At 49.3% G+C, this 283634-nt stretch overlaps 6 protein-coding genes, 1 long non-coding RNA gene and 1 pseudogene across 29 annotated transcripts; 3 read left to right on the forward strand and 5 right to left on the reverse strand.

Moving 5' to 3' along the window:
- Positions 1 to 7452: 7452 nt before the first annotated feature.
- On the reverse strand, positions 7453 to 95037 carry RADIL (Rap associating with DIL domain). Of its 3 annotated transcripts, none has more exons than XM_055292205.1 (15): positions 94917 to 95037; positions 88934 to 89532; positions 43691 to 43938; positions 41964 to 42596; positions 39508 to 39545; positions 29261 to 29421; positions 24138 to 24250; positions 23107 to 23344; positions 22029 to 22201; positions 12533 to 12683; positions 10830 to 11029; positions 10022 to 10364; positions 8507 to 8646; positions 7963 to 8102; positions 7453 to 7831 (listed from the first exon to the last, which is right to left on the reverse strand). In XM_055292205.1, the coding sequence occupies exons 2-15, from the start codon at positions 89466 to 89468 to the stop codon at positions 7726 to 7728; spliced, it is 3219 nt and encodes a 1072-aa protein (XP_055148180.1). In that variant the 5' UTR covers positions 89469 to 89532; positions 94917 to 95037; the 3' UTR covers positions 7453 to 7725. The 3 variants fall into 3 exon arrangements, with proteins under 3 accessions (XP_055148180.1, XP_055148181.1, XP_055148182.1); XM_055292206.1 differs by lacking the exon at positions 94917 to 95037 and adding an exon at positions 93449 to 93493; XM_055292207.2 differs by lacking the exons at positions 88934 to 89532; positions 94917 to 95037 and adding an exon at positions 45161 to 45211.
- Positions 66581 to 71594, reverse strand: PAPOLB (poly(A) polymerase beta). Of its 2 annotated transcripts, XM_063609492.1 has the most exons (2): positions 69905 to 71581; positions 66581 to 66741 (listed from the first exon to the last, which is right to left on the reverse strand). In XM_063609492.1, the coding sequence occupies exons 1-2, from the start codon at positions 71370 to 71372 to the stop codon at positions 66614 to 66616; spliced, it is 1596 nt and encodes a 531-aa protein (XP_063465562.1). In that variant the 5' UTR covers positions 71373 to 71581; the 3' UTR covers positions 66581 to 66613. The 2 variants fall into 2 exon arrangements, with proteins under 2 accessions (XP_063465562.1, XP_055148193.1); XM_055292218.2 differs by lacking the exon at positions 66581 to 66741 and having other exon boundaries at positions 67272 to 71594.
- Positions 73853 to 82016, reverse strand: LOC129490484 (uncharacterized; annotated as a pseudogene).
- Positions 95038 to 103458: 8421 nt separating the features above from the next.
- Positions 103459 to 171425, reverse strand: MMD2 (monocyte to macrophage differentiation associated 2). Of its 7 annotated transcripts, none has more exons than XM_055292233.2 (7): positions 171192 to 171425; positions 139367 to 139448; positions 133508 to 133668; positions 128780 to 128854; positions 124006 to 124107; positions 122744 to 122813; positions 103459 to 103781 (listed from the first exon to the last, which is right to left on the reverse strand). In XM_055292233.2, exons 1-7 carry the CDS (start codon positions 171236 to 171238, stop codon positions 103689 to 103691), a joined length of 630 nt encoding a protein of 209 aa, XP_055148208.1. In that variant the 5' UTR covers positions 171239 to 171425; the 3' UTR covers positions 103459 to 103688. The 7 variants fall into 7 exon arrangements, with proteins under 7 accessions (XP_055148208.1, XP_055148207.1, XP_055148206.1 ...); XM_055292232.2 differs by lacking the exon at positions 103459 to 103781 and adding an exon at positions 118846 to 120454; XM_055292231.2 differs by lacking the exon at positions 103459 to 103781 and adding an exon at positions 118846 to 120454 and having other exon boundaries at positions 122744 to 122885.
- Positions 171426 to 185144: 13719 nt separating this feature from the next.
- Positions 185145 to 214700, forward strand: LOC129489523 (E3 ubiquitin-protein ligase RNF216-like). 4 transcript variants are annotated; one of them, XM_063646105.1, is made up of 9 exons: positions 185145 to 185339; positions 187592 to 187727; positions 195237 to 195339; positions 196491 to 196655; positions 200599 to 200713; positions 205259 to 205363; positions 210054 to 210224; positions 211884 to 211930; positions 214091 to 214700. In XM_063646105.1, the coding sequence occupies exons 4-8, from the start codon at positions 196572 to 196574 to the stop codon at positions 211889 to 211891; spliced, it is 483 nt and encodes a 160-aa protein (XP_063502175.1). In that variant the 5' UTR covers positions 185145 to 185339; positions 187592 to 187727; positions 195237 to 195339; positions 196491 to 196571; the 3' UTR covers positions 211892 to 211930; positions 214091 to 214700. The 4 variants fall into 4 exon arrangements, 2 of the variants coding, with proteins under 2 accessions (XP_063502175.1, XP_063502176.1); XR_010122495.1 differs by having other exon boundaries at positions 185147 to 185339; positions 210054 to 211930; XM_063646106.1 differs by lacking the exons at positions 205259 to 205363; positions 210054 to 210224; positions 211884 to 211930 and having other exon boundaries at positions 185153 to 185339; positions 214188 to 214700.
- Positions 214701 to 218776: 4076 nt separating this feature from the next.
- LOC129489520 (speedy protein E16) lies at positions 218777 to 228501 on the reverse strand. Of its 4 annotated transcripts, none has more exons than XM_063646099.1 (8): positions 227971 to 228314; positions 226783 to 227001; positions 225237 to 225467; positions 224103 to 224161; positions 222798 to 222883; positions 220486 to 220729; positions 220259 to 220363; positions 218777 to 219401 (listed from the first exon to the last, which is right to left on the reverse strand). In XM_063646099.1, the coding sequence occupies exons 1-7, from the start codon at positions 228128 to 228130 to the stop codon at positions 220304 to 220306; spliced, it is 1059 nt and encodes a 352-aa protein (XP_063502169.1). In that variant the 5' UTR covers positions 228131 to 228314; the 3' UTR covers positions 218777 to 219401; positions 220259 to 220303. The 4 variants fall into 4 exon arrangements, with proteins under 4 accessions (XP_063502169.1, XP_055148205.1, XP_063502171.1 ...); XM_063646101.1 differs by having other exon boundaries at positions 218780 to 219401; positions 225237 to 225436; positions 226971 to 227001; XM_055292230.2 differs by lacking the exon at positions 225237 to 225467 and having other exon boundaries at positions 218779 to 219401; positions 227971 to 228501.
- Positions 228502 to 235690: 7189 nt separating this feature from the next.
- RBAK (RB associated KRAB zinc finger) lies at positions 235691 to 258018 on the forward strand. 8 transcript variants are annotated; one of them, XM_063646087.1, is made up of 6 exons: positions 235691 to 235782; positions 236611 to 236726; positions 237701 to 237822; positions 246895 to 247021; positions 247281 to 247376; positions 252238 to 258018. In XM_063646087.1, the coding sequence occupies exons 3-6, from the start codon at positions 237808 to 237810 to the stop codon at positions 254145 to 254147; spliced, it is 2148 nt and encodes a 715-aa protein (XP_063502157.1). In that variant the 5' UTR covers positions 235691 to 235782; positions 236611 to 236726; positions 237701 to 237807; the 3' UTR covers positions 254148 to 258018. The 8 variants fall into 8 exon arrangements, with proteins under 8 accessions (XP_063502157.1, XP_055148190.1, XP_063502156.1 ...); XM_055292215.2 differs by having other exon boundaries at positions 235705 to 236278; XM_063646086.1 differs by having other exon boundaries at positions 235705 to 236278; positions 237764 to 237822.
- Positions 258019 to 259895: 1877 nt separating this feature from the next.
- On the forward strand, positions 259896 to 261779 carry LOC129489524 (uncharacterized). Its single transcript, XR_008660023.1, has 2 exons — positions 259896 to 261044; positions 261480 to 261779. It is a non-coding gene; the product is annotated as an uncharacterized lncRNA (long non-coding RNA).
- The last annotated feature ends 21855 nt before the right edge of the window (positions 261780 to 283634 follow it).

Consider the following 283634-nt stretch of genomic DNA (forward strand, 5'->3'; position numbering starts at 1 on the left):
AAGGAAGGAGGGAGGGAGGAAGGAAGGGAGGAAGGAGGGAGGAAGGAAGGAGGGAGGAAGGAGGGAGGAAGGAAGGAGGGAGGAAGGAAGGAGGGAGGAAGGAGGGAGGGAGGAAGGAGGGAGGGGGGAGGGAGGAGGGAGGGGGGAGGGAGGAGGGAGGGAGGAGGGAGGAGGGAGGAGGGAGGGAAGGAGGGAGGGAGGAGGGAGGGAGGAGGGAGGGGAGGAGGGAGGGAGGGAGGAGGGAGGGAAGGAGGGAGGGAGGAGGGAGGGAGGGAGGAGGGAGGGAAGGAGGGAGGGAGGAGGGAGGGAAGGAGGGAGGGAGGAGGGAGGGAAGGAGGGAGGGAGGGAGGAGGGAGGGAGGGAGGAGGCCGGGGGAGGGCTGCAAGCACCGTCGCCTGTGCAGGCTGCAGCCTCTGGCCATTCGGAGGGAGGGCCCCAGGGAGCCACCTGCACCACCTGAGTGGAGCTCAGAGCACTGGATTCGCGCGAATGGGAGGTGTCTGGGTGTGCGGCCCCAGCCCCGCCACCTTCCTGGGTCCTGTGCTCCTTCCTGCCAGGCCACCGAGGCACAGCTGTGTCCCACGTTCTGCCCGGTGCCTGGGACGGGCACTGCCGCCCCACAAGCCTCACGCCCCACCCCCAGGCTCTCTCCGCCTCCCTCCCTGGCTCCGCCCCCGGTCCTCTCTTTTGTTCTGGCCCCACGCCGGATCCCCCATAGCTTCGCGGCTAAGCAACCACGCGCTGAAGGCGACTGCGGGGTCCTGCCCCTCGCCCAGCCTCAGAACTACGGAGGAGGCGAGTGACGCGCAAGGAGCGGAGCAGGGGACACCGTGCAGGCTCAGGAGCTACCCAGACGCCCGAGCCGAACCGCGGGGTCCTCACCGCCAGGTTCCAGCCCAGGAAGCGCTCGCCTGCCCCACAGCCTGGGCCTGGGGTCACGTTCCGAGCTCCAGGGCAGGTGGTGTCCCCCGCGGCCTGCGAGGACAGCCCAGGGCCGCTGAGCCAGGGTCGCAGGAAAGGCTGGTGCTGGCAGGCGCTTCCGTCAGCAGCATGGTGTTTGTGTTTCCACGTGGAAACACAGCAGCACATGTGTAGAACTGTGCACACCAAGGCGTGCATGCATGTGCGCGGGTCTTGGGATTGCTTCCCTGTGCGGTGCACGACCCCGCCTGCAGCAGGGGGTGTGGGGGCACTGCTGGGCTCATCCTGAAGCTCAGAGAGCTTGGGGCTGCCCCTAGCCTCGGAATGAGTCTCCCACTGAGTCCCCAACTCCCCTCCTGCCCTGGGGCGGGGCTTCCCTGACCAGAAGGTATCGGGGGTGTCATGGCTCCCAGCTCCCAGGCACTCGTGGGGCCACCAGTCAGGCCAGCTGGTGCTAAGTCCGCAGCCCGTGCAGCTGCACCGGGCTTAGGACGGGGAGTGTGACTTGAAGGGCCGTCCCGCTCATCCAAGTGACAGGAAGGAGCTCATGGCCACAGGGCCTCGGAGGGCACGACCCAGCCCAGGGAGGAGCGGCCTCCAGGAGGCAGCTGGGAAAAGGGCAAAGCTCACCAGCTGTCAACTTTTTTTAAAAATAAACTTTGAAATTTTAGAATAGTTTCAGATTTACAGAAAAGATGATGAACCTTAGAAACATTATATGCTAAGTGAAAGTGAGAGGTGACAGCGTGCTGGCAGTCCTCACAACCCTTGCTTGCTCTCAGCACCTCCCCTGCCTGAGCTCCCACTTTGGTGGCACTTGAGGAGCCCTTCAGCCCGCCGCTGCACTGTGGGAGCCCCTTTCTGGGCTGGCCAAGGCCAGAGCCGGCTCCCTCAGCTTGCAGGGAGGTATGGAGGGAGAGGCGCGGGCGGGAACCAGGGCTGCGCGCGGTGCTTGCCGGCCAGCGTGAGTTGCGGGTGGGCTTGGGCTCTGCGAGCCCCGTACTGGGAGCGGCCGGCTGGCCCCACCGCCCCGGGCAGTGAGGGGCTTAGCACCTGGGCCAGCAGCTGCTGTGCTGGATTTGTCACCGGGCCTTAGTTGCCTTCCCACGGTGCAGGGCTCGGGACCTGCAGCCCGCCATGCCTAAGCCTCCCCTCCGACCCCTCCGTGGGCTCCTGCACAGCCCTAGCCTCCCCGATGAGCGCTGCCCCCTGCTCCATGGCGCCCAGTCCCATCAACCACCCAAGGGCTGAGGACTGCAGGCACAGGGCACAGGACTGGCAGGCAGCTCCACCTGCGGCCGGTGCAGGATCCAGTGGGTGAAGCTAGCTGGGCTCCTGAGTCTGGTGGGGACTTGGAGAACCTTTATATCTAGCTGAGGGATTGTAAATACACTAATCGGCACTCTGTATCTAGCTCAAGGTTTGTAAACACACTAATCAGCACCCTGTGTCTAGCTCAGGGTTTGTGAATGCACCAGTCGACACTGTATATAGCTAATCTGGTGGGGACTTGGAGAACCTTTGTGTGGACACACTGCATCTAGCTAATCTAGTGGGGAGGTAGAGAACCTTTGTAGCTAGCTCAGGGATTGTAAACGCACCAATCAGCGCCCTGTTGAAACAGACCACTCAGCTCTCTGTAAAATGGACCAATCAGCAGGATGTGGGTGGGGCCAGATAAGAGAATAAAAGCAGGCTGCCCGAGCCAGCAGTGGCAACCTGCTTGGGTCCCCTTCCACACTGTGGAAGCTTTGTTCTTTCGCTCTTTGCAATATATCTTGCTGCTGCTCACTCTCTGGGTCCACACTGCCTTTATGAGCTGTAACACTCACCGCAAAGGTCTGCAGCTTCACTCCTAAAGCCAGCGAGACCACAAACCCACCGGGAAGAACGAACAACTCCAGACGTGCTGCCTTAAGAGCTGTAACACCGCGAAGGTCTGCAGCTTCACTCCTAAGTCACCGAGACCACGAGCCCACCAGAAGGAAGAAACTCCGAACACATCCGAACATCAGAAAGAACAAGCTCCGGACACGCCGCCTTTAAGAACTGTAACACTCACCACGAGGGTCCACGGCTTCATTCTTGAAGTCAGTGAGACCAAGAACCCACCAATTCCGGACACAAAAGAATCCAGACCCAAGGCCACATACTGCATGACTCATGTCAGAGGTGTGGGAGCCAGAGCAACTGCATCTTGAATAGGGGCTGGGTAACAACAAGGCTAAGACCTGCAGGGCTGCATTCCCAGGAGGACAGGCATTCTTAGTCACGGGATGAGATAGGAGGTGAGCACAAGGTACAGGTTCAAGATACAGGTCCCAAAGAGACTCCTGATAAAATAGGATGCTGTAGAGAAGCTGGCCAAAACCAAGACAGCAACGACAGTGATCTAGTCATCCTCACTGCTCATTAGTTGCTAATTATAATGCATTAGCATGCTAAAAGACACTCCCACCGGCGCAGTGAGTTTCCAAATGCCACGGCAACGTCAGGAAGTTACCCTATGTAGTCTAAAAAGGGGAAGGACCCTCAGTTCCAGGAACTCTTCATCCCTTTCCTAGAAAACTCATGAATAATCACCCCTTGTTTAGCATATAATCAAGAAATAACTCTAAGTATACTCAGTCTAGCAGCTCATGCTGCTGCTCTGCCTTTGGAGTGGACTTTTTTTTTTTTTTTTTTTTTTTTTGAGACAGAGTGTTGCTCTGTGTTGCCCAGGCTGGAGTGCAATGACGCCATCTTGGCTCACTGCACCCTCCACCTCCTGGATTCAAGCGATTCTCCTGCCTCAGCCTCCTGAGTAGCTGGGATTACAGGTGTGCACCACCACCCCCAGCTAATGTATTATTATTATTATTTTTTTTTTATTTTTGAGACAGAGTCTTTGTCTGTTACCTGGGCTGGATGGAGTACAATGGCGCAATCTCAGCTCACTGCAACCTCCACCTCCCAGGTTCAAGTGATTCTCCTGCCTCAGCCTCCCGAGTAGCTGGGATTACAGGCGCTTGCCACCATGCCCAGCTATTTTTTGTATTTTTAGTAGAGACAAGGTTTCACCATGTTGGCCAGGCTGGTCTCAAACTCCTGACCTCGGGTGATCCACCCGCCTTGGCCTCCCAAAGTGCTGGGATTACAGGCGTGAGCCACCGCGCCTGGCCCACCCAGTTAATTTTTGTATTTTTAGTAGAGACGGGGTTTCACCATGTTGGTCAGGCTGGTCTCGAACTCCTGACTTCACGTGATCCACCCACCTCAGTCTCCCAATATGCTGGGATTATAGGCATGAGCCGTTGCGCCTGGCGTTTACTTTTTTTTTTTTTTTTTTTTTGAGACAGAGTCTTGCTCTATTGCCCAGGCTGGAGTGCAGTGGCACGATCTTGGCTCACTGCAAGCTCTCCCTCGCGGGTTCATGCCATTCTCCTGCCTCAGCCTCCCGAGTAGCTGGGTCCACAGGCGCCCGCCACCACGCCCGGCTACTTTTTTGCATTTTTAGTAGAGACGGGGTTTCACTGTGTTAGCCAGGATGGTCTCGATCTCCTGACCTCGTGATCCACCCGCCTCGGCCTCCCAAAGTGCTGGGATTACAGGCATGAGCCACCGTGCCTGGCCTGTTTCTTTACTTTCTTAATAAACTCGCTTTCACTTTATGGACTTGCCCTGAATTTTTCCTTGCTCGAGGTTCAAGAACCTTCTCTTGGGGTCTGGATCAGGACCCCTTTCTGATAACACTTACACGAAATATCCACAAGAGGTGTAGCCACAGAGGCAGAAAGTGGGTTTGTGGTTGCCAGGGCCTAGGGGCAGAAGGGAATGGGGAGAGCCTGCTTAGTGGCCATGTTTTCCCCTTTGGAGGTGACAAAACTAGACAGTGGCGATAGTTGCATAACACTGTGAATGTGCTACTTGCCATTGAATTATACACTTTAAATAGTTAACTGTATGTGAATTTCACTTTAAAAAGTGACAAGTGAATATGTACAAAGCGTAACTGGTATATTAATAGTAACAAGTCAATGTTGGTTTTCAGGTTTTGCTGCCGTGCGGCAGTGGGAGAAGCTGGTGGAGGTACACGGGACTCTGCTATTTTTGCAGCTTCCTTTGGATCTATAATTATGTCAAAATAAAATGCTTTTAAAACACAAAAACAGGCCGGGCGCGGTGGCTCACGCCTGTCATCCCAGCACTTTGGGAGGCCAAGGCGGGCAGATCACCTGAGGTCAGGAGTTCTGAGACTAGCCTGGCCACCATGGTGAAACCTGGTCTCTACGAAAAATATAAAAATCAGCTGGGTGTAGTGGCAGGTGCCTGTAATCCCAGTCAGGAGGCTGAGGCAGGAGAATCACTTGAACCCGGGAGGCGGAGATTGCAGTGAGCCGTATTGCACCACTGCACTTCAGCCTGAGTGACAAGAGTGAAACTCCATCAAAACAAACAAACAAAACAAAACACCCATAAGAAGTGTTACCTTTCACAGTGTTGTGGATTGTCTGGGGCCCAGCTGAGAAGTCGTTCTGTTCCACGTGGTGTCCCTGGGATCACTGGTGGGACTGCATTCGCCTAGATGCTCGGCAAGGCCAGAACAGCCACAGTGGCGGCCCTCACGAGTCCTGTACCTCAGCTGGGTGCTTCAGCAGCCAGGGGCTGGCTGGGCCTCCCCGACTCCACGGGGTCTCCCTTCCTTGGGTTGATGCCAAGAGCTTCTTTCCATGGATGTTGAGTTCCAGGAGCATGAAAATAGAAACTAAAGGTCCTTGAGTCTGGCTTGGAAGGTCCCAGAATATCACTTATGCTGCATCCTGTTGTTCGGAGCAAGTCAGAAGGCCGGAGAATATTGCAGGGAAGAAGAGATAAGCCCCCTTTGTGGGAGGAACTGTTGGTGGCCACCTTTGGAAATACCTTGCCACTGTCTTTCCTCTGGCCACTACAGTCCACACCCCTCCCACATAAAAAATACACTCAACCCCCTTCCACCGTAAGGCATCAAATCAGAGTCCAGGATCCTGGGATCTGCACCAGGTCCAGAAATGCAGATCGTCCAGAGCTGTGAGACATTCTCAGCAGTGCTAACAGACACGTTGTGAGAATTCTAGGAAAAGAAAGAGAACAAGGCCAGGCACAGCAATCCCATGCCTGTAATCCCTGCACCTTGGGAGGTCAAGGCGGGCAGATCACTTGATGTCAGTTTGAAATCGGCCTGGCCAACATGCTGAAACCCCGTCTCTACTAAAAGTACTAAATTAGCCAAGCGTGGTGGCGGGTGCCTGTAATCCCAGCTACTCAGGAGACTGAGTCGGGAGAATTGCTTGAACCTGGGAGGTGGAGGGTGCAGTGAGCTGAGATCATGCCACTGCACTCCAGCCTGGGTGACAGAGCGAGACTCCGGCTCATAAAAAAATTAAATATTTATATTTTAGATAATATAAAAAAATTATAAAATATATTAATATATTAAATATAAATATATTCATATTATACATATAATATATATTCATCTACTCATATATTATACATATAATATCTTAAATATATACACAAACACATTATATATATATATTTTATCCAGTATTTTGGGAACCTGGCAGTGGTCGCCTTTTGGAGCCAGGCGCAATGCGGAGCCGCATACAGAACTGCGGGTCAGCAGAGGGCGCGGGGCGGACGCGCTGCACCTCACCGTAGCGCACACCAGGGGGCAGCGTGGAGCTGCACGAGGCCCAGGGCCTGGGACAGACCCAGGACACCGCTCTGGGGACACCGCTCTGGGGACCCCGCGCGGACCTCTGTCCCCGTGAGGGGCGCATCTGCAACTGACTGGCCGGGACCCTCTTCCCCAGGGTTTCTCTGTTGCTATCAAAGATGACCCTGGGCCACCAGTTCCACCACAGCGAGGAGGGCGCGGAAGCCACCCGCACCCATTCCATGGAGCTGCTGACCCTGCTGAACATGCCCAGCGACCCGCACTGTCACTGCGAGGCCAGCAGGGCTCTGCCCTGGTCCTGCGCACGGTCAGCTGGCTGGTGGAGAGTGATGCCGGCCTCCTGCCCGGGTTAGGGCCAGTGGCCAGGGGGATGCTGGTGAGGGTTAAGGGCCTGGGGCCGCCAGCTTGGTATCAAGGCCAAGCTGGTGGCTTTAGTAGGGGAGAGGAACTCCGGAGGGAGCAGGAGTCCTGGGAGAGGAGGCAGGGCCCAGGGTGGGCTCGGCGCTTCAGAGACCATCAGGCCCATCCACTTTCCAACCCCTGGGTGTCTAGACCTTTCTCTGGGGCCTGTGCTGAGCGGCAGGATCAGAAGTCCAGCATCCTCTGCCAGGACTGGTCCCTGCTTCAGCTGGGAGGGGCTGCTGGAGCTGCTTCCTGCAGTGCCCTGTGTCTGGGCGGGGTGGGGGCAGGGAGAGTCAGTTCAGATGATCCCGATGACAGCTGTCACTGCATTCTCCCGTGCCGGTGACAGGCAGAGGCCATGGGGAGCCCCTGCAGCCCCTCCGAGTGGCCCATGCCTGCTGCCCGAGATGAGACCCCAGCAGGTCACCCTCTAAGAACGGGAAAAATAGTTTATTGAACCGTACTTCTCCATTAAAGTCTTTAAACATAAAAGCTCTGTCACAAACATCACAACTTCACGTCATCTGCCATATAAATAGAACCTACACTGAGATGCATGTTATCAACAGGCGTGTACCCAGGGTGAGGCTCCCCACCCGGGACCCGACTTGGTCAGTTACAAAACAGGGACGAAGGCGGGAGGAAGCCCAGTGTCACCAGGTGGGACGGGGCGCTGGGCCTGTGGGGGTGTCCTCGCAGCCCCCCTAGAGAGGGGGCGTGCGGAAATGGATCTTCTTGGCTGTTTCCACATCAGACTTGGCGACCAGGAACCGCATCTTCTTCCCACCGTGACGGATCAGGTCCACGGCTCTGAAATCCATGCCAGAGTTGGGGGTGGGCAGGAGGGCACCAGGGGAGCCCCGCAGGGTGCAGCCGGGCCTCTCCTTTACCCCAGGTCCCCTCCCCCGAGCAGGGGCCGGGCATGCATGCGGTGGGGGTACCTCAGGTAGCCGAGGCCCAGGAGGCTGCTGCCGTTCACCTCCAGGATACGGTCCCCCAGCGACAGGCGCCCGTCGGCCGCTGCGGGGCTGCCTGGGAGCAAGGTCTGGATGTAGAGCCCGGGGGCGCCCAGGCGCGTGTGCTGAGGACAAGCAGAGGCCTCAGAGCTCCGCAGGCCCGACTCTCGCTGTCCCCAGCAAGGACCACCGCAGCCCCTCCCTTGGCACCTACAGGCCCCCGCCTGGCATCCAGCCAGGCCCACTCATGGTTTCATGTGTCCCTCCAGAAAAGCAGTGGACACCACTGTCCCCACTGGCCCAGGACAGACCCCAAAGGCTTGAGGACAGAGGCAAGAGACAGCAGGCCCAGGGGGCATGGCCATTGGACAGGCCAGGTCCTCCGTCCCAGCTGCAGGGGCCAACCCCTCTCTCTTCCCTGGAGGCCTTCCTGTAGCCACATGGCCACACAAGCCGCGGCAAGGCTTGCATGAACAGGAGGGGCCAGGCAGCCTGCATGGGGGTGGGGCGGGGGTCCTGGGCCACTCACCATCCCGTCGATCAGGCCCATCCCCAGCCCGGAGGGGCCTCGTTCCAGCTCCACCATGAAGACGTAGCAGAAGTCCTCGGTGCTGGAGCTGCGGCTGGATGGGGCTGGAGGGGACTCGTCCGCGGGGGCTGCAGAGTCTCCTGGGTGGGGGGCCAGGAAAGGTGGGTGGGAGTGAGGTGCCAGGAATCAGGACGAGGAATGGGATGTCCTGGCCTGGCTGCCTCTGTAGGAGGTCAGGGACGGGACGGCCTCCTGTGGCTCCCAGGAGACACTGTTCAGGCAGAATGTGACTGGCAACCCAGACATTAGGGTCGGGGTTCGCCTGTGGGCGACACCCCCATGTTCCCTGAAAGAGCACCTCAGTCCCCGCCCCTGGCAGCCCTGAAGGAGCACCTCAGTCCCTGCCTCTGGCAGTCCCAGGACACTCGCCCTCTGGGGGCGGCTGTTTTCCAGCTCCAGGGCCCCACGCAGTTCTGTGTCGCCTCCTCAGCAATCTCTGCCCTTCCTCCTCCTCCTCCCTCCACACCCAAATGTGACCATGTGCACCCTGAGGGTTCCCACCGCTGACCAGACCCAGGCCCCAGGCCCCAGGCCCTAGCCCAGCCCAGCTCAAGCACCTGCCCTGAGGGCCACCAGCTGGTGCCCTCTCCATAATGGCGATCCTGCCGTGGGGACACCTGGGTCAGAGATGAGCTGTGCACCTGAGGAGGTGTCCTGCCTGGGACCCAGCTCGGCCAGGTGGCCCCAAGCCACAGGGGACACTCTGACTCTGCACACGCACCCGGGACACTTTGCTCCTGCAGGGCACACCCAAGCCCCTCACACAAGGCCAGGGCCGGCTGGTGCTGCCTCACCCTCAATGCCCTCCCCAGCCTAGGCCAGCTGCGCACACATACTCACACACACATATACTCACAGCCATGCAGACACGTGCAAGCATGCCCATGCACACGTGCACTTACACCCATGCACACATGCACACACACCCATGCACAGAGATGCACACACACCCATGCACAGAGATGCACAGACACACAAGCACATCCACACACACACCCGTGCACACACGCACCAGCACACCCATGCACCTGTGAGCATACCTATCCACACACACAAGCACACAGGCACACACGGGCCCTTCCCCGGAGGGCTCCAGCTCCACCTCCTCCCTGAAGACCCCTGGGTTCCCCTCAGCACATCCTCTCCACTGGCTCAGCCATCCCTTCCTCCGCCCAGTGCAGGAGTGACTCTGAGCCACTTTCTAGACTCTCTCCCTCCCAGATCACAGTGAGTATCTGCCCAAGACGTGTCAGCGACTGAGTGACCGTGTGGCCCGTGTGCTGGGGGCTGAGCTGCCCCGAGTCCTCCATCTGGCCCCGTCTCAGGATGCAGGTGTCTGTGGGGCAGGTACTGAAACCCAGGACCCCAAGGGTGGAATGATCCCAGGGGACCGGCCATCAAGGTGATGTGCGGGGTCTGGGGTGGGTTCCCGCCTGAGCACCAGGCAGGCCTCACCTTCCAGAGCTGCACCCCGGAGGCCGCTGGGTCCGTTCCTCTGCCTCTCTGGGAGCGCTTTTCCACAGGGGCCGCCGGACTTTGGCCAGTCGGGGTCCCCAGGCTCAGGGCTGAGTGGAGTGCTGGGAGGTGTGAGCAAGCAGGACGAGTCCGTGTGCGGGGGGCCAGCCTGGGAGCCCCCACGGCCGGGTTGCCTTCCAGGGGGTGCCTGTGCCCAGGGAGCCCCCCTTAAGGGAAGAGTGCGCTCCCGGGCAGCTTCCCAGGCTGCTGGGCCAGGGTCCCTGGGAGCCAGGGGGCAGCTCGGGGCCTCCGGGTGCCCGTCAGGGACCATGTGGTGCATACCCTGGGGAGAGGAAGGGTAACAGCTCAGACAGAGGAGGGGTGGCCAGGTGGGCACAGCACTCGGGCAACTGGGCAGCCTGCAGGCAGAAGGGCTGCCAGGCTGCGGGGCCAGAGCTCAGAAAAGGACTCCTGCAGCCTGTGCAGCCTGAGATGCGCAAGAGGCAAAGGGGCTTCCCCACCACCCGGAAGCACGCCCTGCGGTGGGCCACGACTCCCGGGGTTCCCGGAGCTCCCGCCTGCTGTCCCCAGCCCAGCTTCCAGCCCTTCTCCTGTCCTCCCCGGGTACCTCGGAGCACACTGGCTGGGCCCCCTCCCCGGGCACCTCGGAGCACGCTGGCTGGGCCCCCTCCCCGGGCAGCTCGGGGCACGCTGGCTGGGCCCCCTCCCCGGGCACCTCAGGGCACGCTGGCTGAGTCCCCTCCCCGGACACCTCGGGGCATGTTGGCTGGGACCCCTCCCCGGGTACCTCGGGGCATGCTGGCTGGGGGGCCCCACTGCCAGGGCTGCCGGGGCTGGTTCTGTTCTGCAGGCCCCATAGAAAGTGGCGGATGTAGAGCAGGTGCTGGTAGATGCTGTCGTCCAGGCAGTCAGCTTCCAAGTCCACCTGGAAGCCCTCGCTGGGCAGGACGATGGGTGGGGGGTTTTCGTAGGACTCCAGGACATCCTCTGCAGGGGAGACAGGATGTCCATGATGGCCACAGGATAAGCTGCCTCCCTCGCCAGGCCACCCTGCCCAACGGTGTGGGAACCCAGGGGCCAGCAGATTGAGCCCCGAGTCCCCTGCCCCGTGGACACAGGAGGCTGGGATCCTGGCCACAGTAACTGGCCCCACCGTAGGATTCATCCCTTCTGAATCCCCGCTGACCACCCAGTATGACGTCCGAGCAGCTCAGGACTGAGAACAAGGCCTTGTAGCCAGGAACCCTCCAGTCCCACTGAGCCGCTCTGCACTGGGCCTGTCTCTGCCCTGCTGGTCTCTGATGGTGTCTCCAGGTAACTGGAGCTCCCCCAGCCCCGCTGAGCTGGACGCAAGCTCCTCTCAGGTGCTCCCAGGGCCGAAGCCGACTGCCTCCCTGCAGGAATCGTGGGACCCAAACAGCCTGTGTGCGGGCTGGTCTCTGTCCCCAGGAACACGAGCATCTTTCAGGCGGTGGAAGAGTGCATGCGTACTGAGCTCCTAGCTCCCAGCACAGAATTCAGGCCACAGAAATGAATCAATGCAGAGGGAGGACTTAGAAGGTGTCAAGTGGAGCCAGGGGTCCTGTTCAGAGATGTTCTCCACGGCTGCAGAAGGGCATCCAAGGCTCCATCGCCTCTGTGCCTCCCGCCATCCCGTACTGTTTTGTTGAGGTGTTATACATAATGCGAATGAAAGGAGATGTGTGTATAATCTACACATTAAAATGCACCCCTGGCCAGGGGCGGTGGCTCACGCGTGTAATCCCAGCACTTTGGGAGGCCGAGGTGGGCGAATCACCTAGGTCAGGAGTTCGAGAGCAGCCTGGCCAACATGGTGAAACCCTGTCCTTACCAAAAATACAAAAATTAGCCAGGCATGGTGGCACGCATCTGTAATCCCAGCTACTTGGAAGACTGAGGCAGGAGAATCACTTGAACCTGGGAGGCGGAGGTTGCAGTGAGCCGAGATTGCACCACTGTACTCCAGCCTGGATGGCAGAGCAAGACTCTGTCTCAAAAAATAAAATTAAAAATAATAAAATAAAACGCACCCCTGTGCATGCATGTACACATATATATGCAAACAGACCCCTCCGTATGGATGTGTGTGCATGTGTGTGAACATACATGGCTCAGGGATGCTTCCCCACAGCCGTGTACCACCATTGCTCCCTTCCTGGGTAGCCATACAACGGGGGAGGCCCCATCCTCTGGCTCCATGAGAGAACAAGGGGGCCTTGGACCTAAGCCTGGAGTTTGGAACTTGGGCATGGACTCTCAGCTCCTTGATTCCCCCACTGAGGAGGTCCCCGGATCCCCAGGTTGGGGACGGGGCGGGGGGTCCTCCAGGTGGAGGCTTCTCCCGGGAAGTCCCCAGGAGAGAGGTCCCCCACACCCCGCTTCAGATGGGATGAGAGCGTGCTGCCTCCAGCCTCGGGGCGAGTCTCCCACCGAGTCCCCAGCCCTCTCCTGCCCTGGGGCAGGGCTTACCTGACCTGAAGGCCTCGGGGCTGTCCTGGGCCCCTGGTTCCCAGGCGCTCATGGGGCCCATGGCCGAGGCCAGCTGGTAGTGAGTCAGCAGCCGGTGCAGCTGTGCTGGGCTCAGGGCAGGGAACGCGGCCCGCAGGGCTGTCCAGCTCATCTGGGTGGCAAGAAGGAGCTCATGGTCACAGGCCTCTGGGTGCAGACCCCAGCCCAAGGAGGGACGGCCTCCACAGGTGGCCTGGGGGTAGCCAGCTGAGGGGCCCTGTGGTCCTCACTCCCACCAGGGGCCATCTGTGAGGGGGACGGTGTCACAGCAGCAGTTCACCCCTGGCACTTCCTAGGGCAGCTGCTCCAGGGAGAGGCCGGCTGGTACCATCAGGAACCCCCTGCCCAGGGAACCCACCCCCGTCTCAAGCAAGGGCCCGCCTCACACGGCGGCCGCCAACCAGAGAAACCACTACTGGGAAATGAACAGCGAAATCAGATTCCTGCCTCTAACGGCGTAAAAGAAGTCAATCAAGTCGGCTAAAAACCTGACGGGAAGGCAGGGACATTCATCATTTAGGTGACAGGAGGCAGAGAAAGCATTTGTTTTTTGAGACAGAGTCTCTTGATGTCACCCAGGTTGGGGTGCAGTGGCTCAATCATAGCTCACCGCAGCCTCGACCTCCCAGGATCAAGCCATGCTCTCACCTCAGCCTCCTGAGTAGCTGGGACCACAGGCTTGCACCATTATGTCCAGCTCATTAGTTTTTTAGTTTTTTTTTTTGTAGAGATGGTGGTCTCACTGTTGGTCTCAAACTCCTGGTCTCAAACTCCAGGCTGGTCTCAAATTCCTGGCCTCAAGCAATCCTCCTGCCTCAGCCTCCAAAAGTGTTGGGATTGCAGGTATGAGCCACTGCGCTCGGCCCGGGAAAACATTTTAGGCAAGACAAAAACCCTACACGGTAAGGAAAGGGTGGATTCCTCCAATAAAATTAAACAGCCTCTGCGGCCCGCCAGGACCTCCAGCATTGTCCTTCTGGGGTTCCCTTCCCCGGCTCCCAGCCGGTTCTTATTTTCTGGAATTTATTTCTTCAGCTCTCTGGTTTGTCCTGTTTCTATGGAATAGATCTAGTAGTTTCCCGAAAGGGGCGCATTGCAGGAAAACCGCTGCCCTGCGTGCTGGAACTGTCTTCACCTCCACCCTGGACTGGTCATCTGGCTGGCACAGAACTCCAGGTCGGAGGGCGTCACCCTTTGGATTCTGCAGGTGCTGTTTTGTCCTGTGACTCCCGTGCTGCTCGTCCAAAAGCAACCTGAGTGCAAATCTTCAGGATCTGCCTTGTACTGATTCTTGTCTGGAAGCCTGTGGGTTCTCTGCAATCATCGTCCTGAAGTCCTGGGATGCCGAGTTTTGGTGCAAGCCCACTCTTGGCAGCAGCTCCTCCGCCCCGATGCGGGCTCCAGAGACTGCCTGCACCTGCCTTCCCCGCGCCCTCCGCCTCTCTGCTGGCTCTTTCTGGACTCCCACCGTTTGGATGTTGGCCTCGCTGGTGGGTCCTCTCTGTTCTCACCTTTGCTTCCTCGCTCTGTTTCTCTCTCGTGTTTTTCTGCCCACATCCAGGGGCCTGGGCTGTGGCTACCAGATGTCCACGCTGAAGGACAATCGGTGTCTCGGGCGTCGTGCAGGAGGGGCGAGGGCACAGCACGTCCTCCTCCAACACCACCGGCCCCCACCACCCTCACCCCTCACACACACTTCAAGAAAGCCTCTGGTTTGCCTGGGGGTGGTTCTGTTTGATTGTGAGTTCCTAGAACCTTCTCTACTCTCACTTCTGTGCTTGGTCCAGGGTTGGTGTCAGAGGGGGCCAGAGGTCGGGGACAAGAGATCAGCTTCAAGGGAACAGAACTCTCTCCTCCTTCCTCCCTCTCCTTCTCCCCCTCCCTCTGTGTCTCCCCTCCCTCCTCCCTCTCCTTCTCTCTGTCTCCCCTCCCTCCTCCCTCTCCTTCTTTCTCTCCGTCTCTCTCCCCACTCCCTCTCCCCTCCCTCCTCCCCCTCCCTCCACCCTCTCCCCTCCCTCCTCCCCCTCCCTCCACCCTCTCCCCTCCCTCCTCCCCCTCCCTCCACCCTCTCCCCTCCCTCCTCCCCCTCCCTCCACCCTCTCCCCTCCTTCCTCCCTCTCTCCCCTCCCTCCTCCCCCTCCCTCCCTCTCTCCCCTCCCTCCTCCCTCTCCTTCTCTCTCTCCCTCAGTCTGTCTCCCTCCTCCTTCTATCTTCTCCCCGTCTCCCTCCCTTCCCTCTCCTCTCCCTCCCTGTCTCTCTCCCCTTCTTCCTCCCTCTCCTCCTCCTCCGTCTCCCCTCCCTCCCCCATCTCCTTCTCTCTCCGTCTCTCCCCTCCCTCCTCCCTCTCCTCTCCCTCCCTCTCTCCCCTCCTTCCTCCCTCTCCTTCTCTCTCCCCTCTCCCTCCCTCTCCCTCCCTCTCCTTCTCTCTCTCTCCCTCCCCCCTCCCTCCTGCCTCTCTTTCTCTCCCTCCTGCCTCTCTCCCCTCCCCCCTCCTCCCTCTTCTTCTCCCTGTCGCTCCCTCTCCCCTCCCTCTTCCCTCTCCTCTCCGTCTCTCTCCCCTCCTTCTTCCCTCTCCTTCTCTCCCCTCCCTCCTCCCTCTCCTCTCCCTCTGTCTCTCTCCCCTCCTTCTTCCCTCTCCCCTCCTTCTTCCCTCTCCTTCTCTTCCCTCCCTCCTCCCTCTCCCTCTCTTCCTCCCTTTTCCTCCTCTCCTTCCCCTCTTCCTCTCTCCCCTGTCCTTCTCTCTGTCCCCCTCTCTCCCTCTTTTTCTCCCTTCTTACTCCCCTCCCTACCCTCGCATCCCTCCACCCCCTCTCTCTCCCCACTCCTCACCCTCCTTTCTGGTGGTCTCGGGAGCTTTTCTCCTACCCTCTGCACAGCTTTTTATTTCTGCTTCCACAGTTTTATTTCCCAAGACTCCTCTTGTTCTCTCATGGATAGAATCTTATTATTATTTTATGGATACTATATCTTCTCTTATTTTTATGAGGCTATAAGGGACTTTTTCACTAAGCTTCTCCCTGAATTGTCTGTTTCAAGGGTCATCAAACTAGGGCTAGCGAGGCCTATTTTTATAGGGCCCCCAAGCTAGAAATGGTTTTCACGTTTTTACAGGGTTTGAGAAAAACAAAACAAAGGAGATGGGACAGAGACAAAAGCGGCCGCAAAGCCCGAAGTCCTCACAGCTTGGCCCTTTACAAGAAGCAGCCCGCGGCCCTGGTCTCTCCTTCCAACGCCACTGCCCGGCCGCGTCTCTTTTAGACCGTGCTCCTCCGTTCCAACACCTGCCCGCGGCGTCTCCTTTAGACGTTCTGCTCAGGATGCGGGACGCAGCGGGGGCTCTGCCCGGCCTCAGCGTGGGGTGCCCCGGCCGCTTCTGGAAGACCCCAGCGCTGTCCCCCGCCTCCCCGGGCCGTCACTGCCAACTCGTGCCTGCCCATCTCCTGCAGGGGCGCTTGGGCCTGGCTGCCAAGCTGGGCGAGAGGCCGGGGCCCCCTTTCCAGCACGAGGTTTCTGCCCTCGGCTCGGCCTAGTTTCCCCAGCCAGGAGAACTCCTGTTTTCAACGTTCTAGAAATATCCCCGCCCAGCTGAGCAGGGGGAGGCGGAGATCCTGAGTGTCGCTGCTGCCTCCTTTCCGTGCACACAGAAAACCACACATCTGACATGCACAAACCAACAAATCTCCCCCGAGGAACACGCCTGTGTGCCCAGCCCCCAAAACAAGAACCAAAATGTGGGCGGCGGCTGCTCAGGAGCCCCCAGGCCCGCCCAGGCACCACGGCAGGTCTCGCCCCACTTCCAGCCCTGCAGACACACTCCTTGAACCCGACTCCTTCAGCTCAACCTGCCCTCTTAGGAGTATTTTATATCTTAGTTTATTTATTAATTTAATTTACCTTATTTAGAGGCGGGGTCTCGCTCTGTCGCCCAGGCTGGAGTGCAGTGGCGTGATCTCGGCTCACTGCAAGCTCCATCTCCCAGGTTCCAGTGATTCATGTGTCTCAGCCTCCTGAATAGCTGCCTAATTTTTGTATTTTTACACCATGCCTGGCTAATTTTTCTATTTGTAGTAGAGATGGGGTTTCACCGTGGTGACCAGGCTGGTCTCGAACTCCTGACCTCAGGTGATCCACCCACCTCGGCCTCCCAAACTGCTGGGATTACAGGCGTCAGCCACCATGCCCGGCCTTATTTATTTTCTTTTATTATTTAATTTTATGATAGGGTCTTACTCTGTCACCCAGGCTGGAGTGCAGTGGCACGATCACAGCTCACTGCAGACCTCCCGTGCTTAAGCAATTCTCCTGCCTCAGCCTCCTGAGTAATTGGGAACACACATCACCATGCCTGGCTAATTTAAAAAAATTTATGTTTGGAAAGACGATGTGGGGGTGGTCTTACTGTGTTACCCAGGCTGGTCTGGAACTCCGGGGCTCAAGTGATCCTCCTGCCTCCGCCTCCCAAAGTGCCCAGCCGACGGTTCAGGTGTGTCCGTGGCTCCCCGGAACGAGTTTGCTCAGTCACGTTGCTCTGCCGTATTTCACTGTACTGAAGAGACTGCTTTATTCATCCCTCATGTTGTTGATAAATAGAATGTGGGTTTTTCCCAGTCTGGGGAGGTTAAGAGTGGTGCCACTGGAAGCATCCCTAAGTGGGCCGTGGCGAGGGACCCACAGAAGCATCTCCATCGGGGAAATTGCTCAATCGGAGCACATGCACTCGGTCAGCTTCGGCCGACGCTGCCAGACGGCTTTCCAAAGTGGCGAGCCTCATTTACAAGCTCACCAGGAACACCTGAGGGTTCAAACCACTGCACCTGCTCACCAGTGCCTGGCTTTCTTCCTTTCAACCATTCTCGTGTTTGGTGTTTAAAACGCTGAGATTAGGCCGGGCGTGGTGGCTCACACCTGTAATCCCAGCACTTTGGGAATCTAAGGTGGGCGGATCACCTGAGGTCAGGAGTTTGTAGACCAGCCTGGTCAACATGGTGAGACTCTGTCTCTACTAAAAATACAAAAATTAGCTGGGTGCGGTGGCGCATGCCTGTAATCCCAGCTACTCAAGAGGCCGAGGCAGGAGAATTGCTTGAACTCAGGAGGTGGAGGTTGCAGTGAGCTGAGATCACACCACTGCACTCCATCCAGCCTGGATGACAGAGCGAGACTCCGTCTCAAAAAACAAAAAAAAACTGCTGAGGTTTTTGCTTTCGTTTTTTAAGGCTAGTCAAGTGAAGCAATGCGAGTGGAGAAGAAACAACAAAATCTGTAACTGGTTGTGATGAATTAGTTCTAAACACCAATACACTCGGACCAGCCTGAAATGTGGAGAGTTTGGGCTGCGTTTCTCTGATGACGTGAAGTTGTCCATCTTTCATGCATAATTCTCTTTTCTTACAGCCCCTTTTTGGGTTTTGCCATCAAGGTATTATTGGTGTTTTAAAGTGAGATAGGGTTTCCTCTTTTTCTACTTTCTGGTAAGAATTTGGGTACTGATGGTATTATTTCTTTTTTTTTTTTTTTTTTGAGACGGAGTCTCATTCTGTCACCCAGGCTAGAGTGCAGTGGCGCGATCTTGGCTCACTGCAAGCTCTGCCTCCCGGGTTCACACCATTCTCCTGCCTCAGCCTCCCGAGTAGCTAGGACTACAGGCACCCGCCACTGCACCCGGCTAATTTTTTGTATTTTTAGTAGAGATGGGGTTTCACCTTGTTAGCCAGGATGGTCTCGATCTCCTGACCTTGTGATCCGCCCGACTTGGCCTCCCCAAGTGTTGGGATTACAGGCGTGAGCCACCGCGCCTGGCCTATTTCTTCTTTAATGTTTAAAATAATTCACCAATGAAACCATCTGGACCTCGAGTCTTCTTCAGGGGAAAGTGTTAGTCAATTTAATTTCTTTTTTTATTTGAGACAAGGTCTCATTTCTGACGTCCAGGCTGGAGTGCAGTGGCACAACCACAGCTCACTGAAACCTCAATCTCCTGGGCTGGAGGAATCCTCCTGCCTCAGCCTTCTAAGTAACTGGGACCACAGGCATGCATCACCATGCCTGGCTACTTTTTCTGTCTGTATTTTTTGTAGAGATAAGGGTTCCACCATGTTGCCCAGGCTGGTCTTGAACTCACGGTCTCAAGGGGTCCTCCTGCCTCAGCCTCCCAAACTGCTGGGATTACAGGTGGGAGCTACCGCACCTGGCCTTTCAGTTACTCTAAAGCATGCAGGACCATTCAGATTTTTAACTTCCTGTTGAATCAGTTTCAATAAGTATTCTTTTTCTTATTTGTCCATTTCATCTAAATTGTCAAATTTATCAGCAAAAAGTTGGTTATGATCTCCTCTTACTACTAATTTTTAATTTTTAATGTAGAATCTGAATGATGGCCTCCTTTTTCAGATACTAGCAATTGTGTTTTCTCCCTTATTCAACTTTCTATTTTTATTTTATTATTATTATTTTTGAGACAGTCTTGCTCTGTCACCCACGATGGAGTAAAGTGGCGTGATCCTGGCTCACTGCAGCCTCCGCCTCCCAAGTTCAAGGGATTCTCCTGCCTCAGCCTCCCAAGTAGCTGAGATTACAAGCATGTGCTACCACGTCCAGCTAATTTTTGTATTTTTAGTAGAGACAGGGTGTTGCCATATTGGCCAGGCTGGTCTCAAACTCCTGACCTCAAATGATCCACCTGCCTCAGCCTCCCAAAGTGCTGGGATTACAGGTGTCAGCCACGGTGCCCAGCCTCTTATTCAACTTTTCAAAGAACCACCTCCTGGCTTTATTGCTTATCTCAACCCCGTATGCTTCCTAGTTCATTGATTTTTAGCTCTCATCCGTCATCTCCTCTGCTTTCCTTGGGTTTGATTTGTCGTTGTCTTTCTTGCCTCATGATTATTCATTCTCGGCCTTCCTTGTTTTCTAACATATACATATAAGGCTGTAACTTTTCCTCTTAAGACTGCTTTAACTGCAGCCCACAGGTTTGGATATTTTGTATCTTCATTGTTGCCGATGAACTTAATGCTGAGTTGGGGTTGGCAAGCTTTGGTGAGGCTCAGACGGCCTCTGCTTGATCCTCACCCCAAGGTTCTTCTTTCTTTCTCTCTTTCTCTCTCTCTCTTTCATTCCTTTCTTTCTTTCTTTCCTTCCTTCTTTCTCTTTCTTTCTTTTCTCTCTCTCTTTCTCTCTTTCTCCTTCCTTCCTTCCTTCCTTCCTTTCTCTTTCTTTCTTTCTTTCTCTCTCTCTCTTTCTCCTTCCTTCTCTTTCTTTCTTTCTTTCTTTTTTTCTTTCTTTCTTTCTTTTTCTTTCATACTTGGGGTCTTTCTCTGTTGCCCAGGCTACAGTGTAGTGGTATGATCATAGCTCACTGAAGCCTTTAATTCCTGGACTCCAATGATCCTCCTGCCTCAGCCTCCCAAGTACCTGGTACTACAGGCGTTTGCCCCATGCCTGCCTCTCCAGTGTTTCCATTGGGGGCCTAGTGTTTACTTCCCAAGGGGTCCTGGACTCGTCATCTCTGTCTCCTCTGCACTGTGAAGCCACCACAGATTCCACTCTCCTTTTCAATGCTTTTGGTTCCGTTTTAAAGCCTCTCTCCATTGCACTCCCTGGAGATTCAGAATGTTGGCAAGTGTCTTAGGGAAAAGCCGGCCGTGCAATTCAGGCCCCTGAAGTCTCTGAGCTTGCCTCTCTCCTGTGAGATGGCCAGTGCTGTGCTGTTCCGGTTCCTGTTTCCCCACCAGTGGCCCCTGCCTGGACAAAGCCTAGATTCTCAGCCTCACACCGTCACCTGCTCCCAGGACAGCAAATGTCCCCAGGGAAAAGCAACAGGAACTTCAGGTCAGCTCTTTGTGGAGGCTCAACCTCTCCTCATCCTTCAGGAGCTCGCTCATGCCTTTCAACAGATGACTTTGTGTTTCTTTCCGGCTGTGAGGGCTGTCCTCAGTGGAACTGCAGGCTCAGCTGCTCCATCCAAGCCTCAGTGATTGCCACAATGTCTATCAACTGTTCTTCTGTTTTAGCCCCATCTTGACATCAGTGTCCAGAGGTACCTGGTGCCACCAATTCCTGAGCCTTTTGGTGGCTTCCTATAAAATGGGTTGCTTCTCAGGAGTCAGACTGTTTCTTTTTTGTAGAGACGGGGTCTCACTGTGTTGCCCAGGCTGGTCTCAAACCAATGGCCTCAAGCGATCCTCTCACCTCAGCCTCCCAAAGCACTGGGAGGACAGGCATGAGCCACTGTGCCTGGCCGAGTCAGCTTTCTTCAATCTGCTAAGGCAGTTGCTCTTCACCCATCTGCTTTCTGCCTTCCAAAATCGCATTGCTTTTGCCTCCTCTACGACTTTGTCCTCATGGGTTTGTGGCATTAAAAAGCATTGCTTTACTTCTGTTTAGTGATACCATAGGAGAAGCAAACTAAATTCATGTGTTCAATCTGCCACACATAGGATCCAGACAGCCTCATTTTACAAATTTTCTATAGTCAATAAAAATGCTTCACTTTTTTGTTGTTGTTTTTTTGAGACAGCGCCTCACTTTGTCGCTCAAGCTGGAGTGCAGTGGCGTGATCTCGGCTCACTGCAACCTCTGCCTCCCGGGTTCAAGCGATTCGCCCTGTGGCCACTCTCACCGTCACCCTACAGCATGTTCAGCATTTTCCAGACAGGAGAGGAAACTATCGGTCTATTTCCATTAATTACCTGTGACAACTGTGTTGGGAAGGGGGTGCTCAGCGGCCGAGTGTGTTGGGAGCGGGGTGGTGAGCGGCGAGGGAGGTGGGGAGGGGCATGTCGGTTTCCCATTGCCGTTGTGACAAATGCCCACACGCCTGGCAGTCATGGCCACACAGCGCACACTCTCACAGCTCCGTGGCTCCGCAGCTCAGCAGGGTCTCATGGAGCTGACAGCAAGATGAAGGCTCCAGGGGAGGATCCGTCTCCCTGCTCTTCCGGTTGCTGCCAGAATTCAGTTCCTGTGGTTGTAGGACTGGGGTCCCGTTTCCAGACTGGCTGTCAGCTGGGGCCACTCCAGCTTCTAGAGGCCACCTCACTCCTGGGCTCCTGGCCCCTCCTCAGCCTCAGAGCCACATCCCCTCTTCTTCCATTTCTCTCTGACCCACCCTTCTGGACTTGTCTGAGTGGACTGGGCCACCCAGATACCCAGGTCATCTCCGAATCTCAAGGTCCTTAATCGTAGCCACACGTACAGAGGCTTCTTTGCCATGTGGGGTAATACGGTCACGGGGTAACATGGTCACGGGTCTCAGACATCTTTGGGTCATTATCCTGCCTACCGCAGGTGGACACAGCCATGGAATGGAAGCAACTTTGCTAATTACCTACAGAAGCTTTGAGCTTTCCAGCCCAGAAGCCCTGTCTTGGCCCCCAGGCTTGGTTTGTGAGCCAGGGACCCACAGCATGTGGCCCCACCCCTCCCTGCACTCGCTGCCTCCCATGCGCACCCCTACCTGGATGAGCTGGGCCCTGGGCGTGGCCAGCAGGTTGAGGGTGCAGGAGAGCTTCCGGAAGAAGTGCTCTCCGGCCGCCCCGAAGCCGGCGCTCCGCATCCACTCCAGGAGCTGCTGCAGGCGGGCGCAGGCCTGGACGCCTCTGGGCCAGTGGAAGCAGCTCAGGGAGGGGCCTGTGGAGGGAAGGAGGGAGGGTGATGCCTGGGCTGCCCTCCCGGGAGGACACAGACATGGGCCTGTCCCCAGAGCCTGTCCTTCCCGGCTCTGGGCCACTGAGGACATCACAGCTCGATGACAGGCAGGAGACTTTCCCTTAGTTTTCAAGGCAACTGACCAGCCTTGAACCCCTCTCTGGAGCGGGGGTGCAGTGGGAGGTGAACGTAGCCGGGCAGGGTGGGCTGTGACTGCCACTGACTCCACAGTGCAGCCCCTGGCTGGGACTCTCTCCCACCCCCACACACATGTGCCAGGGGCCTGCCCCCACCTGGGTCTCCCCATGCCCCCCAGTGACACTAGCTGGGAGTGACCAGTATTCCTGAGCCTCGTGCCCCACAGTGGCCCTGGCTGGGACCCTCTCCCACTCCCATACAAATGTGCTGGGGGCCTGCCCTCCCCGGGTCTCCCCATGCCCCCCAGTGGCCCTGGCTGGGAGTGGCCAGTGCTCCTGAGCCCCGCAGGTGATGGGGGAAGTTGCTCCACAAGGCAGGGTCCAAGGCCAGAGTCTGCGGCTGCACAGACCTGGGTTCCATCCTGGCTCTGACATGCCCACCGGGCAGTTCTGGGACAGTCTAGTGATGCCCCGAGCCCGTTCCCTCCCTGTCACGGGGAAGGGACCCAGTGCAGACCTCTCGGCCGTGGCTTCTCTGAAACGCTGATGGGACCCTGGCTCCTACGGGATGCGCTATGGTGATCTGTCCCCACTCACTCTGGCCTCTCACCCCTCAGGGACACCAGATGCTCAGGGAGCAGGAGCCCGAAAAGGGCAGAGCCACGCCCAGGAGCTGGCAAGGGAGGCGCCAGCAGCCGTCACGTCCAGGAATGTGAGCCTCCAACCCCTCAACCCTGCACGAGCCCTCACCCCTGTCGAGGAGCTGGTTGAGGAGCAGTGTCCCGGAGAAGAAGAAGAGGTAGGCGAGCATCTGCGAGGCCACCTCGGGGTGCACCTGCAGCTGCCGCAGGAGGTCCAGGGCTGCCTGGTACACGGACACCACGCGGCGCAGCTCCTCGGGCAGTTCAGGGGCCGAGGACCAGCTCTCACGGCGCTCCGTCTGGAACGGCGGGCACTCCAGGAGTGCCGGGAGGCAGATGTACAGGGACTGGCGGGGGCGAGAGGAGAACAGCAACCAGCATTTCCAGGAGCACTGGTGGCCGAACGGCGGGGCCTGACCCAGAGAGCTCCCCACCCACGCACTGCTCGCAGGGACCCGGCCTCGGAAGCTTCCTGCTGGACAGGCCATGGCTTTGCAAACGTCCAGTGTGGGGTGTGGGGCCACAGGAGCTGCCTCCCGGGGCTGCTGGGAGCAGAGAGCAGAGGTGGGGTGCAGGGGGGTCGGGGGATCTGCTCCTGTCGAAGGCACAGATGAACTCAGAAGGCGCACAGAGGTGGCACCTGGGGGGATGGGCTCCAACAAAGGCGCTGGAGACACCCATGGGTAATGATAGGAGAGCCACCACTCCCCCAGAAAGTGGCTCACTGCACCCCCGATGTACCCCAAGCTGGCCAGGGCCACAGGGGTACCGACGGCAGCACCTCTGGCACCCGTGGGTCCAGAGTGACAACAGGGCCACGTCCCTTGTGCCCCATGCTGGGGCCTCCCCCACCTCATCCCTGACCTTCGAAATACTGGCAGGAAGGGGGTGTTTCAAGGCGAGGGAAAGAGGGAGCCGGGATGGTTCTAGGGTTTCTGTGCAACCTGAGGAGGAGAGGGTGTGGGGGGTGCAGCTGGGCCTGTGCAGAACCTGCAGCCACTGCTCCCTGGTGAAGTGGAGCTTGTCACGGTCCCCTCCCTCAGCCCCCCAGAAGGCTCCTAGGAGAGCCACAGGCACAAGCTTGGGCCCCACTTGGACCCAGGAGCTGCCTGAGTGCAGAAGCAGTGCCCGTCCGTGCACCTTGGAGACGTAGTAGACGCACTGCTGGAAGGCGTACAGCACCACCTCCTCCAGCACCGCCATGGCCTCCTCGCTGGCCGTCAGCGTGCAGGAGAACAGCGACTCCTTCGAGCCTGCGGGGAGACAGCCACACCGACGGTCACAACGGGCACAGCATTCAGGAACGCAGCAACTCAGCCAGCTGCCAGCTCTTTCCCTGCCGCAGGCACCGCCCACGCGCCCATCTGGGGTCCAGATGCGATAAACCAGCCGAGGGACTCTGGGCCCTGGCTGGGACGAGCGCAGCAAACCTGCTGCCGCCCTTACCTGGGGAGGGGAACGCTGGGGAGGGGCAGGAGGGGTCCAGACACCCAACGTCTCAACGCCCAGCCCAGCCCAAGCGCTCATTCACTCCCACGTTCTGGGTAAGTTTTCTGTTACAACCAACTGCACCCAACATAGCAGGTCCTAACTGCCTCCCCACAGGTCGCCTCTCACTCGTGACACGGGTCACAGGACTCTGGCAGCAGCCCCCGAGTGGCCGCCACTCTGTGGAATCATAACAGTCTTTTGGGAAGAAAAAGCCCAAATCACCTATTTCACCCCCACTCCTGGGTGTCAGCTGGGGCAGCTGGAGCTGAGGCTGGGGGGAGCTGCCCATGGAGTGGTTCCTGCCCTCTGGGTGGGGACTCTTGTGAAGGTGAGAGGCCCCCGACAGGGTGGAGCCTTCCCCGGGGGCTTCCAGAAAGTGAGGGGGTATGTGGTGGTCTCAGTGACTGGGGGTCCCATCAGCACCCGGGGAAGGGGCCAGGACCCTGGGCGTCCCGCCTTTGGGTGCCTTCATTCTCTCCCGGGACTGTGGGCGGCCGACCACGGCGGTGTTCCCAGTGCAGCCGAGTAGGTGGCCACAGCTCCCCTCCTCTCTCTCCTGTGGGGCCTTCTTCCAGGAGGGGCAGAGGGGCTGCACCGTGGGGGCTGCCTGTCCAGGCCGCCTGCCAGGGCTGCGTGGGCGGCGCCTGGTGAGCCAGGCCAACACTCACCCCGGCGCAGGCCTCCCAGGAGCACAGGCCCTGGGCTGCCCCTCTGCCGGGCAGACTGCACTGGAGGCCGGCCCACTCATGGCCAGGACAGTGCTGCGCCAAGCCCCTGTCACTTTCGCTCTGCAGCTCCTGGTGCTCCTCCTTCAGGGGCTTGGGGCTGCCTGGCCCCCACCCACCAAGCCCGCTCCCCAAGAACCTGTGAGACCCCCCAGTGCCTGCCCCACAGGGTCACATCTGGGACCCAGGCAGGGCAGCGGGAGGGACCCCGGGGTCCGGGGCAGTGAGGGGCTCTTGGGCTCTGCCAACCTCAACACTGCGCCCAGAAGCCTCCAGGCCTGTGGAGACACACAAGGTGGCCTGACGGAGCCCACAGCGAGTGCCGGCCAAGGATATTCACAGCCACGGCAGGCAGGTCAGGAGGCTGAGCTCTGTCCTGTCCACCTGTCCTGGTGCCCTGACCCTGGCTGCCTCAGGCTGCCAGGTCTGAGAACCCAGCCCCACATCACTCCCTGGGCAAGGGCAGGGCGCTGGTGGGAAGAGGGAAACGGGGCATGGGAATGACAGGAGAAGGTGGCAGGGACTGTGCTGAACGAAACCACAGAGCAGCCTCCAGCCACCCGCCACGGGCCTGAGACTCCATTTCTTCTTTTATTTAATTTTTGGTAGAGATGGGATCTCACTATGTTGCCCAGGCTGGTCTGGAACTCCTGGGCTCAGGCAATCTACCCGCCATGGCCTCCCAAAGTGCTGGGATTACAGGCATGCACCCCTGCACCCAGCCCTGAGACTCCATTTTTTTCTCTCTTTTTTTTTTTTTTAAGACAGAGTCTCACTCTGTCGCCCAGGCTGGAGTGCACTGACACAATCCCAGCTCACTGCAGCCTCAGCTTTCCAGGTTCAAGCGATTCTCCTGACTCAGCCTCCCAAGTAGCTGGGACTACAGGAGCATGCCACCACACCCGGCTAATTTTTGTATTTTTAGTAGAGATGGGGTTTCACCATGTTGGCCAGGCTGGTCTCAAACTCCTGACCTCAAGTGATCTGCCTGCCTCGGCCTCCCGAAGTGCGGGGAGGACAGGTGTGAGCCCGGCCCTGAGACTCCATTTCTAAACCCCCAGAGACACCTCTCCCTGTGGTACCAGGGCTGGTGGGGATTTCTGAGGATTTCTGATGCCCACAAGCCATTAAGAAGACACACCAGCCGGCTGCCCCTGCCCTGCCCTGAAACTCCAGGACCCCTGAGGAAGCTGCCCTGTCCCTAAAGAAGAAGGTGCTGAGCCTCAGCCATGAAGAGAATCCGAGACACACGCGATGGTGTGAGGCGGCGCGGGAGGGGCCTGGGTCAGAGCTTTGGACAAAACAGTGTTTGGGGAATGACAACAGCCATGTGATCCGCTCTCGGGATGTGACAGCCCTGCTCTCCGAATTCTTTCCTGCAGAGGGTCGGGAGGCTGACAGGGCTCTCCCCCTCCGGCCCCTGCTAGGGGCTGTTTCCCACTGTTCCCTGGCGCCTGCCTGGCCCTCGACACCCGGAGCCTGCAGGCATCCCTGGGCCCCGACTCCCATCGCCGGGCCAAACACTACTCAGGCCCCTGACCAAAAATAACTTCCTCCCAAGACCAAAGGCAGCAGCTCCATCAGCCCGGAGCAATTTTTCCCATGAAGAGCAGCCAGCACGGGGACCACATGGGACCCAGCTGCCTGCGGCCACCAAACCCAGGCAGCCACGAAGCCAGGTGGAAAGTCAGCCAGGGACTCGCCAGGAACACGGAGCCCAAAAGTCACAGGTCCCTGAGCTGACTCTTTCTGTGGGGGCTGGAACAAAAGAGGCTCCTAAGCTGGCCCGGTCCCCCTGTCACACGGAAGGACCAAGTGCACTGCAAGGTCAGCGAGGGTCACCCTTGGCCGGCCGCAACCCCAGAGTTGCCTCCATCCCAGGGCCACCTGCCGGCTGCAACTCCAGCCCTGGAGGATGGCAGAGTCAGGTTTGCAGGGAGAGGCGACGGGCGCTGCAGTCCCGGGAGCCCAGGATCCCCAGGTGAGGGCTGCAGCCAGGCAGCTGGAGGTGGGAAACTTGCGTGGAGACTTAGGGACCCACAGTCGTTTACATCACTTTCCAGGAAAAAGCCAGAGGAAAGGTCTACCCTAGGCCCAGGCCCCATGGACAGGCAGGGGCTGCCCCATCACGTGGGGGGCAAGGGCACAGGCCAGAGGCCCAGGTGCCCACCGAGGCCAGGAGGGGTTGACACTACCCCCACATATTCAAGGCAGCCCCGATTCCCAGACTGGGGAGCCCCTGGCAGGTCCCCACATCCCCTTCCCCGTGAAGGAGGGGAGAAGGAAACAATGGGAAGGAACTGTGGCTGGCAGGAAGGAACTCGGACAGATCCCAGACGGCTCTGCCTCCCCCAGGAGCGGGGGCCCCACCCCACAACCTCATGGCCAGGGCCAGCCGGGCCTCCTCCATGCACGCTCAGTCCAGCCTGGTCTCTGCAGCCCAGCCCCCGCCCAGAGGCTGAGGACTGGGCCCCAACGCACTGTGGGAGCCTGTCCCACCACAGGGTCACTGCGCAGATGCCCCGCCACCTCCCTCTCACCACCGAGAGCCCCTCCTCTCAGGAAACCTGCCCCTAAGGCATGGGGGGGACACAGCAGGGTCCCAGCGCCCCCAACACAGCCTGGCCAGGACCTCGCCTGGCCTTGTGTCCTCCGGGCTGTCTCAGATGCAGCCACAGCCACAGCCCCCTCCCAGGGATGGGGACACAGCTGAGTACACAGAGACCCCGCAGCATCTGGTAGACTGAGCCCGTGGGAACGCCCATCCCTGCACACTGGGCCTGGGCCTCCCTCGCAGCTCAGAGACACAGCCTGGGGCAGCTCCGAACGTGCCACTCACTGACCTGGGTCCTCCAGAGGCTGGAGCACCACGCCACGGCCACTCAGGACCCTCTGGCACTGGGCCCACCTGACAGCCCACCCCACAGACGTGAAGGCAGTGGGTGGACAGCAAGGCCGTGGAGGACAGAACCAAGGCTGCCCATGAGAGGATCTGGCCCCCAGTCCCCTGGGCCTGCTCCTCACTTCCACAGCACGGTGGCGCAGTCCTGCTGCCCCACCTGGCTCCATTCCAGGCCCCACACAGTCCTTAGCAGACACACTAGCTGAAATCCTACCCCAGCTTCCGGGCCCGGCCCCATGCCACCTTCCTCACGAAGCCCCCTAGACTGCCCCGCTGGGATCCCTCTCCGTTAGTATTTTCAGAACACTTCCTACTGCATTTCAGAAATACTGAAATGTTGGCCAGGCACGGTGGCTCACGCCTGTAATCCCAGCACTTTGGGAGGCTGAGGCGGGGCAGATCAGGAGTTCGAGACCAGCCTGGCAAACATGGTGAAACCCCATGTCTACCAAAAATACAAAAACTAGCCGGGCGAGGTGGCGTGCTCCTGTAATCCCAGGTACTCAGGAGGCTGAGGCACGAGAATCGCTTGAACCTGGGAGGCGGAGCTTGCAGTGAGCCAAGGTCGCACCATTGCACTCCAGCCTGGGTGACAGAGCGAGACTCCGTCTCAAAAGAAAAGAAAAAGAAATCCTGAAATGTATATTTCCCACATCTTAATCTGTGAAACCGACATAATCTACAATTTCACAACGATGACTGGCAACATCTTTCCTTCTGGAATAACGGTGCGTCTCAGAATGGGTGTCGGTCTCATGGCCGACGCTCTCTCTACCTCCCCTTACAGTTGGTTCACGGTGGCATCTGTGTCTCCCCTACTGAGTGACCTGTGTACCCCCCGGGCCCTCCTGCAAGCAGAAGAGTGGGGCTGCGGTCAAGGGGACGCCACTGCATGGAGCACACGGGATGATGGGGACAGACTGAGCGCCAAGGCGCTGTGGGGGGAGGTGCCAGACTGGCCTATGCCACCAGCACCAGCCTCACAGGCCGTCCCTGAGCAGCTGACACATGGCAGCCTGAGGAAGCCCCCGGCATGAATCCATCCCTGCTATCATGGCCAACTCGGTCCCGAGGACGGCGAGGAGGTGCCACACTCCCCTGCCTGGGGCGGCAGCGAGGGGAACGGGGGGCAGCGCCAGCCGTACCTGTGACGTCCAGCTGCTCCTCCATGCTCTGCATGTAGAGTGGGCATTTCTGCTGGATAAAGTACAGGAGCTCGATGGAGTTAGACATCCAGAAAAGAATGGGCTGCAAGTCTGGAACCAGATCAGCCATGGCGCAGCTGGCCAGCGAGATGGGCTCCTGGCTACCAAGACAGAAAGACTAAGAGTTACGCGGGGATCCGACACCCAGGAGGCTGAATCTACCACTCTTTCTACGTAAGGACGTGCGTTTTCACGGGACGCTGACAACAACTGCAACCGTCAACCTGACACTGCTGGGTGGGGACATTTAACAATACGTGTACCCGCCTGGCACCCGCCCACAACACCCGACAGCCAGAGGCCCCTACAAACCTAGCAGGGAGACAGTCAGGCGCCACAGCCATTGGTAACAAACCTTGGTAAATAAATGGCTTGCATGTCTTCTCTTTTGGAATGAGATCATAAAGTGGCTGTGAATGCTGAGAGAGACTGTGTGCCAATATGTGTGTGTGCACACGTATGTGTGCATGGGGGTGGGGGCTGGTCCATGGCTTTTAGAACAAGAAATGTCAGTTCCATTATATTATGGGAGGTGCACAAAGGCAAAATGAAATGCTACTTTATTTATTTATTTTTATTTATTTATTTATTTTTTGAGACGGAGTCTCGCTCTGTCACCCAGGCTGGAGTGCAGTGGCGCGATCTCGGCTCACTGCAAGCTCCACCTCCCGGGTTCACGCCATTCTCCTGCCTCAACCTCTCCGAGTAGCTGGGACTACAGGCGCCCGCCACTATGCCCGGCTAATTTTTTGTATTTTTAGTTGAGACGGGGTTTCACCATGGTCTTGATCTCCTGACTTCGTGATCCGCCCGCCTCGGCCTCCCAAAGTGCTGAGATTACAAGTGTGAGCCACCGCGCCCGGCCTGAAATGCTACTTTATTAAAGCAGGAAGTCAGAAAATCACGTGTAAAGTCCATGAATCGCGGGGCAGCAGGCAAAGCATGCGATTTGAAGACTCAGAGGCAATCGTTAGAAACTCAAACTGAGGCTAGGCGTGGTGGCTCACGCCTGTAATCTCAGCACTTTGGAAGGCCGAGGCAGGTGGATCACCTGAGGTCAGGAGTTCGAGACCAGCATGGCCAACATGGTGAAACCCTATCTCTTCTAAAAATACAAACATTAGTCGGGCATGGTGGTGGGCATCTGTAATCCCAGCTACTCAGAATGCTGAGGCAGGAGAATCGCTTGAATCCAGGAGGCCTCCCAAGTAGCTGGGACTACAGGCATGCACTGCCATCCCTGGCTAATTATTTAAAAACATTTTTTTTTTAGAGATGGGGTCTTGCTATGTTGCCCAGACTGCTCTTGAACTCCTAGCCTTAAGCAATCCTCTTGCTTTGGCCTCCTAAAGTGCTGAGATTATAGGCATGAGCCACCACGCCTGGCCCTGATCCTGTATCCATGGGGTTCGTTGTTACTCTGAGTAACAAAAGCAGAAGTAGCTCAGGCCCCTCCCTGGCCAGCCCAATGCAGGTAGGGTTGGGGAGCGCCCTTCCCTCCCAGACCTGCTGCCTTCCGGCTCAGTGCTCCCTTTTCAGGGGATGACGGCAAAATCAGGGCTGCCTCCTCCCTCAGCGGCAGCCTCCACCGTCAGGTTGGCTTCCAAGCTCAGAGCTCCCAAACCCTTTCTCCCGCATCTCTGGTACCAGCTGCAGGATGCGTCTGTCTGGTGTGACTTGACACTGCCTTCTAGTGTCCTCAGCCAGCCTCTTGGAATGTCTGAGGGGTGGATACGGCGAGGCTGTGCTGAGGTGCCTGGGTAATTCCTCATTTAAAATGCCAACCACACGTCTTTCTCACAGGTTCCTCATCTGGTCCATGCACCAGCTCAGCATTAAGCCCCCGGACAGGCTGCCTGGGACGCCCCGGGGTCCTAGCAGCTCAGAGGACGCATTCATCCCTAAGCCTCCATAATCGCGCCTGGCGGACACAAATAGCCGTGTGCCCCTGAGCAGTGAGCAGAAGGGATCCTTTTGCAAACAGATCAAATCACGCAGATCTGACTTGGCTCGGCCTGGGGTGTGGAGGGTGGCCCTGCTGCCTGGCCCGTGGCTGGCCCAGGTACCCCTTGTCACCTGTCTCCCTTACTGGGGGGATTCTAAGGGGTGAGCCAGGCAGCTGCCACTCTGCTGGCTGCAGGGCATGGTGCCAGCCCAGTGCCTGACCCCAGGCCCGGGGCAGAGCCAGGCTCAAGGCTGGATGGCCGTCAGAGTGACCATCGCACGCACAGTCCCAGGTGTGTGGACCCGGCCTGGGGTCCTTTGAAAGGTGCCAAGCCCACAGGAAATGCCACTAGGACCTTAAGGCAGCCGGTTTGTGAGGGCATCTGGGAAGGGCTGAGGCCCTGTTTTCCTCCCTGTTCTTTCCCCAGCTGGGCAGCCAAGTGGGGCTGGGGGAGGAAGCCCAGGCTGCGTCCCAGATTCTCCCCGGTGCTCAAAGTGTTGCCTGCTCTCTCTGACGTCACTTCACTTTTGTCCACAAACAATGTTGACCTCTCTCGCATGCACACACCCGGGGAGGGAAGAAACTAGCCTGAGACCATCTCTCCTGTTTTTGGCGGTTAAGCAGGTCTGCTGCTTGCTCGTGTATGTGGCACAGCTCAAAGTCCTGCTCCTTTTTGCCCATTCTGGACGCTGGCTTGAAGGACACGCATGTCTGCAGATGGGCAGAAGGAGCTTTTTATGCAGTTAAAGAAGGATTCGCTGGGCTCTTCAGAGACTAATTCCATCTTGTTTTCAACATTTGCTGCCCTTCTCAATTTCACCGGAACCTGGAGGGTAGACAGGCCTCTCCCGGGAAACAAGTGACCAGGCTTTGCAACTGGAGTTTCAGGATCAGACTCAGGCCACGTTGGCGCTGAACGCCCCCACCTGCCAATCTGTGGCCACGTGAGTGGGGGCCCAGGGAATGATGAAGATCCAGCCCATCCCACCCAGGCCTGTGTGGACGGAGGAGCAGGTCTGGCGGAAAAGGAAAACGCATGTTGTTCTAGAAGAGGGCAGAGGGGAAGGGCACTCGGGCGGGGACAGCACAGCCGGACAGGAGGAACGGGCGCAGCTGGCTGGGGCAGTTCTAGAAGAGGGCAGAGGGAAAGGGCACTCGGGCGGGGACAGCACAGCCGGACAGGAGGAACGGGAGGAACGGGCGCAGCTGGCTGGGGCAGTTCTAGAAGAGGGCAGAGGGGAAGGGCACTCGGGCGGGGACAGCACAGCCGGACAGGAGGAACAGGTGCAACTGGCTAGGGTAGTGCTAGAAGAGGGCAGAGGGGAAGGGCACTCAGCAGGGGCAGCACGGCCCAGCAGGAGGAACGGGTGCAGCTGGCTGGGGCAGGCTGGTCAGGGTGCGGGTATCTCCTGCAGGTGGAGGGAGGTACTGGAGTCCCACTCCTGGGAACCAAGGTGATGGAAACACTTGCAGGGCCCACATGGAGCACAGAGACCAGAGCGTGGGCCACCAGCCACGGCCTATGCATGCCTGTCACGTCCATCAGGAGAGGACCAGGGAACAGCATGCCCCAAAATGTGGGTCAGCCACATCCACCCACCCGGAGAGGTCATGAGTGAGAAAGCAAACCACAGACAGCTCAGCCAGCACCATCACACCCGGGAAGAAAGGAAGAAAGAAAAAAAGGAAAGAGAGAGAAAGAAAAAAACTGGGCGTGGTTGCTTACATCTGTAATCCCAGCACTTTGGGAGGCCGAGGTGGGCAGATTACAAAGGTCAGGAGTTCAAGACCAGCCTGGCCAACATGGTGAAACCCCATCTCTACTAAAAATACAAAAATTAGCTGGACGTGGTGGCACGTTCCTGTTATTTCAGCTACTTGGGAGGCTGAGGCAGAAGAATTTCTTGAACCAGGACCTGGGAGGTGGAGGTTGCAGTGAGCCGAGATTGCACCACTGCACTCCAGCCTAGGCGACAGAGCGAGACTGTCTCAAAAAAAAAAAAAAAAAAAAAAAAAAGAAGGGAAATGAAATGGTGAATATGTTGCAGGAAACCGTTAAAGGTGCCCTTTGGGGGCCAGGTGCGGTGGCTCAAATCTGTAATCGCAGCACTTTGGGAGGCTGAAGCGAGAGGATCACTTGAGTCTTGTCTCTACAAAAAAAATCAAAAAATTAGCCAGGGCATGGTGGTAGGTGGGACATGCCTGTAGTCCCAGCTACTTGGGAGGCTGAGGCAGGAGGATCACTTGAGCCCAGGAGGTTGAGGCTGCAGTGAGCTGTGACTGCACCACTGCACTCCAGCCTGGGCAACAGAGTGAGACACTGTCTCAAAAAATAATAATTAATTAAATTAAATGAAGTAAAAACAAAGAATGATTTGAGACACAGTAGTGTTAAAAGCAAGCTGAAGCTGGAATAATGTCAGCAATAAAATGAAAGCCCAGAAGTGAGGATGGGGGTCGAAGCATCCTAAGATCTAGTGTTCCACAAAAGGATGAAGATATTAATATTTTCAGAATTACTTTGAAACTAATAAAGAAGGAAAAGGGGAGTTTTTTAAAATCCAGTCAGAAGCCAGTTGCGATGGCTCACACCTGTAATCCCAGCACTTTGGGAGGCTGAGGCGGGTGGATCATGTGAGGTCAGGAGTTCAAGACCAGCCTGGCCAATATGGTGAACCCCCGTCTCTACTAAAAATACAAAAATTAGCCGGGTGTGGTGGCGCGTGCCTGTAATCCTAGCTACTATGGAGGCTGAGGCATGAGAATCACTTGAACCTGGGGGGCAGAGGTTGCAGTGAGCTGAGATCGAGCCACTATACTCCAGCCTGGGCAACAGAGTGAGACTCCATCTCAAAAAAAAAAAATCCAATCAGATAGGAAAGTATAAAAATTAAAGGCAAAACGCAGAGAAAATAGTGTGGAAGATGGTAAAAATGTGGCCAAAGACATCAGGAATGGCAATAAACCTAAATAGATTCGACTTGCCCATTAACAAAGATAAGTCAGGTGAATAAACAATGGCTTTCAAAACATAAAAGGACACAGAAAGGGTGAATGTAAACTTTCCCTGGTCCCATGTACGGGCATGGAAAAACGGATGAGGCGAATAGTAAACCAGTGAAAGGGGATGTGGTACTCACCCCAGGGAAAGAAAGATTCTAGGGCAATAAGAATCATCAAGACAGGCCAGGAGCGTGGCTCACGCCTGTCATCCCAGCACTTTGGGAGGCCAAGGTGGCAGATTGCTTGAGGTCAGGAGTTCAAGACAAGCCTAGTCAACATGGTGAAACCCTGTCTTTACTGCAAATACAAAAATTAGCCAGGCATGGTGGCAGGTGCCTGTAATCCCAGCTACTCAGGAGGCTGAGGCAGGAGAATCGCTTGAACCTGGGAGGCAGAGGCTGCAGTGAAATGCGATTGCACCACTGCACTCTAGCGTGGGCGACAGAACGAGACTGTCTCAAAAAAAAAAAAAAAAAGAGGGCTGGGCACAGTGGCTCATGCCTGTAATCCCAGCACTTTGGGAGGCCGAGGTGGGCAGGTCACTAGAGGTCAGGAGATCAAGACCATCCTGGCTAACACAGTGAAACCCCGTCTCTACTAAAAATACAAAAAATTAGCTGGGCATGGTGGCAAGCGCCTGTAGTCCCAGGTACTCAGGAGACTGAGGCAGGGGAATGGCGTGAACCTGGGAGGCGGAGGTTGCAGTGAGCAGAGATCGTGCCACTGCACTCCAGCCTGGGGGACAGGGCGAGTCTCCATCTCAAAAAAGAACAAAAAGAAATAAAAAAGTAAACCAATCTTCATTAAAGAAAGGGATTCAGCCAACACGGGCCTCCCTCCCCGAGGAATCTGGCCCAGATGTTCTTCCAGCAAACCTGCAGGGCCAGCCCTCACCTCATACAAACTGATCCGTAGAACTAAGAAATGCAGAAAGCTCCCCAATTCATGTTCTGTGAAACTTGTTACTAAAATCAGACAAGGACAATGCAAAAAAAAAAAAAAAAATGTAGACCAATTTTACCAATAAATTCAGATGCGAAAATGCTAATTAAAAGATCAACAGTCAACATCACTAATTCTCAGGGAGATGCCAATCAAAACCACAACGAGACGCCACCTCACTCCTGTTAGAATGGCCATTATCAAAACAATGACAGATCACAGGTGTTCGAAAGGACTGCACGCTGTTGGTGGGGATACAAATTAGTATAGCCTTTACAGAAAACAGTATGGAGGCTCCTCAAAATATTAAAAATATAGGCTGGGTGCAGTGGCTTACGCCTGTAATCCCAACACTTTGGGAGGCTGAGGCGGGAGGACTGCTTGAGCTCAGGAGTTCGAGACCAGCCTGGGCCAACATAGTGAAATTCCGTCTCTACAAAAAACACAAAAATTAGCCGAGCGTGGTGGCACGCACCTATAGTCCCAGCTGCTTGAAGGCTGAGGAGCGGGAATCGCTTCAGCCCAGGAGGTAGAGGTTGCGCCAAGCCGAGGTCACGCCAATGCCCTCCAGCCTGGGTGACAGAATGAGACCCTGTCTCAAAAAAAAAGAAAACCTAGGAATGTAGCACTCCACGTTAACAGATTAGAAGGGGAAGAATATATGATGATCACAGATGCAGAAAATGATTTAGTCAAATTCAGTGGTCATTCGCAATTTGAAACACAGAACACTAAGATTTGAGGCAAACAGGGCAAACAAAATGTTAGTCATATTAAATCCCAAATCATCATCATCATAACGTCAGTTTCAGGTGTGGGTTCACGGGTGAGTGACGGATTCTGTACTGTTCTGTGTTTTGGAAGTGATTCATTATTTTACAAAGGAAAAAGGAAAAGGCCCCCAGGCGTGCATGAGGGATGGAAACAGGGCTGTTTTTAGGCCCTAACGAGGACGGTTCTGGAACGCACAGCACGAGCGCGCAACAATGACGGTTCCGGAATGCACAGCAGGAGCCCGCAGCTGCAGCAGGGAGGGCCCGGGCCTTCCCATCAACGAGGAAGCTGGGTCCACCCAGAGCTGCGCTTCAGACTGCAGGCTGCCCAGCAAACAGGCGCTGGGGTGGAAGGTTCCAGTCCTCCCTGCACCTCAGCACTTAGGAGGATGAGGGCTGGGTACACTCCCATCCCCTCCACACCCTCCCTCAACACTAGAACTCCAGCTGTCCTGGAGCAGAGCCCCAGAGGGAGGCCACCACACCTGTCACTGGGCCCAGTCCCAACTCCCATGCAAACTTCTCAACACTGAAAGCCCACAAGATGCCGGGTGCCACTGCAGGGGCCTGGGCCTGGACCACCTCCTCGCCTTAGGTCAGGCTGTCTATCACCCTTCGATGCTGTCCAGGGCCTGGCTTCTATGGAGCCCCCTCCTGTCAGGCTGGGAGGCAGAGCCTGGGTCCCTCACGCAGTCCCAGATCTCAGAGGCCGGGACCCACCTCCAGTACATGGCATCGGGACTTGGCTCTGCGGAACGGGTGTTTGCCAGTGAAAGTGGAAGGCATTCGGAGCTCAGCTCTCCCTGGGCCGGGCAGTGGGGATGCTGGGGACTCCAGGTCAGTGGTCCCCAAGCTGTCCCATGTCTGTCTCTCCTACCTTTGAAAGAAGGATGGACCCAGGGTGGACATCAGGAGGCACATATGGCAATAACGGGCTTTATGGATGGACCATTTTTGGTAGGTGAGGCACTCACAGGGTTTGGCTGTGTCCCAACCCAAATCTCATCTTCAATTGCAGCTCAGTGGGTGGTAACTGAATCATGGGGGCGGGTCTTTCCCGTGCTGTTCTCCTGATAGTGAATGAGTACTCAGGAGATCTGATGGTTTTAGAAAGGGTGGTTCCCCTGAACACACTCTCTCACCTGCCACCAACTAAGATGTGCCCTTGTTCCTCCTTTGCCTTCTGCCATGATTGTGAGGCCTCCCCAGCCATGTGGAACTGTGAGCCCATTAAACCTGTTTCCTTTATAAATTACCCAGTCTCGGATATGTCTTTATTAGCAGTGTGAGAACAGACTAATAAAGGCACGGATGGGAATCACGCAAACCTCTGTGTACCACAGCTTGACTTAAGGGGGTGCTGCCAGCCACTCAGCCTGAGCCCCCCAGACGCACCCCCCTCCCTCACTGCCTAGCGTGGCCACCACCTTCCACTCTGCCTTCATCAGTGTCATCTCACATGTGTGTCTTAAACAGGATGGCTTGGCTGTGAATATCATACGTGTGTGTGTGTGTGTGTGTGTGTGTATGTGTGTGTATGCATTTAACTGTATCACAGACACTGTGCTGGGTGCTTTTTCTCAACATTGTCTTGGATTCAGCTGCACTGAGAGAGCAGTGACTGTAGGTCATTCCTTGCCACCGGGAGGAGACATGTGGCGGCTTCAGCTCCCGTGCGGACACACTGCCTTCCACCAGCAGGTGTCTCTCTAGGGCCCACTCGAGAGTGGGAGTGTGGGCCGCAGGGGCCGCGCATCTGTATCGGATCGACCGAATGGTTTCCCAAGTGCCCCAGCAGTGTCTAGGGTAGAGATAGTGCTTTCCGCACAAACAGCCGTTGGAGAGTGGTGGTGCACTGCCCTACCTCTAACCCAGGAGCCGCGCCTTTCGCTGAAGGAGCAGGTTAGTTCTAACACAGAATCGGGAGAGCAAGGGAGGAGAAAGCTCAAAAGAGGACCTCGTGCAGCCATAAAAAAGCACGAGATCAGCCGGGCACAGTGGCTAACGCTTGTAATCCCAGCACTTTGGGAGGCCGAGGTAGGGGGATCACCTGAGGTCAGGAGTTCGAGACCAGCCTGACCAACATGGAGAATCCCCGTCTCTACTAAAAATACAAAATTAGCAGCCGGGCGCGGTGGCTCATGCCTGTAATCCCAGCACTTTGGGAGGCCGAGGCGGGTGGATCACGAGGTCAGGAGATGGAGACCATCCTGGCTAACATGGTGAAACCCCATCTCTACTAAAAATACAAAAAAAACCCACAAAAATTAGCCGGCCGTGGTGGCAGGCACCTCTAGCCCCAGCTACTCAGGAGGCTGAGGCAGGAGAACAGTGTGAACCCAGGAGGTGGAGCTTGCAGTGAGCTGACATTGCGCCATAGCACTCTAGCCTGGGCGACAGAGCGAAACGCCGTTTCAAAAAAAAAAAAAAAAATACGAAATTAGCTGGGCGTGCTGGTGCATGTCTGTAATCCCAGCTACTCAGAAGGCTGAGGCAGGAGAATCGCTCGAACCTGAGAGGCGGAGGTTGCAGCGAGCTGAGATCGCACTATTGCACTATAGCCTGGGCAACAAGAGCGAAACCCCGTCTCAAAAAAGAAAAAAAAAAAAAGAAAAGAAAAAAAAAAAGCACGAGCTCATGGACATGGATGGAGCTAGAGGCTATTATGCTTAGCAAACTAACGCAGGAACAGAAAACCAAATACCTTCTTACTTACAAGTGGGAGCTAAATGATGAGAACACATGGACACAGAGAGGGGAGCAACAGACACTGGGGCCTTTCAGAGGGTGGAGGCTGGGAGGAGGGAGAGGATCAGGAAATACAATGAATGGGTACAAGGCTTAATACCTGGGTGATGAAATAATCTGTACAACAAACAAGCCCACGTGACATAAGTTTACCTACGTAACAAAGCTGCACTCGTACCCCTGAACTTAAAATAAAAATGGAAAATAAATTAATAAAATTGTGAAGATTCTCGAAAAGCCAGACATGGTGGCTCACACCTGTAATCCTAGTACTTTGGGAGGCCAAGGCAGGTGGATCACTTGAGTTCAGGAGTTCGAGACCAGCCTGGACAACATGGTGAAACCCCGTCTCTACTAAAAATACAAAAAAAAAAAAAAAATTAGCCGGGCATGGTGGTGGCACCTGTAGTCCCAGCTACTCGGGAAGCTGAGGCAAGAGAATCCCTTGAACCTGGGAGGTAGAGGTTGCAGTGAACCGAGATTGCACTACTGCACTCCAGCCTGGCGATAGAGCAAACAAAACAAAACAAAAACAAACAAAAAAAGAAGACCTCACCCATCCAGTCTTAAGGATGCCCTGAAGCAATTTCCCAAAACTCAGAGCTTCCCAGGGTGATGACTAAAGAAGCAAAAAAGGCCGCCGCTTGGATGGAAGGACAAAGCCGGGAGCTGACCCCAAGGAGTGGGGAGACCCCTCGGGACTTGGCTCCCCCGGGAAGTGTAAGCCCCCAGGACCTGCTGCCCAGAGGCGGGCACAATAACCAGGTCATACTCACAGTTGTGCCTGCTTCTCTGCTAGTTCTTTGGTTTTCTCCTACAATTACAAAGCGGGAGAAAAAGCAAGTGAGAAAAACAGGCTAACACAGGGACACGTTCAAATACACATTATACCATCGACAGGAAAACAAGCCATGCTGCCCCAGGCATCCTGTGTGACGCTGACTATTTATTCAAGCTGTGCTGGAAAGGACATTTTCCATGTGACTTCAACATCTTCCCATTCCATTACCGACTGTGACCTACAAGTTTCCTACAATAAGAGTATCTCACAACTCTCTAGCTTACATAACAACTGGCTGTTTAAAAAATAGTAAAGGTTGGGCAAGGTGGCTCACGCCTGGAATCCCAGCACTTTGGGAGGCCAAGGCGGGCAGATCACTTGAGGTCAGGAGTTCGAGACCAGCCTGGACAACATGGTGAAACCCCATCTCTACTAAAAATACAAAAATTAGCCAGGTGTGGTGGCACATGCCTATAATCCCAGCTATTTGGGAGGCTGAGCCAGGAGAATCGCTTGAACCTGGGAGGTGGAGGTTGCAGTCAGACGAGATCACGCCACCGCACTACAGCCTGGGTGACAGAGCGAGACTCTGTCTCAGGAAAAAAAAAAAAGAATTATTCTTGCCTTAGTAGTAAGTTATCCGGCTAAACGTAACTGTGATGGCTGAGTGTGCGTAGACTCTAAGCCTGTATATTTGGTAAGGAATGAGGACAGGGCAGTGGCGACAGAGTTGCACATTCTCAGGAAACAAATGAGCAAATGACATTCGCATGGGATCCGGACGGCACCCAGCGGAGGCTTCGGATTCCCACAGTGGGTGCGGGGGGACGAGGTGGACTCAGGCTCAGTCTGATGTCTGTAAGCTCAATCCCTGGACCAGGAAATTCACATCTGGGAGCCTCTGTTTCAGTGCCTGTAGCATAGTGGCAGGGTGAGCCCTGGTGTGCTGCAGGGAGTGGGCCAGCCACACAGCGAGCCCCAGGTGGCTGGGACGCAGGCTGGGACCTGGGTCCCTCAGCAAGTGACTTACGGCCCCCTGGCTTCAGTTTCCCTGTCTGTGACATGGGATGTGGCATCTACATCATCAGGGTGGTTGTGATAAAGAAATTAAACAGCGTTTGGTTTGCAAGTAAGTGTCTGGCGCAGAGGAGACTCGGGAAATGACACTGATGGTGGGAAAACCCATGACCTCTGGCCAGCAGGTACCTCTCAGTCACAGTGGCCACGATGTGGACGCACACTACAGGGACATCACCTGGCCCTCTGTCAGTGACTGCACGGACGGGACACGGGCACGCTGCAGTGGCACTCCCATCAAATCCCACACCGGGAACCCGAGAGGACAAGGCACAGGCACCCAGATTACAACACCCACGGTGCATAGAGACGGCTCCCACTGACCTCTGGACAGGGCAGCCTGTGCTAGCTTTTACTTTTTAAAAGTCTCAGACATTTAAACTGTGGATTTCGATATGAGAAACTGATGAGGTTTCTACACAGTCAAGCGGTTCGCCCTCCCCACATCTGCCGGGGATAAGCAGGGCCCAGACTGGCGAGGGTCTGAGTGTCTCTGAACGAACTTGAACAACTACGAGTTGTCCTTTGGGTCCCTGGGAGCCAAGTCACTGTGGGGCGGGGCCCAGCAGGGGGCCATGACTGTGTGATGCCTGTTCCAGCACTCATGGGCTCAAGGCAGTCCTGCTCACTGGCGGCCACACTGGATTCCTGGGGACATCGGCAATGCTTGCAGCCATGGGTGTATGTGCATGTGTGTGTGGCGGGGCAGCAGGGGGTGACCAGCATCTAGGGGTGGAGGCCAGGGATGCTGCTGAATCCTCTGCAATGCACAGGCCAGCCCCACAGCAAGGAGCTCTCCTGCCACAGTGCCCACAGGGCCGGGGATGAGAGAGGTTGGCCTGGAGGAAAGTTTGTCAACACACAAAAGCTGACAGGCCCTGCACCTCCAAACTCGGATCAGGGATGGCTCCAGTGGGTATGTGCTCAACCAGCCCCTGGCAGCAAGCACAGGGCACCAGCACAGACAGGGGCGTCTGGGGCTCTTGGGCAGGGGCCTGTGAGAGCTATCAATGTCACCTCGGCCTCGTAGTGCCCAGGCTCGGGGCAGCTCACTCCTGGCACGTGACAGTGCTGGGTCCAGCTGGACCCCAGGGAGGGTACAAGCCCAGAGCTCAGGAGGTGACCTCGGACCCCAGGCAAACCCCACCCTCAGGGGCAAAGGGCTGCAGCTGACACTTTGGGTTCTGGGGCTGCTTCTGGTGGCCTGTGAGGCCGGGGGGCAGCGACAGGCAGGGAAAGGCCGCGCTGCACTCAGCGGCACAGCACCGTGGGGGTCAAATAGAGGCCCTTCCGCCTCCCAGCCGGGGCTAGCTCCGGGCCCCCTCCTCCCCTAGACCGGCACAGGACCCTGACCGCCCACCCCAGCACACTGACCCAGACCGTCTCGCGGATCAGCCTAGCTATCTTGAGCAGGAGCTGCCCGAATGTGCCCGGCTCGAAGTGGGTGGCCGAGTGCTGGATGCAGAGGCACAGGAGGAAGGCGGGGGTCAGCTTGTGGTCGTCGCCCCCCGGCTCGATCAAAGTCATGATCCTTTGCAGCAGTGTATCCTCCAGGTGGGGCTCGAACTCCAGGAGCAGCTGCTGGCGCCGGGGCAGGGCAGCCTGAGTAGGGGAGGCAGCTCCCCGGGCCCCGAGCGCGGCCCCGCACAGCCGGCAGCTCTGAGGCACAGCCCGGAGGCGCGCCAAGGCCCCGGCGGGCAGGGGCTGGGCCTGCGTGGGGTCCTTGAACAGCAGCAGGTAGTAGAGCCCCAGGGAGAGCAGGTCCCCGTGGTGCAGCACCACGGTCCTGCGCCCCACCTCGGAGAAGTTGACGGAGATGGGTGCCCCAGGGATGGGCTCCAGGACCAGCCTCTCCCCAGCCTGGCTGCTGTCCGGGAGCGGTTGCCGGCGGATGGTGCAGTGTAGAGGCAGGATGTCGGGGGCCGAGAGGCTGATGCTGGGCTTGCTGGAGGGGGTCCGCTGGCCCACCGTGTGCCGGTCCCGGTTGAGCACATACACCAGGCTGTCCTGAAACAGACACTCCGCTCAGGGCAGGCGCAATGCGAGCAGCACGCGGGAAAAGCGGCCCGTCTCTAGTCCCTGGTTGCTGAAGCAGCGTGGCTGGGATGCTGTCGCCACGGGCTCTCCATGTCCCTGGCCACCCCCACAACAGAACCCCGGCAGCTCTCAGGAACCCGCCCCTCGATGTACGGGCCCATCCTAGAGGAGGTCGGTTTCCCAGAGGAGCACACGAGACCCAGGAGAGACCCAGCTTTGAGACAGCGACAGGCCAGGTCAGGGCTGGCCCGGAAACAGGCACTGGTTCTACAGACCGGGCCAAGGACTACATAACTTCCCCCAGGTCATCCCCAAAACTGTGTGGGAGCACCGCCGCCAGTGTGGGAGCATTGTCACCTGTGTGAGAGCACTACCCCGTGGGAAGATGCCCCCTAAGACCTGGGCACAGGAGCCTTATGGCTGTAAAGTGCTCATGGAAATGAGCAGCAAAGGAGCTGATTGCACAGGAGGGTGGGCAGAGCGAGCAGGGGGCGGGGAAAACAGGTGTCTGGCAGGGCAAGTGTCCAGCAAGGTGAGGCGAGGTGGCCCTGCACCTGGCATTTGCTCGGGGCGACGGCCTGCCTGCTCTGATGGAAGTGGTGAGAAACGGCTCTGGGCAGGTGGGGGTGGCATGGGCCTTTGCTCGGTGCCCCCTCAGAGAATGTGGCCACCAATTGGTGACTCAGCAGCCCCCTCGCCAGGAGCAGGAAGCAGACTGGCCCTGGCCACCTGCCCATGCCCTTCCCCAGAGCCAGGCGGGACCCACAGCCTGGGAAGGCATGAGGAGTTCTCCCTGAAGGCGCCTGGTGCTGAGGGCACCCACTCTGGGATTGGGGAAGTGAGGAGCCCCCACTGCCGCCCACCGTGGCCTGGACAGGGAAAATGTGGATGACTCCACATGTGCCCCCCCCACCCCCCTCCACAGCCTCGGCACAGCCAGAGGGGCTGCAGCCACAGAGCTCACGGCCGACTGGGCTAAAGGCAGGAGGAGGCCTTGACTTCTGAGTCCTGCCTGCTGTCCCCGCAGTGGCACTGGGCAGTGGGTGTCAGGAGGGGAGGCTCACGTGCTGCTGGCTGTAGCCCTGCAGAAGGAGCAGGTGCGGGGACTGGTACAGCGAGTACCGCATGGCGTCCAGGCCGAGCTCCTCAGGGCCCTGGGCAGCAGCGGGCAGGGCGTTCACTGGGCTCAGGCTGGTCTCGCTGACTGTGCGGCGCAACCGGGGTGGAGGGGAGCTCCGGGCATCCCCCAAGGCCAGGGCCGGGGTTCCCTTCGCACGACTCCGCTGCAGCCTCCGGGCCTGGGCGTTTATCCCTGGAACAGAAGCAACGCAAAGTGAACAGTTAGAAGTCTAATAGCACCAGGGCTGGGTGCGGTGGCTCACCCCTGTAATCCCAGCACTTTGGGAGGCCGAGGTGGGGGGGATCACCTGAGGTCAGGAGTTCGAGACCAGCCTGGCCAACATGGTGAAACCCCATTTCTACTAAAAATACAAAAATTAGTTGGGCATGGTGGTGCGCATCTGTAATCCCAACTACTCAGGAGGCTGAGGCACAAGAATGGCTTAAACCCAGGAGGCGGAGGTTGCAGTGAGCTGAGATTGCACCACTGCACTCCAGCCTGGGTGACAAGAGTGAAACTCCGTCCCCCGCCAAAAAAAAATAAGTAAGTCTAATAGTGCCCATGTCCCAGGTCCTCCTGAGTTCAAATCCCACTAAGCCACATCTCCTAATGCCTGTCACTGTTCTGTCAAAACAGGTCTGGCGGAGACTCAAGGACTCTGCCCTCTAGCTACACCCCTCGAAAAACCAGACAGTGCCTTGGCACCACCGTGGCACCTGCAGGACAGTCTCAGAGCCGGCAGCCTGCCTGTCAAATCCTCAGGCTGAGGAGACCACACCTGCCCTGCAGCAGCCCAGGGTCGCACCGTGGCCTGTGCAACCAGCCAGCATCACAGCCCACAGGGCCTCAAACCACAAACGTTTTCCCACAGCAGCCTGGGCCTCTGCAGGGTCACCATGCCACCTCCAGAGCCCTGCCCATCCATCTGTGCACCAGGCGAAACTCCCCTGGGGAGGTGCTCTGATGAGATGAGACGGACTGGTCATCATCCTGCCCCCACTTTACAAGGAGGAGGTGTCACTGTGCCGCGTCACCCCAGCCCATGGGGCTGCTGATGGCCTGTTCCTGCAACAGCATGGCTGCCTCCTTCCCAAGGCTGCCTCTGATACCCCCAAGCCAAAGCAGGCACACACGCAAACACACGTGTGCATACACATGCCCACAAATACACATGCACCCACACAAAAATGCATACACACATGCACCTACACAAAAACCACACATGCACACACATACACACACGCCAACACACATGCACCCACACACATTAACACATACGTGCACACAAACATGCGCACACAGTTCAGAGATAACACACACCCTTAGAAGACTTAATATCTCATAAATACAGACACGCTCTCTAAATGCATGCTCTGGGAAAGCCAGCCGGCTGCGATAGATGAAAACCGCTCACCAGTCCCCAGCTGACCCGGCGCTGTCTTTTCTGAGCCCTCTGCTGAGTTCCCTGTACGCAGCCTTTCAGGTTAAGATCCGTCCCCATCTGTGGCGGCCTTTCCTCCAGCCATTCCCAATAAAACCAAACAAAAGCCGGATGGAGGGAGGCGACAGCTGGCCGAGGACGACCCTTACCAGCACCAGCGGCCCTGCCGTCCTTCCCAAGGCAGCCGGCAGCCTGTGCATCTGCAGCCCGCGGGGGGCCGGGGCGTGAGGGAAGCCGCCCAGCCGCAGTGCGAGGCTGCTGGGCTGGGCTGCTCACCGCCCGTGCTCCTGCCGGCTGCAGAACCCGGCCCAGCCTGGCGGGCAGCAGGTTCCCAGCAGGTAGGGCCCAGTTCCCCTACCTCGTCCCACCCGCCACTCCCACAAGCGTTACCAGCCCCACAGCTGAGCCTCATTGCACAACTGTGGGGCCAGATCTGAAAGAAGAACAAAAACAGCTCCAAATGATGCTCCGGCCCTCAACTTTCTCCCAAATCTGGGGCCAGGTTGCAGGAGGTGACCTCAGAGTGCCCTGCTGGAAGTCCCAGGGTCATGAGGCAGGAAGGGTTGCTTCTCCTCCTAGAGTCCCAGGGGCTCCCAGAGGACCTGGCCACAAATGAAGCACAGGATGTCCCAGGTCTGTGTCCCCTGGGGCTGCAGCCCCAGGCAAGTGGCTCACAGCTAGGTGTACCCTGCTCCTCCAGGCAAGGCTCCACAGCCTCCTGAGGCCCAGGGCTGGGCTCTCTGCAGGTCGGAACCAATGCTGACACGCAGGGGCCACTCCCAGGGTCTCCTTCCTGGTGCTGGGTGGGCCCGCATGTGTGCAGAAGGGCCAGGCTGCCAGCCTTCAATGAGGGGCCAAAGGTGAGGCCTCTCCTCTGGGCAGCGGCGCTGTCCCTGCACCCAAGGCCACGAGCATGACAGAGCTTCCCTCTGAGTGCAGGTGTGGGGGAGGTGAAGCAGCAGCAGCAGCCACTGCCAATACTGGCACGGCTGTGGGCATGGCCAGTGTGGACAGCAACTGACCACGCCACTCTGCTCCTCAGTCCCCTGCTGTGGGACAGCCAGCAGGAGCCATGCACTTGTGCACACATGCATGCACACGTGCACAGGTGCATTCAGCACTGCTTGAGTTAGCAAAACCCAAAACCCACCCAATCGCCCCCCACAGGGAGCCGCCATGCACGAGAGGAGAGCTCTGCAGAGAGAAGACCGTAGCCAGCTGTGTACATGACCACAGGGTGAAAGAGCAAGCTGCAGGTAACACGTGACATGACGTAACACATGAGATGACGCGTTGGTTCAGTTTTTTTAAAAGCACCTGAAACACCGCTGTACATCGCTTATGGTTTCTATCTATGTGCATGCAAAGCTATTTTTTACCCCAAAGTCATACAGGAGTAGGTTGTTTAATTTCCATGTAATTGTATGGTTTTGAGCACTCTTCTTAGTACTGATTTCTATTTTTATTGGGCTGGGGTCGGAGAGTGTGCTTGGTATAATTTCAGTTTTTTTTAATTCGCTGAGAATTCAAACAAACGTATTTTATGGCCAACCGTGTGGTCAGTGTAGAGCTATTTTATAAAACAGCAATGCACACAGTGAGTTTACCACATGGTGGCTGTCCTCAATGGGTAGCGGGGGAAGCCTAGGGGTGGTGGAAGAAATGACTTCAATCTGATAGGATTTAGTATAGTGTCCAGTATGTAACAGAATATATGTTATATATAATTTATAATATATTATCATAACTTTATATCATGTTTGACTTATTTCATTTTTTTAAACTCTAAACACATACGATAAAAATCTTTACCTGTCAAATCTGGGAGGTGGGAACCCAGGTGTCAGGTAAATGTAACTGATGATACTTTATTTTTAAAAACTTTTTTGTTGGTTTGTTTTGAGACAGAGTCTCACTCTGTCGCTCAGGCTAGAGTAGCAGCAGCAAAATCTCGGCTTACTGGAACCTCTGCCTCCTGGGTTCAAGTGATTTTCCTGCCTCAGCCTCCCAAGTAACTGGGATTACAGGCATGTGCCACCATGCTGGGCTAATTTTTGTATCTTTAGATTAGAGATGGGGTTTCACCATCTTGGACAGGCTGGTCTCGAACTCCTGACCTCAAGTGATCCACCCACCTCGGCCTCCCAAAGTGCTGGAATTACAGGCGTGAGCCACCGCACCCAGCATAAACACTTTTGTTAAAAAATCACCGAAGTTTGAAAGGCCTCTTGCTAACATGTGGCTTTGTGACTTGGCCCTGTCCCAAGATGAGGCTGCGGGAGATGGGACCCCAGCACTCATGTTCCCAGGGGGTCAGCTCTCAGGCTTGTTGGGGGCCAACATGGCCTCCCAAGTTCCCATAGAGAGAGCTGCAATCACGCCCTGTTTGTGCCTGACCTGACACAGCTTCGTCACCTGAGTCACCTAAGTGTCTCAGCGCTGTGCAGACCCAGGGCGGATCTGCCTCAGCTGGGACAGAAATCGCCCCCACTTGGCCTTTGGGTGGAGGGAGACAGGAGCCGAGGCACGTGGAGAGCATCTCTCGCAACGCTGACCCCAGCCACCTTCAGAAGCATCACATGGTGGCATCGCTAGACACACAGCGTGGAGTTTTCAAGGCCCTCAGACCCGGCAGCACATTGCTCAGGAAGAGGAGGCCAGGGCTTTGCAATTTTAGGGACTGCCTGATTTGGGGGTCTTATACAGGTGTGCTCTTTGCCAAGAACAAGGTCACCCCAGGGGCCCTTATGCAACCAATAGGAGATTCCATCAACATGAAGTAAGTTCAGTGAGAAACACATCATCAAGAAACCACTATTTCTGGCCGGGCGCGGTGGCTCACACCTGTAATCCCAGCACTTTGGGAGGCTGAGGCAGGTGGATCATGAGGTAAAGAAATCGAGACCATCCTGGCCAACATGGTGAAACGCCATCTCTACTAAAAATACAAAAATTAGCTGGGCGTGGAGGCGGGCGCCTGTAGTCCCAGCTACTCAGGAGGCTGAGGCAGAAGAATCGCTTGAACCCGGGAGGCGGAGGTTGCAGTGACCCGAGATCGCACCACTGCACTCCAGCCTGGGCGACAGAGCGAGACTCCATCTCAAAACAAAACAAAACAACAACAAAAAGAAACCACTATTTCAAAACAAATGAATTCTAACAAAGCAAAATGGTAGGACGGCAGCAGCTTTTCATAACAGTAATTTTAGATGGGAAGTTATTCATCTGAAATAAAGCACCAGACCCTGCTGTGGGTGAAGCAGACACCTCCAGGCTGCAAGCCAGAATACGCCCATGTCTTTTGTTGCCTACCCCATGTGAGGGACAAGACTGGCTGCCTGGTTTTAGCCAAGGTCAGCTGTGGCCCCAACACCCTCGTCTTCTTCAAGGATCCCTGGGAATGTTCCTGCCCTGGCATGACTGAGTTCACTGGGATCAGAGGTGCTGCATGGGTTTGAGGGATGCCCAGGAATCTCCATTGGTAAATGCCATCTGGAAGGTTCTAGAACACAGCAGCCAGGGAGAGGAGCCACTGCCAGGGCACTCCCCCTCCCCCAAAGCCATGTCCACAGCAGCTCCTTACAGGGAGCAAAGTGACACCCACAAGCGCTGGGAAAGCTTGGTGGGAGCATCCAGTTTGATTTAGTGTCGATTTCAGTCCTTCTCAGGATAAGTGTCTGTCGGTTCCTACAGAGGAAGCCGGCGGGTGTGGGTCTCCCCTGCTGCCCCTTGTTGATCCGCTCTAGTGGAGAGGCAGAAAAACAACCTGGCCCACGAATAAGGCAGGGTCTGGGTAACTAGGACCTTGGTGGGCAGCCCTGCTTCACTCCCAGCAACCCTCAGAGACCTGCCTGGCTCCAAACATCTGCTAATACACGGGGTCCCAGCCTCAGAAGCAAAATGTACACTTTCTGACATTTTAAGAAGATAACACAAGGCCAGGCCCAGTGGCTCACGCCTGTAATCCCAGCACTGTGGGAGGCCGAAGTGGGAGGATGGCTTGAGTTCAAGCCCAGGCTGATCAGCATCTCAAAGTCTCTACAAAAAATACAAAAATTAGCTGGGCATGGTGGTGTGTGCCTGCAGTCCCAGCTACTCGGGAGGCTGAGGTGGGAGAATCACCAGAGCCCAGAGGTCGAGGTTGCAGTGAGCTATGATCACGCCACCACACTCCAGCCTGAGCAACAGAGCAAGACCCTGTCTCCAAAAAAAAAAAAAAAAAAAAGATGCGACAAGGCCAGAGGCTGGAATAGCAGGGCAGGCCTCATAAGGGACCATGGTTTGCAGACAGGCCTGCCTGGCCATGAAATGTCTGCCTTTGACACTGGGATGGAAGGAGTAGAAAGTGCAGGGCGCCGGGGCAATGGGGAAGATGGGGATGGGACGGTCGTTGTTGACGTCCTTCTTCTACTCTCACAGCAGAGGCCGTAAGGAAAGGAGCGCTGAGCTCCGTGTCCCTGAAGCCTTGTTAGCAACCTTCCTCCCCAGCCTGGGCCAAGCTGAGCTGCTGAGCACAGCCTCATCTCCCAGGTGAGGTACTCACTGCTGGAGGAAGCAGCGAGGGGACAGCATGCAGCCACGGCCACACGGCTTTGTCTAGGCCATCCCCCTCCCCTCCTCAAGAAGACAGTGCCTAGTGACCCGCTGCTGGCAGAGAGGGCAGGGCTCTGCGTGCCGGGGGTGCACAGGGAACCTGGACAAGCAGCTGGTGACCGTCACCAGCTCCCACGGACTCTGAACAGCCCTGGAAAGAAAAACACAGGCTTTTCCTGAACGTCGCTCAGTTCCTCTATAAACTCAGCCGGCAGCCTTCACCTACTGATCCTGTTTTCTCTTCCCTCCCTGGCTCTTGATGGTTTGGAATAATGATATATACAACTTGGAACCATTTCTGTCACCCATCCCCACTTACATGCCTTAGAGATGAGGTGACTAGGACTGGAGACGGAGGGGATAATGAAACATTCCTGGGCTGGGGAACTTCACCACTATTGGGGAACCGGAGACCATTTTACTTATTTGCTGTTGCCCAGGCTGGAGTGCAGTGTGGATTTACAGGCGTGGTCACCATAACGCCCTGCAGCCTGGAACTTCTGGCCTCAGGGCCTCAGAATAGCTGGGACTATAGGCGCGCACTCCCATGCCCGGCAAGAGACAATTTTTTTTTTTTTTTTTTTTTTTTTTGAGAAGGAATCTTGCTCTGTTACCCAGGCTGGAGTGCAGTGGTGCCATCTCGGCTCACTGCAACCTCTGCCTCCCAGGTTCAAGCGATTCTTGTGCCTCAGCCTCCCGAGTAGCTGGGATTATAGGAGCCCGCTACCCCCCACCCCCGCCAGCTAATTTTTTGTATTTTTAGTAGAGATGGGGTTTCGCCATGTTGGCCAGGATGGTCTCGATCTCTTGACCTCGTGATCCGCCCGCCTCCTCCTGCCAAAGTGCTGGGATTACAGGCGTGAGCCACCGCGCTCGGCCAAGAGATGATTTTTTTTTTTTTTTTTTTTTTGAGACAGAGTCTCGCTCTGACGCCCAGGCTGGAGTGCAGTGGTGCAATCTCGGCTCACTGCAAGCTCCGCCTCCCGGGTTCACGCCATTCTCCTGGCTCAGCCTCTCCGAGTAGCTGGGACTACAGGCGCCCGCCACCACGCCCGGCTAATTTTTTTGTATTTTTTAGTAGAGACGGGGTTTCACCATGGTCTCGATCTCCTGACCTCGTGATCCGCCCGCCTCGGCCTCCCAAAGTGCTGGGATTACAAGCGTGAGCCACCGCGCTCGGCCCAAGAGATGATTTTAAAGTGGCCCCTAGTAACAGCCGGGGATGCGCTGCTAAATAAACTGCAGTTACCGCTGCAAAACACAGAGGTCAGATGGGCCTGAAACGAGTCTTCTTTTAGCTAAAGCACCCTTTTCTAAGCTAGCAAAGGACACAGAGCCGTAAGAACATCAAGCAGTCCTTGAAGGAAAATCATTTCAAATGTACAAAAAAGAACTTCTTAGGCATAATTTGGTAATGCCAACCTGACTCTTAGCATTTTGCATCGAATTCCATTTTATTCTCATTATAGAAACCCTACAAAGGCTGGGCGTGGTGGCTCATGCCTGTAATCCCAGCCCTTTGGGAGGTCGAAGCAGGTGGATCACCTGAGGTCAGGAGTTCAAGACCAGCCTGGACAACATGGGGAAACCCCGTCTCTACTAAAACTACAAAAATTAGTCAGGCATGGTGGGGGGTACCTGTAATCCCAGCTACTCGGGAAGCTGAGACAAGAGAACTGCTTGAACCCATAAGGCGGAGGTTGCAGTGAGCTGAAATCACACCACTGCACCCCAGCCTGGGTGACAGAGCAAGACTCCATTTCAAAAAAAAAAAAAGCCCTACAAAGGAACTGTGGCTAGACAGGAACATGTTAGCCTCGTTTTGGGAACCAATTCTCCCATTAGGGAAACAATTCTAGGGAGAATGTGTGTGTAACTTTCTCTTGCCATCAGGAACAAGACAAGGATGCCTGCTGTAACCACTTCTCTTCAACTTTGTACTAGGTCGTAGCCAGTACAACAGGCAAGGAAAAATAGAGGAAAGATACAGGATTGAAAAGAAAGAAGTTGCCAGGCGCAGTGGCCAACACCTGTAATCCCAGCACTTTGGGAGGCCGAGGCGGGCAGATCACGAAGTCAAGAGATCGAGACCATCTTCGCCAACATGGTGAAACCCTGTCTCTACTACAAATACAAAAGATTAGCTGGGTGTGGTGGCGGGCGCCTGTAGTCCCAGCTACTCAGGAGGCTGAGGCAGGAGAATTGCTTGAACCTGAGAGGCAGAGGTTGCAGTGAGCTGAGATCACACCACTGCACTCCAGCCTGGCGACAGAGTGAGACTCCATCTAAAAAAAAGAAAAGAAAAGAAAAGAAAGAAGTTCAATTATCATTATTTTGCAACGTGATTGTGTATGTAGGAAATGCAAAAGAATTTATGGCAAAATTATTACAATTAACAAGTGAATTTAGCAAGGTGACTAGACATGGTTGGTGAATAAGCAAAATTCAGGCTGTTTTGTTTTGTTTTTGAGACAGGGTCTTGCTCTCTCATCCAGGCTAGAGTGCCGTGGCACGACCACAGCTCACTGCATCCTCCACCTACTGGGCTCAAGCAATCCTTCTGCCTCAGCCTCCCAAGTAGTTGGGACTACATGTGCACACCACCACGCCCAGCTAATTTTGTATTTTTTGTAGAGACAGGGTCTCACTATTTTGCCCAGGCTAGTCGCAAACTCCTGTGCTCAGGCAATCCTCCCGCCTCAGTCTCCCAAAGTGCTGCGATTATAGGTATGAGCCACTGCACCTGGACAGTAATATATTTAAAGATCAGAAGCAGGCTGGGCGCGGTGGCTCACGCCTGTAATCCCAGCACTTTGGGAGGCCGAGGCGGGTGGATCACGAGGTCAGGAGATCGAGACCACGGTGAAACCCCGTCTCTACTAAAAATACAAAAAATTAGCCAGGCGCGGTGGCGGGCGCCTGTAGTCCCAGCTACTCCGGAGGCTGAGGCAGGAGAATGGCGTGAACCCGGGAGGCGGAGCTTGCAGTGAGCCGAGATCGCGCCACTGCACTCCAGCCTGGGCGACAGAGCGAGACTCTGTCTCAAAAAAAAAAAAAAAAAAAAGAAATCAGAAGCAATTCATGTCGGATTCATGAGCCAGGAGTCAACCACATGTGGCCCCTGAGTGCTAGGATTGAGGAAAGGGACCGAATTAAGAAACAAAGGGTGTTAGAATTTGACCTATGTAAAAAAAAAAAAAAAAAAAAAGGAAGAAAGAAGCAAGAGGTGTCCTGTATATGAAAATTATATTTACAGAATACTTTAGAAACCTAACCTGAAGAAAGCTAATGTAGGCTGGGCGTGGTGGTTCATGCCTGTAATCTCAGCACTTTGGGAGGCTAAGGTGGGAGGATCACTTGAAGCCAGGAGTTTGGGAGCAGACTAGGAGACACAGCAAGACCCCAAACCCACAAAAATAAAAAGATGAGCCAGATGTGGTGGGACACACCTTAGTTGCAGCTACTCAGGAGGTGGAAGCAGGAGTATCACTTGAACCCAGGAGACAGAGGCTGCAGTGAGCTGACTGTGCCACTGCGCTCCAGCCTGGGTGACAGAGCAAGACCTCATCTCTAATAAATAAAGTCAGAAAATGAAGGCAGATTCTGAGAAAACGCCAGAACCCCATCTCTAATCGATCAATAAATGAAGTAAATGAATGCATACAGTAAGAAAACACCAGAATGAAAAGCACCAAAACGTTGAAAATGATTCTCTCCGGGAGGTGACCTGACAGGTGATTTCTCCTCCTTTCTTTATACTTTCACTTATTTTCCAAATTTTTGGCAAATTGAGAGGTTCCATTTTTTTAGAGGGGGGAAGAAATTATTTTTTTTTTTACATACTCTAGGGTATTATTTCCATGATGAAACTTGGACCGCCTCACACTAATTAGAGTCTTACTCAGGGAACAACAATCGAGCTCTCTGAGAAGCAACTGAAAACCTAATTAAGATAATGGGTAACTGAGGAGATAAAATGCTTAAGCCATTTGTTAGGCAGACACAGATGGAGACAGAGCTCTCCGGGCTGTGCCGAGGAGAGAGCAGCGTGGCGTAACCAAGAACTTTCTCCAGCCGAAACCAGGGGCCGCAGCCAGTTACCCTGGGAAGCTGTGAGCCCTTTCTTAGAGAGGGTCACGGTGACCAGCGAAGCACAGTCCTGCTCACCACGTCCAGCATGGCGCTGGGCACGCCACCAACAACGACAGCCCTATGGAGGGCGCTATTTCATCTCAGGCACCACTGCGTATTTGTCTCTTTTGTCCCAGAGCTACAATCTTCTTCTTCTTCTTCTTTTTTTTTTTTTTTAAAGAGACGGAGTCTTGCTCTGTCGCCAGGCTGGACCAGTGCAGTGGTGTGATCTCGGCTCACTGCAACCTCCGACTCCCTGGTTCAAGCGATTCTCCTGCCTCAGCCTCCTGAGTAGCTGGAATTACAGGTGCCCGCCACCATGCCCAGCTAATTTTTATATTTTTAGGAGAGACGGGATTTCACCATGTTGTCCAGTGTGGTCTCGATCTCCTGACCTCGTGATCCGCCCGCCTCAGCCTCCCAAAGTGCTGGGATTACAGGCGTGAGCCACCGCGCCCAGCCCTATTGTTTTTTAAGTATCTTGAGTTTTAACTTTGGTGGAGGAGTCTTCCGTTGCCATCTAGAAAATGATTCCAACTCCCTTCTCTCCCCCTGCATCTGTCTTTTTTTCTTCTTCCTTTTTTTTTTGAGACGAAGTCTCGCTCTTGTTGCCCAGGCTGGAGTGCAGTGGCGCTATCTCAGCTCACTGCAACCTCCGCCTTCCAGGTTCAAGCGATTCTCCTGCCTCAGCCTCCCAAGTAGCTAGGATTATAGGTGTGTGCCACCATGCCTGGCTAATTTTCGTATTTTTGGTAGAGATGGGGTTTCACCATGTTGGCCAGGCTGGCCTCAAAACTCCTGACCTCAGGTGATCCACCCGCCTCAGCCTCCCAATGTGCTGGGATTATAGGCATGAGCCACTGTGCCCAGCCATAACCACATTTTTTAACGGGCAAGGATTTGAATAAACATTTCTTCAAAGAATAAATATACACGGCCAATAAGTACATTAAAATACAATAAAAAATGCTCAACATCATTAGTCATTTGGGAAATGCAGAGGAAAACCACAATAAGGTACCACTTCACATCCACTACCATGGTTATAATAAAAAAGGTAAACAGGCCAGGGGCAGTGGCTCACACCTGAATCCCAGCACTTTGGGGGGCCAAGGTGGGCAGATCACTTGAGGTCAGGAGTTCAAGACCAGCCTGTCCAAGATGGTAAAACCCCGTCTCTACTAAAGATACAAAAATTACCCAGGTGTGGTAGCAAGTGCCTGTAATCCCAGCTGCTCATGAGGCTGAGGCAGCAGAATCGCTTGAACCCAGGAGGCAGAGGTTGCAGTGAGCCAAGATCACGCCAATGCACGGCAACTGGGCAACAGAGCTAGACTCCGTCTCACCAAACAACAACAACAAAAAAGGTAAACAATATCGAGTGCAGAAAGACTGGACCCCTCATACACGATTGCTGGAAAGTAAGATGGTGCAGCCATTGTGGAGAACAGCTTGTCGGTGTGTTAAAATGTTACACATGAATTTACCTGTGACTCGTAAGTTCAACTCCTAGGTATATGCCCAAGAGAAGTAAAAAATACATGTCCACGCAAATGCTTATGCACAAATGTTCACAGCAGCATTATCCAGAATAGTCAACAAGGGAGAAATAATCCAAATGTCCATCAACGGGTGAACAGATGAACAAAATCTATCCATACGATAGGCTACTGTTTAGCAATGAAAAGGAACAAAATACTGATACCTCTTACAACATGGATGAGCCTCAAAAATATTATGCTACTTGAAAAAAGCTAGATGCAAAAAAAAAAATAAACACACAAGTATGATTCTATGTATATGAAATATCTGGAAAAAGCAAATATATAGAGCCAGAAAACTGATCAGGGGCTGCCTGGGTCTGGGGGTGGGACCGGCTGACTGCTAATAGACACAAAGGATCTTTTGGTGATGAAAATGTGCTGGCCAGGTGTGGTGGCTCTCGCCTGTAATCCCAGCACTTAGGGAGGCCGAGGCAGGCGGATCGCTTGAGCTCAGGAGTTCGAGACCAACCTGGGTAACATGGTGAAACCCTGTCTCTACCAAAAATACAAAAATTAGTCAGGCGTGGTGGCACACATCTGTAGTCGCAGCTAACTCGGGAGGCTGAATCAGGAGGACTGCTTGAACCTAGGAGATGGTGGAGGCTGCAGTGAGCTGAGATCACACTATGTACTCCAGCCTGGGTGACTGTCCAGACTGGGTGACTGAGTGAGACCCCATCTCAAAAAAAAAAAAAAATTGCTAAGACTGGACTGTGATGATGATCACACAACTTTGTAAATTTACTAAAAATTCATTCAATTATATACTAAAAACAGGTAATTTTATGGTATAAAAATACCTCTTATAATAAAAGTTTTTTTTAAAAAAAAAAACCCAGCAAATACATTTATTTACGTCATAAGCCCCCAGTCCAACAGAGACAAGGAAGATAGCTCCAAGAAGCTGAAATTGATAAGATATCGAATATATATATGAACATCTTAAAAGAGGGAAGACAATTAACAGAGTGTTAAGGGAATGCGGAAATAATGAAAAGTACCAAGGAAAAGAATGGACAGGCAAGAAGGACAATAATTAACTACAAAGAAAAATAAAAGTTGGACAGGAAGGAAAAACAGTATTTGTATAGACCCATCTTTAGTTATGAAAAGCTATAAATGATCATAAAGATGTAAAACCTGATTATTAATTTAAATAAAACATGGCTCTATGGAGAAGATCGGGCAATAGGAATTGGAACTTTGGGGAGGGGGGTGGTGAAAAGACCTACGTTCTCATTTTCCATTGAAGGAAGTCACTAGAAAATGTCTGAAATTTTTAAAAATCAAGACATAGTAGGACACATTTGTTCAAGATAGGGAATTAGGCCGGGCGTGGTGGCTCATGCCTGTAATCCCAGCACTTTGGGAGGCGGAGGCGGGCAGATCACCTGAGGTCAGGAGTTTGAGACTAGCCTGACCAACATGGAGAAACCTCAACTCTACTGAAAATACAAAATTAGCCAGGCGTGGTGGCGTATGCCTGTAATCCCAGCTACTCGGGAGACTGAAGCAGGAGACTCGTTTGAACCTGGGAGGCAGAGGTTGTGGTGAGCCGAAATCATGCCATTGCACTCCAGCCTGGGCAACAAGAGGGAAACTCTGTCTCAAAAACAAACAAACAAAAAAGAAAAAGAAAAAGATAGGGAATTAAAAGCCAAAAAGAAACAGTTCACAGTTGAAAGTGGTTGTGGGGAGTTCAAAACTGGGAAGAATGAAGGGCTATGGCAGAGAACTGCTGTTTTGCTTTTAATTAGTAATGAGAAAGTATTGCTTTAACTGTGCATATATATATATATATATATATATATATATATATATAACTTTGGTGAAAATAAGTAAAAATTTTTAAGTGTACATAGTTTTCATTCTACTGCAAGAATGAAAGAATGAATGAACGTTGATAGGATCAATTCCGTCAACTCCTAAACACACGTGTTTATCTTCTAACATCTCTGGAACTGGAAGGCATCCTGTATTCTGTGGAATGTCAGCCAAGCTGCAGCTGTGAGGCTAGAACTTGGTTGTTGTTGCCTGGGGCGAGATTCTGCAACATTTCAGTTAATTCAGGACCATCCAAAAAATGAACATACCTTCCAGCTGTTATCTGCAACAAACTTGCAGACTGAATATGCAAGTGGCTTGGAAGAACGTACTAGAGACAGCAGGGGATGCCACATCACCAATCCTCTTGAGGACGAAGACAATGATACTGTGTGGGGAGTGTGGATAGGGATGGCTCTCATTTGAAAAGACTTAGACTCTAAATTCATTTCACTCCTGCATACCTTTCTGGGTATGCACAAAATGAATACAGATCAAAATCTATGTTGAAATAAATCTTTAGATACGATATAGCTTAAGTACAAAAATAAAAATCCTAGGTAATAAGAAAGTATTATGTCCTAGTTTAATTGTCGTATTTTTTATGTTGGTTAACACTGGTGATCTTACTACTGATAACATCTTTTCTTTGGTGAAATATCGTATACATAGGAATGTATGTTGCAAAATTGTTCCTAACAATCCCCAAATACATAGAGTCTTTCATCTACACCAAGGAATATTCCATAACCACTAAGATGTATGAATTGGAGGTATAACACACAATGTAATTTCCAGAGAGGATCTGGTATGAAAAATACAGAAAACTAAGTATATGATTCCCTCATTGTTTTCTTTTTTTTTCTTCATTCCTTTTACCCACACTACACAGACGATCCCTTTAAAAAAAAAAAAAAAAAAAAAAAAAAAAAAAAAACCTTTGACAAAAAGAACCCTGTATGTATGTATATACATGTGTAAGAAGTCCCCTGCAGAATAATATAAGCACAGAAAAAGCATGGAAGGTCACTATGGTGAGCAGAATTCTAAGATGGCTCCATGATCTCTGCCCCCTGGGCTCACTCTGTGATTATGCTGCATGGCAGAAGAGATTCTGCAGATATAATTAAGGTTGTCTATCAGCTGACCTTGAGATATGGAGGTTATTCGCTGGGCCGAACAAAATCACGTGTGCTCCTTCAAAGCCCAGAGTTCTCTCCAGCTGGTCATGGAAGAGAAGTCAGAGAGGTTTGAAGTGCAAGAAGTATGTGATGCCAGGGCAGTTCTCCAGGGCATCACAGGGCAACCTGAGAGCAGTCACTGGAAGCTGAGAGTGGTCCACGGCTGTGAGCCAGTGAGAGAGGAGGGGAGAGATGCAGAGACTTCAGTCCTAAAACCACAAGGAATTGAATTCTGCCAACAACCTTGTGAGTCTGAAGAGGCCCCTGAGCTCCAGAGAGGAATGCAGCCCAGCCCATACCTTGAGTGCAGCCGTGTGAGACCTGGGCAGAGGGTCCAGCTCCCCTGTGCTCAGACTCCTGACTTGTGGAAAATGTAAGTTAAATAGTATAGTTTTAAGCTGCACTTGTAGTTGCAAGCAATAGAAAACAAGTTCAGGGCCGAGTGTGGTGGCTCACACCTGGAATCCCAGCACTTTGGGAGGCCAAGGCAGGTGGATCATCTGAGGTCAGGGGTTCAAGACCAGCCTTGCCAACATGGTGAAACCTCATCTCTACTAAAAATACAAAAAAAAGTAGCTGGGCATGGTGGCGCACACCCATAATCCCAGCTAATTAGGAGGCTGAGGCAGGAGAATCGCTTGAATGTGGGAGGTGGAAGTTGCAGTGAGCTGAGCTCGTGCCATTGCCTGGGTGACAATACCAAAACTCCATCTCAAAAAAAAAAAAAAAGAAAAAAGAAAAGTTCAGATTTTAGTGCCAGGAAATGATGGGATGCTACTGTAACAAATACCTAAAACGTGAAGGTGCTTTGGTAATCAGGCAATAGGTAGAGGCTAGAAGGACTCTGAGAAGCAGGATGGAAAAAGTCTAGACTCCCTTGACCAGGCTACTACGAAATGTGCACAGTAAAGACATTGCTTCTTTCTCAGAATAAAGTGGGAACTTTCTTACATCACCACAGAGAAAGGCAAAATTGCTGCAAACAGCAGAAACCTAGATGCTCACAAGGCTGCCAGCGAAGGCTCAGAAGGAAGCAAGCGGCATGTTACTGGAAACTGGAGGAAGGAGGGTTCTTGTGATATGAGGGCAGGGAGCTCACTGAAATTGTCATCCTGCAGGTGCTGGAAAGCAGAATTTGCAAATGCTGAACCTGAAGAGATGACTGAGGGGGTTTCCAAGCAGAGCATAGAAGATGCCGCCTGGTTTCTTCTTGCTGTTTATGGTGAGAGGCAACAGGAGAGAGAGAAATTAAAGAACTGTTCAGCAAAAAAAAAAAAGAACCAGGACTGGACAAGTTCGAAAATGTGCAGCCGTTCCAGATGACAAGAGATGCCAAAAGTCAGAAATGGCTTCTGATGGGAGGCACAGAGGAAAAACCAAGTGTGGGCCTGGACAACCCTTTGCTGAAACCCAGGAAGACCAAAAGGTCAGGGTACCTGGCCACATAAATGACTCAGTAGAGTCAGGGTGCTCCTCATATATTTTTCTTTTTTTTTTTTTTTTTTTTTTTTTTTTTGAGACGGAGTCTCGCTCTGTCGCCCAGGCTGGAGTGCAGTGGCGCAATCTCGGCTCACTGCAAGCTCCGCCTCCCGGGTTCACGCCACTCTCCTGCCTCAGCCTCTCTGAGTAGCTGGGACTACAGGCGCCCGCCACCCCGCTCGGCTAATTTTTTTGTATTTTTAGTAGAGACGGAGTTTCACCGTGGTCTCGATCTCCTGACTTCGTGATCCGCCCGCCTCGGCCTCCCAAAGTGCTGGGATTACAAGCGTGAGCCACCACGCCCGGCCTCTCATATATTTTTCTTAGTCAAAACAGAGGACCTCAAGGAAGTTCAAGAGCACTGTCCCTCCACCATCTCACCAGAAGCTACAAGTAGAGAAGGGATTATCTCAGAGACATTTATGGATGTGGCTTCTGTCTAATGGAGTGAATTCTCATGAAATCCTCATCCAGCCCACAGACTCTTCAGAAAATTATACCAGCAGAAACACTGGCTGGCCTAGACTGAAAGGAACAGAGACACTGAAAAATGAAGGGGGTGGCCACAGACAGGAAGTGGCTGATAGACATGCTAACGTCATCCATGCAGAGGGAAAGATGATTCAGAGGATGAAGCCAAGATCCCAGAGGGTGGCACCAACGGGACAGAGGGCAGAGCTGAGAGACTATCCCCAGGCCTTGGAATGGAACAAAAGAACTTCCACTGGAATTTGCCTCACTAGAGTTCAAAAATGCTTTGGGCCAGGGCAGTGGCACCTTTTTACCTTCCATTTTCTCCTATTATTTATTTATGTATTTATTGAGACAGGGTCTAGCTCTGTTGCCCAGGCTGGAGTGCAGTGGCATGTTCAAAGCTTACTGCAACCTCAGACTCCTAGGTTCAAGCAATCCTCCCATCTAAGCCACCTAAGTAGCTGGGAACACAAGTGTGTGCCACCATGCCTAATTTTTTATTTTTTGTAGAGATGGGGTCTTGCTATTGCTATGTTGCCCAGACTGGTCTTGAACTCCTGGCCTCAAGCCATCCTCCCACCATAGCATCCCAAAATGCTGGAATTACAAGAGTGATCATTTCTCCTTTCTTCTTCTTTTTCTTCTTTTTTCCTCCTCCTCCCCCTCCTCCTTCTCCTCCTCCTTCTTCTTCTTTTTACGACAGAGCCTCACTTTGTAGCCCAGGCTGGGGTACACTGGCACAATCTTGGCTTACTGCAACCTCCGCCTTTCAAGTGGTTCTTGTGCCTTAGCCTCCCGAGTGGCTGGGATTACAGGCATGTGCCACCACATCCTGATAATTTTTGTGTTTTTGGTAGAGATGGAGTTTCACCATGTTGGCCAGGCTGGTCTCAAAATCCTGACCTCACGTGATCCACCTGCCTCGGCCTCCCAAAGTGCTGGGATTACAGGCGTGAGCCACCGCACCTGACCCATTTCCCTCTCTTTTGAACCAGAGTGACTGTTACCCTATGCCTGTCCCACCCTTGTAAGTTGGGAGGGTTGGGGCAGATACTTGTGTCTTTAGTGTTACAGGTCCACAGATGGAAAGAAATAGTGCCCCAAGAGTGGTACTTAATGGATTATACCCAGAAGCCCCATTCACGCCTGATTTAGATTAAGATGATGAGATTTTAGACTTGAACTGATACTATAATAGGATGAGACTGGGGGACCTTGAGATGAGGTGAGTGCATTTTGCATGCGGATGTAACTATGGATCACTGGAGGCCAGAGGGCAGACTGTGGTAGCCAGAATTCTAAGATGACCCCCAGTGACCCTTGCTTTGCATAACCCGCCCTCCAACCTTGAGCATGTGTGGGAACTGTTCGTGTCATTTCATGATTATGTTTTGTTGTATGGCAAAAGAGATTTTTGCAGATATGTAAATAAGTTTACTCATCAGTTCACTTTGGGTTCATCAAAAGGGAGATTATCCAGGTGGGCCTCACCTAAACACATGCACCTTTTAAAAAGCAGAAAGGAAGTCAAATACTCAAAGAATGATGGAGATTCGACCTGCCACTGCTGACTTGAAGATGCTGGGGGTAGGCCGGGCATGGTGGCTCACGCCTGTAATCCCAGCACTTTGGGAGGCCGAGGCAGGTGGATCACCTGAGGTCAGGAGTTTGAGACCAGCCTGACCAACATGGAGAAACCCCGTCTCCACTAAAAATACAAAATTAGCCAGGCATAGTGGCGGGTGCCTGTAATCCCAGCTACTTGGGAGGCTGAGGCAGGAAAATCGCTTGAACCCGAAAAGCGGAGGTTGAGGTGAGCCGAGATCACACCACTGCACTCCAGCCTGGGCAACAACAGCGAAACTGTCTCAAAAAAAAAAAAAAAGAAAAAAGATGCTGGGTGTACATGGAAAGTTATTTGGAAGTGATTTTGAACTTCTAAATATATGTGTGTTGTGAAAGAGAAGACTATCATTGCCATTTACTAGACATTCTCTCCTTCCTCTTAATAGCATAAGCCCTAAGCTATTGGTGAGGTGATGTACCCAGCTAAGAAAAGCGACATTTTCCTGTCTCCTTTGCAGGTAGGCACAGCCATGTGACTATGGTGCAGTCAGTAAAAGACGAGGGGATGCCGCTGTTGGGACTTCTCTGAAAGCTCCATAGGTGGGCAGTTTGCAGGTACACCTTTGCCCTTCCCTGTCTTCCTTCTTTTTTCCTGCCTTAAATGAAGATGTGATGGCAGGGGCTCCATAACCATCCCGCACCTTGAGGTAACCCTGAAGATAGAAGGCATGAACTAGAATGATGGGGCCAAAAGTAGAAAAAGCCTGGTCCCTGGTGACCAGGAAAGCCATGTTACCAGCTCTGAACTTACTGTTAGGTGACATAAACCTGTATTGTGCCCAAGCTACTCTAACCTGGCCAAATGCAATTCCGAACTGATGAGGAGGCATTAGGTGGGGTTTTTTGTTTGTTTTTGTTTCTGGGGAGGGTGGTGTTTGGTTTTTGTCATTGTTGATAAAGAGGTTAAGATATCACTTTGGGCCAGGCGCAGTGGCTCACGCCTGTAATCCCAGCACTTTAGGAGGCTGAGGCGGGCAGATCACCTGAGGTCAGGAGTTCGAGACCAGCCTGGCCAATATGGTGAAACCCCGTCTCTACTAAAAATACAAAAATTAGCCGAGCATGGTGGTGGGCGCCTGTAATCCCAGCTACTCAGAAGACTGAGACAGGAGAATTACTTGAACCCGGGAGGCGGAGGTTGCAGTGAGCCGAGATGGTGCCACTGCACTCCATCCTGGGCGACAGAGCGAGACTCCGTCTCAAAACAAACAAACAAACAAAAACAAAAAGATACCACTTTGGTATTGGTTGTTTAATTATATTTCACACATATGAAAGCATTTGTAACTTAGACTAATAACAAAATGAACACCATTTCATCCACCACCCAACCTAAAAAGAATGGACTAGTTCCAGAATCACATCAACCCTCCCAAGCACATCTTCCTGCCTGTCCCCACCTCTCACCCTACCAAAGCGAATCACTTTCCTGGATTCCGTGTTTAACATGGCCTTTTTTCATTTATAGTTACACTACACATTTTTGTGGTGGTGTAACTATAAATTATACTGCTCTACTTTGCTTATTTTGAAACCTTATATAAATGGTATCACACTCTGTGCATTTTTCTGCAATGCGCTTTTCCCCTCAACATGATGACACACAGCCAACATTGACGCAGGTAGCTACGGTTTAATTTCACAACTTTATGGTATTTATTGCACGAATATGCCACCATCCAGCCATTCCCTCATTGATGGATATGTGGATTGTTTGGAACTTTAGGCTACTACAAAACGTTGACATAAACACTCTTATACTCATTTTCAAATGCTTCCTGACTTTTCTACCACCACGAGAAATACCAGAGAAAATTATGGTAGTTAAATGGCACACTGGAGGTAAACTAGAAGGTGTGTAGAGTTCTGGACATGGCTGTGGTCCCACAGACTCTGGTCACCCCAAAGACTAAGGGGATCAGTAAGATGAAGTACATCAGTGTCCCACAGCACGAGGGTGAAGACCTACGAGGAGACTAATTGGAACGCAGAGTGTGGGGCCCATCAACTGTGCTAGATAAGACCAAGCTGCGCCGGGCACGGTGGCTCACGCTTGTAATCCCAGCACTTTGGGAGGCCGAGGCGGGCGGATCACGAGGTCAGGAGATCGAGACCACGGTGAAACCCCGTCTCTACTAAAAATACAAAAAATTAGCCGGGCGTGGTGGCGGGCGCCTGTAGTCCCAGCTACTCGGAGAGGCTGAGGCAGGAGAATGGCGTGAACCCGGGAGGCGGAGCTTGCAGTGAGCCGAGATTGCGCCACTGCACTCCAGCCTGGGCGACAGAGCAAGACTCCGTCTCAAAAAAATAAAAAATAAAAAATAAATAAATAAAATAAATAAAAATAAAATAAAAAATAAAAAAATAAAAAAAAAATAAGACCAAGCTGCTTCCCAAAGGGGCCAAAACAATTTGTACCATGTTCTCATTGGCACCGTGTTGGAGTTTCCATTGCTCCTCATCCTCACCATACCTAGACACTGTTAGACTTTTTTATTTTTGTAAAAGAAAAGAAAAAAGAAATACCTCTCTGGTCTTATATTGTATTTTCCTTGTTACTTCGGAGATTGGGCATCTTTTCATCTTTATTGGCCGTTCCTAGCTCCTCTTCCGTGAAATGCTTATGCACTTCTTTGGCCCATTTTTTAAACTGGGTTGTTGGGGATTTTATTGTTTTCATTTTTTGAGACAGAGTCTTGCTCTGTTGCTCAGGCTGGAGTGCAGTGGTGTGATTTCAGCTCACTGACACCTCCGTCTCCTGGGTTCAAGCGATTCTCATGCCTCAGCTTCCCAGGCAGCTAGGATTACAGGTGTGCATCATCGTGCCCAGTGAATTTTTGTGTTTTTAGTAGAGAAAAATACAAAAGGTGGAGTTTCACCACATTGGCCAGGCTGGAATCAAACTCCTGGCCTCAAGTGATCCGCTCGCCTCGGCCTCCCAAAATGCTGGGCTTATAAGCATGAACCACTGAATCCAGCTTTTTTTTCTTTTTTTTTTTTAAACAGACTCTCACCGTCACCCAGGCTGGAGTACAGTGGCGTGATCTCAGCTCACTGCAACCTTCACCTCCTAGGTTCAAGCAATTCTCCTGCATCAGCCTCCTGGGACTGACAGGTACATGCTGGGACTACAGGTACGTGCCACCACGCCCAGCTAATTTTTGTATTTTTAGTAGAGATGGGTTTTTGCCATGTTGCCCAGGCTGGTCTTGAACTCCTGGCCTCAAGCGATCCACCCGCCTCGACCTCCCAAAGTGCTGGGATTACAGACATGAGCTACCACACCCGGCCTGTTGATCTTTAAAATAGACTTTTTCCTTTGTCATCCTTAATATATTCTGGATAGTAATCATTTGTCAGTTTTATCTTATCACAAAATCTTCTCCCAGCTTAGGGCCTGTTTTGCAGTTTTTTACTTTTCACTGTTCATTATCTGATGAACAAAATCTCTTAATTGTACCAATCTCTTCTTTCATGACTTGAGCTTTTTTGTGTCTTCTTTATGCTATTTGTTACTTACTTCCTAACTTACTGTTCTGTGGTCAGAGAACATGTCCTATAAATCAGATGCTTTGAAGTATGTTAAATATTACTTTTGATATAGCAAGAGGTTAATTTTTGTACACGCCCAATGCTTACTTGAGAATAACATGCATTTTCCAATTGTGGGGTGGAAGGTTCTATAATAAATATTCACCAGATCATTGATGGCAAACAATGGCTGAGGGGGATGGGTGACAAATCCAGCCCCGGCCATCTGTTTACATATTGTCTATGACTGATTGCCCTCTACAAAGGCAGAGTTAAGTAGCTGTGACAGAGACCGGATGGCTTCACAAAGCTGAAAATATTTACTATCTGGTCCTTACTGCGAAAAGTCCACCAGCCACTACACTGGACTGTGTTCAAAAACTGTTTCCCTTCTATTTTTATCTGCTTGATATCAGTTAATGAAAGGCTGTTTTGAAATCTTCTATGATAATGACACATTTAGCAATTTCTGTTCATCTTTGTTATTTCATGTTGAGGCTGATTTATTAGGTGCAGACAAGTTTTAAATCATTAAATGTTCCTGATGCGGTAGGTCTTCTATCATTAATGCATGGTCCTCTTGCCCTTAAGAATTATTTTTGCTCTGACACCCATTTGAATGATACTGTTATTATACCAGCTTCTTTTCATTAGCATGCCTTTTTTCCATTCTTTTATTTTGGTTGTGTCTCTTTTAAGTAAAACAGCAGCCGGGCGCGGTGGCACAAGCCTGTAATCCCAGCACTTTGGGAGGCCGAGGCGGGTGGATCACGAGGTCAGGAGATCGAGACCATCCTGGCTAACACAGTGAAACCCCGTCTCTACTAAAAAATACAAAAAAAAATTAGCCGGGCGTGTTGGCGGGCGCCTGTGGTCCCAGCTACTCGGGAGGCTGAGGCAGGAGAATGGCGTGAACCCAGGAGGTGGAGGTTGTGGTGAGCCGAGATCGCGCCACTGCACTCCAGCCTGGGGGACAGAGAAAGACTCCGTCTCAAAAAAAAAAAAAAAAAAAGTAAAACAGCATACAGTTGGACTTGGTTTTCCTATGGAATCTGACCATCTCTGCCTTTTTTAATCAGGAAGTTTGGTTCATTTATTGTAGTGACAGATATATTTGGTTTCAATTCCATGACCATAGATTGTGTTTTCTTTTTTTTTTTTTTTTTTTTTTGAGACGGAGTCTTGCTGTGTCACCCAGGCTGGAGTGCAGTGGCGCGATCTCGGCTCACTGCAAGCTCCGCCTCCCGGGTTCAGGCCATTCTCCTGCCTCAGCCTCCCGAGGAGCTGGGACTACAGGCGCCCGCCAACACGCCCGGCTAGTTTTTTGTATTTTTAGTAGAGACAGGGTTTCACCGTGTTAGCCAGGATGGTCTCGATTTCCTGACCTCGTGATCCGCCCGCCTCGGCCTCCCAAAGTGCTGGGATTACAGGCTTGAGCCACCGCGCCTGGCCAGTGTTTTCTTTTTACTCTATCTTTTTGTATGCTTTCCCCCTTTCTTTCCTGCCTTCTTCTGGATTCAGCTTAACTTCATTTTTTACCTTTACTGATTTGAAATTTTAACCTTTTCATGTTTCCCTAAACATTATTACATTCTAGACTTAGTAAGGTCGAAAAGTTCATCTGTGTCTCTACCCTCCTTCAGAACAATGTAAGTACATCTGAATTCGTATCTTAGATTTAAATCATACTATTGTCCAGTATTTTAGTTTCACTTTGCTTGTTTGCCATTTATTTTTATTGCATTTTAATGGAGAAATAAGTCATCTGTTTTCAAAACAGTGCTTGAATATACCAGGAGAATAGATACCGTAAAACAAAGCAAACTCCACTCACTAGGTACATCACATGAAAAAAATGGTCTGACATTCAGGTAATAAAAATTAGAAATAAAAAGTCCCAAGGTTCCAGCTTGGTAAAACAGACACAGTTACAGGTAATGTTTAATAAACTATTTTTTTCCCAATGTGTAAACAAAATGACCAGACTAAATTTGTGCCTGGCCATTTCAACCTAACGCCATAGCCATTCAAAATACAGATATTGTGCACACTTCACCCGATTTATTATTGTGGTGAAAGGGCAAAGATGTGAGAAAAAAAATACTGTATACTAGATATCAGAAAGTAATGGTGAAAGAAAAGTCCCTACAGCCTAAAAGGACATGACTATATTCCAACTTTGGAAAATTAGTGCAGAAGGACAGGAAAAGAGTTTAAGTAACTGCAGTTTAACATGAAAAGTGCAGAGTTAGAGGAGGGGCAGGAGGGGTTAAAGCAAGGCTAATTGGAAAGCCTGTTAGGTTTGCTGTCTAGATTAAGAAAGACTCAACTTTCATTCATTCACATCTGTTGCCCCTCACATTTCCTAAACATAGATGCTCTACTGCTTAATTATGAGGGATCTTTTTTTTTAACTTAAAGTATTGCTGATCTTTTGTAGACTAAAAGAGCAGAAAGTCAGTAAGATGTCAAATGCTTGCTAGAAATTACTTTTTTATGCTTCTACATGTAAAATTTAGAGATGAATTTTGATAAATCGTTTAAAAATAAAAATGGGTTTAAAATTCTTGAAGAAAATGCCTTTTTGCTTATGTGTGCAATTGGAAATTTTTCCTATAAGGAGGTATTCTGTGGAATGTACAAACCTTCTCATATGTAGCGATCAAATGGTCATCCAAGATCAGAAACATCTCATAGACATTACATTTAGTAAAGTTTTGCTAAAATGTGGTGTTCCGTTGTAACCAATATTTGGTGTTTTGTGCCATGTGGCCACAGGATTGTCAGTTTCACTTCATGGTTTAGAGAATATTATTCTTTTTTTCTTGTGAAATGACACATAAGCATACTGTGTGCATACAAGCAAAGAGAAGAGAGGGAGGCAAAAAGCTTTTTTGTTTTAGGACTAATGATTGAGGACAAGAGAATATGGAGCTTTGTTAGCTCAAAGAAAATGTTTGATCGCTGATTACTCTCTAAAACAGTTCCACAGATTAAAACCAGTGTGTCCTTTCTCCATAGTGTGCCATCAAAACCAAAGACCTACTAACGGTTGTTTTGGTGTCAAATACATACCTTAAAGTTGACATTTCATTTTAAAGGGTTACAGCTACCTCACAGGGACTGAGCTAGATGTACTTTTATGCTTTCTCTGAAGTATAGTACACCACTGCACAATGGTATCGAATTTTAAGATTAATAGTGAAGAAACCTCTTCAGGGAAAAATAAAATTCACCAATTTGAAAAATCTAAAATTAGTTCTACTTTCTAATAAAAAATATAAAGTGCCTCATCAGTATAAGGAATCCTGATACCAGTTTGTATTGCAAATTTTCCCAACAATGCATCAAGCATAAATCCAGTCCAGATGTCAGTCACGGGTACAAATATAGCTGAAAGGTTTTTTTCATTTTAAGGGCAGTAGTCCTTTGAAATAGTTAATATAACTGTTGCTGACACATTAATAACAGTACCTCTAGCTGTCACATACTAATGTGGACTTCTGATCAAGACTGGCCCAGTAAAGGAAGTTACCAAATGAGCCTCAGTCTATTTCAAGTCATATCTAGTCCTGTACCCTTCATTCTCCTTCTTTGGTATTTGAAAACAACAGGTTGAGTTGGCAGATATTGTTCATGGACCTTTGAGGTTGTTTTTAACCATTCAACCTGTTTTACTGAATTCTTGATAACAGGAATTGGATTTGCAGGGAGAACAGGGATACCGGAAAGATCTATACTGATGTTCCCTGAGAGGCCAACAGAGAAGATGCTGTCTGAATTTTTCTAATGGAGTTGCACTTGTCTTTGTATTGAGTTTCTCCTCTTCTGTTTTGGTTTTCTTGGTCCTTTCTTCTTTATGAGGCAAGAATATCCTCTAGACTCCAACTATAGGATTAGATATGTTTGTTGCTGCGTTTCCTGAAGGTCTGGATGGCTTATGAGACATGTTGAAGAAACAACTCTGGCGACCATGGCCTTTGGTGATGGAGAAATGGCAGGTTGAGAGACAGCGTGAGGAATACTTTCGTTTAATGCAACCCCTGAACTTTCACTGGTATTCACCTGTTGCAAGGAAATTTCAGTAGCCTGTATGTTAGCCACAGATGCTGTCATTACAGCCAGGGCAGGACTGTTTCTACCCTGAGAACTGCTAATCAATGGGCCTGTCTTCACAGCGCTAGTAGATGAAGGCATAGACATGCTGTTTTCACAGCCTGCAGACAAGTCAAAGCTGCTGTCGTTCAAATCTGTCAATCTTCTACCTTCTGTTGAGTGTGCTTTCTTGTCCTGAAGCACATGATGAGGCAGCAGCTGGTGAAGTTCCTTTCTTCTTAAATGCATTGCAGTAATTTTCATACCCACCTCAAACATCTTACTATTCAATGCTTGCCTATAAACAGTATCTGTGAAAGACTGGATATCATAGGTGAGATCAATACTGAGAATTTCAGAGTTTTCTGGCTTTTTTAGCACTAACCCAATAACCCACATTGTACGAAATTTTTCCATATCAGTATTTTCTTTGGGTGCTGGAAATGACTGTGGATTCACATGTGCCAGTGTAATAAATTCATTCTTCTCCAAGCTCCCAACCAGGATTCGGATCTTTGATTCCACCAAGCCCACCCATTCTAAATGTTGTTTTTCTGTTGTTGCACTTGCCAGAAGTACAATATAATGCTTGTACTTTTGAAAGAAGCTTGGAGCTTCAAAGAGTTTGGACCACTCCGCCTTACGTAGCAAAATCTCATGTGTGATAGCAAGCCCCTGTTTAAACTCCTCAATCATGACCATCCTGGTTGAAATAGACACGTTGTATGTGGAGTTCTGCTGTGGGTATGCTGGTGTGATGATAGGCATAAGATGGTACCTATCACTGGGATTTACTCTTGGGTCCCATACAGGCAAATTAAGATTCCGTTGTTCAGGCTCTTTCAGTAACACTGGGTTTGGCCATTCCCATTCCGAAAATACCAAGAAGAATTTCTGTACAAGAGTTGACGCTACTGCATTTGGATAAAGCTGACAAGTTCTTGCTACTAGCATGGCCCAGGAAACACCTCCGAGGAAACCTAATATATTGGAATAGATATTGTGGCACTTGGCCCACAGTTTGATGGCTCTCAGAGTCAACCTGAAGTTGTCAATGTTTGGCACTAGATGTAAAATTTCATCGGTTACCCGGCAACCATTAAGGCTTCTTATGCATCTAATGTCTAGATTTTTAAGTAGACTGTCATCTCTTAGGTCCAAATCTTCTGGAATAGTCTGTAGTGCTAATCTTGCAAATAAAATATCAATCTCTATCCCATCAAAACACAGTTTGATAACTGGCACAAATGCCTCCTCAACAGCCCTTAAATCTTTTACTTCCTCCTGTAGTTTCAGTTTAGCATAGAATGAGGTGAAAAAGTCGCTTCGATCCACATGCCTTGGTGCAACGCACAAGGCGTCAATATCTGCGCCTTTCGTATGTACTCCTAATCTGTAAGAGCCAAACGTAAAAATCTTTCCTCCAACGTTGTCAATTACAGACTGGGGAAGACTCTTGCTTTCACTGATTTCACGTATCCATTCCTTTACCAGATTATTTAATTTTTCCAAAACTAAAATCCTGCGCTGCAGTTCCTCTTCCTCTTCAAAGACCCCGAAGGGCCTGAGGGTTTCTATTAGCCTCTGGGTGAGGAGGCAGTCCGTCTCCTTGGGGACCGCTAGGCTGATAGGCGAGGAGATGCCCAAGCGCTTCGGGGGCGGCGGCGGCTGCGGTGGTCCCTGGGTTGTCACCGGAAACGGCATCATCTTTCAGTGCCCGCCCCGCCAGGGCACGTCCCCCACCACCGCGACCTTCGCGGCCGCCGCCCGGGTCATGATCCACTGAGGCGGGAAGGGCAGGGCTTCTAGCTGCCCTGGTCCGACCCCACTCCCGCTCCCGCTGCGCGCCGGCCGCTTCAGGAGCTTCTCCTCCTTCCCTTCAGCCCCAACATGGCGCCAGACCCCTCAGCGGCCGCGTTCCAGAACCTACCGTACACGCGCGCGTGCCTGTGCACCGGCCGCCAGCGCGAGGGCTCACGGGAGCCACGGCCTTCTGGGCTGGGGCTCCTACCGCTGCGCGGGGTGGGGGGGGTGGGGGGGCTTTAGATGGGGGTGGGCAGGGTTCACGTTGTTGATAACCAGCCAAACTTAACCCTTTGTTACCACTATTTTACATATTTGCCCAACTTTACCCATCTAATTCTTTGCTCTCCTAGTCCCCTGACATCTCAGATGTGCATCCTTTCTGGGGGCACTCTCAGCCCTCTTCACCCTAGCGTGCACCCTTTGGAAGTCCAAAAACCCCTTCGTAGTGGGAACCCGTGGTGGAAAGCAGCTTCTGTCTTGTTTCTTGGGCCGTTGCTGGACGTTGGTTTAGGTGGGGCAGCATTTCAGCATTTCGAGGTCCACATTTGTGTTCTGGCCATGCTTTAAAGGCGCGATTCTGCTGTCCTCTGGTTCCCGTTGAGAATTCCGCAGCTGGGTAAACTGCTGCTCGTCTGTCTTTTCTTATGGCAGCTATAAAAGTCTCTGTCCCTAGTGCCCTGTGATCCCACCACTATGTGTCCAGGCATAGATTTCTCTTTAATAATCTTACCCAGGCTGGGCCCGGTGGCTCACGCCTGTAATCCCAGCACTTTGGGAGGCCAAGGCGGGCAGATCACCTGAGGTCAGGAGTTGGAGACCAGCCTCAACATGGAGAAACCCCGTCTCTACTAAAAATACAAAATTAGCCGGGCATGGTGGTGCATGCCTGTAATCCTAGCTACTCAGGAGGCTGAGGCAGGAGAATTGCTTGAACCTGAGAGGCAGAGGTTGTGGTGAGCCAAGATCACACCATTGCACTCCAGCCTGGGCAACAAGAGTGAAACTCCGTCTCAAAAAAAATAAAATAAAAAATAAAAATAAAAAATATAATCTTACCCAGGATACACTATGATTCCCAAATCAGAAGTCATGCTTTTTATGATCTCCAGAAGCTTCTTGGGCACTTCCTCGGAATATGTTCTCCCACCTATCTCCTGATTCTCTTCATCTAGACACGTTGTCAACCTTCTCACTCTGTCCTCCATGTCTCTTAAGCCATGTGTCTTTCTGGGTGATGCCTGATTACCTCCAAGTCCTCTCTTCAGTTGTATTTAGTCTGCTGTTTAAGCATCATTGAAATATCCACTTAAATACTTATATTTCACTATTTTGTTCTTTTCCAAGCTTCTCTGCCTTTTAGATGGCATTCCGTTCTTTCATGTTTTTCCCCCTACCTTTTATTTCTTTAAACGTGTTAAACATACTTATTTAGTACTCTATAACTAATGATTCTAATTCCGAATGCTCTTGAGAAACTGTATAGTTTGTTGTTGTCCCAGAACTCAGAGCGGTATTACCTCTTGTGTCTTGTAATTTTGGATTGTGAGCTCATTTCTGGTGAGGCTTGGAATGCCTGTGTAGAGGCTGTGTCCTTCCAAAGAGGATTTGCTTTGTTTCCAGTAGATGTTCTTGTACACTATAGAATTGCATACAGTGTAATTTCTTATCCAGGGATTATCCACAACATCTAGGTTGTGCAACTTTGAACCCCAAACACATGTGAGAGGACATGTGGTTTTCAATTTTAAGGAATAGTCTTTAGTTTTTCCCACCCAGGTCAAGAGAGAGAACTTCCTATGCCATCTCCTTTCACCAGGTAGCAGATTCTTCTTACTCCATTTTTTCACTCAATGTGTCACCCTTTGAGGATTCCAATTGTATTTGGAGGGTCTCAATTCTAACTCCCTACCTTTTAAGGTCCCAAGAGCTTTCTGTCTCTTCTTGGACAGCTGCTAAACTTAAGTTTCTCAGTTTCCACGACTGGCAAATGCCTTTAGGGCAGTTCTAGTTTCAGAATCAGCTAAAATTCTGAGATTTCAAGGTATCTTTTTTTTTTCCACCCCTAAAGATTTCCTTTATTTTCCTGGGTACTCAGCTATGCATTCAAAAAAATGATTTCTTATATTTAGCCAACATTTCCAGGCACTTTACATAGAAAGATTTTCCAGGATAATTAATCCCATATATTGCCAGAAATATAAATACCTTCTTTTTAATCCATTTCAACATTGGCTTACATGCTCAAAAACAGCTATGAGAAAGGTCTTTGGTGACCTCCATGTTGCCCAATCCATGACCCCAATGATTGCCATCTTCTTTGGCCTATGGTAGCTTCATCTTGGCCTCTGCGAAACCATACTCTTTATGTTGTCTTCCACATGTCTGGCCACTCCCCAGTCGAATTTGCTGATTCCTCCTCCTTTACTTGACCTCTAAATGTTAGGAGTTCCTGCAGTTTCCATTCTAAGCCCTCATTTCTCCTCACCACATGTACATTCACTGCCTGGTTAATCTGATGATTTCCACGCTTTAAATACCACTTACTTACAGATTAATTCATATTTTAATCGGACTCTCTTCTGAATTCCAGATCCATATTATCTGACTGCCCATGGTTGCCACCTATATTTGGATGTCTTTAACTTAACATAGTTTAAAGAGAACTCTAACTCATCCTCCCATAGTTTGCTTCTCTCTCAGTAGTCTCCATTTTAGGAAATGGCATCTCTTTCTACCCAACTCTTGATACGAGAAACCTGGGAGTCATTCTGGACACCTCCCTGTTTTGCATCCTCAACATCCAATTCATTTACAAGTTCTGTTGATTTCACCTCCAGAATATACTTAAAATCCCTCTACTGCTTTCTACCTGTTCCCTTATAACTGTAGTCCAAGCCACTATCAACTCTCATTTCAACTTCTACAACAACTGAATTAATCTCCTATTACTGACCTTTTCAAAGTATTCTCTACCTAGGAGCCAGAGTCATCTTTTAATCCCTCCAATGACCTCCCATTATACGCAGTGTAAAATCCAAAATACATAACAAGCCAGGTTGATCTTTCCCCCAACTATCTGTCTAGCCACACCTTCTGCAATTTTCCCCTTTGCACCAGCTGCAATGGCCTTCTTGCAGTGCCTGCCTTTGCTTCATTCTCTCTCATCCCTGGATCTTTGCACAATGCTGTTCTCTCTGACCAGAATGCTCTTCCTGCCCCACCGACTGCCCACTGCTCTCTATCTGGTTGGTGTGTTGTCATCTTTGAGACTGGCTTACATTTCACCTCTTCAGAGTGAATTTCCCTCACCCCCATTCCAAATGAGCACCTGTGCTTCTTTTTCATAGCACATGAAACAACTTGTAGTTGCAGTCATGTACATTATGACATTTTGGACAACAGACCATATATACAATGATGGCCCTACAAGAATACAATATTGTATTTTTACTGTTTCTTTTCTGTGTGGTTTTTTTTTTTTTTTTTTTTTTTTGGGTTCCCAAGTTTTATTCAAGAACTCATACAAAATATTCCAGATAAATGAAATTTAACCCTTGTCTTCCTCCTCTTCTTCATCCTGGTTAATCTGGAAGTAATGTAATTCGTAACTCTCTTTGCTGTTAGCAACTATGCACAGCCAATATTCTTCAAATATTTTTTGTTGAGATATTTCAAATACCTTTTTGAGAAAGGGACCTCGGATGTCACAGTGATATTGCTCTTGCTCCTTTCGATGGTCACCACCCTCCACCAAGGTTCCCAGCTTTTCCATTCACTTTGATCCTTTCTTGCAAAAACTGCTCAAAATTGGCAGCATCTGTGATTCCATCTTCTACGGGGTGGGTGCAATCAAGAGTGAACTTCAGAACCTCCTTCTTTTTTTTGCCCCCCTTCACCAAAGGTTTTTCACAGGAGCCATGGCAGCAGCGGAGGCAGAAAGGGAGGTGAATGAACTCCTTTTCTGTGTTTCGGTATGTTTAGACACACAAATACTTACCGTTATGTTCTAATTACTTTTAGCATTCAGTATACAGAAATATACTGTACAGGTGTGTAACCTAGGAGCAATAGGCTATGCCATATAACCTAGGTATGTAGTAAACTATACCATCTAGGTTTGTGTAAGTCACTCTAGGATGTTCCAACAATGACAAATTGCCTAATGATGGATTTCTCAAAACATATCACCATCATTAAGCAGTGCATGACTGTACATGTTTTTTGAGTGAATTATATCTGTGTGTGTGTGCGTGTGCATGTGCGTGTGCGTGTGTGTTTTAAGAGACAAGATCTTCTCTGTTACCCAGGCTGGAGTGCAGTAGTGTGATCATAGTTCACTGCAGCCTTGAACTTCTGGCCTGTCTTGCCTCCCAAAGTGCTTGGATTACAGGTATGAACCACTGCACCCAGCCACATCTTTGTTTTGATTGCACGCTAGACTCTTGACTCCATGAAATTATTTATTTATAAATCCATGAAATGGATTTATTTGTTTTGTCTACTGCAACACATCCAGCGCCTAGTCAAATGCCTAACACACAGTAGCCAAATTTTACTTATGAATAAATGAGAACAAAAAATTATTTCTCATTTAAGTCTCTGGCAAATCAATATCTAGAAAACCTGTTTCTTGAGTTCTGATTAGATAGAGGGGCAATTTCAAATCTATACGTTGTGACTTTGGGGAAATCATTTAATTATTCATTTCACAGCTTCTCACAAAAGACAGCTGCAGACTTTCTATGGCTGCATTCCTATAACACTCCACTCCACTGCAATGCCCTTTGATTTGAAAGTGTCTCCAGGGGAGACTTATCCTGGGTCAGTGAGGGGTGAGGAGAGCAGCACAGTCAGTGCTATGGTTTGTTTGTCCCCACTAAAACTCATGTTGGAATTTGATCCCCAAAGGGGCAGTGCTTGAGGTAGGCCTAGTAGGAGGTGTTTGGGTCATGGGGACAGGTCCCTCATGAATGGCTGGTACTGTGCTCACCGTAGTAAATGAGTTCTCGTTGTGGCAAAACCAGATCGAGAATGGATTGGTTTCCAAGAACAGTAGGCTGCTATAAAGCCAGGGCACCCCTCAGGTTTCCCTCTTTGCACCTGTCTGCTTCCCCTTTGACCTTTTCTGCCATGTGATGATGCAGCACAGAAGCCCTCACCAGAAGCCAGGGCCATGCCCTGGAACTTCCCAGCCTGTGGAACCGTGAGATAAATAAACCTCTTCTCCTTATATATTACCAGCCACAGGTATTCTGTTGTGGCAACAAGAAATGGACTAAAGCAGCGCCTAAAGGTATGGAGGGGCACACAGGCACATGAGGCTTCTGAGGAAGCTGCTGTCCAGCTGTGCTCACCAGGAAATGACATGCACATATTCTCTGTAATCCAGCAGCTCCATTCCTGGAAGAATGCCTCCAAGAACTCTGCAGAGGCCCTCAACAGGTTCATTGTGTCACCATTTTAGTAGGAAGAAACTGTACCCAATTTGAGTGTCTGTGCTTAAGGAAATGAATATGTAGTATAGGCATATAATGGAAAACTATGCATCAGTCAAAAGCAATGAGCTGACTAGAGCACCATGGGTAGGTGTCAAAAACATAATGTGAGGCCAGGTGTGGTGGCTCATGGCTGTAATCCCAGCACTTTGGGAGGCTGTGGTGGGAGGATCACTTGAGCCCAGGAGTTTGAGACCAGTCTGGCAACATAATGAGGCCCTGTATCTATTTTTAAAATAAATAAATAAATAAATAATGTAATGTGAGTTACAAAAGGAACAATGAGCTTTATAGCTCAGTCCCACTTAGGTAAATTAAACATATACAAAATATTATTTATGTCTTAAGGATATATATGAATCCAAGTACATGAAAGGTAAGTTGGAATGGTATTCATTACTATACTAGAGTGGGTTCCCAATGACTGAATGACAATGAAAAAAGAAAATGATCCTATCCATCCACCAGAGCATCTGCCAAAAGATTGGAAACCCACGGCCACACAAAGCAGAGAGAAGCTTGGCCTTTTCTCTGTACTTACTTGTTCCCCATATTGGTGAGATAGTTGTCCTGCATTAGGCATTCAGTCATGGCTGCAGGCCAGAGTAAACTAACTTTCATAACCTTGACTTTGGCATCATTGGTTTCTTATCCTGGGGAAATGAACTGTTTTTTTTTTTTTTTGAGATGGAGTCTCGCTCTGTCACCCAGGCTGGAGTGTAGTGGCACAATCTTGGCTCACTGCAAGCTCCGCCTCCCAGGTTCACGCCATTCTCCTGCCTCAGCCTCCCGAGTAGCTGGGACTACAGGAGCCCGCCACCATGCCCGGTTAATTTTCTGTATTTTTAGTAGAGACAGGGTTTCACCGTGTTAGCCAGGATGGTCTCGATCTCCTGACCTCGTGATCTGCCCGCCTTGGCCTCCCAAAGTGCTGGGATTACAGGCATGAGCCACCGCGCCCGGCCATGAACCGTTGTTTGTTAAATAACATATATGTATACGTGTGGCAGCCTGTGGATTGGCTATCAGCAACCCTCACAACTTCTTTGCCTTATCCTAGAGGATGCAGAGCCAAAATCTTTGTCCAGCTTCCTCTGCAGCCAGAGCCAGCCGTGGAAGGCAACGGCATTAGTGAAGCTAGACTCCCCTATCGTGTGTGTTAGCCACACTTGCTTCACCTTCTTCCAGCTGCAAACTTGTACCAGCTTCATGTTTTCTAGTGAATGTTTTGCCGTTTTGTTGCTGATCTTTAGACATGCATTACTTTATTCTAGTTATTCATCACATCAGTTTTAGATATTGCAAACCTTTTCTTCTAGTATATCACCTATCTTTTATCTATACAGTGTCCTTGGTCAAACAGAAATTTTGAATTTTGATATAGTCAAATCTATCTACTTTTTTTCCTTAGAGATTGCACTTTAAAAACAAAACAAAAAAACAGGCTGGGCACAGTGGCTTATGCCTGTAATCCCAGCACTTTGGGAGGCCGAGGCAGGCAGATCAATTAAGGTCAGGAGTTTGAGACCAGCCTGACTAACATGGTGAAACCCTGTCTGTGATCCCAGCTATTCAGGAAGCTGAGGCAGGAGAATGGGCTGAACTCAGGAAGTGGAGGTTGCAGTGAGCTGAGATTGTGCCACTGCACTCCAGCCTGGGTGACAGAGCAGGACTCCATCTCAAAAGACAAACAAACAAACAAACAAAAACAGATGAGGTCTTGCCCTGTTGCCCAGGCTAGAGTGCAGTGGCATGATCACAGCTCACTGCAGCCTTGACCTTCTGGGCTCAAGTGATCCTGCCACCTTAGCCTCCTGAGTAGCTGGGACTACAGGCCTGTGGCACCACACACAGCTAATTTTCATATCCTTTTGTAGAGACAGAGTCTCGTTATGTTGCCCAGGCTGGGCTCCAACTCCTGGCCCAACTGATCCTCTCACTTCAGCCTCCCAAAGTGCTAGGATTACAGGCGTGAGCCACCATGCCCAACCAGTTTGCATTTTTTAAGCCTTCTTTATGAAATCTTTCATTTGGCTATATAATTTTACCTTTGACATGTAGGTCTCCAATGCATTTAGAGGAAGGACCCAATTTCCTTTTTTTTTCCATATAGCTGAAGCCAGTTATCCCAACATAATTTACAAAATTCTTTCCCCAGGATTTATGATGCATGCTATAGCCCACCCAATTCCCACAGGGTATTTGGTCTGCGTCTGCACTCTCTCTTCTGTTCCATTGCTTTATTTGTCTCTCCCTGCCCCTAAAACCACATAGTTTCAATCACCACAGCTTTAAGGTATGTCTCAGGACTAATAAGGTCAATCCCTCCCACCCTTGCTTGTCTTGTTCAAACCTATGACAGGCATTCGAGAATCTGACTCTTTCGCAAAGATGGACACTCAGGCCAAGTGCAGTGGCTCACAACTGAAATCCCAGCACTTTGGGAGGCCAAGGCAGGAGGACCACCTGAACTCAGGAGTTCAAGACCATCCTGGGCAACACAGTGAGACCTCATCTCTACCAAAAACATAAAGAAATAAGTCGAGTGTGATGGCACGTGCCTGTGTTCTCAGCTACTCAGAGGGGCTGAGGTGGGAGGATTGCTTGTGCCCAGGAGATCGAGGCTGCAGTGAGCCATGAATGCAGCACTGCACTCCAGCCTGGGCAACAGAGTAAGTCCCTGTCTCAAACAACAAAAACAAAGACGGACACCAAGTCTTGCAAGGACAGCACGGCAGGGAAGGGGGCGCAGGGCAAGCTGACCTCTCAGTCTGTATATATCTGAAACCTCTGAAAACACTTCTGCCACTTAAACCTTCAAAACAAAAGAAAGGTACATTCTCTATGTCAGTATATTCTCTATTTTTTTTTTTTTTTTTTGACACAGAGTCTCGCTGTAGCCCAGGCTGGAGTGCAGTGGTGCGATCTCGGCTCACTGCAAGCTCCGCCTCCTGGGTTCACACCATTCTCCTGCCTCAGCCTCCCGAGTAGCTGGGACTACAGGCGCCCGCCACCGCACCCGGCTAATTTTTTTTTGTATTTTTAGTAGAGACGGGGTTTCACTGTGTTAGCCAGGATGGTCTCGATCTCCTGACCTCCTGATCCACCCACCTCGGCCTCCCAAAGTGCTGGGATTACAGGCGTGAGCCACTGCGCCCGGCCAGTATATTCTCTAAAACCATGAGAGACGCTACTCAATATGATTTAAACAGATCCCCAAACATCTTTCAACCAACATTATAGGTCACTGTTGGGAACCAACAGATATTAACACGGTTTTTTATTTTGTTTTGTTTTTCTGAGATGGAGTCTCGCTCTGTTGCCCAGGCTGGAGTGCAGTGGCACAATCTCAGCTCATTGCAAGCTCCCCCTCCCAGGTTCAAGCAATTCTCCTGCCTCAGCCTCCCAAGTAGCTGAGATTACAGGTGCCCACCACCACGCCTGGCTAATTTTTTTGTATTTTTAGTAGAGGCGGGGTTTCACCATGTTAGCCAGGCTGGTATGGAACTCCTGACCTCGAGATCCATCCCGTGCTGGGATTACAGGCGTGAGCCACCATGCCCGACTATTTTATGTCTTTCAAACATTTCACACCAGTGACAACATCCCTCTGTGTTTTTGGTGTTAATGCTAAACTCTGTCAGTGGCCCCTTATGGAACGTAGCTGGACGTCACCCGAGTCTCCAGGGCAGGAGGGGGTGCTGCCCCTCCGGGACTCACTCAGCTCAGGGGACAACAGGGCTGTTAACGGTGCCTCTATGATCAAACTGAAGGTTACTGATTTTTTAAGTCTAAGCAGTAAACTGAAAGATGAAACTGGCTGTGAGCAACTAACCATTCGACTTTATTTTCTCTTTGAATTGGAAATGCTCAAACACATCTTTAAAGTTCAATAACTTTTCTAGTTTTAGGCTGGTAAAAAAAGGTTTGGGGTTGTTTTGTTTTTAGCCAGACCACATACAATGAACGTTTCCCACGGTAACTCTGTCATTGGGAATCCACTGGAAGGGAAGTCCCAGTCAAGTGGCAGTGAGTTATTCCCACGTAAAAAAAGGAAAAGCAATCCTTTCACCTCCACTGTGCTAAGATAAGAGTTATTTTCAAGTCAGAGTCATAGCGGAAGAAAAATATTTCAAATGAAAACAACCACAAAGAGGTTTGCGGACAAGGGAGGACAGAACTCACCGCACCCCGTCGGCAGAGGAAGGCAGCGGTGCTTCCCGCGTGCACACAACAGTCCCTGCGGCCCGAACACCCCTGCCTGTCACTGGGGAGGCCGAGTCCTGCTGCCTGTCCTGAGTGACAAGGTGGGACGACAAATGCAAACTCAGGGCTGGCACTCAGCGACAACACAGACCTGCCACCCGGCTGCCAGCTCCATCGCAGCACTGGGGGCAGGAGGGCAGCCCACCACGCCGCCGGGTGGCCAGGGCTGCAGGTTCCTCCATCGCTCAAGCCACATCCACACACCTGGACGGCCACACCGTCCCCACACCACCCTCCCACACACACACAAAGAAAACGGACCCCACTCTGGAGTCTTGCAGACGCATAGGAGCTGAGACCCACAGAGGGGCCTCCTCTCCTCAGGGCACCAACCCTTCCACAGGTATTTAATAAGCACCTACTGTATACCACACATTGGATGGGCTGTTTTTCAGTCAAAAGCCCAGTGAGTGCGGGGTGGTATCCCCAGGCTTTGTTTAGCCTGAACCTTCCTGGCTAAACCTTGGCGGCTTTACAAACTCTCTAGGGTGCCTCTTTACAAAGGGGGTATCCAAAGCCACGGTGATGTCCCTGTCTCCAGGAACGCAAGACTTTGCACGTCACCATCCCTGAGACCCTGGGCTTGCCAGGCACCCCAGCCCCTCCGAGAGTGGCCCAGGAGAAACAAATGTCACCACTGTGGATCAGGCCTGAGGGCCTGGGGCGGGCACTCAGCCACATGGTCCCAGTGGGCAGGGGCTGGGGTGGCCGAGTCCAGGCAGCCAGGTCCAGTCCTGCAGCTCTCAGTCGAGGGCAGGTCTGCCTCCAGGGAACAGCTGGCCATGTCTGCAGACATCTTTGGTTGTTACAACTTGGGGGTGGGGGCACAGGAGCCAGGGACACTGCTCATCGCCCTGCAACCACGGACGCCTCCCTCAGCAAAGATGCCCCAACCTAAAATGTAACGGGAGGAAGGGAGAAAGCAAGGAAGGCCAGCCTTCCCGGGGCTCTGCGCAGGTTTAACACTCACCCCTCCTGCAAAGGCAAACTAACCCTCCCCTCACCGTTCCCCAGCCCCTGACAAAAACCACATGGCCCTGCCATCGCCCCTCCCCAGTGCACCTAAGTGACTGCTGTCTTATCTCGGTGACAGGACCCAGGCCCTCTCCGTGGGGCACCAGCCCTAAATACCAGCCTTCTGGGAAAGGGGAGTGAGAGCCACTTCCAGCCCGGACACACCTCCAGCACCAGCCTCCTCCTGGAAGAGACCCTCTAGGTTTTGTGACTCTGGAAATCAGGGGGAACCTGGTGGCTATGAGAAGGCGACGTTTATGGAAAACAAAAACCCAAAGTGCCTGCGTGCATTTCTACAGGTGGGTAGCAGTGAACTAAGTGATGAGTGAACCGGCAGGAAGCACCTGGCTGACACCTTCCCCACCTGACTCCGCAGGGGAGTCCAAGGTGAGGGGCAGGGGAGAGGCCTGAGAGGCTCTGGCGAAATGCTTCCCCTGAAATGGTGCAACCCGTTAGCCCAACCCAGAACCAACGTGACTCTTGTTTTTCTTTTGAGTCAGAGTCTCGCTCTGTCACCCAGGCTAGAGTGCAGTGGTGCGATCTCAGCTCACTACAACCTCCGCCTCCCGGGTTCAAGCGATTCTCCGCCTCCCAAGTAGCTGGGATTACAGGCATGCACCATCATGCCCGGCTAATTCTTTTGTATTTTCAGTAGAGACGGGGTTTCACCATGTTGGTCAGACTGGTCTCGAACTCCTGACTTCAAATGATCTGCCTGCCTCGGCCTCCCAAAGTGCTAGGATTACACGTGTGAGCCACCGCGCCTGACCAAGTGTGACTCTTACCGTAAGAGCAATAACTGGAAATTATTGAAAAACAGTTTCTTTCTTTCTTTCTTTCCTTCCTTCCTTCCTTCCTTCCTTCCTTCCTTCCTTCCTTCCTTCCTTCCTTCCTTCCTTCCTTCCTTCCTCCCTCCCTCCCTCCCTTCTTCTTCCTTCTTGCTTTCTTCTTTCTTTTCTTCCCTCTGTGGCCCAGGCTGCAGTACACTCGGCTCGCTGCAGACTCCCTGCGTCCGCCTCCCATGATGCTCCTGCCCTGGCCTGCAGGCTGCCTCAGATTGCCGGCGCGCGCCACCACCCCTCCCTCGTTTTTCTCCTTTGGCTGGAGGCGCGGTTTCGCCATGTCGGCCAGACTGGTCTCCGGCTCCTGACTTCCAGTGGTCTGCCCGCCTCGGCCTCCTGAGGTGCTGGGACTGCAGACGGAGGCTCGCTCACTCGGTGCTCGGTGTTGCCCGGGCTGGAGTGCGGTGGCGTGGTCTTGGCTCGCTGCAGCCTCCGCCTCCCACTTGTCCTCCCAGGGTGCTGGGATTGCAGCCTCTGCCCAGCCACCGCCCACTCTGGGAGGTGGGGAGCGTCTCTGCCTGGCCGCCCATCGTCTGGGTTATGAGGAGCTCCTCTGACCGGCCGCCCTGTCTGGGAGGTGAGGAGCGCCTCTGCCCAGCTGACACCCCGTCTAGGAAGTGAGAAACGTCTCTGCCTGGCCGCCCATCGTCTGGGATGTGAGGAGTGACTCTGCCCGGCCACCACCCCGTCTGGGAAGTGAGGAGCGCCTCTGCCCGGCCGCCCCTTCTGGGATGTGAGGAGCGCCTCTGCCCGGCCACCCATCGTCTGGGAAGTGAGGAGCGCCTCTGCCCGGCCACCCATCGTCCGGGAAGTGAGGAGCCCCTCTGCCTGGCCGCCACCCCGTCTGGGAAGTGAGGAGCGCCTCTGCCCGGCCGCCCCGTCTGGGAAGTGAGGAGCGCCTCTGCCCGGCCGCCCTGTCTGGGAAGTGAGGAGCGCCTCTGCCCGGCCGCCCCGTCTGGGAAGTGAGGAGCGCCTCTGCCTGGCCGCCCCATCCGGGAAGTGGGGAGAACCTCTGCCCGGCCGCCACCCCGTCTAGGAAGTGAGGAGCATCTCTGCCCAGCCGCCCCGTCTGGGAAGTGAGGAGCACCTCTGCCTGGCCGCCCCGTCTGGGATGTGGGGAGCGCCTCTGCCCGGCCACCCTGTCTGGGAGGTCTACCACAGAGGCCAGAAGCAATGTGGGGTCTGGACGTGGTGGCTCACGCCTGTAGTCCCAGTATTCTGGGAGGCCGAGGCGGGTTGATCACTTGAGGCTAGGAGTTCGAGACCAGCCTGGACAACATGGCGAAACATATGAAAAATATACAACTGACAAACCAACCAACCAACCAAGCGACAACAAAACAGGTCTACCCTGGAGTCATACTCTAATTTTTTCTATTTTCCTCGCTTTCTGATCCTTTATCCCACTTTCTTTTTCTTCCTCTTCCTTCTCCTTCTTCTTTGTCAAATACAGGATTGAGTTATTATCATTGATCCATACAAAGTCCCTCTCTCATTTATTTTCTTTAATTCCCACCCCCCATTTCTATTCCCCGTCTTCCCATGTGCAACCTTCCTAATATGTTTGATATGCATCTTTTTGTTTGTATGTACTTTTAGAAAATGTTTATTGTTTTGTGTGCAAAAAAAAAAATTAAAAAAAAAGAAAAACAGTGTTACAGTGTTGAGTAACCTGGGGCTGGACTTGTTAACACAAACGTACACAGTCACACACACATGCACACCACATGACCACACGGACACACACATATGGACACACGTGTACACCACATCACCACATGCACAGGCCAGGGGTCCCTTCCCTTTCTCGCCACTTTTTCCAGGTGAGATTGGACTGTTCTCTCACCAGGGAGCAGGGACAGCCCCACGCTGGGTCCTCTGGGGAGAGAATGCAGGAGCTGAAGGGGCCCTGGCATGCGCTGGACCTCACTGGGCCTGCCTTGCAGGGGCAGATGCGATCCTGCCATCCCGCCGTACTTCTGAAACTACACCACCCACTTCAGTAGGATTTGTTTCACTGCAGCCCCCCACCTTCCCCCATAGCAACACCGTGACGCATGCCCCACACTGAGGGCAGCTCTCAGGACAAACAGGCACCACAGCAGCCCCATCGGTGCCCAGGGAGGCGCAGGACAGGCAGGCTGCTGGAAGGCACAGAGCTCCACATCACTGGGGGTATGTAAGGGAGAGGACACAGTGGGTGTTAGGAAAGCCTCCCCACCACGATTCTTCCACGTCACTCCAACCTGAGGCAGGCTGGCGCCCACGGCTGCTGGAGAAGCTGCTACAGTGAACAAGCCCTCGGCTTCCCACCTCCTCCCCTTCTCTGGCTCTCAGTCGTTCCCCTTGGAGGGGCGAGGGAGGAATCGCCTAGTGCCGGCTGCAAACTCACTCAGGGGGATGCGGGACACAACAAAGGCTCAGCGCCCTCCTCGTTCCATGCCTCCAAGCCAGCAGGAGAGACCTCTCAGAGGCAGGTTCCAGGGATGCGCACAGAGGCCACCTCCAACCCATGGAAAGGCCGTGCAGGTGTCTCACGCAGGGAAGTTCCAAGAGGGAGACTCTGCGTGTGTGCGCACCTGTGTGGACATTTCTGTGTCCAGGTACCCATGTGTCACCACAACAACCAAACACACTCTAGCGCAAAGCTTCTGGGCGTGGGCCCGTTTGAGGCAGGGCTGTCCGGCAACAGTGGGGTCTGTGCGGGGTCATCCCCAGTGGAGCCTGGCTTATCCACATGTGGACCCCCCGGGTCTAGCCTTCCCCCAGCTCCATGCAGAGGCTCAATAACCGTTCTGTAATGAGCAGAAGCATGTGTACATGCCTCTACCAGCCGCTCAATCTCGAACCACCCGGCCGCCTCGGTGAACCTTCTTGGCATGGCCGAGGGTCACAGGAGTCCCTGGGCCACAGCCAGAGAAGGTCAGCAAGGAAGGATGAGTCCCCGAGGCCCAGGGGGCTGGCTCTGGGTAGGTAACACAACCCGCTCCAGCCCAGATGAGTGTGTCAGTAAGGCTAGGCAGCCTGATGGACTCTCTTTGGCAGGTTTTGAAAACCACCACCAGCTTAGACAGGCTGTGAGCAGAGGCGCTTTCGCTTGCCCTGAATAATTTAACAGGAATGATTCCAAAAGAAGTGCGAGAGCTTGGCCGGGTGTGGTGGCTCACACCTGTAATCCCAGCAATTTAGGAGGCCAAGGCGGGCAGATCACCTGAGGTCCGGAGTTCAAGACCATCCTAGCTAACACGGTGAAACCCCGTCTCTACTAAAAATACAAAAAATTAGCCAGGCGTGGTGGCGGGCGCCTGTAGTCCCAGCTACTCGGGAGGCTGAGGCAGGAGAATGGTGTGAACCTGGGAGGCGGAGCTTGCAGTGAGCCGAGATTGTGCCACTGCACTCCAGCCTGGGCGACAGAGTGAGACTCTGTCTCAAAACAACAACAACAATAACAACAAAAAAAATTAGCCAGGCGTGGTGGTGCATGCCGTAATCCCAGCTATTCAGGAGGCTGAGACAAGAGAATCATTTGAACCTGGGAGGCAGAGGTTGCAGTGAGCCGAGATCATGCCATTGCACTCCAGCCTGGGCAACAGAGAGACACTCGATCTCCAAAAAAAAAAAAAAAAAAAAAAAAAGAAGCCTGTGAGCCTCAGACAAACTCCTGTCTCCTGCAACATGCACTCTGGCCCCACCGTCCTACACTGGCAATCACCTATCACCTGTGAAGGAGGCGGGCCTTCCCAGGGCTCCTCCTTGCCCCGTGACACGGAATGCAATGGCCTCAGGACAGGCCAGGCTGACCCCCGGCCACACAGCAGCAACCCTGGCCCATGCTCTGCAGCCCCACAGTGGCCCTGTCCCACTCACTTTTTGCCCTCCGCTTGGCAGAGGCAACGCACGGTGGAAGAATGACCAAAATTCTGTGTCTGACATTGAAGACCCTTTGTTCCTGTGCAGAAAACATCCCACCACACGCCTCTTCCCTTTCGGGTTTCCTGGCCTCACAGGAGGTCTTTTTGAATCAGGAGGGGAGGGACCCCATCTCTGCCACTGGATCACCGGTCCTTCCAAGGGACCACTGGATTGTGACACGGTAGGGTCAGGATGAAAACCAAATCCCAGAAGTGGCGACCTTTGGGTGGAGGAAGGATCCCCAGGTGCAGGCAATTGGGGGTGCTTGTCTGAGCAGACTTTAAGAGCCATAATTAAAGCAACCACAAGTTACTCTTTTTATTGTTATTTTTTTGAGACAGGGTCTCACTCTGTTGCCTGGGCTGGAGTGCAGTGGTACAATCCTAGCTGCAGCATCTGCGGCTCAAGCCATCTTCCCACCTCAGCCTCCTGAGGAGCTGGGACTACAGGTATGCACCACCATGCCTGGCTAATTTTTTTATTTTTTGTAGAGATGGGGTCTCACTATGTTCCCCAGGCTGCTCTCAAACTCCTAGGCTCAAGCGATCCTCCTACCTTGGCCTCTCAAAGTGTTGGGATTACAGGTGTGAGCCACCACACCTGGCCAAATTTATTTATTTATTATTATTATTTTTTTGAGACCGAGTTTTGTTCTTATTGCCCAGGCTGGAGTGCAATGGTGTGATCTCGGCTCACTGCAGCCCCTGCCTCCCAGGTTCAAGCGATTCTCCTGCCTGAGCCTCCCGAGTAGCTGGGATTACAGGCGCATACCACCACGCCCGGCTAATTTTTGTGTTTTTAGTAGAGACGGGGTTTCACCATGTTGGCCAGGCTGGTCTCAAACTCCTTACCTCAGGTGATCCACCTGCATTGGCCTCCCAAAGTGCTGGGATTACAGGTGTGAGCCACCGTGCCTGGCCAAAATTATTTTTTATGACACATACCGATTAAGATAATAAACTTCTTTCCACCAATTGAATAAATCACCAGACACAGTGGGCCCCAGGCCCTGGGGCTCTCAAGCCCGGCGGCAGGCACTCAACGCTGCCACGCTCTCGGCACTCCTCGGATGGACAATAATTGGCTGCCCGTGGCCAGGCCCTCCTCAGAAAGGCCTCCCACTGCCCAGGTACCCACAGACCCACGGTATGCCGAGTGTACCGTGGTCACCTCTGGAGACCTTGCCACCTGGCAATGCCACATAGGTTTTGGCCTGGGACGGATTCCTTGATTGTCTTTTCACTTCATTGCCCCAAAAACTCCCCGACAAGGTCGCAGGTGCTAAGGGACTTGCCAGGACCCTGTATTTAACAAGGTGTGCGTGGTTGCTGTGGTCAATGAGACGACTGCTGGAGAACTGGACAATAATCTGATCAGACAAAAGAACAAATGTGGCCTCAAATATTGCAAGAATATTTGAGGTTCCTCAGGAGCCTCTGAGGAACACCAGCCAGCCTCCTGCCGCATAGACAAACTACGACTTCCCAGACAGCTGAGGTGAAAACGGTAAGTTAAAGAGGAAACCTTCTTTGGGAGGCCAAAGTAGGAGGATCACTTGAGGGCGGGAGGTCAAGACTAGCCTGGGTATCACAGCGAGACTCCTGTCTCTATAAAAAGTAAAAAATTAGCTGGGTGTGGTGGTGCACCTATAGTCCTAGCTACTCAGGAGGCTGAGGTGGGAGGATCGCTTGAGCCCAGGAGGCTGCAGTGAGCTGTGGTTGCACCGCTGCACTCCAGCCTGGGTGACAGAGCAAGACCTTGTCTCAGAAAACAAGAGGAAGCCTTCAAACATCCAGGACACGGGCTCCAACTGCCTCCCACAGAGTGAGCCCGCCCCACGTGTGTCCCCTGCACCACTCCTTCTCCCCGTTCCCCGGCTGGCCTTCTCAGAGCTCAGACCCACGGCTCTTCCTGAACCTGTGGCCCTCCTCACCTGCCGTGATGGTGTCCACCTCCTTGGCTGCCAGCTTCTCCACATCCGACCTCTTCCTCAGCTCAAACCTCCGGGATAAACCTTCTCGGGGTTTCCATAATTCCTGGATCAAGAGGGGCTTCTCACTGTCCCCAAACACCCGAAAGCACTGGGCCTGCCACTGCTGCCCGGCGTCGCCGGCTTGGCCCACCACGTCACACAGCACGTACTGGCCGGCCTGCCCAGGGTCCAGGGCGTACCGCTCCAGCGCCTCCTTCACCAGCTCACGGGTGCTGGAGGTGCCGGTGGCCAGGACGCTCTTGTAGTGGGTTCCTGTGCAGACACTGTCCCCAAACACCTTCAGGACACCAGGGGCCGAGAGCTGGGTGGAGAGCTCGGCGGGGTCATCGCTGGCGCCCAGGCTGGAGAAGGTGGAGTCCAGGTCCCGGTACTTGTAGCTCAGCGTCCGGGACAGCATGCTGGACAACAGCTGGCTCTGCCGCTTCAGTTTGCTCTTGGTGGGTGGGGACATGATGAAGTGCGTCCCATAAAACATGGTGGGTGAGGCTTCATGGATGAGGACTGGGGGCTTCAGCCAAAGGATGTGGGGAGGCCGTGACCTGTGAGAAAAAGTGAGAGAGGTTAGCGTCAACCATCGTGAGCACCAAGAGCAAATGAGGCCACAGGCGGTGGCTCCTGCCCGTCATCCCAGCGCTTTAGAAGGCCAAGGTGGGAGGATGGCTTGAGCCCGGGAGTTCCAGACCAGCCTGGGAAACATAGTAAGACCCGACTCTACAAAAAATTTAAAAATTAGCCAGGCATGGTGGCGTGCACTGTACCCACTGCTCTGCAGGCTGAGGCTGGAGGATGGCTTGAGCCCAGGAGTTCAAGATTGCAGTGAGCTATGATCGTGCCACGGCCCTCCAGCCCAGGCAACAGAGCAAGACCCCATCTCAAAATCTAATGGACATAACAGGCCATAGGCATCATGGCCCCGCAGACCTGCCACCACAGCACCTGAGCAGAGGATGTGGCTGGAGCCTGCAGGGCCACCAGAGACAGAGAGGACTAAATGGGCTGGAGCACCCTTCAAGGAAAGCCATTACTGGAAAACGCAATGAGGTCGCCACGATAAGACACGCTCCGCTGCAGGGCTTGGATTTCTGGAGAGTGCTGGATGCGGTGCCCGAGTGTGGTGAACATCAAGGAGCGCCCCCCCCCGCCCCGGAGCCGCCCCCAGCACCGTCACAGCCACAGAAGAGCAGCGGGCAGCCCGAGGGCAAAGCTTCGCCTCTCCGTAAACCCTGTGTCTCCTACCCCACAGGCTGCAACGTGGGAAATGGGTCACAAACACAGTGGAACTAGGAAAACAGGCGAATCGCAGCCACGTTAACAGAATCGACCATCAGACATTCCAGACACAAACCCCCAGAATCTACCCCTCCGGGCAAGAGACCTGTCCTGGCTTGAAGGAGATGCTCCCTGGGATGGCAGCATTGAGTGGCCTCGCAAGCACAGCGGGCACAAAGGGCCCCTCTCAAGCTGGTGCAGGCATGGCCGGAATGCGTGTGTCCCGCCCACCATAGGTTGCGCGTGCCCAGCACTCCAGGCCACAGAGATGCAGTCTCCTGGGGAAACTGGAAAACAGCCTGGGACGCGTTGGTGTGGCATACAATCACACTTCTGATGTCCTTAGCGTGCCCAGGGCCAGGAGTTTCAGATAGTTTCTCAGTCTCCCTCCAGAACCTCTGTGGGGGCAGGAGGGCAGAGAAAAAGGAAGGCAGGTCTCCGATTTGTAAAAGGTGAGGCTGGACCGCAAGGCAGGAAAATACTGGAAAACTGCGCACACATCTCCCCATTACTGTACCCCACTTCCATGCTCACGTTCTCACCAAGGACAAAGGCGGCAGACGAGTGAGCCAGGAGAAAGGTCTATTTTCTGGAAAGCTCTGGAAAGAGTGGTCCGGGGCCCAGTGAACACAGCATGGGTCGCCTGCCACTGCGACCGGGGTCAGTACTAAACTCCGCAGCAGTCAACTGACACTGTCCAGGCTGGACTCACTCGTCGTGCTGCGGGCACTGCAGAAGGCTTCTGGAAAGGACAGTGGCTGCCTAGGGCCACAGAAAGCAACCAGGGAAGCCCTCCAAAGAAAAGGGGCCACACTATCCCTTAGGAAACTAAACGGTGGAACCGTCCTGGCCTCCAAAGCTGACACTGCAAACTGGCCTCTTTCTAATATCACCGGGGCGTCGGTCATCTTCTCTGGAGCCTCTCACTGCCAGCCAGAGCTGTCATGGATGAGTCCTGAAATCAGACCACTACTCGCTTCCTCCAGAACCAGCCCAGGTCAGCCAGCAGCTGCGCTTTCTCCGAGGACCTTGAACTCTTCAGAAATACTTCCGACAGCTTCGCACACCAAAGACTGGGTTCCCAACGTGGACGTCTGCCCTGCGGGGTGGGTGGCTGGCCCTTCTCCTGTTCCTATAGCCCAGTGCTGACAGTTCACCACGGCAAAGGCTTTCACTGTGCCTGGCTTTCTGAAGACGTGAATTTGCTGTAACAGGTGTCACGGAGATCCTAGTACAGGTCATAAGCAGATGGAGCCTTGAGGTTCCATCGAGCCAGGCCATAAAGGAGTAAAGGAGCAAAGACTTTGTTTCTCTTCCTCTGAGGAAGGTGCAACGAGTGTCCTTGTCAAATCCTAAGAAGCTCAGAGCCAGCCGCAGCTTCCCCCACGGACTCATCAAAGGCCTCTGTTTCATTTACAACAAAAGCATTTTCAGACAGTGCTCACATCACAAACATGTGGCGTGGCCTGTGCACACCACACCAGCGGCTTCAAATCGCCCTTGAGTCTGACCTCAGCCTCCTGTGGTCAGTTTTCAAAGTGACTACTTGGAATCACAGAACAAAACCCCTCAAAGAGCCTCTCCAGCCAGCACTTATTAACCATCCATAAGAGCTGCACAACCCCGCTCGCAAGCACCTCTCCAGACGCCCCGGGCTTAGAAGCCTCCAGGCAGCACACATTGGCAGAGGATCAGCCACCACCTTTTCATAGTGGTCATTTCCAATGGGTTCCCCAGGATGCAAAGCCAAACTGCAGGTGGTGGATGGTACAGCCTCTGCCACCAGGCAGCTGTGGCTCAGGAAACCTCTGCCTCTGGAGATGAAGTCTGAATGCCGATATAAATATGATACCAAAAACTGGGGAAGCCCCCTCCAGGCAGGAGAAAGCCCACATCCCAGAAAAGTCATGAAGCAGAGGCAAGTATTTAAAAGGCCAAGGCAGGGGAATGGCTTAAGGCCAGGAGTTCGAGACTAGCCTGGGCAACATAACAAGATCCCAATCGCTATAGAAAATAAAAATAAAAAATTAGCTGGGCATGGTGTGCACCTGTAGTCCCAGCTACTCGGAAGGCTGAGGCAGGAGGATCACTGGAGCCCAGGAGTTCCAGGCTACAGTGAGCTATAATTGCGCCACTGCACTCCAGCCTGGGCAATGGAGTGAGACCCTCTCTGTTAAAAAAAAAAAAAAAGATGGCTGGGCACGGTGGCTCACGCTTGTAATCCCAGCATTTTGGGAGGCTGAGGCGGGCGGATCACGAGGTCAGGAGATCGAGACCATCCTGGCTAACACTGTAAAACCCTGTTTCTACTAAAAATACAAAAAATTAGCCAGGCGTGGTGGCGGGCACCTGTAGTCCCAGCTACTCAGGAGGCTGAGGCAGGAGAATGGCATGAACCCGGGAGGCGGAGCTTGTAGTGAGCCAGGATCGTGCCACTGCACTCCAGCCTGGGCGACAGAGCAAGACTCCCTCTAAAAAAAAAGAAAAAAAGAAAAAAAAAGAAAGACAAAAATTGGCTGGGCGTGGTGGGTCATGCCTGTAATCCCAGCACTTTGGGAGGCCGAGGCTGGCAGATCACTTGAGGTCAGGAGTTCAAGACCAACCTAGCCAACATGGTGAAACCCTGTCTCCACTAAAAATACAAAAATTAGCCAGGCGTGGTGGCGGGTGCCTGTAACCCCAGCTACTTGGCAGGCTGAGGCAGGAGAATCGCTTGAACCCCAGAGGCGAAAGTTGCAGTGAGCCGAGATTGCGCCACTCCACTCCAGCCTGGGCAACAGAGTGAGACTCATCTCAAAAAAAAAAAAAAAAAAAAAAAGACAAAAATTATAAAAAGGCCCCCAAATACAATGGAAAAGTGAGTTGATATTTGGGGCCCAGGGGTGGATATATGTTTTGTAAGGTCTGACATTTACATAATTCTTCTTTAATAAAAAACAAATAGAAAATTACAAACACACAACTGCTAGGTCCCCTCCCAGGGCCTTGGAAGCTTGAATTTCAGAAGTGTTGTTCCCCCCCATTCCCCCCACCCCTGCTTTTCCCACAGTTTCTGGAGCCGGATTCGAAGGCAGAGGCAGAGTTAGCAGTATCATGAAACAGAAGAAAATGTAAGCAGAGAGAATGTGATTGACTCCTTTCCAATAACTCCTTCTTAAGCCCCCAGAAGTCCCTGTTCACACAAACCTTATCTGTTTTGGGATTTTCAGAAAGCATTTCTCTCCGTTTGGTCATCCTCCCTTGGCCAGACTAGAGGGTGCCCACTTGTTCACACGCTGCCCGCTTTCAAATCCCAGAAGGCGGAGCCTGGCCTGTTTGTGAGAATGGGATGGACTCGTTTTTTAAAAGGCCAAGGGGATTGCAGGAAAATCCGACCGGGCGGAGCACGCCCTGGGTAACCAGATCTGTTTTTCTGGAAGTGCGACGGGCCTCTTCTGCCCCATTCGCTCCTCTGTGACACGAATACTTGGGGAAAGCGCAGGGCTGGGACAGCGAGGGTGTGGGGCGCTGGCTGGTGCTGCTCTTAGAGAATGTTTTCTCTTGTTCTCAAGAAAGGTCCAGTTTCTGATGAAAAACAAGCTCAAGTCCCAGCGGCGAGCACAGGGAGTGAGGTCAGTGCTGCGCTGACGACATGGGTGGAGCAACCTCTCTGCTCCAACAGGACAAGGTGGAACCCATTATCATTTCCAGCAGGAGGGAAAACGAAACGCAGACTTCACACACTCAGCTCTCTCCCCTCTTTCCATGAATCCTATCTTTACAGCCCCAGCCCGAGCCACGCTTTCAAATGCAAACATAATTCAATCAGATTTAATTCTGACCTGCTAGCTGCTGGAAAGGGGACTGACTTGCCCCCCAGCAAAAGGGACTTTCAAGACCAGTTCCTGTCTGGAATGCACAAGAGGTGGCCCATGTTAACCGCGGGACACGTGCAATCAGATTCTTCTGTGCAATTCAGATTAGCCAAACACTTGACAGGCGACAGGGCAGGGCAGGCTGGTCCGCAGCCCGGCCAGGGCCCTGCCAACCCCACCAACAGGCTCCTCCTGCGGAGCCCCAGGAGCTCGGCTCAGCATCTGTTATCTTGGATGCAGTATCTGTCGAGGGGCTGGAAATGGTACATAAATAGCTGGGAAACAATGCTTTGAGCTGGCGCACGAGTGGGGATCGGGCTGCAACCGGGACGGGGTACGTGCAGGTGACGTCTCGCCGGCCCGAGTGGGAGAGCGCGCGGAACCCTGCGCCCCGCTCCCCCGCTGCGCTCCCCAGACGAAAGTCCCCCTCCAGGGCACAGCCGGGGAAACTGAGGGCCAAGAGTCCCCTGGAGTTGGGGGTCCGGGGCCCACGCGGACAGCCAGGCTCAGGGGCTCGCGGGGGGCGGCAGCGTGGACCCCCGGATCCCCGCAGGCTGGGCCGCCCTTGCCCGCGCTCGCCGCCCTCCGGGTACCGCCCCCCGGTCCAGGCCGGGGCCGGAGAGCCGGTCGGTTTCCATGGCAACAGGGCAAGCCTGCCCTCCCCGCCCCGACCCACGGCCGGGAGTGTTCCCGAGCGCGCCCCGTGGCCTCCGCGACCCGGGCCCCCGGCAGCGGCCGAGCAACGCCCCTTACGAGCCACCCCCGGTTCCGCAGTCACTCCTCGCGCACCCCACACTCACCTCCTGCACAACCCGCCGCGCCGCCACGTTCCCGCGCTGCTCCCACCCGCCGTTGGCCGGGGCCGGCGCCCAGACCCGCGCGTGCCGCGGCGCCTCCTGCCGGCCGCGCAATGGGCGGGGCGGGGCCTCGAGGGGACTGGGCCACGAAAGGAGGGGCGGGGGAGAAGAGGTGGGCTGGAGCTGGGCCTCGACGCCCAATAGGCAGAAAGCAAGCCTCGAGGAGGCGGGGTCTCGAGGAGAGGGGCGGGGCCAACCTCTTAGAAAAGGCGGGCTGTGCTCTGGCGCCTCCTGCCGGCCGCCCAATGGACGGGGATGCAGCCTCGAGGTGGCGGGGCCTCACAGGAGAGGCGGAGTTTTAAAGAAAGGGGTGGGGCTGGATGTGGAGAGGCGGGGCTTGCAACCCACCCCACAGCCTGCAGCTTAAGCGGGGGGTCCCCGGAGGAAGGGTGTGACCAGTTCTAAGTCCCTGAGCTGCTTGTGGGCTCTGGGCTCCTGCGGTTGGGTGGGCTATTTCGAGACAGCACCTTCTAGTAGCCCAGTGAGTGGGTGTAGGGGAGGGTAGAGCTGTGCCCCCAATTAATGAACATCTTCTAAGACATCGAAAAGGAACAAGAGAGGAATTTCCTTTCCCCTACCATCTGTCTCCCACCCAGAGTTGTAAAAGACAAATCAGGTCGTGGCATCCCTGCTTACAATTATGCATAAAAAAGGCCAGGTCAGCTCTGGGGCTCTGGCCCCAACTGCCCTCCCTGGGGACTTGTTTAAAAAGCAGCTCGTGTCCTCGGCACTTTGGCTGGGGTTTTCCCTTTGAGGAATGTGGGCTCGACCTGGGAGATTCAGGTGGCTCGGAATAACAATATGCAGAATCTGGGCCTCGGGAGTGAATCTTTTTGTGGACAGCTATCGTGGTATGATTTCCGTAGTCATGACCCCATATTCGCGATGGAGGTCGGAGCAGACATTGATGAGTGTGGGAACAGACATTTATTGACCACCTGTGTGCCAGGCCCTAGGCAACTTTACCTAGGTCACCTCACTTAATGCTCACATCAACTCTTGTGAGACAGAGATATCTGAGACATTCCAGGCCTCCCCTTTCCTCCACCTATCACCTGCTAATCCTAAAATCCACCTCCTAAACCTTTTCTAATAAAAAATACTGCCTTAAAGCCAACAGAGAGACAGATTTGAGCCAGGCTCCTGTGTCCTTATTGATCAACTCACAATACGGACAAAAAAAGCTTTTGTCTCAAAAACTTAATGCAGTAAGATTGGCTTTTTTTTTTTTTTTGAGACAGAGTCTCATTCTATTGCCCTAGCTGGAGTGCAATGGTGTGATCTCGGCTCACTGCAACCTCCACCTCCCAGGTTCAAGCGATTCTCCTGCCTCAGCCTCCCCAGTAGCTGAGGTTACAGGCGTCTACCACCACACCCACCTAATTTTAGTAGAGATGGGGTTTTGCCATGTTGACCAGGCTGGTTTTGAACTCCTGACATCAGGTGATCCACCCACCTCAGTCTCCCAAAGTGCTGGAATTACAGGTGTAAACCACCGCACCTGACCAAGATTGGCTTCTAGCACAGCAAGCGCGGAACCCTTTTGTTCAGTAATACTCCCATTTTTCAGATGAGAAAATAGAGGCACAGAGAGGTCAGGCTGCTGGAGGTAGAGACAAGAACTGAGCCAGGAATGCAGGACCCTCCGTATACACACCAACCTCCCCGCCTACCCCGGGAGGGGATGCTTGAAAGGAATGACGTGATTGAGTATTTCATTCAGGTGCTCATGAAGAGACACTGGTCAGAGCTGAAGGAAAGCCTGGGTTCAGGCTTGGGTTTTCCTCCTGAGATATTCCTCACCCTGCGCCTGGCGCATCTCCCACACTCCCCACACCCTTCTTCCACAGGGGTTGGATAACTACAACCCATGGGCCAGATCTGGGCTGCCTTCTGTTTTTGTAAATAAAGTTTTATTCAAGCACAGCTACCCTCATTTGTTTAGATATTATCTACGACTGCTTTCCCGCAACCAGGATTTTACAGCGCCAAATATCTAAAAAATTATCTGGCCCTTTATAGAGAAATTTTTCAGATTGCTTCTTAATCTAGTAATGCTGATTTTTTGGTATGAATACGCTGTTTCACGCCTCGAGATCTTCCTTCAGGCCGGTCCCTTGGCCTTGAAACACCTTTCCCAACTGTATTAGATTACCTGAGCTGCTATTAAAAAATGCCAGATCAGGTGGCTTGAAAAACGGAAATGTTTTGTCTGGCAGCTCTGGAGGCTGGAAGTCCAAGGTGAAGTTGTCAGCAGGTTTGGCTTCTTTGAGGACCTCTCTCCTTGGTTTGCAGACGGCCACCTTCTGGCTGTGCCCCCACATGGACTTTCCTCTGGGTGTGCACCTCTTGGCTGTCTCTTTGTGTGTTCAATCTCCTCTTTTTATAAGGACACTAGTCAGATCAGACTAGGGCCCATCCTAACAGCCTCATTTTACCTTAATCACCTCTTTAAAGGCCCTGTCTCCAAATATAGTCACATTCTGAGGTGTGAGGGGTCGGGGCTTCAACAAACACGTGAGTTTTAGGGGGACAAAATTCAGACCATAACAACAAACTTCATTACCTGGCTAACTTCTTTTTTTTAATGTGTATACATATATATATACAAAATATATATGTGTGTATATATACAAAATATATATATGTGTATATATATGTGTATATATATATGTGTGTATATATATATGTGTGTGTATATATATGTGTGTATATATACATATGTGTGTGTATATATATATATATATATTTTTTTTTTTTTTTTTGAGACGGAACCTTGCTCTGTCGCCCAGGCTGGAGTGAGGTGGGGCAATCTCAGCTCACTGCAAGCTCCGCCTCCCAGGTTCAAGCAATTCTCCTGCTTCAGCCTCCTAAGTAGCTGGGATTATAGGTGCCCACCACCACGCCTGGCTAATTTTTGTAATTTTAGTAGAGACGGGGCTTCACCATGTTGACCAAGCTGGTCTCGAACTCCTGACCTTGTGATCCACCCCCCTCAGCCTCCCAAATTGCTAGGATTACAGGCGTGAGCCACCGCACCCGGCCGCTAATTTCTACTCATCCTTTGAGACTCAGACAAGGCGTTTCTTTGGTAGTAGCCAACCTCCAAGATGGCCCCGGTGATTCCCACCTCTTGGTTTTCATGCTCCTGTATAGGCCCATGTTGAATAGGGCTGACTTGTGTAACCAGTAAGATATTGCCAAAATGACATTGTGACTTCCGGAACATAATAATAAAAGATGTGGCTTCTGCCCTTGCTCTCTCTTAGATCAGTAGTTCTGAGGTCAACCAGCTGCCATGTTGGGAGGACACTCAAGCAGCTCTACAGGGGTCCATATGGTGAGAAACCAAGGCGTCCACCAACAGCCAGGCCAACTCGCCACCCATGTCAGTGAGCCATGGTGGATGTGAGTCCTCCAGCCCCAGGAGACTTTAGGTGACTGACATCCCAACTGGAGTCCATTGAAGGACCCTGAGCCAAAAAAGCTCCCTCCTCCCTGCAGCACAGCTACTCCCAAATTCCCAACCGTCAAAGACTATGAGATGATAATTTTTGGTTTTTTTAGATGGAGGCTCGCTCTGTCGCCTAGGTTGGGGTGCAGTGGTGCAATTTCAGCTCACTGCAACCTCCGCCTCCCGGGTTCAAGTGATTCTCCTGCCTCAGCCTCCCGAGTAGCTAGGATTACAGGCACCTGCCACCACCCCCACCTAATTTTGTATTTTTAGTAGAGATGGGGTTTCACCATGTTGGCTGAGCTGGTCTCAAACTCCTGACCTCAAGTGATCCACCCACCTCAGCCTCCCAAAATGCTGGGATTACAGGCATGAGCCACCACATCCAGCTGATAAATGTTTATTATTGACCTCAGCTACTAAGTTTTGGTAGCAGTTTGTTATGCAGCAATGGATAACTAATACCCCTTATCCAGGAAGATCTTCCTGTCTCCTAGACTCGGTTACATGTCCTCTTCTGTGTGCCCACAGTCTTTTATGTTTGTTACCTTTTTATGAAGCAAGTCCACATCAATCACACTATGTTCCTTAAACCTAAGCCAGATGTTATTACTCCTCCACCTATAACCCTCTCGTAACTTTTCCTTTTGCACTTAGAATAAAGTAGGTTTGCAAAACCCGGCTCCAACTGCTCTCTTCCTTGGCCTTGGATCTCCAGCCCTCAGAACTTCTTTTCTCACGCACTCTGAGGTCCTCTCCCTTCTCCAAGACCTTTCCTCTTTCTGTCTCCTTGACCCCACAGCCTTCCCTCTGTGTTTTCACGCTGGGCCTCTTCCCAGCTCAGAAACTCATCTCCCTTCCTGTCTTCTGACCACCTCTTGACCATCACCCCTGAGTCATTCTCAATTTTATTATTTGTTTAATTTATACATATATATATAATATATAGAGATTTAATTTATATATATTTATATTTATAAATATATACTTCATATATATATAAAGTTTAATTTAAATATCTATAGAGAGAAAGAGAGCGTGTGAGAGAGAGATAGGGTCTTGCTCTGTTGCCCAGGCTGTAGTGCAATAGTGCGATCATAGCTCACTGAAGCCTTGACTTTCCAGGCTCAAGTGATCCTCCCATGTCAGCCTCCTGAGTAGCTGGGACTACATGCCTGGCTAATTTTTTTACTTTTACTTTTTGTAGAGATGGGGTCTCCCTATGTTGCCCAGACTGGTCTTGAACTCCTGGCCTCAAGCGATCCTCCTATCTCGCTTCTGAAGTACTGGGATTACAGGTGTGAGCCACCACATCCGACCATCTGTTTTATTTGATTCATAGACTTTATCACCATGTCAATGTATTTGCTTATGCATTTAACACACACTAGAATTTGTGTTTTTGGAAAGCAAGGGCTTCATGTGTCTTGTTTACTGTTATACTTGGCACCTAGCAGGTGCTCAATAAATATCTGTTAAATGAGTAGATGAAGGAATAGATTTCCATCCACTCTCAGCCCCTCCCTCCAGGGAAAATCCAAAGCTGTATTCTTCTCCGTATCCCGGCATCTGGCTCCCGGGCAGTTTTTGAACTGTCAGGTTAAGTATCTTTGGAAATCCACTGGGCAAAAATAGAGTGTTGAGCTGTCCTGCTTGGCCACCAGAGAGTGACAGAATCCGGGAACTGACTCCAGGGAAGGACCTGAGCCCAGAGGAAATGGATCTGGTTAAGGTCCAATGTTCCAGTGCCCAAGGGATGGCCGTCCAGGGGCAGAGACTGGGCTTTTTTGGGGCCCAGAGGAGAGAGGAGGCAGGCTTTAGGAGGTGCACGGGGAGCATTAGATCCCAACCTTTCCTTCCCAGACTGTTACATCTGGTATCCCTAGAGGGGTGTGGCAGAACAAGTGATTTAATCCTTGGATTCCATTCTTCAGGCCCTCCGCACCTATAAATAGCCTTGCTTGTGGCTCATGCCTGTAATCCCAGCACTTTCGGAGGCCAAGGCAGGAGGACCACTTGAGATCAGGAGTTCGAGACCAACCTGGCTAACACAGTGAAACCCCGTCTCTACTAAAAATTTTAAAATTAGCCGGATGTGATGGCACACACCTGTAGTCCCAGCTACTCAGGAGGCTGAGGCACAAGAATCGCTTGAACCCAGATGGCAGAGGTTGCAGTGAGCCAAGATCATGCCACTGCACCCCAGCCTGGGTGACAGAGCAAGACTCAGTCTCAAAAAAAAAAAAAATTGTTATCACCTTCAAAGGAGAGACCATGCCAGCTAGGCAGGCACGCCCCATTCTCTCCTGCCCACGGGTCTCGGCAACCACCAATCCACTTTCTGCCTCTGTGGCCACACCTCTTGTGGATATTTCATATAAGTGGAGTCATACAATATTTGACCTTTTGTGTCTGGATTCTTTCCCTTGGCATAGTTTTTGAGGTTCATCTTCTTTCCTCTAAATCTGAAACTATTCTAAAATTTCGAAGTTTATTTCAAAACATTGAGAGCGGGTGAGCCCTGCGGGTTGCCTGTGGCTCTAGAAAGCTGGGTTTGAATTGGCAAAGTTTGGGCTCAGATCTGCTCTACGTGCTTCCATATTCTGGGAACAGCACTTACCAGGGGCATAGTCTTCTCATGATAGATGGCAGAGATGCAAGAGGCCAAGCCAAACCACAAGAGTTTATCTAAAAGCATCTGCTAATGTTAGATCCACCGACATTTCATCGACCAAAACAAATCACATGGCCAGGTGCAGTGGTTCATGCCTATAATCCCAGCACTTTGGGAGGCCAAGGAAGACGGATTACTTGAGTTCAGGTAGTACAGGCCACATGGTGAAACCCCGTCTCTCCAAAAATACAAAAATTAGCCGGATGTGGTGGTGCATACCTGTAGTCCCAGCTACTTGGGATGCTGAGGTAGGAGGATCAGTTGAGCCTGGGAGATGGAGGCTGCAGTGAGCTATGATTGTATCACTCTACTCCAGCCCAGGCGACAGAGCAAGACCTTGTCTCAAAAAACGAAACAAAACAAAAAAGCAACCAATCACATGGCTAATCAACGTCCAGGGGTCAGGATAGCATGCTCTTCTTAAGCTGATAAGTGGCCATATCTGGGATAAGGAGGAAGAAAGATGTGTGAACAAATCATCCAATCTGCCAGAGAGAACTAAACACTCCACCTCCACTCTGTGTGGTGGACATCATTATGTGTGCCCACTTTATTTGTTTTTTTCGGAGATAGGATCTCACTCTGTCACCCAGGCTGGAGTGCAGTGGTGCAATCATAGCTCACCAGGCTCAAGCAATCCTCCTGCCTCAGTTCCTGAGTAGCTGGGACCACAGACATGCGCCACCACACCCAGCTAATTTTTTTTTATTGTTTGTAGAGATGGGGTCTAGCTATGTTGCCCAGACTGTTCTCAAACTCCTGGGTTCAGGTGATCCTCCTGCCTTGGCCTCTCAAAGTGCTGGAATGACAGATGTAAGCTACTGCACCTGGCTAAGGTGTTTTTAAAAGATGTGCAATCTCACCACTGTAAAAGGGAAATAAATCTTGGACCCCAAAATCACTAAACCAAAGGGAAAATTCATGCTGGGAACTGTTTCAGGTAAACCTGCTTCCCATTTTATTCCTAAATGATAGCTACAAAGATTTAAAAAAAAAAAAAAGCTGTATACCTCCCCCACAATTTATCCACAAGGAAATTCCTTGTGGGCCTCAAGATCTTTACCCTAAAACAATTCTGTTGAATTTCCCCGGCAACGTAAATTGACAGCTGGTCTTCACAGGTGTGGGACAAAAGTCATCTCTCTGCCCACTGAAGACAAATGCGTATCTGATTGCTTCCTCTGCCCTAGTATGTATTAATAAATATACAGATTCTCACCGTGCACGGTGACTCATGCCTGTAATCCCAGCACTTTGGGAGGCTGAAGCAGGCAGATCACGGGGTCAGGAGATCGAGACCATCTTGGCTAACACGGTAAAATCCTGTCTCTACTAAAAAGACCAAAAATTAGCCGGGCGTGGTGGCGGGCGCCTATAGTCCCAGCTACTTGGGAGGCTGAGGCAGGAGAATGGTGTGAACCCAGGAGGCGGAGCCTGCAGTGAGCTGAGATTGTGCCACTGCACTCCAGCCTAGGTGACAGAGTGAGACTCCATCTCAAAAAAAAAAAAAAAAAAAAAAAAGGCAGATTCACTAAGCCCATCTAAGGCATAAATGACTATTCCTCTACCCAACTCTCACATGTAAATTGCACATTCAGTGAAAAACTGATCAAAGACTCAAAAGAATGTAACTGAGGCTGGACGCAGTGGCTCATGCCTGTAATCCCAGCACTTTGGGAGGCCGAGGCGGGTGGATCGCTTGAGAACTGGAATTCGAGACCAGCCTGGCCAATACGGTGAAACCCCATCTCTACTAAAAATACAAAAAATTAGCTGGGTGTGGTGGTGCATGCCTGAAATCCCAGCTACTCGAGAGGCTGAGGCAGGAGAATCTCTTGAGCCGGGAGGCAGAGGTTGCAGTGAGTGAAGATTGCGCCACTGCACTCCAGCCTGGGGAACAAGAGCGAAACTCCATCTCAAAAAAAAAAAAAAAAAAGAATGCAACTGTTTGTCTCCTATCTATCTATCTATCTATCTATCATCTATCTATCTATCTATCTATCTATCATCTAATCTATCTATGTTCTGGAAGCGCCCCCTGCTTCAAGTTGTCCCACCTTTCTAGATTGAACCCCTGTCCATCTTACACATACTGATTGATATCTCATGTCTCCCTAAAACATATAAATCCAAGCTGTACCCCAACCACCTTGGGCGCATGTCGTCAGGACCTCCGGAGGCTGTGTCACAGGCACATCCTTAACCTCAGCAAAATAAGCTTTCTAAACTGATTGAGACCTGTCTCAGATACTTTTGGTTCACACCATGAAAAATGATAAGTGAGATAATGCAAATGTTCATTAGCTCTACTGGGCCATTCAACCATGTGTATATATATTTCAAAACATCACACCATACACGATAAATACAAACAATTTTTATTTGTGAACTAAAAGAACAAAATAAAAAATAAATCAAGGCCGGGTGCAGTGACTCACGCCTGTAATCCCAGCACTTTGGGAGGCTAAGGCAGGCAGATCACCTGAGGTCAGGAGTACAAGACCAGCCTCACTTACATGGTGAAACCCCGTCTCTACTAAAAATACAAAAGTTAGCTGGGTGTGGTGGTGGGTGCCTGTAGTCCCAGCTACTCGGGAGGCTGAACCTGGGAGACAGAGGTTGCAGTGAGCCGAAATCGCACCGCTGTACTCCAGCCTGGGTGACAAAGCGAGACTCTGCTCTAAATAAATAAATAAATAAATCAGAAAAAAATTAATTAATTAAAAGATGTGAAAGCAGGACAGGTAGAACATACTAACAGTGTTGATTTCTAGGTGATAGAGTTTATGACTAATTGCAATTTCTCTTTTTTTTTTTTTGAGACAAAGTCTAGCTCTGTCGTCCAGGCTGGAGTGCAGTGGTGTGATCTTGGCTCACTGCAACCTCTGCCTCCTGGATTCAAGCAATTCTTCTGCCTCAGCCTCCTGTGTAGCTGGAACTACAGGCACATGCCACCACGCCCAGCTAATTTTTTGTATTTTTAGTAGAGATGAGGTTTCACCATGTTGACCAGGCTAGTCTTGAACTCCTGACCTCATGACCCTCACGCCTCAGCCTCCCAAATTACTGGGATTGCAGGCGTGAGCCACTGCACCCGGCTGACTAATTGTGGTTTCTAAGATAGCCACCTCAATACATAGATCCCATCCTATGCACTCATCTTGCTGTAAGAGGAGTGGATGTATCTCTATCAAGTGTGGGGGAATGGAGTCTACACTCCCTCCCCTTGAACCTGGGAGGACCTTTTTAGCTGCCTTGAGCAAAAGTGTTACCAGAAAGGTCTGATCCAGATCCCAAGAGAGGGTTCTTGGACCCCGTGCAAGAAAGAATTCAGGGAGAGCCCACAGAGTAAAGTGAAAGTTTATTAAGAAAGTCAAGAAATAAAAGAATGGCTACTCCATAGGCAGAGCATCACCAAGGGCTGCTGGTTGGCTATTTTTATGGTTATTTATTTATTTATTTATTTTTGAGACAAAGTCTAGCACTGTCACTCAGGCTGGAGTGCAGTGGCTCAATCTCAGCTCACTGCAACCTCCACTTCTCAGGTTCAAGCAATTCTCATGCCTCAGCATCCCAAGACATGCACCACCACACCTGGCCAATTTTTGTATTTTTATTATAGACAGGGTTTCGCCACGTTGGTCAGGCTGCTCTTGAACTCCTGACTTCAGGTGATGCACCCGCCTCGAACTCCTGACCTCAGGTGATGTGGCTGCCTCAGCCTCCCAAAGCACTAGGACTACCCATGAGCCACCGCACCACCCAGCCCAGTTATTTCTTGATTATATACTGAACAAGGGGTGGATTATTCATGAGTTTTCCAGGAAAGGGATGGGCAAGTCCCAGAACTAAGGGCTCCTCCCCTTTATAGACTATGTAGGGTAATCTCTTGACATTGCCATGGCATTTGTAAACTGTCATGATGCCAGTGGGAGTGTCTTTTAGCATGCTAATGTATTATAATTAGTGTAAGAAGTGAGGACAACCAGAGGTCACTTTCCTCACCATCTTGGTTATGGTAGGTTTTGGTCGGCTTCTTTACCACATGCTGTTTTATCAGCAAGGTCTTTGTGACCTGTATCTTGTGCTGACCTCCTATCTCATCCTGTGACTTAGAATGCCTTAACCTCCTAGGAATGCAGCCCAGTAGATCTCAGCCTTATTTTACTCAGCCCCTATTCAAGATGGAGTCACTCTGGTTCAAACGCCTCTGACCAAAGATTATGGCAGGAATGGTGATGCACAACCTCCGAGGCCAGATCATAAAAGGCAACAGTCTCCCAGCTGGCTCTTTCTGTCTCTTGAGACACTTGCCTTAGGACCTAGCCGCCATGTTGTAAGGAAGTCCAGGCTACATGGCAAGTCCGGGCCACATGCAGAAGTCACATGTGAATGTATATTAAGCATGTCCTTTTAGTTATTTCTGATAGAATAAAAGTCTGTTTGGATACCTGGGGCCTTTCTGATCCTGGAGGGACTATCCCTCCCAGGAGTAACGAATTCCTAGAGATAGTAACAGAGTGGCTTTTTAAGCGTGCTTTTCATATGCAAACCAAGCAATCACAGCTCACCCCCTCCGCCTCCTCTATTGGGCTATCAGATTCCAGGCCAATCTTCCCCTATCCTAATCATCCCAGGGCCAGGTACCGGACATCTCAATGAGATGGGATAGTTCCCTTGACCTCGACTCCCTTCGTGGGTGGGAACTGGAATGGATTGTTTCACTCAACCCGCCCCTGGGCACTCCTTGAGAGGGAGCGTGCAAGCTAGCAAGTGCAGGAACCAGAGGGAACGCACGCTGGAACCGGCCAGTAGTTTGTCTCTGGTGGGAAGCAGGCTCTGTGTGGACCCTGCAGCAGCGTCTATGCCCCTGCCCTCTCGGCACCCAGGTTCTTGTTCCGCGTCCAGGAAGAATCAGGTCACCCAAATGAGTTGAAGGGTAGGTAGTGTATGCGGAGGATTTTATTGGGTGATGGATGTGGCTCTCAGCGGAATGGGGAATTGGAAAGGGGATTGTGCGGGAAAAAAATGATCTTTCCCGGAAGCTGCACTGTCTGAAGTTAGCCTCATTTAAACGTAGTCTCTGACTCTCAGCCACTTGTATCCCCAATGCTCAGCCGCTTGCATCCCCGACCGCTTGCATCAGCTAGCTGAAGCCTTCTTTTTTTCTTTTTTTTTTTTGAGACAGAGTCTTGCTCTGTCGCCAGGCTGGAGTGCAGTGGCCCAATCTTGGCTCACTGCAACCTCTGCTCCCAGGTTCAAGCGATTCTCCTGCCTCCGCCTCTGGAGTAACTGGGATTACAGGCTCCTGCCACCATGCCTGGCTAATTTTTGTATTTTTAGTAAAGACAGGTTTTGCCATGTTGGCGATGCCAGTTTCAAACTCCTGACCTCAGGTGATCCGCCCACCTCAGCCTCCCAAAGTACTGGGATTACAGGCGTGAGCCACCGAGCCCAGCCAGCTGAAGTCTTTTTATGGACGCAGGATAGGAGTGGGGTGGGCCAAAATGGCAATTATTTGGGGGGGGGGGGTGTGGAGAAATGGGGTCAGCTGTTTTGACTTAGGGCTGAGGTTCCAGGCTTGAGGGTGGAGTTTAACCAGGAGCCCAGCCATTCTTTTTTTTTTTTTTCTTTTTGAGACGGAGTCTCGCTTTGTCGACCGGGCTGGAATGCAGTGGCGAGATCTCAGCTCACTGCAACCTCCGTCTCCCGGATTCAAACAATTCTCCTGACTCAGCCTCCGGAGTAGCTGGGATAATAAGCACGCACCACCATGTCCGGATAATGTTTGTATTTTTAGTAGAGACAGGTTTCATCACGTTGGTCAGGATGGTCTTGAACTCCTGACCTCGTGATCCGCCCATCTTGGCCTCCTAAAGTGCTGGGATTATAGGCATGAACCACCGTGCCCAGCTGAGCCCAGGCATTCTGTATCATCAGGGCAACCTGTACACCCCAGAACCTGCTTCAATTACTCAACTATCAAATCCTAAGCCTGTTTAGCATGCCCTGCCCACTCCGTCCTGGGAAATCATGACAAAGTCTCCTGCCCATGTTTTCCCATCACTCCTTCCTGACCAAGCCTTGTGCTTCCCCACATGGCCCTGCATGGTGTGATGTGCCCTCTCCTTTTGGGATCTGTGGGTAACAAACGATATTTTTGGCAGCAGTTGTCAGCTGTGATCTGTTGGTCTCACCATACCTGAATAATGGTAAATCCTACATTTTTGTTATTGATTTTTGAGACAGGGTCTTGCTCTCCTGTCTCAAAAATAAATAATAGGCCAAGTGGTGGCTCACACCTGTAATCCTAGCACTTTGGGAGTCCGAAGTGGGTGGACTGCCTGAGCTCAGGAGTTCGAGACCAGCCTAGGCAACACGGTGAAACTCCATCTCTACTAAAATACAAAAAATTAGCTGGGCATGGCAGCGTGTGCCTGTAGTCCCAGTTACTTGGGAGGCTGAGACAGGAGAATTGCTTGAACCTGGGAGGCAGAAGTTGCAGTGAGCCCAGACTATGCCACTGCACTCCAGCCTGGGTGACAGAGTGAGACTGTCTCAAAAAAAATAAATAAAATAAAACAGGGTGTTTGGCCAACTTTCCCAGCTGGGTCCCTAGCCAGCCACCAGCATCAACCAACAGATGTGTGCATGAACATGCCTTCACCTGATTCCAGACTCCACTTCCACCTCCTCTAGCTGAGCCCCAGACTCCAATTCCTGGCCGGTGAAAACCACAAAAGACATAGATGACTATTGTTTGAAGCCACTATTTTAGGATAATTTGTGATATGCAGTAATAGAGAGATAATACAAGAGTTTTCATTTTCTTTGTCTTTTCTAAATACCCCATTTTGTTTTTTTCTTTAGTGTTACTCCACCCCCATTTATATCAGCAATAATTATCCCATTTTCTTTCTTTCTTTTTCTTTTTTCTTTTCTTTTTTTTTTTTTTTTGAGACAGAGTCTCGCTCTGTCGCCCAGGCTGGAGTGCAGTGGCCCGATCTTAGCTCACTGCAACCTCTGCCTCCCAGGTTCACGCCATTCTCCTGCTTCAGCTTCCCAAGTAGCTGGGACTACAGGCGCCCGCCACTGCGCCCGGCTAATTTTTAGTATTTTTAGTACAGATGGGGTTTCACCATGTTAGCCAGGATGGTCCCGATCTCATGACCACGTGATCCGCCCGCCTCAGCTTCCCAAAGTGCTGGGATTACAGGCGTGAGCCAATGCTCCTGGCAATTATCCCATTTTCTACAGTGAACAGAGATCACTTTTATACAAAGAACTGGCAAGTGTTACATTAAAAAAAAAAAAAAGAGGAAGACAATTAGGCCAGAGCGAGTCATCTTGATTTTTTTTTTTTTAATTTAAGTTCTTTCTACTCCACTGGAAACAATAATATTCAGCAAAGGGATTATTCTTCTTAATATAAATGTTTATCAAATACTGTGTTAATATAAAATAGCAATTTCACAAACACAGAAAGGGTCCAATACCAGCAGGACATTTTTTTTAAAAGTCATGCCGCAAACACCACTCTCAGACATTGTAGACATTATAGGTCTATAAAAGTGAATATGAAAGACAATCATATAGTTTCTGTTTCCCCCCACCCCAGAGAAAGGCCTTAAGAAGCAGTGAGGCCTGCACCTGCAGAGGTGGGAAAGCTAGCAGAACCTGGCAGTGTAAACAGGACTGGTGGGCAGTGCATTCGGTGAAAGGCCAGAGCCTGAAATTTGAAAATGCTTATGGAGGCAGAGTAGCCCTTCCAACATTGGGTGCCCTCCTTCCTTTGTCTAGTGTATTTAATCTCGTTTTCTTTTTCTTTTGAGACAGAATCTCACTGTATCACCCAGGCTGGAGTGGAACGGTGAGATCTCGGCTCACTGAAACCTCTGCCTCCCGGGTTCAAGCGATTCTCCTGCCTCAGCTTCCCGAGTAGCTGGGATTACAGGTGCTCACCACCATGCCCGGCTAATTTTTGTATTTTTAGTAGAGATGGGGTTTCACCATGGTGGCCAGGCTGGTCTCAAACTCCTGGCCTCAAGTGATCCACCTGCCTTGGCCTCCCAAAGTGCTGGGATTACAGGCATGAGCCATCACACCCGGTCTATTTAATCTCTTTCTCTTGCCTTCTAAACCCTCCTGACCTAATGCTGGCTTAAGTTCAGGGCCACACTGCTCACTGGGTCTCTAGGACCACCTAGCCTCAAGGTCCCCCACAAACATGGGCCATCACGAAGACAAGAGGCCATAAAATGTGATCCTGAATTCCTCCCAGTGGGGTCAGGATTCTGGGTAACTAGATTCTTGGAAGCTCCTAATTTCTTTCTCCTTACCTGTCCCCACATGGCCTGGGGGCACTCTGGCTCCCAAGGTATGACACCATGCTGAGCCCTGCCAATTGCAGCAAATAGACACTAAGCACCGATTACCAACAACTATGGCTTTCCGGAACAGCTTTCAGAACTTAGGATTTAGACCCACTCATGGGTCGTAACATGAATTCGGTGGGTTGCAACCAGCAACTTGAAACAGTGACATAAGATGGGATGGGATAGCATAGGGTAGGGAAGGATAGGATAGGATAAGACTGGATGGTGTTGGGATTTGTGTTCCTCCAAATTCTACGTTGAAAATCTAACTCCAAGGTGATGGTATTAAGAAATGAGGCGTTTGGGCAGGGCGCAGTGGCTCCCGCCTATAATTGCAGCACTTCAGGAGGTGGCCAAGGTGGGCAGATCACTTGAGGTCAGGAGTTCAAGACCAGCCTGGCCAACATGGCGAAACCCCATCTCTATTAAAAATACAAAAATTAGCTGGGCGCCGTGGTATGCATCTGTAATCCCAGCTATTTGGGAGGCTGAGGCAGGAGAATCGCTTGAACCTGGGAGGCAGAGATTGCAGTGAGCCAAGATCACACCATCGCACTCCAGCCTGGGCAACAGAGTGAGACTCTGTCTCAGAAAAAAGAAAGAAAGAGAGACTGAGGAAGGAAGAAAGGAAGCTAGGAAGGAAGGAAGCAAGCTAGGAAGGAAGGAAGCTAGGAAGGAAGGAAGCAAGCTAGGAAGGAAGGAAGGAAGGGAGGGTTTGGAAGGTGATTAGGTCAGGGCGGCTGCACCTTCATGAATGGGATTAGCACCCTTACACAAGAGGCCTGAGAGAGCTGCTTTGCCCATGTGTTGGCCATGGGAGGACACAATGAGAAAACACCACCTACGAACCAGGAAACAGCCCTCACCAGACACTGAACTTGCCAATTCCTTGTTCTTGGACTTCTCAGTCTCCAGAACCATGAGAAATAAATTCCTGTTGTTTATAATCCACCCAGTCTATGGTATTTTGTTATAGCAGCCAAAATAGACAAAGGCTAGGACAGGATAGGATAGGATAGCAAATATCAGAGCATATCACCAGAGTCAGTCCCATTTCAGTAAACTGGAATCACTGTGTAAAATGTATTTTTCTTTTTTTGAAACGAAGTCTTGCTTTGTCGCCCAGGCTGGAGTGCAGTAGCATGATCTCAGCTCACTGCAGCCTCCGCTTCCTGGGTTAAGCAATTCTCCTGCCTCAGCCCCCCGAGTAGCTGGGATTACAGGCATAAGCTGCTGTGCCTGGATAATTTTTGTATTTTTAGTAGAGACGGTGGGAGGGAGTTTCACCATGTTGGCCAGGCTGGTCTCGAACGCCTGACCTCAGGTGATCCACCCACCTCTGTCTCCCAAAGTGCTGGGATTACAGGCATGAGCCACCGCGCCCAGCCTGGAACATGTATTTCTTAGTATGGGTCTTCATCAAAAAGCCTTGAAAAACACTGCCCTATGGGAGTAAACAGAAGACGGCTGACCTCTGCCACCTGGACCCCAGGTGATGAAATGGGCGGGTCACATGATACACAGATAAACCCAACACCTAACCCGTAAGGGCTGCCAGCCCCAGCCAGGATATAGCACCCTCCCCTTTTAACACTGCAACAGGGGCAAAAATACGTTTGAAAGTCCATCAGGAAGCCAGATGTGCAAAGAGAAAGCTGTCAGGACAAGCTGAAGGTATGTGAGCAGACAGATCTCCGTTCAGACCTGTGATAACCAGTCATGGCTGCACCGAGACCAGTAGATCCCAAATCCTCATCTCAAAATGCCAGATGGATAAAAACAGTCACCTATGTACACACTCATAATGCTTTAAATAAAATATTGCCTAGTTAAGGTATCTAAATACCTGTTTATCCTGTGGGTGCTGGTGGAGAAAGCTCTGCACAGAGATGGACGCTATAGGAGACAGGCCCACAGCCCACAGCCTCCTTTCTGCCCAATGAAGCCCCCAAAACAAAGGGCTTTCCCAGAGCTGAGGTTGCAAAGGCTGCCAGGCCACACAGAGGGCTTTGACCAAAAGTGTCCTTGCCCACCAGAGAGACTTCCAGCCTTTGCCAGTTCCCTGCAGTGGCCTGACGGGAGGCAGAGGCAGAGAACATCAGTGTTTGTATCTTCAGACCTCTCAAAGCTCAGGAAGAACTGACAAAATCAGGGATCCAGCAGCTAGGACACGGGGTTGCTAGGAGGACTTAGGGAAACGGCCTTTACCTGCCTGGCCTCTCAGGGAGCAAAACAGCCGGGTGTTGTGGAAAGAAGCATGTGACCTCCAAGGACCATAAGCTGAATACCAGGCCCCGCCTGCACCAGCTAGATGACCTTGGACAAGTCACTTAACCTGTCTGAGCAACGTCAGTGTCCTCATGTAGCATGAAAACAGTAATTTGGGCGGAGCACGGTGGCTCATGCCTGTAATTCTTGCACTTTGGGAGGCCTAGGTGGGCGTATCACTTGAGGTCAGGAGTTCGAGACCAGCCCGGCCAACGTGGTGAAACCCTGTCTCTACTAAAAATACAAAAATTAGCCGGGCATGGTGGCAGGTGCCTGTAATCCCAGCTACTCAGGAGGCTGAGGCAGGAGAATTGCTTGAACCTGGGAGGCAGACATTGCAGTGAGCCAAGATTGCACCACTGCACTCCAGCCTGGGAGACACAGCCAGACTGTGTCTCAAAAAAAAAAAAAGAGAGAAAAAAGCAGTAATTTCATCTTGCGAGGTTTTGGAAGAGCAAAATACAAGAAGAGGGACGTGAATGTGTGCATGTTCATAAGTGTGCATGTTATGTGTTATACTGGTAAGAAGGGGGATGGTGTGCAGACATGTGTGCATGGGGTGCAGGTCGTGGTGTGCCTGTAAATTAGCTGTCCAAAAACACGAAGCTCTGATCTGTAGCACTCGCCCATCACCATGGTGTAAACACTCACACCTTGGTTAATTTCACCCTACCAGTCTTCTAATAACTTGAGAAAGCCTGAATATGTAACAATTGGTCTCCAGGGTGCCCTAAGGATGTAAGAACACTGATACCTTCAATGACTCCTCACCTCCCGTCCCAGCAGTGGAGCAGCATGAGACGGGATGGTATACCCTCCTCATGTAAAGTGCTCATGGCTCTCCCTCCAGCAGCATCCATCCCACAACCCATATTCCCTCTTCTGCCGCCCACCAGATCAGCAGCAGAACAAGTGTGAGGCTCCTCCTGCCTCCTCCTCTGCACACCTTGCTCTTTGTGCTAGGGTTAAGTGTTCTATATCTTCCATATAAACCAGCTCTCTGGGCCAGGCGCGGTGGCTCACACCTGTAATCCCAGCACTTTGGGAGGCAGAGGTGGGTGGATCACCTGAGGTCCGGAGTTCGAGACCAGCCTGGCCAACATGGTGAAACCCCATCTCTACTAAAAATACAAAAATTAGCCAGGCATGGTGGTGCTTGACTGTAATCCCAGCTACTTGGGAGGTTGGGCCAGGAAAATTGCTTGAACCCGGGAGGTGGAGGTTGCAGTGAGCCAAGATCACACCACTGCACTCTAGCCTGGGTGACAAGAGCAAAACTCCATCTCAAAACAAAACAAAACACCCCAGCTATCTTGCAGTAGGTCCCTGGATGCCCAGACTCCCCAGGGATGGGGACAGGTGTTAACTGTGGAGAATCGTCAGTCCAGTGACAGCAGGCAGAATGGCAGCCCTGGCTGGGGGCACAGACAGCAGAAGGCAAGTTATACCTAATTTCTTAGTGTGTCCTAGGAAAAATGCCTTAGATATGGAGGAGTTGGCTTTATGTCAAAAGATGATCATTACAGAGTATGTATATAGATACAAATACATCCTGAATTATAATAGTGGCTAAATAAATTCTGGCACATCCATTCAATGTAGACTTTTAAAATAATCTTTACAAAGAGCTTGAAATAGGCTGGGCATAGTGGCTCACGCCAGTAATCTCAGCACTTTGGGAGGCCAAGACAGGCAGATCACAAGGTCAAGAGATCAAGACCATCCTGGCCAACATGGTGAAACCCTGTCTCTACTAAAAATACAAAAATTAGCTGGCCGTGGTTGTGCGTGCCTGTAGTCCCAGCTACTCGGGAAGCTGAGGCAGGAGAATCGCTTGAACCACGGAGGCAGAGGTTGCAGTGAGCCGAGATCATGCCACTGCATTCGAGCCTGATGACAGAAGACTCTAAAAAAAAATAAAAAGCTTGAAATAACATGAAAAAATACTTTAAAAGTGGAGGCTGGGTGCGGTGGCTCACGCCTATAATCCCAACACTTTGGGAGCCTAAGGTGGGTGGATCACCTGAGGTCAGGAGTTTGAGACCAGCCTGGTCAACATGGTAAAACCCTGTCTCTACTAAAAATACAAAAATTAGCTGGGCGTGGTGGCGGGTGCCTGTAATCCCAGCTACTAAGGAGGCTGAGGCACCAGAATCGCTTGAAACCAGAAGGCAGAGGTTGCAGTGAGCCAAGATTGCACCACTGCACTCCAGCCTGGGCAACAAGAGTGAAACACCACCTCAAAAAAAAAAAAAAAAAAAAAAAAAAAATGGGATATAGGCCAGGTGTGGTGGCTCACACCTGTAATCTCAGCACTTTGGGAGGCTGAGGTGGGAGGATCACATGAGGTCAGGAGTTTGAGACCAGCCTGGCCAACATGGTGAAATCACGTCTCTACTAAAAATACAAAAATTAACTGGGGGTAGTGGTGTATGCCTATAATCCCAGCTACTTGGGAGGCTGAGGCAGGAGAATCTCTTGAACCCAGGAGGCAGAGTTTCCAGTGAACCAAGATCGCCCAGCCTGGGTGACAGAAAACCTATCTCAAAAAATACATAAATAAATAAAATTTAAAAACCAAACAGAAAAAACTCAAACCCTGATGTGTGTATAGCACTTGTGGATCATAATCTCCATTTTATAAATCAGGAAACTGAGGCACAGAGAGGATAAGGGACAGGCCCAAGGGTCTTGCACACTGGTCTGTGGAGAGCTGGATTTGGGTCAGGTTCGACTGGCACCAGACTCTGGACTCCTACCTTACCATTTCTGAGCGTCTCCGTGACAGAACTGGCCCTGCACAGGGACCCTTTGGGGCTGGGTTTGTTGTAACCAACTTCACATCCCTGGCTTCCCTGGCCGGGCTTCACAAGAGGTACAGCTGGGAAGTGGCGGAGTGGGAGGAGCCTGCACCTGGCTTGTAGCATTTGCGACGACCAATTACATACATTGCTTTTCATCCTTGGCAATGCCACTTTGGCAGCACAAAATTGGCCCTGGCATGAGTATTTACACCATGGAAATTGACAATGCTACACACCAGAGGTTTTAAAACAATTATTCTCTTTTTTCTTTTTTTGACATGGAGTCTCACTCTGTCACCCAGGCTGGAGTGCAGTGGTGCAATCTCGGCTCATTGCAACCTCTGCCTCCCAGGTTCAAGCATTCTCCTGCCTCAGCCTCCCAAGTAGCTGGGATTACAGGCATGCGACACCACACCCAGCTAATTTTTTATATTTTTGGTAGAGACGGGGTTTCACCATATTGACCAGGCTGGTCTCGAACTCCTGGCCTCAAGTGATCCGCCCGCCTTGGCCTCCCAAAGTGCTGGGATTACAGGCGAGAGCCACTGCGCTCCACCAAAAAAAATATTCTTTAATTTTTTTTAAGGTCAGCTTTCCTCCCTGGGCAAAAGATTTGGAGGCAGCGCATTTCCTTGCAAGCAGCCAGGTCTGGCCAAGGGCAGGAGGCTTGGGTATTAGATAGTCCTGGCTTCAACGCTTTGCTGTGCTGGTTAGAAGCTGGGTGCCCTTGGGAAAATCACCAAGCCTCTCTGTGATTTGGCTTCGCGCTTTGTAATATCAGCAAATTATCCTTACCCCACGGGGGGAGTCTGTGTGAATCAGTGAAGAGAACATCTATAAAACCACCAAAGGAGACTGGCGCCCTGGAGGAGACCCAGACAGGTGAGCCTCTGCCTGCCCCAGCTTCCAGCTCTTTCTTTTCACACCTGCCGAATACCACGTCTGTGACATCAGCATGCTCATTGGAAGTGGGTGCTGGAATTGTCACTGGCTCTTTCTGAATCCCACAGATGCTGTCCCCAGAGCCTGCATTTCGGCATCTGATTACACTGTACATGGTGGCAAATTTGACAGGTGCCCATCTCCCAACCCTTTGACCTCTACCTGCCCCCTCTCAGCACCCGTGGTGCATGAAGCCAGCATGGGCACCCTTAGCACCCCAAGCTGCTCCCACTTCCCACTTCCTGAGCCCAGTAGCAGGGGCTCAGGCATCGGTGGAGGGAATGCTATGCAGCTTTTGCAAACTGATATGGAAAAGAGAGTTTGGGATATGGTGGCTCATGCCTGTAATCCCAGCACTTTGTGTGGCCGAGGCCGGCAGATCACTTGAGGTCGGGAGTTCGAGACCAGCCTGGCCAACATGGTGAAACCCCGTCTCTACGAAAAAAACACAAATTAGCTGGGCATGGTGACGGGCACCTGTAGTCCCACCTACTTGAGAGGCTGAGGCAGGAGAATCGCTTGAACCCAAGAGACAGAGGTTGCAGTGAGCCGAGATTGCGCCACTGCACTCCAGCCTGGGTGACAGAGCAAGACTCCGTGTCAAAACAAAACCAAAAACAAACGAGAGTTTGGGAGGCTGAAAATTGGGGACTGTCAAAGTGTTCTGTAAGCCTTCAGTGCTATCATCCCCCTGTGCAAGCCCCCCGCCCACGACCAAGGTGGCTTTAGATCTCCAGTTCTGGGCCCATCTGCACCCCCTCCCCACCCTCAAGCGCTATCCTAGGATTCTGCCTCGCGGAGCCTGAAGCTGATGGAAAGGAGGAGGCTCAGCGCCGCTCACACCACACCTTCAGCTTCCACTCTAGTGGGAAAGGCAGCTCTGGTCTGTGACGCTGACTCAAATCCTTCCCTGGCCGGGAGGCTGTCGACCCTGGGGACAGCCCTAGCCAAGCTCTGTCTGGGCCTTACAGGGAAGTCCTCCCAGCTGGCCACACAGCCGGGGTGTGGGAGGTGTGTTGCTGTGGCCACTGATTCAGCTGCCCTCCCAAATGTGAGTCTGCTGAGCGGGACACTGCCTCGCTCCCACCTGCCCTCACAGTGCCCACTGAGCACAGGTGCAGATGCCAGCGAATCCAGAATGTCACACAGGCCAGCCTGCTGCCGACTGCTCTCCTGACTCCCTGAGGCATGACAACAGCTCTGCTGGATCACCGGGAACATCACGGCCCCAGGGATGGAAAGGAAGAGAGTGTTGCTGTCTGAATTTCTGGTGCATGCCCTCCCCACCCTTTTTTTTTTTGGGACGGAGTTTCGCTCTTGTTGCCCAGGCTGGAGTGCAGTGGCGCAATCTTGGCTCACTGCAACCTCTGCCTCCCAGGTTCAAGCAATTCTCCTGCCTCAGCCTCCCGAGTAGCTGAGATTACAGGCATATGCCACCATGTCTGGCTACTTTTTGTATTTTTAGTAGGTACGGGGTTTCACCACGTTGGCCAGGCTGGTCTCGAACTCCTGACCTCAGGTGATCCACCCACCTCGGCCTCCGAAAGTGCTGGAATTACCGGCGTGAGCCACCGCGCTCAGCGCCCCTCTCTATATCACACACCCAGTGCACAGCCTAGAATGCGCCCAGGACAGGGCCTTGCCCACTGGAGAGAATGGCCTAGGAAACTTCTTTTCCTTTCCTGCACTACTTAGGATACATTCAGAGGACATCCAGGGTCTGGGCTTGGGTGAAATGGAATCCTGGGAAAATCACTTCCAGGATGATGTGGGGAAGAAAAAGGGTTTATGGGAAGCATGTCCTGAATTGGAGTGAGGGGAGGAAATGTGGCCAAAGCCCTTCAGAATGCCCTCCATGTTCTCACCAGACTATCTACAGTTGGAAATTCCACCATTAGTGATTCATTCCTTTGGCTGACACCCCTGAAATCGTGTGATCTTCAGGATCAGGGGTTGCTTTCCATTGGAAAGCCAGCAGAACTAATGAGGAGAGCAGGTGGTGGTGTGCATTTGTTATCCTGCTGCATCTTCACGCAGCCCGTAAAGTGCTGCCTTCCCACTTAGCAGCTGAGAACACTGAGGCTCACAGAGGTTAGGAAATTGAGCAAAGCTCCCACAATGCCGGGGTTATGCTGAATTTGATCCCAAGTCCAGCAAGACACAGTCCCTCCCTCCAGGAGCTCCCAGGTCTGGGACCGGTGCAAGTAGCTGCATGATGAAGGACGGGGCTCCAAGCCGTGATGCCGGAGGGCAGGGGCCATGACAGGGAGCAGAGGGAAAGCCCCTAAGTCAGAGGAAGCCCAGAAGTTCCCCAGTGCTGATGCCTGAGCTGGACTTTGAAAGATAAGTAGGAGGAAGTTGCGTGGACAAGGGGATCAACAGTTCCCACCAGCGGGACCAGCACCTCCAAAAATCCAGGGGCATGAAGGGGCAGGCTGTCCTGGGGAAATGGAAGCCCAGATGCCCAGGAGGAGGGGGCACAGGAGGTGCAGGTGTGAGACTGAGGAGTCAGCAGCTGCTATGGGGCCACTAAAGAAGTCCCAAGTCATCCAAATAGGAAAAGAAGTCAAAGTATCTTAGAAGAAAAGAAGGAGAATGAGAAGGAGGAGAAGAGGAGAAGAGGAGGAGGAGGAGGAAGACAAAGGAAGAAGAAAGAAGAAGAAGAAGAAGAAGAAGAAGAAGAAGAAGAAGAAGAAGAAGAAGAAGAAGAAGAAGAAGAAGAAGAAGAAGAAGAAGAAGAGGCAGCGGCAAGGAGAAGAAGAAGAGGAGGAGAAGGAGGAAGAGGAAGGGGAAGAGGAGGAGGAAGGGGAGAAGGAGGAGGAAGCGGAGGAGGAGGGGAGGAATGGGAGGAAGGGGAGGAAAGGAGGGAGGGAAGGAGGAAGAGGAGGAGGAAAGAAGGAAGCAAGGAAGAAGGAGTAGTCCCAAGTCACTGGTCCCAGGAAGGTGCTTTGGTGTCATCAGCATCTTGATCACAGGATTTTATCTTGGCCTGGCATGGTGCCATGCTTTGGGGGGTCTCCTAAACAGCATCCCAGAACCCCCAGAACCCCCTCTCCCAGCCCCAGGCCCAGGCAGAGGTCAAGTTTTCAGTGTCTCTGTCCCCATTTGGGAACGAGTCTCTCTCCAACCAGCCCTCCCCTGCAAAAGTTTCCCCATTGACCTCCAGCCCTGACCCCAGCTGGTGGGAAATATTTGGTGAGCTCCACAGGGCAGGCTTACTGAAGACAGCTTCCAGGCATTAGGAGTGCCTGTGTAGACATACGTGTGCGCACACACGCACATATACACGCACACACACAGGCAGGAGGACAAAAGCTATCCACACAGCATCTCCCAGCACAGAGGCAGTCTGGTCTGTGGAATGTGTCGAGATAATTTAATACTGGCTTGGACACACAGGATTCCAGGTGCAGGAGCCCTGGAACCCCCTGGAATGTGCTAGAGATAAGCATAAGGCATCCTGTCCGTGCCCTCTCCACTCTGGCTGGGAGTCGCAGAATAAGGACCTCCTGACTTGAGACAGATTCTTTATCCAGAGAATCTGAGATTCCAATTCAGATCCTGGAGCTGCGCCTGCTACTCACCTCCCCAGTAAATGTCCGGGCAGCATTGCACAGAGAGGCTGGCCCCACCCTGACCGAGGCTGAAGAACAGGCCCCCAGAAGCCTTGTTGTTGGGCTACTGGGCACTTCAGAGGTTGAGGGGACCTGGAACAGTCTCCCCAGATCTGTGCGCCTTCCCTTTGGGGTACACCTGAGTAGCCTCTAACAGCCACTGATTGGCACCAAGAGAGAATCCAAATGTTGGCATCACAAACCTTAAGTATGGAACAGGGAGCAAGTGCCCGGGGGCTGTTTGCCCCATCTAATGAATGAATGGCTCTTGTAATGTCTCTGGATTTTTGGGGATAGGAAGAAATGGCCAAGTAACAGCATCCTCATCCCCAACTGTACTGAGAACCAACTACGGTGGAACAGAACATCAGGGGCTAAATGGGGGTGTGCCTCAGTTTCCCTCTACTGTCCCCAAACTGCCTACTCCAGGAGCTTCCCAAAAGGGAGGGGGAGATGAGGAGATAGGCATGCAAATGCCCATTTGGAGATTTTCAGCTACTCTGGCCATTATCCCATTTCAGAGCACACCAAACAGGAAGAGCAAAGAGGTCCCATCATGAGTGCCAAATTGATTGGTACTGGCTGCCCAGAACACTGTGCTGGGAAGAATTCTGACATCACCCATGTGCTGCACTTGATTGGTGATGTCTGCCATCCTCACAGCCATTCACCGTCCCTCATCTACAAGCTGGGCTGTCCCCTTTCCCTGAACCGGAGACAATTCGCCAGCCTGAACTTTGGTAGCAGAGAGGGAGGCCCTGGCCACTCAGGTATAAACAACCCACAGGACTCCTTGCCAGATTCCTCAGGACCTTAAGAAACACAGATTGGCTCGTCATTCCCCAATTTTCCAGGACCACGCCTGCTTCCTTTTCTGAAGATGTTAATGTTGCTTGTATTAGGAAATGCTCATCTAACATAGAAACACATTACAGGGTTAATTTCTCCTCTGTAAGAATGGCTAAATGCTTTCTTTCTCGCTGGGGACTCGAGGGATGATCTGGCTGTCACCAGAAGTCACCTCGGAGCCATCAAGAACTCTACCCAATGAAGGGAAGACAGGCCTTGGCGCTGTGCTCTGGGTTAACGTTCGCAGAAATGTGCTCCACTCCTAAAGCCCAAACAATCTCTGGAGTCTGGGTCACCTCATTTGGACACCTTGGTCTGCAGGGTGCTGGGCAGATAGAGGTACCTCCAGATGGCATAGTAGTGGGTACCAGCACCAAATGCTACAAAGAGATGCCAGATGGCATGGGCAAAGGGGATCCTTCCGTCACTCTTGAAGAAGACCATGCCCAGGCAGTAGAAGACCCCTCCGGTCACCAGCTCCCAGATGCCCTCGGTGTTGGGCTGTCGGCAAGGACAAGGGTGGGGCACAGGTCAGAGGGGCAGCCAGTGTGGCTGGAAGCACCAGCCAGTCCCCACCGCCCAAAACCAAAAGACACGCAGATGGCAAACCAGCCCAGACTCCCAGGTGGGAAGCCTCAACACTGATATACCAGCAATTCTCCCCAGACTAGGTCTCAGATGATAGACATTCTCATTTCTATTAAAATCTCACCAATTTTTTTTTATTTTGACAGGGTCTCTGTCTGTTGCCCCAGCTGGAGTGCAGTGGCACAAGCGTAGCTCACTGCAGCCTCCAACTCCTGAAATGATCCTCCTGCCTCAGCCTCCCCAGTAGCTGAGACTATAGATATCCCATGGCGCAACCATGCCTGGCTAATTTTATTTTATTTTTGGAGATGGGGGCGTCTCACTATATTGCCCAGGCTGGTGTCAAACTCCTGGTCTCCAGTGATTCTCCCACCTCGACTTCCCAAAGTGCTGACATTACAGGTGTGAGCCACCACACTCAGCCTCAAATAATATTTTTATAACTTATCTGTTTTTTTTTTTTTTTTTTTTTGAGACACAGTTGCTCTTTTGCCTAGGCTAGAGTGCAGTAGAGAGATCTCGGTTCACTGTGACCTCCACCTCCAGGGTTCAACCAATTCTCCTGCCTCAGCCTCCCGAGTAGCTGGGACTACAGGTGTGCACCACCACGCCTGGCTAATTTTTGTATTTTTAGTAGACACGGGTTTTACCATGTTGGCCAGGCTGGTCTCAAACTCCTGACCTGAGGTGATCTGCCCACCTTGGCCTCCCAAAGTACTGGGATTATAGGCGTGAACCACTGCACCTGTCCTATAGCTTATCTTTTGTAAAAATGTAATACATCTGGGTATATACCCAAAGAATTGAAAGCAGGGTCTTGACAGATGTTTGCACACCCATGTTCATAGCAGCATAATCACAACAGCAAAAGGTGGAAGCAACCCAGGGGTCCACCAAGGAATGAATGGATAAACGAAATGAGATCAAGGCCAGGAGTGGTGGCTCACGCCTATAATCCCAGCACTCTGGGAGGCTAAGGAGGGTGGATCATGAGGTCAGGAGTTCAAGACCAGCCTGGCCAACATGGCGAAACCCCGTCTCTACTAAAAATGCAACAATTAGCTAGGAGTGGTGGCATGTGCCTGTAATCCCAGCTACTCGGGAGGCTGAGGCACGAGAATCACTTGAACCTGGGAGTTGGAGGTTGCAGTGAGCCGAGATCGTGCCTTTGCATTCCACGCTGGGCAACAGAGTGAGACTCCGTCTCAAAAAAAAAAAAAAATGTGGACGGGACAGAGTTATAGTTTGCAGAGATGCAAAAAGTTCTGGAGATGGAGGATGGGGATGGTCGCGTGACAATGTGAATGTGCTTACTGCAACTGAACCGAATATTTTACCAGAGTTTTTTAAAGTAATGGCATGGCAAAAAAAAAAAAAAAAGTAGAGAAAATAATTTTTTTTTTTGCTTCATGGCAAAAAATATTTAGAGAAAAAACATGGTAAGAAAAAAGTAGTAGTCCTGGCCCCCAGATGTGAGTACTATTAACATGAGTTGTTCTAAGTAAAAGAAACTCTTTGCAGGGCACGGTAGCTCACGCCTGTAATCCCAGCACTTTGGAAGGCCAAGGTGGGCTTAAGCCCAGGAGATCGAGACCAGCCTGGGCAACATAGTGAGACCCCATCTCTAAAAAAAAGAAAAACAAAAGAAACACTCATAGAATAGGAGGGAATTGAGCAAGAAGAACCTGCCAAGCCCTCACCAGGCCAGGAATTCAAGACCATCCTAGGCAACACAGGGAGATCCTGCTTCTACAAAAAAAAAAAAAATTATTATTTTTTGAAACAGGGTTTCACTCTTGTAGCCCAGGCTGGAGTGCAGTGGTGTGATCTCGGCTCACTACAACCTCCGTGTCCCGGGTTCAAGAGATTCTCCTGCCTCAGCCTCCAGAGTAGCTGAGACTATAGGTGTGCACCACATCTGGCTAATTTTTTTTTTTTTTTAGAGATGGGTCTTACTATGTTGCCCGGGCTGGTCTCAAATCCCTGGACTCAAACTATCCTCAAACCTCAGCCTCCCAAAGGACTGGATTATAGGCATGAGCCACTGTGCCTGGCCTACTGCCTCTTTAGACAAGTCATGCCAGGCCTCAGTTTCCCCACCTGCCAAAGGAGAGGCTTTGTGACAATCTCAACAGCCAGGTCCAGCTTGGACACTCTTGGTCTCTTGCAGGGACCCATCTATGCAGGGCTGGCAGCACTTACCATGGAGAGGATGACCAGGGCAGGGAAGAAGCCCATTACGACGTAGCAGAGAAGCTCCACAAGCTTGTACCTGGCAGGAAGACAAGCCGTGCTGGCCTTAGGACATGCCTCCCCATGAAGAAACTGCGCACAGCTCCCTATTCTTGGGGAAGAGGGAACACTCTGGCCAGAACAGTGAGAAGAAAGGACGCTTTCTCTATCCAGCATGCCTTGGCTCAGATTTCACCCAGCTACATCCAACAGGTGTTGGCAGTTACGTAACCTTGGGCACTTTCCCTCCCTGAGACTCAGTTTCCATATCTGTAAAATGCATGCTGGTACCAGAGCAGGGATTACAAACATTGGGCATAGCACACACATGGGCACTTCCGGTGCTCAGCCCATGGCAGACATCACTATTCAATCCCAGCATCTCTTCCCATAGGGCCCAAGCAGCCACTTCCAATCGAGCTGGATTGCTGCAGCAGCTGAAGCCTCTTTGCTGTCCCTGAACTAAATGACTTCCAGAGGTTCCTGAACTCTGAGACTGCAGGAAGTCTGTTACTCTCTTTTGCTTCTATCATCCTGTTTCTTTCCCCACTGAATTATTTCCATCCCCATCACTCGACAGAATGGGAATACAGAGAGTGTGGCTCTTTCAGGACCTCTCCCCTTCATCTGCTAATAATTTAGGTAGGGCAGGTGGCATGTGACCATCCCCCCCCCCACCCCAATCCAATGGGGCTAGGAACCTATGTTTTTTTGTTGTTGTTTGTTTGCTTTTGAGACAGAGTCTCGCTCTGTTGCCCAGGCTGGAGCGCAGTGGCGTGGTCTTGGCTCGCTGCAACCTCCACTACCCGGGTTCAAACCATTCTCCTGCCTCAGCCTCCCAAGTAGTTTGGATTACAGGCGCCCATCATGACGCTCAGCTAATATTTGTATTTTTAAGAGAGACAGGGTTTCATCATGTTAGCCAGGATGGTTTCAAACTCCTGACCTCAAGTGATCCGCCTTCCTCGCAGATCACTCGGCCTCCCAAAATGCTGGGATTACAGATGTGAGCCACCACGCCTGGCCACCTATGATGTCTTTTTTGACAACTTCAAGTTGACCCTAGGGTCTGCAAGACCTGGTGGCCACCCATCAGCCCGAATGCCATGACAGCCAGAGCTGTGCTGTCACGATTATGGCATCATCCTGGGCTCTCAGCAGCCCAGGAGTGCTGGGGAGGCCGGAGCATCTAAGGGAATCTCGCCTCCCTGAAGCCCCCAGGCCTGGCTTACCGCTCGTGGAAGAAGAAGACATAGATGGTGCCCACGGAAGCCATAATCCAGACCAGCCAGCGCATGTGGGAGGCCCAGGGGCCCAGCTCCCGAAGGTTCAGCCTGGGAGAGAAAGAGCCAAGGCCGTGGCCCTGAGGGGGGCCCACCAGGACCCCAGCCCTCGAGGACTGGCCTGTCACAGGAAATGGACCCCAGAGAAGTCCTGTCACCTGTGGCTCCACAGCTGGGACATGGGCGCTCACAGGAAGATGGGTGAACAGGCAGAAAGGGCACTAGATAACTTGAAACAGCAAGCAATGATTAGAGGAAAATTAGCAAAATTGATAATATCTAGAAGAAAAGGTAAGTAGCATCTCAAACTGGTGGGATTATGCACAAGTAAAGCCTGTTTGGAGGCCATTGTGCATTCTCCGTCACCGCAGTTTCAGCAGCTAACCAAAGCAATGCTATTTTACATTTTATTTTACTTTGTTTTTTATTTTATTTTATTTTATCTTATCTTATCTTATTTTATTTTATTTTTTATTTTTTTCAGATGCAGTCTCTCTCTGTGCCCCAGGCTGGAGGGTAGTGGCACAATCTTGGCTCACTGCAACTTCCGATTCCTGGGTTCAAGTGATTCTCCTGCCTCAGCCTCCCGAGTAGCTGGGATTACAGGTGCCTGCCACCACGCCCGGCTAATTTTGTATTTTTAGTAAAGATGGGGTTTCTCCATGTTGGCCAGGCTGGTCGCGAACTCCTGACCTCAGGTGATCCACCCACCTCAGCCTCCCAAATGCTGGGATTACAGGCCTGAGCCACCGCGCCCAGCCTCCAATCCTTTGTTAATAATTATTTTAAGAGACAGGGTCTTGCTACTTGAGAAGCTGAGGTGGGAGGATGGCTTAAGCCTGGGAGGTTGAAGCTGCAGTGAGCCATGATCACACCACTGCACTCCAGCCTGGGCAACAGAGTGAGACCCTGTCTCAAAAAAAATTAAAAATAGTAATAATATAAAAATGAAAAATATGAGGAAGATCTGTTTTTACCAACATAGACAGATCTCTAAGCTATATTGTGAGGTGTTCAGGGGGGTGGAGGGTATGAACCAAGAAGAATAAGATGACAATATTGTGTGGATGTATAAAGAAATAACTGTCAGCCGGGCGCGGTGGCTCACGCCTGTAATCCCAGCACTTTGGTTGGCCGAGGCGGGTGGATCACAAGGTCAGGAGATTGAGACCATGCTGGCTAACATGGTGAAACCCTGTCTCTACTAAAAAATACAAAAGCAAAATTAGCCAGGCGCGGTGGCAGGCCCCTGTAGTCCCAGCTACTCGGGAGGCTGAGGCAGGAGAATGGCATGAAGCCAAGATCGCACCACTACACTCCAGCCTGGGCGACGGAGCAAGACTCCGTCTCAAAAAAAATAAGGGGGGGCGGATAACGGTCAATGCACAGAAAAAGATCTGAACCTCTTCCCAAGTGGTTTTGTCTGGAAAGTGTAGTTAATAGTGGTGGTGATGACTGGGGAAGATGGTCCTTTAAGTTTTTTCTGGAATGAATTTCTTTCTTTCTTTTTTTTTTTTTTTGAGATGGTGTCTCGCTCTGTCACCCAGGCTAGAGTGCAGTGGCGCGATCTCAGCTCACTGCACCCTCCGCCTCCCGGGTTCAAGTGATTCTCCTGCCTCAGCCTCCCGAGTAGCTGGGATTACAGGCGTACCACCATGCCTGGCTAATTTTTGTATTTGTAGTAGAGATGGGGTTTCACCATGTTGGCCAGGCTGGTCTCAAACTCCTGACCTCAGGTGATCTGCCCACCTCGGCCTGCCAAAGTGCTGGGATTACAGGCGTGAGCCACCGCACCTGGCCTGGAATGAATTTCTGAAATGAGAATGTGTTATGTAAAACTTCTGCCAAAAAAAGTGACCTGCTTGGAGTCTGTCATTATAAAGAAGTTAAGTAACACTGAAAAGTTTAAGAGCAAAAAATAATAACCCATCTCATTACCCAAAATAACCATCAGTGAACATCATTCTAGATATCCTTCCAAGTAGACCTAAAACTAGGCCACTGGGTAGAAGGATAGGACGGGATGAAGGGAAAGGAGAAAGGGTGAGAATTAAGTTATACACATCTTTTTAAATTAAAAGTATTACATTTAATTTTAACTTGTCTTTAAAAGAAGAAAATGGACACTTAAAAATTTTGCTGAACTTCAAACAAATGTTTCTTCACCATAAAATTCACTCGGACTCTGAAGTTAAAATAAATTATGTAAAGCACAAGAAAACTGGATTTTCCGCCGGGCGCAGTGTCTCATGCCTGTAATCCCAGCACTTTGGGAGGCCGAGACAGGTGGATCACCTGTGGTCAGGAGTTCAAGACCAGCCTGGCCAAAATGGTGAAATCCCATCTCCACTAAAAACACAAAAATTAGTTGGGTGTGGTGGCAGAAGCCTGTAATTCCAGCTACTTGGGAGGCTCAGGCTGGAGAATTGCTTGAACCCGGGAGGCAGAGTTTGCACTGAGCCAAGATCACGCCATTGCGTTCCAGCCTGGGCGACAAGAGCAAAACTCCATCCCAGCAAAAAAAAAAAAATCCAACCACAGGCGCCCACCATCACGCCCGGCTAATTTTTCGTATTTTTAGTAGAGACGGGGTTTCACTGTGTTAGCCAGGATGGTCTCGATCTCCTGACCTTGTGATCCGCCCACCTCAGCCTCCCAAAGTTCTGGGATTATAGGTGTGAGCCACTGTGCCTGGCCAGTGGATTTTTTAAATTACATGTTTCAGTTTCTTGTTTGTTTTTTTAGAGACAGGGTCTCACTCTCCTAGGCTGGAGGGCAGTGGCACAATCATAGCTCACTGCAGCCTCGACTTCCTGGGCTCAAGCGATCCTCCTGTCTCAGCCTCCTGAGTAGCTGGGACCACAGGCACATGCCATCACAAACTAGTTTCTTTCAAAAACTCCTCATGGATATGGTATTCTTGGACTTCTTTCATGTGTGACAATGGTGCCTATTGTTTTTACGTCTGCATGACAACCCCATTTGATAGTTTATTCTGAAGTCTATTTCTGGGAAATTATTAGAAGTGTCTCCACTGTGTGTCAGCATTAAATGGTGCTGTGGCCACATTCAGAAGCCAGCTTGTTTTTTTCACTTTGCAAATAATTTATTTTTTCAGTCTCAATGCCTGAAGAATTTGTCTCTTTCTTTCATTTCCATCAGCTTCTCTCTGACTGCTCTAATTTAGACTTTATGAAAATGTCTGTATTCTCCCTGATTATGTAAAACCTTCAGTATTATTTGGTTTTCGGTTTGTTTGTTTTTGTCCCCCACAACGTGAGGGAGCTGGGGGTTTTGTTTGTGACAATACCCTCAGATACCAGCACAGGGCCTGGCACAGGGCAGTGCCCAGTTAATCACAACCAGGGGTAAAGGTAAAGAAGAGAAACTCAGGCCGGGTGCGGTGGCTCACACCTGTAATCTCAGCACTGTGGGAGGCTGAGGCAGGCAGATCACCTGAGGTCAGGAGTTTCAGACCACCCTGGCCAACATGGTGAAACCCCGTCTCTAGTAAAAATACAAAAATTAGCAGGGTGTGGTGGCACGTGCCTATAGTCCTAGCTACTCAGGGGGCTGAGGCAGGAGAATCGTTCGAACCCGGGAGGTGGAGGTTGCAGTGAGTCGAGATCACGCCCCTGCACTCCAGCCTGGGCAACAGAACAAGACTCCATCTCAAAAACATAAACAAAACAAAACAAAAAATAAAAACAAAATAAATATATACTTATAAAATGTGGCCATTGCAATGGCTCATGCCTGTACTCCCAACACTTTGGGAGGCTGAGGCAGGAGGATGTCTTGAGGCCAGGAGTTCAAGACCAGCCTGGGCTACATACTGAGACCCATCTCTACAAAAATAAAAATATTAGCCAAGCATGGTGGCTTGCACCTGCAGTCCCAGCTACTTGGGAGGCTGAGGCAGGAGGATCACTTGAGCCCAGGAGTTGGAGGCTGCAGTGAGCTATGATCACAACACTGCACTCCAGCACAAGCAACAGATCAAGATCCTGTCTCTTAAAAAAATATTAAAAATTTATAAGCTATATTAAACAAATTAAATATTAAGTAAATATAAATATAAGTATATATGTATGTATATGCATGTGTATGCATATGTCTATGTCTATTACACATATTTATATATGTGTATATATATAGACACATATGCATACATATGTACATATTAATATTTGCTTTTCCGGATGGGCACAGTGGCTCACACCTGTAATCCAAACACTTCAGGAGGCCAAGGCGGGCAGATCACTGGAGGTTAAGAGTTTGAGACCAGCCTGGCCAACATGGTGAAACCCCACCTCTACTAAAAATACAAAAATTAGCTGGGCGTGGTGGCGCACGCCTGTAATCCCAGCTACTCGGGAGGCTGAGGCAGGAGAATCGCTTGAACCGGGGAGGCAGAGGTTGCAGTGAGCCAAGACCTCGCTACTGCACTCTAGCCTGGGTGACAGAGTGAGATTCTGTCTCAGAATTCTCAGAAAAAAAAAAATGTATGTATTTGCTTTTTCTGCATAAAATAACTCAAGAAGGACACACAAGAAAGTGGGTATAAGTAGCTGCTTCCAGGAAGGAGAAAAGGGTGGCGGGAAGCTTTTCACCTAACTCCTCTGTGCCAAGTCAACATATTACCCGGCCAGATAGAAAAATAAATTCAAACGGTGAAAAGAAAGGCCGCCAAGCGTTTGCTGGGCAGCGGGACGGTACTCACCAGGGTGCGTAGGAAGCCGCTATGAAGAAATAGATGACCATCCGGTCGAACATGTGTAGACAGTGTTCCACCATCCTAGGGTGGCAGAGAAGCCGGCAGTCACAGCCCCTGCACAGCAGGGAAGGGCCAGTGCCCCCAGAGCCGTGCCCTGGGCTGATCGTGCCTGCCTACAGGTTAGCAGGGCTGGGCTCCTCTATCCAGCCAGGACCCCTTGGGCCTCAGAATCCCCATCTGTAAGTGATCAGGGCAGTGGTCTTTAAACCAGGATCCTTATCACCCTAGGGGCTGCATGGAGACACCTTGCCTCAGGGGTCCCACTGAGGGCCTTGCACCCCTACAGGTAAGGATTGGACATCCTCCTCCTTCCCACATTTTTTTTTTTTTTTAGACAAGGTCTCGCTCTGTCTCCCAGGCTGGAGTGCAGTGGCACGATCTCAGCTCACTGTAACCTCCACTTGCCGGATTCAAGCCATTTTCTTGCCTCAGACTTCCAAGTAGCTGGGATTACAGGCACCCGCCACCATGCCAGGCTAGTTTTTGTATTTTTAGTAGAGACAGGGTTTTGCCATGTTGGCCAGACTGGTCTCGTACTCCTGAACTCATGATCCACCCGCCTTGGCCTCCTAAAGTGCTGGGATTACAAGTGTGAGCCACCGCACCCAGCCATCCTCCCCTACTTTAATCAGAGCGACTGTGCATTTCTTCTTTATATACTGAGTTTTTCCAAAGATTTATAATGGGGAAAGAATTCTGTGGACAAAGGGCAAAAATGGCCAGATGGAGTGGCTCGCACCTGTAATTCCAGAGCTTTGGGAGGCTGAGGTGAGAGAATTGCTTGAGCTCAGGAGTTGGAAACCAGCCTGGGCAACATAGTGAGACCTCATCTCTACTAACAATTAGAAAGATCAGCCAGGCATAATTGTGCGTGCCTGTAGGCCTAGCTACTCCAGAGGCTGAGGCAGGAGATCTCTTGACCCTGGGAGGTTGGGACTGCAGTGAGCCATGTTTGTGCCACCACACTCCAGTCTGGGCAACAGAGCTAGATCCTGTCTCAAAAAAAAAAAAAGTGCAAAAACTACTAAATTTCGTGCCCCTCAAGACTGTCTGGGAGCTGACATTCTAATGCTAGAAGAACTTAGTGGTTCGGATCCAAGCTCTGGAGCCAGAAGGCCCGAGTTTGAATTCCAGCTCTACACTTCAGGAGTACATAACCTTGAGCAAGTTACCTATTCGCTCAGGTCTCAGCTTCCTTCTCTGTAAAATACAGAGGATGCCAGCAACCTGACACGGGGCTGTGGGGAGGATTAAATTAGCTAATACTCAGCACAGTACATAGTAAGTGCTCAATAAATTCCAGCTGTTTTGGCCAGGCGTGGTGGCTCACGCCTGTAATCCCAGCACTTTGGGAGGCCAAGGTGGGCAGATCACCTGAGGTCAGGAGTCTGAGACCAGCCTGGCTAACATGGTGAAACCCCGTTTCTACAAAAAATACAAAACATTCCCCGTCTCTACTAAAAATCCAAAAAATTAGCCAGGCATGGTGGTGGGCACCTGTAGTCCCAGCTACTTGGGAAGCTGAAGCAGGAGAATGGCGTGAACCCAGGAGGCGGAGCTTGCAGTGAGCTGAGATCATGCCACTGCACTCCAGCCTGGGCGACAGAGCAAGATTCTGTCTCAAATATATATATATATTAGCTGGGTGTGGTGGTGAGTGCCTGTAATCCCAGCTACTAGGGAGGCTGAGGCAGGAGAATTGCTTGAGCCTGGGAGGTGGAGGTTGCAGTGAGCTGAGATTGTGCCATTGCATTCCAGCTTGGGCAACAAGAGTGAAACTCTGTCTCAAAAAAAAAATAAATAATAAAAATAAATAAACACCAACCGTTTTTATGATGACCTCACCTTGTGTAGTGAGCAATAACCCTCAATACATGGGACTGGCATGGGGCCAGCCTCCACAATGGTGCCCAATGAGCCAAGCCCCTAGTATTCACACACTGGGACCCTTCCCTCCCAAAACAAATAAGGTAAACTCAGGGAATCAATAGGACATTGCAGAAATGATGGTGTGTGGTTCCTGAGGCCAGGTCATAAAAGACATTACAGCTTCTGCCTTGCTCTATTAAGTCGCTAAGTTTGGGGAAAACAAGCTCCCAAGTGGCTGTGAAGACAGCCACACTACAACCCAGCACTAGCTCACCAGCCAAGTGAGGGAGCTTAGACCCTCCAGACCCAGTCAAGCCGTCAGATGACAGCAGCCCCAGCCAGCCTCTGACTACAGGAAACACCACGGACTGGAGCCACACAGCTAAAGCTCTCAGATTCCTAACACCTTGAGGCTTTGAAAGAGAATAAGTGTTTCTTGTTATTTTAAGCCATAGTGTTCTGGAATACTTCGTTACAAAGCAATCACTGACCAGTACAAACTGTGGTCCTGTCTAGCAAAGTGCAGACCTGAACAAATTTGACTAATGACTGTATGCACAGCTCAACTGCATGTCTTCCTAGAAATTAAAGGGAGTGGCATACAGCTTTATGGGGGGCCTGGATTCCCAGAGTCAGCTTGGGTTGAATGTGGCTGCTATGCAACTTTGAGCAAATAAGGTTTCTTTTCTTTTTCTTTTCTTTTTTTTTTTTTTTTGAGACAGATTCTCACTCTATTGCCCAAGCTGGAGTGCAGTGGCACTATCTCAGCTCACTGCAACCTCCACCTACCAGGTTCAAGCGATTCTCGTGCCTCAGCACCCTGAGTAGCTGGGATTACAGGTGTGTGCCAGCCACCGTGCCTGGCTAATTTTTGTATTTTTAGTAGAGACAGAGTTTCACCATGTTGGCCAGGCTGGTTTCAAACTCTTGACCTCAAGTGATCCTCCCACCTCAGGCACCCAAAATGCTGGGATTACAGGCATGAGCCACCTTGCCCAGCCCGTAATTTTTTTTTTTTTTAATCAAAACTAGCCAGGCACAGTGGCTCACACTTGTAATCCCAGCAGTTTGGGAGGCCAAGGAGGGCAGATCGCCTGAGGCCAGGAATTCAAGACCAACCTGGGCAACACGATGAAACCCCATCACTACAAGAAATACACAAAATTAGCTAGATGCGGTGGTGCATGCCTGTAGTCCCAGCTACTCGGGAGGCTGAGATAGGAGGATCGCTTGAGCCCTGGAGGTGGAGGCTGCAGTGAACCGAGATGACATTACCACACTCCAACCTGGGTGACAGAGTGAGACCCCATCTCAAAAAAAAAAAAAAAAATCAAAACTGTAAAACTCAGGGATTCTAATGCCTACATTGCAGAATTATTGGAAAGATTAGGGAATGGCACCTGTAGCATGTCTGGAACGAAGCCCAGAGGGGAGCTGGCCCGTCATGACCACCCTGCAGCCAGCAAGGGCTTTTCTCTTGGTCCTCTCAGAAGCAAGCAAAACAAGTCAGGCGTGAAGGCTCATGCCTGAAACCCCAGCACTTTGGGAGGCTGAGGCAGGTGGATCACTTGAGCCCATGAGTTGGAGACCAGCCTGGGCAACATGGTGAAACCCCGTCTCTACAAAAAGATACGAGAATTAGCCAGGCATGATGGCACACACCTGTGGTCTCAGTTCCTCAGGAGGCTGAGGCAGAAGGATTGCTTGAGCCCTGGAGGTGGAGGCTACAGTGAGCTGAGACTGTACCACTGCACTCCAGCCTGGGCAACAGATTAAGACTCTTTCACGCCGGGCGCAGTGGCTCACGCTTGTAATCCCAGCACTTTGGGAGGCCGAGGTGGGCGGATCACGAGGTCAGGAGATCAAGACCATGGTGAAACCCCGTCTCTACTAAAAAATATAAAAATTAGCCGGGCGCGGTGGCTCACGCTTGTAATCCCAGCATTTTGGGAGGCCAAGGCAGGCGGATCACGAGGTCAGGAGATTGAGACCACGGTGAAACCCTGTCTCTACTAAAAATACAAAAAAATTAGCCGGGCGTGGTGGCGGGTGCCTGTAGTCCCAGCTACTCGGAGAGGCTGAGGCAAGAGAATGGCGTGAACCCGGGAGGCGGAGCTTGCAGTGAGCCGAGATTGCGCCACTGCACTCCAGCCTGGGCGACAGAGCGAGACTCCGTCTCAAAAAAAAAAAAAAAAAAAGACTCTTTCTCAAACAAACAAAAAACAAGTTGGCCAGGCACAGTGGCTCACACCTGTAATCCCAACACTTTGGGAGGCCGAGGTGGGTGGACCATCTGAGGTCAGGAGTACGAGACCAGCCTGGCCAACATGGCGAAACCCCATCTCTACCAAAAAAAAACCCCCCCCCAAAAAACAAAACAAAACAAAACAAAAATTAGCTGGGCGTGTTGTAGTAGTCCCAGCTACTCAGGAGGCTGAGGCAGGAGAACTGCTTGAACTCAGGAGGCGGAGGTTGCAATGAGCTGAGATGGCGCCACTGCACTCGTGCCTGGGCTATAGAGTGAGACTCTATCTCAAAAAAAACCAAAAAACAACAACAAAAAGTGAGCAAACCAGGCTCCCACGGGCAAGGTGGTGTGCCCCGAAGAGATTCAATCGCAGCCTGTGTAAGGCAGGGCTTGTGCCTCCTGCAAAGCCAGCCTGTGGGTCGCCCAGCCCAGCCCCTCCCAGCTCAGTGGAGAATGTCACCAGGCAGACCGGATGTCCTGGTTCACCCCACGGGCCGCCATGGGTCCCCCTGCCCCGACCCCCTACCCGGCATGGGTCCCCTCTGGGCGGGAGGCACCTGAGGTGGCTCTTCTTCCAGGAGATGGTGTGAAACACGGTGGACACCACGAAGAGGCCGCAGAGGCCGAGGCCGTAGATCCAGGCGGAGATGGTCTCCCAGTCATCGTCCGAGAGGAAGTAGAGGTTGGAGCTGCCCAGGATGCTGGGGATGATCCAGAACTGGAGGGGCAGGGACGGCAGGGACGGGTGCAGCAGCTGGGTGGCTCAGAGCACACCTCCTGCCCCTTCCCCGGATGAGCTGCCCAACGTGGCAGCACTCTGCTCTTGAAATGTGGTCAGTGCCACTGAAGAGCGGAATCATTTTATTTTACTTTAAGGGATTCAAGTGTAAATTTCCCTTCTTCCTTCCTTCCTTCCTTCCTTCCTTCCTTCCTTCCTTCCTTCCCTCCTTTCCCTTTCCTTCTTTCCTTCCATCCTTCCTTCCTTCCTCCCTTCTTCCTTTCCTTTCCCTTTTCCCCTTTCCTCTTTTCTTTCCTTTTTTTCTTTTCTCTTTTCCTTTCCTCTTTCTTTCTTCCCCTTCCCTCCTCCCTCTCTCCTCCCTCCCTCCCTCCCTCCCTCCCTCCCTCCCTTCCTTCCTTCCTTCCTTCCTTCCTTCCTTCCTTCCTTGTCTTGTCCCCCAGGCTGGAGTGCAGTGGTGCAATCGCAGTTCACTACAGCCTCGACTTCCTGGGCTCAAGTGATCCTCCCACCTTGGCCTCACAAGTAGCTGGGACTACAGGCGCACACCACCACGACTGGCCAATTTTTACATTTTTTTATAGAGATGGGGTCTGGCTGTAATGCCCAGGCTGGTCTTGAACTCCTGACCTCAGGCGATCCTCCCACCTTGACCTGCAAAGGACTGGGATTATAGGCGTGAGCCACCATGCCCAGCCTCAGGTGTCAATTTCAACAGCCATGTGGGGCCAGTGGCTGCCAACCTGGACAGTGCAGGTCTAGATCTTTGATTCAATTCTCAAAGGGGTCCATGTATGAAATGGTCAAAGACCACGTCCCAGGGAGTGGCCGTCCCCATCACACCCCAGCCCCTCTCTGGGCTACCACACAGAAAAGTATGATGTGCCACATGTCACACATCATCATCACTGATGTCCTGACCTCATCTGCTTGGACTGCCCTGAAGGAAGAGCCCAGCCCTGAGCAGCACAGGCGCCCAGGTACCATTCAGCTTGTAAACGAGTTTAAATAGTGGATGGCGGCCGGGAGCGGTGGCTCACGCCTGCAATCCCAGCACTTTGGGAGGCTGAGGTGGGCGGATCACGAGGTCAGGAGTTCGAGACCAGCCTGGCCAATATGGTGAAACCCCGTCTGTACTGAAAAATACAAAAAATTAGCCAGGCATGGTGGTGCGCGCCTGTAATACCAGCTACTCAGGAGGCTGAGGCAGGAGAATCACTTGAACTCAGGAGGTGGAGATTGCAGTGAGCTCAGATTGCGCCACTGCACTCCAGCCTGGTGACAGAGCAAGACTCCATCTCAAAAAAATTTTTTTTTAAAATAGTGGATGGTCCACCATGATTCACTGTAGAGAATGTAATCTCCAAATCCTCTGCCCTTATAGGTGCATGGCCTGGCCCTTCCCAGCCCCTCTACTGTACTTTTCCCTACTTTCCCTCCTGCTCTGCCCCAAGTCACCACGCCTTGGCCTTCCTGGCCTTCGTCCAGTTGTCCCAACACTTTCCTGCCTCGGGGCCTCTGCACGTGCTGTTCCCTTGTCCTCAACATGCTGCTCCCTTCACTCTCTGGGAGGCTGGCTCCTACTCATCCTTCAGGAGCTGGTTAATATCACTCTGGCAGGAGCACCTGCTCTGTCCTTTGACTGACACATGCCTCTCCTGTTGTCTGTAGTACCTGTTGCCCTCTCTCCCTGGCAGCCCCCACATCTTATATGATAGACTTACTTAATCATTATTTCCCCCACACAACACGAGCTGCACAGGGTCACCAGTGCACGGTGGGCACCTAACAAATATATACCAAAGTCAGGCAGTGAGGCAGGCAGGAAGGAAGAAATGCTGGAAGAACCCTTTTGGGAAGAGGTGGGCAAGTCAGGGCCGGGCGCAGTGGCTCACACCTGTAATGCCAGCACTTTGGGAGGCCAAGGCGGGCAGATCACTTGAGGTCAGGAGTTCGAGACCAGCCTAGCCAACATGACAAAACCCCACCTCTACTTAAGAAAAAAAAAAAAGAAATTAGCCAGGCATGGTGGTAGGCGCCTGTATCCCTGCTAGTCAGGAGGCTGAGGCAGGAGAATCGCTTGAACCCAGGAGGCGGAGGCTGCAGTGAGCCACGATTGCGCCACTGCACTCCAGCTTGGGTGACAGAGAGAGACTCCATCTCAAAAAAAATAAATAATTTTAAACATTTTTTTAAAAAAGTAGGCAGGTGGTAGGCTGGGCGCGGTGGCTCACGCCTGTAATCCCAGCACTTTGGGAGGCCGAGGCAGGCGGATCACGAGGTCAGGAGATCGAGACCATCCTGGCTAACATGGTGAAACCCCGTCTCTACTAAAAATACATAAATTAGCTAGGCATGGTGGCATGCGCCTGTAATTCCAGCTACTTGGGAGGCTGAGGCAGGAGAATCACTTCAACCCATGAGGCGGAGGTTGCAGAGAGCCAAGATCACGCCACCATACTCCAGCCTGGGTGACAGAGCGAGATTCCATCTCAGAAAAAAAAAAAAAAAAAAATCACTTTCGTTAATCTTACTACATCACCTTAAAAAAATAAACAGCAACTGGCCAGGTGCAGTGGCTCATGCCTGTAATCCCAGCACTTTGGGAGGCCAAAGCGGGTGGATCACTTGAGGCCAGGAGTTTGAGACCAGTCTGGCCAACAGGGCAAAACCTCATCTCTACTAAAAATACAAAAATTAGCCAGGCATGGTGGCGCATGCCTGTAGCCCCAGCAAGACTCCATCTCAAAAAAAACAAACAGCAACTATCTCATGCTGCTTCATAATTTGGGGACATCCTTCTCATTAGGCTGTAGACTCTGATTATGTTTTGTGCTATTTTAAAATATTTTATTTTTTTTTTTTAGAGATGGAATCTCTCTGTTGCCCAGGCTGGAGTGCAGTGGTACAATCATAGCTCACTGCAGCCTCGACCTCCTGGGCTCACATGATCCTCTTGCCTTGGCCTCCTGAGTAGCTGGGACCACAGACACATGCCACTGTGCCTGGCTCCTAGTTTGTGCTATTTTGCGATCACCTACCATGCCTAGTATTCATTCAGTTGCTCACTCACTCATTCTTTCATTCCACAAACCTGTGAGCACAGGACATGTCCTCAGGAATGAAATGATACATGCCCATCACCCTGCCCTCACCCTGTGCTCATAGGTGCTAACTGAGGGTGCATCCAATAAATGAATGAGTTAACAGCAGGGGCCTGGTACCTGTGACTCAATCACCAACTTCCTGGAGCCTGCTGGACTATGAATATGCCTTGTGTTTATAGCATCAGTGGCCAGAGGAGATCGTAAACAGGTTTTTGTCCCCAGCCTCATAGCTTCTCCCAGGTATGATGGCAGGAACAATTCAGCACTTCTTTTTTTTTTTTTTTTTGAAAACGAGTCTCGCTCATTCTGTTCTGCACTCAACTGGAGTAAAGTGGCACAATCTTGGCTCACTGCAGCCTCTGCTTCCTGGATTCAAGAGATTCTCCTGCCTCAGCCTCCTCAGTAGCTGGGATTACAGGCGCACACCATCACACCTGGCTAATTTTTGTATTTTTAGTAGAGATGGGGTTTCACCATGTCGGCCAGGCTGGTCTCGAACTCCCAACCTCAAGTGATCCGCCCGCCTCAGCCTCCCAAAGTGCTGGGATTACAGGCATGAGCCACTGTGCCCAGCCAATTCAGCACGTCTTTCCTCAAGAGTATGCTGGAAAAGAAACACACTTGTCAATGTGCCCACATTGTGCCAACATGGTGCCTTTAGCAACACTCACGGCCACCGTTGGGAGTGGCTCTTACGATGCCCATTCTACAGATAAGGAAACTGAGGCTCAGGGCCACTAAATGATGGAGCTGGGATTCAAAGGCAGGTCTTCTCTTCCTAGAGTTTTACTTTTCAGGGTGCAGTATAGACCTGTGTCGATGAGTTAGCTTGCGGCTTTGGGCAGATTCTCTCACCCAAGCCTCAGTTTCCTCCCTTGCAAAAGAGGGAGTCATGTGTTCATTCTCAAATATTTTCCGAGCCCCTACTATGCACACAGCATGGGGCTTCAGAGGTGAGCCAGTGAGAACCAGTCTCTGCTCAGCAGAGCACCTGCTCAAAAGGGACTGACTGAGAAAATATGAACTTAGAACCCAGTGTGGGCCAGTGCGGTGGCTCGCGCCTGTAATCCCAGCACTATGGGAGGCCGAGGTGGGTGGATCATGAGGTCAGGAGATCGAGACCATCCTGGCTAACACGGGTGAAACCCCGTCTCTACTAAAAATACAAAAAATTAGCCGGGCTTGGTGGCGGGCGCCTGTGGCCCCAGCTACTCGGGAGGCTGAGGCAGGAGAATGGTGTGAACCTGGGAGGCGGAGCTTGCAGTGAGCCGAGATCGCACCACTGCACTTCAGCCTGGGTGACAGAGCAAGACTCCATCTCAAAAAAACAAAACAAAACAAAACAAAACAAAACAAAACAAAACAAAACCTAGTGTGGTCCAGGCACACACTAAGTTCAAATCAGCACCAGCCACTCCTTTCTAATACACCGGTGGCCCACGGTTAAAGGCCTGGGCTCAGGCCAAACACACAATAGACCCCGGGGTCTAACAGGTCAGGGCGAGGGGTTTGAGAATTAATTCACCTCCACACACGCTATCTGGGCACCTCCCTGTGCCAGGTGTGCTGAGATGTCCCGAGATATCAAAGAATCCAGCAGGGATTCTGTTTGAACTCACATCTGCATTGCCAGGGCCTGGAGCACTGCCTGGTGCCTTGAGGGTACCCAGGAACTGTTTGCTGAATGAAGGCGCGATGGACAGCTAGCATGGTGCTGGGCTGTGAGGGCTACAATGGCTGGGGAGGCAGGCACCAGCTCAGAGCTTCCCAGCATCTGGGCAGAGGGGAACGCTTTGTTGGGGAACATTTCAGCAAGGCTTGTGACTGATGGAAAGGGTTTCATAGGCAGGGCTGGAGTGGAGACGAGAACTATTCCAGGTAACAGGAACAGCACGTGCAAAGGCATGGAGTCATGTCTTCTATTTAGCAAACAGTGAGGGATTCAAGTGCTTGAGCCTGATTGCAAGGCATGGTGGCGGGAGGTGCGTGGACAGACAACCTAGGAGCTTGCTAGAGTGACACGATGCCGTACTAGGTACTAGGGAGACATTGAAGGTTCTTTTTTGTTTGTTTTTGAGACAGGGTCTTGCTCTGTCACCCAGGCTGGAGTGCAATGGCACGATCTCGGCTCACTGCAACTTCTGATTCCTGGGTTCAAGCGATTCCCCTGTCTCAGCCTCCCAAGTAGCTGGGGTTACAGGTGCCTGCCACCACGCCCAGCGAATTTTTGTATTTTTAGTAGAGATGGGGTTTCACCATGTTGGCCAGGCTGGTCTCAAACTCCTGACCTCAGGTGATCTGCCCGCCTCAGCCTTCCAAAGTGCTGGGATTACAGTTGTGAGCCACCATGACTGGCCCCATCAAAGGTTCTTAGAGCAAGAGAGAGACATGGCCAGCACTGCAGTCCAATTTACCCCAGTGGCCTTCCCTCGAAACGCACTCGCTCTTCTGAGGGCCACAGAAGACCCGAGGAACAGGCCACTTAGGACATACGTGAAGGAGGTGCCTTCCCCCACCCCCCTTCCCCAGAAGTGTCCCCATCTCAGCCCTGAGCCCCCCAAAAGCCAACTCACAGCATGGGTGGCACAGTTGGCCGCATGTTCATACTCTGTGGGCTGGTACCTCTTGTGGGCAGGGACTCGGTGGTTCATGAACCTGGAAGAAGAGGAAGAATTCCAGAGAGAGAATTCCAGGAAGCTCCGCTGGGGAAGAGGTGCCATCCGAATTCCCAGGAAGCCTGAAGACCTCACTTCCTACTGGTAGGAAAAGAAGAGCACTCCCCTTCTCCCTTTTCCATCTCCGCCTCTCTCTCTCCTCTTCCCTCCCCTCCCTCAGTCTTTCTGATCATTAAATCGTTTTGGATTATCCAATATTTTGTGCCTAATCCCCAATGCGGTGGTTGTTACAAAATTTTACTAAATGCTAGATATGGCATTCTCTTCATTTACCTTTTTTCTTTTTGAGACGGAGTCTCGCTCTGTCGACAGACTGGAGTGTAGTGGTGTGATCTCAGCTCACTGCAACCTCTGCCTCCCAAGTTCAAGCAATTCTCTTGCCTCAGCCTCCTGAGTAGCTGGGCGTGTGCCACCACGCCAGGCTAATTCTTGTATTTTTAGTAGAAATAGGGTTTCACCATGTTGGCCAAGCTGGTCTCGAAATCCTGACCTCAGGTGATCCACCCGCCTCAGCCTCCCAAAGTGCTGGGATTACAGGCGTGAGCCACCATGCCCTGCCTTTTTTATTTTTTATTTTTTCCACAGGGTCTCATTCTGTCACTCAGGCTAGAGTGCAGTGGTGCAATCATGGCTCACTGCTGCCTCCACCTCCTGGGCTCAAGAGATCCTCCCGCCTCAGCCTCCTGAGATGCTGGGACTAGAGGCACCATCTACCATGCCCTGCTAAATTTTTTTGTATTTTTTACAGAGATAGGGTTTCATCACGTTGCCTAGGCTGATCCCGACCTCCTGGGCTCAAGCGATCCTCCCACCTCAGCTTCCCAAAGTGCTGGGATTACAGGTGTGAGCCACCGCACCTGGCCAAGCAACTGGTAGTTTTCATGGCTGTATCGTATTCCACTGGGTGAACAGACCACAAGTGACTTCTCCAACCCACTGCAGGGGGACACTCCTGTTTGGGGATATTATGGATAACTCAGCCCATGAATATTTTTGTGCATATTTTTTGGTGAACACGTGCACTTATTTCTGCTGGGCTCAGGTGAAATTGCTACATGACTTTATCTTAAAAATAAACGTTCCTGGCCAGGTGCAGTGGCTCACGCCCATAATCCCAGCACTTTAGGAGGCCGAGGCAGGCAGATCGAGACCAGCCTGGCCAACATGGTGAAACTCCATCTCTACTAAAAATACAAAAATTAGCTGGGAGTGGTGGCATGTGCCTGTAATCCCAGATACTTGGGAGGCTGAGGCAGAAGAATGGTTTGAGGGAGGTGGAGGTTGCAGTGAGCCGAGATCGTACCATTGCACTCCAACCTGGGCAACAGAGTGAGACTCCATTTAAAAAAAAACAAACGTTAGCCAGGCGTGGTGCCACAGGCCTATAATCGCAGCTACTTGGGAGGCTGAGGCAGGAGAATCACTTGAACCCAGGAGGCAGAAGTTGCAGTGAGCCGAGATTGTGCCACTGCACTCCAGCCTGGGTGACAAAGAGAGACTCAAAAAACAAAAGAGATTCTCAAAAAAACAAAACAAAACAAACAAAACAAAAATTCCCGAAGTTTTGGTGTCTTTTTAGAATCTTCAAAGCGTTATCACCTCTGTTTAATCCTCACCGGAGCGCCATGTGGAGCTATTGGCCATTTTACAGATGGAGAAGCTACAGGGCAGGGAGGTGAGGGAAAGAGATCACCGGGTGGGAAGGGACACAACCCAGCCCTAGTTGACTCCGACATCTGGTTCTGCCTTGATGCAAGTCTGTGCTGGGGGACTTAGGCTGGGAAGACAGACAAGGGTTGCCTGGGCAGGGAAGAGGCATCCAAGAGCTGGGGGTAAGGTCTGCACACACTTGGCTGTCGGACCAGCAGCCGGGACCACAGCAGCAAGTATGTCTTCAGCCCACACAGGCTCGGAATCAGCTCAGCTGGACGTTGCCAAGCAGCCACCCAATGGGGTTAAACTCCACTAAACACACCAAAAACTTTCCCCCCAGGTCCGATGGTTACTTTGTAGACTGCCCCCCAAACAAATGAGTGTATGGTTCAGAACAAATCACTCCATGCAGCATATATGGGTCACTAAGCATTTATTGGGCACTTTCTGTATGCCAGTGTCATACCAGTAGTTCATGGAGCATTTATTTATTCCGCATTTCCTGTGTGCTGGCTCCATGCTCGTAAAGACCCTGGAACATTCGTTGAGCACCTTCTGTGTGCTGGCTCCATGCTAAGTAGTTCATTGAGCACTTATTAAGCATCTTTTGTGTGCTGGCTCCATACTAAATACAGCTCATGCAGCATTTGTTAAGCACCTCCTGTATGCTGGATCCAGGTTAAGTACAGTTATGGAGCATTCATTGAGCACCTTCAGTATGCTGGCCTCATGCTAAGTACAGCTCATGGAGCACTTATTAGGCATCTTCTGTGTGCTGACTCCATGCTAAGTATAGTTCATGAAGCATTCATTGAGCACCTTCTGTGTGCCGGCTCCATGATAAGTGCAGCTCATGGAGCATTTATTAGGCACCTTCTGTGTGCTGGCTCCATGCTAAGTACAGTTAATGAAGCATTTATTAAGCACCTTCTGTGTGCTCGATCCATGCTAAGTACAGCTCATGGAGCATTTTTTAAGCACCTTTGATGTGTTGGCTCCATGCTAAGTATAGTTCATGAAGCATTTATTAAGCACCTTTTGTGTGCTGGCTCCATGCTAACTGCAGCTCATGGAGCATTTATTAAGCACCTTCTGTGTGCTGGCTTCATGCTAGTACAGACCTGGGGCATTGATTGAGCACCTTCTGTGTGCTAGCTGTATGCTAGCATAGTTCAGGGCTCATTTATGGAGCATATTGTGTATGCTGGCTTCACGTATGCCGGTATGGGCAGGGCAGGAGTGAAAGCTGGGCAAGGGGGTCTGCCAGGCACTGTGTCTCCAAAAAAAAAGACGAAAGAGACACAGAGAGGGCAACATCAAATGAAGACAGACACATGGGGAGGACAGCCATGTGATGGTGGAGGCAGAGATTGTGGCAATGTGAAGAAATATCTGCTGTTCTAAGCCACTGGTGTGTGGTCACCTGTGATTCCAGCCCTCGGACACAAACACAGGTGCATGTCATGTTTGTTTTTTTCTTTATTTTTATTTCTTTTTAATTTGAGACTGAGTCTTGCTCTATTACCCAGGCTGGAGTGCAATGGCGTGATCTCAGCTCACTGCAACCTCCGCCTCCTGGGTTCAAGTGATTCTCCTGCCTCAGACTCCTGAGTAGCTGGGATTACAGGCGCCTGCCACCACGCCCGGCTATTTTTTGTAATTTTAGTAGAGACGGGGTTTCACCATGTTGGCCAGGCTGGTCTTGAACTCCTGACCTCAGGTGATCCACCTGTCTCAGGCTCCTAAAGTGCTGGGATTACAGGCTTGAGCCACTGAGCCCGGCCTTTGTTGTTGGTTTTTGTTTTTGTTTTTTCGAGAAAGGGTCTTGCTCTGTGGCCCCACTATCATAGCTCACTGCAGTCTCGACCTCCTGGGCTCGAGCAATCCTCCCACCTCAGCCTCCCAAATAGCTGGGATTACAGGTGCACACCACCACACCTGGCTATTTTATTTTATTTTTATTTTTGTAGAAGCGAGGTCTCACTATGTTGTCCAGGCTGGTCTCAAACTCCTGACCTCAGTTAATCCTCCCACCTCAGCCTCCCAAAGTGTTGGGATTACAGGCATGAGCCACTGTGCCTGGCCTCTTTACCTTTTTCTTTTGAAACAGGGTCTCACCCTGTCACCCAGGCTGGAGTGCAGTGGTGTGATCACAGCTCACTGCAAGCTTGAACTCCTGAGCTCAAGGGATCCTCCCTTGTCAGGTGCACTCCACCATGCCCAGCTAATACTTTTTAATTTTTGTAGAGATAGAGTCTCACTATATTGCTCAGGCTGGTCTCCAACTCCTGGGCTCAAGCAATCCTCCTGCCTCAGCCTCCTGAGTTACAGGTGCCTGCCACCACACCCAGCTAATTTTTTAATTTTTTGTTTAGACTGGGTCTTGCTCTGTTGCCCAGGCTGGTTGCAAACTCCTGACCTCAAACAATCATCCTCCCTTGGCCTCCCAAAGTGCTGGGATTACAGGAATGAGCCACTGTGCCCGGCCTCACAGTATTCATTTAGAGAGACTCTGCCCAAAAGCCCTCCAGGAGGCCGGGCCAATTTACGCTTCCCACCAACTGGGCAGGGAGTCCGGAGACCAACTATGAGGGTGTGGTTTGCACCGGTCTCCAAGGTGGGAAACCTATTCTCCCCCTGAGGTCTCCCCCTCTACCTGCCACCAGGTGCAGGCCTGCAGCCCTGGCTCCTCTTGCTCCTGTAACAAACACCAGCCACATGGGTCCCAGGGTGATGTCACGGTTGCCGTGGCGACCTGGGGCGGGCAGTTATTTATTTATTTCTGAGTTCCACAAGACTCTCCTTGTCTCTCAGTCACTGTGGCCATTGAATGCTGGCGGAGAGGGGAGAGGGAGGCCCGGAGACAGGGCCGTGGGCAAACGACCAAGAAACAGTGTTCCCACCACCCTGAAGACCCGAGCACTTTCCCTTTAACTCCTTGCGACCTCATTTCTTTCCTCCCTAAACCTCTAGTCATGCATTTTAAGAAAAAGTGAATTCATATTTTAATTTGCATTATAATTTACATAAAGCAAAATTTCCTCTTTTTTTGCTATAGTTTTGTGAGTTTTGACAAATGCGGAGAGTCCTATAACTGCCACCGCCACCATCAAGATGAATAACAGATCCACCATCCCCCAGAATTCTCTCCTGCCCCCTCTTTGCACCTGAAACCTCTGCCCAGCGTCAGCTGGGCAGCCAAGGCCCTGTCCCCTGTCCTCTGTGCTTTTTTTTTTTTTTTTTTTTTGAGATGGAGTTTTGCTCTGTCACCCAGGCTGAAGTGCAGTGGCACAATCTCAGCTCACTGCAGCCTCCACCTCTCGGGTTCAAGTGATTCTCCTGCCTCAGCCTCCTGAGTATCTGGGGTTACAGGCATGCGCCACCACCCCTGTCTAATTTTTGCATTTTTAGTAGAAACGGGTGATCTCACCATGTTGGCCAGGCTGGTCTTGAACTCCCAACCTCAGGTGATCCACCCGCCTTGGCCTCCCAAACCACTGGGATTACAGGCGTGAGCCACCAGGCCTGGCCTCGGTGCTTTGCCTTTTCCAGAATGTCACATACGTGGAGTCACACAGCAGTTGTACAGCCTTTTTTAAAAAAAAATGTTTAAAAAGAATCTGTTGTATAGGGTTGAAAGTGCATTCTTAGGTGAAAAGAAACTACTCTGAATGCCAAAGAGGGATTTACTTATTTTCACTTAAAATGTATTGTGGTCAGGCGCGGTGGCTCACGCCTGTAATCCCAGCGCTTTGGGAGGCTGAGGCCAGAGGATCGCTTGAGACCAGCTTTGGCAACATAGCAAGACCGGGTCTCTACAAAATATTAAAAAATTACCTGGGTGTGGTGGCATGTGCCTGTGGTCCCAGCTGCTTGGGAGGCCGAGGCAAGAGGATCGCTTGAGCCCAGGAGGTCAAGGCTGCAGTGAGCCAAGATCGTGCCACTGCACTCCAGCCTGGGTGACAGAGCATGATCGTCTCAAAATAAAACAAAATGTATTGAAGGTGAATTTGTTTTATACTAAAAGAAAATGGCCCCTCCTAAATGGAATATTATCTTTCCTGGTGATTATTCTCGACTCTTCCATCCCTATCTTTGCTCCTGCATCCCCTTTGCAGTCTGGCTTTATTGTTCGGCAGGGAGCATCTGAGGTTCCTCCTCCCTGGTATTGCACGTCCCTTCCTTTTTACTGCTGAGCAGTATTGCTTTGCATGGACATACCAGAGTTTGTTCATCCGTTCTCCAGTTGAGGGATAATAAATGCATTTTTTTTTTTTTTTTTTTTTTTTTAGATACGGTCTATCACCCTGGCTGGAGTGCAGTGGTACCATCATAGCTCACTGCAGCCTCACACTCTGGGGCCCAATCATTCCTCCTGCCTCAGCCTCCCAAGTAGCTGAGACCACAGGTACACACCACCATGCCTGGTTAATTTTTAAATTTTTTGTAGAGACAGGCTCTTGATATGTTGCCCAGGCTGGTCTCAAACTCCTGGACTCAAGTGATCCTCTAGCCTCAGCCTCCCAAAGTATTGGGATTACAGGCATGAGACACTGTGCCCGGCCATTAGCCATTTTTTTCTTTCTTTCTCTTTTTTTTTTTTTGAGACAGTCTCCCAGGCTGGAGTGCAATGGTGCAATCTCAGCTCACTGCAACCTCTCCCTCCCGGGTTCAAGCAATTCTCCTGCCTCAGCCTCCCAAGTGGCTGGGATTACAGGCATCCGCCACCATGCCCAGCTAATTTTTGAATTTTGACTACAGACGAGGTTTTGCCATGTTGGCCAGGCTGGTCTCAAACTCCTGACCTCAAGTGATCTGCCCACCTCGGCCCCCCAAAGTGCTGGGATTACAGGCATGAGCCACTATACCCGGCCCACAATGCTTTTATTTTTTCCACCACCACACCTGACTAATTTTTTTGGATTTTTAGCCGAGACAGGGTTTTGCCATGTTGCCCAGGCTGGTCTCAAACTGCCGGCCTCAAGCAATCCTCCTGCCTCTGATTCCCAAAGTGCTGGGTTACAGGTGTGAGCCACTGGGCCTGGCCAGGACGCATTTTCAACAAGTGAAATGCATAGATAAAATTGAGATGTGTTAGAACAGAGGTGGCAGTCAGAGAGGCAGCCTTGACTGTGGGAAACTTCTCTTGAAAGAGCCAACGTTTCTAGCAGGCCGTGGCTGGTTAAACTAAAGGAGGGAAGTGGCCTTTTCTTCCTCCTCCTCCCTGGAGAACAGAATCCTCATTTCGTAGCCAACCCTTACTGCTTAGATGAGCACATGGCCATGGCTTGGTGGAGGACTCCCAAACTGAGCCAGGACCCAGAGCCAAACGCTGGCAGGAGACGAAGAGAGAATGTTGAATTCTCACCCGGAACTTGAGGAGGTACAGGCTTTGGAGCTTGGCACTGTTGGGTGGAAAATGCATGCATGAGCAGTTAACCGCTGTGTGAGCTAGGGAAAATTACTTAACGTCTCTGGGCTGCAGCTTCCAGGTATGTAAACGGGAATAATATTACCTAGCCTGCAGGTGTCATAAAGAATACAGTTTAAGGCCAAGCGCGGTGGCTCACGCCTGTGATCCCGGCACTTTGAAAGGCTGAGGCGGGCGGATAACCTGAGGTCAGGAGTTAAAAGCCAGCCTGGCCCACATGGTGAAACCCATCTCTACTAAAAATACAAAAATTAACCAGGCATGGTGGCGCACACCTGTAATTCCAGCTCCTCAGGAGGCTGAGGCAGGAGAATCTCTTGAACCCGGGACGTGGAGGTTGCACGGAGATGAGATCGCGCTACCACACTCCAGCCTGGGAGACAGAGCGAGACTCTGTCTCAAAAAAAGAAAAACAAAATTAGCTATACGTGGTGGTGCATAAATGTAGTTTCAGCTACTTGAGAGGGTGAGGCGAGAGGATCACTTGAGCCAGGAGGTTGAGGCTGCAGTGAGCTATGATCATGCCACTGCACTCCAGCCTGGGCCACAGAGTGAGACCCTGTCGCAAAGAATAATAATAAAATACTGGGCCGGGCGCGGTGGCTCACGCTTGTAATCCCAGCACTTTGGGAGGCCGAGGCGGGCGGATCACGAGGTCAGGAGATCGAGACCACGGTGAAACCCCGTCTCTACCAAAAATACAAAAAATTAGCCGGGCTTGGTGGCGGGCGCCTGTAGTCCCAGCTACTCGGAGAGGCTGAGGCAGGAGAATGGCGTGAACCCGGGAGGCGGAGCTTGCAGTGAGCCGAGATCGCGCCACTGCACTCCAGCCTGGGTGACAGAGCAAGACTCCATCTCAAAAAAAAAAAAAAATAAAATAAAATAAAATAAAATACTGATGACTGGGCTCCACATCCAGAGATTTCAGTTTATTCGGTCTGGGGTAAAGCCTGGATATTGGCATGTTTATAAGTTTCTTTTTTTTTTTAGCATTTAAAAAATGGGCATAGGCTGGGCGCAGTGGCTCATGCTTGTAATCCCAGCACTTTGGGAGGCCGAGGAGGGCGGATCACGAGGTCAGGAGATCGAGACCACGGTGAAACCCCGTCTCTACTAAAAATACAAAAAAATTAGCCGGGCGTGGTGGCAGGCACCTGTAGTCCCAGCTACTCGGGAGGCTGAAGCAGGAGAATGGCGTGAACCCAGGAGGCGGAGCTTGCAGTGAGCCGAGATCGCGCCACCGCACTCCAGCCTGCGCGACAGAGCGAGACTCCATCTCAAAAAAAAAAAAAAAAGGGCACAGACAGTGAGACTTTATTTCCACAAAAAAATAAAAAAATTAGCCAGACGTGGTGGCATGCATCTGCACTCCCAACTACTCAGGAGGCTGAGGTGGGAGGATCACTGGAGCTCAGGGAGGTTGAGGCTGCAGGGAGCCATGATTGAGCCACTGCACTCCAGCCTGAATAACAGAGAAAGACCCTGTCTCAAAAAAAAAAAAAAAAAAAAAAATTGTGTATGTTGATGGTGCTATACCATGATGCTTGGCATTGTGGAATGGCTTCAATATCAACTGCTTGCTTTGGACCCTGTACTTGCGTTATGTAAGATGTTCCACTAGGGGAATTGGAGGAAGGATACTCAGGATCTTTCTACCATTTTTGCAACTGCCTGTGCATTTATAATTATTTCCAAATAAAAATTTTTGGCCGGGTGCGATGGCTCATGCCTGCAATCCCAGCACTTTGGGAGGCCGAGGCAAGCAGATCACCTGAGGTCAGGAGTTTGAGACTAGCCTGGTCAACACTGAGAAACCCCATCTCTACTAAAAATACAAAAACTACGCATGCGTGGTGGTGGGCACCTGTGAGCCCAGCTACTTGGGAGGCTGAGGCAGGAAAATCACTTAAACCCGGGAGGCAGAGGTTGCCGTGATCTGAGATCGTGCCACTGCATTCCAGCCTGGGTGACAAGAATGAAATTCTGTCTCAAAAAAAAAAAAAGGAAAAAAAATGTAAAGTGAAATCACATACAATGCAAAGATGTTCATCAAAATCAAATGAAAAAATCAAGTAATAAAATTATATACACAACATGATTTCATTAGTGTAAAACACACACACCCCACAATATTTTAGAAACATAAATGCATAGAAATAGGCTTGAAAGAAAACAGGGAGATTGGTGAGTTTGGGGGCGCTGGTCACAGAAGACTTTGCCCCCCTCCCTTATTTTTTAATTTTTAGGATTGGGTGGGAGATAAAGAGTCTTTCATTTGACTTGTGTTGTTTGAATCTTTATAAGATTGTATTCAAATTTTACTCATATAACTACAATAAAAGTGTTATTTTTCCTTCATTATTAATTTATTTTGTAGAGATGGGGTTTCACTGTGTTGCTCAGGCTGGTTTTGAACTCACGGGCTAAAGCAATCCTCCTGCCTCAGCCTCCCAAAGAGCTGGGATTGCAGGCATGAGCCATCACACCCAGCCTAAAAAATGCTAAAATTATACAGGAAATGTTTGCCACAGAATATTTTATTTTATTTTTATTTTTTTGAGACAAAGTCTTGGTCTGACTGTCACCCAGGCTGGAGTGCAACGGCGCGATCTCAGCTCAATGCAACTTCCGCCTCCTGGGTTCAAGCAATTCTCTTCCCTCAGCCTCCCAAGTAGCTGGGATGACAGGTGTTTGCCACCACACCTGGCTAATTTTTTGTATTTTTAGTAGAGATGGGGTTTCACCATGTTGGTCAGGATGGTCTCAAACTCCTGATCTCAAGTGATCCACCCGCCTCGGCCTCCCAAAGTGTTGGAATTACAGGCGTGAGCCATCATGCCCAGCCCACACAGTCTTTAAAGGGTGTCTTAGTCCATCTTCTGCCGGAATACTTGAGACTGGGTAATTTATAAAGAAATTATTATGGGCCGGGCGTGGTGGCTCATGCCTGTAATCCAGCACTTTGGGAGGCTGAGGCGGGTGGATCACCTGAGGTCAGGGGTTCAAGACCAGCCTGGCCAACATGGCGAAACCCTGTCTCTACTAAAAATACAAAAATTAGCCAGGCACAGTGGCGCGCACCTGTAATCCCAGCTACTTGAGAGGCTGAGGCAGGAGAATCACTTGAATCCGGGAGGTGAAGGTTGCAGTGAGCCGGGATCGCACTACTGTGCTCCAGCCTGGGCAACAGAGAGAGACTCTGACACAAAAAGAAAGAAAGACAGAAAGAGAGAGAGAGAGAGAAAGAGAGAGAGAGAGAGAGAGAAAGAAAGAAAGAAAGAAAGAAAGAAAGAAAGAAAGAAAGAAAGAAAGAAAGAGACAGAAAGGAGGGAAGGAGGGAAGGAGGGAAAGAGGGAAGGAGGGAAGGAAGGAAGGAAGGAAGGAAGGGAAATTATTATAAATTATAAATTATTTTTTGCTGTTTTGTTTTTTAGAGAAAATAATGACAGGTTCTCGCCCTGTCATTCACGCTGAAATGCACTAGCACAATCATAGCTTGTTGCAGCCTCCAGCTCCTGGGTTCAAGCGATGTTCCTGCTTCAGCCTCCCAAGTAACTGGGACTGCAGGCATGCACCACCACACCCAGCTAATTTTTAATGTTTTGTAGAGACAGAATCTCGCCATATTGCCCAGGCTGGTCTCGAACTCCTGGGCTCAATTGATCCCACCCTGCCTCAGCCTCTCGAGTAGCTAGGACTACAGGTATGCGTCACTACATCCAGCTAATTTTTAAACATTTTTTTGTAGAGATGGAGTCTCACTATTGTTGCCCAGGCTGGTCTCAAACTCCTGGCCTCAAGCAGTCCTCCTCCTTTGGCCTCCCAAAGCACTGAGATTACAGGCATGAGCCACATCACCTGGTCCTAAGAAAACAATTTAATTTCTTTTTCTTTTTTCTTTTTTTCTTTCTTTTTTTTTTTTTTGAGACAGAGTTTTGCTCTTGTTGCCCAGGCTGGAGTGCAATGGCGTGATCTCAGCTCACTGCAATCTCCACCTACCGGTTCAAAAGATTCTCCTGCCTCAGCCTCCCCCATAGCTGGGATTACAGGTGCCCACCACTATGCCCGGCTAATTTTTGTATTTTTAGTAGAGACGGGGTTTTGCCATGTTGGTCAGGCTGGTCTCAAACTCCTGACCTCGTGATCCACCCACCTTGGCCTCCCAAAGTGCTGGGATTACAGGCATGAGCCACCATGCCTGGCCCAACAATTTAATTTCTTACAGCTCCTTAGGCTGGGAAGTCCAGGGTCTAGGGACTGTGTCTGGTGGGGGCCTTCTTGTTGCTGAGGACGCTGTAGAATCCCGAGGCAGTGTGGGGCATCCTGTGGTGAGGGGCCTGTATGTGCTAACTCAAGTCTCTTTTTCTCCTCTTCTAAAGCCACTAATGCCTTACCCTCAAGACCGAAGCTAATCCTAATCACCTCCCAAAGGTCCCACCCCTCCAATACCACAGTCAAATTTCCCACCCTCTTAATACTGTTACAATCAGGATTAAGTTTCAGAATAAGTTTTCAAAGAGACAAACATTCGAAACACAGCAAGGGGCAAGGCCAGGTTGTCGACTTGGAAAGGCAGAAGAAGGTATAAAAGAAAGCAAAGCCAACCTTTGGCTGTAGCAGAGGAGAGACTGGGGAGACAGGCATGAGAAATGTTATTTTATTTATATTTGTGTGTTACTTGACCAGCTACAATGTTCATGTACTACCTCAGTGATCTTTTTAAAATCCTATCAAATAAAAAACATTTTAAATAAAGTCAAGTTTTGGAATCAACACTCAAGGCCAGATGACATCAAACAAGCTGCATCAAAGTTGGGGAGGGGTGGCTGGGCTTGACGGCTCACGCCTGTAATCCCAGCACTTTGGGAGGTTGGGGCGGTGGATCACCTAAGATCAGGAGTTGGAGACCAGCCTGGCCAACATGGTGAAACCCCGTCTCTACTAAAAATACAAAAAAATTAGCTGAGCATGGTGGTGGGCACTTGTAATCCCAGCTACTCGGGAGACTGAGGCAGGAGAATCACTTGAACTAGAGACAGAGGTTGCAGTCAGTTGAGATCATGCCACTGCACTCCAGCCTGGGTGACAGAGCGAGACTCCGTCTCAAAAAAAAAAACCAAAAAAACAAAGTTGAGGAGGGGAGGTGCTAGGTAAAAGGAATCCTGGAGGCTGGGCCCGGTGGCTCATACCTGTAATCCCGGCACTAGGGAGGCAGGAGGACGGCTTGAGGCCAGGAGTTCAAGACCAGCCTGGGCAACACAGCAAGACCCTTTCTCTACAAAAAAATTTAAAAGTTAGCCAGGCGTGGTGGTGTGTACCTGTGGTCTCACCTGCCCAGGAGGCTGAGGTGGGAGAATAGCTTGAACCCAGGAATTTGAGGCTACAGTGAGCTATGATCATGTCACTGCACTCCAGCCTGGGCAACAGAGAGAGACCTTGTCTCAGAAAACAAAAAAAGTCTTGGAAACTACCCAAATGCCTACCCATGGTAGAATTAGCATAGAAATATTCACACAATGGAACACTAGATAGTAATGAGAATGAATGAATTACAGCTTTCAGAAGAAATAAGGACACTCTGCAGATCGCAGACAAATGTCAAATGGCGGTGCACACACTTCCAATCTATTTCTTTCTTTCTTTCTTTCTTTTTGAGATGGAGTCTTGCACTGTTGCCCACGCTGGAGTGCAGTGGCACAATCTCGGCTCACTGCAACCTCTGCCTTCCAAGTTCAAGCGATCTCCTGCCTCAGCCTCCTGAGTAGGTGGGACTACAGGTGTACAGAACCACATTGGCTAATTTTTTTTTGTATTTTTACTAGAGACGGGGTTTTGCCATGTTGGCTAGGCTGGTCTTGAACTCCTGACCTCAAGCAATCCAACCGCCTTGGCATCCCAAAATGCTGGCATTACAGGCGTGAGCCACCGCACCTGGCCCAATCTATTTCTATAAACTTCAAGAACAGGCAACACAGGTCTTATGAAGGTCCGATGAAGCCAGGAGAATGGCTGCCCTTGACGGTAGTGATGACTGACTGACGGGGTGTGAAGGGGTTCCCGGGGCCTGGCATGTTGAGCATCCTGACCTAGGTGCAGGGTCCAGCACACCCCAGCTCCCCCAGCTCCCTCCTCCGAAGTCTGGCAGGAGCCAGGCCCAGTCTCAGAGCTCAGCTTCTGCAATTCCTCCCTCTCTCTCTGACCTGACCCAGCTGGGGTCTATGGCCCCCAGAGAGAAGCCTGACCCCTTTCATGAATGAGCCCAGGCCCGGGAACGCGGCTGCAGCCACCCCTCCCAGGCTGGGCTGGTGCCTGTCAGTGGCGACCCTGAGTCCCTTGGACAGAGGACTAGAGAGATTTGCCCAGGCTCCTACACAAAGGGGGTTCTGTCCGTCTGTCCCACAGAGGCAAAGGACCACGCAGGGCCAAGCTGGCCCCGGCCGTGCTAAGCCTGTCTCCCCCTCTCCGCTTGGCCCTGGCCGCTTCTTTGTGTCCATTCATGAATTCAAGACTCCTCCTGAAAGGCTGGCGGTATCTTGGCTCAGTCTTTGGGAAACAGTCCTTGGGCCGGTGCCACCTGGGAATGATCATGAAATAAAATCCTAGGGCAGACAGTGATGGGAACAGGAAGGGGAAACTGAGCAAGGGGTGGAAGGGGCCCGGGCTTGCATCTCGTGCCAGAGGCGGGGGACATTGGCATGATCTGCAGGAGACAGCACTCAGGTGCACTGTGCGTGGCATCCCGTGTGAACGGCCCCCTGGGCCAGGGGGTACTGACCCGACAGATCTGAGACCAGTTCCCAGCCTTGGCGCCCACCCTGTGGCTTCCCGGGAAATCTCTTCCCCTGTGGGATGAGAAGGGTCCGTATCTCCAAAGCCAGGACCATCTCCCAGCCTCAGGAGGCTCCCAGATGCTAACAAGTGAGAAGGGGCCATGGTCATCGCTGGCTGCTCTGAGTGGGGTTAGGAGAAGGGGTCGCCCCAACAAAGATGGGGGCCCCTTTGCCACCTGTTCGTCCTCAGCTAGCTCCTGGGTAGGCCTCTGTGAACATGCCACAGACACCAGCCCTAACCATCAAGCCCACCTTCCACCTGACCTAGGGGCTGTCACCCACCAATCATCTCCCAGAGACTCCTGTGACGTCACCAACAGCCAATCAAAGTGTCCCAGGTTGGCAGGTCAGAGGCAGCCTTACTTTGAGAGTTGGTAAGTTTTCAGGCAATAGCAGAAAAAGGACACTTCTGACCGGGGCGCGGTGGCTCGCGCCTGTAATCCCAGCACTTTGGGAGGGGGAGGCAGGTAGATCACTTGGGGCCAGGAATTCAAAGCCAGCCTGGCCAACATGGCAAAACCCTGTCTCTACTAAAAATACAAAAATGAGCCGGGCGTGGTGGCGGGTGCCTGTAATCCCAGCTACTCAGTAGGCTGAGGCAGGAGAATCGATTGAACCTGGGAGGCAGAGGTTACAGTGAGCCGAGATGGTACCACTGCACTCCAGCCTGGACGACAGAGTGAGACTGTCTCAAAAAAAAAAAAGACACTTTTTTTAAACAGTCGAATACTGCATTTTATTATTATTTTTCTTTATACTTTTTTAAACTTCTGTTTTAGGTTCAGGGGTACATGTGCAGGTTTGTTATGTAGGTAAATTGCATGTCACGGGGGTCTGGTGTCCCTGACTCAGATAAAGAAATTAATAAATGTCTTCCCAATAGCACCAGGAAGGTTGCACCACAAATGTATCTTTAAAGAGTCCTTGAGGTGACAAAATAATCCACATGCCAAAGGACACTTTAAAGATACATTTGTGGTGCAACATTCCTGGTGCTGGTAGGAGGTCATTTATTTATTTATATATTTTTGAGATGAAGTCTCACCCTGTCGCCCAAGCTGAAGTGCAGTGGCATGATCTCAGCTCACTGCAGCCTCCACCTCCTGAGTTCAAGTGATCCTTCTGCCTCAGCCTCCCGAGTAGCTGGGACTACAGGCACGTGCCACCATGCCCAGCTAATTTTTGTATTTTTAGTAGAGACAGTGTTTTGCCATGTTGGCCAGGCTGGTCTTGAACTCCTGACCTCAGATGATCCACTGCCTTGACCTCCCAAAGTGCTGGGATTACAGGCTTGAGACACCATGCCCGGTCTTATTTTTTATTTTTATTTTTTCTATAGAGATGGGGGGTCTTGCCATGTTGCCCAGGCTGTTCTCGAACACCTGGCCTCATGTGATTCTCCTGCCTTGGCCTCCCAAAGTGCTGGGATTACAGGTGTGTGCCACCTGGCCCTGCCTGGGAGGACATTTCTCTCTTTTTTTTTTTTTAATTTTAAATTTTTAAAAAATTAATTAGAAATGGAGTCTTGCTATGTTGCCCAGGCTGGTCTTGCACTCCGGGCCTCAAGCTATCCTCCTGCCTCAGCCTCTCGAAGTGCTGGGATTACAGGCATGAGCCCTACACCCGGCCCTAGGAGGGCATTTCTAATTCCCGTTACACTTTCCATCCTGTCTATACCTCTTTTTTTTTTTTTGAGACGGAGTTTCGCTCTTGTTGCCCAGGCTGGAGTGCAATGGTGCTATCTCCACTCATTGCAACCTCTGCCTCCCGGGTTCAAGCGATTCTCCTGCCTCTGCCTCCCAAGTAGCTGGGACTACAGACACGCACCACCACCACACCCGGCTTTGTTGTTTGTTTGTTTTTTAGTAGAGACGGGGTTTCACCATGTTGTTCAGGCTGGTCTTGAACTTCTGACCTCAAGTGATCCACCCACCTCGGCCTCCCGAAGTGCTGGGATTACAGGATGAGCCACCATGCCCGGCCCCATCCTGTCTATTCTTCTGTCCTAACTCCATCCCAGCCAGTGACCCCTTAGATAGTTGGAGTACACTTCAGGAGGTCCTGCCCTTTTTTTTTTCTTTTCTTTTTTTTTTTTTTTTTTTTGAGACGGAGTCTCTCACTGTTGCCCAGGCCGGAGTGCAATGGCGCGATCTCGGCTCATTGCAACCTCCGCCTTCCGGGTTCAAGCGATTCTCCTGCCTCAGTCTCCTGAGTAGCTGAGATTACAGACGCCTGCCACCATACCTGGCTAATTTTTTGTATTTTTAGTAGAGATGGAGTTTCACTATGTTGGCCAGGCTGTTCTCAAACTCCTGACCTTGTGATCCACCTGCCTCGGCCTCCCAAAGTACTGGGATTACAGGCATGACCCACTGCGCCTGGCCTTTTTTCTGTATTTTTAGTAAACACGGGGTTTCACCATGTTGATCTCAATCTCCTAACCTCGTGATCCACCCGCCTTAGCCTCCCAAAGTGCTGGGATTACAGGTGTGCACCACCGTGCCCGGTCGGTCCTGCCCTTTTCAACTCACACCCTACCCATTTCACAGAAGAGAAGACTGAGACCCAACTGCTTTACTCTGATGCCCCCTAGCAGTGCCCATTACCTAGCTTGTATCAAAGGGCAGGGGGAGAGTTTAGGCTGAGCACGCACATTGTGGCCACAGAAAACCTCTAGATTTGGAGTCCAGTGGCCGGCATGTTAGCCCTGCAGTCTAGCCCTGGCTGTGCAACCCAGGAAATGGTACTTAACCTCCCTGAGCTTGAAGCCCTTCTGGAAAATTCCTGTCCTAGACACTTCACAAACTGCCTTGAGAGCCGAAGAGGAGGGCAGCTTGAAGACAAATCACTGTTGTTGACTGATTATTTTATTTTACTTTATTTTTTGAGACAGGATCTTGCTCTGTCACTCAGGCTAGAGTGCAGTGGCACGATCACGGCTCATGCAGCCTCTAACTCCTGGGCTCAAGTGATCCTCCCACCTCAACCTCCTGAGTAGCTGGGACTATAGGTGCACGCCACCACCGCCAACTAATTTTCTCTTTATTTTTTGTAGAGATGAGGTCTCACTACGTTGCTCAGGCTGGTCTTGAACTCTTGAGCTCAAGCAATCTTCCCACCTCAGCCTCCCAAGTAGCTGGGGACTACAGCTGCACCCTACCATGTCCAAGACTCCCTCTCTACAAAAAATGTAAAAATTAGCTGGGTATAGTGGCACATGCCTGTAGTCCCAGCTACTGGGGAGGCTGAGGAGCGAGGATCACTTGAGCCCAGGAGTTCAAGGCTGCAGTGAGCTATGATCGAACCACTGCACTCCAGCCTGGGCAATAGAGCAAGAAAAAAAAAAAAAATTGGAATCCATTCTGAAGGAAATTAGCAAATCCTTCCCATCCCTCCCCCGGCCCCAGGGAAACTTTAGCCCTGGGCTCACTTGGAGGGAGCAAAGGTGGCTCTAGTTCCAGAGATGAGGGGAGCCAGGGGGGAGCCCACCCTCCTGCTGGAGCCAAGAGGCATGACCTGGGCCAGCCCACCCCACGCTGGATCTGTGGAGCAGGCTCCGGAGTGGCCAGTGCTCTCCGTGTTTCAACCCTCTCAGCACTCCTACTATTCTGGCGAGAGGACTGGTGGAAGATTGGGGAGGCCTTGGAATGGCCATTCTCCACCAGAATGGTCCAGCCTGGCCAGTGGCCCAGTGGTCATGGGTCCAGTGTGCCATCACAGAGCTCTTCTTCTTCTTCTTCTTCCTCTTCTTCTTTTCAGTCCTAAACACCAACACATTTCCCCTTCTTCTTCTTCTTCTTCTTCTTCTTCTTCTTCTTCTTCTTCTTCTTCTTCTTCTTCTTCTTCTTCCTTCTTCCTCTTCCTCTTCCTCTCCTTCTCCTTCTTCTTCTTCCTCTTCTTCCTCTTCTTCTTCTTCTCCTTCTCCTCCTCCTCTTCTTCTTCTTTTCAGTCCTAAACACCAACACATTTCTCCTTCTTCTTCTTCTTCTTCTTCTTCTTCTTCTTCTTCTTCTTCTTCTTCTTCTTCTTCTTCTTCTTCTTCTCCTTCTTCTCCTTCTCCTTCTTTTTCTTCTTCTTCTTCTTCTTCTTCTTCTTCTTCTTCTTCTTCTTCTTCTTCTTCTTCTTCTTCTTCTTCTTCTTCTTCTTCCTCTTCTTCTTCTTCTTCCTCCTCCTCCTCTTCTTTCTTCTTCTTCTTCTTCTCCTTCTTCTTCTTCTTCTTTCTTTCTTTTTTTTTTTTTGAGACAGAGTCTTGCTTTGTCGCCCAGGCTGGAGTGCAGCAGCGCAATCTTGACTGACTGCAACCTCTGCCTCCCAGGTTCAGGCAATTCTCCTGCCTCAGCCTCCGGAGTGGCTGGGACTACAGGCGCCCGCCACCATGCCCAGCTAATTTGTATATTTTAGTAGCGACGGGGTTTCACCATGTTGGCCAGGCTGTTCTTGAACTCCTGACCTCGTGATCCACCCGCCTCAGCCTCTCAAAGTGCTGGGATTACAGGCATAAGCCACCTCACCCAGCCCTTCCCTCCCCTTTCTCCCTTCCTTTCCTTTGGAGACCTCACTGTGTCGCCCAGGCTGGAGTGCAGTGGCACAATCTTGGCTCACTACAGCCTCCGCCTCCAGGGTTCAAACGATTCTCCTGCCTCAGCCTCCTAACTAGCTGGGATTACAGGTGTGCACCAACACACCTGGCTGATTTTTGTATTTTTAGTGGAGATGGGTATTCATCATGTTGCCCAGGCTGGTCTCGAGCTCCTGAGCTCAAGTGATCCGCCCGCCTTGGCCTCAAACAGTGCTGGAATTACAGGCGTGAGCCACCACACCCGGCCCCTTTCCTTCTTTCCTCCAGGACAGAGGAGTGAAAATTCCAAAGCAGAGAGCTCTGAAATAGGTACAAGCCAGTTTCCAGCCCAACTCCTTTCCCAAAGACCAGAATTCAGCATTCATTCCTATGTAACGCAGCTGCCCGCTCACAGAAGATTCCTCTGGAGACCTACACCTCTCTGGGGCAAAATGCACACACACACACACACACACACACACACCCCACCCTGTGCACACAATCCCAGGAGCTTCACAGAGTCGAAACACCATCCACGCATCCTAAGAATAGCCACACTCCAAGCACGAACTGATAAATTTGTTTCCCTCTGCAGCCTTTCTCCAAAAGAAATGAAACCTTGGCTTTATCTAAGAGAATAATGAAAATCCAAGTACTTTAAAAAGCTGAGTCCAGCGATGCTGAAGGGAGGTGGGGGTGCAGAGTCTTCACTAAGGGAGAATCTTGAAAAAGCATAAAGTTGCTACTGCGAGTGAAACAAAGGATTCAGACAATGATAACCAATGGATGCTAAGACCACCAGGTGAGAGGCTGCTGAGTAACAGGGTGCTGAAAAGGACCTCAGTATCTCTCATCCCAGGGGTTACCTTAGAGCCCCCATGGATCAACCTAGCACCACGGGAGGTAGGTCTACCAGATATCTCCCAGTAAGATGAAGTATACCACATGGCCTATAATACTCCTGGCCTTTCTTTCTTCTTATTTTTAGAGACAGGGTCTGGTTCTGTTGCCCAAGCTGGAGTGCAGTGGTGCAATCATAGCTCACTGCAGCCTCGAACTCCTGGGCTCAACGGATCCTCCCACCTCCCCAGTAGCTGGGACTACAGGCTCGTGCTGCACTACTAGAAAGAAATACCTGAGACTGGGTAATTCAAAAAGAAAAGGAGTTTAGGCTGGGTGTGGTGGCTCATACCTGTAATCCCAGCACTTTGGGAGACCGAGATGGGCCGATCACCTGAGGTCAGGAGTTCAAGACCAGCCTGGCCAACTTGGTGAAACCCCATCTCTACTAAAAATACAAAAATTAGCTGGGTGTGGTGGTGCATGCTTCTAATCTCAGCTACTCCAGAGGCTGAGGCAGGAGAATCGCTTGAACCTGGGAGATGGAGGTTGCAGTGAGCTGAGATCGCGCCACTGCACCCCAACCTGGGTGACAGAGCAAGACTCCATCTCAAAGAAAAAAAGAAAAAAGAAAAGCGGTTTAGTTGGCTCACGATTCTGCAGGCTGTACAGGAAACATGGCGGCTTCTGCTTCTGGGGAAGACTCAGGAAGCTTCCAATCATGGTGGAAGGTAAAGGGGGAGCAGGTGTCTTACATGAGAGGAGGAGGAGGAAGGGAGAGAAGGGAGAGGGGTGCTACACGCTTTTTTTTTTTGAGACAGGGTCTCGCTCTGTCACACAGGCTGGAGTGCAGTGGTGGGATCTCAGCTCACTGCAACCTCCACCTCCTGGGTTCAAGCGATTCTCCTGCCTCCGGAGTATCTGGGATTGCAGGTGCGCGCCTCCAGGCCCAGCTACTTTTTTGTATTTTTAGTAGAGACGGGGTTTCACCATGTTAGCCAGGATGGTCTCGATCTCCTGACCTGGTGATCTGCCCGCCCTTGCCTCCCAAAGTGTTGGGATTACAGGCATGAGCCACTGCGCCCGGCCTTTTTTTTTTTTTTTTTTTTTTTTTTGAGGCAGAGTTTTGCTCTGTCGCCCAGGCTGGAGTGCAGTGGTGCGATCTCAGCTCACTGCAAACTCCACCTCCCGGCTTCAAGTGATTTTCCTGCCTCAGCCTCCTGAGTATCTGGGATTACAGGGAGCGCCTCCATACCTGGCTAATTTTTTGTGTTTTTAGTAGAGACGGGGTTTCACCGTGTTAGCCAGGATGGCCTCGATCTCCTGACCTGGTGATCTGCCCGCCCTGGCCTCCCAAAGTGCTGGGATTGCAGGTGTGAGCCACCGCGCCTGGCCACTACACACTTTTTAATGACCAGATCTCACAAGAACTCATTCACTATCTCAACCAAGGCAGATGCTGCTAAACCATTCATGAGAAACCGTCCCCATGATCCGCCCCCATGATCCAATCACCTCCCACCAGGCCCCACCTCCAACATCGGGGATTACAACAGAGACACAGATCCAAACCATATCAAACTCTATAAAAATGTTATGAACTGCATGTTGGCATCATCTCAAAATCCACATGTTGAGGCCGGGTGTGGTACCTCACACCTGTCATCCCAGCACTTTGGGAGACTGAGGCAGGCAGATCACCTGAGGCCAGGAGTTCGAGACCAGCCTGGGGGGGATCCCCATCTCTACTAAAAATACAAAAATTAGCTGGACGTGGTGGCACACACGCCTGTAGTACCAGCTGCTCGGGAGGCTGAGGCAGGAGAATCACTTGAACCTGGGAGGCGCAGGTTGCAGTGAACCAAGATCGCGCCACTGCACTCCAGCCTGAGTGATAACAGCGAGACTCCGTCTCACCGAAAAAAAAAAAAAAATCCACATGTTGAAATCCTCACTCCTCAATGTGACAGTATTAGGAGGTGGGGCCTCTGGAAAATGACAAGGTCATGAGGGTGGAGCCCTCACAAATGGGATTAGTGCCCCTAGAAGAAGAGGCCAGAGAGCTCCTTCTGCCATGTGAGTCTATAAGAAGTCTGCCATCTCCCACCTGGGAACAAATCTGACTGTGCTGACACTTTGATCTTGACTTCCAGCCTCCAGAACTGTAGGAAATACATTTTTGTGTTTTTTTTTCTTTCCAAAATTCTTTTTGGGTTCTATAAATTTCTGTGGTTTATAAGCCACCTAGTCTAGGCTAAAGTGCAGTGGCAGGGTCATGGCTCACACAGCCTCCATCTCCCAAGCTCAGGTGATCCTCCCACCTTGGCCTCCAGAGTAGCTGGTACTACAGGGTTTTGCCACCACACCCAACTAATTTTTGTATTCTTTTGTTCAAAAGATGGTTGCAGTGAGCTGAGCCAACATAGCAAAACTCATCTCTACTAAAAATAGAAAAATTAGCCAGGCGCGGTAGCACCTACCTATAACCCCAGCTACTTGGGAGGCTGAGGAAGGAGAATCACTTGATCCTGGGAGGCGAAGGTTGCAGTGAGCCAAGATCACGCAACTGTACTCTAGCCTGGGCAATAGAGTGAGACTCTGTCTCAAAAAAATTATTATTATTAAATTATTAACTATTGTCACCCTGCTGTGCTATCAAATATTAGGCCTTATTCATTCTAACTATTATTTGGTACCCATTAACCATCCCAACCTCCTCCCCACCTGCCTACTCCCCTTCCCAGCCTCTGGTAACCATCTTCCTACTCTCTATGTCCAAGAGTTCAATTGTTTTGATTTTTTGATCCCACAAATAAGTGAGAACATGCAATGTTTGTCTTTCTGTGCCTGGCTTATTTCACTTAATAGAATGATCTCCAGTTCCATCCATGTTGTTGCAAATGACAGAATCTCAGTCTTTTTTTTTTTTTTTTTAGATGGAGTCTCGCTCTGTTGCCAGGCTGGAGTGCAATGGTGCAATCTCGGCTCACTGCAACCTCTGTTTCCCAGGTTCAAGCAATTCTCCTGCCTCAGCCTCCCAAGTAGCTGGGACTACAGGCACCCAACACCACACCCGGCTAATTTTTGTATTTTTAGTAGAGACGGGGTTTCACCATATTGGCCAGGATGGTCTCGAACTCCTGGTCTTCTGATCCACCCGCCTTAGCCTCCCAAAGTGCTGGGATTACAGGCATGAGCCACTGTGCCTGGCCAGAATATCAGTCTTTTTATGGCTGAACAGTACTATGGCATTTTATAAGAGTAGTGTGAACAGGCTAAGACAATTTGATCATAATTTTGCATCAACGTTAAATTTCCTTTTCCCCCATCTCCTCTCTCACATTTAACAAATGACCTGCCTATGTTACCATTTCCAGCTAGGTATTTTTAGAATAATTTTTTTCACTGTGGTAAAACACACATCAAATGTACTATCCTAACCATTTTTAAGCATACAATTTGCTGTCATTAATTACATTCACCTTCTTTTGTGTGTGTGTGTGTGTGTCTGTGTTGTGTGTGTGTGTGAGAGATGGAGTCTCACTCTGTTGCCCAGGCTGGAATGCAATGGTGCAATCTCGGCTCACCACAACCTCCACCTCCTGGGTTCAAGCGATTCTCCTGCCTCAGCCTCCTGAGTAGCTGGGATTACAGGCATGCACCACCACACCTGGCTAATTTTGTAATTTTAGTAGAGACGGGGTTTCTCCATGTTGGTCAGTCTGGTCTTGAACTCCCTACCTCAGGTGATCCGCCTGCCTCGGCCTCCCAAAGTGTTGGGATTACAGGCATGAGCTACTGCGCCCAGCCCTACATTCACCTTCTTATACCATCGCCACCACCATCCATCTCCAGAACTCTTTTCATCTTGCAAAACTGAAACCCTGTCCCTATTAAACACTAATTCCCCATTCCCTACCCACCCCCACGTGCCTCTGGCAGCCACAACTCCACTTCCCGTCTCTATGGATTTGATTCCTCGAGGGACCTCAGATAAGTGGAATCATACAGTATTTGTCCCCTTGGGGCTGATTTCATTTAGCATAATGAATGTCCTTGTGGTTCATCCAGGCTGCCACGTGTGCCAGAGAATTTCCTTCCTTTTTAAAGCTAAATTTCTTTGTTGTTTTTTTTTTTTGTTTTGTTTTTTGAGATGGAGTCTTACTCTGTCGCCCAGCAGGCTAGAGTGCAGTGGCGTGATCTCAGCTCGCTGCACCCTCCGCCTCCCGGATTCAAGCAATTCTCGTGCCTCAGCCTCTTAAGTAGCTAGGATTACAGGCATGCGCCACCATGTCCGGTTAATTTTGCATTTTTAGTAGAGACAGGGTTTCACCATCTTGGCCAGGCTGGTCTCGAACTCTTGACCTCAGATGACCCACCCGCCTCAGCCTCCCAAAGTGCTGAGATTACAGGCGTGAGCCACAGCGCCCGGCCTAAATTTCCTTATTTTGATCTCATTGCATAAGAGAGTGCCCTGAAGGGTTTATGGGTCTAGTGGCCTGATGTCCACAGGCAACTCCCACAGTCCAGGAGGTGAAGGGCAGCCCTGACCCTACAAGGCACCTACAGCTCCAGCTCGCCTGCAGCCCTATCCTTGGAATCCCAAGAGAGCTACTCCCTTGATAACTGTGATGGCAGCCTCAAAAGTAGCTTCTGTCCCTTTATTTTCCGCCCTCTGGAGCCCAAATCATGCCACCCTCAGTTTAAAAGCCCTTAATGGTGCCATAGAGGCCACAGAACAGTGGTTGGGTGTGCTCGGGACTCATTGGGACCAGGCTCAGTATCCTCTCCACACCCAGCCTGTGTTGCAACCTCACCAGACCCTGCCCTGGGTCCCTGCACTTCACCCCCCAATGCCCTCATTCTTCCTTTCCTCACCCTGGAAAACTCTTATTCATCCTGAAGAGCCCACTTACATGCTGCAACCTCCGAGGCTTGTCCTGTCCTGTCATGGACACCTGTGGTTTCTGCCCATCCAGCATCTAGCCCCACTCATTCTTCCCCACCCCACCTCCTGAGACAAGGTCTCCCTCTGTCACCCAGGCTGGAATGCAGTGGCACCATCATGGCTCACTGTAACCTCAATCTCCTAGGCTCAGGTGATCCTCCCATCTCAGCCTCCAAAGTAGCTGGGACTACAGACATAAGCCACCACACCTGGCTAATTTTTAAATTTTTTGTACAGACAGGGTCTTGCTATGTTGCCCAGACTGGTCTGAAACTCCTGGGCTGAAGCAATCCTCCCGCCACAGCCTTCCAAGTAGCTGGGACTATAGGTACGTGCTACCACGCCCAGCTAATTTTTTGCCCTTTTTTGGAGAGACAGGGTTTCACCATGTCGTCCAGGTTGGTCTTGAACTCCTGGGCTCTAGTGGTCTTCCAGCTTAGCCTCCCAAAGTGCTGGGACTACAGGCTTGAGCCATGATGCCTGGCCTCAACAAGGTTTTTTAATGCATGAATGAACCAACTAACCAGCTGTGGGTAGTGGACAGGCCAGGGATGCCCACTACATGCCAGACCATGCTGGCCCCTTGGGGAGTCCTGCTCTGTGTCCCACTCCTGCTCTGAGCGGCTTGCAGTCTGGCTGGGGAGAGGTATGCAAAGCTGAAGGACATGTGGGGCCATCCCCTGCTCATTCTTGAAGGATCCTGAAAGGCCTGGGACTTGGGACAAGCCTAGAAGGGTGGGCTGTGCCTGGATGAATCTGAAGATGCGTTTCTGCACTGCTGATGAAGTGGGGGTTTCCAGGCAAATCTCACTTCCTATTTCTCCCTGCATATTCTTCAACTCAGCTCTTCCATCAAGGAGGAAAGCAACACACTGAGACCTGCTGGTGCTGAAAGAACAGCTCCCCCCAGGCAGAGGCAGGGCAGCCACTGCCCCAACCTCCACCCAACACTGCATGGTATCAGCCCATCATTAATTTGGCACCTACTGTATACCACTCTGCATGCATTTCCTCACAGTTAGTCCTACCAAGAAGGCATCCTTTTCTTGTTTTTTGGACTCTCATAGGAGCATGAACCCTATTGTGAACTGCACATGTGGGGATCTCAGTTGTGTGCTCTGTATGAGATTTTTTTTTTTTTTTTGAGACAGAGTCTTGCTCTGTTGCCCAGGCTGGAGTGCAGTGGCACAATCCTGGATCACCGCAGCCTCCACCTCCTGGATTCAAGCAATTCTCCTGCCTCAGCCTCCTGAGTAGCTGGGATTACAGACACCCACCACCACACCTGGCTGATTTTTGTATTTTTAGTAGAGAAGGGGTTCACCATGCTGGCCAGGCTGGTCTCGAACTCCTGGCCTCAAGTGATCTGCCCGCTTCAGCCTCCCAAAGTGTTGGGATTACAGGCGTGAGCTGCCACACCTTGCCTTTTTTTGTTTGTTTTTTTTTGTTTGTTTGGCTGGTTTTTTAGAGACATGGTCTCAATATAATGGTCAGGGTGGTCTCGAACTCCTGGCCTCAAGTAATCCACCGGGATTACAGGCATGCCCAGCCAAAGAAGGCATCTTAATCCTTGTTTCCTCCATGCCTACAGCTCCCCATCTCACCTGACTGTATTCCTATCTGAAGTGTTATCACATAGTTATTATCTGTTGTCCGCTTCCCAGAGAAGAATGTGAGCTCCAGGAGGGCAGGGAATTGTCTTGGTCAGCACCACCTGGCTACTTCCAATAGGTGCACATGGCAGCTGGAAACACCATCAATATCAACACATTCCTACAACTCCTGAACTCCTGCAGGTGTTGGGCTACACATGACTTGTATAAAACCCGATTCCAATTCTTTCCACTGGCAACTAGATGGACATTGGACCCTCAGCCTAAGTGGTTTCATTTTCATGTGATTCAGTCTCTTTTTTTTTTTTTTTTTTTAAGACAGAGTCTCACTCTGTCGCCCAGGCCGGAGTGCAGTGGCAAGACCTTGGCTCACTGCAACCTCCGCCTCCCAAGTTCAAGCAATTCTCCTGCCTCAGCCTCCCGAGTAGCTGGGACTACAGGTGCATGCCACCACACCCGGCTAATTTTTGTATTTTTAGTAGAGATGGGGTTTCGCCATGTTGGTCAGGCTGGCCTCGAACTCCTGACCTCAGGTGATCCACCTGCCTTGGCTTCCCAAAGTGCTGGAATTACAGGCGTGAGGCACCACACCCAGCCTCAGTCTCATTTTCATAAAATATTTTGGTTTTATTGAACTACTTTGGACTTTAAATTTTTATAGTTGTTCATCTTAAATTTACATTTTGCCTTTTGTTGTATTTTTTAGAGATGGAGTTGTTCTGTCACCCAGGTTTGAGTGCAGTGGCAGGATCATAGCTCAATGCAGCCTTGAACTCCCGGGCTCAAGGGATCCTCCTACCTCAGCCTCCTGAGTAGCTGGGACTGCAGGCACACAACCATGCCCAGCTAATTTTTTTCTTTTTGGAGAGGCGGGGATCTCACTTTGTTGTCGAGGCTGGTCTCAAACTCCTGGCCTCTAGAGATCCTCCCATCTCAGCCTCCCAAAGCACTGGGGTTACAGGCTTGAGCCACTGCACCCAGACAGTTAGGCTTCTTATGCACTGCATATTAAAGTGGTATCTCATTTTGCATTGTCTTGGTTACCACTGAGAGGGAGCAGTTCTTCACATGCTCAACTGTGTTCTCTTCTAAGAAATCCCTGCCCATGTCTTTTACATTTTCTATTGGGTTATTTGTCTTTTTCTATTTCTTATGCTCTCTATGTTTTGAATATTAATTACTTGTTGGTTAAAGGTGTTGCAAATATGTCCTTCACACTGTGGCTTGTCTTCTACTTTCTTCATGGCATTTTTGATTAACAGAAACTTAATCTTTTTTTCTTTTTTTGAGATGGGATCTCCCTCTGTCACCCAGGCTGGAGTGCGGGAGCTCAGTCTCAGCTCATTTGCAGCCTCAATCCCCAGGCTCAAGCAAGCCTCCCACCTTAGCCTCCTGATAACTGGGACTACAGGAGCACTTCACCATGCCCAGCTAATTGTTTGTATTTTTTGTAGAGATGGGGTTCCACCATGTTGCCCAAGCTGGTCTTGAACTCCCGGACTCAGGTGCTCCTCCCACCTCGGCCTCCCAAAATGTTGGGATTACAGGCATAAGCCACCTTCCCCAGGCTGAAACTTAATTTTTAATGTAGTCAAGTTCATCAATCTTTTTTTTTATGATTTGTACTTTATGTGCCTTCAGAAACCTTACTCCAAAGTTCAAAAGTTATTCTTTTATAGATTCTCAAAGTTTTCAACTTTTTTATTTGTTTCACGTTTACATCTTTCATCCCTCTAAAAGTGTCTTTTCTGTATGGTGTGAGGTAGGGTTCCTGTTCCACTGTTCTCATCTGAATAGTGAATTGTCTCAGTACCATTTATCCAATAGACCATCCTTGCCTAGGTTTATCAGCAACACCGTCTTTGGTAAAAATAAAATGCCTTTTAAAAAGTTGAGATGGGATCTTGCTATGTTGCCCAGAGTGTTCTCAATCTCCTGGCCTCAAGTGATCCTCCTGCCTTGGCCTCAGGTGTAGCTGGGATTACAGACACGTGCTACCACACACAGCTTAAAATGCCTTTACATGCATGAATCTATTTCAGGCCTCTTTATTCTGCTCCACTGGTCAATTTGCCCAACCATGCACCAACACCATACTGTCTTAATTCTTACAGCTTTATGATATGAATGTTTCTTGATGTACAAAAACCATTCCAGGTGACCAGGTGGTTACTTACATCAAAGACTCTAGGTTAGAACCTAGCAGTTAGCTGGCCCTACCATCCACTGAGAAACAGAGACTCCAAGAAGGAGAGCATTTTTTACAATGTCACACAGCATTTAATTTGGAATACCCATCTCTCACCACAGAAGATACCAATATGGTAGACACAATCTACATGTGATTATTGAGTACTTGGAATTGACTAGCCCAAATTCAGACAGGCTGTAAGTATAAAATTTACATTAGATGAAGACTTGTGGTGAAAAAAATGTAAAATATCTCATAAATAATTTGTTCATATTCATTGCATATTGATATAATAATGCTTTGGATATAAAGAGTTAACTAAAATATATTCTAAAAATTATAATAATTTCACCTGTTTATTTGTACTTTCTTATAACAAGATGGAATATTAGGCACACATTAAATTGAGTGTCTACTAGAAAATTTAAAGCTGGCCGGGCGTGGTGGCTCACTCCTATAATCCCAGCACTTTGGGAGGCCAAGGTGGGTGGATCATTTGAGGTCAGGAGTTCGAGACCAGCCTGGCCAATATGGTGAAACCCTACCTCTACTAAAAATACAAAAATTAGCCAGGCGTGGTTGTGGGCATCTGTAGTCCCAGCCACTTGGGAGGCTGAGGCAGGAGAATCGCTTAAACCTGGGAGGTGGAGGTTGTAGTGAGCAGAGATTGCGCCATTGCACTCCAGCCTGAGTGACAGAGTGAGACTCCATCTCAAAACTAAATAAATAAAATAAAGCCACACCTGTGGCTTGTATATTACTCATGGACAGCCCTGGATTATACCATTAAATTCATTCAATCAGCTGGGTGCAGTGGCTCATGCCTGTAATCCCAACACTTCAGGAGGCTGAGGCAGGAGGATCACTTGAGCCTAGGAGTTCAAGACCTGCCTGGGCAACATAGTGAGACCCCATCTTTACAAATACTTTTTTTTTTAAATTAGCCAGGCATGGAGGTGCACACCTGTAGTCCCAGCTACTAGGGAGGCTGAGATGGAGAATCATGTTTGCCTAGGAGTTTGAGGCTGCAGTGAGCTATGATCACACCACTGCATTCCAGGCTGGGCGACAGAGTAAGATCCTATCTTTAAAAAAAAATCACTTAAGAAGCCTTTATTACAGACCTAATTTGTGGACTGTGCAGTTGTAACGACTGCACAACAAGGAAGGGAACAGAAATAGAACTAATCCATGCGATCCATTTCCTCCCTGGACCCATCACCCATAGAAGCTGGATTGGCCCAAGTGTGAAAGACTGGCCCATGCTCCAGCTCCAGATCCCTATTCCAACTCCAGAGCAGCCAGCACAAGTGTCCACATCTGGAGACCATTTAGACCAGCTCTCCTGACTTTACAAATCAACCCGCTGGGGTCAAGAGAGGTTTAGACATCTACCAAGGTCACACAGCAGGTGTAGGAAAGGCCCAGGCTGGTTGCTGAGACTTCAGAGCTCCTTCCCTTCATGTCACGTCAGCAGCCTTCAACCCAGGGTTTCTCCCTTTCCCGTGAACAGTCCACCAACTTATGTCTCACAAAATCCCCTGGAGCCAGCCTTTACAAGTCCAAGTGCTCACTTTGGGAGGCCGAGGTGAGAGGATCACTTGAGCCCAGGAGTTCAAGACCAGCTTGGGCAACATGGTAAGACCCTGCCTCTACTAAAAATACAAAAATTAGCCAGGCGTGCTGGCGGGCGACTGTAGTCCCAGCTACTCAGAAGGCTGAGGCAGGTGAATCACTTGAACCCGGGAGGTGGAGGTTGCAGTGAGCTGAGATCACACCATTGCACTCCAGAGCGGGCAACGGAGTGAGACTCCGTCTCAAAAAATATATATATATATACAAAAATTATCTGGGTATGGTGGTGGTCCACACCTGGAATCCCAGCTACTCTGGAGGCTGAGGCAGGAGGATAGCTCAAGCCCAGGAATTTGAGGCTGTAGTGAACCATGATGTGCCACTGCACTCCAGCCTTAGTCTGGGTGACAGAACGAGACTCTGTCTCAAAGAAAAAAAACAAAGGCCGGGGGTGGTGGGTCACGCCTGTAATCCCAGCACTTTGGGAGGCCGAGGTGGGGGGATCACGACGTCAGGAGACTGAGACCATCCTGGCTAACATGGTGAAACCCCGTCTCTACTAAAAATACAAAAAATTAGCCGGGCATGGTGGCAGGTGCCTGTAGTCCCAGCTACTCGGAAGGCTGAGGCAGGAGAATTGCTTGAAGCCAGGAGGCGGAGGTTGCAGTGGGCCGAGATCACGCCATTGCACTCCAGCCTGGGCAACCAGAGCGAGACTCCATCTCAAAAAAAAAAAAAAAAAAAAAGTAAGTCCTGTCCAGTCCCACAATCTGGCCAACAGCAAATCCACAGGAACTCATCCTCAAGTCCTTCCCAAGTGCATCACATCTCCGGGTGGGATTCCCCAAGTTTAGGAAAGATAGACTCATCATGTCCCCCAGGGGGAAACAGAAGGTGAGACTGAGGGGGAAGGAAGGGCTCCGTCCTGTCCACCAGCCTTCCCTACCCTGGACACCATCCTAGCCCAGAGCTTCTGTTGTCAAGCTGTGCTCAATCTCACCAGAACTTGTAGAGACTTCAGGGGCACCAGGGGACTCTTAACAACCAGTTGCAAGTAACAAGCCACACTGATGTGAGTAGGAAAAATACTGCCAAGCCATCTCCCACTCACCACCCACTGGAGCCTCAGCACACACCAGGCCCCTCTGTTCACCAAGGCAGGGGACCCCAGGTGGCAGAGGGGGAAAGATGACCTGGAGGACAGCCTGGTGCCCCCTTCAAAGAGGCCCCCGGGGGCTGCTCCCACCAGAACAGTCTGCGCTCCCGGAAGACCACTGGGGACTGAGGAGCAACTTTAGGAGGGGATTTTACATGCCAGCTTCCAGGCAAGCACACCTCCCAACAAAATCTTAAAGATATGTAAAAGGAGAAACCCCCTCCCCACGCCCACCTTCTTCACTGGAATTCCAAGCAACAGGAGCCTAACTTCTCAGATATCACAGTGTCTGTCAATCACCGTTTTACAAAAGACACCGAGGTTCTGAGGGGACCACGGAGTTCCTACTATGAAAAGACCAGGATGTACAGGTGCCCCGCCCCCCCGCCCCCCCGCCTCCCCCGCCTCCCCCGCCTCCCCACCCGAGCCTCAGTTTCTCCATCTGAAAAGAGCACTTACTCTTTCCTCCGACTTGCTGGAAGGGTGGACAGAGGTGGTACCAACGCCTTTTACCATGAACAAGAGCGCCCAAGAGAGACCGAACGTAACTGCCCGAGCGTAACTGGCCTGGGCTCCAGGCGCTGTGCAAAGTGCTTTGCAAGGACCAGCTCGCTTAATCCTCACGGCGACCCAGGACACGGGGACTCGCATAACCCCCGTTTTGCAAACGTGGAAATGAGGTTCAGAAAAGTGAAGCGACTTGCCCAATGGCACCCAGCGAGGAGGGGCGGGCGCCCCGGTTACTCCATCCCAGCGAGAAGACGAGGCTGCCTGGGTCCTGGTTTTCTCGGGCGGGGGTCAGGGGTCCGCCGATCCCCTCTAGCGCTCCAGGCGGCGGGGCCCGAGAACCAAGGTGGCCCCCGCGGTCCCTGCCGCCGCACGCCCCTCCCTCCCTCCGTCCCCGCGGACCCCCGCGGCCGCCGCTCACCTCGCGTATTTCGTCTTCTGGAAATCCAGCAGCCGGGAGGCTAACATCGCGGCGCTTCCATGGGAATCCGGCCCCGGGCTCAGAGCGCGGGCAGCTGGCAGAGCCTGGGGGGCGCGGCGGCGGCAGCAGCAGGTTGGAGGGCGCGCGGCGGGGGCCAAGGGGACCTGGTCGGCGTTCGGAGCCGGAGCCAGAGCCCGAGCCCGAGCCGGAGCTGGAGGCGCCCGGAGCCGCCGACGCCAAATCCCGAGCAGATGGTGGCGGGGGCGGGGCGGGCGGGGGCGCGGGGGGGCTCAGGGGCTCGCGCCGCCAATCGCCTAAGCCCGGCCCTCCTCTCTCCCGCGGACCCCGCCGCCTCCGCTGGGGTGGGAGGAGGGTCGTGGGGAGATGGGGGTGGGAGAGGTGGGGGTGAGGAGGTGGGGGTGAGGAAGTGGGCGTAAGGAGTGAGGGCGGGGCGGGGGGGGTCCTGGCCGCGCGCGCGAGCCACCCATCGCCCAGGCCTGGGGCGGCCCTGGCCCCCCCCATTTCCCCCGTGCCCTCGCTGGAAGCCGGGAGGTGGGGGGTTGGTGGGGTGGGGAGCGGGAAGTGGTAGTAGGGGTAGTGGGGAGGATTGGGAAGGGGGGGCGCTGGGGGGGTGGAATGCAAAGTTGGGGGGCTGAGGGAGTGGGAGAGTGGGAAGGGGACGGGAGTGGGAACTGAGGGTGCTGGAGGGGTTGGGGGAAGTGGGAAGTGGGGGGTAAGGAGAGGGGGAATGGACTTGGGATGAGTGGGAAGTGGGGGGGTTGGTGGGGAGTGGGGGACTTGGGGGTAGGGGAGTGGGAAGTGGGGGGTTGGGGGGAGTGGGGAACCTGGGGGTGGAGGGAGTGGAAAGTGGGGGAGTTGGGGGAGTGGAGGACCTGGGGGTGGAGGAAGTGGGGGGTTGGTGGGAAGAGGGGGACCTGGAGGTGGAGGGAGTGGGAAGTGGGGGTGTTGGGGGGAGGGAGTGGAAAGTGGGGGAGTTGAGGGGAGTGGGGGATCTGGGGGTGGAGGGAGTGGGAAGTGGGGGGTTGGTGGGAAGAAGGGGACCTGGAGGTGGAAGGAGTGGGAAGTGGGGGTGTTGGGGGGGAGTGAGGGGGTTGGTGGGAAGAAAGGGACTTGGAGGTTGGGGGAGTGGGAAGTGGGGGGTTGGAGGGTGTGGGGGACCTGGAGGTGGAGGGAGTGGGAAGTGGAGGAGTTGGTGGGGAGTGGGGGACCTGAGGGTAGGAGGACTGGAAAGTGGAGTCGGTGGGGGGTGGAGAGAGTGGGAAGTGGATAGGGGGACTTCCCAATCCAGCCCCTTTTTCCCAGGTGTCCTCCACCAGTACTTTTTCCAGTGAGGAGAAAAAAGCCCTCCAGGGCTAGACAGGGCCACCGACCCCGCTGGCCCCGACTGGGCTGGAGGGACAGGGGACACTGCGCCCGTCGTCCCCAGTGTAGCTGGGCCCAGCACCTACCGCCTACCTGTGGCTTTCTTACTCCCCCCACTGCCCGGCTCCCTACCGCCACGTCCCTGCGAGGCACAAGGGCCCCTATCGGACCTGCCCGGGAAGGGTCAGGGCCTCCAGGAAAACCCTCTTCCCCCAAGACTTCATGACTCTGAGGACCCTCGTGACCCCCAAGACAGGGTCATTTGCATCTGGTGGCTGGATTCCTCAGTACAAAATCCAGCTTTCTCCCTTAGGAGACCTGGGCCAGGTTCTGGGCTTTGGAAAACCAATCACCCTATGGGAGGCTTGGAACCCCTGGGGGCTGATGGAGGGAAGACAGCCTTCCATGTGAAAGACATGCCAGCGGCACCTGGGGAACCCGAGGATTGGTCCCTGGATCGAAGAGAAGGCCCTTCCTTTGCACACACACTTCACCCTCCTTCCCAAGCCCCAGCCCCTGTTCCTTTTTATTAATACAGTAATGCTTTATTTGAGATCCTGCTGAACATTCAGAAGATAACCCCATCCACTCCCTCTGCCCCCAGGGAGCTAGGACCAGAAGTGGGAAAAAAGACAAAGGACTTCATCTTTTTTTCTTTTTTTGTGAGACGGGGTCTTACTCTGTCACCCAGGTTGGAGTGCAGTGGCGCCATCTCAGCTCACTACAACCTCTGCCTCTCAGGTTCAAACGATTCTCATGCCTCAGCCTCCCAAGTAGCTGGGACTACAGGCGTGCACCACCATGCCCAGCTAATTTTTGTATTTTTAGTAGAGATGGAGTTTCATCATGTTGGCCAGGCTGGTCTCAAACTCCTTGACCTCAGGTGATCCGCCCGCCTCAGCCTCCCTAAGTGCGGAGACTACAGGTGTTGCTGACTCCATCTAATTTATTTCGGTACTCCCACTGGGGAGGACCAGAGGGTTATAAGTAGATGCCTTCAGAGGCCACGGCAGGGCTGAGGGCTGGGAGTGGGGTGGGGGATGGCTGAGGTGGGGGCCAGAGGAGGGATCAGGAATGCTTCGGAGGCAAAGCCCACCAGACCACCCTGATAGTGGATTAGAAGTGGCAGATGCAGCCGGGCTCGGTGGTTCATGCCTGTAATCCCAGCACTTTGGGAGGCCGAGGCAGACGGATCAGGAGGTCAGGAGACTGTGACCATCCTGGGACTACAAGTCCCAGCTCCTCGGGAGGCTGAGGCAGGTGAATCGCTTGAACTCAGGAGGCGGAGGTTGCAGTGAGCCAAGATCGCACCACTGCACACCAGCCTGGGTGACAGAGCGAGACTCCATCTAAAAAAAAAGAAAAAAAGTGGCAGATGGTCTCTCTCTCTCCTGGAGCTGAGACACTCTTCTGCCCTGGGACATGAGAACTCCAGGTTTTCCAACCTCTGCCTCCAGGATCTCAGCCTCCGTCCCAGCCTCATCTATCTGTCTGTCTGTCTGTCTGTCTATCTATCTATCTATCTATCTATCTATCTATCTATCTATCTGTCTATCTATCTATCATCTATTATCTATCTACCTATCATCTATCTATCTATCTATCTATCTATCTATCTATCTATCTATCTATCTATATTTTTTTAGGCCAGGTGGGGTGAGCCACTGTTCATGCCTGTGATCTCAGCATTTTGGGAGGCCAAAGCAGAAAGATTGCTTGAGGTCGAGAATTCAAGACCAACCTTGGCAACATGGTGAAACCCCAGCTATACAAAAAATTTTAAAATTAGCCAGGCATGGTGGCATGTGCCTGCAGTCCCAGCTCCTCAGAAGGCTGAAGCAGGAAGATCGCTTGAGCCCAGGAGTTGGAGGCTACAATGAGCTATGATGGCACCACTGCAGTCCAGCCTACGCGGCAGAGTGAGACCCTGCCTCTTAAAAAAAAAAGACAAGGGCCAGGCACAGTGGCTCACGCCTGTAATCCCAGCACTTTGGGAGGCCAAAGCAAGTGGATCACCTGAGGTCAGGAGTTCCAGACCAGCCTGGCCAACATGGTGAAACCCCATCTCTATTAAAAATAAAACAAATGAGCAAGGGGTGGTGGTACACGCTTGTAATCCCAGCTACTTGGGAGGCTGAGGCGTGAGAATCACTTGAACTCGGGAGGCGGAGGCTGCAGTGAGCTGAGATTGTGCCACTGTACTCCAGCCTGGGTGACAGAGCAAGACTCTGTTTGAAAAAGAAGAGAGAAGAAAGAAGAAGAGGAAGAAGAGGAGGAAGAGGAGGAGGAGGAGAAGGAAGAGGAAGAAGAGGAGGAAGAGGAGGAGGAGGAGAAGGAAGAGGAGGAAGAGGAGGGAAATGAAACAGAAGAAATGACTTTTTAGGCATTGGTGCATAGTCAGGAGGAGTCCTGTCCCCAGGTACCAGCGACACCTCTGCCCCAGCCAGGCTCAGGCAGCCACTGGTAACCACAGCTCCCAGGAGGCTGGGGCTGGGCCTGTCCAGGGTCCATGGCCTGCTGCCCTCTTCCTGGCCCCAGCCTGCTGTTGACCTTCAAGCAGACCATGGCAGTGGAATCTTTAGGGCCGCAGAGGGGACCCCCAAAGTGAAACTCAAGCCTAGAAATGGATTTTCTGTTTCTCCAAGAGCAAAAGAAGTTGAATAAAAAATTAGTTACTATTTTTACTGCTGGGATCCAGTTGTTATGGCAACTGAGGGCCTGACTCCTGCTCAGAAGGAGGCGGGGTTGGAGTATGATGAGGGAGAAGGCAGGGATGGGGCTTCGGGTAGGCACCAGCTGGGGGACAAGCCTGGGGCAGGCGGCAGGTCTGCCCCTCCACACAGAAGTCCCCCCCTCTGCTCGCCTGCTTGCGCTCACCTGACTGTGTTCCTAATGACCCTGTCTCCCTTTAGCCACACTCACCTCCTGCCACCTCTGAGGGCTCCAGCTTGGCCCAGCCTGGTCACCTAAGCCTCTCTCTCCACTACCTCTGGGAGTGGGCAGCCGTGCCCTCATCTCCAGGTGAAAACTGAGGCCCCTGCCTCAGGGACAACTCACACTGAGTAGATCAGCCCATCAACCTCACCTGGCCAAAACCCTCCCTCCGTCCCTGCTCTCCGTCTCAAGGTAGCACCAGTAGCCACCAGGGCCAGGTTGATGGCAATTGAAAGTTTTGCAGGTTTGCCGGGCGTGATGGCTCACACCAGTAATCCTAGCACACGGGGAGGCCAAGGTGGGAGGATCACTTGAGGCCAGGAGTTCAAGGCCAGCAGCATAGCGGGACCCCAACTCTACAACAAATTAAAAATTAGCTAGGTGTGGTGGTGCACACCTGTAGTCCCAGCTACTTGGAACGCTGAAGTAGGATCACTTGAGCCCAGGAGTTTGAGGCTGCAGTGAGCTAGTCGTGCCACCGCACTCCATCCTGGGCAACAGAGCAAGACCCTGTCTCTAAAAAAATAAATTTAAAGGCCAGGCACGGTGGCTCACACCTGTAATCCTAGCACTTTGGGAGGCTGAGGCAGGCAGATCACTTGAGGTCAGGAGTTTGAGACCAGTCTGGCCAACATGGTGAAACCCCATCTCCACTAAAAATACAAAAAATTAGCCAGGCGTGGTGGCGTGCATCTGTAATCCCAGCTACTTGGGAGGCTGAGGCAGGAGAATCGCTTGAACCCAGGAGGCGGAGGTTGCAGTGAGCCAAGATTGCGCCACTGCCACTCCAGCCTAGGTGACAGAATAAGGCTCTGTGGCAAAAATAAATAAATAATTTAAAAAGGAGAAAGATGGAAAAGGGAGAGGGTGGATCAGGGAGTGAAAAATTACAAAAAGTATTGAAGCGGGCATTGGTCCATGTGAAACCATCTGGGTTTGCTAACGGTGCTTATCAAAGTTAGGTTCCTGCCCTCCCACGGAGGCTGGGACACAGGGGCCCTCTCCTCCTGTGTTGCTGGAACAAACTGTAACTTCTGGCAGCCTTGAGCTTTCTCAGGCAGGCACTTTTCGAGGGACAGGGGCCATCCTAGGGATGCAACCTTGAGCGGCTGGAAACGAGGTTCGTGTTTGCTCGTCTTTATGGGCCAAGGCTGAGGCCCAGCTGAGAAAGGGCTCAAAAGAGCCTGGCTGGAGTTTGGTCAAGGAGAGTGTCTTTGCTAGGGGTCTGGGGGTGGCCCTAGGATAGGGAAACAATGTTGCTTGGGGTATTAGGGTCTGAAGGAAGTCAGGGAAGTCTTCTCAGCTGAGTCTTGCAAGACGGCTGGAAAACGAACAGGAGGACAAGAAGGAGCAGGTGAGAAAAAGGCATCCAGGTGGGGAAGTGAGTTCCAAGCAAAGGGAACAGCATCAACAGCACCTGTGGGCAGGCATGGTGGCTCATGCCTGTAATCCCAGCATTTGGGAGGCCAAGGCAGGCAGATCACTTGAGGTCAGGAGTTCAAGACCAGCCTGGTCAACATGGTGAAACCCCATCTCTACTAAAAATACAAAAATTAGCCAGGCACGATGGCAGGTGCCTGTAATCCCAGCACTTTGGGAGGTCAAGGCAGGAGGATCACTTGAGGTCAGGAGTTTGAGACCAGCCTGGCAAACATAGAGAAAACCCGTCTCTACTAAAAATACAAAAATTAGCCAGTGCGGTGGCACGCACCTGTAGTCCCCACAGCTACTTGGGAGGCTGAGGCAGGAGAATCGCTTGAATGCTTGAACCCGGGAGGCAGAGGTTGCAGATCACACCACTGCACTCCAGCCTGGGGGACAGAGAGAGACTCTATCTCAAAAAAAAAAAAAAAGAAAGAAAACAGAATACCCACATTTGTGTCAGGTTATGGCATACAGAACCTAAACTGACACTGATATTAAATGTAATAGTCTAACTCCCCCCACCCATTTTTTTGAGACAGGGTCTCACTCTGTTGTCCAGGCTAGAGTGCAGTGGCATATCATGGCTTACTGCAGCCTCGAACTCCTGGTCTCAAGCAATCCTCCCACCTCAGCCTACCAAGTAGCTAGGATCACAGATGCACACCATGACACACTGCTAATCTTTTAATTTTTGTAGAGACAAGGTCTCACTATGTTGCCCAGGCTGGTCCCAAACTCCTGGGCTCAAGTGATCCTTCCACCTTGGCCTCCCAAAGTGCTGGGGTTACAGGCATGAGCCACCCCGCCCGGCCTTGACTCCCTTTTTGATGTTTAACTGCTTGTGATATTGTGATATAATAAGAAATATTATTTGGTTCCTGCCCTTGGTTCCTGAGGCAGAGCTTCTAAAACCTTTGTAGACGGGGGCACTAGGAGAATCTTTAGTTGTAATATTTGATCTTTGTTTCCTGACACAGAGCTCCTAAGATCTTCGTAATGTCCTGATAGGAGCATCTTTTGTTCTAATGAGGTGACTCCTGGGGGGCTCCTGGGTAGCCTCAGGATGTGGGGGCTGGTTGCCAGGGGGAACCAACCACATGATTAGAGGGTTAGAACGTTTACTCCTCCCCCTGACTTCCGGAGAGGGGAGAGGGACTGACGGGTGAGTTCATCACCAATGGCCAATGATTCAGTACACACGTATGAAATGAAGCCTCCAAAAAAGCCAAAAAGGGCCAGGTATGGTGGCTCACGCCTGTAATCCCAGCACTTTGGGAGGCCGAGGCGGGCGGATCACCTGAGGTCAGGAGTTTGACACCAGCCTGGCCAACATGGTGAAACTCTGTCTCTACTCTACTAAAAATAAAAAAAAAAAATTAGCCAGGCATCGTTGGGCGTGCCTGTGGTCCTGGTTAGTTGGGAGGCTGAGGTAGGAGAATTGCTTGAACTCAGGAGGCGAAGGTGCAGTGAGCTGAGGTCGTGCCACTACACTCCAGCCTGGGCGACAGAGCAAGACTCTGTCTCAAAAAAAAAACAAAAAACAAAACAAAACAAAAAAGGACAGCACTCAGAGAGTTTCGATGCTGAACATGTGGACGTGCCGGGAGGGTGGTATGCCCAGAGAGGGCATGGAAACTCCACCCCTTCCCACAAAACTTGCCCCTTCGGCCTCAGCATCTGGCCATTCCTCTGCATTTTTCGTAATGCCCTTTAGAGTAAACTGGTAAGCAGGCCGGCCATGGTGGCTCACGCCTATAATCCCAGCACGTTGGGAGGCTGAGGCAGGTGGATCACTTAAGGCCAGGAGTTCAAGACAAATCTGGCCAACATAGCAAAACCCTGTCCCTACTAAAAATACAAAAATTAGCCGGGCGTGGTGGTGGGTGCCTGTAATCCCAGCTACTTGGGAGGCTGAGCCAGGAGAATCGCTTGAGCCCAGGAGGAGGAGGTTGGTTGCAGTGAACCAAGATTACACCTCTGCACTCCAGCCTGGGCCACAGAGCAAGACTCCGTCTCAAAAAAAAAAAAAAAAAAAAAAAACAACAACAACAAAAAAAGTACTTTGTGTTAAGTATTGAGTGGTGTGGGAGTAGGAAACACACTTTGGTCTTATTTTATTTTTATTTCAGAGACAGGGTCTGGCTCTGCCACCCGGTATGATCACAGCTCCACTATAGCCCTGAACTCCTGGGTGCAAACCAGCCTCCCACCTCAGCCTCCCTAGTAGCTGGGACTACAAGTGCACACCATCATGCCTGGCTATTTTTTTTTTTTTTTAGAGAATGAGGGTCTCACTGTGTTGCCCAGGCTGGTCTCAAACTCCTGGCCTCAAGTGATCCTCTTGCCTCAGCCTCCCAAAGTACTGGGATTACAGCCATGAGCTACCACACGCTGCCTATTTTTATTTATTATAAAAAAAATTTTTTTGGCCAGGCATGGTGGCTTGCACCAGTAATCCCAGCACTTTGGGAGGCTGACACAGGTGGATCACTTGAGGCCAGGAGTTCAAGACCAGCCTGGCCAACATGGCAAAACCCCATCTCTACTAAAAATACAAAAATTAGCTGGGTATGGTGACACATGCCTGTAATCCCAGCTACTCGGGAGGTTGAGGCAGGAGAATCACTTGAGACTGGGAGGCAGAGACTGCAGTGAGTCGAAATCATGCTGCTGCACTCCAGCCTGGGCAGCACAGAGAGGCTCCGTCTCAAAAAAAAAAAAAAAAAATACATATATATATATATATATATATATATGTATGTATTTTTTTTTTTAAATGAGGTCTCACTTTGTTGCCCAGGCTGGTCTCAAGCTCCTGGTCTCAAGTGGTCCTCCCACCTCAGCCTCCCACTGGGATTACATTCATGTCAGTGTACCCGGCCTATTTTTATTTTTAATTTTTAATTTTTAATTTTTAATTTTTTTGTAGAGACAGGGTCTTGCTATGTTGTCTAGGCTGGTCTCAAACTCCTAGTCTCATGCAATCCTCCCATCTCAGCCTCTTGAAGCACTGGGATCATAGGTGTAGGCCACTGTGCCTGGCCTTGTTCTATTTTTAGATCTTTTTTTTTTTTTTTAACAGAGTCTCGTTCTGTCACCAGGCTGGAGTGCAATGGCTCCATCTCAGCTCACTGCAACCTCCGCCTCCAGGGTTCAAGTGATTCTCCTGCCTCAGCCTCCCGGGCAGGTCGGATTACAGGCGTCCTCCACCTGCCACCACGCCTTGCCAATTTTTTGTATCTTTAGTAGAGACGAGGTTTCACCATGTTGGACAGGCTGGTCTCGAACTCCTGGCCTTGTGATCCGCCTGCCTCGGCTTCCCAAAGTGCTGGGATTACAGGCATGAACCACCGCGTCCGGCCTCTTTTAGTTATTTTTAAATGTACAATTCGGCCAGGTGCGGTGACTCACGCCTGTAATCCCAGTACTCACTATGTTGTTCTCATCAAGATCAAGTGACTCCATCTCTACTAAAAGTACAAAAATTAACTGGGTGTGGTGGTGCGCGCCTGTGGTCTCAGCTACTTGAGAGGCTTAGGTGGGAGGATTGCTTGAGCCTGAGAGGTTGAGGCTGTGGTGAGCCGAGACTACACCACTGCACTCCAGCCTGGGCAATAGAGTGAGACCATGTCTGGAAAGGGAAGGGAAGGGAGGGGAGGGGAGGGGAGGGAAAGGGAAGGGACAGCCTTGGAAAATAAAAAATGAAAAACAAAATTAAAGAAGAAAATGAAAAGTAAGCCAGAGGAAATGTATGCAATACTAAAATCTTATATCCAAACTATAAAAAGAACCCTTACAGGTCAACTATGAGAAGACAAAAACAAATCCAATTTTTAAAATGGGATTTTAAAAATTTGAACAGAAATTTCACAAAAGAAAATATACAAAAGGCCAGGGCTGGGCACAGTGGCTCACACTTGTAATCCTAGTGCTTTAGGAGGTCAGGATGGGAGGATCACTTGAGGCCAGAAGTTCAAGACCAGCCTGGGCAACATAGCGAGACCCCATCTCTACAAAAAAAAAACATATAAATTAGCCAGGAGTGGTGGCATGTGCCTGTAGTCCCAGCTACTAAGGAGGCTGAGGTGGCAGGATCACTTGAGCCCACGAATTCAAGGCTGCAATGAGCTATGATCATGCCACTGCAGTCCAGCCTAGACAATGTTGTCTCTAAAAAAAATAAAAATAAAAAAAAGGAAGATATTCAAAAGGCCAATAAGCACAAGAAAAGATGCTCAACATATTAGCCACCAGGGAAATGCAAATCAAAACCACAATGATATACCATTACATATCCATTACAACAGCTGAAATTAAAGACTAGTGATACCAAGAATGGCAACTGGACCTCTCCTTCAGTGCCAGTGGGAAAGTAAAATGATGTACCAGTTTGGGAAACAGTTTGGTTCTTACTATATGATTTAGCAATTCCACACTTAGAGAATGAACATGTATTCACCCAACAACTTTTACATGAACGTGCATAGCAGTTTTATTCATAATTGCCCCAAAATAAAAGAAACTCAGTGTGCATTGGCTGGTGAACGGATGAACGGATTGTGTCATATCCTTGCAGTCGAATACTACTCAGCAGTAAAAAGGAATGAACTACTGATACATGTAACATAAAAGAATCTCAGAAACATTCGGAGGCCAGGCACAGGGGCTCATGCCTATAATCCCAGCACTTTGGGATGCTGAGGTGGGAGGATCACTTGAGCTCAGGAGTTCGAGACCAGACTGGGCAACATAGCAAGACCTCGTCCCTATTAAAAATCAAAAACATTAGGCAGGCATGGTGATGCGTGCCTGTAGTCCCAGCTCCTCAGGAGGCTGAGGCAGGAAGATGGCTTGAGTCTGGTAGATCAAGGCTGCAGTGAGCTAAGATCATACCACTGCACTCCAGCCTGGGCAACAGAGTGAGACCCTGTCTCAAAAAACAAAAAACATGCTGAGCAAAAGAAACCAGACACAAGAGTACATGCCATATGATCCCATGTATGTGAAACTACAGAAAGAGACATTCTAGTCTAAAATGAGGAAAAGGGCCGGGCGCGGTGGGTGGCTCGCGACTGTAATCCCAGCACTTTGGGAGGCCAAGGCAGGCAGATCACCTGAGGTCAGGAGCTCGAGACCAGCCTGGCCAAATTTAGTTGGCCATCTTCTTAGTAGAGATGGCAAAACTTCATCTCTACTAAAAATACAAAAATTAGCTGGACATGGTGGTGGATTTCTGTAATCCCAGCTACTCGAGAGGATGAGGCAAGAGAATTGCTTGGACCTGGGCGGCGGAGGTTGCAGTGAGCCAAAATCACGCCACTGCACTCCAGCCTGGGCGACAGAGTGAGACTCCATAACAAAAATAAAATAAAATAAAAATACAAAGAATTAGCTGGGTGTGGTGGGGGGTGCCTATAATCCCAGCTACTCAGGAGGCTGAGGCAGAAGAATCGCTTGAACCCAGGAGGTGGAGGTTGCGGTGAGCCGAGATCGCACCAGTGCACTCCAGCCTGGGTGACAGAGCAAGACTCCATCTCAAAATAAATAAATAAATAAGTGACAAAAAGCAGGTACCCAAAAGCAGGTGGTTGCCTAGTGCCAGGGATGAGGGTTATGGATGGACTGGAAGGAACAGGAGGGAATAGTTTGGGGTGATGGAAATGATCTCTACCTTGATTGTGGGGGGTTACGAGGGTGTATAAATTTGTCAAAACTGATAGAAAGGTACACTTAAATGGGGTGCCTTGTACCATGTATAAAGTACACCTCAATACCATTGATTTTTTTTTTTTTTTGCAAGTAATGGGCCAAAATGGCAGGAAATTACTGCTTCTGAAAGCAGACTGAGTTCGGGAATAATGTCCTCTATGACAACACCAGCACACCTTCATGTAGATACGGCTGATGACAGTTCTTGGGAACAAAATGATGACGGGCAAATTGTGAATAATGGCGGTCCTCCACTACTGTCAATGATGTCACAGGTCAGATGCACATTAAACTAACTGTAACCAGAAAATGCAATGAAGCCGTGCCCTGATGACTCACGGGGCGGGGGAGTTACAGCCTCGGCTCTCTGGCAGGCTCACGGGGTGAGTGCATGTTGCACGCCTTTGGCCGTAACTGCATGGAATTACAGCCAGCACGGATGATACGGATTTTCATAGATGGAACTTCCATGCTTCTTCCCAGGAAAACAGCAAAACATCACTTGTTGACAATAGTTTAGTCTGCAGGTAGCTATCTTGCCCTTTCTGATTCTTGGTGCTGGTTAACGTTAAGACAAAGAAAACAGGCTGGGCGTGGTGGCTCATGCCTGTAATCCCAGCGCTTTGGGAGGCCGAGGCAGGTGGACCACCTGAGGTCAGGAGTTCAAGAACAGCCTGACCAACGTGGAGAAACCCTGTCTGTACTAAAAATACAAAATTAGCTGGGTGGGTGGCACATGCCTGTAATCCTAGCTACTCAGGAGGCTGAAGCAGGAGAATCACTTGAACCTGGGAGGCAGGGGTTGCGGTGAGCTGAGATCGTGCCATTGCACTCCAGCCTGGGTAACGAGTGAAACTCCGTCTCAAAAAAACAAACAAAAACAGGCCAGGTGCAGTGGCTCAAGCCTATAATCTCAGCACTTTGAGAGGCCGAGGCAGGAGGATCACTTGAGGCCAGCAGTTTGAGACCAACCTGAACAACATAGAAAGACCCTATCTATACAAAAAAATTAAAAAATTAGTCGGGCGTGGTGGCACACACCTATAGTCCCAGCTACTCAGGAGGCTGGGATGGGAGGGTCACTTGAGCCTGGGAGTTCAAGGCTGCAGTGAACTATGATTGATTGAGTCACTGCACTCTAGCCTCGCTGACAGAGACCCCAATCCCCCGCCCCCCCAAAAAAAACAGGGCCGGGCACAGTGGCTCATGCCTGTAATGCCAACACTTTGGGAGGCCGAAGCAGGCAGATCACCTGAGGTCAGGAGTTCGAGACTAGCTTGGCCAACATGGTGAGACCCTGCCTCTACTAAAAATACAAAAATTAGGCGGATGTGGTGGCGGGCGCCTATAATCTCAGCTACATGGGAGGCTGAGGCATGAAAATCACTTGAGTCCGGGAGGCAGAGGTTGCAGTGAGCCAAGATAATGCCATTGCACTCCAGCATGGGCACAAGAGTGAAACTCCATCTCAAAAAAAAAAAAAAAAAACAAAACGCCAGAGGCTTCAAAAATAACCTGAATGATTCCAGACTACCTAGAAGGAAGGAGTAGCTTCCTCTCGCCCTCACTGGGAGAAATGCAGAGATAGGATAATTGTCTTTATGACTCCAAAAATGCTTAAGACAAGAACATGTCAACAAACTCCAATGAGAGCTTCTCAATTCACACATGACCCCATTTCATTCTTGCAAGAACACTGGGCAATAGATAATATCTTAAAATTTCCATTTTACTAATAAAAAATTCCCAGCCAGACGTGGCAGTTCACACCTGCCATCCCACCACTTTAGGGGGCCAAGACGGAAGGATAACTTGGAGCCAGGAGTTCGAGACCACCCTGGGCAACAAAGCGAGATTCTGTTTCTTTTTTTTTTTTCTGAGACAGGGACTTGCTCTGTCGCCCAGGCTGGAGTGCAGTGGCGCGATCTCTGCTCACTGCAAGCTCCGCCTCCTGGGTTCATGTCATTCTCCTGCCTCAGCCTCCAGAGTAGCTGGGACTACAGGCACGCGCCACCATGCCCAGCTAAATTTTTTATTTTTAGTAGAGACGGCGTTTCACCATGTTGGCCAGGCTGGTCTGGAACTCCTGACCTCAAGTGATCCGTCCGCCTCGGCCTCCCAAAGTGCTGGGATTACAGGCGTGAGCCACTGTGCCCAGCCATGGGACCCACTTTACTCTTAATTTCCCCAATTCCTAGAACAGTGCGTGGCCCACAGGAAATCCGCAGAATATATTTGCAGAATGAATGAATGACTTGCCAAAGGAATTAGGGCAAATAAATAGATATCGAGTAAACGCCCACAACCACCCGCCCCATACCCTTTTCAGCTCTGGGGAGACAGTGGCTCCTGTGAGGTCGGGGACTGGGGGGGGGGTCTCCGTTTCTTTCATCCTCCCGCCTCGTGGGGGAGTCAAGTCTCCGCAGGCGGAGAGCCCGGATGCAGGCGCAGCTAGGCGGCCCTCTCTATGGTGAGCCCCCGGGTCCCTCCTCCGCAGCACCCGGACTGCCTCTATGGTTTTTCCTGTACTTACTCGGGAGGGGGCGCTGTGCGCGTGGGCGAGGTGATGCCGCGGCAGGGCCGGAAAGAGTGTAGCGGCTGCCACTGAGCTCACAGCTGCGGTTTCTGAGGAGTAAGCGGCGCGGTAGCGAAGGCCGCCTGCCTAGCCGGCGAGTTGAGTGGCGAGTTGAGTGGCGAGTGAGTGTCGGCTGCGGGGCGCTCTCGAGCTCCTGGGCGGGTCTGTGAGGCGAGGCGGCCTCTCTGCGGGGCGCCTCCGTTGAGCTTCGGGGGTGGGGACGGGGGCGCGGGCCGTGAGCGCCGCAGAGCTGAGGGGCGCTGGCCGAGGCCCGGGCGGGATCGGGCCGGGGAGCTGGGCTGGGCGTCTCCAAGCCCCGTGCGGTGGCGAGGCGGGAGCGACCCCCTCCCGCCACTTCGCGAAGTTTCGCGAGCCGGCCCCTCGGGCCGCTTCCCTCCCCCCGGCCCGAGGCCGCCGCGGGGGCGGTGTCGGTGCACCCGAGCGCGGCCTGGAGGAGCGGCGGGAGGCGGCCAGGGCCTGTGAACCCCAGCCCAGGCGGGCGGCGTCTTCCCTCCTCTCCCCTCACATCTGGAGCGCGTGTTCCGCGAAAGTTGGCGACTGTCACCCGGCACTCGCGAGGGCGCCGCAAGTGCGTCAAACCCTTCTGCGGGGCGCTGGGGGCTGGCCCGGCTCGGATGTCCGGGCGCTGGGTAGGGAGCGAGGCCGCTGTCCCCGCGTCGAGGTGGCCCTGCTCCCGGTGGAACGAGACCAGGGATCCAAGACTTGGGCCACTTGCAACCAACGTGGAGCGTGCGCGGCGTGCGGGTTACAGAAATTTCTGACAAATCCGTCAGGGCTCTGAATCCCTAAGGGCCTGGGTAGCAGTTGTCCTTTTGATCGTGCAAAGAGAACATTTTTTCCCCCCTTTTTTTGAGACGGAGTTTCGCTCTGTCGCCCAGGCTGGAGTGCAGTGGCGCGATCCTGGCTCACTGCAAGCTCTGCCTCCCGGGTTCACGCCCGTCTCCTGCCTCAGCCTCCCGAGTAGCTGGGACTACAGGCGCCCGCCACCACGCCCGGCTAATTTTTTTTTTTTTTTTTGTAGAGACGGGGTTTCACCGTGTTAGCCAGGATGGTCTCGATCTCCTGACCTCGTGATCCGCCCGCCTCGGCCTCCCAAAGTGCTGGGATTACAGGCGTGAGCCACCGCGCCCGGCCTGTGTGTTTTTGATAGAGATGGGGTTTCACCATGTTGTCCAGGCTGGTCTCGAACTCCTCACCTTAGGTGATCCATCCGCCTCGGCCTCCCTGAGAGCTGGGGTTACAGGTGTGAGCCACCGCGCCTGGCTATATTTTTTAATTTAATATTTAAATATGTATTTAAAATTTGTGTATGAATTTACGTAAATGGTATCACACTTTCATTTAACATTAGTTAATTTAACTGTGTTGTATCCTCATATGAATTTTATTTATTCCTTTACTGAAGTCCAATAAGGCCGTTCCCAATTGCTTTTATTACATGTTTGCTGTAATGACCATCCCTGTCCGTATATTCTATTATGCATATTTCTTGAAGAACACACAGAGGTTTCTTTAGCTAATATACCTGGAGGTGGAATTGCTAAGTCACAGGGAATGTACATTTGTAATTTAGGGCGTATTGCTGATTGCTATTCAGAGTATCTTTTCCAAGTTACTCTCCAAACCAGCAATGTGTAAGGCTTCCCATTTCTTACGTACTTGCTTTTTTTGCCACCCCAGTGGTTTGAAACAGAATTCTTTTTTTTTTTTTTTTTGAGACGGAGTCTCACTCTGTTGCCCAGGCTGGAGTGCAGTGCTGCGATCTTGGCTCACTGCAACTTCAGCCTCCCCGGTTCAAGCGATTCTCCTGCGTCAGTGTCCGGAGTGGCTGGGATTACAGGCGCGTGCCACCACGCCTGGCTGATTTTTGTATTTTTAGTAGAGCTGGAGTTTCACCATGTTGGTCAGGCTGGTGTCGAACTCCTGACCTTGTGATCTGCCCACCTCGGCCTCCCAAAGTGCTGGGATTACAGGCGTGAGCCACCGCGTCTGGCTGAAACATAATTCATTTTCTAATTTGCCTTTCCCTGATTATTAGTGAGGTTGAGCATCTTCTGTGTTTTCTTTTTTGTGAATTGCCTATTAATAACCTTAGCCCATTTGTTTGTTAGCATATTTGTATCAAGATGTGAATTCTCTGTCAGTACTTTGTCTCTTTAATGCGTGTATTTTTAAAATATGTTTTAATGTCATACGTTTTGAGTTTGTGTGGTTTTTTTTTTGACCCACCTCCTTGGATATGTTTTCTTAAGGAATGTTTTCAGCATAAGCTTCAGATGTTCCCCTGACCAGATACATGGCAAGAGTTTTGATACTCCCTCATTCTTACTGTTCCTCTTTGCTTCCTTTTCAGCCCTTTTGAAACACATAGTTACCATGTTTAGATATTAGCAGTCCCATATGTGCATGTCTGCATTTGAAAATGGAAGAGGGAAACAACAATGAAGAGGTAATTCACTTGAACAACTTTCACTGCCATCGGGGACAAGGTAAGTTGTTTGCTCTCACTTTATCTCTTTCCCTGTGGCTTTTTCTTTTAGTATTGCAGCTGTATCTTTTGAAATGAATCTGTTTTGTACCATTTAGAATCCAGGGATGTTTCGTTTTTGACATAAAAAGACTAGTTAGACTAGAATTATATCAGATAATGATATTGCTGGCATGAATGAAGTGTAAGACTCATTCATTACAACTGGATTAATAAGCTATTAATTTACTGGCAAGACGCTGTTAATATGCAGTCATTGAGTCTTAAGAGACAGTGTCAGCATCAGTTTTTGAAGGCGTGGCGATTATAAAGGAGTGCTCCACTAGGCCTTTGTGATCTGAAATACTACAGGTGATGCTGAACCAGTCTGGTCCTCACATGATGCTTAATTTCTTTTTTGCCAGAAGATTCTGGCCTAAGCCTTGAGGGGAATTTTGGAACATGTATTTTTTTGTTCTACAGTTTTGTTTTGTTTTTTCTTTCTTTTATTGAGACGGAATTTTGCTCATTGCCCAGGCTGGAGTGCAATGGCATAATCTTGGCTCACCGCACCCTTCACGTCAGGTTCAAGCGATTCTCCTGCCTCAGCCTCCCGAGTAGCTGGGATTATAGGCATGTGCCACTATGCCCTGCTAATTTTGTATTTTTAGTAGAGATGGGGTTTCTCCATGTTGTTCAGGCTGGCCTTGATCTCCTGACCTCGGGTGATCGGCCTGCCTCAGCCTCCCAAAGTGCTGGCATGAGCCACCCCCCTGGCCACATTGCTTAATTTTCATTATAAAAGGGATAAATATGGGCCAGACACATGGCTCACACCTTTAATCCTGACACTTTGGGAGGCTGAGGCAAGAGGATTGCCTGAATCCAGGAATTCAAGGCTGCAGTGAGCTATGTTATGCTACTGCACTCCAGCCTGGGAGACAGAGTGAGACCTTATCTGTATTTAAAAAAAATTTGTTATAAGTGATAGATATGCTGTTTTAAAAAATAAGTTCTCCTGAAGAATATAAAATGAAAAATAAACTCTTTCCCCTCCTTCTGATCTGCAGAGGTGAAATAGTTGTAATTTTTTTTTTTTTTTTTTTTGGAGACGGAGTCTCGTTCTGTTGCCCAGGCTGGAGTGCAGTGGTGTGATCTTGGCTCACAGCAGTCTCCGCCTCCCGGGTTCAAGCGATTCTCCTGCCTCAGTCTCCTAAGTAGCTGGCGTTACAGGTGTACTCCACCACGCCTGGCTAATTTTTGTATTTTTAGTAGAGACAGGGTTTCACCATGTTGGTCAGGCTGGTCTTGAACCCCTGACCTCGTGATCTGCTTGCCTTGGCCTCCCACAGTGCTGGGATTACAGCCATGAGCCACCGTGCCCAGCCTGGTGGTAAATTTAAACAAAATAGACAGTTCACTGAACACCTGTCCTCAAAGTTCGTATCTTATGCTACAGTTCTCAGTCAAGGGTGCAGGTGAGTTTCTTCCCTGCCAAGGCTGAGAAGGAAGGGCCCCTTTCCAGGTGCTTAGCCCAATGTAGGTACTTTTTTCTAATTTGTACAATGACACTGTTGGAGCCAGTAGTGGCCTTGTCTGATCCCACCTCTGTACAGAGACAACCACTGTCATCAGATTTATTTATATTTATTTGTTTATTTAACTATTTATTTTTGAGACGGAGTCTCACTCTGTCACCTAGGCTAGAGTGCAATGGTGCGATCTCAGCTCACTGCAGTCTCCGCCTCCCAGGTTCAAGTGATACTCCTGCCTCAGTTTCCCAAGTAGCTGGGATTACAGGCATGCGCCATCATGTCTGACTAATTTTTGTATTTTTAGTAGAGACGGAGTTTCCCATGTTGGCCAGGCTGGTCTTGAACTCCTGACCTCAAGTGATCCACCTACCTCGGCCTCCCAAAGTGCTGGGATTACAGGTGTGAGCCACTGCACCTGGCCTTCCCTTAATCTTTATCAATTTTACTTAACATGCTTCTCAGTAAGGCAAAACCGTTAAGAGTATACACTACCAGGCCATAGATTGGTGGTGCTGGTCAGTTCTGGAAATTTTGTAGCTGTTTCCTGACTTCTGTAACTCTTCTCCCACAATCTCCTTGTCTCTAAGTCCACCTCTTTGTCCCTGAGATGCATTATGGATGATTTCTTCAGAGGTGTCTTCTAGCCCACAAATTTCTCTTCAGTAGAGTGTAATCTCCTTTTAACTCATCCACTGTTTTTCGGTTATGATATTTTAGCTTTTAATTCTCTTGGTTATTTTCCTAGAGTTTTGCTCTTTGCCTATATTTTTAGTCTTTTTTTAAATTTCTTTAACCAATAAACATAGCTTCTTTGTGAGTTTGATTGTTCTGATGTGTTAAGTTCTTGGGAATCATATTCTGTTCTTCCTGCTGGCTCCCATGGTGCCTCGTTTTCTTGTGTATTTTCTAAGTTTGACTCTAAGCTCATGTCTTGAGTTCTTGATAGAGTTGGTTTCTTTAGAGATTATTGCTTTTGCCTCTTTCAAGTCTCCAAGGGCAGTGTCAGTTTGAAACAACTTTAGATTCCTGTCTTGAAGTTTTTGAAGTTTTTGGATTATACAAACTTCTTTTTTTTTTTTTTTTTTTTAGACGAAGTCTCACTCTCTTGCCTAGGCTGGAGTGCAGTGGTGCCATCCTGGCTCACTGCACCTTCCGTCTCCAGGGTTCAAGCGATTCTTCTGCCTCAGCCTCCTGAGTAGCTTGGATTACAGGTGCACACCACCATGCCCAGCTAATTTTTGTATTTTTAGTAGAGATGGGATTTCACCATGTTGGCTAGGCTGGTCTCGAACTCCTGACCTCAAGTTATCCCCCTGCCTCAGCCTCCCAAAGTGCTGGGAGACGTGAGCCACCGTGCCTGGCAAATCTTTTATTTTATTTATTTATTTATTTATTTTTTTTTTGAGAGAGTTTTGCCCTTGTCGTCCAAGCTGGACTGCAGTGGCCTGATCTCAGCTCACTGCAACCTTCGCCTCCCAGGTTCAGGTGATTCTCCCGCCTCAGCCTCCTGAATAGCTGGGATTACAGGCATGTGTTACCTCACCTGGCTTCGATTACCCAAACTCTTAAAGCATTTTTTATTTTTCAACGAGAGACTCTACCTGGGTATTTAACCTTCCGTACAGTGAGGAAAGAAAGCCATTTTGTTGGGCCGGGCGCGGTGGCTCACGCTTGTAATCCCAGCACTTTGGGAGGCCGAGGCGGGTGGATCACGAGGTCAGGAGATCGAGACCACAGTGAAACCCCGTCTCTACTAAAAATACAAAAAAAATTAGCCGGGCGTGGTGGCGGGCGCCTGTAGTCCCAGCTACTCGGAGAGGCTGAGGCAGGAGAATGGCGTGAACCCGGGAGGCGGAGCTTGCAGTGAGCCGAGATCGGGCCACTGCACTCCAGCCTGGGTGATAGAGCAAGACTCCGTCTCAAAAAAAAAAAAAAAAGAAAGCTATTTTGTTATTTACATGCCAGTTACTCACTCTTCTGAAGCCTTTCCACATATTCTTTATTGTGTATAGTTTTTAAACTTGGTTTTGTATACCAATGTGTATATAATATACATAAAGAAAAATGAACAAAATAAAGATGCACAGCTCAATAATTTATCACAAACCAAACATTTATGGAACCACAACCCAGAAATCTTCAAGAAATAGAACGTTGCTATCCTTTTTGAACACTACATAAAGATTTTGTATAGTCTGTGGTCTTTTGAGTCTGATTTCTTTTCACTCAGCATTATGTTAGGTTTATTTGTGCGGGGTAGAACCACAGTTTATATATTTTCCATTGCTAAGTGTTATTCCATTTATATCACTTAGTAATGAAATTTTCCATCTACTTCTGATAGGCATTTGAGTTCTGTCACAAATAATGTAGCTGTGAGCATTCTCCTGCTTGTCTCCTGAACTCTACTTGCCCCACGCTCTGGCATCCACCTTCCTATTGGCTGTGTTTGTGTCTTCCAGCAGAATTGTTTGTTGGAGATTTTTTCCCCCTCCTAAGCTTTTAAAATACTTTATTTTTGGGTTTCTAAGTGGCATGATAATAACTACATTTTTTTAAATTACTAAGCTTTATTTTTTAGAGCAGTTTTAGGTTTATGGGAAAATTGAGCAGCAATGAGTACATTTTTACAATGAAAACTTTCTTGTAGGCTTCTACTCACCTAAAAAGCAGCTTATATGTGTGAATTGCTTTAACAGCTCTTCGACAATACTGAGTTATGATTTTTTTTTTTGTAGTTAACTAGGGTAGGCATAAAGTAGCATAAGTGACATTTCTTTGATAATTAGCTGTGTTTTTCATATATTTGTTTACTAATTGTATTTCCCTTGCATGTGAATTTTTTTTTTTTTTTTGGTTACTGTTTTCCTGGTTATGAAATGTAATACAGGTTTGTTCATTACAGAAAATGTAAATGATAGAGAAAAGTATAAACTTAGCTCATTTATAGAACAATGATTTGAATACCAGATACCATGTTTTAGTATTTTTTAACAATTTAACCTCATAGAAATTGAGTATACTTCAATGTTTTTGTCTCCTTCTGCAAGTGAACATCATGTTTAAATATATCTTCAAGATTGTCTATAAAAATCACTAAAATGTAATCAAATTGACACCTTCTTTTACAGTTCTGTTTGCCTACTTCCTGAGTCTCACACGTGTACTTATTTTTAGGGACTTGCTGACCCTCTGTGCTTTTTGTGTCACTCAGAAACATTGATCTTTAAACACATAAAAATTCTCGTGAAATCCGAAAAGCAAGGGAATGTACAGTCATTGTATTGCATCTTTTCAAGCCAATCTTGTTTTCCTGACACTGCTTTCCTTTCCATTAGTCTCTGTGCTCCTAGGACAATGTTAATTCCACAACTAAACTAAAATGTTAATGGAAACTGGAAATAAGGCCCAAAGCTGAGTTGAGCAGGCTGGGATTTTGTTGTAGCTCAGTCTCAGTTGCTTTATGTGCGTCTTTAAATGGCCTTCAGATGGAACCATCTGGTCATTTTAAGCAGGAAGGGCCTATTCATTAGAGAACCACATGGCAGGTAATCTACTCTGGCTGGTTAACTTAGACCTTTCACTCACACGTGGTCAACTTCAGTTGGATGAAGGCAGCAACAACTATCTAAGGGTTGAAAGGTTGGAGTACGGCTGGGCGCGGTGGCTCACGCCTGTAATCCCTGCACTTTGGGAGGCTGAGACGGGCGGATTACAAGGTCAGGAGATCAAGACCATCCTGGTTGACATGGTGAAACCCCGTCCCTACTAAAAATACAAAAAAATTAGCTGGGCGTGGTGGTGGCTGCCTGTAGTGCCAGCTACTTGGGAGGCTGAGGTGGGAGAATGGCATGAACCCAGGAGGCGGAGCTTGTAGCTTGCAGGAGGCGGAGCTTGTACCACTGCACTCCAGCCTGGGCAACAGAGTGAGACTCAGTCCAAAAAAAAAAAATTGGAGTACTAGCCTGGCTTACTTTGCAGGAGTGCCTTCTCTAGAACCGCTAGCATGTCAGATCAGCTCAATCATGAGGTCATATGAAGAGGTGGGCAGATTGAAGTCTGACAGGCTTCCCCACTGTTTTTGCCCCAGGGTGCAGATATTAGAACAGAGGCTACAACTTGTTTCTGTAGAAGAAAAACTTTGTCCTTCATTTTCTGTGCTTCCAAATGTCACTTAACCTCCAGAAGAGTTCTGTTGGTAAGCATAATGAAGGGATTAAACTAGAAATGAATTTTGACAGTTTATAGTGAGAGCTTCTGATTTCTGCCATGTGGAACTTCATATCTGTAGCATTTCAGTATTTGAAGTTCTTAATATTGTTGAAAATATAAAATGAATTGGGGAGAGATAAACCTCAAACATGTTTGTTTTTTCAAGAAGTCATATCTACCGTTCCACCTGTATTTCGCATAGAGTTGTACTTATGTATCATGTACTTGAGAAAACACGTAAAAATAGACCATATTAAAGTTAGTCCGTGTCTGGTTTGTCGCCACGTCAAATATGCACATGTAATTGGTTGTCTGGAGCTCAGGCCTTTCCCTACAGATGGGATTTTTGCTGGTGGCTAGTTCTCAGGTCAGCCTTCAAAGGTTTGCATAACCTCAGTGCACACCAGTGAGTTCTAGGATGGAGAATTACCACTGATGACAATGGTTTTAAAGGAAAATGTACTCCGAATTCTTGTCACCCTCTGTAATAGGAGGAGTTTCCTGCTTTATTTCCTCTTTGGGCCTCTGGCGTTGTGTTCCGTGGACTGGGCAGGCTGTGGTGGTAGGGAAGTGGGGAGCTTAGAGATGAAAAGTATATGGGACTCCTGGAAGGAACGGAAGGGAAATGCATTGAGATGTCAGGATGAGGGAGAAGGCTTTGACATGGGTCCCCGGCGGGGGCTGCAGAATAATCGAACCTCTCCAAACCAGTCCCCAAACACTGGCACCTGGGTGAGAAAAGGAGCCAGAGCTGGGCACTTTTTCTCTGCCGTCTTTCTGCCAGACCTCCTGTTCTACTATTATAGGCCTTACTATTGACATCTGGCAAAAGAGAACCAGTATAAAGGGAAGTGTGTGAGAATTGCAGGTATAGCACCTAGGAGGTCATCTTAGGAATCTACTGGAGCAAGAGAAAGAACAGAGAAAAGGGGAAGTCCCCGTTACCCTCCGAGCAAAGAAGCTTCCTTGCTACTGAATGTGGCTAGAGCTGTACCCCACCCACCCTGTCTTCACTACTGTGCAGTTGTTTCAAGGTGGTTGTCTGATTTGACTGTGAAGAGCCTGGATAGTTAACATTTGTTGGGTCTGGGTGGTGGTACATCAATGTGTGTTACCTCACTCTGTATATCCTTTGGAAGTATTTCATGCTGATAATAGACAAAGCTAATGCATTTGGTGTGAAGAGAGTCTGTTCATAGGAAAACATGATCTGTTCATCAGTCTAGCTTAGCAGCTAGCTAAATAAACCCAGTGTAACTCAATGGCTCATAGAGCTTTATATTACCATAGAGATTTATGTTACCACAGGGGTATAAAAAGTATTAATGAATTAACAGAAGGTCTTTTATATTTCATTTATTTATTACATATCTTAGCAGACTTTTTTTATTGTAAATGTGAACACACAGTTTTCCACTTCTTGTTCATAGTTTTCTTGACAGAGTAGCTACTTTTCTTACAAATTTTCCAGTTTTGTAGTTTAAACAATAATAGTTTCAGTGACTCCATTACATTAACACCCAACTGATACATAAACTTCAGAGGAGTTTGCCTTAGTCAGTATGTTCATTGCTTTTTAAATTTTTTATCTTTCACAAAGATAGGAATTCAGTGCAGTTGTTCGTTTATTTGTTTAGTTTTTCTGGGCTACAAACATCTTAATTTCTTGATAGGCCAGTTGTAATGTGTGACTAAGGACTGTATTCTTCAAACATTGCATTTGAAGCAGTGAGCAGGTGTGGGATTTGGAAGCAGTATGAAAGTAACATCATTTGTTTTTGCAGGCTTTGTAATTTTCTTCTGGAAAACCCAGATTATCCAAAGTGAGAAGATAGAATCATTATAAATCCCAGTAGCAGTCTGCTGGCCAGCCAAGATGAGACAAAGGCAAGTGTCATGTTCTTGTTTTGCAGTCGCTGCCTGGAAATGCTCTGCTTTGTTGTTGTTGTTGTTGTTGTTATCTCTGTGGGAAGAAAGTGCTTTGTTGGGACAAGTTTTTAAAGACTAGCAGAGGGACATGGGATTTCAGAATATATCTATACTTCAGTGCGATCTCCCAGTCTGAGCCACTTTGAATTCTGTCTTTAACTTCTGTCTTTCCTTGTAATTCTTATCTTCCTTTTCCCACAAAGAATTAAACGAATCCTCCATATCTTTGATCCTACAAAGCAAATTCCTAAAGCAAAACAAGAATTGGCCAAAACTCTTAACATTTTATTATGAAAATTTTCAAACCTACAGGAAAATTGAAATATTTTACATTGATCACCTGTATACCTACCACTGGTGCTACTAAAAAGTTAACAGTTTACTGTATCCTCTTTGTCATACATATGTCCTCTGTCTGTCCATCAGCACATCTTTGTTATATTTCATTTCATGATAATGCATTTCAAAGTAAATTGCAAAAACATCAGTATACTTCCCTGTAAATACTTCAGCATGCAGATCATTACCCAGAGTTGAATATCTTTTTTCTTTTGATGTGAGATTTGTATACAGTGTATACTATTTGTATACAGTGTATACTATACATCTGTTTAACCGGATCTCACATCAAGATGTAAACAGTTTGGTTTTTAAAAACTGTAATCATTGTCATTATTTGTGATCCAAACTGGCATTTAGTGTGTTATATGGTAAAGTATGGTTGAGGACTAACTTTATTAAGATCTGTTGCTTGATCTTCCAACTCCCCATAGATTCTTTGATTCTCTCTCTTACGTATTCTATAATAGAAAAAAAATAGTTGTTTGTAAATATGTTATGGAAAGAAGATGGCTGTAAGATTGGTTTAAATCCCCAACTATACTTCTTTACTAGTTATAACTAGTAAAACTAGTCTATCGGCTCCAGACAGGTTTGTTTAACCTCTCTGAGCCACCGTTTTCTCATCTCTCTTATAGGGCTGGTAACTTCCTTATAGAGTAATTAGAACAAATGTTATTCTTTTCTACACATGTAATTCTTAAAATGATTTCCCCTACATGGGAAATGTACTGCCTGGCCTCTGATTTTATGCTTCTCTCTCGTTTCAGTTGCCTAAAATAGACTTTTTTGACTATTTTAAATTGACTCCTCTTGACCGGCGCTGCTTCATCCAAGCTGCTGACCTCCTCATGGCCGACTTCAAAGTGCTCAGTAGTCAGGACATCAAGTGGGCCCTGCACGAGCTCAAAGGACACTATGCGATCACCCGCAAGGTACTCTACTTGGTCTTCCTGTTGGGGTCACACCTCTTGACTACATCTTCCCATGATAACAGAATGAACAGTTCAGCTTGTGGAAATTGGGATGGTTTATGATTGCTAAGGAACTTATTAGGGTGAAGATAGATAGGTATTTGCTGATCGTGACAGACTAAATGAAAAGAAATAGTAGATGAGAAGCAGAGAAGTTCTGGTTAGACCATAAAAACATGGAGGGTAATACATTGTACTGTGGAATGCAGGAGTATGAAAGATGCGTTCTAATCCTGCTCCTTCCTGATTTGCTTTCCGACTTGGGACAGGTCACACGACCATCCATCCTCCAGGTGGCTCAGTTATCAGTGATAGGACGTAAGGTCTGTAAAGAGTCCGGGAACACAGCAGTGCCCCCTCAGAAGAGAATGGGCAGCTACTGACAGCTCTCAGCGTTCTCCCCCCAGGATCCTAAAATAGATAGCACTCAAAGGCCTTCGTTAAGGGTGAGAAGAGTGCTGGTTTGTGGTGGGTAACAGACGTCTTCCGTGAAGGACAGCACACGGTGCCTGCTTTGTAGCTGTGGCCAGAACAGGAGTGCATGCACCAGCAGAGACCTTGGCTTACTCCTCTTGGTCACCCTTACTGCCATTAAATTCTCAGCAAACACTGTGATGTTTCTTTTGTCCAAAGGACAAACGTGGAGTTATCGTAGTGGTTAAAATACTCATTGGGTCTTAGCTGTAGGAAGGGAAGAACCAAGCCAAGGACTGTGGCTCATGTTCTCATGCTGAGGTCTAGGCCAAGCCCCTTTCGCCTTTTTTTTTTTTTTTTTTTTTTTTTGAGACGGAGTCTCGCTCTGTTGCCCAGGCTGGAGTGCAGTGGCGTGATCTCGGCTCACTGCAGCCTCTGCCTCCCCAGTTCAAGCGATTCTCCTGCCTCAGCCTCCTGAGTAGCTGGGACTACAGTTGCTCACCACGCCTGGCTGATATTTGTATTTTTAGTAAAGATGGGGTTTCACCATGTTGGCCAGGCTGTTCAGCAACTCCTGACCTCAGATGATCTGCCCGCCTCAGCCTCCCAAAGTGCTGGGATAACCACATGAGCCACCGTGCCCAGCCAAAAAAAGACTGAAAGAAAAATAGAGAGGCTTTGAAAGGGTAATTCAGGAGGCAACCTAAGGTAGACCAAGGGTCTCCAGAAGGGCCTCCCTGAGCAAGGGACATTTAATCACAGACCCAAGTAGGAGTTTGGTGAAAGGGGTTGTGGAAGATGTTAGTGTCATTTATTGGGGTGAGAACTAGTATAAACATCTGCTTTGGAGGGAAATAATCATGAATTCAGTCTGGGAAACGTTGGTTGCCAATGTGCTGAGAAGGGCCTGTGAGACATCTGAGTAAAAATAATTCATTGGGAGGTTGAATGGACTAGAAAGTTTGGAAAATACAGACTGTAGATAGGATTTTTTTTTTTTTTTGTATCTCCTTGGGTTTTATGGTGATAGGACTTTGAGAGTCATCAGCATATGGAAAATCTCACCAGCCAGGATGGGGTACCCAGCGATACCAGGTGAGAAGAGAGGACTCCTGACATGTAAAGACCAAGCGGAGGAGGCAGGCAGACAGGAAGGAGGAAGTTGAGAGACTGGAGCAGTCTGTATTATTATCATCATTATTATGGTTATTCTTGTTTAGAAACAGGGTCTCTCTCTGTCACCCAGGCTGGAGTACAGTGGCCCAATCATGGCCTATTGCAACCTTGACCTTCTGGGCTCAAGCCATCCTCCTGCCTCAGCTTCCCATATAGCTAGGAGTACAGGTGCGCGCCACCACACCTGGATGATCTTTCTATTTTAATTTTTGTAGAAATGGGGTCTTGATAGATTGTGCAGGCTGGTCTTGAACTCCTGGCCTCAGGCTATCCTCCCACCTCAACCTCCTAAAGCACTAGGATGCCACCGTGTCCAGCCTGTTATTAAATACTGCTAAGAGTTTATGCAAGATGAGGACTAAAATGTAGATAGTAGAATTGTAGACTTGGCCACTCAATAATAAGCATAGATTAGTAAGTGCAAAGGCAGGGTAGACGCCAGATGAGAGACAACTGGAAAGCTTGTGGTCATAAGGCTAAGGTGGTGAAACAGCAGATAAACAGCTCCTTTGATAAATTTCTCTACAAAGGGGAAGAAGAAAGAGGTGCAGGCATTGAAAGAGAGATGAGATCACCTTCTCAAGTTTCAGCAGGAGTTTCAGACAAACACTGCCATCATAGCCCCCCCCTTCTCATTGCCGCCCAGGCTCGGACCCCAGCCTGCCCTGCACCCTAACAACGTAGCCACAGGACATGAGCCCCAAGGCCTCCTAACCCCTGCCACACTCAGGAGTCCCACCCAGTCTTCCTGAAAGGCTCCCACTCTTCCTTCTTCTCTGCCAGGCAGAATGGCCCTACCTCACACACCCCTCCTTCCTGTTCATATCAGGTACCCCTTCTCCCTCCTGTTTTTAGGATGGCAAAGACTTGAGTACTTTTTTTTTTTTTCCTAGACAGAGTCACACTCTGTTGCCTAGGCTGGAGTGCAGTGGCGCAATCTCAGCTCGCTGCAACCTCCGCTTTCCAGGTTCACCGATTCTCATGCCTCAGCCTCCCAAGTAGCTGGGATTACAGGCGCATGCCACCACGTCCAGCTAATGTTTTGTATTTTTAGTAGAGACAGGGTTTTGTCATGTTGTCCAGGCTGGTCTGAAACTCCTGACCTCAGATGATCCACCTGCCTCGGCCTCCCAAAGTGCTGGGATTACAAGTGTGAGCCACTGTGCCCTCCCTGACTTGAGCACATTTAAATCCTGATAAGGAAAATCTAAGAGGGAGAAGCTGAAGGTAGGAAAGAAAAGGGATCCTCACCAGTGGAAGGATTTTGAACTCCAGCATCCTGTCGAAGGGTGGGGTGGATATAGGTGCACGCAGAGAAGAGCGTGGGGGAAGCAGGTTAGGGGAGAGTAAAGAGGAGCATTGACCAGAGAAACAACATGAAAGATTTGACTACAGAATGGGACTCACCAGCCCATTGTCATGTGATTTAACCTGTACTTAATTCAAGGACAGCTTGGACAGTTTTGTTTTGTTTGAGACAGGGTCTCCTGTGTTACCCAGGATGGAGTGCGGTGGCGCAATCATGGCTCACTGCAACCCTGCCTCTCAGGCTCAAGTGATTGTCCTATCTTAGCCTCTGAGTACCTGGGACCACAGCTGTGGACCACCACGCCCAGCTATGTTTTTGTATTTTTTAGTAGAGATGTGGTGTCCCCACGTTGCCCAGGCTAGCCTTGAACACCTAAGCTCAAGTGATCCACCCCCCTCAGCCTCCCACAGTGCTAGGATTACAGGTGTGAGCCGGTGCACCCAGCCAACAGTTTTTCTTTTCCCTAGTTAGTCTTTAATCTGTCAGTAAGTGTTTTGCTTCCACCACTGTACCAGTTCATGAAAGTCAGAGAAAATGAAAATAAAGAAATGCTGCCTGTTTATTTTACCAGTGCCTATTCCCTTTTTTTTTTTCGAGACAGAGTTTCTCTCTTGTCACCCAGGCTGGAGTGCAGTAGTGCAATCTTGACTCAATGCAACCTCCGCCTCACGGGTTCAAGCCATTCTCCTGCCTCAGCCTCCTGAGTAGCTGGGATTACAGGCGTGCGCCACCATGCCCGGCTAATTTTTGTATTTTTAGTGTAGACGGGGTTTCACCATGTTGGCCAGGCTGGTCTCGAACTCCTGATCTCAAAGGATCCGTCCGCCTGGTCCTCCCAAAGTGTTGGGATTACAGGCGTGAGCCACCACACCCAGCCGCCACTACCAATTGTTAGCCATGCTGGGAAGAAAGCTAAAACTGTTAAAATGGCATTTGGGGGTTGCTTGTCTCATGTATTCTTATTTTCCATTTATAGAAGTAACCTTTCCCTTTCTCAATTTTTAGGCCTTGTCTGATGCCATTAAAAAATGGCAGGAACTATCACCAGAAACCAGTGGAAAAAGGAAGAAGAGAAAACAAATGAACCAGTATTCTTACATGGATTTCAAGTTTGAACAAGGTAATGCAAACTGTGTTGCTGGCAGTGTGTAGCTGCAACACTGTACCTTTTCTTCTTCACAGTCAGTGAGGGAAGCCGTGCTACAGGTGTCTGCCGAGCATCTGGCCAGGCCAAGGAGTGACCGACAGGAAGTATTTTCTCAGCACATCAAAAATTTTAGAAAGTGGCTGCACTTGTTGGCTTCCTTCTTCCTACTTAAGATAAACCGTGAGAGGAAAATTTTGTGTGGTGTTAGAAAATTCCTTTGAGTATGCTGTTAAGCTTGGGGGAAAAAACTGGTCTTGAAGGTTCATTGAGATTTGGCTGTGTTATTAGGTGAAAACTACCCAGACCTATGAATGAGGGCTTACTGCAGAGGGTCACTTATGCAACTGAGAGAATGGCTAATAGCCACATGTTTCTCCAAAATTGTGTCATTCTTATTGATGGAATAACTGCTGAAAACCCTTTTGAAGAGGTTACTTCAGGTCTGATCCCCAAAAAGGTAAACTTCAGTTTTATAACAACTCAGATTTTATCTGAGTTGCTTCCACCCAGTAAGGGAGTTTACTACAGCTTTTCTAGAGATCATCCCTTTCTGTTACATGTGTACTTAATTACCACACTTGATTTCAGGTATGACTAAGTGGAAACTCAGGTAACTATAAAGCTGGAAAGTATTTGTATTTACTATGAACTTTTCAGGATCTAAAAGAAAATCCTTTAGGCTATGACTCCTGAGGTTCCTAAGCCAGTCTGTGGAGCAGTGCTCTGCTGATATGACATTCTCCCTGGCCTGTGGCAGAATGTAGAACTAGGGACAGTGTGCAGGTGGTTTTTCATTCAGCCAAACTTACCCAGAGTTCAGAACAGGCATCCTTGTACGTAGCCATACAGCGTTTGTTTCTGACTTCAGTGGTGGAGAAAGTGCTACTTTGCAAGATAGTCGACTCCCTGGTTGGTCAGCTCTTTTAGACAGTTCTTCCTTTATGTTTGTCAGCATGTGCTTCCTGAAATGTCCTGCCATGGTTGTAGCTCTCGCCTGTGGAGAGACAGATTCTGGCTGTTGCCCCTTTGTCAGCCTTACTGCCCTTCTCCCCTTCCCTGTGTGCCCTTCTGTAGCTTGTCAGGGTCTCTTTGAAAGTTGGGGTGTAGAAGACTGGACATCATACTGCACATGAGGTCTGCTCAGATTCAGCCTTGCTCTTTTCACCCACATTGCTGTCAGATCATAAACCTGTCTCAGTTTTGCTGCATCTCACATTTTCCCCTGTTAACTTCATTTTATTTGATTCAGTCCCTTGTTTCAGGTATAGCACTTTAATTTAGATACTGATTCTTTAATTTTACTTATCAGATAATCTTTAAGGACCCTGGAAGTATAAGATTGAAAATACACTTGATGTATGTTAGTAGTTTAATGTTTATGACTCACACTTAGCCTTTTTTAACAGCTTTTTATAAGGACACAGGCTAAGAATCCCTCATCTGTTCCAGGCATCGCATTTTTCTCCTTTTCAGTTTGTTTTCCATCTGAGCACTGGTCTTTGGGCTATAAGTGTGTGACTCAAAGAGTGAGGCAGGGTTCTCCCTCCTCTGTCCTTTTTATGGTCGTGCAGGAAAATACATTAGAGGGAAGTTTGTAGACTTAATTGCACTTATTTTTAAAAATAAAGGACTGAGGCTGGGTGTGGTGGCTCACACCTGTAATCCCAGCACTTTGGGAGGCCGAGGCGGGCGGATCACGAGGTCAGGAGATTGATACCATCCTGGCTAACACTGTGAAACCCCATCTCTACTAAAAATACAAAAAATTAGCCGGGCGTGGTGGCGAGCACCTGTAGTCCCAGCTACTCGGGAGGCCGAGGCGAGAGAATGGCGTGAACCCAGGAGGTGATGCTTGCAGTGAGCCGAGATCGCGCCACTGTACTCCAGCCTGGGCAACAGAGCAAGACTCCATCTCAAAAAAAGTAAATAAAAATAAAGGACTGAAAATAAATCTTACTACTTTAACGTGATAAACTACAAAAAGAACTGAGTAAAGATGAAAGAAATAATAGAGGGTGAAAATTTTTTTCAATTTGTAGCATTGGTAATTATAGTAATTAACATTTATTGAGCACTTAATATGCACCAGTCACTTTTCTAAGTGCTTTAATGGATTATTTCATTTATGTTTCAAATAGCCTTATGAGATGTATGTGCCATTGTTACCATTTTATAGAAAAAACTGAAGCACAGAGAGGTTAAGTAACTTGGCAGATGTTACACAGCTAGCGAGTAGCTGAGCTGAGAATCTGGCTTCAAAGCTTACTCTCTAACCATGTGCTTTTCTGTTCTCATAATACCAAAAACTGGTTTTGTTTTTTGTATTTTTTTTTTAAATTTTGAGACGGAGTCCACTTCCCAAGCTCAAGCGATTCTCCTGCCTCAGCCTCTCAAGTAGCTGGGATTAATTACAGGTGTGTGCCATCATGCCTGGGGGTTTCACCATGTTGGACAGGTTGGTCTCAAACTCCTGACCTCAGATGATGCACCCTCCTCGGCCTCCCAGAGTGCTGGGATTACAGGCGTGAGCCACTGCGTTTGGCCCCAAAAACTTGTTTTCTGAAGAAAAAGTTTGAATTTAAAAAAATGTGAGAATGAGCATGAGAAAAGCAGAATCAAAATAAAACGTATCAGGAACCAGATAGTAAATGTTAAAATCAAGAGATTACCAAGAACAGACAAGCCCACCCTGCCTGCCTGCTCCTCAGTGTGTTCTTGGGTCCTTCCAGGGGAAGTGACAATGCATGTCTGGTGAATGAGCTTATGATGATGAATGGGATTCCCTCCCAATAGGCAACTGAGAGCAAAGTTCTGGGTGGAGGGTCCTTGGTGCATCCTCCACTTACTCTTCATGCCAGTGGGTACCCCAGGCCTGTCTGTCCAACCTCTGGACTTTCTTAACTCTGCCCCAATCTCCGTCCTTAACCACTCAGGGCCAGCCTCTTACATGAGATCCCTCCTTCCAGTCTAACCCTCCACCAGCCCCTCCCCTGTGTGGCTGGGGTAGGGCAGAGTCTGATCCCATCTGGCCTGGCCTGTGCCCAGAACTGCCCAAGAGGCAAGTGTCTTCTTGCCCATAGGACCCCAGGAGATCATGGGCGCACTAAAGTTTGAGAACTACTGCCTCAGGCAACTTTATAACATGCCTTTTCCAATTCAGGTTTGGATCCAAATCCTCATTCCAGTACTTATTAGCTGCTTATAATGTTTTGTTTGTTTGTTTTAAAGAGGCAGGGTCTGGTTAGGCTTGGTGGCTCATGCCTGTAATCCTAGCAGTCTGGGAGGCTAAGGTGGGCGGATCACTTGAGGTCGGGAGTTCGAGACCAGCCTGCTGAAAATGGCAAAAGCTCATCTCTACTAAAAATACAAAAATTAGCCAGGTGTGGTGGCACATTCTGTAATCCCAACTACTCCGGAGGCTGAGGCAGGAGAATCGCTTGAACCTGGGAGGTGGAAGTTGCAGTGAGCCAAGTTTGTGCCACTGCACTCTAGCCTGGGCAACAGGGGACAGAAGCAGACTCTGTCTCAGAAAAAAAAAAAAGGGTAGGGTCTCTGTTGCCTGGGCTGGAGTGCGGTGGCACAATCATGGCTCACAGTGGCCTTGAACTGGGCTCAAGCAGTCCTCCTGTGTCAGCCTCCTGAGTAGCTTGGACTACAAGCTCCTACCACCAGGCCCAACTAATTTTAAAAAATTCTTTATAAACGTGGGGTTTGCTGTGTTGCCCAAGGTGGTCTCAAACTCCTGGCCTCCAGTGATTCTCTTGCCTTGGCCTGTCAAAGGGTTGGGATTACAGGCGTGAGCCACTGCACCCAGACCTTATTAGCTTCTTGATCCTGTTTCTCCATCTGTAAAATGGGCTCTTGTGAGAAGTAAACAGGACAAGGTTTGTGATGAGCTTGGGACAGTGCTTAGCCAGCAGGTGTAAAAGGTATATCGATCTCCCTCTTTTTTTTTTTTTTTTTTTTTTTGAGATGGAGTCTCGTTCTGTCGCCAGGCTGGAGTGCAGTGGCACAATCTTGGCTCACTGTAACCTCCGCCTCCAAGGTTCAAGAGATCCTCCTGATTCAGCCTCCTGAGTAGCTGGGACTACAGGCGCACATCACCACAGCCAGCCAATTTTTTGTATTTTTAGTAGAGACGGGGCTTCACCGTGTTAGCCAGGATGGTCTCGATCTCCTGACCTTGTGATCTGCCCGCCTCGGCCTCCCAAAGTGCTGGAATTACAGGTGTGAGCCACCACACCTGGCCTCGATCCCCATTTTACAGATGAAACAAGTTCAATGAGGTTAGGACACTGCCGAAGGCCCCATAGCATGGATGTGAGGAGCCAGGTTGGAGCCTGTGTGCATTCATTAGGTGGGTGTGAGGCTGAGGAATTCACAGGACACTAACCTGGCCCTCTGGGCATCTGTGTGTGCTGCCTAGGTGCATGCAGGAGCTGTGGCAGGGGCTGCTGGTGTGGCAGCAGGAGGAGCCCTCTGAGTTTGACTTGGCCTACGCCGACTTCCTCTCCCCAGGCATCAGCATGCTGCGGCTCTTTGAGACCTTCTTGGAGACGGCACCACAGTTCACGCTGGTGCTGGCCGTCATGCTGCAGAGCGGCCGGGCTGAGTATTACCAGTGTGAGTGAAGGCCAGTGGCTGGCCCCCCTGTCGTGGCTTGGGGGGGGTCTCTCTCAAATGTCAGAACTGTTTTTATTCTTTTATAAAGGCTGCTTAGAAAACAGGAGAACAGGCTTTAGTCAGGCAGATCTGGCTTGAAACCTAAAGTCACTCTGCAGCTGTTTTGAGTTTGGGCAAATGCCTTGACCTCTCTGAATATGTTCGTTCTCATCTGAAAAATGGACATAAATCCTCCTGCCTCATAAGGTTGATGAAAGGATTAAGTGAGGTGATGCAAAGAAAGCCCATTTCCTGGTACATAAGTTCCTGGTACAGAGTCTCACTCTGTCATCGCCCATAGTGGAGTACAGCGGCCTGATCATTGCTCACTGCAGCCTCGACCTCCCAGGCTCAAGTGATCCTCCTGTCTCAGCCTCCTGAATAGCTGGGATTACGGCATGCACCACCACGCCTGGCTAATTTTTTGTTGTTGTTGTTGTTGTTTTGAGACAGTCTCACTCTGTCACCCAGGCTGGAGTGCAGTGGCACAATCTGGGCTCAGTGCAAGCTCCGCCTCCCAGGTTCACACCATTCTCCCACACTCAAAAGCAAATGCAACAAAAACAAAGCTAAATGGATGAGAGTTAATTAAACTAAAAAGCTTCTGCACAGCAAAAGAAATAATCAGCAGAGTTAACAGACAACCCACAGAGTGGGAGAAAAATCTTCACAATCTATACGTCCAACAAAGGACTAATATCCAGAATCTACAAAGAACTCAAACAAATTAGCAAGAACAAAACAAGCCATTCCATCAAAAAGTGGGCTAAGTACACGAATAGACAGTTCTCAAAAGAAGATATACAGATAGCCAACAAGCATATGGAAAAATGCTCAACATCACTAATTATCAGGGAAGTGCAAATCAAAACCACAATGCGATATCACCTTACTCCTGCAAGAATGGCCATAATCAGAAATAAAAAAATAATAGATGTTGGTGTGGATGTGGTGAAAAGGGAACACTTTCACACTGTTGGTGGGAATGTAAACTAGTACAACCACTGTGGAAAACAGTATGTAGATTCCTTAAAGAACTAAAAATAGATCTACCGTTTGATCCAGCAATCCCACTACTAGATATCTACCCAGAGGAAAACAAGTTCACTCTTGGTCCTTTACATTCCGTGGGGAGAAGCAGTAGAAAATTACCGGGTTATTCATCCTGAGTCTAAGCAGCTGAATAGGAAAATAGCTTTAATAGCCCTGTTAGGACCTAGGCCAAGGACTTTTCCTTTGGGTTTGTTGTGAATGATTAAAGGTTAACGGTGGCATTTTTCTTTCAGCCTAGGGGAGGCAACCGCCTCAGTAACGATCCTAATTGGATCCAACTGGGGAACTCCAGAAAGTTTCAGTAACAAATTTGCAACGGTTCTGGGCCTTTTAATATGGATTCACAAAAGATAATGAGGCTATCCTGTCATTTCTACCCTATGGATGAGGAAACTGACATTCAGACAGTCCATGGGATCTACCCACTCTGTCATAAAGAACCGAAGGACCAACATTCGCGACAGGACCTCCCGTTTGGCATTTCGTTTTCAGATGTGCCTAGAAGAAGGAGACAACAGCTTCTTAGACTGTTGAAACCTGTTTCTGCTTGAGTTGTCAAGATATCACCTAAATCCTATCCACATTTTGTGCACCGGGTTTGTGGACGCCTACCACCATTCATTCATTGCAGTGGCTCAGAGAAGATGAAAAGAGGACTCTTTGTGGCCAATGAAGATCCTTGACAGAGCTCAGATGACCAGAGTGGACTGGCTTCTACCCTAAATACACATCACAATATTTCTTGCTCTGACCTTGCTCCACTTTATACAACACCACACAGCTCGAGAGTGGCAGAGCTGCCGTGGGAACCCGAATGCCATCTGACTCCAAAGCCTTTCTCTCAACCACCACTCTGATGCCTCCTATTCTTTCCTGAAATCTTCAGTATAGTCATTATTATGAAGTAAAAAAAAAAGAAAAAGGAAGGAAGGTAGAGGGAGCCCCTCTGTCTCCATTCTTTGTTTCCGTGAAGAACCTCCAGTCTATTTTCAGGAGTGTGCTGTTGGTGTATCACATTTTCTGGCCCACTCTCTCCCATTTCTGTCACTCATTGTCCCCCAGGAAGAAGCGACATGTGGATGGTAAGACTGGAAGAAGCCACTCTTACTTTCGGTGGTGTGCTGGTAAATGTTTAACAGCTGGCTTTGGGGCAGCGAGAAAGCACTGGATTGTAGCATGTGCCGATCTCCATGGTGTAAAAACACTTCCACCATAGCTGCTTCCAAGTATGTAAATTGTACCTCAATAAAGCCAATTTAAAAAGTAAAGTCAACCAGTTTTTGAAACTCTTGAGACTTTAACATTCAGTCCAGCAAGCTGTTACCTACTGGATCCAGCAACACACAACCCGTAACACGGTGAGCTGGGTCTCAGCTCCCCACTCTTCACAGACCCCAGAGCTCTCTCCCCTTTGTGAGGTTCCTCATCCATCCTTCCATTGCTTCTGCTGCTGCCCTGAAGGCATCACGTCTCTCCCCTCTCCTCCTGGGGCACCTCTCTTAACAGTTTAGGACTTTGAGGAGTTTTGCCTTTCACAAAAAGAAAGAAAGAAGGGGGGAAAAAGGTTGTGTCTCAGCAGCTTTTGCTGTCTACCCTGCAGCACAAATTCACTTGATGGAGGAACACAAAGGTCAGACTCCCTGATGTGAAGAGGAGAAAAGGAAATTCAAATTTGGAAGGAACTCTACTCTCCCCTGCTCTGTCCTCCACAAGAGAATGGGGCAGAACATTCTTTAGTCTATACCTCTGTTCCACATGTGTTGCCAAAGACCGCAGTGCCTGGTGGGTGACATCTCTCCAGGCTTTTGAAGACATCTGAGCCTGGATTTTGAGCACATTCCTGATCTCCCTACTGGGAGGGTCTTCTCCCTCAAGGTCTGCCTTCTGACAAGCCCTAGGTCTTTCCCACCTCCAGTGGCTGGGTGGGCCGGGGAGAGGCGGGTCAGGGTAGAGATGTGAGCGCATTGTGATTGGCAGCCCCGCTAGAACCCCGTGGAGTGGAGAAGTGACCTTCTTCAAAGGAGGGGAGCATGCAGTTTCTGGAAGGAGGAAGGATGCGGTGAGAACCAAACGCATCCATGCAGGATTTCAAGTCTAAACGACCTACTCCTGGCAACCAAAGCTGGAGTAAGCATAAGAATGTAAGAGATGGGAGCTTCGGCGAGGGCACGTGACCGAAACCTCCCATAACACTCCACCTGCCCCAGTCCAGCCAGCTTGCTGTCTACAGTGTGCCCACCAATGTATCAAGCCTCAGCGCTTTGTTTCCTGGGATCCTGGCCAGGCTCCCATTAACCTCCTGTGTTGTCCCCACAGCTCCTGTACATGGGAGAGGGCCTGCTTTGGGCCAGATCCCAGAGCTGGGCCTAATTTGTGATGAGATGCCCTGGGAGGCAAGCGTGCTTCAGCGTGTACCCGATCAATAGCCGGACACCCAGGTCCAGAGGTGTCTTGAGTCCGTCAGCAGGACGTTGGGCAGCTCTAGGTTCAGAACCTCTGCAGTTTTTCCCTTGGCTTTCCCGGGGCTTGTCCACAGCGCCCCCTGCTGCCCATTCTTGGTTGACTTTGTGTCTTGTGGATCCCTCATCAGATCTGTTCATGAAGCCTAACGCAAGGTCCTCCCTCCAGGGTGACACAGTGAAGTCAAGTAACAGATGTGGAGATGCTTTGGAGAGCTTGAAACAGAAGACTACATAATGGCAATGGGCCAGTATCATAAAGCCAAGATTGAAGAAGACAGAACTGAATGCCTCCCTCATTTGCAAAACTTGCCTTATCTTTCAGTATCATGCTGTTTCAGGGGACAGAAATCAATCCATCGTATATTTGAGCCCTGCTCTTATAACCAAGTTAAATTTTGCCTAAAATAAGGCCCTGCCTCAGGCAGATCATGGTTTATTTTTTATTTTATTTTATTTTTTTGAGATGGAGTCTCACTCTGTCGCCCAGGCTGGAGTGCAGTGGTGCAATCTCCTCTCACCACAATCTCCATCTCCTGGGTTCAAGTGATTCTCACCTCAGCCTCTCAAGTAGCTGGGATTACAGGCACGCACCACCATGCCTGGCTAATTTTTGTATTTTTAGTAGAGACGGGGTTTCACCATGTTGGCCAGGCTGGTCTTGAACTCCTGGCCTCAAGTGATCCTCCCACCTTGACATCCCAAAGTGCTGGGATTACAGGCGTGAACCATCACACCTGGCCAAATCATGGTTTAAAAAAGGGAGATGGTCAAATATAATTGTTATGACTGCCATAGTACTTACTGTGTGCCAGATACTTTGTCTAGGTTTTTAACCCTTACAACACATCCCTAAAACATTGTACAGATGAAAAAGCAGAGGCACAAAGAGGCTTAAAGCATCCCCAAAGTCACATAGTTACTATAAAGCCAGTAATTGGCTCTATGTCTATCTGACTCCAAAATCTGTTTTGTCCCCTTCTGTGCCTATGCACAGAAGGCAGTGGGAACATGAATGGAGGTGGAGGGAGGGGTAAGAAGGAGACATCAGTGGTCTACCCTCTTTATGTGAAAACAGACTCCCTCTTTTATCTGACAGCTGCTCCCTGACAAGAGGAATACCCATTCTTTCTTCCTAGGTCAAGAAAGAGAGTCCAAGGCATGGTCAATCACAACGCTGTCCCTCCAGTCATGGGCCAAGTGCTGGGCACACATCACCAGCCAGGCTACTCTTAGCCTTTCCCGTAATTTTAATAACCTGAGACTGGGAGAAAGAAGCCTCACTCTCTCCTGGGGTGATAAAACTGTATGTAAGTCTAGAGTTCCCTGTGAGTACAGCCTCCCCTAGCAAGAAAGGATGAGACCAACTCATAATAAGAAGCCAAAATACGTGTATATATGAGTGTGTGTGTGTGAGAGAGAGAGAGCTGACAGCATTGTTTGAGTGTCTGGATCTAGCCATTCCTGTGGTGGCTCCGTCTTGTCCTTACTTATATGAGTTAATACATCCCCTTTTAATTGAAGCTAGTTTGTGTTGGGTTTCTGTCCCTTAAAGTCAAGAGTCTTGAGAAATACAATATCGGTCAAAAAAAGTCTTCATAGAACGGGTGAACCAGGAAAAAAGGGATTCACCAGAAAGATAAGAAGAGACGCAGAGGGTGAATGTAACAGCAGCTACACTTGAGGAAGTACGAGCAGCTCAGGATGACTTGAGCCGATATGTGTAATCCCAGCACTTTGGGAGGCCAAGGCAGGTGGATCACCTGAGGTCAGGAGTTCAAGACCAGCCTGGCCAAAATGGTGAAACCCCGTCTCTACTAAAAATACAAATATTAGCCAGGCACTGTGGCGCACCCTTGTAATCTCAGCTACACCAGAGGCTGAGGCAGCAGAATCGCTTGAACCTAGGAGGTGGAGGTTGCAGTGAGCTGAGATCGTGCCAGCCTGGGTGACGAGCGAAACTCTGTCAAAAGAATCTAGTTGAACTAGATTTGGTCTGATGCAGTTACAGATTTACAAACCGTGCCCCCACCCTCCTGCCAACACCTTCCACTCCTCATTCTTGAGGGATTAGGGGTGATGGAGGTCATGCTTCTGTATCGGCTTCATGCTGGCCAGGGGCACTGGGTCCCCTAAAGTGAAAGGAATGAAACTCTTGGGCTTCTGAGTTCAAATGAGTTCTGGGGTCACCTGGAGTAGCTTGAAGGGCTGGTATTGTTGTAATACAATCTGAAGGTGGAAGTGTTGGAGCCTGGAGGACAGACAGCTCACCATCCATTTAAATAAACAGGACCGAAAAGTAACAGAACAGTAGCCACGAGGGGCCCCAACAGAGGAAGAAACCAGGTGAGGTGTGGTATAGTGGACTCGACTGCCTTCTAAATCTCAGTGGTTGGCCGGGTGCAGTGGCTCACGCCTGTAATTCCAGCAAAAGAAAACCCGAGGCAGGGTGATCATGAGGTCAGGAGTTCAAGACCAACCTGGCAGACATGGTAAAGCCCCATGTCTACTAAAAATACAGAAATTAGCCAGGCGTGGTGGTGTGTGCTGTAGTCCCAGCTACTCGGGAGGCTGAGGCAGGAGAATCGCTTGAACCTGGGAGGCAGAGGTTGCAGTGAGCTGAGATTTTGCCACTGCACTCCAGCCTAGGTAACAGAGCAGGACTCCATCTCAATCAATCTAGCTATCTTTCTCAGTGGTTGAACTACCCTTGATATGGTTCAGGTCTGTATCCCCACCCAAATCTCATGTCAAATTGTAATTCCCAGTGTTGAGGGACGGAGCTGGTGGGAGATGATTGGCTCATGGGGGCCAACTTCCCCCTTGCTGTTCTCCTGATAGTGAGTGAGCGCTTATGGGATCTGGTTGTTGAAAAGTATGCATCATCTCCCACTTCGCTCTCTCTGTCTCTCCCGCTCCACCATGGCCAGACGTGCCTGCTTCCCTTTCGCCTTCTGCATGATTATCAGTTTCCTGAGGCCTCCCCAGCCATGCTTCCTGTACAACCTGCAGAACTGTGAGTCAATTAAACCTCTTTTCTTCATAAATTAACCAGTTTCAGGTAGTTCTTTATAGCAGTATGAAAACAGACTAATGGTCCCTTCTGGTTGAAGGAATGCAGCCATTCTGCTTGTTTGACTGTTTACTTTCTACTCATCTCTATTTCCTGGGAGGTGTTTACCTAAGTGCAATAGGAGGTATTGGTGACCGCACAGTCCCCTCAGTGTTCTGCTAGTGAATAGTTGAAGGTTGATCAGTGATCTCCTGCATTTTCAGTCTGGCGTGGAAAAGCCCCCGTGTAACTGGTAAAGGTATCAGTGAGCACCAGGAGGTACCTAAATCCTCCAGGAGCCATAGGCATCATGTTGACGTCCATTTACCAGTCTTCCCTGGCAAGATTCTTCTGAATTGTACTGCCTTGGCCAGAAGAGGTATGGGAGGGGCTGGGCGCAGTGGCTCACGCCTGTAATCCCAGCATTTTGGGAGACCAATTCGGGTGGATCATTAGAGGTTAGGGGTTCAAGACCATCCTGACCAACATGGTGACATCTCATCTCTACTAAAAATACAAAAAGTTAGCTGGGTTTGGTGCTGGGTGCCTGTAATCCCAGGTACTCAGGAGGCTGAGGCAGGATAATCACTTGAACCTGGGAGGAGGAGGTGGCAGTGAGCTGAGATTGCACCATTGCACTCCAGCTTGGGCAACAAGAGCAAAACTTCATCTCAAAAAATAAAAAAAGAAGTCCAGGCATGGTGGCTCACGCCTGTAATCCCAGCACTTTGGGAGGCCAAGGCGGGTGGATCACGAGGTCAGGAGTTCAAGACCAGCCTGGCCTAGATGGTGAAACCCTGTCTCTGCTAAAAATACAAATGTTAACTGGGCATGGTGGCACGCACCTGTAGTCTCAGCTACTCAGAAGTCTGATGCAGGAGAATTGCTAAAACGCAGGAGGGAGAGGTTGCAGTGAGCTGAGATTGTGCCACTGCACTCTAGCCTGGGTGACAGAGCAAGACTCCATCTCGAAAGAAAGAAAAAGGAAATTCCTCAGGGAAGTACCTCGGCTTATTTCTTAAAGAGGTACTGAAGGAAGCAGAGGCATGGGGCGGACTTCCCCACCTCATGCAGCTATTTGGGCCATGGCGTCTGAAATTTATTATTTCAGAGTCACCCCTTTGATGACCTTGGCAATGGACTGCAGTCATCTGTTTAGGCCTTTCCATGGCCTACATCAATGCCAGTATTTCTGTTTGTTGCACATTTGATTTCCTTCTTGTTGGCATTTTGAAGTCCCCCTGTTTTCCAGATCACACCGTGGGCATGGACCACAGAGATTGCGTCTTGTGAGTCTGTAGAAACAGTCAAGGCCTTGTCCTCTCTTAGGCCCAGGGCTCAGGTTAATGCAGATTTTCCTGGCCGTCTGTGCTGAAGTCCCTGTGGGGAGGCTCCTGGCTGGTTTCCCGTAGGTTGACAGCTACATGTCCTGTCCTTCACTGGCCTCTTTTCACGAAGCTCCTGCTTTCCACAAATGATGTCTCCCTTTCTTCTTGAACCACATCTCTGTTATTGAAACTCTGGAAGTCGGCTGGGTGTGGTGGGTCATGTCTGTAATCCCAGCACTTTGGGAGGCCAAGGCGGGCGGATCACCGGAGGTCGGGAATTCAAGACCAGCCTGGCCAACATGGCGAAACCCCATCTCTACTAAAAATACAAAAATTAGCCAGGTGTGGTGGTGGACACCTGTAATCCCAGCTTCTAGGGAAGCTGAGGCAGAAGAATTGCTTGAACCCGGAAGGCAGAGGTTGCAGTGAGCCGAGATTGAGCCACTGCACTCCAGCCTGGGCGACAGCAAACTCTATATCAAAAAAAAAAAGAAAAAAAAAAAAGAAAACCTGGATGTCTGCCTCTACTAACTGGGAGGGGTTAAGGTCAGAGCCTATGGCCTTTTTTGGAGCTTTCTGGAGCTATCTGGGGCACTCTTGAGATATGAAGTCAGTGCTGAGGACCACCTGACACCTTTTGCCTCGGGGTACCAGGACATCAAGTCCTGGAGGCACTTTCTCAGTCATTCTAGAAATGCTGACATGTTCTCATCAGTTGAACCTCCCCCTCAGCTTGCTCCCATTAAAAGGGGGTTTGCTAATTTCTTTCATTTCTCTCAACAACATATTCTGAGAGTGTTCTAAAGGTTCCCTTGCTGTTCTGACATCGGGTCCACACTCGAGATGGATTGCACCGCTTTTCACCAGACTGGGGATCTCTCTTAACCTCCTAGACCCAGAGACGGACATTGCTGTTTGCCCAGCCACCTGCAATCCAGGAAGAGAGGCCTCAACAGACACCAATTCTGATGGTGCCTGGGTCTTCGACTTTCAGCCTCCAGAACTGTGAGAAAATGAATTTCTGCTATTTAAGCCGCCTAGTTACGGTATTTTGTTATGGTAGCCCAAGACCTCCCTCCCCACCACCACCAACAAACACATATGTGTGGGGAGCCAAATTCACATTCCCATGCATTGGCAAAGCCTGCAGACAGGGAAGTAGGTGTCATGGCAAAGACCTGACCACTGAAGATCCTGTTATGGGTAGCTTCCTGTTCTTACCAGATCAGTGAAGCGCTGTGAATGGCTTTTCATAGTTAATGGTTAGCACAGGACAGACTGCAGAGGCCGCATCAAAGGAAGACAAAAACAATTATTGTGTGGATTTTTAACCCCTGACATGTATAAAAGCACTGAATAAACCAGAGCTTGTCGGCGCTTCCCTATCAGGGGACTGTCCCTCCTAATCCCGCTTCTCTGTGTCTTTCTTTCACCATTCTTCTCACTACTTCTCGGTGCATCCCTGAATAACCCCTGCGGCCGGACCGCTAGACATATGTTTCCATTATAAATATAAATATAGAGAGAAATTTGACCAGGCGCAGTGACTCGTGCTTGTAATCCCAGCACTTTGGGAGGCCGAGGCAGGTGGATCACATGAGGTCAGCAGTTCGAGACCAGGCTGGCCATAATAGTAAAATCCCATCTCTACTAAATATACAACAATTTGCCGGTCGTGGTGGTGGGTGCCTGTATTTCCACCTACTCGGCAGGCTGAGGCAGGAGAATCGCTTGAACCTGGGAGGTGGAGGTTGCAGTTAGCCGAGATTGAGACACGGCACAACAGCCTGGGCATCAGAGCGAGATTCCAACTCAAAAATAAATAAATAAAGAGGGATATTTATGTATTTCTCCCTATATTTACAATATTTATATATATAAATATAAGTTATATATAAATGTCATATTTATAAAGCAATCTATATATTTAATACATTAATACATTAAATATCTATTTTATACACATTATCTATATGGACATATAAAAAGGAATTTATATGTTTCTTTGCTGTTCTGACACTTCCCTACGCTTCTTTTCCCAGTTGTTTCTGGCCTTTGTCTCTGATTCCTGGAGACAGCCTCTAAATCCTTGGAATTTCCTGGGTGATAGGCGTGTCTGTTACTCATGGTGACCCCCCAGGGTCACACCTGAGTATATGCCAACCAGGTGACTTGTGATTGACTCTGGTCAACCACACCAGAAAGACCGACCATGTGATTTGAAGGTTGCGACTTTGAGCCACATGGTATCAGGCCGATGTCCAGAAAGGAACTGGGGGGCTGGAGATTGACTCCACTGCCTGGCCAATGATTGAGTCAGTCAGGCCAATGTAATCAAAGCCCCAGATGTGGAGGCCCAGGTGAACTTCCCTGGTCAGTGATACACATCAATGTGCTGAGAGGATGGTGCGTCCTGAGGACACAGAAATGTCATCTGTGGGACCCTCTCAGAGAGTATGTGTCTCTTGCTTTTGTCCAGTATTAACTTTTGTCAGTGTTTTTCTTATATAAAACTGTAATGAAAGTGTCATGCTTGGTCGAGAACAGTGGCTCACACCAGTAATCCCAGCACTTGGGATACCAAGGCGGGCAGATCACCTGAGGTCAAGAGTTCGAGACCAACCTGGCCAATCAACCCTGTCTCTACTAAAAATACAAAAATTAGCTGGGTATGATCACTTGTAATCCCAGCTACTCGGGAGGCTGAGGCAAAAGAATCACCTGAACCCGGGAGGCAGAGTTTGCAGTGAGCTGAGATTGCGCCACTGCACTCCAGCCTGGGCGACAGAGTGAGACTCCATCACAAAAAAAAAAAAAAAAAAGAAAAGAAAAGAAAAAAAGAAAAAGAAAGTGTCATGCTTTTCTGAGTTCTGCGAGTTGTTATAATTATCAATTCTGAGGGCACCGTGGGAATCTCCACATCTGTAGCAGTTGGCGAGAAGTACATGTGGTCTGAGGACACCCAAGTTTGCAGCTGCATCTAAAGCCTAGTGGGGGCTTGTGGCCTTAACCTGTGACATTTGACATAACATCAGGGAGTTGACATCAGAATTGCGTCACACAGGCCAGGTGTGGTGGCTCATGCTTGCAGTCCCAGCACTTTGGGAGGCAAGATAAGAGGATCGCTTGAGCTTGAGTCTGAGGCCGCAGTGAGCTATGACGGCACCACTGCACCCCAGTCTGGGTGACAGGACAAGACCCCGATTCCAGAAATAGAAAAATCACAAAGAATTGCATGGCAGAGTGCCTGTCTTTAACAGCTTTAACTGTGGCAGGAACTGTTTTTTTGTTGTTGTTTTTTTTTTGTTTTTTGGTTTTTTTTTTGCGGGGGGAGACAGAGTCTCGCTCTGTTGCCCAGGCTGGAGTGCAGTGGTGCCATCTCTACAACCTCTACTTCCCAGGTTCAAGTGATTCTCCTGCCTCAGCCTCCCAAATAGCTGGGATTACAGGTGTGCACCATCATGCCTGGCTAATTTTTGTATTTTTACTAGAGACAGGGTTTCATCATGTTGGCCAGGCTGGTCTCGAACTCCTGCTGGGATCAATGGAGTGAGCCACCGCGCCCTGCCACCTTTAGAGTTTTCTTACCACCTGGTTTTCCTCTCTCAATATCTTTCCCTCATTTCCTGCTTTAAAACTCTATCTTGGAGTCTGGGTGCAGTAGCTCCTGCCTGTAATTCTGTAGCAGGACGAGCCGCAGACAAAACTCCTCAGACACTGAGTTGAAGAAGGAAGGGGTTTATTCGGCCAGGCGCATTGGCAAGACTCCTGTCTCAAGAGCCGAGCTCCCCGAGTGAGCAATCCCTGTCCCTTTTAAGGGCTCACAACTCTAAGGGGGTGCGCATGAGAGGGTCGTGATCGATTGAGCAAGCAGGGGGTACGTGACTGGGGGCTGCATGCACCGGTAATTAGATCAGAACAAAACAGGATAGGGATTTTCACAGCGCTTTTCTATACAATGTCTGTAATCTATAGATAACAAAACCGATTAGGTCAGGGGTTGATCTTTAACTACCAGGCCCAGGGTGCGGCGCCAGGCTGTCTGCCTGTGGATTTCATTTGTGCCTTTTAGTTTTTACTTTTTCTTTCTTTGGAGGCAGAAATTGGGCATAAGACAATATGAGGGGTGGTCTCCTCCCTTAATCCCAGCACTTTGAAGGCCAAGACGGGTGAATCACTTGAGGTCAGGAGTTGGAGACCAGCCTGGCCAACATGGTGAAACCCCGTCTCTACTATTTTTACAAAAGTTAGTTGGATGTATGGTTGGGTGCCTGCAGTCCCAGCTACTTAGGAGGCTGAGGCAGGAGAATTTGCTTGAATCCAGAGGTGAAAGTTGCAGTGAGCCAAGGTCGTGCCACTGCACTCCAGCCTGGGACACAGAGTGAGATTCTGTCTCTAAAACAAACAAACAAACAAACAAAACCTCTAGCTTGGGATCGGCCTTCTCTTCTATTATTTTTCTTTTTTAAAAATTTTTTTAAAAATAGGTGTTGATGCTGTGTTGCCCAGGCTGGCCTCAAACTCCTGGCCTCAAGTGATCCTCCCGCTGTAACCTCCAGAAGTGCTGGGAATGTAGGTGTGAGCACTGCACCCAGCCTTATGTTTTTTTCTACATAAAAAATAGTGCAGGATTATCTTCTAGAGCTAATTAATATGTTCAAATAACCAAAACCCCATTAAGGAAAAATGTCATGACAGCAAATAATCAATCCAGACCAATATGATCACACTCGCTGTGAAGGTGAGAAAACTTCATCTTTATTACATTTCCCCAAGAGACGCCCTGCACTGTTCTCTTGAAAACACACAGCTCATGTCCTCCTTTAGAACACACATCCTCTTTAAAGTAACATACAAACATGCCAATACAAGGTAAAAAATTACATCTGAATTCTCACATTTCAAAAACATACAGTAAACATCAAATAAAAATTTATTTTTATAAGAATTTAGGGGAACTATCATGTAGCTGTAAGTGTAATACATATATTAAGTATCATAGATAAAAAGAGTGCTCCCTTCAGCAGCACATGTAATAATAGATAAAAAGATTTAAAGGTAAAAGATTTAGGATAAAAAGAATCCTCTCTTAAAAAGGAAAACAAAATTATATTTATGTGTATATAGCAGCTATAACACCCATCTCACAACTTTGTAGAAACAGTGTCTATTCAAAAATACCAATATTTTCAAAATATTTTAAATAAATGTAGCAATAATTCTATGCCCATCTTTTTCAAAATAAACCAATAAAATATATAGTATATATTAGACATGTTAGCATATATCTAAGACATGTTAAAAATCACAACTGAATTCTCACAATTCAGTCACAAACCTAAACAGCAAATAAAAATTTCTATGATGAGAACTTAGGAGAACTACCAATGGCTATAAATAGAAGAGATTGTTATGGAAGTATCATAGATAAAAAGTGTACTCGCTTCAGAGGCACATATAATAACACAGAAAACAATTTAAAGATAATAAAAGATTTAGGATAAAAAGGATTCTCTCAAAATGAAAAGAAAATTATGTATGTATAACAGCTATAACTCTCATCAAAAAATCTACAGGAACAGCATGTTTTCAAAAGTACAATTTCCAAACTATTTGAAATAAACCTATTAATAATTCGATGGCCAACATTTTCCAAACAAACCAATAAATGCATAGTGTGCATGAAGCTGTCTGTTACAGTCTATGGCACTCATATTTCACAAAGAATTCCGTTCCAATCTGAGTGTCTGCACTGTGCCTTCGAATGTTCCTGGACTGTGGCAACCAAGTCCATAGGAAACAGGGCCTCCAGGCTTCGCCCAAGGGAGGTTGGAATTCAGCAATATAAAAAGGGAGGTGGTGCTGCAGGAAGGGGTGGAACCAGAAACACCCCTCGTTTCTTACTGTTCTCTATGGATTCCTAGAAGTACCCCCCCCACCACCCGTCCTAGGAGGACAACGTGATCACTCTATTCAGCTTCGTCTAGAACAGTCCGGGTTCTTCTAGATGATCTGCACAAATGGCTCCTCTCCTCCTTCCTGGTGTGTGCCATAGCATTGGAATAAAGTTCCTGCTGAAAATCCACATCTCCCCTGGGCCCGGTGTTCTGGAAGTGAGAGAGATGATGTCACACTTCAAGGAGGCAGCTCTCTAGACAGGAAGGTTATTCATGTCCCATGTCAAGTCTAACTAGAGTTCAGAGCAATTGAGAAATCCAGTTTTATCTCCTTTCCTTCATTCCATAGCCTGCTTCTGAACCATCGTGTTCAACTGTGAAACTCACACTTTGGTGACCCTAACTCTAAAACTCACTCAGTACACCCAAGGTCAGCCCCAGTGATCTGCTTCATAGCAAGGACTTTGGGTGGGTCTGCCCAGGGAGTAGGGCACCCTCAGAGAAGGTGGCTTTGGACTTGATCACAGCTGGGGCCTTTCCTGTCACTTAAGATCTAAACTTGTAACCATGCTAGATCCGTTTCTAATGTGACAACATCACGAACCCCGAGTCCAGAAGCCTAATCCATAGTCCTACCTCCTCATAATGAAGTCTCATGCTCTGTGCTCAATGTGATTAGCTGCACCAGATGTAAACCAAAGCTTCACTGAACCCTCCACCCAAATCAGTAACTCAAGTTCATCCATCATAATGAACCTCCCCGAACTCAGTATTTATGATTATTTTTGAGTCAGGGTCTCACTGTGTCGCCCGGGCTGGAGTGCAGTGGCAGTATCAGGGCTCCCTGCAGCCCCGACCTCCCAGGCTCCAGCAATCCTCCTTCCTCAGCCTCCTGAGTAGTTGGGAGTAGTGATGCCTCCCACATCGCCTGGCTAATTCTTGTATTTTTGTGGAGAGGGGATCTCGCGACGTTGCCCAGGCTTGAAGCCGGATCAAGCAATCGGGTTCCTCAGATTTCCAAAATAGACCCCAATATTACGCCTTTACCCCGGAGGATGCAGATGTACCTTCTCTCAGGCCGATGACCTCAGGCCTCCATGGTCCCTGGAGCTCTAGGAAAGGCGGGCACGATCTCGTGCCCACACCCAGTGCTCTGGGTCATAAGCCTGGATCTGGAAAAACAAACGCCCTTTGAGAAGACGGGGACTCGCCAGGATACCCATCTCTCCCCTCATCCAGCCTCCAGCCCACCCGATTCCGCCCCACCTCCTCCACCTCCCCAGGCCCCACCCACCTCCTCCAACTCCTCCGGGGAAACCCAAGCCCTGCAGCGCATGGAACAGAAGAACTGGAACCGAAGCTCCTGGAACGTGGCTATCTGAGAGCGGTTCTTCCTGGCCCTCCAGTTCATGGAACGGCATAATCGGAACCGACGCTTATGGAACAAGGGTATGTGAGAGCGGGTCTTCCCGTACAGGAAGTAGAAGATGTTTTGTTTGGCGGCCTCGTCGTCCTCCTCCATGTCATTGGCCAGGTAGCTGAGGACAGAAATCAGGTTACTGCTCAGGGGCACCACCAGGTGAGACCTCTGGCTTAGGTCACCTTCCCAGAGAGGAGGGCAGGGGACTGTCCCTAGCTCAGGACTGGCACCCACCCTGCAGAGAGCCACGCCTTCTTCAGGAGGGCTCTGCTGGACAGAGACCTGTTCAAGGGTGTCTCCCACTCCTTCAGGATGGAGACAAAAACTGAACTGGTGGCCAAGAGTGGTGCCTTATTCCTGGAATGCCAGCACGTTGGGAGGCCAAAGCAGAAGGATCACTTGAGGCCAGGAGTTTGAGACAGGCCTGCGCAACATAGCAAGACCCTCGTCTCTATTAAAAATAGAAGAAATATGCTGGACGCGGTGGCTCATGCCTGTAATCCCAGCACTTTAGCAGGCTGAAGCAGGTGGATCGCTTGAGACCAGGAGTTGGAGACCAGCCTGGTCAACCGGGAAAAACCCCATCTCTACTAAAAATACAAAAATCAGCCTGGTGTGGTGGCACACCCATTAGTCCTAGCTACTCAGGAGGCTGAAGCATAAGAATTGTGTGAACCCAGGAGGCTGAGGTTGTAGTGAGTCGAGATTGGGCCGCTCCATTCCAGCCTGAGAGGCAGAGCAAGACTCTTGTCTCAATAAATAAATAAATAAATAAATAAATAAATAAATAAATAAATAAACTGTGCAGGTGTGGTAGCACAGCCCTGTAGTCAGAGCTAATCAAGAGGCTGAGGTGGGAGGATCGCCTGAGCCCAGGATACGGAGGCTGCAGTCAGCTATGATCTCACCACTGCACTCCAGCTTGGGGGACAGGGCAAGTCTGTCTCAAAAAAATAAAAGAGATTGGATACATTGATATTTTGCCAGGACCCTGCCTTCTACAGGCATCTAGTCTAATGGGACTGGGAGTAATCCAGGCAGGTGACCTAATGCCAGTGTCCAGGATGTAACTGGAGAGCTACGGGCATGCAGACGTTGGAAGATGAGGGAAGGCATCACAGAGGCTGTGGGGTGAACTGACTTCAAGGAATGGGTCATTCCCTTCAGAACCACATGTGTGCAGGACACCCAGACAGAAAACACAAACGCAAAGTCCAGTGGAGGGCATTTGGAAGGAGCTGTGAAGCCAAGCCAGGAAACACCAAGATGGCGAGCCAGTGTGCTTGTAGAGATTGTAGAGAGGGTGGGATTGGCACTGTGGGCCCTGGCCTCGATAGAGAAAGACATCAGCTAAGGAAGTTGTTCAGGTGGATAGTGAGGTTGTCATGCTTTGGAAAGATGCTCAGGCTGCACTAGGAATCCCCCTGGCTTGGGGAGAGACTCCAGGAGACTCCAGCAGGGAGCATTTGACAGTGGATTCGAGTGATGCGAGGGGGACCTGAACTGTGGCCTCTGTCATGGGAACCCGGAGGAGGTTGATGGCGTTTGCGGTTGATGTGGGAAGGGGAGAGAAGAACCAGAAACGTCTGCTTGCTGGGGGAAGTGTCGTGTCCACTCCTCCACTCCTTTTCTTTTTCCCTTAGGAGCGGTTTATGGTTCCTTTTGTTTTATTCTTTTATTTGTACACTGGCACTGGGTTTGTTTTTTGGGCTTTTTTTTTTTTTTTTTTTTTTTTGGAGAAAAAGTCTCACTCTGTCGCCCAGGCTGGAGTGCAGTGGCTCAGCCTTAGCTTACTGCAACCTCCACCTCCTGGGTTCAAGGGGTTCTCTTGCCTCAGCCTCCCGAGTAGCTGAGATTACAGGTGCACACCACCATGCCCGGCTAATTTTTCTATTTTTAGTAGAGACGGGGTTTGGCCATGTTGGCCAGGCTGGTCTCGAACTCCTGACCTCAGGTGATCTGCCTGCCTCGGCCTCCCAAAGTGCTGGGATTAGAGGCGTAAGCCACCGCGCCCAGCCTGAGTTTCATTTTAGAAACAACAGTCTATGATAGTATAATCCTCTCTTTTTTGTACACAGAGTAAAGAGGACAAATAGGTGAAAGAATAAATGAAAGGCTGGAATCCCACTTCCCCCGCTGTCCCAGGGCGTTGGATATTGACGGATAGGAGGCAGCAAACCACTCACAGAGCCAGGAAGAAATGAATGCGTTGGTATTGCCAGGAGGGGAGGCCGGCCCGGCTAAAATACGCTATGACCATAGCCAGGAGATACTGATGGAGAGAAAGGAACACAGGGAGAGGTCACATCTTGGAAGACGAAGATTGTGGAGAGGGGGAATGAGTGTCTGGGGAGGGGCTGCCTGTCAGAGAAGGGACCTCAGTGTTGGGGTGACTGTACTCATTTGGAAATTGCGGGATGGAGGGGTATTCGAAGGTCGGATGCAAATCCGAGAAGCCGGAGGAAGGGTTTTCGGTGATGCTTCCAGGATGGTGGGCTCCGATGGGATCTTTGGAGGGGGTGTGTCTAGGTCGGCTGGTATCAGGAGGGCCTTTTGTGTGCCAGGCAGAGAACTGTCCCAAAGAGGTGAGAGTAGAGGGGCCAGGAGTTTCAGGGCTGCGGCCAGACTGTGGCCCAGGGCTCAGATCCCACAGGACCCATAGGAGAGGCAGGGGCCATTCATTCACTCTGCAAGAGACCAGCAGAGTCCTGAGGGAGATGCTGACAAATCATAAAAAGACCAAGAATAGCTGGGAGTGGCAGCTCAAGCCTGTGATCCCAGTACTTTGAAAGGTGGAGACAGGAGGATCACGTGAGCCCAACAGTTCGAGAACAACCTGGGCAACACAGCGAGTCCCTGTTTCTACAAAGATTTCAAAAATTAGTTGAGCGTGATGGCATGTGCCTAGCCCCAGCTCCTCAGGAGGCTGAGGAAAGAAGATTGCTTGAGCCCAGGAGTTAGAGGCTGCAGTGAGCTGTGATCATGCCACTGCACTCCATCCTGGGGAGCAGAGCTAGACTCTGTCTCAGAAAAAAAAAAAAATGTGTGGGTGCCAAGACTCAAGACCATGGGAGCTGGCCGGGCACAGTGGCTGACGTCTGTAATCTCAGCACTTTGGGAGGCCAAGGTGGGTGGATCACCTGAGGTCAGGTGTTCAGGACCAACCTGGCCAACATGGCAAAACCCCGTCTCTACTAAAAACACAAAAATTAGCCAGGCGTAGTGGTTCACGTCTGTAATCCCAGCTGCTTGGAGGCTGAGGCAGGAGAATCGCTTGAACCCAGGAGGCATCAGCTGCAGTGAGTCAAGATCGAGACACTGCCCTCCAGCCTGGGCAACAGAGCAAGACTCTGTCTCACAAAAAAAAAAAAAAAAGACTGTAGGAGCATCTGGTGGGAGGTGGTGGAAGGAGAACTGTGGGCTTGGAAACTGCACCCTCCCCCCAGCTGTGCATTGGAACAGGAACACAGTTACATGGAGAACAACCTTACCTTGTCCGACACCCTCAGATCTTTGTCCCAGGCCAGGAATCTTTGAATGACGGGATCCTCTGTGATTAGAGAGCAGATGTCAGCATGAGAAGCAGGACAGGGTTTCTGTGGGAGCAGCAGGGCAGCGAGAAGTATGCCTCCCGGGGGGAAGTCTCGGGATTGTGGCCACAGGTGAGGCGGATGGGAGAGGGGAGAATGACTTTCACTGGGCAAGGGAGAGGGGCTCCTGCTCTGAGAATCCCCTGAGAAGAGGCCGAAGGAGGCCCTGGGTGTGAGAATCTACAGGATGTAGAGCTGGGAATCAGCCAGGACCCCCTCCAGCAGACAGGGAGGGACCACTGCCGAGTCATAAAGGAATTCCCATCATTTCTTCATGAGACAGTCACATCAGGATGTGACCATGGCCTTGGTATCCCCCACTATGGATGGAGACACTTAGATTTAGAAAAGTCAGTAAGAGACATTAAGTTTCAGGGGGCACACTTAGATTTAGAAAAGTCAGTAAGAGACATTAAGTTTCAGGGGGCACAGCTGAAACCACTTTCTTTGTTTATTGATTTTGTTTTTCTTTATTTGATTTTTATTTTTATTTATTTATTTATTTTGAGACAGAGTCTCCCTGTGTGGGCCAGGCTGGAATGCAGTGGTGCGATCTCAGGTCACTGCAACCTCTGCGTCCTGGGTTTAAGCTATTCTCCTGTCTCAGCCTCCTGAGTAGCTGGGATTACATACATGAGCTAGTGTGCCCAGCCTTGGTTTTTCTTTTGAGACAGGGTTTTGCTTTGTCACCCAGGCTGGAGTGCAGTGGTACAGTCATAGCTCACTGCAGCCTCAAAGTCCTGAGTTCAAGCAATCCTCTTGCCTCAGCCTCCCAACGTGCTGGGATCTCAGGCATGAGCCACCATGCCTGGCCCAAAACCAAGCTTTCTTATCCCAAGTGCCAACCTTTATCAAGTCTAGCCTAATCCTCTATCATCTCCTAAGTGTCCCTCATGAGTGATCACTTCAGAGTCCTCCCGCATGGAGAGCTCACCCACTGGGGCGTATTTTTCCCATCGGAAAAGTGTGGTTATTGGAAGTTTCCTCTTTTTAGAAAGAACAGGATTGGAGGTGCTCTCTGGGGTGTCCTCCTACCAAGCAGCCTGTTGAAGGCCTCGTGGTGCTCAGGGAGCACGAGCGACACTCGCCGTCGCTTCAGCTTCATCTTGAGGCCACACAGCGTCTCCACCACCCAGGTCTCTTCAGGCTCAGGGGCAGGCTCCTTCTGTGGCTCCTCCGATGATGACTCCTCAGATTCGTCCGACCACTCCCTCTTCCTTTTCCAGCAAAGGGATCTTCCTGGGGGGCTGTGATCTACCCCAGGGGCTGAGTAAAGAAACCAGGCCATGGTGTAATGCTTCTGCAACTGATCACCTTAGATCCCCACTCAAAACCCCAAACCACTCTCCATCCTCCCCAGCCTCGCAGACTGTTGGCTTCTCCAAGCCATCTTTCCTTCTGTCTGTCTCCTCTGCTGAGCTCCATGTGCCGCTCCTTCTCCTCCCCATTCTCCCGTTTCTCTGTCCTCAAAACACTTCCTCATGTCCTCATGTCCTTCCCTGGTCCCTGGCTCTCTGAATCCCTTTTTTTTTTTTTTTTTTTTTTTTTTTTTTGAGACACAGTCTTGCTTTGTGGCCTAGGCTGGAGTGTAGTGGTGCGATCTTGGCTCACTGCAACCTCTGCCTCCCGGGTTCCAGTGATTCTCCTGCCTAAGCCTCCCAAGTAGCTGGGATTACAGGTGCCTGCTAGAATGCCCAGATCATTTTTGTACTTCTAGAAGAGACAGGGTTTCACCATGTTGGCCAGGCTGGTCTCCAACTCCTGGCCTCAAGTAATCTGCCTGTCTGGCCTCCCAAAGTGCTGGGATTACAGGTGTAAGCCACTACACCCTGCCTCAGTACCTCCATTCTTTCCACACACCCTCCTCACATGCTCCTTCCTGACTTCTGGGCCCCTCCTTCTTTTTTTTTTTTTTTTTTTTGAGACACGGTCTCACTCTCTCACCCAGAATGGAATGCAGTGGCGCTATCTTGGCTCAAAGCAACCTCTGCCTCCCAGGTTCAAGTGATTATCCTGTCTCAGCCTCCCGAGTAGCTGGGATTACAGGCATGCACCATCACACCTGGCTAATTTTTGTATTGTTAGTATAAATGAGGTTTCGCTATATTGGTCTGGTTGGTCTCGAACAACTGACCTCAAGTGATCCACCCATCTCAGCCTCCCAAAGTAATGGGATTACAGGCATGAGCTACCACACCGGGCCTTAGTTTTTCTTTTGACACAGAGTTTTGCTCTGTCACCCAGGCTGGAGTGCAGTGGTACAGTCATAGCTCACTGCAGCCTCAAAGTTCTGAGTTCAAGCAATCCTCTTGCCTCAGCCTCTCAACGTGCTGGGATCTCAGGCATGAGCCACCGCGCCTGGCCCGAAACCAAGCTTGCTTATCCCAAGCGCCAACTTTTATCAAGTCTAGCCTAGTCCTCTATCGTCTCCTAAGTGTCCCTCATGAGTGATCACTTCTGAGTCCTCCCGCATGGAGAGCTCACCCACTGGGGCATATTTTTCCCATCGGAAAAGTGTGGTTTTTGGAAGTTTCCTCTTTTTTAGAACAGGATTGGAGGTGCTCTCTGGGTGTCCTCCTACCAAGCAGCCTGTTGAAGTCCTCGTGGTGCTCAGGGAGCACAGGTGACACTCGCTGTTGCTTCAGCTTCATCTTGAGCCCACACAGCGTCTCCACCACCCAGGTCTCCTCAGGCTCAGGGGCAAGCTCCCTCTCTGGCTCCTCCTCACATTCGTCCAACCACTCCCTCTTCCTTTGCCAGCAAAGGGACCTACATGGGGGGCTGGGATCTACCCCAGGGGCTGAGTAAAGAAACCAGGCCACCGTGTAATGCTTCTGCAACTGATCACCTTAGACCCCAAACCCCAAACCACTCTCCATCCTCCCCAGCCTTGCAGACTGCTGGCTTCTCCAAGCCACCTTTCTGACTTTCTCCTCTGCTCAACCCCATGTGTCGCTCCTTCTCCTCCCCATTCTTCCGTCTCTCTGTCCTCAGAGCACTGCCTCATGTCCTTCCCTGGTCCCTGGCTCTCTGAGTCCCTCCTTTTTTGTTTTGTTTTGTTTTGAGACAGAATCTTGCTTTGTCGTCCAGGCTGGAGTGTAGTGGTGCAATCTCAGCTCACTGCAACATCTATCTCCCAGATTCCAGTTATTCTCCTGCCTCAACCTCTCAGGTAGCTGGGATTACAGGTGCCTGCCATAATGCCCAACTCAATTTTGTACTTTTAGTAGAGACAGGGTTTCACCATGTTGGCCAGGCTGGTCTCAAACTCCTGGCCTCAAGTGATCCACCTGCCTTGGACTCCCAAAGTTCTGGGATTACACGTGTGAGCCACTGCACCCAGCCTGAATTTCTCCATTCTTTCCACACACCCTCCTCATGTTCTCCTTCCTGACCGCAGACCCTTCTTTTTTTTTTTTTTTTTTTTTTTTGACACAGCGTCTCTCTCACCCAGACTGGAGTGCAGTAGCGTGATCTCGGCTCACTGCAACCTCTTCCTCCCAGGCTCAAGTGATTCTCCTGTCTCAGCCTCCCGAGTAGCTGGGATTACAGGTGCGCACCACTACCACCTGGCTAATTTTTATACTTTTAGTAGAGATGGGGTTTCACCATGTTGGCCAGGCTGGCTGGCCTTGAACTCCTGACCTCAGGTGATCTGCCCGCCTCGGCCTCCCAAAGTGTTGCGGTTACAGGCGTGAGCCACTGCACCCGGCCCCTTCCTTCATCTTAGTCAATCCTATCCCACCTCTTCTTCCTCCGGTCCCCTCACCTGATGGTCCTGACACTTCATCATCCACCACCTCCTGGAGGGGGTACCCCGAGGTGCTCCGCTGGGGGCTCTGCTCGTCCTGGGGGTGCGGTTGACGGCTGGTTGTGATCTTTCCCATAATCTGTCCCCTCTTGCGGAACCTAGTCTCTGTTCTGTCCATGGCCTTCTTCTGGACACTGCTAGGATCCAGAAGAGTATGTTATCAATTCTCAAGGCTGAGAGAAGTCAGGAGTGGAGAACAGCTCTGAGAAGATAACTGTTATCCACCTGAGCTCCAGGCGCCGACGGAGTCCACTCCTTCCAATCAGGAAGGTCGGAATCTCTGATGTCATTGGTCATTGCAACCTGGCAACCAGTTTGAAGAAAAACACATGTAACTGCCAGGCTGATCTCTTGTCCTGGAGATTCTGGGTTAACGGTATCTCCTGCCACTGTCCCAACCTTAGACAACTGTCCAGAAGCATCTTCAGGGTCTCCGCATCCCTCTGTTCCCTGTCCCAGCAGAGGCTGTGTTCTCTCCACTCAAAGCCTGAAGCGTGTTGGGGTCTCCTCTTCTCTGTACATGCCCATTTCAGAGTCCAGTCTGGTGGGAGAGGGAACAGGGTGGGAAAGAAAACTAGGGTAAGCAGAAACGATGAAACCTTACAAGAGTGAGATGATCATGTACAAGAGTGAGATTATCACATACAAGAGTGAGATGATCATGTACAAGAGATCCCAGGAACATTGACTTGATGAAAAAGTCACATCAGAGCACTCAATCTGGCAGAGCTTTTCTGCCGAATGTTTACTGACATTCACTGTCGGAGATTCTATACTGGGGGTACATGCATCCTCTGCCCTAAGGCAACTTTGAGTCCAAGAGACATTTTGAGGCCTGAAAATAATAGGCAACTGCCCCTGAGCTCACACGTATTTCCAATGGTGTCCCAAATTTCAGGGAGTCCATGGATTACCTAAACCAGCCCCTCCAGTTTGGCCAAGAAACTCTAGTCTGTATATCAAGTTTTGTATCATATGTATTGCTCTGAACTCAGAAATTTCCCTTCCATTTATGGATTCTATGAATGAAATATCGCATGTACAAAAAGACTAAGTCAAAAAATCTCAGCTGTGCACAGTGGCTCATGCTTGTGATCCCAGCACTTTGGGTGGCAAAGGGAGGAAGATTGCCTGAGGCCAGCAGTTCAAGACCAGTATAGGCAACATAGCAAGAGCCCATCTCTAAAAAACAAAACCAAACCAAATTAGCCAGGTGGGGTGGCTGGCACCTGTGTTCCAACTACTTGGGAGACTGATGTGACAGGAAGATCACTTGAGCCCAGGAGTTAGAAGCTGCAGTGAGCTGTGATCTAGCCACCGCACTCCAGTCTGGGCAACACAGCAAGACATTGTGTCAAAAAAAATTTTTTTGATAAAAAATAAAAGAGTGGCATGACATTCAGAGACCATCCAAAAAACCTGTGGGTTCCCGGCTGGGCTCAATGGCTTACACCTGTAATCCCAGCACTTTGGGAGGCCAAAGGGGGTGGATCACTTGAGGTCAGGAGTTTGAGACCAGCCTGGCCAACATGGTGAAACCCCATCTCTACTAAAAATACAAAAAATTAGCCAGGCATGATGGCGGATGCCTGTAATCGCAGCTACTCTGGAGAGGGCGCTGGAGAATCACTTGAACTTGGGGTGCACAGGTTGCAGCGAGCCAAGATCGCACCGTTGCACTCCAGCCTGGGCAACAAGAGCAAAACTCCATCTCAAAAAAAATAAAGAACTTGTGAGTGAGTTCCCAAACGTTTTCCTAATGGGCTGCAGCACTCCTAGGAGTCTCTCGCTCGTGGGAAAGGCAGAAACTGAACGAGAAAGCAGATCCCATTGCTGTGGAAGTCCCATTGTTAGGAAGCTTCTGCTTTTCTGGAGTTCAAATTCGCATTCATGACGCTTTAAGCCATCAGAGCTGGGTGGGTCCTCCTACAACAAAATAGTTTGCTATCTGTCTCCTAATTAACAGGCTTTCAAATATTAGAAGATCAGTGTTCTGACCCCATTAAAATTTCTCTTTTGTGGAATGAAAAACTCTGATTTAACCCATCTTCAAGCCTGGTTGCATATTCCTCTCTCTTCCGGCCACCTTGTCTAGACACACTACACTGAGGCCGTGCCCATCTTAAATGATGTTGATACATTGTCAAAAAATTGGCAAACCAGGCGCAGTGGCTCATGCCTGTAATCCTACCACTTTAAGAAGCCGAGGCAGACAGATCACCAGAGGTCAGAAGTTCGAGACCAGCCTGGCCAACGTGTTTAAATCCGTCTCTACTAAAAATACAGAAAAAATTAGCTGGGCGTAGGGGTGCACATCTGTAATCCCAGCTACTTGGGAAGCTGAGGCAGGAGAATCGCTTGAACCTGGAAGGCAGAGGTTGTAGTGAGTCGAGATTGCGCCACTGCACTCCAGCCTGGGTGACAGAGCAAGACACCATCTCAAAAGAAAAAAGGCTAAACAGCCCAGGTTTGGTCTGATATGTTCAGAAAAAAGCAAAACAGTCACCTCTCACCTCTTCTTTTCCCGCAATGATGCAGTTTAATACAACAACGGCTGTAGGTATGCTGCAGAAACATCATTCAAGTGAAACAGAAGGGCTTACCTGGCCAGACACAGTGGTCACTCCTGTAATCCCAACACTTTGGTTGGCCAAGGTGGGAGGATTTCTTGCGGCCAGGAGTTCGAGACTGCAGTGAGCTGTGATCCTAACACTGCATTCCAGGCTGGGCATCAGAGTGAGGCCTGTCTCTAAAAAAAAAAAAAAAACCCTTCACTCCCCCAAAAAAGGGATTTGCAAATACCAGCCTTTCAGCATGAAGATCACATGGAGGAACGCTAAGATACAGATGCTGGGACCCAGCCCTATTGATTGTAATTCAAAAGCTGAGGTAGGGCCTGATTTAACTCCACCATTGGAATCCATTCAGATTTGGAACTCTCTGGGTTGGGCAGTGCAAGAGAGATCCTAAAGAAAGCAAAGTCACTATGGACTGAAATGAGCCGACAAGGTTTTCTGAGTGTGGTGAAATATGATCTGGGCCTCACTTGGGAGGGCTGTGGCCTGGCCTTGAGTCCTTGGCTCAGTGGGACCTTCTGAAACAGCCTCCAAGCTGCGCCCCCACTTCATTTGCTGGTAGATGACCCCCCCACCGCCCGCCAGTGGCTTTGGTGCTGATGGGAATAAGTTGACCTGCAGCAGAAGTTCAGCCCAAGTCTCAGCCCAGCAGCCTCTCCACACCTGGCCACGGTCTGGTCATGCTGCCATCTCTGCGGTTCTCTGTGGAGTCGTGGTTTCTGTACCTTGAAGAGAACTTCCCCTTCTGGGACCCAGAAACCCAGTGAACCCTCAGGAAAAAAGGGAATGAAATTACTGAAGACAACTCTATGGCGGGGAGATGGAAAAGAGGCTCTTTGTTTTTGTTTTTTATTTGTATTTTTTTTTATTTTTTGAGACAGAGCTTTACTCTTATTGCCCAGACTGGATTGTAATGGCTCAATCTCGGCTCACTGCAACCTCTGCCTCCCATGTTCAAGCAGTTCTCATGCCTCAGCCTCCAGAGTAGCTGGTCTCAAACTCCTGGCCTCAAGCAATCCACCTGCCTTGGCCTCCCAAAGTGCTGGGACTACAGATGTGAGCCACCGTGCCCAGCTCTCACTGTACGGATTTTCTAAAAAAAAAAAAAAGATTACATTTGTCTTACTTTCCAAAAGGTAAATTAACCTTATATCCTCTCCTTTTTAAAGAGTATTTCCTTGATAAACCTTGTAATATAAATAACTTCTTTTGTGCCTTTGATATGTATCTAAATCTTTTAAAAAGGTAAACGAACTTCTTGCCAACATTACAACCCAGGAATTTTTTTTTTTTTTTTTTTTTTGGAGACAGAATCTCGCTCTGTCACCCAGGCTGGAGTGCAGGGGTGCGATCTCAGCTCACTGCAACCTCCATTTCCCGGATTCAAGCAATTCTCCCATCTCAACCTCCTGAGTAGCTGAGACTACAGGCGCCTGCCACCACGCTTGGCTAATTTTTGTATTTTTAGTAGAGACAAAGTTTCATCTTGTTAGTCTGGCTGGTCTTGAACTCCTGACCTCAGGTGATCCACCAGCCTCGGCCTCCCAAAGTGCTGGGATTATGGGCGTGAGCCACCGTGCCTGGTCACAACCCAGGAATTTTTTTCTTAAGAGCCTGAGAGTCTTGTCTTTGAAATGTAAGCCTCGAGGAAGATAGTGTCCCTATCTTCCTGTAGCCTAGGCACCTTGAGCTGTTACTACCTGCTTGTCAAGGAGATGTGAGAAGTTTTATTTTTTCATTGGATACAGGTAATTAACCAGCATGGATGGCCACCTTGATTTCCAGGTGAATTTAGGATGAGTGTTTAAGAATGCATAGCAGGCCAGGCGCGGTGGCTCACACCCGTAATCCCAGCACTCTTGGGGAGGCCGAGACGGGTGGATCACTTGAAGCCACACAGAAATCGAAAGAAGGAGTTTGAGTCCATCCTGGCCAATATGGCGAAACTCTGTCTCTACTAAAATACAAATATTAGCTGGGCATGATGGCACATGTCTGTAATTCCAGCTACTCGGAAGGCTTAGGCACGAGAATCACTTGAACCCAGGAGGTGGAGGTTACAGTGAGCCAAGATCACACCACTACACTCCAGCCTGGATGACAGAATTAGACCCTGTCTCAAAAAAAAAAAAAAAAAAAATGCATAGCAAGTCCTTTTATACAAGGATGAGTTACTGTTTATCTTGAGAGCGTGTATGAAATGGATTGTATCTGCCAGGCTATATAAAAAGGAGGCTTTGGCCAGGCACCATGGCTCACGCCTATAATCCCAGCACTTTGGGAGGACTAGGTGGCCGAATTACGAGGTCAAGATTTCGAGACCTTCGTCGCTAACATGACGAAACCCTGTCTTTACTAAAAATACAAAAAATTAGCCAGGCATGGTGGCACGCACCTGTAGTCCCAGTTACTTGGGAGGCTGAGGCAGGAGAATCGCTTAAACCGGGGAGACAGAGGTTCCAGTGAGCTGAGATCACACCACTGCACTCCAGCCTGGGTGACAGAGCGAGACTGTCTCAAAAAAAAAAAAGAGGCTCTATTTCTCTTTGCATCTCACTAATGGATCACCTGTGATGGGCATCACAGTCTGGTTTAATGCTTACTCAATAACAAAATTGTTTTATTTTATGAATTTGTGGAGAGAATATTCTAGGTTAACAGAAGAATTTATTTATTTATTTATTTATTTATTTAGAGATGGAGTCTTGCTCTGTCGCCAGGCTGGAGTGCAGTGGTGTGATCTCAGCTCACTGCAATCTCCGCCTCTCGGGTTCAAGTGATTCCCCTGCCTCACCCTCCCAAGTAGCTGGGACTACAGGTGAGCACCACCACACCCAGCTGATTTTTTGTGTTTTAGTCGAGACAGGGTTTCACCATGTTGGCCAGGATGGTCTTGATCTCCTGACCTCATGATCCACCTGCCTCGGCCTCCCAAAGTGCTGGGATTACAGGCGTGAGCGACTGCGCCTGGCCTCAGAAGAATTTATTTTTAGGCTTTTCCTTACCAGTTTTTATGAAACAACTGGGCAAGAACACTGTTAGATTTCACCAAAAAATTGTGATGAATCATTGTCCTTATGATCCCATTTTTGAAAATTAACATTTTAATTGTAAAACAAAAATAAAATTCTAAGCCCCCACAACTGCTGAATGGACTCCCTTGTTGGCCAGCAGGATCCAAAATAAACATGGAAAACTAATTCAGGTCATGACCAGAAGGAGGGTGTCAGACATGCCTTGTCATACTCTCCTCCCTTCAGAGTTTAGGCACAGCTGACCAATATTAACATTAGAATACAGATCATAAGACTGACAAAACAGGCTCTTTGTATCAGTAAGATACCCAACTCCATCCAGACTCTGATATAGCATAACATGACAGATAGCAGTCCCTGAAGGAAATCATAGTATTTTATCCCATAATATATTTTCTTTGACACACTTTAAAATAGTCCTGCAAAGCCATCTCTTTGGGGGAAATTTGTATTCTCTAGAGAATCTCCTTCCTTTCAGAAAAGAGTCCAGGTCTTTTCTGGAGAGTCTGATACCTTTTAAGATACAGTAAGAGATATTTATCATCTATTCTCTCTGAAGCCTGTTCTGAGGCTTCACCTACATAACAAGAACCTTGGTTTCCACAATCCCCCTTATCTTAACTCAAGCTTTTCTTTTCTTTCCCTCCTCTTTCTTTTCCTTCCTTCCTCTCTCTCTCTCTCTTTTCTTCTCTGTTGCCCAAGCTGGAGTGCAGTGGCATCATCATGGCTCACTGTAGCCTCAACTTCCCACACTCAAGCGATCCTCCCATCTCAGCCTCCTGAGTAGCTGGGACTACAAGCATGCACCACCACACCTGGATATATATATAAATTTTTTTTTGTAGAGATGGGGGTCTTGCTGTGTTGCCCAGGCCGTCCTTGAACTCCTGGCCTCAAGGGATCCTCCCAGCTCGCCCTCCTAAAATGCTGGGATTACAGGCATGAGCCACCGCAATGGCCCATTTCTTTATGTCGTCTTCCAACTGTTCAGCCAACGCTTAACTCTGAAACCAACTGCCAATCTTTGAATCTACTAGTAACCTGAAAGCCTTTCCTGGCTGACCCAATGTACACCTCCCATGTATTGATTTATGTCTGCCTGTAACTGCTGTCTCCCTAAGATGTATAAAACCAAGCTGTAACCCAACCACTTTGGGGTCACGTTCTCAGGACCCTCTGAGGCTGTGTCACCAGCCATGGTCACTCAAATAGGAGGCCCAGAATAAAACTCTTTACAGACTTTGTGTCTTTTTGGTCAACATAACCTAACCCTAAACATAATCCTCCTGGGGAAGGTGAGATCACAGGTATCTCTTCTTCATTCGATCTGTGTATTTCCTGATTTCTCTACAGTTTTTAGGCATTCGCTGTGTGATCTAGAAAAGCTACGGAGTCTCGCTCCGTCGCCAGGCTGGAGTGCAGTGGCGCGATCTCGGCTCACTGCAACCTCCGCCTCCCGGGTTCAAGCGATTCTCCTGCCTCAGCCCCTGAGTAGCTGGGATTACAGGCACACGCCCCTACTCCCAGCTAATTTTTCAATTTTTAGTAGAGACGGGATTTCACCATGTTGGCCAGGATGGTCTCTATCTCGACCTCGTGATCTGCCCGCCTCGGCCTCCCAAAGTGCTGAGATTTACAGGCGTGAGCCACCGCGCCTGGCCACAAATTCTATTTTCTTTCTCTTCCTTGGAAAGCATCGCTGGGCATTTATTCTCTCCTAGTATTTGAGTGAAACTTCTCTTAGCATTTCAGCGCAGTGACCATAATACACCCTTTCCTTTCCTTCTTGTTATGAGAAACTCGGTTCTAACCCAGAGGCCTTGGGCTCCAGGACCCAGTCAGGCAGCCCTGGACTTGACCCTAAAAGGGAGTGAAGACAAACGCGAAGTTCAGTCCGGGGATCAGGGCTATCAAAGCTCATAGCCTGGAGCTTCTTAACCTTTAGGCAGGGTAGAGACATTTAAAACGGCCCCTAAACTTGGAGGGCGCGTAGGCTCATGGGAAATAGAGTCCGGTACTTGTCCTGGGACCAGCGGTGGGCCCTGGAGACGGACTTCCGGTGCACTCCCGCGCGTGTGCACCTCTCCCTGTGTGCGTGTTCGCGCACGCGCGCCGCCGCCGCCGCCGCCGCACTGCCCTCGCTTCCTGTGCGTCCTCAGGTCACCGCTTGCTCTAGTTCCCAGGCTTTGGCCTCCAGTGGACGAGAATCGCGGAGCCTGCGGGGCTGGACGCTGACCGCCCGGGCCAGCACCTAGGCGGGCGCGGGGCTGCACGGGCCAGGGTTCGCGCGGGCCGGGTGGAGGCTCGAGCGGGGATCCCCGAGCGTGAGCCCCGGAGCCCGCGGCGCTGGGGCCAGAGGGGCCGGGCGGGAGGTGGCGGCGGAGGCGAAGGGGCGGCGGGACCCGGGCCTGGCCCGTGTGTGTCCTGGTGGCCCCTGGCCCAGGCCGCCGCTGTACGGTGAGCCCCAGGGAGGCGGATCTGGGTCCCGGGAAGGACACCCGCCTGGATTTGCCCTGTAGGCCCGGCCCGGGCCCCTTGGGAGCAGAACAATCTTAGTGAGGTGGACAGGAGAGGACCTCGCGAGCAGACGCTCGACAGCAGCCCCGCCCCGGCCTCTCGGGAGCCGTGGGGCAGAGGCTGCAGAGCCCCAGGAGGGTAGGTCTTGGGTTTTCGGGCCCGGAGAAGGGCCTGGGTGAAGTCACCGTGTGTTCGGGACCTTAGAGTGTGGGGCAGGGGGAGGGTCTCGATCGCTTGCAGGAGAGACGTGTGTTTGGGTTTGAGGGCAGGGTCCGGCTGCACCGAACAGGCGCTGCATGGGAAGATCTGGGAGGACGAGGCTTACGGGGGCGTGGAGGGTGTCACCAGCCTCAGCTGTGGACGTCGTCTCCACTCCCCCGTAACCCCTAACAGCCCTTCTTCCTCCTCTCCGTGCTCCAGATTTCGACTGCCTGTAAACGTCCGTCAGCACCTCTGTTCTCTCATTTCAGTGTCTGCTGATTCCCCCCTTAGATCTGCCCTGGAGACTCGTAGTAATGCAGGAACAGTCTGCAGGGATTCTCTCCTGCTGCCTCAGTTGCTAGGGGAAGAGACTGGGCCTTAGCAGGTGGGTGGCTTGACCAGGTCACCGGCTTTGTGGGTGGAATTGCCCATAGTAGAACTCAGGAGTCTATCTCCCAGGCCAGTTCTTTCTCCCGTATCCTAGTTTTCTTAATAGAAGATTATTAGGTGCAGCAATAACCAAGTTCAGTTAGATAATTTAGAAACAAAACCATATTTTATACACATTCATTTCATTTCTGAGAGCTCACATACTCAATTTCTATGGCTTCTTTGATTTTAAGCAGTTTAAGGAGACAATAAGAAAATGCGGGCCGGATGCAGTGGCTCACACCTGTAATCCCAGCACTTTGCGGGGATAGAGCAAGAGTATGCCTCGAGACCAGGAGTTAGAGACCAGCCTGGAGCCCAGGAGGTTGAGGCTGCAGTGAGCCCTGAATGCACCACTGCACTCCAGCCTGTGTAGCAGATTGAGACCCTGTCTCAACAAACAAACCACAAAAAACATGAGCCGTATAATGGGAATTTTTTTTTTCTTTTTGCAGGTTGTATTTGATGATAGCAGACTATTCGTAAAAGTTGTGTTACCCATGATAGTCTAACTCATCTAATTACTAATTGTCTTAGAGTTACAAAGTTACAAGTGCATGCTTCCCCATCACTCTTTTTTTTTTTTTTTTTTTTTTTTTTTTTTTTTTTTTTTGAGACAGTGTCTCTCACCCAGTCTGGAGTGCGGCAGCGTGGTCTCGGCTCACTGCAGCCTCCACCTCCCAGGTTCAAAGGATGCCTCACCCTCCTGAGTAGCTGGGACTACAGGCATGTGACACTACACCTGGCTGTTTGTTTGTTATTTTTAAGTAGAGACGGGGTTTCGCCGAGGCAGGCAGATCACTTGAGGCCAGAATTCCAGACCAGCCTGGCAAAACCCTGTATCACTCTTTTAGGTCCTTCTGAGTGTTTGTAGGCTGAGTGTTCACAGGGTGTTAGCCTCTTGAACTTTCTTTTGTGGTTCTTACGCAGGAGATTCCTGCCTTTGCAGGCCAGAGCACTCATGACTTCAATGACCTGCTTCTCCCCGTCTAGGTCTACCAGCCACAGTCTCTGCACGTTTCCAAGAGCAGCAGAGAATGAACACATTGCAGGTGAGTTTTCATGCTTGTGTATATGTTCCTTAACTTTATTTTATGATGCATTTTAAGTGGTTTGTAAGGATTCATACTTTTTTTTTCGAGACGGAGTCTTGCTCTGTTGCCCAGGCTGCAGTGCAGTGGCATGATCTTGCTTCACTGCAACCTCCACCTCCTGGGTTCAAGTGATTCTCCTGCCTCAGCCTCCTGAGTAGCTGGGATTACAGGTGTGCACCACCATGCCCGACTAATTTTTTGTATTTTTAGAAGAGACAGGGTTTCACCATGTTGGCCAGGCTGGTCTCAAACTCTTGACCTCAGGTGATCCTCCCACCTCAGCCTCCCAAAGTGCTGGGATTACAGACATGAGCCACTGTGCCTAGCCAGGATTCGTACTTTAAAATGGGAATGTGGAAATAGACATTGTCCTGTAAAATATAGTGTGGCAGATCAGCACCAAAAATGATTTGTGAAGCCTATATGTATGGGTAGTACATTTTAAGGCTGTTGAAATTGAGCCGCACCCAGGACTGATATTCTTGGCCGTCATCACAAAAGGAAAATGCCATCTGTATTAGTCCATTCTCGCACTGCTATAGAGAAATAACCAAGACTGGGTAATTGATGCAGAAAAGAGGTTTCATTGGCTCACGCCTGCAGGCTGTATCATAGGAAGCATGGCTGGGGAGACCTCAGGAAACTTACAGTCATGGTGGAAGGCGAAGGGAAAGCGGGTACATCTTCCATCACCAGAGCAGGAGGAAGAGGGAGGGGGAGGCGCTACACACTTTTAAACAACCACGTCTTGTGATAACTCACTGAGTGTCAGGAGAACAGCACCAAAAGGGATATTGCCCCCATGATCCAATCACCTCCCACCAGGCCCCACGTCCAGCAGTGGGGATTACAATTGAACACTTGATTTGGGCGGCGACACAAACCGAAACCATATCACCGTTCATGACATTGTTTGCATTGATTATAAGGAGAAACCAATTTTGTTACTTGGGGATTTAAAAGATTTTCTAGGACTTGGAAAAATTTCTTCATTCCAGTTGATATAATTGCAGATAGCTTTCCTAATAACAACCATTAAATTACCGTAACTTATGGCTTATTCTTGGTGCTTATGTAAGCAGAGGGCCTGCTGCCCAAGGAGAACCTGGTGCATATAGTTTTTCCAGGGACGGAAATATTGTGATCCAAGTAGACGGAATTCTGTTTTTACTGTTGAGTCCTAGACCATGGGGGGAATGAAAGACGTGATCATCCTTCAAATATTTGTTCATCTTTCTGTTTGGGTTGCACAGCAAACAATACAAACAGTTACTCTCTTGTGAAGATTTCCTCATTTCTGTTTCTCATTTCAGTTCTCAGTGTTTTAGTTTTGTCCTTTTCACGTTGTTGAGTCAGTCAGTAAAGATTACCAGTGATTTAATTGCAGTCGAATCCAGCCGGCATTTCCTAGCCCCTACCTCACAGGACCCTTTGTCTGCCTTTGACATCTGTTACTTCCAAACTGATATTTTCTCCATGGAATCTCTCTTTTCTTGGCTTTTAAAAAGATTTGTCTATAAGTATTTCTGTTTGTCTTTAAATGATGAAGTCTGTTTTGTTTTGTTCTGTTTCTTTTTTTCTTTTTTTGAAATAGGGTCTTGCTCTGTCACCCAGGCTGGAGTGTAGAGATGTGATCGCAACTTACTGCAGCCTCAATCTTCTGGGCTCACACGATCCTCCTGCCTCAGCCTCCCACATAGCTGGGACTACAGGCGCAAGCTGCCACACCCGACTAATTTTTTTTGTATTTTAGTAGAGACTGGGTTTCACTGTGTCACCCAGGCTGGTCTTGAACTCCTGAGCTCAGGCACTTTGCCTGCCTCGGCCTCCCAAAATGCTAGGATTACAGATGTGAGCCACTGCTCTTGGCCTAGAGATGTATTCTCACTGTATTGCTCAGGCTGGTCTCAAACTCCTGACCTCAAGTGATCCTTTCACTTTGGCCTCCCAAAGTGCTAGGATTACAGGTGTAAGCCACCACACCTGGCTAATAAGGAATCTTTTTGAAAGGGGCTAGGAATAACTCATAATACTCTCTTAATACATGTGGCAGTTGGGTTAAATCTTTTAATAGTTCCCATAGTATGTCTCTTACGTGCTCATTGTTTTGAAGAAACTGGGTTGGTTATCCTCAGTTTGGATTGTGTTACCCTTGTTTCACCTTTAAGCACATTTTTAAAATCTTGTATGCCTTATAAAATTGGTAGTTTGATCTGGAAGTCTAATCAGGTTTATGTTCAATTCTTTTCACACAGCTGTACCATACGTGGCATTTGTCTACTTCTGGAGACATGTGTTACCTTCTTTGTTTTTGTGAACTTAAGAACTGTTGACTGTTGATTATTGCTGTGATTTACTAGTTCATTAGGGGAGGCAAAATGGTGATCTGCTAATTCTACCATTTCTTCTTTATTTACTAGCGAAAATACCTTTCTTTTCTTTTCTTTTTTTGGAAAGAGTCTCACTCTGTCGCCTAGGCTGGCGCATTTATGGCTCACTGCAGCCTCAAACTCCTGTGCTCAAGTGATCCTCCCACTTCAGCCTCCCAAGTAGCTGGGAGTATAGTCATGTGCCACAATGCCCAGCGAATTTTTTAATTTTTAGTAGAGACAGGTTTCTCTATGTTGCCCAGGCTGGTCTTGAGCTCCTGGACTCAAGTGATCCTCTTCTTTGACCTCCCAGTGTTGGATTATAGGCACGAGCCACCACAGCTGGCCTAGAATACTTTTCTAAAGATAAATTTCTATTCTCTATTTGGTTATGTAATTCATGCAGGAAAGAAAGTTTCTAAAATATCGAGTAGGCTTCTAAGCAGGAAGATTTTTTTGTTTTGTTACCATTATGAGCTCATGGGTTTAAACAGATAGTAAATATTTCAGTACATCAAAGTTGTGATTCTTTTTGAAAATTAAGTGGTTCCATCTTTGGCCAGACGGAATCCCTTTAAGTTGGTTTCTGAGTCCTTTTGAAATATATTTGATATATTTGATAGCAAATCTATACATATAATATATATTTGATAGCATTATTTTCTGTTCAGCATTTTATTTTGAAGTCATTTCAAATTTTCAGAAAAATTGCAAGGATTTTACAAAGAAATCCCAGATACTTCCTTTTGTTCAGATACTTCATTCTTAACATTTTCCCACATTAATCATTTATATGCATATATACGTATATGTGTGTATATATATTTATATTTTTTCTGAACTATTTGAGAGTAGGTATGATTTGTCATGTCTCTTTACCCTATAAAGTTTTAGGTTATATCTCATAAAATCAAGAACATTCTATTAAATACCCATAGCACAGTAATTGAATTCAGGAAATTTATCATTGATTTAATACTTTTATCTAATCTATAGTTCATTTTCCAGTTTTGCCAATTTCCCAATAATTTCCTTTATAGCAATTTTTAATTTTTGGTAGAAGATTCAGTCTAGGACTGTCAATTGCCTTTAGTTTTCATGCTTTTTAAGGCTGTTTAATACGGATTTGTTCCTCAGTGCCATTATAATATTTGAAGAATACAGGCCAATGATTTTATAGAAGTCTTTAAGTTTAGGTTTCCCTGATCTTTCTTCATGATTAGATTTAGATTGTGAATTTTTGTCTGGAGCACTACATGGAACCTCTTAAATTTATGGCTCAGAATAGGATCTGTCTTGGGAAACTTCTGCGCATGCTTGAGAAGATGGCTTGTTCTGCTCTGGTTGGGTGGAGTGTTTGATAAATGTTACTGAGATCAAGTTGGTTGGTTGTGTTGTTTAGGTGTATTATGTCCTTGTTGATTGTGTGCCTACTTGTATCAATTGTGGGGGAGAGGGGATTGAAATCTGCTGCATTTGTGGTTCTGTTTCTCTTTGCAGTTTTACCACTTTTTGCTTTATGTGTTATATTAGATACATAAATGTTCAAGGTTATTACGTCCTGTTGATTAATTAACCACTTTGTAAAATGGCCTTCCTTATCCCTGCTAATATTCCAGGCTGAAATGTACTTCGTTATTTATGTAGCATTCTTTTGAGTAATGCATGCATGGTATATCTTATTCCATCCTTTTACTTTTAACGTATTTGCATCTTTATATCTAAAGTATTATTTCTTGTGGGCAGCAAGATTTGGATCTTGCTTGATTTCATCAGTCTATTTCTGTCTCATAATTGGGGATGTATAGACTGTTTACATGTATTGTGATTATTGATAAAACTAGTTAGGTTATAGTCCATTGTCTTTGCTTTCTTCTAGTCTCATCTTTGTTTCTTTTTAAAATGTCTTTGTTTGTCTTCCTTCCTTTTGATTAATTGATAATTTTTTATGATTCTACTTTATATCTTTTGTTGGGTTTTTAGCTATCACACTGTTTTGTTATTTTAATGAGTTAGAATTTATAGTATGCAACTTTAATTATCATAGTTTATTCTTAAGTAATATACCATTTTGCTTAGAGCTCACAATAGGATATTTCCATTTCTCTCCTCTTGGTCTTTACACCATTGTTCATTTTATTTTTACAGGTGGTATCAGTGCCACACAGAATCTATTACGTTGTTGTTAATTAAACAGTTATCTTTTATTTATTTTGAGATGGAGTCTCACTCTGTCCCCCAGGCTGGAGTGCAGGGGTGTGATCTCGGCTCACTGCAACCTCTGCCTCCCGGGTTTAAGTGATTCTCCTGCCTCAGCCTCCCGGGTAGCTGGGATTACAGACACCCACCAGCACGCCTGGCTAATTTTGGTATTTTTAGTAGAGACGAGGTTTCACCATGTTGGCCAGGCTGGTCTCGAACTCCTGACCTCAGGTGACCCGTCCGCCTCAGCCTCCCAAAGTGGTGGGATTACAGCACACCCAGCCCAGTTATCTTTTAAAAAGATTTAAGTAATGAGAGAAAATATGCAGTTACCATTTCTGGTACTCTTCATTCCTTTGTGTAAATCTAAATTTTTATTTGCTGCCATTTTACTTCTGCCTCAAGGACTTTCTTTAACATTTCTTCTAGTTGATGGTGAATTATTATTGTATGTCTGCAAATGTCATTGTGTCTTTGCTTTTAAGGTGTTTTTCCTGGATTTTTCTCCACAGTGCTTTTAATATGTTTCTCTATTGTCTTCCTGCTTACATTTTTTTCTAAGAGAAATCTGATCTCATACTCATCTTTGTTCTCCTATATATAACATGTCTTTTCGTCTTTCCCCCCTTACTGTTTTAAACTTTTTATCACTAGTTTTGGGCAATTTGATTGCAATACGTCATGGTATCATTTTTTTCATGTTTCTGTTTTGGGGATCATTGAACTTCTTGGATCTTGGGTTTATGGTGTCGTCACTTTGGGAACATTTTTATCATTATTTCTTGAAATAGCCACCACCTCCCCTCCGTTGATTCTTGTTGCCTGTATATTAGGCCACTTGAAATTTTCCCACAACACACTGTTGCTCTTTCTTTGCTTTTAATTCTTTTTTCTCTGTTTCATTTTATGCAATTTCTGTTGCTGTCTTTATATTCACTAATCTCTTTTTTCCACAATGCTGTTAATCTTCTCCAGTGTAATTTTCATCTCAGATATTGTAGTTTCTGTCTGTAGAAGGTTAGCGTAGGTCTTTTTCACATCCTGCCTGTCTCAATGTTTTTGAACATTTGGAATAGAATGATGAACTCTCTCAGTGCTCTGTGCCGGTTGTAAACTCTGTGTCAGTTCTGGGCCAGTTTTGATGGACTGATTCTTTTCTTTCTTATGGATTGTAATTTCCTGCCCATTTTCCCATCTCACAGCTCTTTCTCCTCACATCTACCTCTGTTCTTCTTCCCTGCTCCGTGGCCTGGAAACGCTCAAGGCAGAAGTTGATTGGTTCACCTTGTTTATTTCCCAGCACTCATAGATAACTCTACTGTCTGATAATCAGTGCCTTGAAAACCATTGCTTCAGCCCGGGCGTGGTGGCTCATACCTGTAATCTCAGCACTTTGGGAGGCCGAGGCGGGCAGATCACGAGGTCAGGAGTTCGAGACCAGCCAGGCCAACATGGTGAAACCCCGTCTCTACTAAAAATACAAAAATTAGCCATGCATGCTGGTGCATGCCTGTAATCCCAGCTACTTGGGAGGCTGAGGCAGGAGAATCACTGGAACCCAGGAGACAGAGGTTGCAGTGAGCCGAGATTGTGCCATTGCACTCCAGCCTAGAAGACAAGAGCGAGACTTCGTCTCAAAAACAAAACAAAACAAAAAAACAAAGAAACCATTGCTTCGTATATGTTCTCCGTTTTATTTTTCTTTCTGTTTTTGATTTTTTTGTTGTTGTTGTTCTTTGGTATGTGCTGTTTCAGGTTGGAGGGTATATCCAGTACCTGTTAGTTTATCACAACTGAGGGCAGAAATCCTCGTGTCTCTCTCTATATATTTTTTCTAATATATATATATATTTTTCTTTGTAGAGACAGGGTCTTGCTATGTTGCCAAGGCTGGTCTCAAACTCCTGGCTTCAAGCAATCCTTCTGCCTCAGTTTTCCAGAGTGCTGGGATTATAGGCATGAGCTACCTACCGCACCTGGCCTGGCTCCAGTTTTATCCATGTCCAAATGGTTTTTTTCCCTGAGCTGTTTTTTATTTTCTTCCACCTCATATGAACTGTAGTGTCAGCTTATCTAGTTCCAGGAAGAAGCTTTTTGGTATTTTTATTGGGATTGCATATTTATAAAGTAATTTAGGGTAACTGACTTACCCTAGGTAGGGTAAGTTGACCTTAATAATACAACTAATTTTTTTTTTTTTTGATTTTTAGTAGAGATGGGGTTTCACCATGTTGACCAGGCTGGTCTCGAACTCCTGACCTCGGGTGATCTGCCCACCTTGGCCTCCCAAAGTGTTGAGATTACAGGCATGAGCCACCGTGCCCGAGCACTTTTACTTTTTCTTATAGTCCTCTAATTGTTTTCTCTTCTCTAATTGTAGATAATGAGCATTTTATTAATACCTTGTTTTTGATCTTAGTGGGAAGGTATGTAGTTTTTCCCTGTTAAGTAAAATCCTGACTTTTGGACCGAGAAGACTGAGGCATAAATGTGTGTGTGTGTGTGTGTGTGTGTATACACGCAAACTGTATATATGTACTTGTGTGTAATTGAAATACATATGTCACAGATATATCATACATACCATTGCGTATTAGGGTGCAATATTTATATTTGTGTATATACATATTATTGATGTTAATGAAGTATCCATCAGTTTCTATTTTCTTTAGTTTTTTTAAATCAGCTTTTTCTGTCAAGCTTTTTCAAGTATCTTCATGGATACAAAATTTTTCTTCTTTGCTGTGTTATAGTGGCTTATCATATTAATAGATTTCCAAATATTAAACTAGTCTATATTATTGGAATAAGTCCCATTTGGCTATCGTATGTTATGTTTTTAATCTGGTACTGGATTTTGTTTGGTTATGTTTCATTTTGGGTATTTGTATTGATATAAGTGATATTGTATTGGCATGTAATTTTATGTTATTTATTGGTTGATCAGTCTTCTAACCCCTCCACCTCCTTGCCTTCTGGACTAACTTAACCCAGAAGGTTATTACTCTCTTTCGGTGATTTTATCAGCTCCTGTGGCCTGCCTGTGGATAAGCTTGGATGTTCTGCTTTAGTTTCTCAGCCCACAGCCTAGCGACTCTGCCTCTGCTATCTCTTGGGATCTACATGGTCCTAGCTGTATCACTGGATTTGAACCCCTTGTTGATATGTTCTTTATAAATAATAGGATAATGCAACATGCTTACTGGGCACTTCCTTTTTCTAAACTACAAGTTTGGGCAGGGCATGCTGGCTCAAGCCTGTAATCCCAACACTTTGGGAGGCCAAGGCAGGTGGATTGCTGGAGCCCAGGAGTTTTGCGTTTTTCTTTTTTTTTTTTTTTGAGACAAGGTCTCACTCTGTTGCCTAGGCTGGAGTGCAGTGTTGCATTCACAGCACTTGACCTCCCAGGCTCAAGCGATCCTCCTGCCTTAGCCTCCCAGGTAGCTAGAACTACAGGCATGTGCCATGATGCCCAGCCAATTTTTTTTAAATTTATTTTTAGCAGAGATCAGAGATGAGGTCTTACTCTGTTGCCCAAGCTGGTCTCGAACTCCTGAGCCCAAACGATCTTCCCATCTCGGCCTCCCAAAGTGCTAGGATTATAGGCATGAGTCACCATGCCCAGCCCCAACCTCTTAAAAATTGAAGCTGCTTCATGTTTGCCATTGGTACTTTTTACACCTCATCTTCTTCTTCCCCGTCATCCCATAGAATACACAATTCATCTTTAAAGACTTCAAGTTAACGGAGCCTGTGAAGCCTAATCTGATGGCATAAAGTGAAAATAATTTGATCCTCTTTTGTTAAATCATTCTGCACCTTGTCTGCATTACTCTAATAACAGCTTTGGGCATTCATACGTTTAACGAATATTTAATGCTGCAAGATTGAGATGTTTGAGATAAAACTCAGCCATGCAGATAGCCAGAGGCCACTGGCTATGAGAATAAAGGAGCCAAAAGAACAAGGAGCTGAAACTAGATGAGGGCCCCAGAGCAGTGAGTTAGGAAGAAGAAGACCAGGAACTGAGTGGTGGGTGCTCCACCATGAAGAGGTCCAGGAGAAGGGGAGGGCCTGGCAGCAAAGAAGACTAAAAGAAGTGACAAGGAGTAAAATGCTTATGTTTGTTTACATGTTTATCTCCTTATTAGGTTGTCCGCTTTCTGAGAGCAGGCATGGTGTTTCACTCATCTCATATCCCCAAAACTCAGTTCAGTTGCAAAATAGGAGCTCAGTTGTGTTTTGGATTTTTATTTTTGTGGGGTAATATATATATTTATACATATATATATATGTGACCCCAAAGGATATGTATTTCCAATATGATTTCCCTTCCATAATCTGTAACATAAAATAAGGTGTACAATGTTCATGGTTAACTTTACCATTGAGCTTTGTAAAATGTTATCCCCCTATCCCTTTTCCATATCTCCCAATTCTGATCATGTTGCTGTTACAGGGGCCAGTGTCATTCAAAGATGTGGCTGTGGATTTCACCCAGGAGGAGTGGCAGCAGCTGGACCCTGATGAGAAGATAACATACAGGGATGTGATGTTAGAGAACTACAGCCATCTAGTTTCTGTGGGTGAGGATAGCTTGCTTTCTGAATGCTGTCAGTTGAATGGGGTTTTATCCTTGAGTTTGAAGAAATAAGTGATGACACCATTTAATTCCTTGTGGGCACTAGCTGGAGTGTTTATATTATTATTCATTGAAAGGTTCTAACTTTGATAAGGTAAAAAATGGAGCACTTCTGTTATGCAGCTTATGAGGTGGTAACATCTTGTACTTCGGAGATTCTGAAGCCAAGCAGCTTGCCCAAGTCCTTCTCTTCCCACTAACAGGGTATGATATCACCAAGCCAAACGTCATCATTAAGTTGGAGCAGGGAGAGGAGCCATGGATAATGGAAGGTGAATTTCCATGTCAGCATAGTCCAGGTAAGTTAGTAGAGTAACACATGTTAAAACATGCTCATCCCAGACCTTTGGGAGTGACTAAAGGGTTGTTTCTATGTACTCGGTACCCTCAGTAACACCTTCCAACCCCCAAATATCACTTTCCTTCCCACACACATACATGAACTCTTTTCTTGATTTTACATTTGATTTACATTGGTAGGGATTTCTTCATTCTAACCTGTACTGGGGGCCCATTCACTTCCTCTTTCTCCAGCATTATTGGTAACTTATTTATTCCCTTGCCATTGCAGAATTGTTGTGGGTTTTTTGTTTGTTTGTTTGTTTGTTTTGGAGACAGAGTCTTGTTCTGTCACCCAGGCTGGTGTGCAGTGGTATGATCTCAGTTCACTGCAACCACCACCTCCCAGGTTCAAATGATTCTCCTTCCTCAGCCTCCCGAGTATCTGGAATTACAGGCGCATGCCACCACGCCTGGCTAATTTTTGTATTTTTAGTAGACACAGGGTTTCACCATGTTGACCATGCTGGTCTTGAACTCCTGGCCTCAAGTAATCTGCCCACCTCAGCCTCCCAAAGTGCTGAGATTACAGTCCTGAGGCTCCCGGCCTTATAGAATTGTTTTGTTTTGGGGCATTCAGAAGTCTGACATAAAAATTACCTTGAGACTTTTATGTTCATTCTTTTTATCTTCCATTTTCTTTCCTTCCTTGCTTTAAAAATACCTTGGACTTATTTTCTGCCCTCAATTTTATTTACTTCTTTAGGCATTCAGATACCAAAACCTCGTCCTCCACCTATGCTTGTGAATTCAGTTACAGCTTGTGGTGTACGTTATTTCCCAAAGTCCATGCTCAGTTGATGTGACGATATAGCACTCCCTCAGCTTTCCTCTCTTTCCCCAGTGCTCATTTATGACCCGTCTGTGTTCATTTCCCCTTCCCCATAACTGGAATCATGCTCTGTCCATAGTAGACATTCAGGAAGTGTGAATTTCATAAGTGAATGTTGGTTCCTTTTCTTGCCTTTTCAGAAGTGTCCCCCTAGGACCTGTTTTCCAGTTTTTTGGTTTTCTATGTATCCCTTAAAAGAGTTTATCTAATCTCAACTTCTAAGACCTTTTTTCCTGTGTATTTTTGCAGCTTGCCTCCAAATTGATATGTCTGACACTTTTAACCTGGAGCCTAGTTGAATATTTTACTTGAAAACATAGCAGTACCAGGGAGATAGTTCACTTCCTTCTTTCTCAGAATGTCTGATGATAAACTGTGCACATTCCAAAATCATGAATTCTGTCTACCTTCCTCACCTCCCAGTATTTGATTGTGCTAGTCTTCTCTCCATGGTTTGTGTTCTTTGTCTTTTGTGAAATGCCTTGCAGATCGTCAGCACATTCTGTTTCTTTTGACATTAGTGTTCAGTATTCTCCCATACCTGGATTACAGTGGATCCATCTTCCATTCAAATGATCATTGTCCTTTTCCTTCATCTGCATTTTACTTGCCCAGATAATACATATTTTCCCTCCCTTTCTTCCTCTCCTCCCTCCCTCCCTTCCTTCATTCTTCCTTCCTTCCATTTTGAGATGGAGTGTCGCTCTTGTTGCCCAGGCTGGAGTGCAATGGCACGATCTCGGCTCACTGCAGCCTCTCCCTCCCAGGTTCAAGTGATTTTCCTGCCTCAGCCTCCCAAAGTAGCTGGGATTACAGGCACACGCCACCATGCCTGGCTAATTTTTATATTTTTATAAAAAAAAAAAAACATAACATACAATTTACCATCATAACCATTTTTAAGTATACAGTAATGTTAACTGTATTTGCATTGTTGAGCAGTCAGCTTTAGAACTTTATGCTTTACATTTGAGCTGAAAAGGTTAACTCCTTGAAGTTTGCTTCATGATTCATTGACCACTCCAGTCTTTCCTTCTCTTAATATCTATTCCACTCAGCAATTGTTACCACAAAAAGTTAGATATGATTATATACTCTGATATGATTATACACTCTGATAGGATTATATGCTGTAAGAATTATATGCTCTGATAGGCATATATGCTCTGATAGGAGTGTATGCTCTATGAGTATAAGCTCTAATAGGATTGTGTGCTCTGTGATTATATGCTCTGATAGGATTATATATTCTAAGATTATATGCTCTGATAGGAGTCTATGCTCTATGAGTATAAACTCTGATAAGATTATATATTCAAAGATTATATGTTCTGATAGGATTATATGCTGTGATAGGAGTGTATGCTCTATGAGTATATGCTCTGATAGGATTATATGCTCTGAGTATAAGCTCTGATAGGAGTATATGCTCTGTGATTCTATGCTTTGATAGGAATATATGTTCTAAATGATTATATGCTCTGATAGGTAGGTACATATATTTGTTGCTTGAGCTTCTTCTACCTGCATTATAATCCTCCAAAGAGGAAAGACCTTTTTACTCTTCTTGCTTTGGTAATGCAACATACAATAGGCATTCAGTAGGTTTTTATTCACTTACCAAGGAGGTAGGTAAAAGAAAGATCTTTATCATTAATCCATTGAGAGATCATTTATTCCGAACCATAGATTCTGATAAAACAGATAGGGGCTAGATTAGAACCTGTAAGCACCCATCAGATTAAGAACTACTTTAATTTCTATTCAGAGAGATTCAAAGAAAATATGAATACTTTCCAAGGGCATAGGTTTTGGTTAGGAAATAAGATCATAGCTGCATCAACTACTTTAAAATTCAGTTTTCACATGGAAAATTTATACTCCAATGCACATTGTGCAACTTTAAGAAGCTATTTTAAAATGTAAGGGAAAGAGATTCAATGAACTGGGAAGAGATTTGATAAATGTCTTCAAGTTTCCCCCAAAGTATAGATAGATTTGGAGTATAGCCAACACCAGAAGTCAAATTGAGTGGGGAAGATCACGAGTACAGACTTGCGGCTGAGAATAAGCAAGGCATAGCCTAGGCTTCGAGGCGCAGAAGATGTTGGCAGATTAGTGGAATGCTAGCTTGGACATATATTGTGAATCCAAGTAGTGAAAAATATCGTTAATAACCTTTCAGTTTCTTCTGTTGGTGTTTGGGGTGCTGGAGCTCAGAGATGTTGTAGATTTCTGAGCAGAGTACCATCAGGGTTGCATTGAATGTGGGTGATAGCAGCTAACAATAGTTTAGTGGATCCAAAAATTTGTAAGATACATAAAAATAAAAGTACATCATGGGGCAGCTTTAGGAATCTGAGATATAAAATTTTACACCAAATGAAACCCAGGAGTTTGGGAACTCTTGTTTGTATTCAGAATTAAGTAAAAGAATTATACAGAGACATGACTGGTTTTAGGAAATTTAAGTCAGCAAATTGAAAGAAAATTAATAGCTCAACTTAATGAGCATTTGTTTTATGTTACAAACTGTTCTAAGCAGTTTACATGTACTAATTCAGTCTTTTGACAACCCTATGATTTAGGCATTCGTATTCACATTTCAGATGAGTGAAACTGCATCACAGTTACGTAACTTGACCAAGTGCCCTAGTTAGTAAATTGTTGGGAGTTTGAACTGAGGTGGCCTGCTCTGGTGGTCATGCTCTTAACCACTGTGCTATATTGTGCAAGCAGGGAAAGCAGAATTTAATGGCTAAGAAGGTTAGCTAGTATTAAATATGACTTTCAAAACACTTCAAAGATCTGATCTTGGGTTTTTTGTTTTGTTTTATTTATTTATTTTTTTTTTTTAGTAGAGACAAGGTTTTGCATGTTGCCCAGGCTGGTCTCAAACTCCTGAGCTCAGGCAATCCACCCATCTTGGCCTCCCAAAGTGCTAGGATTACAGGCGTGAGCCACCATGCCCAGCATGATCTTGTTTTTTAGATATTCCCTGGCCAGCCATGGTGGCTCATGCTTGTAATCCCAGCACTTTGGGAGGCTGAGGTGGGTGGATCACCTGAGGTCAGGAGTTCAAGACCAGCCTGGGCAACATGGTGAAACCCTGTCTCTACTAAAAATACAAAAATTAGCTGGGTGCGGTGGCGTATGCCTGTAATCCCAGCTACTTGGGAGGCTGAGCCTGGGAAGTGGAGGTTGCAGTGAACCAAGATTGTGCCATTGTACTCCAGCCTGGGTGACAGAGCGAGACTCCATCTCCAAAAAAAAAAAAAACAAGATACCTTGCCTTCTGGTCTATCTTATGCTTCTTTTGGACATTCACATGCCTGGATCTCTCCTCCAGATGAATGTGAATCCTCTCTGTAAACGTGAAGAAATCAGAGCATTCAGAATGTTTATTTGCATTTATATGCAGACTAGTAAGGCATGAATTTTGGAAGGGATGCCACCATCGTCGTCTTGATATGAAGCGATATCTTGCAGTTTAATATAAGTTGTAATAGATGTCTCCCAAATGTAATCCATAACGGAGTCTTTCCTTTGCATGAAGACCTAGCACCTGTTTTTGTTCCTCCTTATCCCATTTGATCTAAGTCCTCCCATCTTTGCCTGGATCTGGTGCACTTTCAACCACTTCTCTGCTCATCATTTGGTTGTATTTCACCTTTTCTACCAAAGTTTGAAACATAATATTTGTAAAGCAACAAGGTTATCTGTATTCAATATGAATTTACTCTTCTATTTTCTACCACTATCTCACCTTAATTCTTTCGCCGTGTGTGTATGTGTGTGTGTATGTGTGTTTATGTTTTGTATTACAAATAAAAGGAAAAAGATAACTATGCATGTGTAATTATTTTTATTTATGGAGATTGGCTCTAAAGCCAGAGTCAACCCCACAATGGGGGCTCTTGAATACCAGTACCCTTCCATAGCTAGTGTGTTCAGATTTACAAAGTTTGTTTACTATTTTTCCTTTTTAGAAGTCTGGAAAGTTGATGACCTGATAGAGAGAATCCAAGAAAACGAAGACAAACATTCAAGGCAAGCTGCTTGTATCAACAGCAAAACTCTGACTGAAGAGAAAGAGAATACATTTAGTCAAACTTATATGGAAACAAGCCTTGTTCCTTCAAGCATAATAGCTCATAATTGTGTCTCATGTGGAAAGAATTTAGAATCTATTTCAGAATTAATTAGTAGTGATGGAAGCTATGCCAAGACAAAACCTGATGAGTGTAATGAATGTGGGAAAACATATCATGGAGAGAAAATGTATGAATTTAATCAAAATGGGGATACCTATTCCCAAAATGAAGAAAATATTCTTCAGAAAATTAATATTTTGGAGAAACCCTTTGAATATAATGAATGCATGGAAGCCTTAGACAATGAGGCTGTTTTTATTGCTCATAAGAGAGCTTACATGGGGGAGAAGCCCTATGAGTGGAATGATTCTGGACCAGACTTCATACAGATGTCAAATTTTAATGCATATCAGAGATCACAAATGGAAATGAAGCCCTTTGAATGCAGTGAATGTGGAAAATCCTTCTGTAAAAAGTCAAAATTCATCATCCACCAGAGGGCTCACACAGGAGAGAAACCTTATGAATGTAATGTATGTGGGAAATCCTTCAGCCAAAAGGGAACCCTCACTGTACATCGGAGATCACACTTAGAGGAGAAGCCCTATAAATGTAATGAATGTGGGAAAACCTTTTGTCAGAAGTTACACCTCACTCAACACCTAAGAACTCATTCAGGAGAGAAACCCTACGAATGTAGCGAATGTGGGAAAACCTTCTGCCAAAAGACACATCTCACCCTACACCAGAGGAATCATTCAGGAGAGAGGCCCTATCCATGTAACGAATGTGGGAAGTCCTTCTCCCGCAAGTCTGCTCTCAGTGACCATCAGAGGACTCACACAGGAGAGAAGCTTTATAAATGTAATGAATGTGGGAAATCCTACTACCGAAAGTCTACCCTGATTACACATCAGAGAACACACACAGGAGAGAAGCCCTATCAGTGTAGCGAGTGTGGGAAATTCTTTTCTCGGGTTTCATACCTCACTATACATTATAGAAGTCATTTAGAAGAGAAACCCTATGAATGTAATGAATGTGGCAAAACCTTCAATTTAAATTCAGCCTTCATTAGACATCGGAAAGTACACACAGAAGAGAAATCCCATGAATGTAGTGAATGTGGAAAGTTCTCTCAGTTGTCGTATCTCACCGACCATCATACAGCTCATTTAGGAGAGAAACCCTATGAATGTAATGAATGTGGGAAAACCTTCCTTGTAAATTCAGCCTTCGATGGGCACCAGCCACTTCCAAAAGGGGAGAAATCCTATGAATGTAATGTATGTGGAAAGTTATTCACTGAGTTGTCATACTATACTGAACATTATAGAAGTCATTCAGAAGAGAAACCTTATGGATGTAGTGAATGTGGGAAAACCTTTTCCCATAATTCATCCCTCTTCAGACATCAAAGAGTACACACAGGCGAGAAACCCTATGAATGTTACGAATGTGGAAAATTCTTCTCTCAGAAATCATATCTCACCATACATCATCGAATTCATTCAGGAGAGAAACCCTATGAATGTAGTAAATGTGGAAAAGTCTTCTCTCGGATGTCAAACCTCACTGTCCACTACAGAAGCCATTCAGGAGAGAAACCCTATGAATGTAATGAATGTGGGAAAGTCTTTTCTCAGAAGTCATACCTCACTGTACACTATAGAACTCATTCAGGAGAGAAACCCTATGAATGTAATGAATGTGGGAAAAAATTCCATCACAGATCAGCCTTCAATAGCCATCAGAGAATTCATAGAAGAGGAAATATGAATGTACTTGATGTGGAAAATCTCTGAAGTCAGATCTCAATTTTTAGAAAACTCTGAATATAATGAATATGGGAAATCCAATAGGAAGTCAAAACGTTTAACGGAGAGTTCATGTTCCTGAATGGTGAGAAGCATTTAGGTGTTAGAGTCATTTTAATCCTAATTTTCACAGAGAAGAATCCCGAAGAATGTAACAAGAAGCAAAGCCTTCAGCAAGATCATACGACACTAATTTATGTGGGAGTGAAGTTTTATAAATATTTAATATTTATTTTGGATTCAAATTGCATTTACATATCAGGGAATCATACAAAGGCAAAATCTGTCAATATGGTGAATGTGGAAAATACATTGTCTTGGAAATTTGTTCTAAAAGCCATATTTCTAATGTAAAATCAGGTGTTTATAGGAACGATCTCAGAGGCTATAAGCTCTGAATAAATCTTCATTGTATAAAATGAAGTTTTTAAATTATCAGGAGTTGATCATGAGGACAGTAGCATTAAATAAGTATATGGCCGTTTTTTATCATGTCTTAAAAATGCAATCTAATGGTAATTCTATGCAAGTGTGGAATTGGACGACTTGTGAAGAGGCAGTTTTCTTATTTGAGTATTAGGATGGCAAAATGTACTAAGACAGGATATATTGTTGGCGAGATAATATTTAATAGGTATAAAATGGTAAAATACCTAGTTTTCTATTTAGAGGAATTTACAAATGGGTTTTTAACAAATGCCTCATTAGTAGAGGAGGCAGTGGTTTTGTAAAGTTTTCAACTGCATCTGAGCAAGATAAGATTTTCTAAAAGACTATTTTGATAAACTATACATACATAATTTGGAATTGTTTAAGTCTATTTCAGTGAAAGAGAACAAGCATACTACCCATACTCTAAAATATCCCCAACTCTCACACCACCATTGTTTTTTAACCCATAGGTTTGAGTGTGCCTAGTGCCAATATTCTGTAATTTAGAAATTTTATTCACAAACTTCTGTTTGATACAAATACGGTGTCATTGTTTTGTGCATTCTCCTTTTTCCCAGTATTTCAGAACAAATTGATTCAAGTTTCTAGCAGATATTTTTTGATCAATTAATTTAATGTCCTCGCTCCATTTCTTGCTGGAACAGTTTAGGTACCTACCGCTTCTTCACATGACACAGGGGAATCCTGATTAGTCAAAATAATAATGATTTCATTCTCTTTGCCAGTAACTTGTTTTATAGTGGTCATATGACCTGATACTGGGTAAACAAAACAAAGATGGATTTGTTCTGGGAAAAGGTAAAATGGTAATCAAATAGATTGTGTTCCAGGAATGCAAAGGTGGCTTAATATTCAAAAGTCAGTTGCTATTATACACCACCTGTAGAAAAGTAATCTGGCATGCAGAACATTCTTGTGGTAAAATTAATGTTCATTTATGATCTTAGCAAATGATGGATTGAAAGGGACTTCCTTAATTGCATAAAGAGACTTAAACTACAACAAACAGTATGCTTAATGATGAAATAATAAACATTTCTGCTAAGATTATAAAAATAAGACAAGGATATCTGCTGTCAGTGATTTTATTCAGCATTGTTCAGAAGGACCTAACCAGAAAACTAATGCAAGAAACAGAAACAAAAGGCATAGAGATTAGAAAAGAAGTAAAACTTTAAAAAAGAAAAAGAATATAAATCTCTATTTGCAGATGCCGTAAATTTGATAAGTTCTCTGCATAAAAGTTATGCAAAAAGCATTTTATGATATACCAGCAAAAAACATGGAAAATGGAATTTTGAAAAGCAATGCCACTTAAAAGATCCCTCAAGTGCCTAGGGGGAGAAAATGAGTTAATATGCTTTGAAGAACTGTATCCAGAAAAGAAAATTACAAAGGAGGAGAGGGACAGGATTCCAGGACAATCTCAAAACTATTGCTTTTTCCTAAATTCATTGCGACCTTAAAATCCTAGCAAGTTCTTTAATGTCAATTAACAAGCTAATTCTAGAATTCGTATGCATATTCAAAAGGCCAATAATTGTCAAGGCCATCTTGTAGAATGGACAGAGAGGATTGAAATTTCCAAATATCAAGACCTGTTATAAAGCCATAGAAATAATGAAGGTGTTATTTTGGGACAAGGATGAAAAAACTGACTAGTGGAACAGCATACAGATTCAAAAGTAGACCCACATGTATACCATCACCTGACTTTTGAGAAAGGTGACAATGAAGTGTAGTGGGGGAAAGGGTGTTCTTTCCAGTAAATGTGCTTTGCCAATTAAATTTTGTAATTTAATAAAAAGTCATTTGGAGGTGGATTGCAGATCTGAATATGAAATGTGAAAGCTTTACAAAGAAATCTTAGGACAGTTTGCAATCTTGGAGTAAGCAAAGGTTTATTGAGACCCAAAAAGCATTAACCCATAAAATTAGAACTTAATATTAAATTTGAGAACTTCTATTTATCAGAAAGACCACCAGTAAGAAAATGAACAGGAAACCATGGGGAGGAGAAGATATTTGCAGTTCATGTATGTGACAACAGCACTGAGTATAGCAAAAGTGTTGGCAAACTTTTTAGCAAGGCACCAGATGGTGAAAATTTTAGGCTTTGTCACAACTGCTCATCTTTGCTATTGTGTGAAAGCATCCGTACACCATGCATTAAAAAAAAATGAGCATGGCTGCTTCCCAGTAAAACCATTCACAAACCCAGGTGGCAGTCTGGATTTGGTCTGCACTCATAGTTTTCTGGCCCTGATCTTGAATATGTAAAGAGCACCTACAAATCAACAAGGGGGAAAATGGAAAAGGCAAAAGACTTTAGAGGATATCCACTCACTTTAGAGGATATCCAGACGGCCAATAAACATGAAAAGATGTGTTAGCTTTATTAGTAATCAGGGAAATTGAAATTTAAAACACCATGTAGTACTGCTACCCATCCATGGAAATTGTTAAAATGAAAAGCATGAAAAAGCATCACGTTTTGGCAAGGATGTAAGCAAGAGGAACTGTACACTACCGGTGGAATTGCTCATCGATAAAACCATTTTTGAAAGCTGGCACTTAAAGCCAAGCATATGTATACCGTTTTACCCAAACCCAGCAAAAATGCATGTGTCTGTCCACCAAAGGACATGCACTAGAATATTTATAGCATAAAACAGCACAAAACAGAACTATCTTAAGGCACATGTGCAATGGAATGAATAAACAAGTGGCATATTTCCGTGGAATACTGTAAAACAGCATGAATGAACTAGAAGTCCGTGCAATAACATAGCTGAATTTAACAAACCTTGCTGAATGAAAGACTCCAGACACAAAAGCCAACATGCTGTATGATTCCTTCTATATAAATTATAAAGACAGGCAAAACTTGTCTACGTGGTTCGAAATTAGGATAGCAGTTAGCCTTGGCCAAGGCTGAAAGGGGGCATTTATCTGGTGCTGGGAATAATCTGTTTCTAAACCTGGGTGCTAAATATCTGAGTGTGTTCTGAGCTGTGCACTTAAGATATGTGTATTTTTCTGCATGTGTGTTACACTTTCCATAAAAGTTTTCTAAAATCACAAATGGCTAACATTTTTGTCGCTCATCACTCTAATCATATTTTTCTAGATGTGTATGAATATGCTGCATAACAGGAATTAAATGGCAGATTTTGCATAATTCTGTGCAGGAAATACATATTTATAGTAATTTTAATGGCAACTACTAAGATTTCCTACGCTGCCCTTAAGGCTTAGCATAATGTATATTTTAAGTGAAATATTTGAGAAGGTTAAAGAGTCATTACATACTTTGTCATCCTGTACTTTTGCATATATAAATAGGTCTGAGCTGCCTCTTCAATAAAGAAGCTAATGTGTAACATTTCATATTTCCCTAAACAAATTGTTTTTTGCATTTCTGAATTCGGTATTCATCTTAACTTTTACCATAGAGGTGACCTTTCTTGGCAGTGAATGAATATAATGCTGAGTTTGATTTGATGGAAAATTATTTAAAAAGTATTCAGCTAAACCTTTGAGCAAATCTCAGATACACAGTTAACAGCACAGATGTAATTGAGTGAAAGAAACGGGTCACCAAGACTTTGCACCATTGAAAAAAAAAGCACCTTGGGTGGGGGCTGGCTGAGCTTGTAAAAGCACAGCAAGAAGGACGTGACGTTGGATTGGATGGCATAGACTATGTGTGCCTCATTTTCTTTGGTGGGGAGGCATTTTTTTGTTTTTCTTTCTTTTATTTTTATTTTTTGAGTCAGGTTCTCACCACAGCCTGCAGTGCAGTGGTGCACTCACAGCTCATTGCAGCCCCGAATTCCTAGGCTCAAATGATCCTCCCACCTCAGCCTCCTGAGTAGCTGGGACTACAGGTGCATGCCACCACACCTGGCTAATTTTTTTATTTTTTAATTTTTTTCATAGAGACAGGGTTTTGCTGTGTTGCTGGACTCAAACTCCTGGGCTCAAGTGGTCCACCCAACTCGGCCTCCCAAAGTCCTGGGATTCCAGGAGTGAGCCACCTCGCCCGGCCGTGTGCTTTTCATTCCGCCTTACTCATTGAGGGTTAAGCAGAAGTATGAACAGGTGACTAATGCTTTGCTGAAGGAGGGGGAATCTGGGAGTTGGTTGGGACTTGGGGGTGTGATTCCCTCACAGTGGCTCCCTTTGCTCTCTCATTTGGGCAGAACCATCAGACAGTGTTCAAGCAAGGCTGGGGCTCGCCCTTCACCCACACCGGAAGTGCCCATTTCACAGGAGATTTTCTCCACCCACAACCATATTTGCTGGTGCTTGGCTTGGGGTTGGCAAGCTTTTCAATTTTGTCTCTAAATTATGTCAAAAGACACAAATGCAAGACTACTTTATACCTGAGGCCAAAAATTCACCCACTGTTCCTTATTCCAACCCAAATTATGTCCAGATATGAGGAAGCCAGGCTCTTCAAAGAAGGGAAGCAGGCCAGGCACACCTGTAATCCCAGCACTTTGGGAGGCTGAGGTGGGAGGATCTTGAGCTGAGGAGTTCAAGAGCAGCCTGGGCAACACAACCAGGCCCCTTCTATTTTGTTTGTGTGTGTGTGTGTGTGTGTGTGTGTTTTTGTTTGTTTTTGTTTTTTGAGATGGAGTTTTGCTCTGTCGCCCAGGCTGGAGTGCAGTGGCTCAATCTCGGCTCACTGCAACCTCCGCCTCCCGGGTTCATGCCATTCTCCGGCCTCAGCCTCCCGAGTAGCTGGGACTACAGGCGCCCACCACCACGCCTGGCTAATTTTTTTGTATTTTTAGTAGAGATGGGGTTTCACCATGTTAGCCAGGATGGTCTTGATCTCTTGACCTCATGATCCGCCCGCCTCGGCCTCCCAAAGTGCTGGGATTACAGGCGTGAGCCACCGCGCCCGGCCCTAATTTTTGTATTTTTATTAGAGACGGGGTTTCACCATGTTGACCAGGCTGGTCTCAAACTCCTGACCTCAGGTGATCCACCGCCTTGGCCTCCCAAAGTGCTGGGATTACAGGCATGAGCCACTGAGCCCGGCCAACATCCTCTATAAACCCCTTTTAAGAAGCAGAAATGGGGTTAACCTCCCATACCAGGAAGTAGCTATGTGATTGTTTTTTCTTTCCAGGCGAGATTGCAGCACTTTCCTGGAGAAAATGAGTTCTGGCAAAAATAACCAGACATTTGAGGAACTCAATCACCAAAGAACAAACTGCACCACCTATGCTAAAGATTCTCAAAGAAATAAGAATATATTGGTAATGTTTGGGATACTGAGGCAGGAGGATCTCTTGAGGTCCGGAGTTCAAGACCTGCCTAGGCAACATAGTGAGACTCCGTCTCTACAAAAGATAAGTTTAAAAATTAGCTGGGCATGGCTGTGTGCACCTGTGGTTCCAGCTATTCAGAAGGCTGAGATGGGAGGATAGCTTGAGCCCAGGAATTTGAGGCGACAGTGAGCTGTGATCATGCCACTGCATTCCAGCTCGGGCAACAGTGAGACCCTGTCTCAAAAACACAAAAACAAAAAAACAGGCATGCAAAGAAGCAGAAAAACAGAACCCATAATGAGTAGAAAAATAACAAAGACCCAGAAATTGCATAGATGATGGAATTAGTGATCAGGACATTAAAACAGCTACTATGAATATTCCCCGTATGTTCAAGAAGAATGGAGAATGAACGGGAGTGAGGGACCGGAAACGACTGTGTTCCATGCTGAGGGTGGCAGAGGCTGGCCCGGATGCTGGATGAGGCTCAACTCGGGGGCCTGGGCTGTTGCACTGGGGCTGGACTGGGGATCACGGAAGAGGGCCAGGCCCGCGTGGGTCTCCAGGGCGGTGCTCAGGGGTGTGGTCCTCTGCAGTGGGGGCGTGGCTGGTGAGTGGAGACTGCGTGACTGGGGGCGTGGCCTAGAATGGGTGTGGCTATGTACTAGGGCGTGGTCATTGCGTAGGGGCTTGGGTGAAGCGTTAACAGTGAGTGGGCGTGGCTCGGGCTCGAGGGCGTGGCTAGCACGCGGGGGAGTGGCTCACGCTCGTGTAGGCGTCCGAGCTCCAGGGCAGCTCTGGGGCAGAACTGTCCGGATCTAATAATCCCTGGGGAGCCGGAGACCGGTGACCGGTCTGTGGGCTAACTCAGGGCTGTTCGGGAGACAGGCGGGCCGTGGGGCAGGTGAAGGATGCTGGACGTGCAAGCCGGGCACGAAGAAGCGAGAGGGCAGAGAGGAAAGGGCGTGAAGAGGGGGCGGGGCCTCTAACGCCCACCTTGTCCCTCCACAGCCGCCCTGCCCGCAGGCCATGTGGCCCCCGCTGTTGCTGCTGCTGCTGCTGCTCCCGGCCGCCCCGGTCCCCACAGCTAAGGCCGCTCCCCTCCCGGATGCTAACACCCAGGAAGGCCTTCAGAACCTGCTCCAAGGTTTCAACCGCCCCCATGCTGGAGGGGAGAGGCTGGGAAGGGGACTGGGGGCGGGGGGATGGACAGGAAGAGAGAAAGTCAGGCACCCAGAGAAAGGAATAGACGGAAACAGAAAGATGAGGCACTACAGACCCAGCACGGAGAACTGGATAAGGACAGGGGACCAGACAGGGGTGGGAGGGTGACTGGTGGGGCTCCGAGGGTCAGAGGGTGGAGAACATGGGGTGGGCTGCTGGGCCCCTTGGCTTCGATGCCGGCCACACACCTGGAACCCCCAGGGCACCTGCTGCGGGACAGGGACAGCGTCCCCGATGCCCCCCCCCGCCCCCGCCCCACAGGCACAGCCACAGCACAGAGGACCAGGGGGCTGCCTGGCTGGAGAGCATCACCCTTTCTAGCTCGCACCAGGAAGCCCCCCTTTATCCCCTTCCCCAGGAGTCGAGGCTGGCGGAGACGGAGAGCTGCAGGCAGACTCACACCTGGCCCCGGGCTCTGGCTGTATTGATAGGGCTGTGGTGGCCACGCGACCAGAAAGTCGGGAAGGAAGACCTGCGGCTCCATGAGACGCGTCCAGGGCTGCAGGCCACGGCGACAGGCTCCGGGGAACATGGGGCTTTCCCTGTCCACTCCCAAGGAGTGTGGGCCTCAACGCATTGGCAGGGGACGGCCATGTGCCCTCTCCAGACCCCACCCCCAGATCCATTTATTAGAAATAATAAAGTTCTTTCTTAGCTAGCGGTGCTGTTTCCTTTTGGAATGGGCCCGTGCCTGGTAGGCCAGGCTGTTCTGGGTTCCTTCCCCCAGGCCTGGCCCTGTCTCCAGGAGGCACCTGAACTGGTTGTGCTCTCTGGGCCCCATGTTCCTATTCAGGCACTCTGTCTTCTGACGAAGCAGCTGTGTCCTCCAGTCCCTGATGCTGACGTCCCCAGACCCTTCTCTGCACTCAGTCCACCCATGTCACCTGAAGCTCCATATGTGTACTTGATCCTTCAATGTCAACTGCAGTCCTATTTGTCCACCGGGTCCCTGACTGTCACCTGCAGCCCCAGCTGTGCACCCAGTCCATCACCTGCAGTGGGTTTGTGCACTCCATCCCTGTCACCTGCAGCCCTGTCTGTGCACTCCGTCCCTGACTGTCACCTGCAGCCTCGCCTGTGCTTCCGGTCCCTGACCTGTCACCTGCAGCTCCATCTGTGCACCTGGTCCCTGACCTGTCATCTGCAGCCACTCTGTGCTCTGTCCTTAACTGTCACTTGTAGCCCTGTCTGAACACTCCACCCCTGACTCTGTCACCTCTAGATGCTGCAGCCTGTGGGTGTCCCATTTGCTGGTCCCTAACCTCTCCAATGGTGGGGCACTTGGCTCTTACTCAAGGCCACCTGAGATCTCAGGGGAGCATGCTGACTTGGGCACAGCAAGCATGTCTAGTCCTGCTCCCCCACGGAGCACTGCTCACCACACTGAGCCTCCTGGCCCCAGCCTCAGTAACAGCACACGCTGGAGCCGCCCTTGTCACTTTCTGTCTCAATGACTTCAAAAATACCAGCCCTGGTGGGTTTTGTTTTTGTTTTTGTTTTTGTTTTTGTTTTTGTTTTTTTGAGACAGAATTTTGCTCTTGTTGCCCAGGCTGGAGTGCAATGGCACAATCTCGGCTCACCACAACCTCCGCCTCCCAGGTTCAAGTGATTCTCCTGCCTCAGCCTCCTGAGTAGCTGGGATTACAGGCGTGTGCCACCATGCCCAGCTAATTTTTGTATTTTTAGTAGAAACGGGGGTTTCATCATATTGGTTAGGCTGGTCTCGAGCTCCTGACCTCAGGTGATCCAACCACCTCGGCCTCTCAAAGTGCTGGGATTACAAGGGTGAGCCACTGCACCCAGCAGGTGGTTTCTTAAAATGTTAAACCCACACCTGCCTATGACCCAGCCATTCCATGGCCTGGGCACTTATCTAAGAGGCATGAAAGCACACGCCTCACAAACACTTGTACGCAAATGTTCATGACAGCTTGATTTATAATTGCTGAATTTTAGAAAGAACCCAAATAGCGACGGGTAGAATGGATAAACACCATGATACAGCCTCACAAGGGAATGTTCATCAGCAATAAAAAGGAAAGAATTACTGACACATGCAACACGAATGGGTCTCAGAAACATTATCCTGAAAAAAAACAATAAAAAACACTGCATATAATTTTTTTTGTTTTTTTGAGATGGAGTCTCACTCTGTCGCCCATGCTGGAGTGCAGTGGCGCGATCTCGGCTCACTGCAAGCTCCACCTCCCGGGTTCACGCCATTCTCCTGCCTCAACCTCTCCGAGTAGCTGGCACTACGGGCGCCCGCCACCACGCCCGGTTAATTATTTTTGTATTTTTAGTAGAGACGGGGTTTCACCATGTTAGCCAGGATGGTCTTGATCTCCCGACCTCGTGATCCGCCTGCCTCGGCCTCCAAAAGTGCTGAGATTACAGGCGTGAGCCACCTCACCCAGCCAAATACTGCATATAATTCTATCCTTGATGAAATCCTAGAAAAGGCAAAATCTCAGGCCAGGCGCAATGGCTCACACCTGTACTCCCAGCACTTTGGGAGGCTGAGATGGGTGGATTGAGGTCAGGGGTTCAAGACCAGCCTGACCAACATGGTGAAACCCTGTCTCTTCTAAAAATACAAAAAAATAGGCCGGGCGTGGTGGCTCACGCCTGTAATCCCAGCACTTTGGGAGGCCGAGGCGGGTGGATCACGAGGTCAGGAGATCGAGACCATCCTGGCTAACACGGTGAAACCCCGTCTCTACTAAAAATACAAAAAATTAGCCGGGCGAGGTGGTGGGCGCCTGTAGTCCCAGCTACTGGGAGAGGCTGAGGCAGGAGAATGGCGTGAACCCCGGGGGGCGGAGCCTGCAGTGAGCCGAGATCGCGCCACTGCACTCCAGCCTGGGTGAAAGAGTGAGACTCCATCTCAAAAAAAATAAATAAATAAATAAAAATAAAAATAAAAATAAATTAGCCAGGCATTGTGGTGTGCACCTGTAATCCCAGCTACTCGGGAGGCTGAGGCAGGAGAATTGCTTGAACCTGGGAGGGGGAGGTTGCAGTGAGCCAAGATCCAGACTGGGCAACAGAGCAAGACTCTGTCTCAAAAATAATAATAATTAATTAATGAACGGGGTGTGATGGTGTGCTCCTGTAGTCCCTATTCAGGGGGCTGAGGTGGGAGGATTCCTTGAACCCAGGAGGTTGAGGCTGCAGTGAGCCGTGATTGCACCTCTGTGCTCCAGCCTGGGCAATAGAGTGAGACCCCATCTCAAATAAAACTCCAATCTACACTGACAGCAGATCCGAGGTTGCCTGGGGATGAGGGTGGGCGAGGATGGGGTGACAGGGGCACAGGGAAGCTTCTGGGGTGATATGGTTTGGCTGTGTCCCCACCCAAATCTAATCTCAAATTGTGATCTGACTCGTAATCCCCAGGTGTCAGGGGAGGGACCTGGTGGGAGGTGATTGAATCATCAGTGTGGCTTCCTCCGTGCCATTCTCGTGAGAGGGAGTTCTCACGAGATCTGATGGTTTTATAAGTGCCAGTTCCACCCGCTCTTGTGAAGTAGGTGTTTGCTCTGCCTTCTGCTATGACTGTAACTTTCCTGAGACCTTCCAGCCATGCAAACCGTGAGTCAGTTAAGCTTCTTTCCTTTATAAATTACCCAGTCTTGGGTATTTCTTTATAGCAACATGAAAACAGACTAATACAGGGGGCAATGGATTGGCCCATCTTCTTTGTGGCAACGGTTTCACAGGTGTACATATCTATGTCAAAACTCATTGAAACCACACAGTTAAATAGATGCAGTGTACTATATCCATCAGAACTCAGTAAACTAGCAAAGCCAGCTCTGTGCTTGGAGCCCCGCCCAGAAAGAACCCTGCAGCCTTTTCACATCCTTGTCTGTTCCTCCCGGTCCCCTCAGTCTCCGTGAGAACCTGGGCCAGGTTCCCTCTGCACCATGGGGAATGGCAAGTGGGTGGAGGCGCCCCCCCATCGTCCCTACCCATCATTACACCTGGGAGGATGTCACTGCCACTGCTCCTGCACCCCCAGAGCTACACTGAGAGTGGCGTAGCCTTTGCTCCCTCTTTGTGGCACGCCTCACCCTGCAGGTCTGCTCTGGCCTCCTGCCTGGCCGCTCTGCCACGGCACAGTCAGTACCCAAGGAGGGATGCAATTTAGGGGACCCGCCTTGAGGTCTGGCATCTCCTGGTGTTGTCTATTTGCTTCGTATGGTTGCTAATTGGCATTCCGTTTTTAGGCCTGATATAAGTTATTTGAGACCCAGTTGTATCCCATCGTCTTTGGCCCAGGTAAAGCTTCACCTCCCGAGTGGTTGATTGTGCTGCAGCCCACCTGTTCCTCATCCCGCCGACCCCTAAACCCAACACACCCACAGCTGCTGACCACGCTGAAACCTTCGGGCCAACACCTGCGTCGTGAAAATCAGTTCCCTTCACAGGAGTTTCCTTTCCTTTTCCTTCTTTCTCTTCTTTTTCTTTTTTGAGACAGAGTTTCGCTCTTGTTGCCCAGGCTGGAGTGCAATGGTGCAATCTCAGCTCACTGCCACCTCCACCTCCCAGGTTCAAACGATTTTCCTGCCTCAGCTTCCTGAGTAGCTGGGATTACAGGCATATGCAACCATGCCCAGCTAATTTTGTATTTTTAATAGAGATGGGGTTTCTCCATGTTGATCAGGCTGGTCTCGAACTCCCAACCTCAAGTGATCCGCCCACTTCGGCCTCCCAAAGTGCTGGGATTACAGGCATGAGCCACCACACCCGGCCTCCTTTCTTTCTCTGTCTTTCCTTCCCTCCCTCCCTCCCTCCCTCCCTTCCTCCCTTCCTCCTTCCTCCCTCCCTCCCTCCCTTCCTCTTCCCTCCCTCCCTCCCTCCTTCCTCCCTCCCTCCCTCCCTCCGTTCCTCCTTCCTCCCTCCCTCCCTCCGTTCCTCCTTCCTCCCTCCCTCCCTCCCTTCCTCCTTCCTTTCCTCCCTTCTGCCTTTTCTTCGTTCCTCCTTTCCTCCTTCCTTTTCTTCCCTTCCCATTTTCTTTTTCTTTCTCTCTTGCTTTCTCTTTCTCTTTTTTTTTTTTTTTTTTTTTTTTTTTTTTGAGATGGAATCTCGCTCTGTTGCCCAGGCTGGAGTGCAGTAGCGTGATCTCCGCTCACTGCAAGCTCCACTTCCCGGATTCACGCCATTCTCCTGCCTCAGCCTCCCGAGCAGCTGGGACCACAGGCACCCACCACCACGCCCAGCTAATTTTTTGTATTTTTAGTAGAGACAGGGTTTCCCCGTGTTAGGATGGTCTCGATCTGACCTCATGATCCGCCCGCCTTGGCCTCCCAAAGTGCTGGGATTACAGGCGTGAGCCACCATGCCCGGCCTCTCTTTTTTCTTTTACTTTCTCTTTTTTCTTTTTCTTTCTGTTCTTTTTATTTCTCTTTCTCTCTTTCTCTTTTTCTTTTTCTCTTCTCTTTTTGTTTCTTTTTCTCTTCCTCTCTTTCCTTCTCTTTTTCTCTCTGTCTCTGTTTCTCTCTCTCTTTTTCTCCTTTCTCCTCTCCCCTTTTCTTTTCTCTTTTTTCTTTTCTTTTTTTGAGACGAAATCTCGCTCTGTCGCCAGGCTGGAGTGCAGTGGCATGATCCTGGCTCACTGCAAGCTCCACCTTCCAGGTTCAAGCAATTCTCCTGTCTCAGCCTCCTGAGTAGCTGGGATTACAGGCTAATTTTTGTATTTTTAGTAGAGATGGGGTTTCATCATGTTGGCCAGGCTGGTCTCAAACTCCTGACCTCAAGTGATCCACCCGCCTCAGCCTCCCGAAGTGTTCTTTTCTTTTCTCCTCCTCCTCCCCTTTCCTTTCCCTGTTTCTCTCAACAGTCTGGCTCTGTCACCCAGGCTGGAGTGCAGTGGTACAATCATGGCTCACTGCAGCCTTAAACTCCTGGGCTCAAGCGATTCTCTTGCATCAGTCTCCCAAGTAGCTGAGACTACAGGCATGCACCACCACCCTCGGCTAATCTTTAAAAAAAATTTTTTTTCTTTTCTTTTTTTTTTTTTGCGGTGGAGGTCTCATATGTTGCCCAGACTGGCTCAAACTCCTGGTCTCAAGTGATCTGCCCACCTTGGCCTCCCAAAATGCTGGGATTGCAGGCGTGAGCCACCACACCCAGCCCTGTTTTCCATTTTAACTGAAACGTCCTGACCAATAGTTTCCAGAAACGGCATTTGACTATTGTAGCCTCAAACCCAGGATGGGCGGTCTTCTGCATACAAGTGTGTGTGTGCGTGCACGAAAATGATTGCTTTTCTTTTCCATAAACCCTCTTACAAGCTCCTGATGGCAGATATGGGACGTGTTTCCTGCTGTGTCACACAACACTCAGCTTGGCAGACGTTCAGTTCTCGAAGGCTTTTTCTCCCACCGAGGACAAGCATGCAGGTGGCTGTGTCTGTCACACGCTGTGCAGAGAGGCTGTTGCCAGACACTGCAGCCCCTGTTTCCACTTTACTATTGCCTCCAATGGTGATCGTGTGGGACTGTGTAAAATGCTAGAGTCCTGTTGTTCAAAGGCTGAAAAGTGAAATTTACAGTCATGGATAGATGGGTGAGTTGGCAGTGATTGAAAATAAATCGGGCTGGGAGTGGTGGCTCATGCCTGTAATCCCAACACTTCGGGAGGCCGAGGCGTGCAGACTACCTGAAGTCAGGAGTTTGAGACCAGCCTGGCCAACATGGTGAAACCCCATCTCTACTAAAAATACAAAAATTAGCCAGGCGTGGTGGCAGACGCCTGTATTCTCAGCTTCTCAGGAGGCTGAGGCAGGAGAATCGCTTGAACCCGGGAGACGGAGGTTGCAGTGAGCTGAGATCGTGCCACTGCATTCCAGCCTGGCTGACAGAGCAAGACTGTCTCAAAAAAAAATAAAAATAAAAATAAATTGACCACTCACAGGAGCACATTGATCTCTATCGGGAGGTAAAGAACCACTGTTTCTTTACAATTCTTTTCAATAGAGTCAGGGTTTTGTCACATTGCCCAGGCTGGCCTGGAACTCCTGGGTTCAAGCGATCCACCTGCCTTGGCTTCCCAAAGTGTTGGGATTACAGGCGCCCTCAGCCTACAACCTTTTTTTTCTTCTTTTCTTTTTCTCTTCTTTTCTTCTTTTTTCTTTTCTTTCCTTTCCTTCTTTCTCCTTTCCTTTCTTCCCTTCTTTCAACAGGGTCTCACTCTGTCACCCAGGCTGGAGTGCAGAGGCATAATCTCAGCTCACTGCAACCTCCGTCTCTCAGGTTCAAGTGACTCTCCTGACTTAGCCTCCCGAGTAGCTGGGATTACACGTGTGAGCCACCATGCCCAGCTAATTTTTCTATTTTTAGTAGAGACAGAGTCTCACTATGTTGGCCAGTCTGGTTTTGAACTCCTGACTTCAAGTGATTTGCCTGCCTTGGCCTTCCAAAGTGCTAGGATTACAGGTGTGAGCCACAGTGCCCAGACTAAAACCACTATTTCTTAAAGCTTTGTGGCTAAAGTGAGGACACCTTCTCCTCCTGCTGTGTCCTGGGCATAGCAGCGGGCATAGCTGGGCATTTCTACATGCCACAGGCTCATTGTCTGGTAGGTCTTCACTTGAGCCAAGCCAGAGAAGTGGGCCCGGGGTGACATTGGCCTTCAGCAGGCTCAGTGGCCGAGCAAAGGAGATGTGGGAGGATTAGAAAAGGGGTTAGGCTGGGCGTGGTGACTCAAGCCTGTAATCCCAGCACTTTGGGAGGCCAAGGCAGGTGGATCATTTGAGGTCAAGAGTTCAAGACCAGCCTGGCCAACATGGTGAAACCCCGTCTCTACCAAAAATACAGAAATTAGCTGGGCGTAGTGGTGGGTGCCTATAATCCCAGCTACTTGGAGGCTGAGACAGGAGAATTGCTTGAACTTGGGAGGCAGAGGTTGCAGTGAGCCGAGATCGTGCCACTCCACTCCAGCCTGGGTGATAGAGCCAGACTCAGTCTCAAAATAGAAAAGAAAAGGGGTAAGTATGGCGGTCACACCTGTAATCCCAGCACTTTGGGAGGCTGAGGTGGGATGATTGCTTAAGTCCAGGCATTTTGAGACCAGCCTGGGCAACATAGCAACACCCCATCTTTATAAAAAATAATACTAAGCCCGGTGTGGTGGCAGGGGCCTGTAGTCCCAACTACTCGGGAGACTGAGGTGGGAGTATTGCTCGAGCCCAGGAGTTGGAGGCTGCAGTGAGCTATGATTATGCCATTGTACTCCAGCCTGGGCAACAAAGCAAGACCCCATCTCTACATAAAAATTTAAGAAGTAGCTAGGCATGGTGACCTGGGCCTATAATCCCAGCTACTCAGGAGGCTGAGGCAGGAGGATTGCTTGAGCCCAGGAGTTGGAGGCTAGAGTGAGCTATGATCATGCCACTGCACTCCAGCCTGGGTAACGGAGCAAGACTCTATCTCTTAAAAAAAAAAAAAAGGCGGAGGGCTGAGGTGGAGGCCTCAGGGAGGGCAGAACTGTGCAGATGGCAGGGCTGGGAGTGATGGGTAGGCAGGGCTGGGACAATCAGCTGAGCTGAGCCCAGGCGGGGTGGGTGTGGCTGGTGGTGGAGAAGCCCGTGCTGGCCCTGGGTGAACGTGCATAGTGCAGACATCAGGAGAGAGGGAGGACCCTGAATGGTGCAAGGAGAGGCTGCAGGAGATGTGACAGCTGCCCTGTCCCTTGGCTTCAAGCAACAGTGTGGCTAGGTGGCACTTTGGTTGTCTCTGTGACCCCAGGCTGATAAAACCACCCAATCACATGGCAGCTACTTCTACCAGCAGATGAATGCCCATCAAGCATCAGCAGGACCTGGCACTGGGACCCTCCTCTGCATCCCCACTGTTTGCCTAAACCCCCAGACGAGCAGGGCCAGATGCTATTCCAGCGTTTATGCTAGAGCTTGGCTCGCACTGTTCCACTGCCTGGAATGCCAGCCTCTGTCCTCACCTCCAGCCCATTAGGAAGGGGAAAAGTGAGACATCATGGCAGAGCCTATAAGATGTTATCAACATTCTATGTCAATTTATTTTTTATTTTTTAATTTGCTTTTTTTTTTTTTTTTGAGATAGACTCTAGCTCTGTCGCCCAGGCTGGAGTGCTGTGGCATGATCTCGGCTCACTGCAACCTCTACCTCCCGGGTTTAACCAATCCTCCCACCTCAGCCTCCCGAGTAGCTGGGACTACAGGCATGTGCCACCATGGCTGGCTAATTTTTGTATTTTTAGTAGAGACGGGGTTTCACCATGTTGGCCAGGCTGGTCTTGAACTCCTGACCTCAAGTGATCCACCCACCTCGGCCTCCCAAAGTGCTGGGATTACAGGTGTGAGTCACCATGCCTGGCCATGCCAATGAATTTAAATATTTGGATAAAACCAACAACTTTCTAGAAAATTACTGAAACTGACACAAGAAATTGAATCTGTAACTTAAAATCCCCCCACCATGGCCCAGCGCGGTGGCACATGCCTGTAATCCCAGCAGTTTGGGAGGGCAAGGTGGGAAGAACTCATGAGGCCAGGAGTTCAAGACCATCCTGGGCAACATAGCAAGAACCACCCCCTTGTCTCTACAAAAAATTTCCAAATTAGCCGGGCATGGTGGTGCATGCCTGTAGTCCCAGTTGCTCAGAAAGTGAGGAGGAAGAATTGTTTGAACACAGGAGGTCGAGGCTGCAGTGAGCTGTGATTGCATCTCTGCACTCTAGCCTGGGTGAGAGAGTGAGACTCTCTTTTTTTTTTTTTTTCTTTTAAGACTTTAGAAAATGGCCTTCTGAGGACCTGGCTCTTGCCTTGAATGAATGGAGGACCTCTTCACCCTTCAGACCCACAGAATGGCAGGTTCCCTCTCCCTATGGGGATTTCTGCTGGGACTCTCTCTGGGGTCACCTGAAGCGTATGGAGCTCTTCAGTTCCCTTCCACTCTTCAGAAAAGACATCCCTCCCCACAGCCTGACTCCACTGGAGCACACAGTTGATGACTTTTAGGCTGTTGATATTTCTCTGGTAAAATGGGTTTTTTTTTATTATTTTAAGCCAGGCGCGGTGGCTCAAGCCTGTAATCCCAGCACTTTGGGAGGCCGAGGTGGGTGGATCACGAGGTCAGGAGATCGAGACCATCCTGGCTAACACAGTGAAACCCCGTCTCTACTAAAAACACACAAAAAAATTAGCCGGGCGTGTTGGCGGGTGCCTGTATTCCCAGCTACTCGGGAGGCTGAGGCAGGAGAATGGCGTGAATCCAGGAGGTGGAGGTTGCAGTGAGCCAAGATCGCGCCACTGCACTCCAGCCTGGGGGACAGAGAAAGACTCCGTCTCAAAAAAAAAAAAAAAAAAAAAAAAAAAAATTAAAATAAATTATTTTAATTTTAGTATTTTGAGATGGAGTCTCACTGTGTTGCCTAGGCTGGAGTGCAGTGGCACAATCATAGCTCACTGCAGCCTCCACCTCCTGGGCTGAAGTGATCTTTCTGCCTCAACCTCCCACGTAGCTAGGACTACAGGCACATGCCACCATGCTGGCTAGTTTATTTTTTGTACAGAAAAGATCTTGCTCTATTGCTCAGGCTGGTCTCAAACTCCTGGGCTCAAGCGATCCTCCCACCTTGGCCTTCCAAAGTGCTGGGATTGTAGGCATGAGCCACCATGATGGGCCTCTTTGCTTTAAAAAAAAAAAAAAGTCACTATTTGCTGTACCCCAGTTTCCATTTACCATGTGTTTGGGGTGCATCCTGCCCAGTCATCTGAGAAGGAAGTGCCAGGGATTCAATTATTTCCAAAAACTGGGTTTCCAGGTTTTGCCATTGAGAAATAAACTGGGATTTGGGTCAGGCGCAGTGGCTCATGCTTGTAATCCCAGAACTTTGGGAGGCCGAGGCAGGCAGATCACTTGAGGCCAGGACTTCAAGACCAGCCTGGCCAACATGGCAAAACCCCATCTCTACTTAAAATATATTTTTGAAAAAGAAGAAAGAAAATTAGCCGGGCATGGTGGTGGGTGCCTGTAATCCCATCTACTCGAGAGGCTGAGGCAGGAGAATGGCTTGTGGTGGAGGTTGCAGTGAGCGGAGATTGTGCAACTGCACTCCAGCCAGCCTGGGCGAAAGAAACCGGGATTTAGAAATGCCTCAGGTATTGGGCTCCTGTCTCCTCTTGCGGGGGCCGGGTGGGGGGGAGGGGTGTTGGGGGGGGTTGGGAGGGGAGACATATTTTCACGACTTCCAGGAAGCAGGGGGATGTCTCCAGTCCCACAACCCTCTTCTCACCTGGATTTGTCATGCTGGTGAGTGCTGCAACAGTGCCGAGTGAGCCAAGCACACCTTGTCCCCTCCCTAGCTGGTCTCTCTGGGACAGCCTGGTCCACAGTTCCTTCTGCTTTTCCTAACAGAAGACCTTTGTAGTTTTCTTTTTTTTTTTTTAATAGTTCAGTATTTATTTTTTATTTTTCTTTTTTCTTTTTTTATTTTTTATTATTATACTTGAGGTTTTAGGGTACATGTGCACATTGTGCAGGTTTGTTACGTATGTATCCATGTGCCATGTTGTTTTGCTGCACCCATTAACTCGTCATTTAGCATTAGGTATATCTCCTAATGCTGTCCCTCCCCGCTCCCCCCACTCCACAACAGTCCCCGGAGTGTGATGTTCCCCTTCCTGTGTCCATGAGTTCTCATTGTTCAATTCCCACCTATGAGTGAGAACATGTGGTGTTTGGTTTTTTGTCTTGTGATAGTTTACTGAGAATGATGTTTTCCAGTTTCATCCATGTCCCTACAAAGGACATGAACTCATCATTTTTTATGGCTGCATAGTATTCCATGGTGTATATGTGCCACATTTTCTTAATCCAGTCTATCGTTGTTGGACATTTGGGTTGGTTCCAACTCTTTGCTATTGTGAATAGTGCCGCAATAAACATACGTGTGCATGTGTCTTTATAGCAGCATGATTTATAGTCCTTTAGGTATATACCAAGTAATGGGATGGCTGGGTCAAATGGTATTTCTAGTTCTAGATCCCTGAGGAATTGCCACACTGACTTCCACAATGGTTGAACTAGTTTACAGTCCCACCAACAGTGTAAAAGTGTTCCTATTTCTCCACATCCTCTCCAGCACCTGTTGTTTCCTGACTTTTTAATGATGGCCATTCTAACTGGTGTGAGATGGTATCTCATTGTGGTTTTGATTTGCATTTCTCTGATGGCCAGTGATGATGAGCATTTTTTCATGTGTTTTTTGGCTGCATAAATGTCTTCTTTTGAGAAGTGTCTGTTCATGTCCTTTGCCCACTTTTTGATGGGGTTGTTTGTTTTTTTCTTGTAAATTTGAGTTCATTGTAGATTCTGGATATTAGCCCTTTGTCAGATGAGTAGGTTGCAAAAATTTTCTCCCATTCTGTAGGTTGCCTGTTCACTCTGATGGTAGTTTCTTTTGCTGTGCAGAAGCTCTTTAGTTTAATTAGATCCCATTTGTCAATTTTGGCTTTTGTTGCCATTGCTTTTGGTGTTTTAGACATGAAGTCCTTGCCCACGCCTATATCCTGAATGGTATTGCCTAGGTTTTCTTGTAGGATTTTAATGGTTTTAGGTCTAACATTTAAGTCTTTAATCCATCTTGAATTAATTTTTGTATAAGGTGTAAGGAAGGGATCCAGTTTCAGCTTTCTACATATGGCTAGCCAGTTTTCCCAGCACCATTTATTAAATAGGGAATCCTTTCCCCATTGCTTGTTTTTGTCAGGTTTGTCAAAGATCAGATAGTTGTAGATATGCGGCATCATTTCTGAGGGCTCTGTTCTGTTCCATTGATCTATGTCTCTGTTGTGGTACCAGTACCATGCTGTTTTAGTTACTGTAGCCTTGTAGTACACTTTGAAGTCAGGTAGCATGATGCCTCCAGCTTTGTTCTTTTGGCTTAGGATTGACTTGGTGATGCGGGCTCTTTTTTGGTTCCATATGAACTTTAAAGTAGTTTTTTCCAATTCTGTGAAGAAAGTCATTGGTAGCTTGATGGGGATGGCATTGAATCTATAAATTACCATGGGCAGTATGGCCATTTTCACGATATTGATTCTTCCAACCCATGAGCATGGAATATTCTTCCATTTGTTTGTATCCTCTTTTATTTCATTGAGCAGTGGTTTGTAGTTCTCCTTGAAGAGGTCCTTCACATCCCTGTAAGTTGGATTCCTAGGTATTTTATTCTCTTTGAAGCAATTGTGAATGGGAGTTCACTCATGATTTGGCTCTCTGTTTGTCTGTGATTGGTGTACAAGAATGCTTGTGATTTTTGTACATTGATTTTGTATCCTGAGACTTTGCTGAAGTTGCTAATCAGCTTAAGGAGATTTTGTTCTGAGACAATGGGGTTTTCTAGATATACAATTATGTCTTCTGCAAACAGGGACAATTTGACTTCCTCTTTTCCTAATTGAATACCCTTTATTTCCTTCTCCTGCCTGATTGCTCTGGCCAGAACTTCCAGCACTATGTTGAATAGGAGTGGTGAGAGAGGGCATCCCTGTCTTGTGCCAGTTTTCAAAGGGAATGCTTCCAGTTTTTGCCCATTCAGTATGATATTGGCTGTGGGTTTGTCATAGATAGCTCTTATTATTTTGAGATACGTCCCATCAACGCCTAATTTATTGAGAGTTTTTAGCATGAAGGGTTGTTGAATTTTGTCAAAGGCCTTTTCTGCATCTATTGAGATAATCACGTGGTTTTTGTCTTTGGTTCTGTTTATATGCTGGATTACATCTATTGATTTGCATATGTTGAACCAGCCTTGAATCCCAGGGATGAAGCCCACTTGATCATGGTGGATAAGCTTTTTGATGTGCTGCTGGATTCGGTTTGCCAGTATTTTATTGAGGATTTTTGCATCAATGTTCATCAAGGATATTGGTCTGAAATTCTCTTTTTTGGTTATGTCTCTGCCAGGCTTTGGTATCAGGACGATGCTGGCTTCATAAAATGTGTTAGGGAGGATTCCCTCTTTTTCTATCGATTGGAATAGTTTCAGAAGGAATGGTACAAGTTCCTCCTTGTACCTCTGGTAGAATTCGGCTGTGAATCCATCAGGTCCTGGACTCTTTTTGGTTGGTAAGCTATTGATTATTGCCACAATTTCAGAACCTGTTATTGGTCTATTCAGAGATTCAACTTCTCCCTGGTTTAGTCTTGGGGGGGTGTATTTGTCAAGGAATTTATCCATTTCTTCTAGATTTTCTAGTTTATTTGCGTAGAAGTGTTTGTAGTATTCTCATGGTAGAGTGTATTTCTGTGGGATCGGTGGTGATATCCCCTTTTTCATTTTTTATTGCATCTATTTGATTCTTCTCTCTTTTCTTCTTTATTAGTCTTGTTAGCAGTCTATCAATTTTGTTGATCTTTTCAAAAAACCAGCTCCTGGATTCATTAATTTTTTGAAGGGTTTTTTGTGTCTCTATTTCCTTCAGTTCTGCTCTGATTTTAGTTATTTCTAGCCTTCTGCTAGCTTTTGAATGTGTTTGCTCTTGCTTTTCTAGTTCTTTTAATTGTGATGTTAGGGTGTCAATTTTGGATCTTTCCTGCTTTCTCTTGTGGGCATTCAGTGCTATAAATTTCCCTCTACACACTGCTTTGAATGTGTCCCAGAGATTCTGGTATGTTGTGTCTTTGTTCTCGTTGGTTTCAAAGAACATCTTTATTTCTGCCTTCATTTCATTATGTACCCAGTAGTAATTCAAGAGCAGGTTGTTCAGTTTCCATGTAGTTGAGCGGTTTTGAGTGAGTTTCTTAATCCTGAGTTCTAGTTTGATTGCACTGTGGTCTGAGAGACAGTTTGTTATAATTTGTTCTTTTACATTTGCTGAGGAGAGCTTTACTTCCAACTATGTGGTCAATTTTGGAATAGGTGTGGTGTGGTGCTGAAAAAAATGTATATTCTGTTGATTTGGGGTGGAGAGTTCTGTAGATGTCTATTAGGTCCACTTTGTGCAGAGCTGAGTTCAATTCCTGGATATCCTTGTTAACTTTCTGTCTCGTTGATCTGTCTAATGTTGACAGTGGGGTGTTAAAATCTCCCATTATTATTGTGTGGGAGTTTAAGTCCCTTTGTAGGTCACTGAGGACTTGCTTTATGAATCTGGGTGCTCCTGTGTTGGGTGCATATATATTTAGGATAGTTAGCTCTTCTTGTTGAATTGATCCCTTTACCATTATGTAATGGCCTTCTTTGTCTCTTTTGATCTTTGTTGGTTTAAAGTCTATTTTATCAGAGACTAGGATTGCAACCCCTGCCTTTTTTTGTTTTCCATTTGCTTGATAGATCTTCTTCCATCCCTTTATTTTGAGTCTATGTGTGTCTCTGCACGTGAGATGGGTTTCCTGAATACAGCACACTGATGGGTCCTGACTCCTTATCCAGTTTGCCAGTCTGTGTCTTTTAATTGGAGCATTTAGCCCATTTACATTTAAAGTTAATATTGTTATGTGTGAATCTGATCCTGTCATTATGATGTTAGTTGGTTATTTTGCTCGTTACTTGATGCAGTTTCTTCCTAGCTTTGATGGTCTTTACAATTTGGCATGTTTTTGCAGGGGCTGGTACCGGTTGTTCCTTTTCATGTTTAGTGCTTCCTTCAGGAGCTCTTTTAGGGCAGGCCTGGTGGTGACAAAATCACTCAGCATTTGCTTGTCTGTAAAGTGTTTTATTTCTCCTTCACTTATGAAGCTTAGTTTGGCTGGATATGAAATTCTGGGTTGAAAATTCTTTTCTTTAAGAATGTTGAATATCGGCCCCCACTCTCTTCTGGCTTGTAGAGTTTCTGCTGAGAGATCAGCTGTTAGTCTGATGGGCTTCCCTTTGTGGGTAACCCGACCTTTCTCTCTGGCTGCCCTTAACATTTTTTCCTTCATTTCAACTTTGGTGAATCTGACAATTATGTGTCTTGGAGTTGCTCTTCTCGAGGAGTATCTTTGTGGCATTCTCTGTATTTCTTGAATCTGAATGTTGGCCTGCCTTGCTAGATTGGGGAAGTTCTCCTGGATAATACCTTGCAGAGTGTTTTCCAGCTTGGCTCCATTCTCCCCATCACTTTCAGGCACACCAATCAGATGTAGGTTTGGTCTTTTCACATAGTCCCAAATTTCTTGGAGGCTTTGTTCATTTCTTTTTATTCTTTTTTCTCTAAACTTCCCTTCTCACTTCATTTCATTCATTTCATCTTCCATCAGCGATACCCTTTCTTCCAGTTGATCGCATCTGCTACTGAGGCTTCTGCAATCTTCGCGTAGTTCTCGATACTTGGCTTTCAGCTCCATCAGCTCCTTTAAGCCCTTCTCTCCATTGGTTATTCTAGTATCCATTTGTCTAATTTTTTTCAAAGTTTTTAACTTCTTTGCTATTGTTTTGAATTTCCTCCTGTAGCTCGGAGTAGTTTGATTGTCTGAAGCCTTCTTCTCTCAACTTGTCAAAGTCCTCCTCCGTCCAGCTTTGTTCCGTTGCTGGTGAGGAACTGTGTTCCTTTGGAGGAGGAGAGGTGCTCTGCTTTTTAGAGTTTCCCGTTTTTCTGCTCTGTTTTTTCCCCATCTTTGTGGTTTTATCTACTTTTGGTCTTTGATAATGGTGATGTACAGATGGGTTTTTGGTGTGGATGTCCTTTCTGTTTGTTAGTTTTCCTTTTACCAGACAGGAGCCTCAGCTGCAGGTCTGTTGGCGTTTACTAGAGGTCCACTCCAGACCCTGTTTGGCTGGGTGTCAGCAGCAGTGGCTGCAGAACAGCGGATTTTCTTGAGACCACAAATTCAGCTGTCTGATAGTTCCTCTGGAAGTTTTGTCTCAGAGGAGTACCTGGCCGAGTGAGGTGTCAGTCTGTCCCTATTGGGGGGTGCCTCCCAGTTAGGCTGCTTGGGGGTGAGGGACCCACTTTAGGAGGCAGTCTGTCCGTTCTCAGATCTCCAGCTGCGTGCTGGGAGAACCACTACTCTCTTCAAAGCTGTCAGTCAGACAGGGACATTTAAGTCTGCAGAGGTTCCTGCTGAATTTTTGTTTGTCTATGCCCTGCCCCCAGAGGTGGAGCCTACAGAGGCAGGCAGGCCTCCTTGAGCTGTGGTGGGCTCCACCCAGTTCGAGCTTCCTGGCTGCTTTGTTTACCTAAGCAAGCCTGGGCAATGGCGGGCGCCCTTCCCCCCGCCTCGCTGCCGCCTTGCAGTTTGATCTCAGACTGCTGTGGTAGCAATCAGCAAGACTCCGTGGGCATAGGACCCTCCGAGCCAGGTGCAGGACACAATCTCCTAGTGTGCCGTTTTCCAGGCCCATTGGAAAAGCGCAGTATTAGGGTAGGACTGACCCGATTTTCCAGGTGCCATCTGTTACCCCTTTCTTTGACTAGGAAAGGGAGCTCCCTGACCCCTTGCACTTCCCGAGTGAGGCAATGCCTCGCCCTGCTTCAGCTCGCACACAGTGCGCTTCACTGACTGTCCTGCACCCACTATTTGGCACTCCCTAGTGAGATGAAACTGGTACCTCAAACAAATGCAGAAATCACCCGTCTTCTGTGTCCCCTCAGGCTGGGAGCTGTAGACCAGAGCTGTTCCTATTGGGCCATCTTGGCTCCACCCCGGGTGTAGTTTTCTTTTTTTTTTTTTTTTTGAGATGGTGTCTCGCTCTGTCGCCCAGGCTGGAGTGCAGTGGCACAATCTCGGCTCACTGCAAGCTCCGCCTCCCGGGTTCATGCCATTCTCCTGCCTCAGCCTCTCCGAGTAGCTGGGACTATAGGTGCCCGCCACCACGCCCGGCTAATTTTTTGTATTTTTAGTAGAGACGGGGTTTCACCGTGGTCTCGATCTCCTGACCTCGTGATCCACCTGCCTTGGCCTCCCAAAGTGCTGGGATTACAAGCGTTAGCCACTGCGCCCGGCCCCGGGTGGAGTTTTCTAAGTTCACCTGTGACTGGAGGGTGCAAAGTGCTGTGAAACCCACGCGGTCCGTCTCCCCCTCCCCCCTCCCCCTCCCCGCCTCCCCGCGCCCCCGGTCCCTCTACTTCTTCCAATTCAATGTCGTTCATAATAAAACAGATTTTGACTGCTGTGCATCTGACACTGGTGTTTATGGCTTGGGGAATTACAAAGTTAGGAAAAGGAGAGGGGTTGGTATCAACCCCCAAACTAGCATGGTTATGTGGATTGCAAGGAGTCTGGCATGGTGATGTGTGCCTGCAATCTCTCAATGCGTCCGTTATGTGCGCTTGCCTTCGTCCAGCGTGGTTATCTGCCCTCGCAATGCGTCTGGCGTGGCTTCCTGCACTTGCAATGGGTCCGGCATGGTTATGTGCGCTTGGCTGCATCTGGCATGGTTATTTGTGCTTGCAATGCGTCCGGCAGGGTTATGAGCGCTTGCAATGGCTCCGGCATGCTTATCTGTGCTTGCAATGCATACAGCAAGGTTATGTGTGCTTGCCTGCATCCAGCATGGTTATCTGCGCTTACAATGTGTCCGGCACGGTTATGTGTGATTGCAATGCGTCTGGTATGGTTATTAGCGCTTGCAATGCATCTGTTATGTGCACTTGCAATGTGTCTGGCATGGTTTTGTGTGCTTGCAGCGCTTCACTTATGTGTGCTTGCACTTGCTGGGGATATGGACCAGCTGCATTGCCTTTGCTTCTCTCCATCCCACTGCCTCATGATAACCACCATGCCAAAGCAGCAATTGTCCCCCAGAATCTGAAGGACGTGACATCGAAGCTTCCCTTGAAACCTACTGAGGAGCTTGTAAGAAACTGATTTGGCGCAAACAGTCCCCACTGCAACTCACTCAATCCACAACGAGGACTTTTTTTTGAGACAGTCTTGCTCTGTCGCCCAGATTCTCGCTCTGTCGCCCAGACCGGGCTTGAACTCCTGGGCTGAAGTGATTCTCCTGCCTCAGCCTCCTGAGTAGTGGGGACTACAGGCCCACACTCCACACCGAGCTATTTTTTTAATTTTATTTTGTAGAGATGGAGTCTTGCTATATTGCCCAGGCTGGTCTAGAGCTCCCAGGCTCAAGTGATCCCCCTGCCTTGGCTGGGATTAGAGGCATGAGTCACTGCATCCAGCCCCCACTCCCCTTTTTTGGCTTAACCCCACCAAGATAAAGGGAACATGAATACAGTTGAAGGTAGAAGAGAGACATCCACACAGTGTTAGGAGAAACATTACTAATGGCAAGGCCTGGCAGAGCAAAGCTGAAGCCCAGGCCAGGTGCAGTGGCTCATGCCTGTCATCCCAGCACCTTGGGAGGTTGAGGCAGGTAGATCAAGAGGTCAGGAGTTCAAGACCAGCCTGGCCAAGATGGTGAAACCTTGTCTCTACTAAAAATACAAAAATTAGCTGGGTGTGGTGGTGGGTGCCTGTAATCCCAGCTACTTAGGAGGCTGAGGCAGGGAATCGCTTAAACCCAGGAGACGGAGGTTGCAGTGGGCTGAGATCTCACCACTGCACTCCAGCGTGGGCAACAGAGCAAGACTGTCTCAACCCTGAAGCCCAAGTTCTGCAGAGGCAAACACTCCTCCGGAGGGGAATCAAAGAGGAAAAGGCTCTGGGATTGGAGGAAACATCCGCCAGAGGGTGGAGATGTGCAGTGGGCTGCAAACAGGAGACCTGTTCAAAGTCAGAGTGAAGGCTGGGCACAGTGGCTCATGCCTGTAACCCCAGCACTTTAGGAAGCCAAGGCAGGAGACTCTCTTGAGCCCAGGAGTTCGAGACCAGCCTGGGCAATATAGTGAGACCCCCCCATCTCTACAAAAAATAAAAATAGAAACATTAGCCGGGTGTGGTAGTGCACACCTGTAGTTCCAGCTACTCAGAAGGCTGGGTGGGAGGATTGCTTGAGCTCCGGAGCTGGAGGCTGCAGTGAGCTATGATTGCACTACTGCACTCCAGCCTGGGGGACAGAGCCAGACCCTATACCCTATGTCCTTTTTTTTTTATTTTAATTTTTATTTTTTTTTATTTATTTTTTTTTTGGCGGGGGGATGGAGTCTTGCTCTGTTGCCAGGCTGGAATGCAATGGCGTGACCTCAGCTCACTGCACCCTCCACCTCTCAGTTTCAAGCAATTCTCCCGCCTCAGCATCCTGAGTAGCTGGGACTACAGGCGCCCGCCACCACTCCCGGCTAATTTTTGTATTTTTAGTAGAGACGGGGTTTCACCATGTTGGCCAGGATGGTCTCCATCTCCTGACCTCGTGATCCGCTTGCCTGGGGCTCCCAAAGTGCTGGGATTACAGGCGTGAGCTAACCCTATGTCTTTAAAAAAAAAAAAAAAAGTTTAAATGAAGAGGGGAAAGACATGAGACCCCCTCTACACTGGGCTGGGTGGTCGCTTGCCCCAGCCTATAAGAGAGAAAGAAAAGGTCTGAACTTGGAGGTGTGAAAATGGAACCTCTCTAGAAAGCTGCACCCTGGCCAGCGACACCACAGCTGTGTATCCTGGAGCTGGGAGCATCCCCACTCACACCTCAAGGAGAGAGTGGAGTATTCCCGGATGCAGATACAGCCCGGTGCAGATACGAACCCAACCAAGGGAAAAGCCCTTGTGAGGGTCCTGCTTCTGTCCCCATGACAAGTGTGAGGCAGCCCTGCCCCCTGGTGGCAGCACTCAGAACTGCATCAACAGGTGGGCTGCCTTAGGACCCGGGAACACCGCAGGCAACATAAATGCCCTTGTGGGTTACAATCTAATAAGGAAGATGGTCAATCATCTTATTAAAATAATCGGCCAGGCGCGATGGCTCACGCCTTAATCCTAGCACTTTGGGCGGCCAGGGCGGGCAGATCACGAGGTCGGGAGATCAAGACCATCCTGGCTAACACGGTGAAACCCCGTCTCTACTAAAAATACAAAAATTAGCAGGGTGTGGTGGCGGGCACCTGTAGTCCCAGCTACTCCGGAGGCTGAGGCAGGAGAATGGCGTGAACCCGGGAGGCGGAGCTTGCAGTGAGCCGAGATCACGCCACTGCACTCCAGCCTGGGCGACAGAGTGAGACTCCGTCTCAAAAAAAAAAAAAAAGCCTGGCGTGCGGGCCTATAATCCCAGCTACTTGGGAGGTGGAGGAAGGAGAACTGCTTGAACCCGGGAGGCGGAGGTTGCAGTGAGCCGAGATTGCACCACTGCACTCCAGCCTGGACGACAGAGGCAGACTCTGTCTCAAAAAGAAAAAAAAATTACTGCTGTGAAGGGAACAAAGGGCTGAAGAAAGTAATTACAGAGGGGCCAGGGACAGAGTGGCATCTATGAGAGGCTGGGGATGAGATTTTGAAGATGGTCTCTGGGTTCCAGGCCGAGCTCACTCTGGTGCTCCTCTGGGCAGTAGAGCGGGGCACGTAGCTGGGCTGCTAATTCCAGGCTCTGAGCTCTGGGCTGTGGGCTCAGGCTCTCCCAGGGAGGTCGGCGTCTCTGCGGTGGCCACTGCCCAGTGGCCTGGGTTCTGCTTCTCCTCTGGACTCAGCTTCTCTCTGGGGCAGGCCATGCAGATGCCTGGGAAATACCATGGACACCTTCAGTGTCTCACATCTGCTGTCCTTGAGATGCTGAACTAGCAGGAAGTGAAAGCTAAGCGCAGTTGTCAACTGCTGGGGTGTTGAAGATGGGCCCCAACACACAGGACCCCTTGGCGAAAACTGGAAGACTTATTCACTTAAAGCATTTAAGGAAACCTGTATAGTTGCTAGCTGAACACTAAACTGAGCAGAGATGAGAACCAAGAGCGAGAAAATCTGAAAAAGGGAAAGGAAATCTGATTACCAGAGTTACCATAATACAGTATTTAAAATCTCCAGTTTTTTGTTGGGTTTTTTTTTTTTTTTTTTTTTTTTTTTTTTTTGAGATGTAGTCTTGCTCTGTCTCCCAGGCTAGAGTGAAGTGGCACATTCTCGGCTCACTGTAACCTCTGTCTCCCTGGTTCAAGCGATTCTCCTGCCTCAGCCTCCCGAGTAGCTGGGATTACAGGCACCCGCCACCGTGCCCAGCTAATTTTTGTATTTTTAGTAGAGACCGGGTTTCACCATCTTGGCCTGGCTGGCCTCGAACTCCTGACCTCGTGATCCACCCTCCTCGGTCTCCCAAAGTGCTGGGATTACAGGCGTGAGCCACCGCACCTGGCCCTAAGGTATCATTTATCAGAAGGTATCATTTATATGACAATAGCACAAAAAGGGGAAGAAAATGCTGTTATATTGGCGAAGTGGGGTTTTTTATTTTATTGACACATAATCATTGTACATATTTATGGGGCACAGTGTGATATTTTAATGCAGGTATACAATGTGTAATGATCAAGTCACTAAAATTGGCACATTCATCGTCTCAAACATTGATCATTTCTTTGTACTGAAAAACACTCAAAATCTGCTTTATTTGAAAATATACCATAAATTGTTGTCAATTATAGTCACCCTATGGTGCTATAGAACATTAAAATTATTTCTGCTTATCTAGCTGTAATTTTTTTTTTTTTTTTTTTTTTGAGACA

The sequence above is a fragment of the Symphalangus syndactylus genome, chromosome 9, assembly GCF_028878055.3.
Source record: "Symphalangus syndactylus isolate Jambi chromosome 9, NHGRI_mSymSyn1-v2.1_pri, whole genome shotgun sequence".
Lineage (NCBI taxonomy): Eukaryota > Metazoa > Chordata > Mammalia > Primates > Hylobatidae > Symphalangus > Symphalangus syndactylus.

Coding starts and splice junctions, on each gene's coding strand:
- RADIL (XM_055292205.1), bottom strand. CDS start 89,468: ATGTTTTATGGGACGCACTTCATCATGTCCCCACCCACCAAGAGCAAA. Junction 39,546..41,963: donor TGATCCGCGAGACGGTCTGG/GTCAGTGTGCTG, acceptor TTGTAATTGTAG/GAGAAAACCAAAGAACTAGC. Junction 10,365..10,829: donor CCCAGCCAGCATGCCCCGAG/GTACCCGGGGAG, acceptor TCCTCTCCCCAG/GGTATGCACCACATGGTCCC.
- PAPOLB (XM_055292218.2), bottom strand. CDS start 71,372: ATGATGCCGTTTCCGGTGACAACCCAGGGACCACCGCAGCCGCCGCCG.
- LOC129489520 (XM_063646099.1), bottom strand. CDS start 228,130: ATGGACAGAACAGAGACTAGGTTCCGCAAGAGGGGACAGATTATGGGA. Junction 224,162..225,236: donor GGCCTTCAACAGGCTGCTTG/GTAGGAGGACAC, acceptor CTCTAATCACAG/AGGATCCCGTCATTCAAAGA. Junction 220,730..222,797: donor ATTCATTTCTTCCTGGCTCT/GTGAGTGGTTTG, acceptor TTCTGTCCTCAG/CTACCTGGCCAATGACATGG.
- LOC129489523 (XM_063646105.1), top strand. CDS start 196,572: ATGGCCGACTTCAAAGTGCTCAGTAGTCAGGACATCAAGTGGGCCCTG. Junction 200,714..205,258: donor GGATTTCAAGTTTGAACAAG/GTAATGCAAACT, acceptor TCCTCTCCCCAG/GCATCAGCATGCTGCGGCTC. Junction 205,364..210,053: donor CCGGGCTGAGTATTACCAGT/GTGAGTGAAGGC, acceptor CTTTCTTCCTAG/GTCAAGAAAGAGAGTCCAAG.
- RBAK (XM_063646087.1), top strand. Junction 247,022..247,280: donor CAGCCATCTAGTTTCTGTGG/GTGAGGATAGCT, acceptor TCCCACTAACAG/GGTATGATATCACCAAGCCA. Junction 247,377..252,237: donor TCCATGTCAGCATAGTCCAG/GTAAGTTAGTAG, acceptor TTTCCTTTTTAG/AAGTCTGGAAAGTTGATGAC.
- MMD2 (XM_055292231.2), bottom strand. CDS start 171,238: ATGTTAGCCTCCCGGCTGCTGGATTTCCAGAAGACGAAATACGCGAG. Junction 139,449..171,191: donor CAGAAGACGAAATACGCGAG/GTGAGCGGCGGC, acceptor CTCTTCTTCCAG/GTTCATGAACCACCGAGTCC. Junction 128,855..133,507: donor TGGAAGAAGAGCCACCTCAG/GTGCCTCCCGCC, acceptor CTGCCACCCTAG/GATGGTGGAACACTGTCTAC.